This window comes from Heliconius melpomene, chromosome 14, assembly GCF_056956725.1.
Source record: "Heliconius melpomene rosina isolate 202511_hmr_F chromosome 14, ASM5695672v1, whole genome shotgun sequence".
Lineage (NCBI taxonomy): Eukaryota > Metazoa > Arthropoda > Insecta > Lepidoptera > Nymphalidae > Heliconius > Heliconius melpomene.
Window position 1 is genome coordinate 387,161 of NC_140402.1, and position 288,358 is coordinate 675,518.

The 288,358-nt window shown below is 34.0% G+C and overlaps 15 protein-coding genes across 27 annotated transcripts; 7 read left to right on the forward strand and 8 right to left on the reverse strand.

Moving 5' to 3' along the window:
- The first annotated feature begins 3,226 nt into the window (after positions 1 to 3,226).
- Positions 3,227 to 8,521, forward strand: IKKepsilon (I-kappaB kinase epsilon). 2 transcript variants are annotated; one of them, XM_085197696.1, is made up of 6 exons: positions 3,227 to 4,137; positions 4,551 to 4,778; positions 5,549 to 5,684; positions 6,526 to 6,677; positions 6,755 to 7,537; positions 8,165 to 8,521. In XM_085197696.1, exons 1-6 carry the CDS (start codon positions 3,391 to 3,393, stop codon positions 8,369 to 8,371), a joined length of 2,253 nt encoding a protein of 750 aa, XP_085053822.1. In that variant the 5' UTR covers positions 3,227 to 3,390; the 3' UTR covers positions 8,372 to 8,521. The 2 variants fall into 2 exon arrangements, with proteins under 2 accessions (XP_085053822.1, XP_085053823.1); XM_085197697.1 differs by having other exon boundaries at positions 6,755 to 7,557; positions 8,165 to 8,300.
- Positions 8,522 to 11,069: 2,548 nt separating this feature from the next.
- LOC146531816 (protein VAC14 homolog) lies at positions 11,070 to 23,751 on the reverse strand. Of its 6 annotated transcripts, none has more exons than XM_085197704.1 (12): positions 23,520 to 23,751; positions 23,261 to 23,411; positions 22,627 to 22,857; positions 21,205 to 21,422; positions 20,638 to 20,758; positions 19,504 to 19,627; positions 15,436 to 15,638; positions 14,820 to 15,042; positions 14,587 to 14,692; positions 12,901 to 13,191; positions 11,953 to 12,210; positions 11,070 to 11,758 (listed from the first exon to the last, which is right to left on the reverse strand). In XM_085197704.1, exons 1-12 carry the CDS (start codon positions 23,618 to 23,620, stop codon positions 11,647 to 11,649), a joined length of 2,139 nt encoding a protein of 712 aa, XP_085053830.1. In that variant the 5' UTR covers positions 23,621 to 23,751; the 3' UTR covers positions 11,070 to 11,646. The 6 variants fall into 6 exon arrangements, with proteins under 6 accessions (XP_085053830.1, XP_085053826.1, XP_085053828.1 ...); XM_085197700.1 differs by having other exon boundaries at positions 11,070 to 11,761; positions 12,901 to 13,224; XM_085197702.1 differs by having other exon boundaries at positions 15,436 to 15,647.
- A 379-nt stretch (positions 23,752 to 24,130) lies between these two features.
- Positions 24,131 to 63,611, forward strand: LOC146531817 (E3 ubiquitin-protein ligase AMFR-like). Its single transcript, XM_085197705.1, has 10 exons — positions 24,131 to 24,684; positions 44,599 to 44,856; positions 50,916 to 51,086; positions 51,938 to 52,048; positions 53,584 to 53,762; positions 56,259 to 56,369; positions 56,860 to 57,026; positions 58,656 to 58,976; positions 59,410 to 59,488; positions 60,167 to 63,611. Exons 1-10 carry the CDS (start codon positions 24,388 to 24,390, stop codon positions 60,411 to 60,413), a joined length of 1,941 nt encoding a protein of 646 aa, XP_085053831.1. The 5' UTR covers positions 24,131 to 24,387; the 3' UTR covers positions 60,414 to 63,611.
- A 1,651-nt stretch (positions 63,612 to 65,262) lies between these two features.
- On the reverse strand, positions 65,263 to 66,230 carry Dad1 (dolichyl-diphosphooligosaccharide--protein glycosyltransferase subunit). The gene is made up of 2 exons (XM_085197444.1): positions 65,924 to 66,230; positions 65,263 to 65,443 (listed from the first exon to the last, which is right to left on the reverse strand). The coding sequence occupies exons 1-2, from the start codon at positions 66,129 to 66,131 to the stop codon at positions 65,313 to 65,315; spliced, it is 339 nt and encodes a 112-aa protein (XP_085053570.1). The 5' UTR covers positions 66,132 to 66,230; the 3' UTR covers positions 65,263 to 65,312.
- A 537-nt stretch (positions 66,231 to 66,767) lies between these two features.
- Prosbeta6 (proteasome beta6 subunit) lies at positions 66,768 to 67,625 on the forward strand. Its single transcript, XM_085197713.1, has one exon. The coding sequence runs from the start codon at positions 66,884 to 66,886 to the stop codon at positions 67,580 to 67,582; it is 699 nt and encodes a 232-aa protein (XP_085053839.1). The 5' UTR covers positions 66,768 to 66,883; the 3' UTR covers positions 67,583 to 67,625.
- Positions 67,626 to 67,632: 7 nt separating this feature from the next.
- Positions 67,633 to 71,314, reverse strand: gry (trafficking protein particle complex subunit 11 gry). Its single transcript, XM_085197706.1, has one exon. The coding sequence runs from the start codon at positions 71,112 to 71,114 to the stop codon at positions 67,800 to 67,802; it is 3,315 nt and encodes a 1,104-aa protein (XP_085053832.1). The 5' UTR covers positions 71,115 to 71,314; the 3' UTR covers positions 67,633 to 67,799.
- Positions 71,315 to 71,537: 223 nt separating this feature from the next.
- On the forward strand, positions 71,538 to 74,129 carry LOC146531821 (SAP30-binding protein). Its single transcript, XM_085197712.1, has one exon. It carries the CDS (start codon positions 71,699 to 71,701, stop codon positions 72,566 to 72,568), a length of 870 nt encoding a protein of 289 aa, XP_085053838.1. The 5' UTR covers positions 71,538 to 71,698; the 3' UTR covers positions 72,569 to 74,129.
- Positions 73,429 to 79,299, forward strand: LOC146531822 (zinc finger TRAF-type-containing protein 1 homolog). Of its 4 annotated transcripts, XM_085197708.1 has the most exons (8): positions 73,429 to 73,638; positions 74,853 to 75,091; positions 75,706 to 75,864; positions 76,997 to 77,007; positions 77,089 to 77,208; positions 77,833 to 77,990; positions 78,309 to 78,508; positions 78,940 to 79,297. In XM_085197708.1, the coding sequence occupies exons 1-8, from the start codon at positions 73,429 to 73,431 to the stop codon at positions 78,965 to 78,967; spliced, it is 1,125 nt and encodes a 374-aa protein (XP_085053834.1). In that variant the 3' UTR covers positions 78,968 to 79,297. The 4 variants fall into 4 exon arrangements, with proteins under 4 accessions (XP_085053834.1, XP_085053833.1, XP_085053836.1 ...); XM_085197707.1 differs by having other exon boundaries at positions 76,997 to 77,208; positions 78,940 to 79,299; XM_085197710.1 differs by lacking the exon at positions 75,706 to 75,864 and having other exon boundaries at positions 78,940 to 79,293.
- Positions 79,300 to 80,558: 1,259 nt separating this feature from the next.
- LOC146531823 (WD repeat-containing protein 89) lies at positions 80,559 to 84,879 on the reverse strand. The gene is made up of 7 exons (XM_085197711.1): positions 84,618 to 84,879; positions 84,160 to 84,380; positions 83,179 to 83,354; positions 82,182 to 82,445; positions 81,729 to 81,820; positions 81,276 to 81,378; positions 80,559 to 80,709 (listed from the first exon to the last, which is right to left on the reverse strand). The coding sequence occupies exons 1-7, from the start codon at positions 84,764 to 84,766 to the stop codon at positions 80,566 to 80,568; spliced, it is 1,149 nt and encodes a 382-aa protein (XP_085053837.1). The 5' UTR covers positions 84,767 to 84,879; the 3' UTR covers positions 80,559 to 80,565.
- An 875-nt stretch (positions 84,880 to 85,754) lies between these two features.
- LOC146531824 (translin-associated factor X-interacting protein 1-like) lies at positions 85,755 to 93,703 on the reverse strand. 2 transcript variants are annotated; one of them, XM_085197714.1, is made up of 12 exons: positions 93,510 to 93,703; positions 93,180 to 93,314; positions 90,858 to 90,995; positions 90,079 to 90,263; positions 89,273 to 89,448; positions 88,955 to 89,081; positions 88,676 to 88,784; positions 88,194 to 88,360; positions 87,626 to 87,821; positions 87,180 to 87,332; positions 86,668 to 86,851; positions 85,755 to 86,215 (listed from the first exon to the last, which is right to left on the reverse strand). In XM_085197714.1, exons 1-12 carry the CDS (start codon positions 93,654 to 93,656, stop codon positions 86,049 to 86,051), a joined length of 1,884 nt encoding a protein of 627 aa, XP_085053840.1. In that variant the 5' UTR covers positions 93,657 to 93,703; the 3' UTR covers positions 85,755 to 86,048. The 2 variants fall into 2 exon arrangements, with proteins under 2 accessions (XP_085053840.1, XP_085053842.1); XM_085197716.1 differs by lacking the exons at positions 93,180 to 93,314; positions 93,510 to 93,703 and adding an exon at positions 91,534 to 92,673.
- Positions 93,704 to 94,716: 1,013 nt separating this feature from the next.
- Positions 94,717 to 137,526, forward strand: RanBPM (Ran-binding protein M). 3 transcript variants are annotated; one of them, XM_085197432.1, is made up of 13 exons: positions 94,717 to 94,959; positions 107,711 to 107,776; positions 120,155 to 120,319; positions 121,000 to 121,190; positions 121,700 to 121,884; positions 122,542 to 122,654; positions 123,298 to 123,449; positions 124,006 to 124,168; positions 124,817 to 124,909; positions 127,754 to 127,846; positions 133,519 to 133,634; positions 133,860 to 133,971; positions 134,221 to 137,526. In XM_085197432.1, exons 1-13 carry the CDS (start codon positions 94,767 to 94,769, stop codon positions 134,352 to 134,354), a joined length of 1,776 nt encoding a protein of 591 aa, XP_085053558.1. In that variant the 5' UTR covers positions 94,717 to 94,766; the 3' UTR covers positions 134,355 to 137,526. The 3 variants fall into 3 exon arrangements, with proteins under 3 accessions (XP_085053558.1, XP_085053560.1, XP_085053559.1); XM_085197434.1 differs by lacking the exon at positions 127,754 to 127,846 and having other exon boundaries at positions 94,719 to 94,959; XM_085197433.1 differs by lacking the exon at positions 107,711 to 107,776 and having other exon boundaries at positions 94,721 to 94,959.
- Positions 137,527 to 140,859: 3,333 nt separating this feature from the next.
- LOC146531826 (uncharacterized) lies at positions 140,860 to 152,279 on the reverse strand. Its single transcript, XM_085197144.1, has 5 exons — positions 150,994 to 152,279; positions 149,744 to 149,919; positions 144,188 to 144,294; positions 142,152 to 143,404; positions 140,860 to 141,124 (listed from the first exon to the last, which is right to left on the reverse strand). The coding sequence occupies exons 1-5, from the start codon at positions 152,205 to 152,207 to the stop codon at positions 140,920 to 140,922; spliced, it is 2,955 nt and encodes a 984-aa protein (XP_085053270.1). The 5' UTR covers positions 152,208 to 152,279; the 3' UTR covers positions 140,860 to 140,919.
- Positions 152,280 to 161,207: 8,928 nt separating this feature from the next.
- LOC146531827 (esterase FE4-like) lies at positions 161,208 to 164,908 on the reverse strand. Its single transcript, XM_085197143.1, has 3 exons — positions 164,495 to 164,908; positions 162,390 to 163,657; positions 161,208 to 162,242 (listed from the first exon to the last, which is right to left on the reverse strand). Exons 1-3 carry the CDS (start codon positions 164,660 to 164,662, stop codon positions 162,074 to 162,076), a joined length of 1,605 nt encoding a protein of 534 aa, XP_085053269.1. The 5' UTR covers positions 164,663 to 164,908; the 3' UTR covers positions 161,208 to 162,073.
- A 3,510-nt stretch (positions 164,909 to 168,418) lies between these two features.
- LOC146531828 (esterase FE4-like) lies at positions 168,419 to 171,151 on the forward strand. Its single transcript, XM_085197372.1, has 3 exons — positions 168,419 to 168,627; positions 169,350 to 170,626; positions 170,944 to 171,151. The coding sequence occupies exons 1-3, from the start codon at positions 168,454 to 168,456 to the stop codon at positions 171,116 to 171,118; spliced, it is 1,626 nt and encodes a 541-aa protein (XP_085053498.1). The 5' UTR covers positions 168,419 to 168,453; the 3' UTR covers positions 171,119 to 171,151.
- Positions 171,152 to 174,277: 3,126 nt separating this feature from the next.
- Positions 174,278 to 180,725, reverse strand: LOC146531829 (esterase FE4-like). The gene is made up of 3 exons (XM_085197435.1): positions 180,399 to 180,725; positions 178,487 to 179,766; positions 174,278 to 177,627 (listed from the first exon to the last, which is right to left on the reverse strand). The coding sequence occupies exons 1-3, from the start codon at positions 180,570 to 180,572 to the stop codon at positions 177,453 to 177,455; spliced, it is 1,629 nt and encodes a 542-aa protein (XP_085053561.1). The 5' UTR covers positions 180,573 to 180,725; the 3' UTR covers positions 174,278 to 177,452.
- Positions 180,726 to 288,358: the final 107,633 nt, after the last annotated feature.

Consider the following 288,358-nt stretch of genomic DNA (forward strand, 5'->3'; position numbering starts at 1 on the left):
GGGTTGAAAGTTTATATGAAAAAATCTTTAAATCGCCACTGATTTTTATAAAATTTTAAATTGAGACTTAAAAATATTTCATTGAACACGTGTTTTATGGTTTATTAGAATTCACCCCTAAGCAATAAGCAGGCGAAGCTGCGCGCGTCCGCTTGTTATAGATAATAGGTTAGGTACATTAGGGATGCCCGATATTAGAAAAACAACGATGTTGACATCGATGTTTTAGCTGTAACATTGACGTTCAACAAAAATCGAAGGAACAACATCGATGTTAGCTAAGATCGATGTTTCTTTTTTTTCATATTTTTTTTATTTCCCTGTATCCATCCCGCTTCAGCTATATATTTAAATAAATATTACATTTCCTCGAGTGGAGATTGAACCCACCACAAGTCGATTGTGAAGTACGAACTTCGAAGTGTTGCCAAGTTGCCAACTCGGATTTTAAAAACGACGAAGGCCAGATAAGAAAAGTATAGAGAAATAGTAATGGAGAATAATCACTAATTTTAAATTCTTTAAATTCTTTTAAAAACAAAAAATACTTGTGAAAGAATTATTTTGATACGTCTATTAGTTTTTGAGATATTGTCCTTTAAAGTAAGCGTGCGACGCGAGATTCCGTCGGGCCATAACTGACTCGCGTGACGTCTCAGGTCTTGCAAAACTCGCTCGCTCAGTTTGTCTTCGTTCACTCGCAGTTCGCGCTCTTCTTTAGCTGGCGTTCCACCACAAATTTAGTTTCGTTTAATAAATAATATATACATATATTTTTAAAATCTTTTTTTTTCACATACATAATGTAATAGCGAGCATTGTATTTTAAAATATTGAAGTTTTGATAGTACTTTGTCAAAAAAACAGTTCTATCTTGCTCGGTTTCATGGTGTTGTACCAAAATCTTTAACTTTGATGATTTTTATTGTAGTATCGATACTAGAAAGCTTAAGATAAAAAGCTTAAAATAAAGATATTTTGACTTGAATTTTTTCTAACAACACTTAGCTTGGCTTGAGCGTTACCACAAACTTAATCAGTACTTTAATGGAGGGACTACTCAGAACTTTGATGGAGGCATACAGAAAAAAAAGAAGGGCTCTGCATTAGATTTGCGGCCTTTTTAGATTTGCAGAAGGCCTTCAATTGTGTGCCTCGTCAATGTATTTGGAGGGCAATGCGATTCAAAGGGATCCCTGAAGCCTATGTTGAGATTATCAGAGATATGTACCACGATCCCGCTTTGCGATTCGCGATCAACATTCGCGGCACGCTGAGGAGCTTCACGTCATGGAAATAAAGATGCTGCGGTCTGACGCATTCGAGGTAGTCCATGACGTAGCGGATAAGCTCCAAGAGCGTGGCCTAAGATGGTATGGCAACGTTGCGCGCCGGCGTAGGAACTATATCGGATGCAAGTTCCTTGCTATCTCTGTCCTGTCCCTGGACCTAGATCTCCGAACGCCCAGGAATGCGGTGCTTGGATGTCGTGATGCAGGACATGAGTGCCAATGGTCGAACCACTCAGGACTTTAACGATCGTGTAAAGTGGAGTAGGTTAAGCATGAAGGCAGACCCTGGCAACATACGCCGGGATTAATGCCAAGAAAAAAAAGATTTGGTTGCAGTTGTTGAAGACTCGTCGCTTCGACGATGTAGCCCATTATAAATGCCATGGTATATTTACAATCACCTCTGCTGGCGGCACAATCTTCGCAGATTACGTATAAACTTATCGCTTTTTTTCATTGCATTCTAAGCTGAAATAATATAGTTTGATAGGTGCGCGGTGTTCTGCTGTAATCTACATTTGGTAATACATACATAACCTACTCTTTTAACTTATACGTACGCAATAGCACGCAATAGTACGCACCATGACTATAACTCTCTTGCCGATCTTCAATAATCACAATAAAAATAATATTCAGATATACATATATAAATATTAAAAATATACATAAAAAAAAATTATGCGTGCTCAAATTACTGCATGAATTTAGTTATATTATTATTATATTATTTTCACTTAAATACAAATTCAAATTCAAAATATTCTTTATTCAAATAAAATATTCGAATATTAGAATAAATATTCTTTATTATTATAAAGCACTTTTGAATCGTAGAATGAACATATGAACAAAAAGCTACCACCGGTTCGGAAGGCAGTTCTGCTGAGAAGAGCCGGCAAGAAACTACACAGTTGCTTATAAACTGCAACTTATAAAACAATCTTACTACTTTGAACTTAAATAAAATAAAAAGTACCAAAAAGTATTTGCGTTAAAAGTACCAAAAACGTTTGGTACTTTTAACGCAAATAGCGTTACATACAATATGAAACTAGTTAGGTCAGGTTACATTACAGTTTTAAATAAATAATTTCAAATAAAATAACGTAAGATAGTTATTATCTACACCCCAAATTGACATAATATTACTAGTTAGACAACAAAACTTATCTTCGCATTTTTACTCCTTGCACTTCTGTGGCGATGCAAGGAGAAATCACTATTTTCCGATAAATAATCGGCAACCATAAATCTATCTATTACCGGTAGGTTATCCGATTGACCTATTTCGAATCCTTCATCCATTTTAATGAATTGGATTAACACTAAACACAAGCGAGTAACAAACAAACAAAGTACTGCGCGAGATCTCCTATCACCATTGGCGACTAGTGAGTTCTGCCAGACCTGTGACGTCACCGCCGGTCGCGGGACTGTTAGCGGCATTTGAAATTTTTGCAAACTTCAAATGCCTGTAAAATCATAACTACTTGGTTATTTTTAATGAAATAAAAACTAGTGTATTTGCATACGTAAAAACTTTACTGTAACGAACTTTGAAGCATTATTTCATACCTATTACCATTCCTCATTTCCATATGAAAAATATAGCTGCACACGCATAGACCACAGACTAGGTAGAAACTACTCTATCGAAAACTAGTCTGTGGTGTGTGGTGGTGTTCAGAATTTAATAAATACTGTGTGTGGAAGCATTCATAAATTTTGGTTGATTAATGACGTGTACGCGATCAAATTTCGTTAAGGTGTTGCTACTGACATCGATGTTACGATGTTTTATTTAATGCAACATCGATGTGAGAATGTTTTCATTAATGTAACATCGATGCTAAAATATACATATTTTGTCTGCTATCATCGATGATCATCGAAAATCGATGATCGGGCAAAATCGACATCGGGCATCCCTAGTACATATTAACGTCAAACTGCTGTCAAAAGCACAAAATTAAACAGCACTACAGCAGAGCCTACGAAAAATGAAAGTTAATTACTATTGAAATCTCATAAAATATATATAAAACTTCTACGAACATTCCATTATTGTAAACATTACACAGTAAAAGAATAAACAATGTCGTTTTTAAGAGGATCAGAAAACTTTGTGTGGTGCACAACCAGTGTTTTGGGTAAAGGTGCTACTGGTGCAGTGTTCCAAGGTGTTAATAAAAACAATGGAGAACAAGTAGCTGTGAAGACCTTCAACCAGCTCAGCCACATGAGGCCTCATGATGTTCAAATGCGTGAATTTGAAGTTCTGAAAAAAGTAAAACATGAAAACATTGTCAAACTCTTAGCAATTGAAGAGGAACAGGAAGGCAGAGGGAAAGTTATAGTAATGGAGCTATGCACAGGTGGAAGCTTGTTCAATATTTTAGACGATCCTGAAAACACTTATGGTCTCCAAGAGAATGAATTTTTATTAGTTTTAGAACATTTAACTGCTGGAATGAAACATTTAAGAGATAATAATTTAGTTCATAGAGACTTAAAACCTGGAAACATCATGAAATTTATAAATGAGGATGGAACTACTACATATAAGCTAACTGATTTTGGAGCAGCAAGAGAACTGCAGGAGGAGGAGCAATTTGTTTCTCTATATGGCACTGAAGAGTATCTACACCCTGATATGTATGAGCGAGCAGTATTAAGGAAACCTGTTGGTAAAAGTTTTGGTGCAACTGTAGATCTATGGTCAATTGGTGTCACTTTATATCATGTGGCAACAGGACAACTGCCTTTCAGACCATATGGAGGTAGAAGAAATAAAGAAACTATGTTTTACATAACAACTAAGAAAGCTTCTGGAGTTATATCTGTAAGATTTTTAATATATTACATAATTTTTATATTAAAAGTTAATAATTATAATACATTATTTCTCATTATTGTCTTGTTACTTAATTTTGTTACTTTCCTGTTGTATTCTGCTAGTAGTCAAGATACTCCATTCTTCACATTTCATTTAACTTTCAGATACTAGCATGTTGAGTAGAAAGTGGTAAAACTCAACGCCATATGTTTTACTACCAGAGTAAGGAAAAAAACAATTCATTAATCTCAGCAGAGATTAAATCCACACCCATTACATTTACAGATGCAGTCCCACTATGCCACAATGGCCTGCAATACATGACATAATTGCTTATTCTAATGTTATTTTAGATTGTATATTTTATTATTATTTCCCTTTTTTTACTTTAATATAACTAATAAGGTCTACTTTCCCAGGGTACTCAAACAACTGAAAATGGTCCAATAGAATGGTCTCGTGAGCTTCCATCACATTGTCAATTGAGCGTAGGCCTCCGCAAATTGGTCACACCGCTCCTCGCGGGATTATTAGAAGTAGATCCACATAGAATTTGGACCTTTGACAGATTCTTCTCGGAGGTGCAAACTGTTACATCAACAAAACCTATTCATATATTTCACGTAAATAAGGCTGCAAGTATTAAGGTAAATATATTTTTTTGGTTTATTCTCTCATATAGCAGGTAGTGGGAACCTAGTGCTAAGACACTACTTTCCATACTCAGTCTGCAAGTATGCCACTTATATAAAGTGACATATTTACATATAGCAGTAATTGCAGAGCTTAGTGGGAGTTAAATGTATTGTTTTAAAGGGTGCTATTCCATATTACTGGCCATCTCTTTATATGATGTTGCTAGGTAACAAAAAGTTTAAGTCAAACCCATGATCACATTTACAGTAAGTGCTGTGCTGCATTATTTTATAAATTACATTAAAATACACAATATATATTTATAAAAACAATTAAATATTTATTTCATTGTGTTGTGAAAAGAAATCATTATTTGATTGCAATAGAAGTAATAACTCAGCATGCATGGCAAATTACTGTAATGACTTAATTAACTTACTGGAACTAGATATTTTTGCATTATTTCAGTTATTTATAAATTATTAAACAATTTAAATAAAAAGTTTATAATAGAAGTTTTATATAGTCTCTAAACATTGCAAAACATAATATAAGTTAATACATACATAAACATATATAAGTTAAAAATTTTTTAAAATAATGAACAGAATCATGTGTGAATCAAACCGACAATCATCGCATTTATAATCGATTTGATGTGCTATATGGTGATATCCTATGATGCGAAATGGGAACATTTTTATTAAAAAGAAATGTTTACAACTAAAGTGTTCAACGACAAATACTAAAACAATTTAAAGTGAATAATCTTCTTAAATAGGTGTTCCTTAAGCCGGAGGAGAAATACGAACATCTACAAACATATATTTGCGAACAGACAAGTGTCGTGGCCGAGTCGCAGATATTGCTGTATAAGGATACGCTCATGTTGTCTGAAATAGATGAAGATACACTTGGTATTTATTAACTGCGCTATGCATTAAATTTTTTAACTCCTTACCAAAAATATTTTCAAGTAGCAAAAACTGTCAAAACGTTATGAGATCTCATGTAGATCAAAGTTTTTAATTCTCCACTCCCCACACATGTTAGTCAATATGCGTGTCTTGGACATTTAATTTCTATGAACTTTGGATGATTTTGTCATGACGTATGATTTCTTTTTGGCAACATATTACATGACAAATTACAAGCAAATTACGTAAAAATCAACATTGCAATAGAAAGGTTTTTTATGATAATAATCTTTGTTTACTAAAGTAAAAACTTATCATTTGTTTGAAATATAACTCTCTCCAAGGAGTTAAAGTTAGTGCGAGTGCTTAATGCGATGCATCAACAGATTGCAACTTGCAGACATTGATTACAACTTTGAAAGAAGGGTGTGAAATTATTGGTCTAAGCCTGAATGCGTGTAAGAGAAAGGAGGTATTTGAAAGAAATTTTTGGCACGTCGAAAGAATGAGTGATGAAAAAATGGGAAAAAAAAATATGAAGGAAACGTGAACGGTAAAAGAGGCTAGGATCTGACTTTAAATTATTATCTTGACGTTAAATTATTGGAGCAAAGGGCACGTAAAAAGCATGAGAACCCCCCAGAGGATATATGTGTGGATGTGTGTGGATTGATGACAGTGGACGAGACAGAAGAGATGTGCAGTGACCGTAGCGTTTATCGCTTTCTTCTGTTTGCCATCCTACTAAAGAAAATGTTAAGCTTGAAAAATATATCTATTTCTTAAAAACTAATATGAAGTAGTTTTGAGTTAATTTTTATATTTTTTTGTAAAATATAAGGCAAGGACTATCCGGAGACGACGGCGGAGGTGCCGCTGATGCTTTTTAACAAGAACAACAACAATGTGAGCATGCCGCCCGAACCTGACGTGCCAAAGTTCCCTGTCTTCCCCAACCTCGTGTCCGTCGAGAACGACGCCTCGCAGGCCAAGGTCGGTACCCGTGCCGAACATGACGTGACGTAACGTGACAAATACACGTGACATGTTGTGACTGTGGCGTGTTACAGACTGCGTGCAGCGTGGGACACGTGGTGCGGCGGAGAGTAGAAGCGCTGTGCGCCGCCTCACAGCTGTGCGGCGCCTGCGTGGCGCGCTGGGGCGCTCTACTGGCGGCGCGCCTTGCCGCCACCGCTGCGCGCGCCGCTGCTCTCGCCGCGCACGCTGCGCGTCTACACGATGCGGCGCGCGCGCTCGACCTGGCGGCGGCGGCGGCACGCGCGCTAACGCCCGTCCCCTCACCGCCCGCGCCCCAAACGACACCCGCGTGGGCGCCACCCGCCGCGCTGGCGGCCGGTGAGGCGGAGGCGCTGCGCGCTGCCGCGGCGGCACTGCGCACACGCCACGCGGCGCCCGCCCTACGCGCGGCCTGGCTGGACGCGCTGCAAGCGGCGCCGTGCCCGGCCGAGCTGCGCCTGCACGTGCGCGCGCGCGCTCTTGCCGAGCGCCTGCGCGAGTCGTGGCAGCACCTGGTGCGGGACCGCGCCACGCGCTCGCTCACCTACAACGACGAGCAGTTCCACGTGCTGGAGCGCATCACGGTGGCGGAGACGGGAAGGCGCGCGCGCGCCCTGCTGCAGCGCGCGGCGCCGATGGCGCGGGCGCGTGCTGAGGCCATCGCGGACTGGTACAAGATTGCGCAGACGGTGTACCTGCAGACACACATCCTGGACAAGGATCTGTCCAGCACGGAGCTGAAGGTGCTGGCGCTGGCGGCGCGCCTGCAGGACGCCGAACAGACAACGCGCGCGCTGGTCGCAGATGCGCAGACCCAGGCGCAGGCTCAGGCGCAAGTAAGATGACATTATCCACGGTAGGTTGTATATTAAAATTAGTTAATTAGATCCTACAATTAGCTGAAACTAACTTCATAACTAGGTTCTAAACAAATCATTGCATGTTTAAAAGTGTTTGTTTTAAATGCCGTGTTGTTCAATCCACTACACACAGTTATAAAATATATTAAAAATTTTGACAATAATTTGATTTGTAGATCATGTGATTAGAATTGAAACAGTAACCAAATTAATACAAATTAAAAAAAAATATGCAAAATATTCATACAGAATTTTCCGTGTAATAAAATAAACTTCATTATTCTTAAATCTTCTTTATTATTATTATTATTAATTTCTCATTTTCTTTTTTTATATTTTTCTCTCTGTTTAAAAACTGCACTGTAATCTCTTCCCGCTGTTTGGACAGTCTTATGCACTTCCATTGGTTGGCTGGAAGAGATTTCTTTTAAAAATAAGTCCACTATTGATAACGAATCTTTCAATTTTGTTTTATTAATATGTTATTTTGAAGTGCAAAAAGTATATATACCTTAATAATATTATACATAATAAACCTTATATGCACTACACTACAATTTCCCCTGCCGAAAGTCGTTCAACTTCAAATATTTATTTTCACAGAACAACACCCTAAAACCAGATACACCGTTAGACGGAGAAAGAAAAGAAAATCGCCAAAAGAGGTACGCAGGGGCGTCAGGGGTGGGGGCGGGCGGCGCGGGCGTGCGTGCTCTCTTGCTCGCGCACGACGACGTGGCGGCGGCCGTCAGCACCAGCTCCGGCCTCGTGGCGCGCCTCCTGGCGCTGACCGCGGACGTGGCGCCCTAGCGCCCGCCGTCCTTGGGCCCGACCCCCGCGCCCGACCTGCGCTGCCTCGACGCAAGCTGCTGCGGCGACGACGACGACGGCGACCGGTGCTGGTGCGACAAAGACGACTGCCGTGTGCACCTGGAGACGGACTTCGACGAGGACTATTACCACCAGAACTCCGACATAGTGGATGAGGACAGTGTGAGCACGATACATATGCTTAATAGTGTAGACACGAACACCAGCTCGTCCGACGCCACTATGACGTCACTGGACTCTGGCATCCGGACCGTCATATACAAAGAGACTAGCTCCTCGCACATGCAGGATGATGACGAAATTAACCAAAACACATGTGAGATGCAACACTCTAAATCCTCTTGTGTCGTTAGTTAACCTTAAAATCTGCTGTTTTTTCCAAATTATGTCAAAATAGAATAATTGATTATAAGTAACGAAATGATATAAGCTTAAACAAACTTAATAAAAGGTAATCTTGCGAAAACATATACAAATTCAGTTTATATAAATAATCATAATAATTATTTTATTTTTCAGTATTATAGTAAATATATTAAAAATAAATACTAAGTGATCTCAAATTAAAGGCAACATTATGTTGTGTCTTTTTAAATGTACATTTTGTCCAACTAAGTATGACTGATAATTACATAATATGATCTCAATAAATATTCCTTTAGTGTGGCTGCATTTTAAAATAATTTATTTAAAAGGTTTTTTTTCAGTGCTAATGTTTTTCTTCCAATTAAATTTTAAAATAATTACTACGTAGTTCAGATGACAATATAATACCTTTGGTGGGTTACATCGACGAGACTAACGTTATATTATAATATGGTCTGTAGCCTCCAATCTATCTGTTAATCTAGTATTATACTTACTTAGCTTCATACTGTATCCGCCAAACGCTACGGTCTAATCTAGATCTAAAACTAGTATTAACTGCTTTTAAATCTAATAATTATAATGAAGTTCAGTATAAACTAGTAGAAATCCTTTAAATAAATGATGCTTGTACTGCAATGTAATAATGATTTTTTTTCTGGATTATATTGCAAGTATGTTTGTTTGAGGGTTCCGTAGTTTTTGGGGAAAAACGGAACCCTTATAAGATTACTGTCGTCCGTCTGTCTGTCTGTCAAGACTCATTATCACAGGAACGCTTGGAGATATCGGGTTGAAATTCATACCATATACTCAGATCTACGGTAACCTACCCATAATTTCCTAATAAAAAACATATTTCTATATTTAATTAGAAAGAAGATAATTGACCTAGAATTATAAAATTTGCCATCTATCATCTACAGGTAGTACTAATTCAGGGAAAAATCTGAAAACTATACATTTGTGGTTAAATCCTAAAAAATATCGCTTAAAAGGGGGTAAAATTTGGTATTAAAGCCGCTAGATCAAGTGAGGTAATAAACGAAAGGGCTCTGGCTAAGCTAAGCTTGAATTTCAGAACAAGCTCGAAACTTCTAATTTTTGTACGGGACCCTCGGTGGGGGAGCCCGACTCGCACTTGACCGATTTTTTTATTTTATTTTTTTATAGCTTCACTCTGCTTGCGGGCGGCATATAATGTAGGCACATGGGCTTATCTAAATTCTTCTGGGCCATAGTCCAGACCAGAGGTTTTTTTCTTTTAAACTTTTTCCTTTCGTAGACCCATTGTCATGTTCTTCAGTTTTAGATGAACTACTTAAAGTTCTAACAGTAGTGAAGTAGTTATAATGTGAAAAAGTAAAAAAAGAATAACATAGTTTTACACATTTATTAATTAAATCTAAATCAAAATATAGTAACTGTTACATGAAAAAAACTAAACAAAAAATAATTTTATTTAATGGGAAGTGTGAATTGGATGATTTAATAATAAATTATCAACATTTGGCATTAATTTAGTTGTTTAATCTCAAATCTCCCTGGTTAATGATGTCCAGTTTGTTTCTTTTTTTTGTCAATATTATATTAATAGTACTTTTTTTTTGCAATATCTTGCCATTGACCGTCATTTTCATTTTATAGACCCGTAATTGTTTTTCGCCCACGTAGACCCCTTGCATCGACACTTGGGGGTCGATATTGACCACTTTCATTATCACTGGTCCAGACTATAGTCCAGAGGGGACTATAGATATTGAACAGATATGTTTGTGTAAAGTTTTTTTTTTTTAGAGCTAAGTCGTCAGCTTGTCAGTAAAATGTATGCTGTTCGTTCCAGGAGATCCATTTCTGGGCACAAGACTGTTCTGAGTTAGCCATGGGTAGGAAGAGGCAACCTAACGTGTACATATTTAATAGATATTTATAATGTTATGGTGCAGAGAAGCAGGGTTTATTTTAACAATATACTTATAAGTTTGGTAGATCTTATTAAGTATAATTATACTAGATAATGTAAGAGAATGACAAACTATTTGTAATTAAATTATAGCATTGTTTTTACGTGGTGTTTATATCTTACCTATTCCCTTGATTGCTTCATATTTCTTTTTGTTTGTTTTTAATAAGGGGCCTCCGTCGTATGTGACTAAACGCGACGGTTTTGGGTAAGAATCTCAGTCGGACGTATGATTTATATTCATTTCCACGTTCTGGTAACGAGACCTCCAAAGGTGAGCGGAACAGATATAGATTGTCTTATCTTAATACGTTCTATTTTTCTCTATCTTAGAATGAAATACAAAAATGGAATGTCTGAATAATTTATTTTATAAAATCAACATCTTATATTTCTATGTTATATACAAATATAATATAGAGATCTTCATAAACAATGTCCAGCTTTAGAATGATTCAAGTTGATCTATTCAACAATAAGCAAGCTGCGTTGAGAAATTTATTATTATTACTCAATAAGATCAATGAGATTTGTAAAGAATATGAATATATATACATATATATATAATTTTTTGTTTCTTTGATTTTATAGTAAAGTACTATTTACTTTATTTATATTTTATCTACTTCATAGTAGGTATCTACCTCAAGATAAGCCAAAATATAGAAAGCTACAGTGACAACTAAATTGGTTGCCAAAGGACCCGCTAACAAAGGGTCAGTGAAGGGATTAGGACAAGACTTATTATTAGAGGAGTTGAGACCTAACCAGGATATTAACGATGTTAAACTAAATTGTATTAGGAGAAGGATTAGCTTAGCCTCATCTTTTAGTGTCCCTACTAAAAGATGAGGCTAAGGTAGGTAAGGGAGGGGTGGTGTTCGGAAACGGATTATTAGACTGAAAGCAGGAGATAGTGGAAACGTTATGAGAGCCTGGCGCGGCTGAGGCGTCGCTCCAGCAGCTGGTGGTCGCGGTGCGCCGCCTGCACGCGTCGGAACTCCGCCAGCAGCGCCTCGAAGTCGATGGACGACGTACTGCTGGGATTTAAATATATGGTTGTATTATTACAATTCATATCGTAAATTTTAAAGATGAATATGATTGATGCCTCTGATCAGTTAAAATTTTGTATTGTTATTGTTTGATTAAGTCAAAAAGAAGTATTTCTGAAGGTTTTTTATTATTATGTTTTTGAAGAATGTCAATTCACCACATAGAGTGTCTTTACCTGTCGAGGGGCCCAGGCGAGGGGGCCGGGGCGGGGGCGGAGGCCGGCGCGGGCGCGCACTGCAGGCGGCGGCGCAGCGCGTGGAAGGCCTCGCTCTGCGGCAGCAGCATGAGCAGGCCGAACAGCGCCGCGCGTAGCTCCGCGCTTCCGGCGCCGCCTAGCAGCTCTAGGCGCAGGTACGCGAACACCGGCGACTCGATCAGCTGCACCAACTTGTCCACCTCCGTCAGGAACTCCACTGTTATTTCGAGGTCGCCGCTGGGTGAGTTACATGAATCAAGGAAATATTTTAAATTTAATTTATATTGATAAATATAGACACTTTACATGAGATATTCATGCTGCAGTCCATTGTATAGGACAATATACAGTCAATACTATAATAATACTACAGTATTGATTATACTTAATGTCGTATGTAACATATATATTTTATTATCAACAAATAAATTTATATTGTACAATAAAACTTTTTATAACAAGTGTTGCATGACAGATACAATGCACTGTATATTTGTATGTTTTTTATATCAATAAATAAAAAACTGCTTGTCATCTGTTTTATACGCGATTTTTTTTTGAACGGTTTTTGCGTGTACTATATATGTGTCACCAATTTTCGTAGTACCACCAGTCACCAGTCTTTAGTCTAGTCCACCATTGTTAGTCTGTAGCAGCTTGGTGATTGTAATTATTTATAAACAACAATATAATGTCGTTATGGTGCAGTGCAACAACACTTGGAAGAATGGTTATATTGTGCTCATTTTCACTTCTTCTTCTGGTAGATAAAATTGAAGTTGAATTAGTTTAATTTAACATGCAATGATTCATTCATGTTCAAATTCGGCATATATTAGGAATGAGTGGAGAAATAGAGAGTCTTAACTATATGTTCTCTGCCTATCCAGCTATATATAATTCAACGTGGATCTAAAAAAAGGATACAAGGTAGCGACGAGGTCTGCACAGTGCTTATAATTGTGTGTTAAGAGGCACAGCGCCAGCAGGGCGACGGGGCTGTGGCTCCAGGCGGAGTAAAGGGTGCGGAAGAGGAGCGTGGTGCGGTGGAGCGGGAAGGCGCGCAGGCGGCGCCGCAGCGCGTGCAGCTCGGCGGCCGTGAGCAGCAGCGTGGCCAGCGTGTCGGCGAGGCGCGCGGCGGGGCGCAGCGCCAGGCCGCGTGCCGCTCCCGCGACGCCCACGTACACAGCCTCCGCACCCACCAGCACGCACAGCTGCCTGCGCACCAACAACAAGAGCTGCCATATTGATCTAGGAGAAGCCAACTCCAAAATAAAATGACATCTACTTCCTCGTAGAGAACGTTACCTCGAAATTTTGAGAAAACATCATATTATTCTCCCAAAAAGTTAATGGAAAGAGTGATAATAATAAATGTTGCTTATGAGTGACATAAGTGTTCTACCAGGCGCATAACAGACTAGTAAGTAAGAAATTAGCTAGAAGTTGAAGATGGAAAATTGTGAGGGTTTGGGTAAACCCAGAAAAAATTGACAGAGATTGTAGGACGGTGGATAGTGGGTATCCGGCAACCTTATTATTGAATGCTACTGGTCAAAAGAAAGTAATAAAAGGTTCATTTTAAATTTTCAAAGGCAAATTTTTCACCATATTCATATCTAGGCCTAGAAGTGCTTCAACGAGTTCCGTGCCAAAAACGCAAAATCAAACTAAACAGACCTTCAAATATACATGTCCATTTCACATTTTAAAAAGGAAACAACAGTTTTAATAACCAATTAAGAACAAAAAAGGCACGGACGGCATTAAAAAAAATAATAGTAATAATTCACAGAGTAGCACTGCTAATGATCATCAAATTGTCACTCCAGACGGGTCTGGCAAAGAGTACCAACCCAGAGGTTTCAAGAAAAAAGTAGTATTAATAAAAATCTACTTAGAGTATATTGTAATATAATAGAAACAAAAAAAATATAAATACCTTTATTAATAAAATATAAATACTGTTAGAGAGTAATTGATAAGATGCTGTTATAGGACATACTTTCAATAAAGAAAAACATAGAAGAATATTAAATTCAAATTCAAAATATTCTTTATTCAAATAAACTTTATAAGCACTTTTGAATCGTCGAATGTACATGTCAACAAAAAGCTACCACCGGTTCGGAAGGCAGTTCTGCTGAGAAGAGCCGGCAAGAAACTCAACAGTTGCTCTTTTTAAAGTCAATGGTATATTTCACTATTACATTAGCTGGCAGCTATCCTGCCTGACATTCAATAGACATTAATTCCATACATATTTATCCTCTAAATATTCTTGAACAGTGTAATAAGCTTTACTTGTTAGAATTTTTTTTACAGATATTTTAAATTTTAGTAGTGGCAAATTAAGAATACACTGCGGAATTTTATTATATACACGTATACTCAGACCCATAAAGGATTTATTAACTTTTTGGAGGCGAAAACTTGGTGTAACAAGCTTATCTTTATTTCTCGTTTCTATCGTATGACTGTCGCTATTTTTTCTATGACAATGTATATTTTGTCGGACAAAGATTATAAATATATCTTACTTATTATATTAAACATCTTATTCTTCAATAATTTATTCAAAAATTTATTTTTATCTGTATAAGGTAAGATTACCTTATAATAAACGCCCCCCTATCCTCTAACAGATTCTCATCAGCCTCCAGCAACCTCAATAAAGCCTTGAGGAACTTCTGATAGTATGGACTTGCTTCCAAATCACCTACGAATAAATAACAATCTATAATAAAAATATATAATATATATTTTATCTAAACGTTACGGTAACGGTTGGTACGACTGTACCGTACCGTTTACAGTAAGATGCTCTTCCGCATAGCCATACTCACAATACGTGTCACTGTCACCGCCGGACTCGCCCTGGGCGGGGGTGGTATCAATGGGGTCGGAGACGGCGTCATTGGCTGCAGGGGCGGCATCAGCGGGGACGGGGGCGGCGGGGCAGGTGCATATCTCGGCGAGCACGGCAAGCGCGCGGCGCACAACGTCGTCGGCGGGGTCTGTGAGACACCCCACCACTGTCGCGAACACGCTCTCCGTGCGCGCGTACATCTGGTACACACACACATAATATACTTACTCAATTTGGATGAAATTAAAAATGTATTTAAATAACACTCATTTAAAAATAAATAAATGATATAAATTTTATTTTACTATAAATGTTATTAATTAAATATTGAATATTACAAAAATCTACTCAACGATTTTGATCTAGAGGTAAATATTTCAGAAATTTTACTATTTTTTAATCATGTCACCTAAGTCACTAGTCCCAACCAAAAAACAATTACATTACTGTCAATGAGTCGTGGCCGTCTTGAAGTTAGGTTTTCTAATTATTTGCACATTGTTCAAGTATGAGAATTCCTAAAATCAAAACGCACAATCCTCTAAGGCTAGTTTCAGGGCGGCCCAATCTGAAAACAATAATGCAACACTAACCTCAACTGGTAGTTTATTATACAAATGCAATATCCAATCCAGGGTCGCAGTCCTCGTATGTACAGAGTTATGATGTAACAGCTGTGTGAGGACTTCTACCACGGCGTCCAGGTCCAGGCGTTCCTCAGATGCCTCTGAGATGGGAGCCTCAGAGACCAGCTTGGTGAGCTGCAGGTTAACTGTAGCTGCTGTTTCGCGGATCTCTGATTTATCTGTAGTGAGGAGTCTAAATTGTTGCTGAGTATAGGCGTAGGATTGAGAATTTTACTTACAAAAAATAGGTTTAATAAATAAAAAAAAATCCTTTATACAAAAAGATATTAGGTATAAAAGTTATTGAATTGTGTAATAGTAGTTGAATGATTGGAATATAACATTGTTATATTCCAATCATTGTTTCATGATTGTTGTTTAAACTTGTCTTTTGTTTGGCGTAGTTATGCATACTAATAACAGTGTTAGTAGTGATAGTATAAATAGCGACATCTTTCACCAGTGCGATTCTACAGAATCCGATTGTAGTCTCCATAGCATTTCTGATCCTCTCAGTTCCCTCCTAGAAACCAAATTTGATAATTTCCCAAAAAATTTTAATGTTGTCCACATCAATGCACAAAGTATACCGGCTCATTACCCAGACATGCTCGACTCATTCAGCTTAAAAAATATTCACGCTATACTTGTCTCCGAAACATTTCTTAAGCCGTGTTTGCCATCCACCGCATATGCTCTGCCTGGCTTTCACCTCATACGTAATGACCGTACTGAAAAGGGCGGAGGCGGAGTAGCGATCTATCTGCGCAGTCACATCCCTTTCTCATTACTACATAAGTCACCGTCTGTCTACTCAAATTCTTCGGAGCATATCTTGATAGAAGTCCTCTTTGGCACTCTTAAAGTTCTGCTTGGTGTCTTTTACAGTCCCAGCTTACACATAAATTACTTTGACTCACTTGAGGATCTTTTAGAAAGATATGTTCCTGGAGCGGACCACTCTATCATTATGGGTGATTTTAACACTTGCTTAATCAAAAATGACTCACGTGCAGGTCGGTTAAAAAATATCATTAACAGTTCCAACTTAAACATTCTTCCTACGAACCCTACCCACTTGTTTCCTGGTTGTACTCCATCTCTGTTAGATCTTATGATCGTCTCATCAACTGAACGTCTCGCAACTTTTGGACAAATGTCAGCAGAAGCATTCTCTTATCACGATCTCGTTTATCTATCATATAAAATACGTCCGCCTAAACTAAAGCCGACGGTGGTGATGCGCAGGTGTTTTAATAATATAGATAGTGAGAAGTTCATGAGCGATCTCGGTCGTATTAATTGGGATTGCATATTTAGTGCGGATAATGTTAATGACAAGGTAAATATTTTTAATTCTCTTTTGATTGAGCTTTTCGATACTCACGCACCGCTGAGGCCAGTAAAAATAAAACATCTCCCTGCCCCTTGGTTAACTCAGGATATCAAGGTGCTGATGGCCAAACGTAATTCTGCGAAGTCTAAATATAAGAAAGACCCTACTGACGCTAATCTGCAAAGGTACAAAACACTGCGGAACAGATGTAACAAGAGTTGCAGAGATGCCCGACGTAATTATATCCAGTCGTCAATTGACTACAGCAATCCTGCAAAAACTTGGAAATTTCTGAACGGGATGGGAATAGGTGGACGGCGTACTAATAATACAGCTACCTTAAATCACTGCACGGATTTGGACTCCCTGAACAGATTCTTTACCACCGTCAATTTGATAGATAACAAAACTAAAATGAAAACCCTTCACTCACTATCATTACGTTCTAGTTCTTCTACTAATTCCTTCCTCTTCTCTCCTATCTCTGCAGCTGAAGTACGTAAGAATGTGTTATCAATTAAATCTGATGCTACCGGATCTGATAACATAAGCCGACGTATGATCCTACTAACGCTCAACTCTATTCTTCCTGCCTTATGTCATATCTTTAACTTCTCTCTTTCCTCTAGTGATTTTCCTGATGCTTGGCGACATGCACTTGTTATACCTGTTCCTAAAACATCCAATCCAACATCTTTCGCAAACTATCGTCCTATTTCTATACTCCCTTTCCTTTCGAAGGTTTTTGAGCGCATTGTACATAAACAAGTGTATCAATTCCTGCACAATAACAATACCCTAACTCCTTTCCAGTCTGGTTTCCGTCCTGGGCATAGCACAGTCACTGCACTTAATAAAGTCTGTGATGATATTAGATACGGTATTGACAACCAGCAAGTGACTCTACTCGTCTTGTTAGATTTTTCTAACGCCTTCAACACAGTTGACTACGATTTACTATTAGCAATATTAAAATCCATTAACGTCTCCTCCAAAGCAACTGAATGGTTTTCTTCTTACCTTCACAGCCGCAAACAGAGCATTAAACTTGAAGGAAAACTTTCATCAGTGTGCCATATCAGCGCTGGTGTACCGCAGGGTAGTGTACTGTCCCCCCTACTTTTTTCCATATTTATTAACACTCTCGCTCCACACATAACGTCATTTCACCACCTATATGCTGATGATCTACAAATTTACACGACCGCCGCCATAAATGATATCTCTAGCGCAGTAACCAAAATTAATTCTGATTTACAAATAATCAGCACCTGGAGTAAATCGTTTGGGCTTTCAATTAATCCAAGTAAGTCTCAGGTATGCGTGTTTGGTAACTCTAAGCAATTATCTAAAGTAATTTCTCCTCTCCCTCCAATTATGTTGGACAATGTTTGCTTAGAGGTTAGTGCGAGTGTTAAGAATTTGGGAATCAGGATGGACAGTACATTTACCTGGTCGCCTCATGTCTCCGAGCTTAGCCGCAAGATTTTTTGTGCTATAGGTAGATTGAGAAGATGGAAGAATCTGTTACCTTTAAAAACTAAAATATCTTTAGCCCATACTCTCCTTCTACCTATACTAGATTATGCCGATTCATGTTGTCTAGATGTGTCTCAGCAACTGCTTGGTAAGCTTGAGCGCCTTCAAAACCTTATCATAAGATTTATTTTTGGATTAAGAAAACACGACCATGTGTCACAGTACCGTAGTCAACTTAAGTGGTTGTCAATAAAACATAGGCGCTATTTGCATTCCCTCACACTCCTTTATACCGTTCTTTACCATCCTATCACTCCACCGTACCTCAAGGAACGTTTCAAGTTTCTAGGGTCGGACACCGTACACTCCCAAACCCTCCGTTCCCGTAACAACAACCTCCTTGCAATACCTTTGTCCCTCACGAAATGCTACGGCGATTCCTTTACTGTGATGACAGTAAAACTTTGGAATGAGCTGCCAGTGGAAGTGAGACGGTCCCAATCGGTTGGGATATTTAAGCGGCGTCTTAAGCAGCACTATCTCAAGCTAAATACCTAAACTGACATTTTTGCTTAATCCTTTTATTTATTTCTATTTGTATCTATGTATATTGGGTGTATCTAAGTATGTATGTACGTATGTATGTATATATTTATGTATTTATATGTAGGCATGTATGTATATATTTGTATGTATGTATATATGTGTGTATGTATGTATGTATGTATGTATGTATGTTGTGTATTTATCCGTGTATGTATGTTTATATGATAAATAACGTATTTATATTTGATAGTATTATATTTATTATTACTTTTTGCACCTTTTCGCTATCTTTTATATAATAAGTCCTTTCAAATGGTTGCCTGTAAGAAATCGCTTTTAGTGATAAGGCCGCCATTGCACTATGTATTGTCTTTCTGTAATTACTGTTACTGTACTGATTCTTTGTTTATTTTAGTGCAATAAAGTATTATTATTATTATTATTATTAACATTCAAATTTTGCGAACGAGACCCCTTCTAGCTTCTGGAATTTTGCCCATCTTTCCTCAGATGTGGAAATAATAAGAAATGAAACATTTAGGATTGAAAGTATGTATCCACCGTATACATACATAGGAAGCCATGGAGGACGAACTATAGAAGAAAAAATTACCATCTTGAGTCTTACGAATTGAAAGCAAGATGGTGTATGTCGTATGTATGATAAAGGATACTCTTGCGCGGCTCGTCGTTGTAGGCGAGCGCGGGCAGAGCGGCGCGCAGCACGCCCGACGCGTAAGGCAGCACGCCGCGCGCGCTCAGCTCGCAGAACTCCTTCAGCCACGTTATGGCTGTCAGCTGGAACCATTGATACACTGATTACTATATTATTAAATATAGCTTTTCAACTTTAAATTCATACTTTTACGAATCAAAATTTTCTTTACACACTTTAAAAAATTCATCATTTCCACTTTCAGGCAAAAACTACTGATAGATTTAGATGAAATTTAATATATAGGAAAAAAATTGTGTAAGTATTTTGGATTATTTTTTGTAAAGGATTTAATTATAACATAAAAAATCAGTTTAGCGAGCGGTAATATATCATAAGAAACATAGAAAAACACACATACACACTTGCAGTACAATGCAATACATAGTAACGAGGTTACAATACATTATGTGTATAGTGAGCGCGAGTGTGACCGGGACAGGTTGGGCAATCGATTGCAAACACGGAAAAACGTATTAAAATAACAATGAAATGTCGTGTTTTAAATTAATGCTATATATTCTGAATATTGTGTAACAAATTACTAAACTCTTTTGGTTTCCAACACGCTTTAGCTGCATCAATGTATTTTGCAATAATATCTTAAACAATATCTTATCAGACATGTGGGGCAGTCGGAACGCCGGGGCACAAGCGTGTGACTGTAAACGCGACTATTTGTAGGTTCGAGTCCCATTCGAGGAAGTGAAATAATTAATATTTTATTTTCCTTGCTCTGGTGACGAGGCAAAATGCGGCATTGAATTCTGCCACTCAACACGCAGTGCCTCAAGAATTCGATAATCGAAAGGCAAATCGGATGATTACATATTACGTATATGTACAGATGTAACGACTTTAATTTAAAAGTTTTCATACCAGTTACATGATTCCCTTGAGCTTTTTTTTAGTTTATTTAGCATCATCCTGCTTGTAACAGGGTAGGCAGAAGGAACCTTGTATTAAGATACGAGAAATTGTTGATTGAATGGCATAACTCAATTCCGTGCACTCTAGTTTTCAACCTTTGTCTTTACTATCGAACGCTGTACAGTTGGACTGTCACTAAGTTGAAGGTCTTGGGATCGATTACCTGCAGTAGTTCCTCGCTAGCCTGCGCGTGCGTGATGAGTATGTTGATCATGGCGCGGAAGTCCACCTCCGCTGGCTCCTTCTTGATGGCGCGCAGGAACTCGTTTAGTTGTACGTCACACCTACAACACATGTCATGATATTGATTACTTCCATACAAGGTGACATTGGCGAAGTGATTAGTGCTCAACTGGCACGCTCGAAGCGCCATAAATAAAGAACTCAACTGAACTGATATTGATTACTGCTTTTATTTAATTATTTTAATAACTATAAAAATATGAAATCCAATTATAGAACTATAATATAAATTTATGTAATATATGGACACATAAAATGTGCAAAAGCGAAACGCCTTGAATTAAAAGTGCTATGGTACGAGAAATCGTATATGAGAAAAAAAATATAATGCCAGTTTTTTTTTCAACCAAACCCTAAAATAATTAAAATGCAATATTGATTTCCTTCACTCATATAACGTTTAACATAATCTTTAACTTCCAATTCTCCTGGGAAATTTTGAACTATGACATATTTAATTAGGAAATGAAATAGTATCTAGACAGACATCCTTCGTATCTCCGGGTTGGGGTCGTCGAGCACCGTGAACAGCGGGTCGAGGAGGTCGGGCAGGTGCGCGCGCAGGCCCAGCGCGGGCGCGGCGTCCAGCGCCGACACCCACGCCACAGCGAATTGGCGCGCCGCCGCGCTGCGCGTGTACATGCGCGAACGCACCAGCGGCACCACGCCTGCTAGCTCCAGCCGCGGCGTCTCCGTCACTATGTCCTGAGGACAGATACATGGTGGTTGTAATTTCTGTTCAGTCTTATTATTTTCATTTATGAACTATGATAAATCAAAGTGCAGTTTTGGACTTGAAAGAAGAATAGAGAATAAAGTTACTATTAACAATAGATTTTTATTTTTTAAGAGCCATGAGATATATTTATAACCTAAGAGTGCAAGATTCTCTGCGAGATGTTTTTAAAGATGCAGGTATTATTACAGTTGCCTCCCAATTTGTATATTATAATATTCTCTTTGTCCAACAAAATATACATTGTCATAGTAAATATAGTGACAGTCATACAATAGGAAAGAGAAATAAAGATAAGATTGTCACTCCAAGTTTTCGCCTCCAAAAAGTTAATAAATCTTTTATGGGTCTGAGCATACGTGTTTTTAATAAAATTCCGCAGTATATTCTAGGTTTGTCACTTCCAAAATTTAAAATATCTATAAAAAAATTCTAACAAGTAAAGCTTATTATATTATATTAGTTCTTCTAATTCTTCTAGGTTCTGTTCAAGAATATTTAAAAGATAAACATGTATGGAATTAATGTCCGTTGAATGTAATGCAGGATAGCTGCCAGCTAATGTAATAGATTGTACCATTGACTTTGAAAAGAACAACTGTCGAGTTTCTTGCCGGTTCTTCTCAGCAGAACTGTCTTCCGAACCGGTGTTTTGTTTATAAGTTCATTAGATGATTCAAAAGTACTTATAATAATAGTCTATTTGAATAAAGTATATTTTGAATTTGAATTTAAATGAAATTAAATTAAATGTGCTAAATGGGAGATATGTATAAAGTTAAACATGTCAATACTGATTCATATTTTACTAAATATTTATAAATACTTAACAAGCATTTGTCTGCCTAGAAGCAGATATAAATTTATTCCACCATTTTTTTTGTGGCATTGAGTTGCGGGACTCAAGGCCAGGTTTTACCTTGGTGCTAGAGTGAATAAATAAATATATTAATAATTAATAATTCATCCCCCTGAGCAGGGATCAAACCCACAACCTTCAGGTCACAGTCACACCCTTATGCCCCTATGCCACACCAGCCTCAGACACTTTGTCTCTAAAAATAATTCAAAACAAAATCAAAGTTACCTAATATAATATATATTAATTTTTACTAATATAATACAAGATTTGCTAAGTAATCAAAGTAATATTACCTTTAAATATCCCATTACCTTTACAAGTCTATCCAACAACTCTGCACCTTGCCTAACTTGTGGTTCAGGGTCTGCAGCAAGTCGGGCAAGTGCATCAAAAACAAGGGGAAAATGTGTCAAAGCAGCCTCTCTTGCAATCTTTAAAACATTAAATAGTGCTTCTGTTGCAGCATAGCGCACTCGGGCTTCACTCTCCCCCAAACAGGCTATTATGGGGTGTGTCAGCTCTCCAATGTATAGTACACATCCCTTGTAAATGTAAAAAATATAAGAATTAATATTAATTTAGAAGTTATTTAATTACTTTTTATGTAGTTTATTTTATATATTCTAGTAGTATATTTTGTAAAGATTCCACCATGCCCAATACCTTTAATTGTACTTACAATTGATTTATTAATATCTATTCTTTGTAGTAATAATACTGATAAGGATTATTGTAAGTATAAGTATATACATTGAACTATTCCTGCATATTTTGTATACAAAATATCTATATCTAACATGTAAATGTCGGATATAGATATTTTGTTAGGTTCCCTCTGCCTACCCTGCTGTGTAAGGGATACAGTGTGAAGCTAGGAAATTAATTATTAAAATTCAAATAGGATAACAATATATTTTATATTTTGTTTTCATATGACCAATTTACCTTTCCCAAGCCTACTGCTACTGAAGAAAGTCCCATAAGTGCTCCATTTTTTACATTTGGGTTCGTAGAAGACATGAGGTCTTGACCAAGAATACGAATGAGACGTTTGATTTGATTAGTATTGTTTGCATCACTAAAATCTTTTACCATTCTGAAAACAAAACGTAGAATGCTGATCATTTGCAAATAATTTAAAATGTGAATATTTTTAATAACATACGAAAATAATTTGAAAAAGTATTAGCGAAGACCGACGTACTTTTCAATCTCAACACCAGCAAACTTTCTTTTATCATAGAACTTGTCGCAGAGACCACGCACGCATGCAGAACTGAGCGGGGCGTAATCACGTTCTGCCATTCTTATTATATTTATAAGTTTTCATGTGAAATATACTTGTTTACAAGAAATTAATGTATTTAGATTTAGTATATAGAATGTACTCTGTTTACTTCTATGCCCACAATTTAGCTTAATTGTCAATGAAATGTCATTTTGACAGTCATAAAACCAAATATGATGGCAATGTCACGTTTAAAAACCTGACTCGAAAGTGATCAAGTAAATTAGAAAGAATAATATCGTCGCCAAATATTTTTTTCACATTATCTTAATTAAAATTAAATAATAATTTAATTTTAAGTATAACGTATTTTTTTGCAAGTCCAAATGATTGTAAGAAATCTTCATCGAATACATTTTAACAATATATTAATGAAATTCAATTTTAATAATTTGATTTGCGTTTTGTTTAAGTTTTTCACAATTTGACGATGATAAAAACCAACAAAAATTAAAAGTATCGAAATATGTGTATGTTTGTTTTTTTCAAGTGTTGACTAGTACTAGTAGTCGTACTCGCATCTGACGTATTTAGTCGAGTGCTTCATAATCGATATCTTTTGACGTAAATAAATATAAAATTCAAGCTGCGGTCGCGCACGGCCGTTTTTGTCTTACTCTGCCACTCAATTATAGTTTATACGGTCATGTTTTTTGATTATCTCGGCGGTGTTATTCTAAAAAAAATTATCCGTAGAGTATTCAATGTCCTTAAATTTTAGACCGAAAATTTCGTGGTCTGGGCTAGAATTTTCACGTAACTTATTTAGTGTAGAACTTTCAAGATGCCTGTGACTCTAGTAGACAGGTTGCCCTTGCCGAATCTCAAGGTATACACGGCGGGTAGTGTTTTACTATTGTCTATAGCTGTGTATTTTGCTGTGAACGTAACGAGTGATCCCAATTGGAGGGCCAATGCAACCCTTCAGAGGCAGGAGCCAGGTGGTGCGGAGGGCAATGCAGCAAAGATGGTACAGCCACTGGACGCCCCTAATGAACTCTTGAATAATGCAACGAAAAATGTCACTGAGCAGTTTATTGAAGTAATGACCTTTATGATGCAGGAGCCACTGTGCATGTGGGTATGTATTATCACAAATACATATGTTTCTTATTGATACAATAATTCTCATTCATGTTACCAAACTAAGAAAACAATAAAAATATTGTACACCTTGAATTTCTTAAAATTCAAGCTGCCTTTTTGATTTACAATATAAAAAAAAATATTATATAGACATATACAATTTATAATTTACTCTAAATATAAATTAATGAAAGGAAACACAAACAATTTTTGATAAAAAATTACAGTAAAACTATTAGATACTTAATTGATCAATTTTTAAATCAATTTCAAAATTCTAAATAATTCAAGTAATATATTATCATAGCAAATGTGGTGCAGCACCAATATTTAACTGTAAAAGGATTGGTTATGGGCCCCATTCCCATTTAGTGATACTTGATTTGTACTACTCAACACATAATTGTTTGGTACTTGGGAATGGAGGGTGTAAATACAAAAATCTCTTTGCTTACCTTTTTATATGCAGAATGCAGAATAAAGCTAAAATAATGATAATAAATTATTTATCAAAAAAAGTTAGGTTTTTCTTTAATACAAAATATCAATCATTCATTACTTATATTATTACACTTTGAAATTTGATTTTTGTTGCCATTGAAAATATATGTCAGTTTGTCCTTGGACAATATTCTAATTAATTGAGAGAGTTAACCTTAATAAAAACATTAACATTTGCTGTTATAATGTTTATGTGGAGCACATTTTGATTTAAATACAATAGATATACTGAATTGGATATAATTACAATAAACTAAGTACATTAGAGCTATTAAGTAATAAATCAATTTGAGGCCAAATGTGATGTAGGGGCAGAAGTGTGCGACTGTAAAAGTGTTAGGTTGCGAGTTTCATTTCCACTGGAGAAAATGAAACTTTACATATTTTCACTTGCTTTGGTAACGGCAAAGCAGGACATGGGGAACCTGAATGTCTTAACACTAGTTTCCCAGGTTTCCTCTGCCTATGTACAGGTTACAGTGAAAAGAAAAAAAAACTTTTCATTGCTTTGAGGGAATTAATGATGTCTTGAATTCAGGCAGAAAAAAAATTGAGAATCTTGAAATCAGGTCTCTCTTTTTTCTCTTCTCATTTCAAAGTCAAAATATCTTTATTCCATACAAATGCTTACGTAACATTTACTTGGACATGTCATAAAAGTAGAAAAAATGAAAAACAAAAAACCAAAATACTTGAAAAAAGCCCGTTCAAATAGTTGAGCTCATGAGAAGATACAGGCAAAGAAACTCATGGCCACACTTTAACTACCAATATTTGTTACAAATTACAATTAACAATTTTAACTTAGAAATAGAGCAACTCATTTCCAAACATCTTTATCCCGAACATAAACTTTAACAGAGTAATACGCTTTTTGGCAGAGCCTGTGTTTTTTTAAAGTGGTTAAGCACCATTTATATAGACAAATGAGTCAACATAAGTGGCTGAACTCAACGCCGTGCTTTCTTCTTTTACCATAGTGTTCAAATTAAAATAATTAATTTTCCCGAATGAGAACGAACCCACAGCCGTTGCGTTTACATTCATGCGCTGTGCCATTGCGCCACAACAGTCGATGTTTATATTTATAATATAGTTGTTTTCCCTCTGTGGCTAACACAGCGGGAAAACAACTTCGGAGTGGAAAATTTTATCCTTCTCTGTGCAATAAAATTCGGTTTGTCACTAAGTTATTTGTCTATCTGTAGTTCCACTCCGTTCCATCTGTAGTTTCCATCCACAGTTGATGTTACGTGTTTATAATAAAAAAATAAAAGCGGGTTAATAAAAGGTTGTCTCGAAAAAATATTAATACTAATATAATTTTGGTTGTCTTAGTTGAATGAATTTATTTTAACAATATTACTTCAGAGGCCGTCGTAGGACGTCGTAGTAAGAAAAATTGAAAGTAGCGAGATTTGAACTCGAGCCTTTTGGAAACCGTTCAAGCGCTTCAAACTCTGCTACATATAAATTTTCAAATGCCGCTGCGACCTCAAATTTTTATACGATTTCTAAAAAATATTTTTTTTTTCCTTTTTAAGTTTGTAATAACAACACTTGAAAAATATTAAATTGATGTGTAGCCTTTTTTATTCGTATTTGGTACACGGTTCGAAGCAATGGAGCGATTCAAAAGGATCCGTCGTCGCCGTCGATTGCGGTAATCGCGAAGTTTCGCGACGAGCCGGCCCGTTATGTCCGAATACGCCATTCGGAACGTGTTGAAAATTAACTGTTAATTTATAGTATTAAAAGAGAAAAGTTACCGTTTTCTTATTTATGTTTATTTTAATGATTCTATATATTAAGTAAGTTTGTAGCCGTGTAGGCAGACCCTGACGGAGGATTCCCACTCGGGGTAATGAACTGTTTTCATTTCTTCCCTCTTTTAACAAGACAAACAGCGACAATGTTATAAGAACACGATAGTACCTAATTCAGATTCGAAAACAAATAATTTAGTGGATAGAGCGGACGAAGCCACGAGTCGCTAGTATAATATACACTTTGTATTAGATTTTATTGTGGGAACGACTATAAGGTTAATAGGCCTGTACATTTAGCAAGTCGAAGGTTGCAGGATCGACACTCGCGTAGCACAAATATTTGTCTACTTTATCTATTTATTTATATACTTTTTGTCTATATTTTTGTAAATATGTGGAATGTAGACTAAAATGTGAACCGAGTTCGACCTCTATGTATGTAATTATTAAAACACACATACGAACAGCAAGACCGTGTTTCAGTAAGGCTACCCGCCAAGGTTTCGTCGGTGAATGCATAATTTATTTCCAAAAAAGATAATGTAATTTAACAATTATATATAAGTATGTAAATGGCTCTATTTTAAGTTATTTGTATTAATATGAAAAATTAGTAGATTTGCGCTAGTGGTGGTGAATTTGTTCATAGTAGATAACTAGTGCATTTCCATTCGGAGAAATGAAATATCATTTATTAATTTACTAGCGGCCCGCTCGCGGTTTCACTCGCGTGAACTATGTTATTATTAATTTCTGTCTCCTTGACTACGTCCTAGTGACGTCTATGCAAAATTTGACACTCCTAGCATTTGTAGTAACGAAGTTTCATACAAACTTTCGACCCCAAAAACAACCCCTTAGAAGTCGAATATTGCAAATTCCCGTCTTAGCGAGCACCTACGTCCTATAAGTAACTCCTATGCAAAATTTGAAATTCCTAGCACATGTAGTTTCTGAGATTTCGTGATGAGTGAGTGACCTTTCGATTTTATATATATAGATTTATTAGGGCGAATCCTTTTTCACCTTACTACCAGAAGCTGATAAGACACAGCGTTGACTTCCTCCAATGCCCCGAAAATTCGGCAAAAAGTGTCTGAACACAAGGTTCCCTCTGCCTACTCTGCTATATACTATTATAAACAATGGACTAGACAGGTATTATTATTGGAGTGGTTTGAATAGTAAAATCCACATCAATTCACGATTCATTCACAAGCACTCAGCTGGCTCGTCGATATTTAATATATTGAAACTGTAAACTAAGCGCGGCGTTGAAGTCTGCCACTCAACACGCAATGCCAGAATTCAGCAGAAAGTGGGGAAAGGAGTGTCTTACTAGGTTCCCTCTGCTTACCCTGCTGTGTGCGGGATTTTTTATTTTATTCCTATCTTCACATTAAAGACCGGCAGGGTGATCGCTTACTATTACAGAATAAATGACGTCACGCAATATGTGACACTATCTTTTCTTTCTATATTATAAACAATATACGAAAATGCATGAACCGCGAAGATAAAAAACTCGTTTCCACCAGATATCGCAGTTCTGAACGGTTCAATGTAGAACGCGTCACGACCGTATTAACTTGTTTTGTTGAACGATAGATTCGTTATCAGTTTATATAACTGTATTCATTAGTTGCGGTTACTTATGATTTATTTATTACTGCATATATGTTAATATGACATTAGTTCTTTATTGTAGACAGACGGAACCTTGTTGGAACCTTGTGTTCAGATACTTCATTGTGTGCTGAGTGGCGGAACTCATCACCGCGCTTTTGCCCTTGTGTCGTGACCCCTAAACTTAATTTTTAGTAGAATTTGTAATTCCAATTTCACGATTGCATCTTAACGGCTTAAATAATGTTATTTTATTATATTATGTTTTTGTATACGACCCATAATGATGTTCTGGAGACGCGACGGTACAACACTTAACACTAAAACGGTCATTCCTCCTTTGTTTTTGATTTTAAACAGGGGTCATTTTTATATTATGTGTTTTTTTTTATTAATTCTACTTTAGGGTGTAATTATTACACTTTCAGGCAGCCTCACGCTTTTTCCGCATAGCAGGGTAGTTTAAGTTCCCTGTACCTACACCGCAATGTGCGGGATACAACGTAAAGCTAAAAAATATTAAATTAAAATATTATTGCGGTCAATGCCTTATCCAAGTCTTGCAACAAGGAAGTATTGAGAATGTGAAAGCAGCTCGCAACGAGTAAACGCGGCTTTAGAACTAAATAATCAACGTCAACATTATCTAATGATTTTATTTTCTCCTTTTTTTCGTAGTTATGCTATTCGTATATAATGTTATACCTTAAGCTGAAATATTTGTTTGATTCAACGCGCTAATCTCCGGAACTAATGGTCCTCATTTGTTTGAAACGTTTTGTTGTTTCCATATGACCATGCGGACGAAGCCTCAAGTAAAAGCTAATTATTTATATGTCCGTGTAAATGGAAAACCCCGCCCCATGGGTTCCCACTACCTACTCTGATATGTGCAGGATACCTACTATAATAATAATCATAATTCTGTAATATATGGGGTCAACACCCGCCGTTTAAACTACACTTAACCTTTATTTTTGGGAGTTAACACTTTTCATCCCGCCGTGTTCTGTGCGGTATGCGCCAACATCATTACTATATCTATTTTTCTAAAAATAAATGCCAAGGCTGTTCTGTTGTGATGTTATTATACACAAAGCACATACATAAATGTATATGAACACGTGTGGGCTCGCCTCACTAATTGTTTTGAAATTACGTTACAATTTCCTTTAGCTTTACGGCTTGTAGCAAAAAACCCAGTGTTCATTATTAAATATAAAAAATTGAACATAGCTAGATTTGAACCCTGCTTCTCTTGGTGTCCATTTGTTAATTATTAAATGTTCTCGCTCTGTTAACAAGTGAGCAACGGAATTTGTTATTACTAGGTTCCCTGTACCTATTTGAGGATAATACTGTAAAGCTTATAAAATATTTAATTTATCAAACAGAGTTTGTATCATCTAATAAGTATGTACTGTAGCTGTTTAAGCTGTAAGGCTAGAACAGCTGGCGGCCGTGGCCCACGCGGTGTGTTAAACATTCATATAAATAAATAATTATGCAAATACAACAGTCGGCTTCAAGTGTAGTCTCCATTGGAGCAATACACTTTGGAGGCCATTCGGTTTCACGATCAGAACACAAGTATTTACTATTTGTTTTTCTTTTTCACAAAAACTTTTATTTAGTTCCGTGAACTTTTATTTTGAGTATATATTCATTTATAAACAATTGTGTTTTTATAAGGAAACGTAATATGCTTTAAAACAATTAAAAAATGTTGCGAAAATATAAAAAATACAAGTAAAATATGTGAACATACACTGTACATATTATGTAAAATTAGGATAGGTAAAAAAAAATTACCGCGGAAAATATATGTACCTATGTCTATTAAAAAGGCACCTCTTAATTTTTATATTCTAAGCTGTCTTATCGCGATTTCTGTTTTCCCATATAAATGACAAGGGAATTTTGTTTTTTCATTGGAAATTTTATTGCTATTAAAGGCCTTGCTGGTTTAAAATTATTGGTATAAAAACCAATATATATTCATGTAGGAAATCAAATGATCTACAAAAAATGTCTAATATTAAAATAGTAAAACAGTCAAAATAGTTTGTTACTTTATCATTAATAAAATATTAAATCTTAGTTAGTCAATTGTAAATGAGACATTTTTTTAATATTTCAAAAGCAATAATTAATTTCAGTTAGTTATAATATAATCAGAGAGAAAAAAAGTCGATGCCTATTATTGAAATTTTCCCGCTCCGGTGGAGGTGTTGGGTTTCTCCACTCAATGAAGTTCCACCTGCCTACTCTGATATGTTTTTTCATTCAAATGTTAATAGAAACATATAAAATTTTGTTTAAGGTACTAAAGTGAGTCACTATAATCAAATCTTGATATAATCAATCATTTGTCATTTAATCAATCGGTATATTTTTTATCGCCTAAAGTGTAACGTGTACCACTTGTATAAGAATTTGGAAGTGCGAAAAATATATATATTGTTTATAGAGCAAAGATTTCGTTAGACTAGCTCGAGTGCAGCACAATATTGTATTGTTATATTTTGCTAGCAAAATATAACAATATTTTATTACATAGTTAGCTACATATATCCTAATAAGTTCCCGTTCAAAAGGAAGTGTCAGCTTGTTAATTGAAAGATATGTCAACATCCCCTTTATTGTGTTCAAAATGTACATTAAAAAAAATTCACTCATTAGATTTGTTTCTCCGTCGTGGAATCGACTGTCACTCAGGGGATTGTTTTTTTTTTAATTCCGTTGCTTTGGATAAGACAAACCGTTGATTGAGTTTGTCTATTTAACACAATGTCTCGAAAATTGGGGAGTACGTGGAGAACGGAGTGTCTTCACACAAATGATATTACGAGAAGCTAAAAACATCTTACAAGGAGAAGTGGAAAAATCTTCGTTTGCCTCTAGAAAATGTTGTGTTTAATTTAATAGATAGATATACAATACCTTAGTATAAAAATTAAACAAGTTAATTTTCTAATTGGTCATAATTAAAGCGTGTTAATGATATAAAAGTTTTTATAAGTACAAATTTATTTTGTAGATTATAATTATTTTATATTTATTAATATACTTTTTGAACCTTTTGGTGTCTAATGTAATATGCCCTCTATGTGTTATTGGATATATATTTTTTTGTTTGAAAGTCGAGAGCGGACGAACTTATTCGTCTGACCAACAGTTCTAGGTACTTTGACCTTGGATCAGACACTAAAACTCTAATTCTCACTGTACCACTGCAGCTACTGGACCTGCTAAATGAATAACCTGGAGAAACTAACAGACGCTTATATATTTTTTTTATATAATTAAAACGTGTATTTATATATACGTTTTTTATTCTTAGCACATATTTAGGTTTTCTGAATATGAAACATAATAAATCATGATTTACAAAAACCTAAGACGTAATTCTCTCTCGGTGTATTAAAATAATAACGTGATATTTGACTTTCTAGTTTTGTGATTATAGTGAGGGCTTTTTATATGCAGCTTTGGATAATATTTTGAAGTAGTGCCTTAAACCGTAAAATAATACCTTATTTGGACAATAACATTAAAGAATATTAAACTTAGCCTTAGAAAGAATATTTCGTAACTAAAACAATTTTCACAAATATGTGAAAGTTTGTAAAGATGGATGTTTGTTCCACATTCACGCCCAAACCAAGATGAAACAATACAGTAATATAGCTTATGTATCAGAATCACACCTAGAGCAAAGTTTATATGTAAATTTGAATATGATATAGATAAGCGGGCGAAGCCGCTTTTGGGTCGCTAGTGCACAATAAATCGTATTTCACCGGGACGGGACGGTCCCTGGCAGATAATGCGAATGTAAACATAATTTAATAATACTTGTTATCAGTTTCTTATTTGATAAACATTAAAAGATAACAGACAAATTAACACAGGGAATCACATTTAATGTCAACAATTATTATTGATATTATTATTCTTTAAACTTCATATTTTACAATACTTTATCATTGCAACGACACAAAAAAATCTTAACCGTTCATAGTTTCTGAGATTAGTTAATTTAATTTTAATGGTATAATTAGTAATTAAGTCGTCAACTCTTTAAAATGTAATAAATATCGATTTGTATTTGATATAATACTGTCGTCGTATCTGCTTAGAGCTTACTAAACCCGATAGTCCTTAATATGTCTTAACGTGTAGCTTCGCCCCCGTAGCCGAATGTGTAAGTGTGCTGTTGTAGAATATGTCCACAATGCAGGTTCTGGCTTTATCCTTAGACCAGCTCGATGATACAATTTTATTCTACTACCTAAGCTATGTATTACTATAAATTTTTATTACGAGTTAGTGTAAGTTTCTCTATCGCATTTTTCATGGGGAGTGTTCTGGAGAACTTTTTGACCTATTACCTGCAGCCGAATTTTCTAACTTCCTTCCACGCGCCACACAACTGTGGAATGACCTGTCTGCGGCAGTGTTTCCAGGTCGATAAGACCTGGGTGCTTTCAAAAAGCGCGTCTATCTATCCACCTTAAACACCGGCACCGGCGGCCAGCAACGCACCTACAGCTCCTCTGATGTTACACGGGGCAGCGGTGATCACGCTAGATTGCCTTGTCTTTTATATGTTGCCATAAAAAAAAAACAAAGGAAAAACTTCAATCAAATGTATCGGACTTCCCACTTTTTGTATATCTTATACATGTATTTGCCACATTCTCGAGGAAGAACCTGATTTTATATATAATTTTCCGCGTTTAGACTTACGAGTTTATATCCTTTATTTCATTGCGTTACCGCTCGTCATGGAAAACTGGTACCTTCGTTTTTATGGTGCTTAAATTTTTCCATATCAATGATTTTATATATAAAATATTAAAATATAGATACGTTGCTAGTGACCTAAACGCGGCATTGCCTGCTTAACATTTTTGATGTAGCATAATTATACATAAATTGTAGCCTATGTGCTGTCTGATATCTAAGCAATAGTACTATAAAGTTTCATCAAAATCCGTTCACTAATTTTTGCGTTAAAGTGGTACAAACTCAGAAACTCGTACTATACTCAAAAACTTTCACGTTTATATTATTAGTAGGATTAAGCCGATCCCATATTAGTCAGTAATGCTCAAAGTTTCATTATTAATGTCAATATTAATAATGAAGGCTATGTATTACCGACTAAAATATGTAGTTCAAGCGGGCGAAGCCGCAAGCAGGATGCTAATGTATAAATGTGAATATAAGCATAGGATATTCATTTAAAATGCTTAATGGTGTTTGAACATATGAACTGAAATAAACTTATTAATATACCTATAGCTACAAATATACTTATTACATATATTATGTGCCTGCTCGTGTACTACTCTTGGATTGGAGCCACGCAACGTATACATTTGGCAACTGTAAAAATATAACAATTTATTGCTTCGATCTTGCCAATTTTGTTACAAACACTCATTTAATATTAAAATAGTCGTGGCTTTTGTGTAAATGTAAAAAAATATTTAAATAAATGTCCGTTTTCTTAAACTAATATATACAGTAATAACCTTTTTTATAATTTTATTGTTATTTAGAACAATGCATTAGTAAAATTATAAATATACATATATATATTCGAAGAGTCACGTAACGTATTTTTTATATTATATTTATAAAATAGTAATTGTATAGATTAAAAAAGAAAACACATCTGATTATCATAGATAACTGAACAGTATATAATACAGGTAGACAGCGATCTTTTATTGAATCGTAGTTGAAATGTACTTGTTTTGAAAACATATTTCTTGTATCATTGTTGACATTATTTACTTTAATAAAGCAAACTTCAAACTGAAATAAAAATAATTAAACGACGACGACGAAAGATGTTATGGAGTTCCGTAACCATAACCGAAACTATCATATATCTTCGTTAAGTTCCGAATAGTTATGAATATCGATAGAGTCTAAATGGTTATGTTACGGCTGGTTGGTATTTCAGCTTGCCTGGTCTTGTCGACATTAGTTCTTAGTGTAGTAGTAGTATTTTTATTGCTATAAAACTATAAATAACAAATATTAACTCGAGTCATTCTCCGTAACGTGGCGTCCAGGTGGGCTCCACCTACCCTTCTATGTGCGGTGTATCCCGCGTAATTCTAAAAAAAGACTATCAATAATCGTCTCTTCTAAAAATATACCTTTCAAAAATATAATATCCGTAACCGAAATCCACACATTATTCTTCTCATATCCACATCCGTATCCAGATTGGAAATGATAGTTCGGTAACATCCCTGAGAAATAAAAATAAAAATGGAAACACTAGGCGCTAGTGATTGTATTAAAAATAACTCTTATCTTCTTTAGAATGCCTCATTAAAGAAAATTGTTAAGTCACGTATCAGCACTTATTTTTAACAAAACAAAACTATTTACTTCAAAGTGCGAAAAAATCCTTAACGACCAGTATGTTTTTTTGTGATTTTTCCTGTACATTAAAGTTCATTATTTTTAGTGAACTTTTATTTATCAGTTATTTAATATCAAACGATGTTTACATAATAAATGCGTGTTATCAACATTACTGTGCTCGGCGTCTATAAGGAGAGCCATGTGGTGATAAGGTTATTCAATGTTTTGTAAATATTCTTTAACAAAATGATAAGCAATTCTATAAATAATACTATCTTTTTTATATTGGCGTTTACGTGTGGCTTCGCCTTCTTTGTCGAATGGATATAACTATGAGACATATTCTAAGTGTCCGATAGCATGATAAGAAGGCTAATCTTTGTCAATGAACTAATTATTATCTATTTACTAACTAACCAGTCGTTTCGTAGTGTGGTCAGAGACCAAGAGGCTCCAGAGCAAGAGGCCGACCAAGAGCCAGGATGAAATAGTAGCGATGGCGGGCGGAAGTTGGCGGACACAGCTAAGCATAGAGTCTATACAATTAAAAAACACTTACAATAATCAATAATTTAAAATTTAAATTAAATATAGGAATCTATAATATTAATTATTTTTTTTAATAAATAGAAATGTATCATTGTAATCTGTATGGAATTAAAATAAAGCTTATTATTATTATAACTAACTAGTATCCTACAAGAAAGTCAATTTGAATCGGTAGTTTCTGAGATTAGTGCTTTCAACCAAACAAAATCTTCAGGTTTATGATATTAGTACCTATGAATTGTATAGCATATATACATTAAAAAAAACCCGCCGCTGTGGAAAGTGAAACATATTAGTTTTGCATGAATATTAAATATTTATTGCATTTTTTTAAATCAAATGTCTACGTTATCGCTGTTGCAGTCCACCCTGCTGGCCATGGAAAAAAATGTAGTGTTAAAGCGCAAGCGCGTGTCTGAATAGAGAAAGGTGGAGACTAAAAATTCTATGCTTACACTCTTTGGCTTACCCATTGATGATGATGATGATGATGCTGTAGTGTCATTCCTATTTTACATATTTTCATACTTTATTAATTTTAAAACTATTCTCGAAATAAACTATAAAAATAATCTGAACTTCTAAAGGCATTTCAAAGTCGTTTTATATTCTAAAGACGTATTTAGCATAATCAAGTAATAGAGGCAGTTGAGTCCGGGATAAGCGGGTTCAACCCACGCGACGTTGCGCACGTCCTCCCCGCGCACCTCACTCCCACCTTGCGTCACCCTTGCATTGATTTAATACTTGTTTTCATTATTTTAGTACAACTTTATATGAAATTTTCAATTTCGTATTTTTTTATTTTTCATATTTCCTCATATCATTTTGTACCTTTAATCAACTTTGAGCAAGAATTAATTGATTAAAGTTTTTATTATAGTGTTTATCTTTTTCGTTTATCTATATATATAAAATCGAAAGGTCACTCACTCATCACGAAATCTCAGAAACTACATGTGCTAGAAATCTCAAATTTTGCATAGGAGTTACTTATAGGACGTAGGTGCTCGCTAAGACGGGAATTTGCAATATTCGATTTCTAAGGGTTGTTTTTGGGGTCGAAAGTTTGTATGAAACTTCGTTACTACAAATGGTAGGAGTCTCAAATTTTGCATAGACGTCAGTAGGACGTAGTCATGGAGACAGAAATTAATAATAACATAGTTCACGCGGATGAAACTGCGAGCGGGCCGCTAGTTATATTATATTTTTTCTCTTAAAGAATCATTTTATATATTTTTTACGCATAAATTATCTTTATATATACACATAATTTGGACTATAACTTTTTTATTAAATCTTGTGTATCGAATAAGGTTTTTTTAGCGTCACGTTGTATCCAGCATACGTCACGTAGCGTGTTGCGTGGCGTGCCCATAAAACTGCATATTTCAATCATTTATCACTTCAGACGCATTTGCAATAAAATACATAGTGAAGAAACTATCGTGGCGTGAGGATGCCTGACTCTAAATGCGGTGGTTGTGGGTTCACATTCCACTCGGGAAATAAATTATTTTCATTTCCGCGTATAACTCCGCTCTGCCACTCGGGCGAAAATCGAAGAATAGAGTATTTTTATACTCTCTACTCTCTGCTGTTTGGATTGATAAAAGAACATTATATATTTCCGAACGATGCGTGCCCCTAAACACTTTCATTTCAAAGTATTTGTATGATATTTTAGTTTCTACTAATTCTGTAAACGCTTAACAATATTATAATATTTAATTATCATATGATATAAAATTATTTTTTTTTGTTTTGTTAATGATGATAATTAGATATGTTAATCTAAATCTTTTATCGGTAATATATGTAAACGGTGTCGGTGCCATTGAGTGCACTGATTATTTTACCTCATGGCCACTTTGGACTTCCGTTTAAAGAAAACCTTGGTGTTATCATTAGTTTTTATCTAGATCAGTCTTGAACATATTTAGGGCAGTCTTAACTGTAGCGTAGCGTTTTTGAAACGATACACTAATATAGTGTTTGCCCCAGAATTATTGTTAATATTTTTTTTTGCATCTGTATATTTTTTCTGTATAGCAGAATAGGCAGTGAGAACCTGGAAATCTAGTAAGAGGGCACTCCGTCCTTTCCTCCACTTTCTGCCGAATTCTGGAGGCATTGCGTATTGAGTGGTGAAACTCACCTTGTCAACCCTTTGCCTCGTTACTAGAACGAGAAAAATGAAAGTGAAATATTAAATATTTCATTCCCTCGAGTGGGTACAGTCCCAAACTGTTTAAATAAAAATATTTTAAATACAATCTTTCTTCTGAACGGAGATTGAATCTAGTTTCTAACACTGAGCTGCAATAGCATTTGTTCTATACAAATAAAATACTCTTAAATCACAAGCAATCAATACTAATTTAGTGATTACAATGATGTAACCACATGCATTTATAGTATTTAATTGTATCGACAGTGACGAGTGTCACGTGTCACGGTGTGGTTCACGTGGACGCAACACGGCGAGTCCAGCTCGCCGGGTTGGGTAATCAAAACGTGATTCAGAAATTGTAAAAAATACGATACATTGTAGAAACTGGATTATGTGACGATATCAAATACGAGCGAATGAGCGATAAGCGGAGGACGGAGTGTCTTTAAATTAGGTTAATACTGCTACGTGGAAAAAATAAACACTAATACTCCAAACACAAACACTAATACACCAACTACTAATACTCTACACACTAACACACAAACTACTAATACTCCGTTCTCGTTTTCAAAGGAAACGAAAATAATTTAACTTGGTAAAACCATTTTAGAGTGTTAGGTACCTACTATGACTTAGTTCTACTGTTTCAGGATGGTTTTAATTATTAAAGATACTTTTGATGTAATAAGGTCTTAGAAATCGATGACGTTTTATTCCGCTCCCAATTGTATTAAAACAGGGTAGACAGAGAAACATTATGTTAAAACACACTTTTTCAAAGATGGAACTTAACACCGCTTTTTTTCTTGTTACCAGCACGAAAAAGTAAAAATAACTAATTCCCTAGAGTGGGAATCGATAGTAACTTTTACAGCTAGAAAGATGAATTCAATATGTTAAAGAATAGTGTATAATGAACTAAAGTTACTTATTCAATATCTATAAATTAAAAGCGACAGGCTTCCTGTTCAGTCAAGTACCCTATCTAAATATAAACCAGCTAGGACACGTTTGTTACGTAATATTTATTATGTACTCCATTGTTGTTGTTTTTTATATTGACTCATCTTCCGTATCATGTGGAGCAGGTGTGGATTAGTAGAGCCTAATCATTTATTTAAACATATTGATAAATTTTCCTACGCCGTGGCGTAGGGGCGCAACCGTGCGACTGTTAACGTGACATGTTGCAGGTTCCATTTCCTTGAAATGAAATATTAAATATTTTCATTTCCACGCTTTGAAAACGAGGCAAAGCGCAGAGTTGAGTTCCGCCAATCAACACACAATGCCTCCAGAATTTAGTGAAAGTGCGGAATGGAAGCGTCTCAATGATAACGTAGTGTCGTATCAATAGATTTCCTCTTGATTACCCAGCCATGTGCGGAATACAGCGTAAAGCTAAAAAAAATAACCGAAATCGATTCAAAACCATTCAATATACTATACTATATATACTACTGAGTATTTCAACGTTGACAAATAAATGTATATCCAAATATTACATAAAGGTAGTCTACATCTTTATGTAATATTAGTATATTAGCATATAAATATTATATAGTAGGTACAATTTGGACGCCGCACGGGCGTCTCAGTGTTGAGATCTGGCAGCCAAGTCGGCACATTGGCACTTTACCAGCCGCTGCAGAGCCGTCCTTGACATTTGTCAGCTCAGAGCTCCCTAACTAGCTTGTAGTGGCTAGCGCTCGAGTACCTCAGCACCAGTGAAGGGAAGTGCGAAGGGCACCTACATTCTCACTATGCTTTACTTTATATGTTTTATATGTTTTTTCCACTTACGTACTATTGCTCTATTCGTGGTCGTAACTGGTTTGAGTAATCTATAAATAATATAATTGTACGTGTGCTTAATAACTACTAAAGTCTTAAGATATTTTCAGTTTTCCCAACGTTTCACAAAAGTATTATAAATGCAAATATATTAATCTTCTGTTATGTATATATCTGTATTGAATGAATCTTTTCTAACAATATAAATTGTTTACATATTTTTTTGCGCCTCAGTACGAATGATAGCGCGCGAGTGCGTACTGTTTACAAACAGAGAAGACAGTCGTGCCAAGTCCTTGATTTATAGAGTATTGTTTACGACTATGGAGTGCCATTCATATTACACTATATATTTTTATTAACGCTCATCCTCCGTACTCATTAGCCCTGCTAAGTTTTACAGCGACACCGGATGGGGTGGGAAGAGGGTTTCGGTCTTTGAGAAATCTTAAGGACTGCATAGGTGGCCGCTTGAGAGAGAGTCGCTTGCAGCAATAACGTCCTAAGCTTACGGTGGACGGGTCGAGTTAGCGAGTAGTAGAAGGTACTAGTTAATATATTTGGTTGTTTATATTTGGCCCCTTAAGGTCCCCTTTACGTCACAGGACTTAACACCTAAGTATAATAGTTTCCCCAAAAGGAAATAGAACCTACAATCGTATCGTGTATATTCCGACTTCCAATCGTGACGTAATGGCATTGAGGTTTGCGGTATTGCGTGTATGTCATATGTATAGCATGATACAATACGAACATGTATCGCATCGAATTTACTCATCTTATTAGTTAGATACTTTGAATCTCTCCGGTATATTATTTATTACAGTTTACTGTTCATACATAAATGCAAAAAATGTATTTTACACTTTAATACGTTTTATTATTATTATAAGTTTCCCACTTCCCGCCCAATTCTTGAAATATTGCGTGTTGAGTGGCGGAACTTAACGCAGCCATTTGTTAACCACAGTGGAGAGAGGATCATGAGAATAGAGGAACGCGCCCACAACCGTCGCGGTTACAGTAACAAAGTTTTTTAAAATTTCTCTACATAAGTACGAGGACTAATGAGAAAGTGAAACTAGTCACATTTACATATTACATGGTATAAAAATGTATTTTTACTTTGTTTTAACTTTTAAAATATATGTTAGGTACACATATTTTACGACCTATAAATTACAAAAACAGTGAAAGTCACTCTTTTAAAAGGTTCGTCATTTATTTTAAAAAGAAAACATATTCTGCATTAAATTAAATTCAACATTTAATACTTTACAGAAAACGCGTTAATTTCCATGAATCCACTTCCATCAGCCATCTTCCAATTCCATCATAAGACTACCTCGATAGTGGAGATCGGAGTGTCTTAACACTAGGTTCTCTCTGCCTGCGGGATACAACATGAAGCTGATAAATATAAAAAAAATATCTACATATAATTGCCAAGTTTCATGATGACACAACATTCAAAAGCGTGTGTGACTGATTGTTAGATTTTATATTACACTAGTGGACCCGGACGCGGCTACGCCTGCTTGAACTATAAGAATATTTTCGCGTACTGTGCCGCTCGTAGGCTAGGTCATTTCGACTCAGTGACATCTCCTTAATTATTTATTAGAATGTTATACAGTAAACTATAATTTCAATCTAGATAAAATGCTAAAAGTGACTATTATATTTATTTTCATAAGGATGAATATCAAAATGTCGCGGTAACGGTTGCGTAGCGACGCGACGGTTGTTATTAACATGGCAGAATAAATTGCATGTCAAATTAGAAACTACTTTAAAATATATTAGTTTATATGTGTAATGTAATGTTATATAGCCTATAGCACTTCTGAAGAATGCAGCTTTCATACAAAACAAAAACAAAGTAAATCGGACCAGTAGATCCAGAGATCTTAGCGTTCAAACAAACAAACAAACAAACTCTTCCGCTTTATTATATTAGTATAGATAGTTCCTGAGTTACAGCTCGATCCTATAAAAGCGTGTTAGAAAAGAATTGATTGTATCCCGACTCTGAACAGCATGCATAACCCATGGCTCACTGAGCTATACGATGCCATCTCATTAGGGCCGAGCTATTATTAATGTGCTTATAATAAAATATTATAATTCTTTATTTTTTAAATCCGCTTTTGCCATTACCTCATATGGGAATTAACGGTAACTATGTAGATATTTCTAAAGAAATCGTTTTTTGTATATATTAAACAAGTATTAGCATTATTTGTGAGTTAACAGTAAATGTAGTTTCTTTTTTAGTTGGTAATTTTTATTTTTACTTTCTCAATGGACGTATTACGTAATGTAAAATGATAGTTAAGTTAACTTCACTTTTTACTGAAAAAAAAAACCAAATCAAGAAGACGTAATACATGTCTTTTTTGTTGAACTTATAAGTAATTTGTTGGAAACTTTCAATAACATTTGTAATGTGTAATGTAATGTCCTGAGATCAAGATTTATAGAAATCTGTATAATAATCTATATATATAAAAGGACTTGTCCTCACTGACTGAGGTAAGACGCACGCACAGACGTAACCGCTGTGCGTAGAAACGTGAAATTTGGACAAATGTTTACTTTCGTAATCTGGACATCCACTAAGAAGGGATTTTGAAAAATTTTAACCCTAAAAGGGTGAAATAGGGGTTGAAAGTTTGTATGGAAAAAAAATTAAATCAGCACCGATATTTATAAAATTTGAAATTTAGATTTTTAAAAGTATTCAATTGAACACGTGTTTCATCGTTTTCTAGAATTCTCTCCCTAAGGGTGCAAATAAGGGGTTGAAAGTTTGTATGGAAACATCTTTAAAACGTCACCGATTGTTATAAAATTTGAAATTTTTACTCTTAAAAATATTTAATTGAACATGTGTTTCATGGTTCTTTAGAATTTACCCCCTAAGGGTGCAAATAAGGGGTTGAAAGTTTGTATGGAAAAATCTTTAAAACGCCACCGATTATTATAAAATTTGAAATTTCGGCTCAAAAAAATATTTAATTGAACATGTGTTTCATGGTTTTTTCGAACTCACCCCCTAAATACGCAAGCAAAGCTGCGCGCGTCCGCTAGTCATAACTAAAGAACAACAACGTAGTCTCTCACATTTTTAAAGTAAATATAAACTCGAACCGCGCTTCCTTAGGTCGTTCAGACCCCCCCTTGGAAAGTCCAAATATTTCTCGCCTATTAGTCTATATCCTCATCGAGCTATCGATTAAATATTAAATACAATTCTAAATCTTTAATTGTGATAATATGCGTCTTGTTTTGAATGTAATTTTAATTCAAATGTTATCGAAAAGCAATTAATTTTATTTATAGTACGATAGATTAGATATTAGATATTGTATTCCTATTGAGATATAATAAATTATGGATGCATTATAAAACTGTAAACTTGCTTATGTTTGTATATTGCTTTAATATTTAAAAAAATATTTCCTCATGTAGAAATCGAACCCTCAACCAGTCATGTTTACAGTTACACGCTTGTGCCTGACCTCTACATGTATGTTTATAATTTTATTTAGATTCTTAAGAGCAATATGGACCAAGACATGTTCAATGTCCATATTTATACGTAGGGACCGTCGATTTGCTTATTATTATTTCTTAATAGATAACAGACAACACATTCATTAACATAACAGACAACTTATCATACCTGATGTAACCAGTTGAAAAATTTCTTTGCAAATTCATTATTTAAAAAAAGTTAAAAATAAATGTATAATATATTAGATTTATTTAATATTTAGACATGATCACGTGCACTATAATCATAACGACATCATATCTGTTATTCTGTTGAACTTGAAGTTCTACATATTTGTTGAAGGTGTTTGAGTCACGTTTACTTGTGTTATCCATATACCTCCTCACAAGTGTCCTACTAATTACCTGTACTGATACTAATATCTTTGATGAGAGATAATCATTGTTATTATTTATTTCTGCTTCACGTATTTTACTATCTGGTATATGTAGGAAAATGGAAATCGAGGAATCTTACCGCCAACCTTCGCTGTTGCATAAGTGATGCTGCGCCATAGCGGCCTCGGATTGTTTGTGGCAATAACACGCTTTGTTTACCGTGGAAAAAGCATTCATATTATCCATGAATGGAATGGGAAAATATCGTAATTGTCTTATTTTCTACGTGATGATAACCACGTAGCTTGTGCATACAGTGGAGCTTATACAATTATACACATACAAGTAAAATTTTGTTATTTACATATTTTCATAAAGAATTTTGATACATCACATATATATATATATATATATTAATTGATACATCATATATATATATATATGTGATGTATCAAAATTCTTTATATATATATATATATATATATATATATAATAAAAAAATAAAGTAAAATTTTGTTATTTACATATTTTCATAAAGAATATATATATATATATATATATATATATATATATATGTGATGTATCAAAATTCTTTATGAAAATATGTAAATAACAAAATTTTACTTTATTTTTTTATTATATATATATATATATATATATATATATATATATATATATATATATATGAATGAATTATATTAAAAAAAACTAAAGGCACGCTTAGTAGTAGTCAGTCCAAAGTTCCATCAGCCATGTTCCAATTCCATCATCACCTCGATTGCACTATAATATTGTAGTTAATTTTTTAAATAAAATAAAAAAAATAAAAAAAAAATCAAATAGTTGACAATATAAATTAGCTTATTACAGCGCGAATAAAAGCTTGTTAATAAAAAACGATACTACGTGCTATTAATTCGACATCATGGTTATTTATGTAACAGTGAAATATTTACATAATATTTTCCGAATCTCTTTCAATTAAGTACGATGAATAAAACTTCGTTAATATTTTACGAAAATTTTAATGAGAAAAAAATTAAGGAGGAAAATGTCTCGCATATTATAGAAAGTAATGCCTAATGATAAAAATAGGACCTATCATAGTTATCAGTTACTCAATAAATATTTATTACCTTTATACAGTTAAAGTGCAGTACCTATTTTTACAGATATAAATAACAGTTCATTTTGTTAACAGACTCTGATCAACATGGCGTACTGTTCGCTGGCGGTGTTCGGCTGCTTCATCCAGAGACTAGTCTTTGGCAAGCTCCGCGTGGCGGAGGCCCAGCGGGTCAAAGACAAGTTCTGGAATTACGTGTTCTATAAGTTCATCTTCGTGTTCGGAGTGCTCAACGTGCAGTACATGGACGAGGTGCTGCTGTGGTGCTCCTGGTTCACGCTCATCGGGTTCCTGCATCTGCTCGGACAACTTTGCAAGGATAGATTTGATTATGTAAGTACTGGAGTCACCTTTATTATCAATGCACGTCAAGGTAAAAACCAACCAGTTAAATATCATTATGAAGATGAAGCTGTGAAGCGGAAAATAGTAAAGAATATTATAGACATTTATAATTTATTCGGTACTCACAAAAAATGACCCTAAACAATACCTAATATTAAAAGAAAACAAATGTAATGTTATCTAGTGCCCCTAATAAACTTAATAGTTCGCGGCTCCCAATATTTATATTTAGACTCGCATGTCGACGTTATCACTTGCGCAAATATTGTGTTTGAAAATACTTAGTGCGACCTGCTAGGAGCGCTGATAACACTATATCATCGAGGTCAGTAACTTCGTCATTGCAGGGCGTGGGAGATCGAGCCCCCGACAGTGCGTCGGTCCATTTGCTTATATCGTACGATTTGATTTGCGTACGTCAACAACTAAAAAATAACGTTATCAGTACTTGTTTATGTAGGGTTGAACCATTTCTTAGAGATAATCATTTAACCTTTTAAAAAAAACTAGTCTCTACATACAAGCTCTGTCGTAGATCCATTGTCGATCTTCTCATAATGTTCATAACCTGACGCCACCTAAATAAGCACGGAACTTACTGTTGTCAGGGACAGCATCAGTCCATGCAGTCTTTGGGGCCATGAGAATCTCTGGTTCTATTGGTTCGCATCGAAAAACTCGTTTTGTATTTAATATAATCCATTAAGATTTTCAATGTGACCGTACCTGCGGTCGGAGTAACGTCGGGATCAGTGCCCTGATTCATACTTGACCAAGCTTGCGAAGACGTAGCTAAAATCATATTTAATATATAACTGGACTGAAATCGGATGAAAAACCGAACCACAATTTTTATTATTGTAGACGTTAAATATAGTAAAAAAAGGAATTAGATTAATTACTAACAGACTATTTCACAACTATTAAAATGTATTTCAAGCTAACATTTTAAATACTTATTCAAATACAAAAATAATGAATCACACACAAGAATATGTACGTGGCTTTGTAAATAGTATTTAATTGGGAACTCTTAAGTGCTAATATGAGTCACTTAGCATTATTTTTGTTAAGTTTTTATTGTTCAAATAAAATACCTGGTTTTTTTAATTATCAAGAAGGTTCAAGATCTTTCCGCGTTGTATTGTTTGTATTGACCATACTAATACTTGATCGACCATCGATTTGACAAAAACATGGAAAGTGATGATTGATAAGTCAATGTTTTTAAAATTAAATTTGGATTTTTTTTTGTATATTGATATATGCATAAAATTATGGTATTAGTGGAGAGGCCATGTTGCATATTAGGTTTTATATAATGTTATTATATCGTACAATGGTATAAATAAAATCAGATTCTCGCTGTATCCCGCAAACAGCAGGGTAGGCAGAGGGAACCTAGTGTTAAGAGACTCCGTTCGCCACTTTCTACCGAATTCTGGAGGCATTGCTTGTTGAGTGGCAGAACTCAACGCCGCGCTTTACCTCGACACTAGAGGGAAGAAGTGAAAATATAAACTTAAATAAATATTACACTTCTTCGAGTGCGCCGCCGCTGCGCCATCACGGCCTCAATCATCATGTTTTAATCATGAAATGTTAAAGCTAATGTATTCTAGAATGGAATTAAAAATTAAAATTAAAAATTGTTTATTTCCTTGCGCCGGTTCTTCTCAGGTCTGAGGCAGTAGAGAATTACATTGTAGATAATCCTTAAGATTTATTATCTACTAATATTTTTAACATGATGATATTAGCTTGACAATGTCTAAGGAAGACCAAGTTTCATAAAAAAATTAATCAGTACTCGTTGAGATAATTATGGTTATTTATCCACGGATTTTTGTAGTGGAAATAACAAAATATAATAAATTCAATATTTCCTAAGATTTTTTTCATAAATACAATTAATTGTATTGATTAATTGAGAATATAATATTACAAACCTGCAATATAATACAGCTTAGTTCATATTATTTACGCTGCACTGGTACGCAGGTGCTGGGTGCTCGCTACTTGCTACCCTTGACTTCGTTCGCGTGATACCAGATAAATATCGTGATTATTTTGAATGTAAATGCCGCTCAACTCGCACTACTGCATACTATTTAGATAATTTCACAATTCATTTCACGCATAGACAGAGGGAACTAAAGCCTAACTTAGTGTTAAGATACTACGTTTCCTCTTTCGATCCAATTTTTTGAGATATTGCGTTTTAAGAGTCTCAACTCAATGCCGCGCTTCATCATGACACCAGAGCGAGAAAATCAATATAGTTTATGCCTATGTTTAGGAATCCAATCCATAACTCTAAAACTTTTGTTTTTATAATTTATATCTACTTAATAATTAATTTGTAAACTATTTGACTCTTTGAGTGATCGAACTCAATGTCGCGCGTTTATATTGGCAGAGCGGGGAAAAGAAAATAATTTAAACATAATCATTTCCCCAAATATAGAACGAACACACGAATTTACTGTAAACAGTTTTCTCAATATTGCACAATAAATAGGTTAAATCCAACATTTGTAGGTGTGACAAAATTTAGACACTAGTGATGTAGTCGTATTGTTTGGTAATGGAATTTAGGAGTTTCAATTGTCATTAAATAAGTTTAAAGGTTTGTAGGTCTACCCAGTTTGAAACAATTTGGTAATATGCGACGGAGCGAGCGATGCAGTGGATTCGTTTCCACTCAGAAATTATATATTTCAAATGTATGGTAATGGTTTTATCGATCTAGTTAGACAAATATTACATTGGACAGACAAAGTTAGTAAGTAGTAGCAGAGAGATAAAGGAGATGAGATTTCCCTTATCTGCTTTGGATAATGGATAAAACAACAAATATACAATAGTTGATCCAGAAATTATGTTGAATTGTTACAACAGTTCAACCGTCTTGGAGACACAGCTCTTCACCCCGCAGCTTGCCCCGCCTTTTCTTTTTAATAGTCTTTTAATGTTGTGATCGTGACTCTCTTCTCCAATTAATTCGTCTTCGTAATTCCTTCAAAGTCCCAAAAAACGTACGCCTTAACCTTCGTTGCTGAACTGGGCACTTTGAATTTCTTCGTCATCTTCAGTTCGTCGGTTCGTTTCCATGTCATCGATTTGGAAATCGACCTTTTTATATTTTATTTGTTATATTTGCTATTTAACTACAATTTTTACTACTGCTAACAATTTTTTATATCTACTACTAGTAGGGGCGGCGAAGAGGGGACTTTGTGGAGTCATTCGAGCGCATCAGATTAAGATACTGGGGATTCCTTGTACTCGGTTACGTACTTCCACCAAATATGAGCTTCCTATGTATGGCCGCGCGTCTAGGATAAAGGATCAGATTAGTAAAAAAAAATTGATCATCGGACATTCTCGAGCGCGTCAGATTAAGATAGGGTAAGTTAGTTACATGCTAAATCGTGTATATTCCACTAATCTGACAATTTGAGAGTGACGCAAAGGAGGGAGAGGGCTCCAAAGTTGTAAAAAAAAAACGTTATCTGGACATTCTCGAGCGCGGCTAATTTTTTTTTATTTTGAAGGGAATCATTCAAGGATTACGAAAAACATATAATCTGACAAATTCCACAAACCGAAGTAATAGAAATTGATTGATAAAGTTTAATATACCTAAGAATTGCATATATTCCTCTCACCGTATTTCTATTCCTATCGCACTCTTTTTTTATTTATTGGTCCCTAACTCATCAATGAAGATGATAAATTAAAAAAAATACTTGAAAAAAAAATTTTTTAGAACTTTTTTTTTATAAATACAAGTATTCTATTTCAAACATTACATTCTTTTAGTTACATTCTATTTCTTGAGCTTTTCTATTGATTGCTTTCAATGAATAAAAAAATTGAGGCCAGTCGTGGCGCAGTGGCACAAAGTGTGACAGTAAAACAGACTGGTTGTGGGTTCAATCTCCATTCCAGGAGATGAAATATTTATTGAAATTTATATTTCCATTTCTTCGCTCTGGTGTCGAGGCAAAACAGTGACGTTAAGTGCTGCTACTCAACACTCAATGCCTTCAAAATTTGGCAGAAAGTGGGGAACAGAGTGTCTTAACCTTAGGTTCCCTCTGCCTACCCTGCTGTGTGCGGGATACAACGTAAAGCTGACTTGTTTCTTGTATTGGTTTAAAAAAATATTAATAATTGTCAGATTAAGCAAGTCCCTTCAGATATTCGTCTGATTTTGAGATATCACGTCTAGGGCATGAAGATGAACCATATATATCTTAATCTGACGCGCTCGAGTATTTCAAGATGACGATTTTTTTTTGCATTTTCAAACAACGATTACGATTATTACATAAGAGCTTTTTTTTAGGTTCACTTAACACCCCCTTAGAAAATCTGACGCGCTCGATAATATTTTTTTTTTTGCCATTTTCAACTCTTACGTACGACCACCTCCACCACGGAAACTGTCAGATTAACATATTTTCATGCTTAAGAAGACGTAGGCAATTGATGATATCAATATCTGACGCGCTCGAGTATGTCCATGGAACAGTTTTTTTTTACATTTTTGAAAATCTATAACCCCTCAACCCACCGGTGAAACGAAATTTTTTATATGACATTTTTTTCTTGTTATCATCTAAGCTTCGCAACCCAATAGGTCTCCATGACGCTCGAGTGACTCCACAGTTTGCTGCTTCGCCTCCCTAACTATACGAGTATCTTTTATAAATAAAATAATAAAAAAACTTAATATTAGAATTTCATTATACACAAACTGCCATGTTATTGATAACAGAAGGAAGCTTAAATATTTATATATACAACATACATATTACATTCGTCCGTTCGTGAATGGCTCGCCTTTGATCCGCAATTAACTAAAAGGTTAACTATATTTTGCTTTTATTTAATTCAAAATCGAATAATACAAGGACACATATTATTATTAACTGGTTTTCGCTAAAACATTTTACATATTATGTATATTATGTTGATATAATCAATAATTATTTAAATTTATTGATTTTTGCCTTTTGTTAGTTGTTTTCGTTGTTTCATTGTTTCTTATTGTTGGATAAGCAAAGAGAATTGTTTGTTATGACTCACTGATTTCCACTTTTAGCCTATTTACATTTTTATTAAGCTTCACCCTCCTTGCTGCATAACAGGATAGACAGAAGGAACTTAATGGTAAGAAACTCCGTTCTCCACACACCGCCCATTTTTTCAGGATCGTCAAACCGTTGTCAATTTACTACCCAATATTAGCAGCTGGTAAATGAAAAAAAAAATAGGATCCAACTTGCAAACATTGCGTTAAAAAAAACGCTACTCCTGTAATGTTTCATTAGTAATTAATAAGTATAAACATGATGAATCATTTCATATAACGATTTAATCGACCGATTACTGTGTCACCATGGTGTTCTTGAAGTGTCCAAGCCCTAACATATTGTATAGGCGAGAGTTCGAAGCGGGTCGTTCAACTAACTTATTATACTCTAATCGACGCGCGGCGATATACGAGTGTAAGGTCGCCACGTCTATTTTAATATAAGTAAGTATTTAATAAAAATATTTATGAAAAATATATTTCAATACATTGTACAAATGTATGTACGTCACGTAGTTTTGATAAGTTATTTCATTGTTCCTTATATTTTTTATGGGACGTAAAAGTTATAATAATAATACCCGATTAAGTGCGAGTCGGCCTCGTCCACCGAGACTTTAGTACCAATTTCAGGGTTTTATATAAACAGGGAGTATAACTTGACAAATTTAAGTTTTGCACTTATCACTCAAAAGAAGGGAAAGAGTTTAGAAACATTGATTAGAGTTGTAGCAGTACGAAAATGGTTCAAGTCCCTAGATTTATTTCTTTCTTTAGATACATGGTGTATACAAGGTCTCCATTTTCCGTCCAATTTTCCAGGCGTTATCCGTCGAGTGGCCGAACTCTACACCGCGCTTTGGCTTCTTACTAGAGAAAGGAACTGAAAATATTTCTTTTTCATGCTCGTGTTTACAATTACTCGTTATATATTTTTTAACAGGTGTCAGTGGATCCTCAGCTGACGTCGTCCCCGTCGGCGGCGCGGTGGGCCCACACCCGCCTGCTCTGCTTGCTGGTGGGCATCCTCGCGGCGTCGATGTGCCTGTTCGGCGCGGCGGTAGCCTGGGGCCTGCCAGCGGGCAAAGATACCTTTGCGTTTATGGCTGCTGAGGTAATGTTATATTATGAAAATCAGCTTTACGCAGTATCCTGGACACACAGCAGGGTAGGCACGGCACCTAGTATTAATACACCCCGTTCCCTATGGAATTATAAAAATAGATAATATCATATAAAAGTATTCTAAATTGATATATTCGCAGAATAAGCAGACTGATTGCTCCTTGCTTTATTGAAAGCGGATATTGAGGTGGTTAAGGCCTTCGTTTAATATTTGTTTTTATTCTGATACTATACGCTACACATTTAGTGTAACCAAACTTTATGGAATAATTAAATATTTATTTGTCTATACTTGTGCATGATCGCGCCAGAGTAAACACGTGACATTGATGTCAGTCAGAGGTGCAGTTACTCACTCAGGGCGGTAGACAAAAAGCAATATTTACTGGTTTAAACCAAGCACGCTGTCGTCACATCTCCACTATCTGTCACCTATTCTTATGTGACAAATTACCGAAGTGATACAAAACGGTATTAATGAGCAAAAACAATTATTCTTATCTTGTTTTTATTACTATTTTTTGTACCTATTTAACTAACTTATATTTTTTTATTTATTAAATTGTAGTCTCAATTTTGGGTTAAGTCTCATGGCTCTAACCCTTATAAAGCTGGGTAGGCGAGCGAACCTAATGCCAAGACACTCCGTTCCCCATGCAGCGCCCAATTTTTAAAATATTCCTTGTTGCCAGAGCGAGAAAATAAAGATAAATCGTTCCCCAGATGAGAATCGAACCGACAACTGTCTTTACAGTCAGACGCTAGAGAGTAGAGAGTAGAGTTAGTGATTTATATTTAATTTTCAACCAACTAAAATGTAGATTATATCAATGCTTGCAGTGTCTCCTGGTCGCCATAGCAACACTCCACGTCCTGGCGCGGTTCTTCCTGCGCGTGCAAGAGGCGGACGCGGCCGGGCCCGCTTCTTATTATACTCATCTTATATTTGATGTAAGTATATATTGTTGTTTTTTTATTTCTTATTTTTTCATTTAAGTAGTAGGTTATTACAAAATAATTACAAATTCGAGATGTAATCGTAGACTCATTTTTTCATTAAGTAAAAACATATTACAATAAATATACATGTCACTCGCACTAAGAATATACATAAACAAGTTTACAAGTTAAATCACTAATAAATAACAAACGAGGGTACATTTAAATCAACAATCAAAAACAGCTCTTACTTTTTGAAAAGTTGGAAAACTTACGGAAGAAGTTTTCGCATAGTAAAGTTTTTATTCCTTTGATTCAAAGATAGCTTGGTGTATGTATTATATAGATATGTATATTATCTTTGTTAACTTGAAATTGTATGGAATTTATTTATACAAACGTATGATATTTCAATAATTTAACAATTTGTATGTTAATAACATTTTTATCTAAATGTTACGTATGAATATTGTTTAAATATAAAACAGAAAAGTCATCAAGTGCGAGCTAGAATGTTGAACAAGGGTTCCGTATCACATAATGCAGTGTCTTAGTCATACTTCACTAAGAGGTTGTGTATTTTGTTTTATAGTATTAGTAGATATATCTAATAGGCAATGAATTAATTAACACCAGTAGTGATGTAAAACGTACCCACGGCCCACAACTTTCACGTATATTGACAGAATAGTACAGTAAAAAAACATTTAATTATTAAGGAAAATCAGTTGACATCAATAGTGATAACATTTATGATAAGTATTAAAATCAATAATACGTAGTAGTGATGTAACATCACTCACCAACTTTCGATTTCAATCGATTCCCAAAACTTTCTAAAATGCGTTTCTAAAGTGCACGTAAGAGATAAGTGTTATTTTAAAAGCACTTTTAATTTATATGTAAGTGTATAAAGGCAACTCATAGGCGAACTTGTATAGTAGAAAAAATTAAATATTATATCCAGATTTTGCATTTTACGCAATTAATATTTACGCAATGTTTCATGCATTTAGCGCGTTATTTATACATACGAGTTTTTAAAATTGTAACTGATCTCTGTATGTACATAGACGATATATACTATATGAGAAAAACCATTAAAAGTTTTCACTATTGTTTTTTCGGCAAAATTCACTTAATATTTAGTTGTTGTATTTGAATTGTTTAATAATTTAAAAAAAATCAATTTAAAGTGTTTAATTTGACAAAATTGCCCCTCTTGTCTCGTGTCTTAATTCTAAGTTCCTTTTTTTATTTATTTATTTATTTCTTATTAGTACCAATTAACAATACATTTGTTAATTGGTACTAATAAGAAACTCTTTGCGAGTTTGACTGTAGGATCTCGAGTCTCTTTACTTATAATTTAAATTAAAATTAGATTAATATTAAATTAAAATTAAATTAAGAAGTATTTTCTATCAACTGTTCAATTAAACAGTTGAAAAAAAATACTCCCTAAGTTGTATTTTAAACCTCCTTAAGTCTGGCTCCCTTGTACCCTGTTATATGGGGCTAACAAAATAACATTATCACACATCCAGGCAGCGGGTCTAGTAAGTGAGACGTGCCACGTGGCGCACATGGTGGTGTACAGCAACGTGGTGGTGTCCATGGCGTCCGTGGTGCTGCTCATGCAGCTGCGGCACCTGCTGCACGCGCTGCTAGCGCGGCTGCGGCGGCACCGCCTCTACTCCGCGTTGGCCACGCATATGAGCCGCAAGTATGTATATAGACGAAACGCGAAGTGGGAAACAGAGTGTCTTGGCATTAGATTCTCTCTGGGTGCCTACTGGGTGCTATGTCGAAAAGAGTGTAGAATTTTCATTTTTTACATATTATACTCAGTAGTATCTTGGATTCTATTCTGTTTAAAATCACATATGAGTCATTTTATCTTTATTCATTTAACCCTAACTAATTTAAAGTGGTAGTCGCTAAAAACAGAAATCGACTGGTTGTGCGCTCGATTCCTACTAGAGGAATGAAATATTTACTTAAATCTCCGTTTCTTCACTCTGGTGTCGAGGCAATGCGAGCCGTAACTTAACGGCTAGAGTGCCGTTAAGTTACGAGAATTCGGCGGAAAGTGGGTGACGGAGTGTCTTAACACTAGGATCCCCCAGCTGTGTGCAGCATACAGCGTGAAGCTGATTTTTATTTATTAATTTTGTTAAATACTGTATTTTTTTATGTACCAATGAAGCCAAGATTCAAAATGCAGGTATCTCCACACTTTTAGCTAATATACTTTTTTTGGATCACTTCATATATGTTGTAAGACTAACATATATTAAAAATTTGAATTTTAAATGATTTTTCATAATTTGTAAGATAAAGATATAAAAAACACAGAAGTATGACTAATATCCACCTCTATAAAAATCTATAATTAGTAATTTCGATAAGCAAAACAAGTTTAAAGTTCACCATCTTTGTTTTAGATTATTGCAATGTTGCTATCAATTTTTTGTACAAAAAATAACAGGAAAATCATTCAAAAACTACTTTTTTATTTATCATGATACCTACCTATGTTATACTTGTCTCCAATGTACCATATAGTCAACAATAAATTTAGTATTTTACCAAATTTTACATGGCCCGTCGTGGCGCAGGTGCACAAATGTGTATGTGACTGTAAACGCGACTGGTTGTGGGTTCGATCCCCAAGGATTTCCTTGAGTGGGGATTCGCGTGTACATAATTAATTTCAATTCGTTTTAAAATGTTGAAACAAGCAATAATGAATTCATCTCATTACATACAATTAATGATACAAATAAGCCGCTAGGTAGTTATGCACTCACCCAAACCCTCAGTATTAGGTTTAGCGAGATTATTCCGCTGGCTCAGCGAGACCACCGGAATATTCTCATTATTGTTATAAGCACTTTTATTGTTTCGTAAAAATTCATGTTAAATGTCGCAATACATTATAACTTTTGTAATACAAATATTTTTAACTTTAAGAATTAATATTGTTGTGATCTCCAAATCGATCAGACGTATTAAATAGTTTTAATTTAAATTAGTATTTTATTTTTAAAAAAGTAAATTCTCAATTAGAAAGTTTAACTAGGTTGTGTGCAATTACAATTTGTTTTGTGAAAAAAAATATCACTTTTTTTCATAATATTTATCCAAGTTGGCATGACAAATCAAATTTAAAACTTAAATTAAATATAAATGTTTAGTATAAATGATTCATTAACAGATAAAAAAGAAAGCTTAACGTTTGTTATTAATTAACAAGTGTTGATAATAAAAATTTCCTAAATCGATTTTTAATGGCTATTATCGATATTAATCGTACACTATCGTCACTTTCTTATTAGTCATTCAATAATGTTTGTAATTAAAAATAAGTTTGTTTTTGTTTTCGATTTTTATTTTTATTAGTCTTTTGTATCCCCCTACGTCTCTTACCGCTTACTTTTCCATCATAGATATTTTTTCCCATTCTTTCATCTCCTTCTCTCTTTCGTTCGACGTGCCCAAACCACTTGAGCACGTTCTTCTTAATTCTCACCGTGACATCCTCGCTAGTACCTGCCATTCTGTGTATCTCTTCATTACGGATTCGATCAGATAAGCTGGCTAAGGCCACATCCATCTCGTATCTTCCATCTCTACTTAACATCTCTCTTCTAATACACAATCTCATAAACATTTAATTAAATTTAACATTATATACGAAAGGTTATTCTAATATATCTAACACTGCACTGATTGTATTTGAATTAAATAATATCTCTTAAAGATTGTTATCATCATGTATTTGTTATCTAAACGCTACCAAAATATTATGAAATGAGTCATAATAGAAATCTCACAGATTATAAAAAATGCATGAATTATAATATATGATATATGATAATTATTAATTTTTTTAACGGACTTAAGATGATGCTCTTATAATTATTATTAATTACAATATTTTACTATTATGTATTTAAGTAGCAATGGTAAAATTTATTCAGTAATCTCTTAAGATTTATAATAAGTAGATATTTCATAATTACAATGACATTAATATTTAGGTCACCTATGAATATTTTTTTCTATAATTATGTATAACATACACATACAGTACCTATTTGATTAAAAAGTGCTTGAGACAGAATTTGTATATGAATAATTTAATTTTGTATTTAATATCATAATGCACCCATTATGATGTTACAATTACAATATCACCATTATGCATGTATTACAGTTACCCGATGGCGAGTCCGGAGGAGGTGCGCAAGAACGAAGACAACTGTGCCATCTGCTGGGAGCCCATGAAGGAGGCGCGTAAGCTGCCCTGCGCACATTTGTTCCATAAGTATGGATTTTTTACAATTTTAATATATTTAAAATTTATGAGAAATATATTTTAATCTAGATCTTAATGTGAACTAATTTTGTAGTGTTAAATATATTTTTGGTAGTATCAGTAGTACTGAATTATGAGTTTTTTAAAACCGATTATAATTATTCAAATTAATACAGTTTAGGTAAATATTCTATAAATGATTTTATAGATGTCGATGCAGTCAGGATATTTTTTATATAATTTACAATGTTCATACGACATTAATAATAATTAATACACATTTATTTTATCTTCATTCTTTACAATTTATAGTTATCGAACCGCAGTCCAAACTAAATACTATACTGATAAATACTCGAAAATAAAATAAAGAAAATAAATGAATGTCCAAAATTTTATTAATAAACCCTCATTATACAATAATAAATAATTAATAAAATATACAATGTAATATTTGAGGATACAGCGTGTATATAATATGTGTGTGTGTGTCTTGTAGCTCGTGCCTGTGCCGCTGGGTGCAGCAGGACGCGTCGTGCCCCACGTGCCGGCGCGCGCTGACGGCCGCGCCAGACGCGCCCTCGCCCGCGCACCCCGCGCACGCCCGCGTGCGTCCGCACCACGCCATGCAGGGCGGACCCAACAACCACCTCTTCCACTTCGACGGTGAGTCGTTGCCGCCCTAATCCTAACTGTAGACTTCTTGAAATATGCGCCAGAGCTCAAAAGCCTAAGTCCAGAGCGATTAGACTATTACAATGTCAATTTAAAATTTGAATTTAGAAAAAGAAAACAAGATATTTTATACTGTATTACGTCTTTGTAGGCGGCCCTGAATTTCAGCAAGTCAGCCCTTGACAGCCTGTGTTATTATAGTAAACTTTACTACAAATACAAATTTAATGCAAATAAGTTTTATTACAAATAACACACAGATTGTTATTTGTCACTCAGTACACGTAAATACAAAAAACAGCGTCAGCAAAAGAATTATGTGCCAATTGTACATAAATAATACGATTTTAAATCAATCACCTTTGAAAAGAAAACTAGTTTGTCTCAAATCAATATTACTAAATTTAGATTTGTCTGTTCTTAGAAAAACTTCAGTCATCAATGGGATATTAATATTAAAAAATATACATGTTTTGTCCTATTTTAGCGCCTAACGTCTAGCAGGGAAACACCCCGCTATATTTTTTTAAATCTGGATGACCATCCATCTAATCTAATCAAAAAATCCTCCAATGAAGAATGTTCTCAGGATTTACAATATATTAGAGATGTGTACAGATGATGTATTTGATCTTATGAACTTAAAAGAATAAATAATTATAAAACTATATTAAACTGTATACTGATGCTACTTTTATTAAACGGTTTTTATATCATGTGTTTGTCAGTTCAGTTTTACAGTAAATGGCCTGTGCTTAATTTGTTTTTTTTTATTTTGGGTTGCTAATAGTGATTAAATTGACAGTCCCTTGCTACATAATACTATCTATATTAAAATATTTCATAATATAACCATATAATATAAAATACTACCAATAATTACAATAACTGAAGTACTAGAACTATGTGGGAAATTAATGAAAAATCAAAATCAAACTCTTTTTTTTTCTATTGCTTACGGCTTTAAATGTTATCTCAATACTGGCAGAATATTTTACAATTGTTCCAAATCGCATTATTTAAAAATAAACACAATTTCAACTGTCAAGTTGCAGATTCAGCTATATTTTTGACAAACTTTTGTCAAACCAATGTCGCAACAATGAATTAAATGAAATTATAAATTTTCCGCTTACCAACAACGAAATCACACATTTAAAATTATAGTAATACAAATATTGTAAATGTGAATGACTGCATATTCCGCTTTGGGAGTCGTGGCTTTTCTTTTTTTATGCGGCGTCGGGTATTACTTGATATCGAAACTTAAATTCTCACAGCGAAACATGGATGGTTAGTCATTTATTATCTTAATGCGAGACATATGCACACGCAATGCCTCCAAACTTCGACAGAAAGTGGTGAACAGGCGTGTCTTAATGGGAACGCAGATATTAACACTACTTTCTCATGTTTCCATGTTAATTATCATTTTAATAAATCCATTCAAAAAATAGTCAATATATTTATGTACAGAGCAATTATGTAACAACTTAATCTTTCAAATAGATTTTTTTTAATGTTTTGAACGTTAGAAGCAATACATGAATAACTTTTAAACGTTCAACTTGCATTTAGATCATAAGCTCTAATTATTTAGTGAATTGTTATATTCTACAGGATCTCGCTACGTATCGTGGTTGCCCAGCTTCTCTGTGGAAGTGACACGTGTCAGAGACGCTGCTAATGCCCGAGCCGCCGCCGGCCTGACTGGGGGCCTGCCAGGCTTGCCGGGGGGCCTGACAGGAGGCCTGGCCCTGGAGTCCATGGTGCGTCAGGTGCAGCAGCTGTTCCCGCAAATGCCTCACTCGGTACTCGCTGCCGACCTCGCCATGACGCGCTCGCCCGATATGACCATTGATAACATATTGGAGGGAAGGCTGCTTGCGCCGCCCTCACCACCCTCGCCGCCTGCGGTCGTTGTGGCCGATAGGTTAAATGGTAAGATAGAAATGTTATATGTTTATTTCTATGCAAGCTTTATTACTATTAGCTTTTACTCTTTCTTTCTTGTATCAAATTGAGGTAACTAAGAGTTACGTGTGACATAGGACATATTGTATTCTTCAAGTGTCCGAAGAAACTCTGACCGCAGGTACACACTCGGTCACATCGAAACTAGCTTTCCTTGATCTCCGAATCTTGAATCCGCCTTCCAGGAAATTTTATACAAGGCAATCAAAGCAAAGCGGTCTAATTTACTAAAGTTTATATTAATAATAATAATTCATTCCCCCGAATAGAATAGAACCCACTACCGTCGCGGTTACAGTCACACACTTGTGGCACTGCGCCACGACGACAGTCAATGTATAGTTGTGGTCCTTTTAATTATTCAATTCATGAGGTAAATATTCAATGTGTTATGTTAAAGACGCTTCTGCAATGGCCGCGAGTATAGTCGCCCCCACTGCAGCCACCACTACTGTAGCGACCAGCACCGCTGATGAAACGTGAGAATTTTTATTTCATGTATTTTAACTAACAAAAAAAATATTATACAATGCATGTAATATTTCCATATGCAGCATAATTGAAGAAGTTTTATTATATATTATGTTCCATTCGACGTCTAAAGCAGCGTAGCCAGTCGTGATCCCGCATTATGGGACAGGCATGATTCCTGTTTTCGCGGATTAAAACACGCACTTTGAAAATTTGTTTTGTAATAAATTACTAACAATTTCTAAGATGACCTGTGAAGATTTAACTGCCTCAAGTACTGAGTAAACAATTTTAAAAAATAATTTATCTTGACTTCTATAACAATAAACTGATAAGTAATAAAACTACTATAATTTGTATTATTTCTATTTACCGCTTTTGGTGAAAAAAAGCATACTTTTCTACTTAAACATTTAAAAATGCTTTTCCGCGAGACAAAATCTGGCAACACTGGTCTAAAGTTCATTGTAAGAGATTACATCGGTTTTATTCTGCCGCGACCCGCCATATCTGTGCATGTGTTGGCCTCATTTCATTCGAAGATTCAAACGTGCTTTTTAATAGTCTATTTGGATAAAGAATATTTTGAATTTTAATTGTTGATCTCACTATGTGTACTACAGACGTCAGATGAAACAATACAAATTTAGTTAAAGAATAAAATGTCTATATTATGTGGATTTCAGCCGAGAAACCGATTCAGAAAATGCAATACAATTCTCCCAAAGCGCACCCGAACGGGAAACCCTGCTGCGGAGGCGGAAAGACGCTTTACTCGCCACTGCGCGGCGCCGCTACTTGGAGCGCGTCGCGGCCCAAACCGCACAGACCGCCCAGACCACCCAGCCCACCCAGCCCACACAGCCTTCCCAGCCCGTCCAGCCCGCACAGACCGCCCAGACCGCCCAGCCCGCCCACGTGGCCCGCAGCTGAGTGTTCCGCGACATCCTCACGCGGCTGGCGCGCCCGCGACGGATGTCCCCGCTGCTATAAGCACCACATGTATTATTACATGCATCCATATAATGATATATGTATCCAAATCCTGGTACAAGCCCTCATATAATGATATGTGCACCCATATACTGGTATAAGCTACTAGAACAAGCTAGTATACTAGAACAAGCCCCCTAGATTCTGCTATAAGTACCCATTCAGTGTTATATGCACATATTGACTGCTACATACCCCTAACAGAATGAGTTGATGACTCAACTTGTATACATATTTTTTGTTAATTAGAATAATGAATCCACTGTAGTGCAATGGGACAAAGTCAAAAATTAAATATTTCACTCCCTCGCTCTAGTAAATAGACAGTGCCCTATCCTCGTCGTATGCAGGATACAACGGGAAACTAGAAAAAAATGTATTAGCATTGCTTTTTTATCTGAAAAATGTCTAATTCTATACATACATAGACATATTTTATAATGCAAATCTAATTTGTGATATTTTTAATCATTCTCTTACAAAAAATTAGAAAATACTAGAGACCTTATTGTGATAAAAAAATATATTTATGGCTTATTAACTTATTATTTATATATCTCATTCATTCATTGTAGTCACATTGTCATTCCTAGAATAAACTATTGTAATGCATTTAACTAAATGTATCTACAATTAAATTGAAATTAATAAGAAATATTATTATTATTGGGGCTGGAACCTTAATAATAAAAAAATATGTTAAATGTTCAACTAATACTCAAATAGAGTATGTTATTAACAAAATGGGAAATATCTGATGCAATAGTGGATAGACTAAACGTATTTCAGTGTTAAAATAAAATTGTGTTGATCTATTTTAGGTCACTAAATGAAAATTTTGAAGAGATGAATTAAAAGTAACATTTAACATTTTTAAAGTGTTATTCCATAATAAGGATATAAAAACTACTTTTAGAAAACATATAAAAATTTTATCATAGTGGGACTCAAACTGAGTAAATTTTTTTTTTTATATATTTTCTAAAAATATTTTTTAAAGGTAAGGCTGATTTTCGGTATATAATAAAGTTGTTGTAGCTCTGTCTATACATGTATACTTTTTTAGTAATTTGAAACTATTATATATTTGATATATATCATTGCCATTTAATATAAAAAAGAATTTAAAAACATCCCAAAAAAAAAGAGTATTATAATTATATTATTATAGAATATTATTATATAATATTATTCCCCATTTTACTAATAACTAAATAACCAGTGAAAATTCTGTCCGAAGCTACAAATAGAGATGCTTTTCTTGTCCACTACTTCTATGTAAGGAGAATGTGATATGTTTTTATTTATTTGAAACTTTATGTAAAAAAAGTAAAAAGGAGCTGTAAGTTGCGAGTGCGATTGCTTTTAACCAGATTTTAGGTTTAGACCATCAGCAGCTTTACGCTGTATACTGATTCCCGCACATAGGAGGGTAGGCAAAGGGAACGTAAAACGCATTTTTTTTTGAGACATTGCGCGCTGAGAAGCGGAAGTCAACGCTGCGCTTTGTCCACCAGAGCAATGAAATGAAAATAATCATAACCATTCGTCCGAGTGGGCTCGCACCCATTAGGACGCATGGTTATGATTATTCACATTCAAACTCTGTTCCACTATGCCACGATGGTCTCAAATAAAATATTTGTATAATTCTTACATATTTAATCCGTCTAGTATTCATCAAATACTTAATAACGATTATATTAGAGAGGAAATCTCAACTTTGGTTATCAAATGCTGCTATGTGGTTGGTGATATTTTGTGATGAGTTTTGACGTTAGAGACGGGAGATTATAAACTATTAACATAATCGAATAAACTAATTAATCGATTATGATAGTGTAATCATTGTTAAATTATATTTAGTAGTGTTACTTGCAAATAAAAAAGTTGTCTATTTAATTAATAAGTAAGATTGTCTTTCCATCTAATTTTTAAGTAAAAACATGACTATCTTGACTTTAAAATAAAATAAAATAACTTTATGAATAATCATGCTCATAATAAATCGTTCGTCTCTAATATTTTAATTATATTATCTAGTTATTTACTTATAGTAATATTGTTATCCACACTACATATAAGTGTATTAGTAGCTTATTCTTGTAAATATTTCTGCCTTTTATTTTGATCGATGTTAGAAGCGAGTGATTTATTTTTCTATTTAGAGTGTATTTTTATATTGAAAATTTGCTTTTTGTAATAAATGTTGTACACGTTGTTATTGATGTGATGTACTCTTGTATAAACGTGTTTTTAAATTTAAAGTATAATAACATTATCATAGTAATTAACGTTGAAACAGTTTAATAGGTACTCTTATATCGATTATTGATAGACTAATGTTGTACTTGTAATGACACTAATTTAAAAAATACAAATTAAATGTTATATAATCTGTGGTCACCGTTTACTAAGAAATAAGAAACTTCTCTTGGCTTGTAACTTGTAGGTAATTTTTGAAAACTACATTGTTTAAAAAAAAACAAGTTTATAGGTTCTTTTCTGTTTAGAAATTTATATGTATTGATTTTAGGTGTTAATCGAAATATTATAAGTATACGAGGCTATCACATTCATATTTAGTAATTTACTTCAAGTTTACATATTAATTTATTAGACAATGTCTAATTCAAAATATATTTATTTGTACATAATATAAACTTTCTTTAGTAGTTTTATTTACGGTTGCTTCTGCAAACTATCTCATATAAACTTTGCCTATTTTACATATATCTTATTTGTACGAAATTAATTTGTGATAGGTAAGTATATTAGTATTTTAAATATTATAGACTACCTAGAGGTTAGTGACCACATGCACTATACATGTCAGCTAAACTTTTGTTATTTTATGGACTATTCTTTTAAAGGCTCATTATATTAGTACTTATGTGTGAAAATAGAGTTAAGTATGTTTTATCTTTATTCTTTTCATTGTTGCGACATTGGTATTGATGTAATCTGCAAAATATTCAGCCTCATAATCATTACAACAAGCAAATAGTCTTGTCATAGTATGAAGTTATTTTCTTTAAAACATCACAACTAAAAATTGCAAATGATTATGAAGCTTTAATTTTGCCTGTTTGAATTGTTTGATTCAAGACTAGTCAAAAATAAAATAATTCCAAAACATTGTATTTTTTATTTACGACATCCTCTATCTAGAAGATTTGATAGAATGCTAATAACAATACTTAACAAGAATAATAGATTTTTACCGTAGCCTGATAGGAAGATATGCTTGCAAGGAGGTGGAGTTCATGTACGTTCTCACTGTATCCCGCATATAGCATGGTAAGAACCTAGTGTTAAGGTACTCCATTCCCCACTTTAGGTCGATTTTTTCGAGGCATTACTTGTTGAGTGGTAAAACTCAACGTCGGGCTTTTTTATTGATGCCAGAGCAAAGAAATGAAAATATTAATGAATAATAATTCATTTCCGAGTGGGGATCGAACCCACAACCGTCGAGTTACAGTCACACGCTTGTGCGCCTGCGTCACGACGGTCTCTATATTTTATATTATGTCGCACAAATTTCATATATATGAAACTCTTCCCTTATCCTAGTAACTGCTTTTGAAGGGAGCCCCCCTCACCTATCGCAACGTCTCATTATGTACATCTGGATACAGTATCTTGCGCCGGTTCTTCTCAGGTCTGAGGCATTAACTTTAGTAAACTGGTGGTAGATTATTTGACGTTCAAAAAATGAACCATGTAACTTCTTATTTTAAATAAAATTATTTTAATGCGAGTACTGTCAACAAGTCGTCCCCGCCCTGAAATTAGGTTTTATGAACTTTTGCGCAATGTTCACTCGTGACGAAAATATCGAAAATAAGGATATAATAAAAATCCTAAAATTTTAGTTTACAAGTTTAAAACAAGTTTAAAACTTGTTGACCGCACTGTACTTACAATAAGGGTGGCTATCTCCACCTTAAAACACTGGCTGGCAACCTTGTAGCTCCTCTAGTGATACATAGCGTCGTGGGCGGCGTTGATCACTCACCATCAGTGTAACCCAAATGCTTTTTAGCAATGTCTTTTCCATAAAAATAATATTCAATTAAAACAGTAGTTCAGATTAAAAGATTATATTCAAAGGATTAAGAGGAAATTAAAAACTCCCTTCTCTCCAGCAACTTACAAAATGTTAAATACTTTTACTAAAACTTTTATACATTTTTTCACAGCAGTAATTTCTCAGATAAAAGTTGTCTTGAATTTTGAAATCACTTAATACTGTTCTAAACAGAATGTAACTGGATATACACATGATAAATAAATAAAAATGTACCAAGAAACAAGATTTCAATGCATTTCTTTTTCTATATCTAGTTTGCTGCCTCTGATGGTTAGGAAAACCAAATGTGGTCTCTGAGTGAAATTAAATTATATATTCAAAATAAATTTGTTAAAAAATGTAATTTTATTTCTATTTCACAATACATAGTCTATATAAGTACTCAAGTAATGGTTAGATTTTTTTTTTTCGAGTTAAGCACTTGAAATTACTTATTTTTTAATAATCTTAAAGTCAGCATTTCAGATTAAAAGTCTTAAAGCTTTGTCTAAGATAGTTTATTATTTATTTTATTAACATATAAATATATTATAAAGAATACAAATTTTATTCAAAAAAGTATAGATTGCTTTAGAGGATTTTGAATGCCACAAAATTGACAACTACTACTTAAGAATCCTTACGGCACATCTTTATTAAAATATTGAATGTTAAAAAAGCATTTTCATAAGTTTAAAGTATAAAAAAATGCTATTGGTTTTAATATAAATTTATTCTGTAGCTGATATTTAAATAATATAAACTTATCCAATAAAATTGATAACTACAATATGTAAGACAAGATGTGCAAATATAAAGTCTGCAAATCCTCGCTCAGCGCTCAGACCCTGGAATTCATTCTTATTTTCTGGATTTACTTGCAATCTTAAACATACTGAAAAGAAAAATAAAAAGGATTAATACCTTTTTTTCTGTAGTGACATTTTATGTCTTCTTTTACATTATCATGTTTTTCATAATGATAGTTATATTTCAATATTTACTTAAATTTAATGTTACCAGTTTATTACAAGAACTCAGGATAGGGTTCAGTAATCCAATACACAATGTCTTTAATATATAAATAGTCTTAACTGAGTTTTTTGCTGCTATATTGCAGAAATGTATGTATAAAATATATTTTTTAGCTTCCCGCTGTATCCCGTATATACCAGAATAGACAGAGGGAACCTGGGAATCTAGTGTAAAACATTTCCATTCCCGACTTTCCGTCGATTTCTGGAAACATTGTGTTGATTTGTGGAACTCATCGTCGCGCTTTGCGTTACCAAAGCGTTATCCGTCGCGTTTACAGTCGCACGCACTCGCCACAACTGGCATCACAAAATATTAGCAATAATATATTTTATCTTACCTCCAAGCACAAAGCAACTAACTGTAGAAATAAAACCGCTGAGGAAGGAGTTAAACGGGAACGTGCCCACAAGGCAGCAGTAGACGAACTGGATTACTGCGGTTAGAAACACGTAGAACAAATACGCGTCGATTATCTTCAACTTTTTCGGTGTCTTAGTTGTGTATTCTTGGTAAAGTTTAGGAATAACAGAAGCGAGAGAAGTCATTTTGCTTATTTGTTTTATATTTGCGCCCGGCGTTTCACAATTTCTTGACCGTATATTTTTGACGTATTTTGACGTGACGTGTACTTCACAGCCAGGCACAATAAATACAGATTAAATCAAGAGATTAAATATTAGCCATAGATTTTTATAAGAATAATCTGTATTATAAAATAATATTATTAGCATTATATCGATTCGAGAATAATTAATCTATCTAAGGTCCAATCAAACCAAAATTATTTAATAAAACACAGCACGTAAAATTGTTGAACATAGAAAGAGTTTATATCGCTAATTGTAATTTGTGGCTTGAAGTATGTTGATATATACGTACTATTTTCTTTTATCTCTTTTTTATTAACGGACATTCCTTGACAGACAAGATTTTTAAAATGTAAAGTATAACAAAAAACAATTTACAATACAAATACAATTTTACAATTTTTCTTAGTATCACAATATAATTCTTGTAATATTACAATATTTTCCTTTAAATCAAATAATCGCTTTAATTTACAATAATTTGGTACGGTAATATTTAAGGAAAATGATAAAAAAGATGACAATAACAGACAAACAGATAATGTAAGTATGTATGCGTAAAATGCAACAACCAGCAACAAGCAAAACCGCTTGTCATATGTGAACTCGGAAAGTGTCAAACAACAAAATTGAAATTGAATTGTGCATGTCATTCGAAACTCACTACACTTTATGTTATTTTCCATTATTAACTCAGTAACTAAGTAACAATGTTGAGTGTAAACGAGAATTTTCCTGAATATGCAGTGCCTGGCGCCAAGCAGCATCGATTTGAGCCTTACGCGGACAACGGAGGCAGCGTCGTGGCCATCGCCGGCGACGACTACGCCGTGATCGGAGCTGACACACGTCTCAGTACTGGTTTCTCCATTTACACGAGGGAACAGAAGAAGCTTTTTAAACTATCAGACAAAACTGTCCTCGGCGCCACAGGGTGTTGGTGCGACACGCTCACACTGACCCGATTGCTGCAGGCGAGAATGCAAATGTACGAACATGAACACAATAAATCTATGACGACACCCGCGGTCGCACAGATGCTGTCAACTATGCTGTACTACAAGAGGTTCTTTCCTTATTATATATCTAATGTTCTAGCTGGCTTGGACGCTGACGGAAAGGGATGCGTTTACAGCTACGATCCAATTGGTCACTGTGAAAGATCCAACTATCGCGCTGGAGGTTCAGCTGGGGCTCTTCTACAACCCCTACTTGATAATCAAATAGGGTTAAAAAATATGCAAAATGTAACAGAAGCACCCATTCCAAAAGACAAAGCCCTAGCTCTTGTTAAAGATGTGTTCATCAGTGCAGCAGAACGTGACATCTACACTGGAGATAGCATCTATATTTTAATAATCACTGCAAGTGGGATTCAAGAAGAGAAATTTGAACTCCGTAAAGATTAAATGTATCATTTTGTAATAATAAATAAAGATTACTTGAAAATAATATACTGTTTAATATTTCAATAAGAACTTTAATACCTTCTGTTAACAAAACAGACATAAAAACAATTAACTCAATTTATTCTAAAAATAATTACAAGGTAACTACAATATAATTACATATTTGTTCATCTATTTACAAATCTCAATCTGAATAATTAACAATTTTCATATATTATTATTTATTATACTTAGGCATTACAAATAGATTTTGTGGGAAGATTTTATCAAACATCTCTTTTATGACTTCTTGTCTGGAGTTATCTCCTAGAACTGTTGCTTTAATTCTGGGTGGAATGGTGTTCCCTGCAAGCAGCGGGTGAATGTTATAACAAAGTTGAACTTTATCTTTGGGCGGAACTGTCACAGAAAATTTTTTGTATCCTGAAAACATGTAGGCATCAGATCCCTCCACACTAAGGCTGAGTCTTATAGGAGTGTTGGTGTTCCCTATTAGTGTACATTTTAAAGGAACAGATGTCTGCAAGTCCACAACTTCTGGGTAATTGACTTCAATTGAAATAGGACAGTCATCTATAGGAATCCCACATAAGGCAGTGGTGCTCATTACACATTGGCCATCAACATTACTTTTTCGTTTCCACATCATGTTATACAGCCCCACCCTGGTCAGTGGATCTTTTGGCTTGTACTGAGCCTGTATACATATAGCATCAGATGCAATATTTTTTTCAGAAACTTGTAAATTAGTTATACACGAAGATGGTTTTTGCTTGTCTGTATATTTAAAACATTCTATGGTTTCTAACTCCGTGTTAAATATGAGTAGGTCCCAAGGACTTAGAATTTTAATTTGAGGCATAACTATGAAAGGATCATCTACAAAGCACTTTGTGATAGGTTTAAAGTTCATAGCTACAAAATTAGTTGACACTTCAAATGGTTTGACAACTGCTATTTTTGTAGTAAAATCTTTTACACATTCAAGCTTAGGAATATCATGGATATCAATGTGGTAAGACACTTTTATCTGCACAGTTGCTGTGGTTGTTTTATTGGTTTTAAGAAAAAAAGTATTTGAATAAGTTGATTGTTTGTCTAAATTTCCCACAATAATTTTTAATGGCTGTGTCTGTGGCTCTCCGTGCTTGAAACTTAAGTCTGTTACTGACTCAGGGTTGGGATTGTCAGGGGAGCTCAAAAGTGTAAGAACTATTGTCATATCTGATACTAAGCTCTCCTCATTATTTGTTATGGTAAATGTGGTCGGGAACCATTCACCCTGCAGTGCCGGCACTGCATTTTCAATTGCTATAGAAAACCTGCACTCTCTGCTTGTTACACTTGTTGTAGTTAAAGGCACAACACAATCAAATTCATAATCAGTTTTAGGACTGAGTATAAAATGCAGCAGCTCCGGGTGCACAGTAGCCTCTGATGCTTTATTTTCTTCGGCTTTGAAGTTCATAATAATCTTTCTTCTTCTATCAGCATCCAAGATAAATGACACATATTTAACATTTAATTCTGAACCACTGTCGTGAGGGTTTGGTTTAAATTGACACAATAATCTTTTTACTTTACATCCTTCCAATTTTAAGGTGGAACTATCTTCATCAGTTATTGGGATTTCAATAGCTTCAGATTTACTTGATATTGTTAAATATGCAGCTTTGAGGTCTAGGATTGTGTCATAAGTGAGGCGCACAAAAAGTTCTACTTCAACTATTTCATCCATTCTATACTTTGGTTGTTTAAATTTTATTTTTACTTCTATGAAACTAGTTATATTAATCATGTCAATGTTTACTGTGAGTGGTTCCTTTTCTATTGCCATTTGCCACAGCTCCAGTGCTTTGCTTTGAGAAGAGGCTGGCAGGTCAGGTTCTGGAGCTGGAATGTTAAGATGAAGAACTGACATAATGTTTCTAAATATCCTGTCCCTATCATTATTTGGCACTTGTATATGTTTTGAGAGTGCCTCTACAGAGAGCTGAACATAGTCTTGTATCTTAGCAGACAGGTAGGCGCATTGTAGGGCACGATTCAGGACATATGAGGCTAGGAACCACCATTTTTCCCTTCTATAATCCCAAAGCATGTGACTTAATAATGTGAGAGCTTTACCATAGTCTGCACAGTAGTAATATTCATTTGCCATTTCTACAACTAATTGTTTTCTCATCCGAGGTGAATGGAATGTTTTAAATTGAGATATTGCACTACCTAAAAAGCTAATTATCATAGCTGAATGATTAAATACTCTTTCATTATATTGTAATGCCAGGATAGCTGCCTGTTCTTTTTGAGGATCATGGGGATCGGCACTAAGTCTACCCGGTCTCCAGGGTCTTTGACCATAAAATTCAACTATACCCTCTAATGGGTCGGGTGGTGGTGGATACTGCAAGGCCTCATAACACACAGACCTCATAGCTTGTCTTCTCTTGACTGTGAATTGAGCCGCATGTTGGTAATAAAAGCCTGGATGTTGAGACTGTATCCCTGGAAGTCCAAGTCTAATTGCTTCATCAAACAATTCACCAAATGCACTATACTGCCTTGCTATCCACGCATAATGTTCAAAGAGAAGCTCAGTAGATCCAATTCTATTTTTAAAGCGCTCTATATGAGATTTAAGTTGTGCTATCGCATCTCTTGCCAAATTTAATGCAAATAATAATTTACAAAGTTTATAATTGATGTATCCAGCCACAGTTCTTATTTCATGCATATTAGTTTCAACTTGCCTGGTCTCATATAAGTTATTGTATGCATGCAAATAGTGTTTGTGAGCGGTGCTTAGGTCCTGCTTCAATTCATTAAGAAAACCCAGTTTAAACTGATGTCTTACAAAGAGATACTGGTGGGTTGTCTTATTTAAATGGTCTCTATGCTGTTTGATGTTCTTTGTCTCATGATGGTAGTAGTTCTGAGCGATATCATAGAAGGCATTCTCAAGTCTTATTATGTATCCCATCAAATGCTCACTGTGGGGGAGGACAAACAGTGACTTAGATTGTATTTCACAAGCAGAGCAAAGTGCCTGAGCTCTCTCTGCTCCCAGCATGTACTCTGAAGGGGGCGGGGAAAGCCCACTCTGGACAACTACAACTGCTACTTTAGTGGCATGTCCCTCGACCGCTGCGCGGATCGACTGCACTCTAGAGGCACATTCTATAATCTTCTCGTTCCACTGGGGATCATTCCATTCCATATCATAAAATATAACGACCACGGCAGGTATTAACGAAACACGTTTCTGAATCCAGTTTTTCTTCACTATTCCCTTCGGTATGTACCATTCGTACGAGTTTCGTTTGGGCTTAACTACAGGAAACTCAAACGTGTTGTTCAACAACTTAAATTTTACAGACGCTCGGTCTGGCCGTCTGTTATTGGAGAATGCGTCCCAAATAGTTTTATGCACGGCATTGTTTACAGTGTCCAGACCTGAGAGCCCGATTAGGGCTAAGGGCTTCAGAATAATCTCTGGCGGAAACTCCGTGTTATCGCTCGGTTGAGTCGCCATTCTCACTTTACTTATTGAAAAGAAGCCGATGTGGCGGAAATCTGTACAGTTCTCAGTTCATATTGTAATATATACACAATTTGCAAGATGGGATGTAGTTCACGTTAGTGACCTCCAACACCCCATCGTCACTCGTCAACCGAGAAATGTCATTTTGCACGAATTTTCATATATTTTTGACAGACTACAGTCTACACTATGATTACAGCAATGCGATTCATTCTGCAGTACCTTGCCAATGTTTCATCAATACTTTAAGAAAATCTTATATATCTTACAAGTTTTCTTTTCAAATTTATATATCATGAATATAATTTTTTCAAGCAAATTATTGTTATTTAAGAGAATTATTATACTTAAGTACTACAACTAAATTTAATTTTTGGATTCTTACATTACGTAAGATGGAATTTAAAAATAGTTTGCCAGTTGACAGCATCATCCAAACATTTGTGACGATTATTGACAAACTAAAATAACCTACAAAAACAAGTTGTTACGCGAATTACCAATAGAAAAATTATTAATATTAATTATTTGAATATTTAGATTTTCTAATTATCTTTGTAAATAAATTCATAAAAATGACTTCGCAAGCGTTAGCTTCTCTTACTGCAACATATACAGATTCAGAAGGTGAAGAAGATATGGAAGAAGGGCAACAGACGCCAGAGAAGGATGAAGCAAGTATCGCCACACAGTCATTGCCAACTAGTCCTAAGAACATTGATGAAACGAAGCAATCAGCATCGGCCCCTGTTTCTCCTAAAAGACAGCTAGTTTCTTATGTTGATGACACAATTGTATCAGATGAAGAATTACTTTCACCGAATGCTGAAAATCAAGACGATATGCGAAGATTGTCAATGGAAACAGATACAGATGAAGCAGTTCCTCGTTCTGATCATGATGACTCTGAAGATGGTGTTCTCATTCCTCCAGAACCATCTGGTAAATGTCCAAAAGAATTACAAGAATCTATCGCAAAATTCTATAATAGAATGATGACTGAGGGGGTTGATATGAATAGAATTATTCAAGATAAGAAAAACTTTAGAAATCCTAGTATTTATGAGAAATTAATCCAGTTTTGTGATATAAATGAGTTAGACACTAACTATCCTCCAGAAATATATGATCCATTAAAATGGGGTAAAGAATCATATTACGATGAGCTCGCAAGAATTCAAAAGTTAGAAATGGAAAAGAGAGAGAAGGAAAGAAAGGATAAACTATCTAAAATTGATTTTATATCAGGTGTGGTGAAAAAATCAGACAGTGACGATGATAAAAAACGAAAATCAAAATGGGATCAAGCAGCACCCAATGTAGCATCAAAACCAAGTATTAAACAACCAGGACTTCTGCAGCAGCCCCTCACCAGTAATGTCACTGGAACTAAAGGAACTGTCATATCAGCTTTTGGATCAATAGCTAAGAAACCTAAAATATGACATAAAACTAAGACTGACAAATAAATAATAGCTATTTTGACATCATATTGTATAAATTATAATATAAAAACAATACTATTAATTATTTTACTTTTTTAAACATAAATTTATTTGGAAGCCAATCTTTGTGCAGGGGAATTGTGCAACTGTAAACACGACAGGAGATTGTGGGTTCGGGGGCAATGAAATAGTTAATATTGTCATTTTGTTGCTCTGGTAACAAGGCTAAGCGTAGCGTTGATTTCCGCCACTCAATACGCATTACCCTCAGAATTCGGTGGACAGTGGGGTTTCCCCAGCATCGTATCGGAGTGCCTTAACACTAGATTTCCTCTGCCTACCATACTATTGCGAGCTATACTAAACTTAAAAATATTAAAAAGACTACAAACGCGGTTTGATTTTCAATCGGACGAATGGTAGTCAAAGTATAGGAAGAAGAAGGCTAGGCCGAGAAAACCTATTGTTATGACACTCCCTTCGCTACGCATGGCCAAATTCTAGAGGCATTGTGTATTGAATGGCGGAACATCCTTCAACTTTTCACACACATGTTCCACTGAGCCACGACGACTTTTGTGTAAAAAATATATTTATAATATCTTTAAATTACTATAACTAATTAAATAAATATTTTTTTATTTCAAATAATCGATTTACATTTAATCGATTTCATGGTTATGTTGGCAGCACTGCTCTTCGGGGATGTGAGGTGAGGGGTAACTGTATAAACATAACAAACCTTTGTTCGCGGACGAACATTGTTTATCTGCGTTTTGACATACTGACGGTGACGGTATCGCGGATTGACGACTTTAGGCCAATTGAAATTGTATTTTACTTATTTCAAACCTAATAAAATGTCCGAGGCTCCCGAAGGCGAGGCGATCCCCTCATCTAGTGAGAATGTCGAGGGCGGGGTAGTGGATACGACAGAGGATGAGGGTCCATCACCTAAAAAACGCAAAACGGTAATAGAAAATGAACAGAGCGACAAGCTGGAGCACAGACTGGGGGGCATTCTGTGCTGCGCAGTTTGTCTCGACCTGCCCCATGCGGCCGTCTATCAGGTATTTGGAAAACAGCCGATATTTACACATTGAAATATCTGCCGTTTCATATTTTTTATTAACACTTAATTTAATAATGATATGACGTTGGTAAAGTAGTTTTACTTTGCAATACCTATCTTAAGTTACACAACAATTGAAATATAAAATTGCATCGACATTCGACTCGACCGTCACGCAATCGTGTCGACGCCATAACTTGACTATTATGTAAACCATTTTTTTTAGTCGTGTAATTATAATTTAATATCTTATTTTATAATATTGTCTCCGAATTAACGCCGTTATTTCTTATGATGTTACGTTAAAACCATAAACTTCCATGTACTTATTAAGTGTTAAGTGTCTGGACTTTGTATGGTTAAGTTACTCAGTGCTGTGATATTGTATGTTAGTCTACTCTGTAGTCTGTATGATCTCGATATTAATTATAATATGTTGTAGTATGTGTATTTTTGTAGTTTTTCACTTAAATAAATATTTATTTGTGAGATGTAGTTCTTTCTTTGAATCACCTTAGTTGACCCTCTCCCCGTTCCACTATTAAGATTGAAATTTCTACAACTTTTCAATGAGTAAAAAAGTAATATTTAAGTTTTTGAAATTAACAGAACTAAATCAAACAAAATATTTCATTTCAATATTTTAATCATTTTTTATTATTTTTAGCAATTTTTTTGTCTATAATAGTTATGTTTACAACTTATAACTTTTCATACAATGTGTATTGATAATAAATATCAAAATTATTATATAAATTGAACTATACTTTTATTTCAGAGTCAACATATGAGTAGCGCAGGTAGAATAAAGAAAAATAAAAACAATTTAAATGTGGCTAATTCCATCTAAATATTAACTTTTACTTTTTATTGGTAGTTTTATTTAGCTATGGCAGTACATTTTTTCAAATATAATTATTAATTTTGTTGTCTTTAATAAAAAAAAGCACAATTCTTAATAATTAAAGTATTACTTTCAATATTATGTGCTTCTTAAAGAATGATTTTATAAACACAATACAACTATTTGATGATTATTAAAATTATTATTGTTTATTTTATTATGAACAAATTGTGTTTAATTTGACTATATATTTTTTTGATTTGGAAAAAAGATCATGAAGTACTTACTGTGATGGAATACTATAAAACATTCAAAACTTATACCTGTTATATTTTCCATAACTAAGCTCAATTTTAATAAATTTGCAGTGTAGCAATGGGCATTTAATGTGTGCGCCATGCTTCCACCATCTCCTGGCCGATGCTCGTCTCCGTGACGAAAGTGCCACCTGCCCCAACTGTAGGGTGGAAATATCCAAGGTCTCAGCCTCCAGGAACTTGGCCGTGGAAAAGACTGTGTCAGAATTGCCTGTAGAATGTAGGCACTGCACCAGGGTCTTTCCACGTCATTCTGTTCAGCATCATGAAGACACAGTGTGTGAGGATAGGTATGTAGTGAAAATTTTCTTTTTAGCAGGGTAATCAAAGAATTTAGATACACAGTTTTCTTCTCTCATCTAGAGTCTTACTAAAGTGCAAGAATAAAAATAATTGTAATGTAAAATAATTATTCTTTGAAGTAGGAATCTTATGACTATTAAAACAAATATTTTGGGAATAGAACCCCTGACCTCTGGCCAGCAGTGACAGTCATGAATCAGGAGTCAATATCATGATGAACTTTTTATAATTTTTCAAATTAAGAGTATATCTATGTTATTACTTAATTATGAAACCACCACAACTATCCTTTTTGATGTTATGATGTCCTTTTTTTACTTTTCCTGATTGATTTGTTTTTAAAGTTAATTTTTATAATATTTTAAGATCTGTTACCATTTGTCTCTTAATAACGCTGTAGTATGCCTGATCACTCAATTATCCAGACATTGAATATTGAGTGAAACAATCTAATGCCGCGTTTTATCTCTATATATGTATATAATGTAAAAATAAACGATAGATCGGCATGTTTAATAACACCCTAAATCATCATGTTTAATACCGTAATTTGCCGTAGTAAATAGAAAGCATAAAAACTGATGGTAAGTTCAATCCTCAGGGTTTACAAGTTTTCCCAAATGGTAGTAGAGTCCCGGCGGGGTAACATATTCGGTGGTTTGGTTCGCATTGTGTCCACTGTGTACTGCCTCCTGCTGACCGCCCTGCGGAGGGCTTACCTCCTCCCCGACCCCGCGGTTAAACGCCGTACGTACAGCAGGTGCGTTGGCCGTTGACTGACTTTAAACTTACCTTATGTATTCTATGGGCTTATATTTTATATAATTGCGGCTTTTGATATAGTTGTTTGTTTTGATGTTGAATAATGAAAATATTGGGGTATTTCTATATATAATATATGGGGTAATTCGTAATAATTATATACTGATCTACAGATTATTCGTTTTTGTAAAGCACTATGTACATAGGTATAAGTAAAGTTAGTTCTTATACAAATTATAATATAAAAATACATAAATAAAACAGTTTCATCAGTAGATAAACATAGAAATATGTAAATATATGGTGTACGGTGCGGTTATTTAAATAAAATATTTATCTATTAGTATACAGAACAAGCATGAATGAAACATAATTTGTGTGTGGATACCTAACAACTCATATCTTAGAAACTAATAATTATTATAATATAACAATTTAAAACCAGTTTTTAAAGTAATTAACTGGTACTAACGATGTCTATGTACTTGCTTCCTAATGTGATGGCATAATGCGAACCGAACTAACGACCCAACACTACAATATCGATATTTTATGAAATCGATTTATATAACTTTTTTATTTTAGCAATTACGTTGTTTGAAATTCTTGAAAACGAAGCCGTTTTTTCTGAATTATTTACCCTAATCTTATCAATTAGACAAAGCAATGGTACTTTGTTTTGGTTGAGTAACCAATACACGAGTTTTTGTATATGTAAATGTCAAGTAATCTAAGTTATTTATGTTTCTTGTTTATTTATATATTTATTTATAAGGTCCACCAATAGAATATACACAGCACATGAATATAAAATAACGATAAAAAATACATTGCAACGTGTTATTTCTTTTACAAGTAGACTCAACGTGCACCAATAGTATATGAAACTCAATTTCGTTGCTTTTTATTTCATTCATGAATTTTTGTTTGACGCTAGTGTTGAGGAACACTGTTTCCACAATGTACCACTTTCAACCACTTTTTTTCGTTTTGGAACGGACAATGATAGCTTATCTTGCTTGAACATAATCTTTGGCACTTAGCTTCAAGTAATTTATCAATAATTGTCATAATGTCCCATTTATTGCTTGAACCTATATGCGTACTTGCTAAATGTCTAACTTTAAAAGGACGACGTCGTGCCGCTACGCGTGCGTGGGCTGCGGCTGGCGCGGCGCGGCGCGGGGCGCGAGCGCACACGAGGCGGCGTGCGCGCACCCGCGCCGCGCCGCGCACGAGCTTGTGGACCTGCTCCGCCAGCGCGAGCGCGACGCCGCCGAGCGCCTGCAGCTCTACACGCACATGCTGGACCTGCTGTCCTACGAGAAGATCACTTTTAATGGTATGGAGACTTGTGTTCCACAGCTTGTTTCCAATAGCGGATCACAATCTACTTCGGTTCTTAAATATTTGTTACAAAGTTTCACTGTAAAATATGGAAGTTTAGGTAAATCGGAAATCTTTTTCGTTTCTATAAGGTAACGAAAATATTTGGTCCGCAATTTTTCCGCCACTTAGCCTGTTGGTAAATTCACCACGGTCTTTTATCATTTATCAGTGTCCTTCTTTTACTTCAGTGGTAAGAGGAGTAAGAGGTATTAGTATTTTCAGCAGTAAGCGTAACGTCCGATTATCCCCCAATATTATTCACCAGTTCCCTTGTGAACACTCCTTTGTCTTTGTCCTTGCTGCTGCCACAAGCTGTAGATTGTGCCTTTTTCTATCGTCGTAACTATTTCCAACCTCTTTCCACATAATCCCTAGTCCATATATATAAAAGGACTGAGCGTGCCAACCGGAACTGCTGATGGTAGAAACTGAAATTTAGACTTAAAAATATTTCATTGAACATGTTTTTCGTGGTTTATTAGAATTTACCCCTAAGGGTAAGGGCAGGCAGCAGATAAGCAGGCGAAGCTGCGCGCGTCCGCTAGTAGGAAATAAATTTACTAAGATTTGCACACAGACGTGCAGCTGAAACCGTATCGTACGGAGGAACTGCACAAGCTGTACTACGAAACGTCTCGCTTCTCCTCGTTCGGGCAGCAATGGGTGGTGAAGGCATTCGTCAATAGGAACCAGAGAGATCCCACGCAGTCTTCCCAAAGGGAAATTACTTATCAGGTAAGTTAGCCTGTGTTACGTTGTGTTGAAACAAAGTTTTAATGTCATAGAAAAAAGGTTTTGTTGTGTTAGAACTAAATTTTTAGGACGCTTTTGTTTATTAAAGAATGAATGTTGAAAACAATTAATGAATTGAGTATTTATTTAAATTTTAGTCCTTTTATGCTCGATCCCAATTATCATGAGCAGTCAGTTAAATGTGACAAAAGTTTTCTAACATTTTACTACTTCCAAGTTTCTGCAATGTTTGTTCATGGAAATAAGTCTTTTATAAAAATTAGGATTTGTAATACACTTGTGTCCCCGTCAACTCAACAGCTGGTTCTCAAGAGTAAGCCGTCCCAAGCCCTGAACGTGTCGTGGGCGCTAGTGCGCGGGCCGCACGGCGACGCGGCACTAGCGCTGGCGCTGCGCGCACACTGCTTCCGCGAAGAGGAAGCCGCGCCCGCCGCGCCGCTGCCCCTGGCGCACCACCAAGACGTCAACGTGCTGCTCGCCAACAAGGCCATACACTTCAGGTGACTATTGACAGTTATAATTTGTTTTAGCTTTTAGAAGGAACCAGTGTTAAGACACACTGTTCCTCACTTTCCACCCAATTTTCCATACATTGCGTGGGGAAACGTAAAGTAATGGAAAAAAGCCACGCTTTGTTACGCAAAGGTAGCTCCTCTTCTGCTACATGAGCTGACTTACCAGGGGACTCGTACCAGAGTTTGCCTTGCCTTTTGCATAATAAAAAAGGAACATTCTCACTTGGAAGAATAAATTATATTAATTGCCTTATTAGTTTCGTCGCAATGTCTCAAAAATATGGCGGTCTGTGAAAAACGAACTATCTTAAAACTAGATTCCCTCTACTTATCCTGATATAACGTAGACATAAAAAAATATATAAATGTACATGTATAACTAACACTTTTATTACTAAAAAAATGGTATGTTTCAGACTCATCATGTTCCTGTCGCCTAAATGATGCCACTCGAAAATGAATTATAGGAAATCACTTTGGACGAGCCAAAGATCGATATTATATTTTTATACTAAATATTAGAGAAAATAATACAATCGATAACTCCATTTTAGTTTTAGATAAATAAATTGTGTAGTGTTCTAATATCTAATATTTGTTTATGAATATTTTCTTTTCTTTTTGGCTGTTTTCTTTTTATTTTACCATAACAGCTCATAGAATAATAATAAGTATTGAATTTATAAACTTTACTTCCACTTACTTATATAAACTTTATAAAGAATTTAATACTTATACTGAATTGGCAAGCTTAAATTAATAAAAAAGGTAATATTTTACAATTGCTCTATTATTTAAAATCTTGAATAGAATAATAAAAAAATATTAATTCGACAATTATTAAATTAATCAAATATTTGTCAAATTTCATTTAATATTTGAAAAGCTTCAGAAATTATAGTAGAGTACAATTATTTTTAAATATAGTTTTTTTATTGACCTGAAAAATTTATATATCTTTAAATAAGTTTTTATTTTAAATCATTATAAAATTTATTTAAAACATATTTTTAACCTTTTATTTTGATGGCTGAATACAGCGTGTACTTTGTTTTTAATATATACTATTATAATTATTATTATTTTGGGAATAAAATGATGTGCTATAATTAATAAATAATTAAATGAATACCTGTTTTGTTATTATTTCTTCCATTATAAATTTATAATTAAAATCAGTGACTGGCAGCGACGGAACATATTTCGAGTGGAATTTGAAGTTATAACTATTATATGTTGCTAAATAATTCGTTATATATTTATATTTAAAATAAACTAGTAAACGAGTTGTTTGTAAAGTCGGTTTTCGGATGATAATTATAAGTGAAAACTTCTTAAATAAACATTGACGAAAATTACATAGTTGTATGAATAGAATTATTATCACTCAACTATCATTATTTGTATAATACAAAAAAGTTAATTTTTAAATTATAACTGATTAATTATTACAAATAACCATGAATGAATACTTGAGCCGAACGCTCACGTCGATCGTGCCTCTCTTTCTCCATTGTTTGTCCCGCTCTCGTTCTCTTGCACGCTCGCGAGAGACAACGTGACAATGAGTCAGAGATAGTTTTTTCATCATCATATCATCGAATTATACGTTATTTCGTAAAATAAATAAATCAAAATCTGAATTCTATTACAACTGGTGGATACTTTTTTGGAAATGGCAACATTTTAATAACAATTTTAACTTAATGTGAATTTGATTATGCTTGTTTTTTACTTAAAAAAATGTTGAAGCTTAGTAAGTTTGATTACAGATAGTTTGTAATGTTTTGAAATCAAAAAGACAATGTGTTATATCATAAGTACAAAACAATAAATTCAATTGAACATGAACTGTATCAGCCATAATTAAAACATACGTAGTATACTAAAAAGGTATACATGAGTACTTGAGGCCGTCGTGGTGCAGGGGCTGTACGACCGTTCGCGTGTCGGAGCGGAGTGTCTAAACACTAGGTTCCCTCTCCTATATAGCGTAAAAATATAACAAAGAAAATAAGTCAAATAAAACGACATATCCGATATTAATAAGGTTTATGTCTAACATCTTGTAACTTGAGGGAAGATTTTATTTTCTTGGACACGTCATTCTCAGTATCACTGTCCTGTCCCTCCGCATTCCACACGGAGATGAGACCAGACTCTCCGCCAGTTATTAATAAATCATTCTGAAACGCAACAGAATATATAATAGTATCACAAGTCAACTATAATCGCAAGGGATGTGGGTTTGATTCCCACTCGGGAGAAAAAAATATTTTTATTGCTTCGCACCCAGTGTTAAGTTAATGCGTTTTCCGTTATTTACACTTCCAATTTTACTAACAAAAAATTTATCCGGAAAAATAACTTTTACACAAATATATTTGTTCAAAGCTAAAGTCCAGGATCCCCCCTCTAAAAACTCCGTCCCCAAACATTAGTAGATACGCTCGTGATTCCGTTTCATTAATGCCATATTTTGTTTTGTACAAGACTGAGAAAATGAAAATATTACATTTTTCAATTCCTGGAGTGAGAATTGAATCCGTAACCGTCGTGGTTTACAGACAACTTTGTCGTCGTCGACGGGTCGTCAAGACAACCTCAATCAAATGTATTACGTAATATTTTTTTAATTTCACAATTGTTTGACATTGGCAATGATTAATTGTGAACATAATGGTTGGAAGTTCGATTTCCAATCGCGGAATTTAATTATTTTAATAAGATGGGCATTTTAGTATATACTTACTTTGTCTAAGTACGCAGAACATCTAACAATCTGTTTGTTTTTTGTAAAATTGGTAGTCGGTTGCAGTTTTTTCCCAGACTCAGTAACTGATCTCAAGACCTGTCTGTAAATAATTATATTTCATAAAATATTGTTACAAAAGAAAACCTGAAAGTATTTATCATCAACAACATCGGTAAGTATTGATTAGGAAATCATTTAGAAATGTAGGAGGTGGTCATTTTGACAGTAAATGGGTAAATGAGGTGCACATGGTATAAAATAGTACCTAACTTTTAACAAAGTTTGTTTCAAACTTCTGCGAGATACCCCAAAGTACTATTAAATTAAAATTGCGTCTATTAAAATTATAGGACCAAAGTTATCGACCAGAGTTATCTTATTGTAATAAGCATAATTTAATAATAATTGAACCCATAACATCTCATTAACAGTCAGGTTATATAAACTTACCCATCACCCCCGTAGGACCCCGCAAGTACAACAGTTTTATCTTCTGAAGAAGTGTACGCATCTACTAAATAGCAGTCGTCATCTCTTAGTCTCTGAAATATTTGTATACATATTATATTAACTTTCTTTTTAGTTTCACGCACTACCTACCACTTGGTAGGGAAGCTTCAGGAACACTTCATTTCCCACGCATCGCCTATTTTCAAGATATTGCGTGAGGAGTTGGTGGAGCTTAACGCCGCGTTTTTGGGAACAAAATGAGGAAATAACAATTTTGTTTACTCTCGCGAGTGGGAACCCACAACCGTCGCGTTTGGAGTCATTCACTATTACACTACGCCACAACGGTTCTTATATTGTACTACTAGAGTTATTTTGTAATTTTACAAAATGCATAACATAAACTATCCTTGTTGATAGAATTAAACTAACACAATATATAATAAAAATTACCTTTATACTCCTAGCAATTTTGTCTCTTGGATATCTCTTTATCATGTCTCCCGAAGAAATGTCCCATATTTGTAAATCATTGGATGGAGTAATAACTCCCACTTTGTTTTCGTTCAACCAAGATATTTTTTCCACAGAATTTTCTATATTAAGTGAATAAGTCAGTGCATCGTCTTCCGTTGGCTCTAAAATGTTGAAAACATTTAGAAGTCCATCTATAGAACCCGTTGCTAGGATTTCTGGTTTGTTTTTGTGAAATTTTACCTGGAATTTATAACAATGTCATGCGCAATTTATATTAATTTTCTATTATATACTTTTATAAAAGGAGTTAGTAATCGTACTGTATCCTATATATAACCTGGAAATGTAATATTAAGATACATTACTAGAGGTATTCCAGTTTAAGTTGCGGAACTCCACTGTTTACCAGAGTGAGGAAATGAAAATATAAAAATTTTCATTCCCCTTAGTGGAAATGAAAACCACAACTCTCGTGTTTATAGTCGCACGGTTTGTACTCTGCGCCTCGACAGCCTCTACAGTAGAAACCCTCAGTTATACAGACTCGCGGTTATCTGGACTTTCAACCGCGATTATTATTTTATACAATCTACTACAATGAAACTTAAGAAAATTTATATGTACGTAATTTATGTGTATAAATCGTAAGTTGGAAAATGTTAATAATTTTTTAATAAATGTTGGTTTTTGTTCATATGTACTTTGTTTCTTTTAATAGACATGTAACAATTTTTTGAGACATATGACTAGCGACAACAATTAGTTTGAAGAAAGTATTCAAACTCAAATTCAAAATATTCTTTATTCAAATAGACTATTATTATAAGTACTTTTGAATTGTCGAATGAACATATAAACAAAAAGCTACCACTGGTTCGGAAGGCAGTTCTGCTGAGAAAAGCCGGCAAGAAACTCAACAGTTGCTTGAGTTCCAGTTGTTGCTATTAAATATATAATCAACTTGACCCTTCACCTGTGTAATATCATCAGTATGTGAGTTCCAATATCCGCCAAGTGGCTCCGAGCTCCTCTTGTCCCAGAACACAAGGTAAGCATCCTCTTGTACCAGCTGACTGCCCGCACAGAGCACTCGGCCTGTGCAGGATACGTCCATTGCATCATACGGCCTAAAGGGAGTGTCATTTTCATCTGAAATAAATGATTCGGTTAATGAAAATTGCATTCTTTATTAATTATTTTAGAAAGGTATTACATTGTATATATTTATATGTTTATAAAATTATGTGGGTCACAAAAACTAACATAACAATACTGTGACACAATCAATTGATGTCAAACTAAACATTGATTGTAATAAAGCAGGAAATGGCCTGGCCTGTTTACATTGTATTTAAAATATATGTTTCAAGTAGCAAAAGTCTGCAAATAATTTAAGCATACATTATCTTCTACAATGACCAAACCTTGTATTAAATTACACAAAACCTTTACATACTTGGTATTGGTATGTTTTATTCTGTATACATCAGATATGCTATGAAATTTCATGTATATTCATTTCACAGTTTTTACATGAATGTGAGACAATTTTTTCCATTTCTATTATTAGATTTTCCTATGTCTTTGTTTGTTTGTGTAGCCAAATGAATACAATTAAGAGTAGTATATGACAAATTACACATTCTAAGTTTTTAATTTATAATGGAGGATATAGCCATCCTCTGTAAATGGGCTATTCAACATGTAAACAATTGTTAAAGTGAACTAGTAGTTCTTGATATTATGGTGTTCAATCAAATGACAATCAAAAATCTATCTCTTCAGATTTATAATATTAGTATTGATATCTTTAATATTTTAATTGAACAAATTATCCTCCTTGCTTCACTCTGTATCTCCTTGTAGGCAGGGGGAACCTGAGAACCTAGAGCTAAGACACCCCATTCCTATAAAGACACTTCCATAATCTATTACTTTAAATTAAAATATATACCTTTATAAGTCTGTACACACATTCCACTCGTCCTCGTATCCCACAACTTCATCTCATCATGACCCATAGAATATAATAAATAATCCTCATTAGGACTAAAAACTAATTCAGTTAAGGTTTTGCTATGGCCACTAAGTTGACATATTTGAGATAAACTTGAATTATTTACTTTGAAAACTTCTATATTGTTATTGTCAAGACCTACTGCTATGTTTAGTGATCTGCAAAACAAAAATATTCTTATTATTTTAAAGTAGTATATAATCTTGTTTACATATTATTGATATAATAATATAGAACGTAAATAAAATATTTGTGAATGTAAGTAAATTCGTGGGCAAAACATACAAAAGTCTAACTACTTTTAACCTTTCAAAAGTATTAGATTAATTGTTTACATTAACTATAGCAAAAGACGTTAACTTTAAAATTAAAATGTATAATTTATATTTACTAACTTTGTAACGCTTAGTTTGGTAATATACACTTTCTTTAAAGTTACCGCAGTTTCTGCAAGTAAACTATAATGTTTATTAAATATCTTGTCTATTTCATCTGCCGACAGAGTATCTTTGTCTGGTTCTTCATTCTCTAGTATATCACTCATTTTATCAATTTGCTTTTTCTTATAAAAGTATAAAACATGTAAATGTATAAAACACAAAAATATCCGCGTGAAAAACGTGTTGTTATGACAATGACATATTATGACATAAATTTGACTTTTGACAACTTTCTGTGACTTTGGCTAACAGTAGGCATGGATGCGATATTAATCGATATTTAATAAACATCGATGCTTAGTAAGAAGGCATTGATATTTTGATATCGATTTCATGTCACTCATAGCATCGACGTATCGATGTTAAAAAAGTTATATTCTTTTACATTTTGTTCTATCTTTTAAATATATTATAAATCTAATATGTACATAATAACTGTCGAGGCAGTCATTGTTAAATTTACAATTTTACCAGAATAAGGAGTGACCTTGTATTAGTGTTGCCAATTGAAAGAATTCAAACTTTTATTGAAGCATAAACTTCATAAGATTTGATGATAATTTTTTTGAGTCTTATCTATAAATTAAATTAAATCATCTTCACGCTATGTCCCGCACACAGCAGGGTAGGCAGAGGTGTTAAGACACTCCGTTCCCCGATTTCTGCCCAATTCTGGAGGCATTGCGTGTTGAGTGGCAGAACTCAACGCCGCGCTTTGCCTCGACAACAGAGCGAAGAAATGGAAACATAAACTTAAATAAATATTTCACTTCCTCGAGTTCGGACCAAACCCACAACCATGGCATTACAGTCGCACTATTATGCCGCTGCGACACGACGGTCTCAAGCCTCGGCCTCTACTGTGTCTTATCTGGCGAATAAAAATCAAAATAGAAATCCACAGGAATGTTGCTATTTGCAAATATCAACATTCACAGCTGTTTCTTTCGATATTTATCGAACATCCCTAACTGACGTAGAAAGTTAAGTACATTTTAAATTTCAGATAACGCATGTGCATCGCATCAACGAATAGGTAGGTACAGTATATTATTAGTAGGTATATTAGAAAGGGCAAATTAAACTAACATGACTTATGTTAGTTATATTTATTTAATATTGAAAATATAACAAACTTGTGTAGTTGACAATAATTTTGTTTAATAAATTTAAATTATTATAAATAATTTTGATTTTTGAACGCAAGTTGCGGATATGTATTGAATAGTATTAGGATGTGAATTAACTTCTTAACAAATTTATATGCTATACAGAATTTTAGAAAATATTTCATTATATTCAAAGTAACTAATCTTTGCATCCCTTAAAACAATAATGACAAAATAAATTACTTGGGTAGCTCCTAATTTAAAGATTATCGAACATTTATTTATGATATCGCCGTGTGGCTTTGTATCTTGGGCCCACACGTTCAATGTCTCCGGCGGCGAGACGGGCGAGTAGTGTGCGCAATGGTAGAGGACAAATTGTATTTAATTCTGAGGTTTGATCTGAAAACGCCCAGCGGATGTAACGCTCCATGCGAATATGATCTGGAAAACAGAATAAATATACGTTAGGCTATTCCGACTGTTTACGTGATAGTAGTGGATTTAATGTGTATTTGTATAAAAAACATATTAATAGTTCAGGTAGGGAACGGGGAAAGTGAAAATCACACTAGATTCCTAGATTTCCTCTGTTTAACTTGCTACGTTAAAAAAAATACTGTTTTATATTCGCGCAGATTATATAACGCTAGAAGTTGTATCTTTAGAATTGGTAGAAGGTGAAGAATGCAGTATTTTACCATTTGCAATGAAAAAAACTACCTTAAATTGTTAGTAGGAACACATTTATGTTTAATTTCTGTGTCCTTTTTACATTTTTCAAAAAGAAATCAGGATCTGTGAATGATTAAACAGAAGATGATGATTTTGGGTTTCAAATTCCAATATATTCCAAATAAATATAGCAAACAAAATCCACAACATTAAAACCTCACCTATAGCCGGATCAACAATAGCAAAGGCACGTCTAAGAGCATCCACAGATACATTCACACGGAGATGTTGTTGATGCTTTGTACTGAGTACGGCTACAACTTCTCGTAAATATTTGTCTTGAGCGAGTTGTCTTTGACGATGTAGTTCGCGAGCTAGGTCTGTGCGGTCGAAGCCTTCTTCATTCTGGAAGAGTTGTGGCCAAATTTTTATAGGATGGCTCGAAGGACCAAAAATATATATTGAATAGTATTTGAAATTTAAATCAAACATAGTAAATCTAGCTACATTTGTTTCGGTTGTGAGTTGAATTTCCATAGTAAAACTATACTATTTAAATACAAAAATGTATTGGTTCTATTTGAAGAAGACTACAAAATTAATTGAAAAAAATAATATACCTAATGTCAGTGGTAATATTAAAAAAGTACGGCATTAAAATCCGCAGCCTAACACACAATGTATCTAAATACGGCAAAATAAGCTAAAATTACCAACAAATTACTATACCTACTTCATAAAACAGTTTGTCCAAGTTCACTTCAATAGCATTCAGTTTCAACTTCAATTGTTTCTTCATTACGTCTACTACGTTTTTCAAGTCAACTTCGCTCTTTAATGGAAAGGCTGCTCTGGTTACTTTCTCAAATTCTTCTATTGTTATTGTCTTAGATACAATAAAAATATATATAGTTAAAGAAGATGTAGAAGAACTAAATAGTTTAGTAAATTATATTGAATATTGTGACAGCTAGATTAAATACAACTAGTTATTACTTAAAGACATAAGTACATATTGCTTTTTTGCGAATAACCACATTTTGTGACTACTTAATACGCTACAGATTCCTGTAAATATATATTGGCATATTTTGCACCATTTACAAGTATATTATAGAAATGATTATTGTATAAATAAAGAACAATATATAACTAAAAATCTTAAACACGCTGCAATACCTCTCCATCCTTACTATGTTTATACATTTGTTCCTTTAAACTATACCACTGAGCTCGAAGCCCCCAATATATATCCTCACTGAGGTGTCCGTGGAGGACGCCCCAGAATAGTTTAACTTGGGGCTCATCTAGCATTTGTTCTGCTCCAGCACATAAGTTGTACGCCCATTCTGCTCGAATTGAGGATTGCTGGTATCTAGTGAACCAGGATTAGGTAGAACATTCTTTTATTAATATTTGACGATTAATTGGCATTATACCCAATCGTATCAATGACTGTAAAATGTTAGTATATTTGATGGTTGTGGGTTCGGCCTAAGTCAAAGGAAATTCAGATTTTATAGAATATAATTTTTTAGAATTAAATCAAAGCATTGAATTCGACCATTATTTACAAATTATCAATTATTAATTTTATTATACTAAATAATCAAAAGAGAATCTAATAGAATCCAACAAACCTATCTTAGAGTTAAAAATATAGAACCTTCTTCTTTTTGAAAAAAGAAGTCGGTTAAAATAGCAAATATACAAAATACAAACAGATTTACCCTAAACCCTTACTCACCTCTCCTCGAAATACCTGGTGACATAGTCCTGCAGCGCTACGTCCCGCTTATTCAGCTTCCCCGTCCATATGTCGTTGATGAGGACGCTGAGCTCGCGCCGCGACAGGCGCAGGTTGCGGACGCGGCCCTCGTGACGCAGGTATGGCGGGATTATGGGGTCTGAGCCCTATAAGGTAACCAATGATCTTAATTATGAAAAATCATCTTAATATAAGTTATATATACAATAATTGAATGTAATAGAATAGAATTTATTGTAATAAGAGGAAAAGTGCAAGATTAGCTCATATGTAGATTCTATTTCAATGAAATACAGAACGTGGGTAATAAAATCTTGATATTGTGATGTTATAACCAATTATCTTTCTTTATAAAAAGAGTTTAGAAAATAGTAGATCTGTGACTTGTTTATACATACAGTACTTACTTAAGCATAAATTTACAAATACAAATCATATTAACAAAAATATTAGGTACTTACAAGTCCATCAAAATACTCCAAGTGCTCGCTCTCAGCGGCCGGACCGAGCTCCTTCAGCAACACTCTGAGCACGTCTCGCGAAGACAGCCCGCTGGCCAATTGCCACCATCTATATACCATAGGTACATGCAGAAGAACGAAGAAAATGGAATGAGTTTTTTTAATGAACTAATTATTTATTAGGAGCAAATATTTTGATAGTAAAATTTCTGTGGTGGGCACCAGACTATTCTGGGGTGGGCACATCTCCCACTTTCCACGCCTATGAATAAAACTCACCTTTCCCTTCCTCCACTGATGAAGTCCGCGCATATCTCCCACTGCGGCCGCGGAGTACCTGAGCGCTCTAACTCCCGACACCTCTCTTTACAATCTACTAACTCTTCTTCAACCACTTTTTTTAAAGCTAAAAGAAGAAAATATTTTTTATAAAATATTCTAGCTCTAGCTCTAGTTCTAGCTCTGGTAACAAAATAAAACGCAGTTTTGAGTTCCCCTACCAATCAACATGGAATGCCTAGAAAGTTAATCATAACTTGGCGATCTTTAGGTTCCTTCAGCCTTATTGATCAGTGGTAATTGTCAGTTGAATTTTACCTAAAGCTCGTTTGTATGTAGTCTGTAACCCCTCATGCTCAGTGGTTAAAGCCCTAAGTTTTTTAGAAAGGTCGTACAGTTTTCCATCAAGATTGTCATATTCCCGGCGCGGTACTGTTTCTGCATATTCCTCTTCCATCCTTTTTAATTCATTTTGAGCAGTAGATAACTGTTCCCTAAAATGTTATGTCTATGTTAGAAGAATATCGTCATCGTTGTAGCTACCGATACCTGATAGGTATCCAGTTACTTATATATAGATATTATATCTTCAACTAATTATTATGAGCTTAACAGAAACTACTTTTTGTCTTCTTTTTCGATCTGACGTAAGATTCGAATCTATACCAAGTGCTGTATAACATATTTTTATAGGTAATGTGTGTAATTGTAGAAAGTGAATAAATTCGACAATCTAAATAACATCTTTGACTCGGGATGTAAGATTTTCATTAGTGGAAATTTTAAAGTTACTTTTTTTACGTATCGTCAAAAAATGTATAGAATATATATCTTCATAATTTATTCATTATAAGGTACCAAACGTCATAGGTTGTGGATTGAATTCCCGCTCCAGGAAATGTAACATTTAATATTTTTATTTTCTCTTTCTGGTAACGAAACAAAGCGAGGCGTTGAAGGTCTTAGCACAGGGTTCCTAGGTTCTCTCCGCCTACCCTGCTATGTGTGGGATACAGTGAAGCTAAGAAAAAATATTAATTAATAAAAAGGGATTTTAATTTTCTACAATATATTTTCATAAAGCCATTTTACTTTCGAAACCAATATCATTTTATAAAAATTACCGGCATCGATCCAACGCTATCCTCAATACAACAGGGTCCCTGTACGCGTCATCTACTGAGCTACTGGAGCTACCATCAAGCTCTCGTAGTTTCAGTTGCAGCGCTACATTTTCAAAATAAAGCGTGTACCGGGCGTCGCGCTCTTTCATTAGAATTAAATAATCGGAAAATTTATCATCTTTTTGCTAGAATTACAAAAAAAACTCTAAGAATATTATTTTTTAATATTATTATTATATACAACAACGAAAAAGTAATTCGATATTAGATAACGGTAGTGAAAAAGAATGTATTATTTTAAGACTGTACAAATCTATTTGTCTTTCTGTTCTAGGTTGCAAAACATAACCCAACATCACTAATACAATATCTTAAATAATATTTATTGCAAAATATAACATAGTGGCAGCATAAATAGTAAAACTCAATGCAGAGTTTTGTACTTATCAGGACAAACAATGATTTTTAATTATTACCATATTCTCTTATAAATAAATATAAGAGAGGGAGAAGTGGCGAACATTAAGAAATCAAAGTATGGGATACAGCGTAATAATAAAACATAAAAGTAAAGCAAAATGCCTTGTATACGGCTAACATTTTTAAGAATTTGTGTACAGAAGATATACCTTAAATTAAATGACCAACATTAAAGGGATGGAAAAAATAAACATCATTAAGACCCATAAAACATGTAAATATAATATGATAAACATAATAACAACAACAATCACAACATTTATAGTATCAAAATAAAGTAAATGCACAAAGTGCAGTACCTTTCCTAATTCTTTTTTTAGTTTTGATATCTCAAAAGATAATTTTAGATTTTCTTCTTGTAAGTCTTGATTCTCTTTCATCAGCAGTCTCATTTTATCATCTCTTTGTTTCTTTTTTACAGATATGCCAAATACTTTCTGCAAAATATGTTGTATAAAATAGGTTTTATACATTAAGTGAATATTCCATCCATATATTTATTGCATCACACTTGCATAGTGTATGTTCACTCACACATTCACTCTATTACCCACATGTCACCCAATTTCCAGACATTAAGCTTAGGCAGAACTCAATGCTGCAATTTGTCAATCAAAAGTGTGCGAAAAAATTAAAAAAAACTCAATTCAATTCTTTCATACACATAAAGAAATATTGATTTCTATATGGTTTTACAGTACATATTTAACAAATATATATTAAATAAATGTTATTAATAATAAAAAAAATTATGTTGTTGTGAATAGTCAAGCAAGGTTTTTATATTCAATCAGCAGAATTAATTATTTTCTCCAATCTTATTTCACTAAGTGTAGCATTGAGCTATTTTTGAAATTCAAGGAATAAAGCTTTAACCCTATGTTGTCTTTGCAAGCCCTGCTATATCCAGCCAGCCAGCTGTTCATCATTTTAATTGTGGTATATTTAAGAAAGCTTTGGGGTGAAAGCTTCTACTTGAGTTCTTATATTTGTAATATCTTCAGCATAAGTCCTACAACAGCCTCCAATATACCTAACTCCCAGATCTAACCAATGAGAGACAAATGTATCTAATGATTCACATTTGTCTTTATCAATCCATCCCATTTGTGGGTTATATTTTTCTCCTGAATTTGGATAAGTAACTATAGGTATAGGAGGCTCAATATCTTTACTTATACCATTTATTAAATTAGCTACAATTTTGGGAGAACAGCAATTGACACCAACAGCTATTAATTGTTCTGAATTAACTTTCCAACAGTTTCGGGCCACTGTCTGAAAGTGTTCCCCGTGGGCTAGACAATTATCATCTTTACAACTTAAAGAAATCCAAGCTTTCATATTTGGATAATCTTTTAATATATTTATTAAAACTAAAGCTTCTTTTTGGCAAGGAATAGTTTCAAATGCCAGTAGATCTACCCCAGATATTATAAGTGTTTCAATGCGAGGTTTATGCCATTCTGCCATAACCTTTTCAGGTGTTCTATCAGCATAAGCTCCTGTATACTCTGACCCATCATGTAAATATGCACCGTACGGACCGACAGAGCCTGCTATCAATATATCACGATAAGGAACATTATTTTGAATACATTCTTCTTTATATTTGTCTCGAGCAGATTTTGCAAGCTCAACAGCACGTCGAATTATTCCAAATCCTTGATCTTCAGATACACCAAGATGTTTAACAAATCCAGCAACTGAGGCTTGATAGGTATTGGTGCTGATAATATCCGCGCCGGCTTTTATAAAATCTAGGTGTGTTTTAGCAACATCGTCTTGATTTGTTTGGAGAAATCGTGCGCTCCACAGGGGATCACCATCCGCAGTAGTCCCCACATGACGAGATATTTGTGAAGAAAAACCTCCATCGAGAACGTAAACTCTATTTTTTAGCGGTTGAAATGCTGCCATATTCTTTTCTTATTAGAACTTTAGTTGATTTAGTTTCGTTATGGCATTTTTTTGTGAAAATAATAATTATCTAACACATAATAGGACTAATTATTATCAGTGGAATAACAAATAAATAAGCAATTGATATAAAAATTAAAACAATCGTGATAAAATAATAACAACTTGTTACTGTCAAACATAAATTGTGCTGTCAGATATAAAGCACCGCGCAGTTTAAAAATAAATTGATTGCAATACATAATAAATTAAATAAACGATAATGAAATAATTGTGGAAAGTTAATTAAACTTATTAAAACATCTTTTAAGCTATTTATATGAAATGAAATTGCAATGCAATATATAATCATAGCTTTGAAGTTTTCAAAACATTGTTATTCCACATAAAAAAGTAAATTTTCTAAAACTGTTGCTTAAAACTTGTTTAAATAACTAAAATATTTTGAATATAAGTATAATTTGCATTATAATAAATTTAACGTCGCGATGATCATGGGCTCATGGCTTTATGTTACCTGTGTGGGTGATGAAATACGTATTACGTACTATGTTATATTAGTAAAATTGATATTAAGGATTTTCTTTTCTTTTATTAACAATAGTTACTAAATAAGTGCTTGGTCTATACATATATTTAATTTAGAAAAATGCTTGTACATATATTTTAAACATAATGAATTTTTATATAAAAATACTCACATCCTGTGTTATGAATTGGCTAATACGGTCATCCCTAACGCGTATAGCGTCTTCATAGGCATTTTTAATTTTACACAGTAACGAAGATTGTGTCACTGCATAATCAATTAAACATTGAAACGCTTCCTGGTAAATCTAAAATTAATTAATAATTGATAAGCGAAAACGAATCTGACTTTAAACGTGAAGGTTCTGAGATTCCTACTCAGGAAAGGAATTATTTTCATTGCCTCCATAGCGCGGCGTTACATTCTGCCACTCAACGTGCAATATCTTGAAAACTTTAACACGCGCGGCGTGAAGCTAAAACAAAGGAAATTAATAATTTACCTCCAAAATCCCGTCAAAATATAATTGCTTTATATCTAACAAATCAGTGTTGGGTTGTCTAATTAGTTTCAATTTAGATTCAATTTTTGATTCAATATTTTTTACATATTTCGGTTTAACGTTATGCATTTTCAAACAATTTAACATATATTTTGTGATTTGGTTACGTTATCAAGATTTATCTTTCAATAACCGATTGTGTCTGTAGTGATTATCTATATATTATCTAGATATTTTATCAGCGGTACTTAACGTACCTAAAACTTTATTATCATTGGAGAAAATGAGAAAACTTTTAATTACTTAAAATAACTTAAGTCGTATTTATTTTATTTCACTTCTCTTCATTTCAAAACAAAACCAAGAAAACAAATACAAGTATTTTGTCTTGAAACTGTGGTAATCATGAGTGTATCGACATATATTTACAATTTTTTAAGTAAAAAAAACTTTTTACAATTTTTTATGCAGAAAGTTTTTTTAAAGGTATGCAGAGACTTTTACCTTTTATTACATTTGTTGCTCTAATCGTAGTGTTTAATGTATAAAAAAAACGCTTCAATGTATAAATTTAAATAATTATGACAAAGTGATATTTTAGGGAAAGGTTTACGTTATAAACAAACATTATTGAGACTTTTGTAGACCAGTTTAAGCCCTTAAGCGTAATAAAAGAAATATTTTGTGTATTTAATAATAGTCAGTAAGTCACCATGGTGTATTTTGATTTTTTAAAATTATTTATAGTTTCATTTCAGTACTTTGTTTTTTTATATAATAACGCAAAAAAATATTACAATTGTCTTGTGTAATGTTACTTATTATTCATTTAAAATTTTATTTTTTTAATAATTCATTTTAGTTATGGCATTGAGTTTCTCCATTCAATATATAATATTTTAAATCTGGATGAAAAGTGGAGAACAGAATGTCTTTTCGGAAAAAATATATGTTAATAATTTTCTGTACTATGGTAAAAATGTAGAACTAGATCATAGTATTTATTGAAATTAAATTATTACAATTATCATGCTTTAGGTTCTATGAATTTTCTATAATAATCATATTGAAATATAAATTAATTTAATAAAGTAATTTCACTAATATTTTCATAATTTTACCACAGACTAAGCCTTAAACAATTACTTTCTTAATTTTATAACCTGTTCAAACTGTATGCTGCCGCTGCCATCTGTGACACGAAACTGTACTACTGGATGTGACGTCACTGACAGTCATGAATTACGGAAATTAGAAATGGCTGCGATGGGTAGTGGACGGGGGACGATGGATTCCCAAAATCAAGTGCAAAGTGATAATTTAGACCGTTTAAAATTACTCTATCCCAATGTGAACGAGGACGAAACGCCATTGCCGAGGTCCTGGAGCACTAAGGACAAGTTCAGCTACATCGGGCTATCGCAAAATAATCTACGAGTGCACTACAAAGGTAAGATTCAAGGTTTGTTTATGGATTACTTATTTGCGAAACTCTATAATAATTTACTATAAAGTCGTTTTAACATGCATATAGTCCTACTTAGCGTATAAGTTGCCTAGATAGCCTAACTTGTCAACATTTTGGCGTTATGTTACGCGATAGACTCTGCCTCATAACTCAAACAAAGAAATCAGCTGATCGTATATTTTGTATCAACATGCGAATATAAATGATAGCTGTATTTATTAAGCGTTAAATTGTATTAAATTCGTTTATTTATTTGATTCTTTATGCTATACACTATTTAATTGAATAAAAAAATCGTTCAATACATTACAAGGTCTCTCCTCAGAAATGGCAGACAAAAGTTACGAATTATCATATCATTAAAATAAACATTCATTTCGGATGTAGGCATAATATATCAATAACTTCGTATATTGTTATTATTCTTTACTTTTATTTTATAAGATACTTAATCTATTTAGAGCTCAAATCAAAACTTGTTGGTCAAAATTTTGTGTGACGCGTAATTATACGTAATTCGTTTACAGCTATGTGGAATAAAATGATTCTGTTGCATTTTCAAATAATATTATACATTGGACTAAATTATTACTCATTTGACTTTATGGTTTCTATCTAAAAAAATATTTAAGATTAGTCATTTTAAATATGGAGTTTACAGTAAATTAAGGAACCAATATATGGTTAAATTTAATTTTCATTTGATGAATGATAAAATTTACTTTACTCTCTTTAAAAATTGAACACTACACATGAAATAAAAATTCTATAGTTTTTGTATCTTTCCACTTCTGGCTGTCTGGACAAAAGAAAGAGTTGGAGAGTGTTAAGACACTCCATTTTGTACTTATTTTTTTATAATAATTAAGATTGCCTCTGGTGGTTACAGGAACCTTTTAAAATTATAAAATTTGTTATGTTTTGTAATGTGTGAGAATTCAGGTCTTTTACTTCAGGTATTTTTAAAATATATTTGTATCAGCAACTATCACATTTTAACACCCTGGATTTTTTATTTTTACAATACTTTTTGCATTTTATACAATGCTTCCTAAATATACGGTAAGAATTTGGTGATTAGGACTATTCATCGTCAATAATTAATATATATTTTTATAAGGGACAGAGATCAGCTTGGCTTCTAAAACTACACTGGTTGCAAGTACACTTGCACAGTTTCTTGTCACATATAAGATGATCCCAAGATAATAGTACATTGTAAAAAAGTAATAGTACAATGTTTGACTAAAACATGACAATTGTGGTTTATACCTCCTCTCAAGGACATTATTATATGTAAATTGTTATTCTGATAGACTCTACTAAACAGGCAAAATCTGAAAAATGTAGCAGGGATCAGGAACAGGGAGTGGAGAGGATCAGAATGTTTTTCACTTGGTTCATTTTGTTTTCACTCTCATAGAGGATAATTGTTGTATTTGAACAATTATTAATTTGTTAAATTTATATTCATATGTGTTTTCATGGTGTATTAGGAGATCTATCAATAATGTCAAACAATAGAATATGACAACAACTAAATTATAAACAAAGCAAAAAAAACCTGACTGCTAAAACTAAATTAATAAATCTAATAACACCGTTGCACCAATTGCACCATCAAAAACATATAATTTATTAAAAGCTAATTGTTCACAAGTGAAACTGTTGCAAGGGAACATAGGAATGGACAATAAAGAATTATATAGAACGCACGAGAAGCATATCACTTCTTTTTTAGCTTTGCCACAGTCAGGTAAGAAATGTGCATAAAGAAACGATTAAAATCATTGGAATTAAAGTAATAAATATATTTAAAGAATTTTAATAATAAAGGAGTATTGTTTATTATTTTGCAATATTTAATTCTACAAATTTACTCAAGTAGACCAAAAGTAAATGTTACTAGGAAATATTATATTTTAATAATTATATTTTGTTTTTTATATTATGTAAATAATAATTATACTTTTTTAAAGTGAAAAAATTCTATATGTTGTGGCTATTGAGGTGCAGTGGAATTGGATCATGATCATAATGATTTTGGGTTCTTTCCCTCAGGATAATAAACATGCATTGTCTTTTGTTCCGAGGAAAGCAGGAGATTGACTATCTTGGTAGTGTGAGGTTTAAAAACAATGTGAATATACATGGTCTTAGGTGTGTGTAAACGCGACCGGTTATGAGTTCGATTCCCACCTAAAGAAATAAAAAAATATATTTTTATTTCTTTTCTCTGGTATAGAGGCATAACGCGGCGTTGAGTACCGCCACTCAACACGCAATGCCTCTAAAATTGGGTAAAAAGTGGAGAACGAAAGAATGAAGTGTCTATTCCCTCTGCTACTAAAAATAATTGATACTTTTTCTACATGACATTACTTAGACCTGGCATTCAGATAATCTGTTTGGTCAGACACACTGTCGCTGCGCTTGCATGGTGTCTGGCGACGTAGATATTTAAAGCACTTAATGATAAATGATTCTTGTCCTCTTTTACGTTTTTATCAATCAGCGAATAGATTATTAGTAATAGATAAGAATGTTTTTAATTGTTTATACTAATACTGAGGTTGTATTTTTCACGTGTAAGTAAAATCATCGTATCTTTAATTTCCTCCGTATGCGCAGTAAGTTGTAAATTCGATTCTCACTTGAGGTATTGCTAATATTTAATTTCCAAACCACCTACCCATTCAATCCAATTCACTGTATGTACTATATGAGGCCAAATATTTCTCACATAAACCTGTTAAATTCGTTTTAATTTTTACTTAATTAGATTCTTCTCAACGTGCCCCCGACGGTTGTTGACCGAGGGTCCACGTCGGTGCACTAACCTAACCCAACCCTAGTCTAGACGCCCAGGCCCATGTCCTTTGTTGTCTGTCTGATTTGGGTTGCACCCCGTTACATCTTATCATTGATTGTTTTTTAAGTTGTTTGTAATTATTGAATGTAGTTGATTTATGTTTCATAGTATAATGAAGCCGTCTGCTCTGCCTACCTAGCTATATGATGTATAAGTATACCGTGAAGGAAAGGCAGAGAGAACCTAGTGTTAAGACACTCCGTTTTCTGCAATATGTATATGTTCACAGTAACTAATTATATTATAACATGAAAAGATATATTAAGATCATTCTTCTGTCCATAAGACGCTTAACTGAATTATGTCTCTATAAATTCATTGTCTTTTTATGACCTTTGACGGCTGTCCTCAGTTTGATCTGTTTGTATGATTTGTTTCGATGTCAAATTGTAATGCGATTTTTTTTACTTACTACTATATGTGTGTGTGTGTGTGTGAAATGGAAAATCTTTTTTTTTTCCCGTTGCCGGCGGGATTTCGATCCTTTGTCAATGTTACCCTGCACTCGCCAATTTACCTATACTTCAAAGTTCAACTTTTTAAGCCCAATAGATTCGTATCCTTCCACGCTTTGGGAGATAGTGAAGTTAAAAAATAGTAGCTACTTAAAATGCTTAATTACTAAACCTTATTATTAGGTACCTTCCTAAGGTTCGTATTTATAAACTGTTCCCAACTCCGACGTCGATCTATCGTAAAATGTTCTCTAAATTAGATATGAACGCATAACCATCACGTGTATTTTTTTTTAAATAGAAAAAAACTAGTACCCACTAGTAGGTAAGGTTTTTTTAATTGATCCCCTTGTTCATTTGCATTGAATGAAGTTAGCACTGTTCACGCATATAAAATATTCTGTCGTCAAGCAGAAGTAGCTAGTGTTATTGATTTTATTTATTCCTTTAAGTCGTTCCGATTCATTTAAGTTTCTATGTATAATAGTAATATTATATACTTAACATATTTTTTAGCTTCACGCTGTATCCTGGGAACCTAGTGTTAAGACACTCCGTTCCTATTAAAATACTTCAGTTCCCAATTTTTCGCCGAAATGCTGTTAAGTGGTGGAACTCAACGCGTTTTGCGTCGTAACCAGAGCGAGGAAATACAAATATTAAATATTTCAATTCCACGAGTTAACCAACGGAACCCATAACCTTTCGCCTGCCCTTGTGCTACGACTGCCCTCTACTTAACCTGCCAAATTTCATCTTTTTAAGTAGTTTCGTCTGTGCGTTGCCTCTCAATCATTCAGTAACGGAAGAGTTTTATATATATATATGTATATGTAACGTAATTATTATAGATAATTACCAGGTCTAAGTATAAGTATAAGACATGCGGAAGCTATTATAGTATTGCCGTTAGTAATGCATGTAGTGTGTGCGTGGCGGGTGCCAAGTTCACTATAAATTACTTTTCGGAACTCGCACACGAACGAACATTTTGGTATTCCAGTATAATTCAGTTACCATAACACTAAATACTAGCAAGTAGCAAGCTTAGCTTCATGCTGTATCTCCAATTCCCCAGTGGTATAGCCAGAGAGAACGGAGCGGCAAACGCTACGGTACGGATAACATTAAATATACGAGAAATAAATTGAAAATTATTATGTAATCTACTTAATAATCAGCTTTACGCTGTATTCCGCAGGGTAGGCAGAGGGAACCTAATCCGTTCCCCACTTTCCGTCAAATTTCGGAGGCTGGTACAGCGGGTTATATTAAAACTATTTACGTTTCGTAATATAGGTTATATTACGCTATTATTAGCTTTCTTCCTAACCTATAGTTCCTGAGATGAGCATGTTCAACCAAACGTACTGTTCTACTTTATAACATTAGTAAAGATAGTGTAGATATAATATTAATGTTGTAACATGTTGCCGTTAGTAACGTTTGTTAGTTAGCGCATTTTGGCATAACTTCAGTCCATATATTATTAGTATGGAATCTCTGGAGCTCGTGTGCTAGTCTTCTTAATTTAATCACACAGTTGCAAATGTCTTGTAGTTATCGTTTTAGTGAAGTTTGTGGAAAGCTTCTTGTCATTTTGGAATAATTTTAAAAGCAAATCTCTCATTTGATGCAACAATGACCTATTTGCAATTTTTCATATATCGCCGGAGACACAATCAAAGTTTTGCAAACTTAGTCTTATGGTCTACATATAATATTTTAATGACAATAAATAATTAGATAATATTCAATTTGCGTGTAATAAGAAATTCACAAGTCTATATATCTAGTTCAGAAAAACACTGTAAACAACCATGATTGTAGCTAGGTTCATACCATAGCCCTCGATAATCTTTCCCATAGTCTGTGCTCCCCCGGGAGCGAGTAATGGGGTCACAGCCCGCGCCCGTACTGACTGCACTTCCCTTTGTTTGTCAGTTTCGGTAGTCAATTTATTGCTTTCAGTGTTTAGGTATATTAGGTATGGCCTGTCTTTTGATGCTGTATTTATGATTGGTCTTTAGTCATTTTATGAGAGATTTATTGTTGTAGTCAGTTTCGCGTGATGTTTGTTTGTTATTTTTATTATAGCCGTGTGTTAATTCCGTTAAACTTTTCCGTTGCTGAATGACTGACGGACAACAGAGACAACGCTAAACATTGGCAAGAAGAGTCCTTGGGGAGTGAGTGACTAAGAGAAATTCTTACGAAAAAAGCTGGGTCCCACGTAGATTTTATTTAGGTTCCTTTTACATTGTGCGAGATAGACTGGGAATCGAATTCACAATCTATTGCGTTTAAAGTTCTCAAGCTGCTATATGGGGAATATAGCGGGTGAAGCCGTAAAAAATATGAGATTATAAAATTAATTAAAATAAAATAAAACAACTTAATGGCTTTCAAAAAAATGCAATTTATTAAAATGGAAACAGATAAATTGAAATTCTGTTAGTTTGTATGAGCTCATACGCCATTGTGCGATGCCGATGAACCGTGCAGATATAAATATTACCTCCCGCCGTAATCACTGCGTAGTGTATACTTATTAGTGATGTGCTTTGTTTATACAGTTCTATTCAACAAATATTTTTATACACATCACTATTATGTGGGAACGTGTTTGACTGTAAAATTTCATATTTTTTTTAGAGTTTCGCGCTGTATCCCACATGTAAGAGAGTAACCAATGGGAACCTAGGGTAAAGTTTTAAGTAAAGTTTTAAGAACCTAGGGTAAATATTTTTTTATTGTTTTAGTGTAGTTCAATTTCGTGTAGTCTGTAGACTACGAGTATTTTAACTTTACTAGGTTGTTACCTCGCATAGTGAGGGGTTAGGTGAGTACCTATACAAACGTTAATTTTGTTGCTCAAGTATGGCCCTCCGAGATAGCTAGGTGCCTAGGAGGGATGTCCTCACAATATACATGGATAGGGGAATACAAGAGTTTAAACCCTTTATTATTTAGAAAACAAATTGAGCTATATTTGTGCTAAATCTAAACACGGCACAGTCTGATCTGAGTCAATCTGCCTGTGAGCGTGATGGTAGTTAGTACGAATCACTTTCAGGGAGCAAGTTATTATCAGTTCTCCGTCGTGGTAGCAAACAAGAAGCGCGGTGTTGAGTTTCGAATATTTTGAAATTCTGATTGCGTGGATTATAGTGGAAATAGATTTTATTAATATAATTATATTAATATTTTGTACAAAATATTTTTTTTTTACTTACGAGGAGAATTGAAGTTGGAGTATAGTTAGTAAATAACTATTCTAATTAAATATTTTCATTAGTACACAACCGTGGCTATTTTGTAACGTGCTTTCTCTTACGCTCAATTTATATTTGTTTTCGACGACCTAAATTCGTGGAAGCGTTAGTTTCCTCTTATTAGTTACTAAGGCTCGTGTTTATAAATCGCTCTCAACTTTGAGATCAATCTTGAATCATCATCAAGCATCTCAAGAATTATCATCATCATCTCTCATAAATTATAATTTATGAGAGATGATGATCTATGAATGAAAACGATATCTCAAGATCGCTCTCAGAGTTGAGGGCGATTTATAAATACGGGCGTTGGTTTCACCTGCGGCTTCGCTCATCTCAAATGGAAATAAATAATAGTTATGTGTTCCTTCCTCTATAAATGGACTTTCAATCACAAAAAATCATTAAGTCATTCGAGCCAGTAGCTCCTATAAATTAGCATGGTCAACAAAATAAACTCTTCTTTATAATATTAGCATAGATTTACATATTTTAAATGTATTGGTAAAAAAGATACATATATTATTTAAAAAAAGATTATAAAAAAGTAACGTAAGAAATTTGTAAGAGAAATAGCGAAAGAGACTGAAATGATTGCATACATTTTTGGGCCCAGAATGTACAATCTACATAATTATTTAATTTCTGTGCATTGGTCAAGCCAAAACCCAGGGTTGAGTTCCATTTCTCGAAACGCAATGTCTTGAATTAGGTCACAATGTACAGAATAGAGTATTACAGACACATTTCATTCTCTCTACCCTCTCTGCTATGCAGTATTAACTATTGAAGCGTGAAATCTGGAGAATATACGTACAGATATGATCAAAACAAAGGAGCCAAGTATGACGCCGACGCTAATACAAATCGGAAAGTGAAGGTTCTAACAAAGAGAGGCGAAGGGCCGTTACGAAATAGGGCCGAAATGGTGCATCCACTAACTAGGTCAAGCTCGTTCTACGGCGGGTCGCCACGTGTTCTCCCCTCCAGCTCGGTGCCGTACAACTATACCACGGTGGTATAGAATTCATTTTCGCTTGTACCAAAAAGTTTTACACACTTGCTTTGAGCAAATTAAATTTCAAGCCAAACGATTAGCTGTTTTAAGAGTTGATTCAATAAAGGTGTTATTTCTATGAGTTGTTCTTGTTAACATAATAATAGATTCGGTAGTCGTGTTGAGTAGACAGAGGGAACTTAGTGTTCCTCACATAATATCTCAATTTTCGAGATATTATGTGAGGAGTTGTGGAATTCGATAACGTGCTTTGTCTTGCTACTCTCCAACTTTGCAGCACTGTGCCACCACGACCATACCATTATAGGCAATAGGAATAGAGTTCATTTTCGCTTAGCAAAAAAATTTTACAGCTACGCTTTGAGCAAATTTGATTTCTAAGCCAATTGATTAATAGTTTTATTCGTATGTGTAATAAAGGTATTATTTGTTTGAACTTTTCCTGTTATAATATATTATATTAGATACAGTAGTTGCGTTGCGTAGTGTTATTTTACATTTCATACGTATACTTAGATATGTTGACGCGGAAGTAACGCATCGCTGTTGTCAGGGCGTCCAAGGTTATGAATTATTGTAATAGAGGTTAAAAAGTTCTGTCACTCAACAGTCAACACCCAATGTTTAAAGTTGGGCGTTGCGTGAGAATCGGAGTGTCTTAACACTAGGTTACTGGGATATGCGGGATAGAGCGTGAATCTATATATAAAAAAGTAATTATTAACAATAACAATTATTTACCTGTTGGCTGCGATAAAGTAACAAACGTGTGGTTAGCTTCCTTCAACACGTTTCATCCCACTACTTGACATATGAATCAATCTCATGTTGTTATGCCATAGCGCGCGTCGTGCTATGATGCTAATTGGTGCCTCTAAACCTTACCAACTAATCTGACCTGATTATTTCATTTGATGAGTTAATTTATTCTTTATGTATGTGTGTATTTTATTAGGGCGTTACGTGTTTGAGTGGCGGAACTCAACGCCGCGAAATGAAAATATTAAAAACACCCACACACTACAACATTATCCATAATGTCTGAGCAAAATAACTGAGACATACGGACGGACGATCAGACATTGACATGAGGAAATTCTAAGGGTTCCATTTTTTTACCATTAATTTGTCTACGGAAACCTGACCATTACAAAGCTAATGCTGATAAAAAATAAAGGAAATTATGTAAGGAAGGCGTTACAAATGTGATAGAGAAAGTCACTACTGCAACTACAGCGTAGCTTACTATATTTATATAAATAATATCTGCCTAGATTTATTATCAAATATATGAAAAATTAACTTTACCTGAGGTCTGATGTAATATAGCCTCGATAAATGGAATATACGAAATTTTTGAAAAATTTTCGGTACCAGTAGTTCTTGAGAATATCGCATTAAACCAAACAAATTTTGCAGTTGTATAATTTTATTTATATTATCGAGGCCAGTCGTGGCGCAGAGTCACACGCACGACAGGTTATGGGTGCGATTTCAACTTGAGCTGCTCCTGGCCTAGGTTCCCAGGTTCCCTCAGGATACAGAGTGAAGCTAAAATAATACACCTAGAGAATTTGTATTCAGAACCATCACGTGTAAGTATTGTCGGTCAAAAACAACATTGCTAACAAAATGTACGTATAATGCTTCTCACAGCTCATATTCTTTGCGGTTTGTAATAAACTAGGTCGTTTTCTGTACAGCAGCAGGTCAAGTTCGTTTCATTTATCGATGTTTCTAACGTTACGTGTTTTTTTTTTTGTAAAAACAATGGATATTATGATTAGGCTTTTTGTTAAGTTATAGGAAGTAATTTTCTTAAGTATTCGTTTTTAATAGTGTTAATTATAAATACTTATTTCATGTATATATTAATATTATAAAACTAAAGAGTTAGTTTGGTTGAATGCGCTAATTTCAGGAAGTACCTTACTTGTTTGAATAGAAAGATAGTTTTTAAATGGGTAGTTCATTTATTGAGACAGGTTATAGGCTATATTACACCATGTTAATCTTTTAATTGTAAGTCAACTACCTAGCTGCTAGTGCTTTATAATCAAAACAAGAAATAACAATATAAATTTCGAGTAAATCATACTTATATCAACGGACTTGTAATTGATAGTACCAGCAACAAAGCCAATATAAATAAATATTGATTTAGAATATCTAGATTAATAAGTATTACAATGTTATTGAGGTCATAGTGGCATCGCTATAAACGATGGTTGTGGGTTTGGCCCAAGCGCGGCGTTGAACTCCGCCACTTGTTACGCAATGAGAACTCGATACCCGCTGGTCACCCTATATGCGGAAGAAGCATAAAACTGTGACAAAGCAAAAAGTGATTGTATTACCTACCAAGAAATAGTTTCAAAGGATGCCGACGCTATCAGTGCGTAAATCGTAAATAATACTTGGGTGTCTGTGCCGTGCGTGCCTTTGGTTCTAGTTCTATGTGGTATTTAAATTAAAGAGAAAAATAAAAAGCAGCTCTCGTGTCACAGCGACAAAAGCGACGTGTTGTGGGTTTGATTCCCGCTCGAGGAAATGAAATATTCAATAATTTCATTTCCTCGCTCTCATACGGAGGCAAAGCGTGGCGTGGTCCTTCACTCAATACGCAATATCTCCATTATATCCAGTATTCGGCGGAAAGTCGCCAACGGAAGTGACCTAATGGGAACAGAGTGTCTTAATTTTATGTTATCAGGTTCCCTCTGCTACGTGCGGGATACAGCGTCATGCTAAAAAAAATTGCAAAAACAATTGTTTAACCCAAACAAGAGCAACACGAGGCTGGTTAAACACGAACACGTTTAGAAATAATAAGTTTAAGAAAATACTTATATCTTACTTAATACGCAATACTAAACTCGTAATTGAGCGGAAAGCGGAGAACGGAGTGTTTTTACACATTTCTTTTTGCACTCTTACATTACACAATATGGAAGAAATGAATCATAATTTTTCTTATCTATTTAATTACATATTTAACATTTTTATTTTCTAAGGGAAAATTATTTAAAATCATGTTAGTTTAGCCGCCCGGGATTAAGTACACCCATGTTAACAAGTAAAACGCATTAATGGTGGCGTTTACAATTCCGCTTGTAACAGCCAATGCCTGAGGTTGCTACGCGGCCCTGCTTTGTAGATGCCTCTGCCTAATTTGTCATTTTTGTTAAACTAATTTTGATATAATTTCATCATAATCAACATCATAATTTCGGGTACATCAGCGTATCAATATAATTGGTGATCAAAAATTAATTTTGCGATGAAAACGCTATATTACAAACAGAAGACAACTTTACGATTTTATCGGAATAGCAGAGTAGGCGGAAGGAACCTTCCAAGTCATCATCCAGTTAACAGAAGGTTTTTTTAAGCTTCGGGCTGTATTCGTAGCGGGGTAGCCAGAGAGTATATTCGAATTTCCATGTACTTCGATACTGTATTTTCGAAGGCCTCCCCTATCTCTCTTCCTACTCATGTTTCCTTCGTAAATCTTTTTTGCTAATATTTCTTCACCCATTCATTTGACGTAGCCAAATCACCTGAGCACGTTTTTCTTCATTCTCACCGTGACATCCTTGCTAGTACCTGCCATTCTGTGTATATCTTCATGGCGGATTCGATTAGCTATCCTAGGAGGAGATCGCATATCCACAACATTCAGCTTTCTTTTATTCTTCTTCTGTAATACAAGTTAACAGAAGGTAGATTTTTTGGTTTTTGTTTCCATCTTATGGTTACATGGTTACATTGCCTTCTTTATTTTTCACGTAAACAGAGTCATTGTTTTGATCATTTTAATTTGTTCTTCCATATTCCGGAATCATGGAACGTTATTAATCATCCCAGGCTCTGTTCTGTGCTTCTCTCCCTATAGTGCGATGGGCTCTTGCACCGTAAATCCATTAAATGCTGGTGGTTGCCTTGATTCTTTTATTTATTCTTCTGTCGCTACCTAACATTACTTATATTGTTTTAAAAAATCTTATAAACAACGAGTAAATATTTTTATCGCTCAAAAGGAAATTTGTAAACGATGTTAAGCAGTTACGTCAATATTATGTATCGAATTGATTATGACACTTGGCACGCTTATATCAAAATAAACACATACAAATATTTGCTCGGCAAGCGTTAGCGTTCCGTTCTTTCGGGATATTTAAAACAATAAATGAATAGTTTTGTATTTTAATGACTTTGTATTACTTTGATTACTGATACGTTAGTTTACATATAAATAAAAGAATTATCTTAAAAAACTATCAATCAACTGACTATGCTAATATTATAAAGCTGAAGAGTGTGTTTGGCTGATTACGCTTAATTACTTAGGAACTTTACAAATATTTGACTTCATTTAGCGAAGAGGACTACAGACTATATTGCGATACGTTACTCTTTTCGACGTTATCCACTCCTAGAAATTGTTATATTTTTTCATTGGACTACGGGGGCAAAGGCGCAGATAAATAATTGGTGGTCTTATTCTACTATTCCATTATTATTCATCAGTTATTTCCTCAATAAACTATTTATTATGTAAATACTATTTAAAGTTACGCGTCACATATAAAATACTTGAGGAGAGACCTAGAATGTTACTAAGTAAACTTAGATTTCTAATATTCACAGTTTAATTTGATTCTTAGCAGTTAATTTAGTAGTAAAACTCTAAATTAAGTTTCCTATAAGTTTTTAAGTAGTTTAGATAATATTATAAAATAAGTATTAACTCTAGCATAATCTATTCGGCTCCATAGCACCACTATGCTCTAAAGCTCTCGGTAGTCAGGTCTATGCATGACGTATTCGGCATTTTTCAACAGCTGCCATTGTTTTTGCGAAAAGCTTTTTTAATAGGCCAGCAATTGTACATTTAATATCGAACTGATTTTATAGATTGAAATTGAATTTAATATAGTTTTTAATTTAGACGATCGATCTATAAAATCAGTGGTAGTATCACCATCAGCTTGCTGGAGTTTTGTGATTGGATTAGTTTCGGAGATTGTATCGAGCAGCCAGACGCGTAAATGGTGTATGGGGTCCGAGTGTGGATAAATTAATGGACATGGATGTTTTCTCTTGTTGTAAGGTGGTACGCAGGGCCCGGGCCGGAGACCCCACCTGCCCTACCTCCACTTACGCCTCTGGATGTATCGTACGTCAATATATATATACATCTTGTTAACAAACAGCGCTCTCAAATAGGATTAATGTTATGTAGTCGTAAGACGCGGCCGTGCTGTTATGTGTGCTTCTAGTTGAGGGTATTTGTTGGACAGAATTGAGTGATATTAGACATTCAGGACGACGTAGTGTCTTGACACTAGGTTCTCTCTGTCTGCTATTAGGAAAAAGTTGTGAAGCTGCTTCTTGTTCTTTGCAATTTAGCATGGTCTATCCTTGGACCTATACCCTTTTATTAGAAGCATACATATGATATCAATTAGTTGAATAGTTCCGTTCTTTTTAATATATGCTTTCAAAGATCGGTAAACTTTATTTTCCCCATCGCATTGAGTGCTTCCGAGAGTAAATTTGCCGATAATGAATTCGGATATAAAATTTTCAATTCTGAACTGCAGCTCTGTTTGTTAACTGCATTCACAGTATAATTTGAGGCCGTATCATATGATATTTTTATTTTTGATTTACTTCAGTGTAGAGTGTATGATGGCAGTACCTACCTGCTAGTGATGAAACAAATATTAACATTCCGGAATATTGGCATATTTTTGTACGTGATCATTCGCATCCGTAATGTTTGAACAAATGTTTTGTGAATATAAATATCGGAAATAAAAATAATTTGGCAATAATATTACATTAATAATATAATAATCTTTTGCTTTATTATTAGAAAAAGTAGCTTAACCTCGAAATCCTATAATCAAGCCTTACATTATCATCTGGTGTTTTTACTTCTACTTTTAATAATGAAGTTTAAGATTCTAATTTGTACTGAATAATAATTAATTTCTCCTTTGAACTTGGAAATTAAAATCTCTCGCGCTAAAGGGACTGCCGTCAAAGACAAATGACGTTTTCCCATTCCCACATACATTTGTTACATCGCTAGTAGCAGGTACCCGCCGTTTGTTATATGATAAGGTCTCACATCACGTTGTTACTTTGTTGATTGTTTTTGTGTGTGCTCTTGATTAAGATTATTTATTAAAAAAATATGAAGTTAATTTGTTTTTGTTTAAATTACCATTTTTTTTCTGTTGACGAGACAAGGCGTGGGGTTTAATTCCACCACTCAACACGCAATGTCTCCAGAATTCGACGGAAAGTGAGAAACAGAAGTGTCTTAATGCGGACGGAGTATTTTAACACTAAGTTCCCAGGGCACCTCTGCCTATCATCCTATGAGCGGCATACAGCGTGAAACTAAAACAAAAATTAATTAATAAACAATGTTATTCAAAGAGTATTTAGCTAGTGTACTTAGATGATATGGCTGTTTGGTGTGCATGGTATTAGCATAATCTACTATATTATAATAGCCACTGTATTGACTGCTCCTTCTCTATTTCTTTCTCATATGATTGTATATTTTTATTAAAACTAAAGTGAATTTTGAACTAAAAAGATAGAACTCTATAATTTTTTTGCTCCTCTTGGACGATTTTGTTCACCTTCACTTTTCATTTCGCTACCCTGCTAGGGTAAGCAGGGGTCTCTAGTGTTCAAACAATTCATTTGTAACACTTCTTTCATATTATAAATATGTATATATATAATGGTAATATAACAATAGATTTCTATTTGCTTGAGTGTTTGTTCTAACCCTTTCTTTGCATGCAAATTTTGTAATTGTTGAATTTATTATAGTCATTTCTATATTGAATGCAGTCATCGCCTGCAACTATTTATTTAAGGAAACAATGTTTTTGTACCTTCACGCTGTATCCTGCATAACGAGGTAGCCAAAGGGAATCAGGGAACTTAGTGTCAACTCACTCCGTTCCCATTTTTCCGAATACCTGAGGCATAGCGTGTTGAGTGAAGTCTGCTGAACCCAACACAGCTCTTTGCTACACTACTAGTGAAAGGAAATGAAAATATTAAATATTTCAAATAAATATTAAATATTAAATATTTCATACAGTTCCTTACCTACAAGCCAAATGTCAACTTTGTAAGAAAATACTGTAGATATATTTTTTCATATAAAAAAATTAAATTAAAAAAATATTATTTTTTGTTTCAAATTTGTCGATAAGTTTGTTTAATATGAAAAAGTATTCATAGTGATAATAATCAACAAATATAATTACGTCGTTTCACTCACAATAAACGTGATGCTTAATGCGGGTTACGTGGAAAGAACGGAGTGTTTTGACTGTTCTTGGATCCTGCTATATGATCTGCACAAAAACTGATGATTTTACTATTTTACCTTATGAATTTGCGAAATAAGTAAGATCTGTCTATTTGAAAAGTTAGAGATAGCTTCAATGCTTATAGCCTAGGTGTGTGGCGGCTTCCGAGAGGCGATGCGGTTCGATTCCCGCTACGTCCAAACAAAAATTTCATGCGTTTCTATATATTTTTAACGAATTTCCTTTGTGTATAGGTACTTTTTCCTATGTATTAATGCTAAAACAAAATTGTTAGAATTTTTTACAATAGTCATTGTTGCGTCATAGGCGTAAAGAACAAAAAAATATCGAAAAAGCCTAACAAAAGTGAATGCTGACATTTTATATAAGAGCAAATCTTTTGGCAAAATTGCATGGAATATACTGTTTCGCAGATTAACCGTTGAGGCCAGAGGTCACGTCTGATAGCGCCAATGCTGTAAGTTGAATCAAAGACATAAATGTGAAAAGAGAGCCAAGTTAAATATGGAATAATGCATTGTTCACGAATTGAGTGACAATTTTTTCATTGCATTGCGTCTGATTTAAAAACGCGCCGGTTGTGGGTTCAATTCTCATTCGCGAGACTGAAACATCTTCATTTCTTCGCTCTGTAAAGAAGACTTAATGCAGAGTTGTGCTCCGCTATTCAACACTGTGAGTGAAATGTGTGTCTTAAGTCTATGTTTCCTCTGTCTACCCTGCAATATGCGGGATTCAGCGTGAAGGTCATTGAAGCTTTTTAACTTGGCTAGAAATGTGATTTTGCGTAGTTTGCCCGGCTTTATAGATTGTTTGAAGGTCAGACATATTCGGCAAAGGAGATATCGCACTGCGGTGTGCGGACTTCGCAACAAGCTCTCGTGAACACTGAAATGTTTGTTTTTTAATACGCAACTCTATTTATATTATATTATTATAGCGGGTAAAGCAGATAAAATATAGTGCCAGCCTCACTGGCTTTTCTTCTTTACCCATCGAGGGTAGACTTTCTTCTTGTAGTTTCACGCTGTGTCACGCACGAAACAGGGTAAGCAGAGGAAACCTAGCGGTGAACACTTGTCGCCAAATTTTCGCCGCGCTTCGTCCACCAAAACGAAAAATGATAATAAATTAAATATAATCATTGTTCCGAGTGGGAATCGAACCCACAACTATCGGTCGGGCTCTGTGTCACTGCGCTACAACGGCCTAATTATAAGCACTTAAATATATCGTAGAACCTATCTCATAGAATAGAAGTTTCAATACAAACCGATTTAAGGTTTTAGTAGGTACTCTATTGAAGTAAGCGTTCGTTCTTTTCAATCGTCGGTAATACTTATACTATATGCCATATAGAAAAAGTTAATTCCGATTTATAATTTTTTTCGTAATACATGTACATATATTATGCAACTGAACTTCTGGATGACTTCTTCTGGTGAACTTCTAACTGAATTCTGGAGGAACTGCGTGTTGAGTGGCAGAACTCAACGCCGCTGTTTGCCTCGACACTAGAGCGAAGAAATGGAAATATAAATGTACATAAATAATTCACTTCCTCGAGTGGAGATAGAACCCACAACCGTCGCGATAAAGTCATACCTTTGTGCCGCTGCGCCACGACGGAATCTGTAACTGAATATGAAATAAATATATTTTAATCATTTAGGAAATATAAAATATTCGATTCTATAAAACCTTTTAAGACAATCTGTCATAGTGCTCCCTTACTTCAGGCCAAACGTCTTCTTCTTTCTAATTCCAGTAACTTCGTCTGTGCGTTATCTACCATCACTCTAAAGCGGAAAGTAACTAGTTTTAAACATTTGTTTACGTAAAGATTGTTAAAATTGAAATAACTTAAACATATTGTTGAAAACCTTTCACTTGTATAAAAACGGTCAAACCTCGTATACCTCGAGATGCATTGATAACGGTGCATTGCTGTGCACATTGTATGTATGTGTACAGACTAGTCGGCGCATGTAACTTTAAAACGTAAAACGAGAAATCCCGTTTATCTTCGTCCCCGTAGGAATTTCGAGAAATCCTTTCTCAATGCTCCCCTAAATCCTCACCCTAAACCATGTAGATATATGGCAAATTTCAACCGTTTAATTCTAGTAATGTCGTCTGTGCATGGTCATTAAAATGGTAATAATATTAAATGACGAAAGTGATTGAGATGAGAAAATGAACTATATATATATTTAAATGTTTTTTTCTGGCTCAATGTGAAACTCAGCTTAATCCTCGTGAACTGTACATGTACCCTGAGATCCGGCCGTTGAATCCTGCATATACGAGTTTTCTTAATTAAACCTATATTAATGAATAATACATGATTAGTAGAACAGATTATACCTGGGTTGCCTGGAAAAATCCTGCCGCAATCACCTTTAATTACATTTTTTCGTAACTCGTTTTTGGAGAAAATTGCAGTCATACGTTTTTTATATGAATCGCACATCATTTGAAAGATAATCGCATAAGGAATTGGAAAATTAAGGGTTGCCAGCTCTCAGTCTGCCGCAAGTCTAGGGTTGCCTGGTTTAAAGATGTCACTAAATGTTAATAATTTGCACTCATGTGTTTTTTTAATGAATTATATATCAAATTAAAGCTTATTTTTTTCTGAACACTATAAAACAGGGTTGCCTGGAAAATTCCTGCCGCAAACTGGGGTTGCCAGCGTTTGAAATATTTTATTCCGGTTTCGTTTGACTATGAGAATAGACGATGAAATGCGCGGTCTGCCCTATGTTTTAAAGTAAAATATTATATAATAGAAGGTCAATCTTAAAATCAATGTTTATTCTAATTGTTCACCTGTTAAATGATGATTTTAATCATATTAAGTACACGTAGAAAACTATTTAAAGATGAAGTCATCCTTATTTTTCAAGTAAAATAATGAATCTATAATATTGAGTCTTTGCAAAATCTATTTTCTAAATACTAATATTTATTTAAATTACCATTTTGAAACAACTAAATTATCTAATTAAATAAACGTTTACAAATATCGATCAACTATAAGCTATTAATATACATACATATACATCATGTTTCCTTAATGTAATGAACGGTGACCATTATTGCGGATATTTTTTTAATTAATTATATTGAAAAATACATTTCAATGAACTCTCTCTCTCTCTTCGTCCTCTACTTGTTTGATTTGACAACGCTTGCCGCACCTTTTTTTATCTCACGCAACTTTTAATAATTTGCATAGGGAAGAAATATATATATAATAGAATTATAATAAACAAAACTAAGTTAGCAAAGATTAATTCCAAGAAAATTCGACAGTAATGCCGACTAATAAACGCTATTTACGATTTATGACCAGGAGTCGGCAAATATCAATTAGTTAGTTGGCTATTTTTTACTATAGATAAACATTTTGCAGCGCGGAACAAAGCAAACCACATGCAATAAAATTATTTTCGAAGATGTATTGTTTCTAAATGCAATAAAAGTGTAGATGGTCAAATGAGTTGTTTTTGAGCATATTACTTAGTTACTTACCTTTCGTTTTGGAGTAAAGACGTTTTTACTTGACAAAAATGAAGATGTGTTTTTTGTGCGGCCGGAGTGAAAATGTGATAGAATTTAACGAGGAATCTCTCCAAAAGTGTAAAATGATGTTATTGTTTCGCCAAAAATGAATTTTAAATACAGTAAAATTTTTTTTAATAGTGACACAATGCACATTTTCAGTTATCATTTACAGTGTTACAAAAAGTTCATTGTTTTAAAACAAAAATATCAAGAAGTATTTTTAATTATTTTCTTATGCAAAACGTAAATATACTTTAATGTTTAATATTATATATTTTTATCTATGTAAATTACTTCTAATACAGAATAAAATCTAGACAATTGTGGCAGTGGGATAGTTGCCTCAGTTTTGATTACACTAAGTTAGGGACGTTAGGAGTGATTGCGCTTTATTATAATTATAAGAACAATTCTTTCAGACCTAAATGCCTTAAAAACTATCAGCATAAACGGACAAGTTCTTGCTAGTGAAATTTTTTATTTATAATTTTTTAATAGTTATTATTAAAAATATTTAAAAGTTGCGTGAGAGAAAAAAAATTGAGGCAAGCGTTGTCAAATCAAACAAGTAGAGGACGAAGAGAGAGAGAGAGTTCATTGAAATGTATTTTTCAATATAATTAATTAAAAAAATATCCGCAATAATGGTCACCGTTCATTACATTAAGGAAACATGATGTATATGTATGTATATTAATAGCTTATAGTTGATCGATATTTGTAAACGTTTATTTAATTAGATAATTTAGTTGTTTCAAAATGGTAATTTAAATAAATATTAGTATTTAGAAAATAGATTTTGCAAAGACTCAATATTATAGATTCATTATTTTACTTGAAAAATAAGGATGATTTCATCTTTAAATAGTTTTCTACGTGTACTTAATATGATTAAAATCATCATTTAACAGGTGAACAATTAGAATAAACATTGATTTTAAGATTGACCTTCTATTATATAATATTTTACTTTAAAACATAGGGCAGACCGCGCATTTCATCGTCTATTCTCATAGTCAAACTAAACCGGAATAAAATATTTCAAACGCTGGCAACCCCAGTTTGCGGCAGGAATTTTCCAGGCAACCCTGTTTTATAGTGTTCAGAAAAAAATAAGCTTTAATTTGATATATAATTCATTAAAAAAACACATGAGTGCAAATTATTAACATTTAGTGACATCTTTAAACCAGGCAACCCTAGACTTGCGGCAGACTGAGAGCTGGCAACCCTTAATTTTCCAATTCCTTATGCGATTATCTTTCAAATGATGTGCGATTCATATAAAAAACGTATGACTGCAATTTTCTCCAAAAACGAGTTACGAAAAAATGTAATTAAAGGTGATTGCGGCAGGATTTTTCCAGGCAACCCAGGTATAATCTGTTCTACTAATCATGTATTATTCATTAATATAGGTTTAATTAAGAAAACTCGTATATGCAGGATTCAACGGCCGGATCTCAGTCTAATGTATACGCCTCGCCGGGGCAATGGACCGCTAATATTGTATTTGCAGCTAATTTAGTCTTTTCTCTCGGTCTACTGTCTACTCGCCACGATGGTTCGCATTGTTGCTGTATCGGTATGTCTGTCGTGTGTTATATTATTTAAAATAACATAATATATTTTGTGTATCTAAACATAATATGCCCGCGGTTAATCTGACTTAAGGTACAGTGGGTTACATCGTAACACTACGACTAGATAGCTAGATGATTTATTTCGTCTTATATACTTGTCTAGATTTTTTAATAAATATATAAGCTTTCATATATCTTTGTTTAGCGCCCCTGTTGTTTCTTCGCATCTTGTTATTTCTAGAATGATAGCTTTTCTCGATGAATGGATTATCTAATAGGTACATATTAATAGAAATTTGGTATTTTATATATGGAAAACACTAAGGCGGACCATATTCTGGAATTGGATTCATTTCTCCATTGTTTTTGTCTTGTCTTCGCTCTGGAAAACAGGCAAAGCGCGGCGTTGAGTTTCGCCACTCAACACGCAGTGTTTCGAATTCGAAGAAAAGTGGGAAACGGGAGCATCTGAATGAGGAACAGAGTGTCTTAACACTAGATTCCCAGGCCCCCTACCCTGTAATGTGTGGCATACAGCGTGTAGTTAAATGTAGTTTTCACTATTGTATTTTAGAATCGGTTCATAAATAAAAAAATATATCAATATAACGTATTTAGTTCGACAAAATTGCTACGATTTTTTTATTAAATTGATTGTTACTTTACGTTTGTATATAATATGTTGTCTTTATAGTTTAGTAAATAAATAATAGAGTAGTATAAGCGGGTGAAGCCCCGAGTGATATAAATATATTAACATATTTTATAATCACTATATCTCTATTGTACCTACCTAAGTTCTACAGGCACATGTTATCACTATTAAAAAGTTGTGTAACTTCTGTCTCAAGTTTCACAATCAACTTACTAAAAACCTGTTTCCAAATTTATGTTGTTCCCTAGTTACGTTCCACTTAAATTTCTTTTATATATTATTTCCAAAGGAAATGTCACATATTGAGTTATTTCTTTTCCTCAAAAAAAAGAAAATCCTAAAGCTGCAAGAAACTAAAGCTATATATATATTTTTTATTTTGTTATTTCAATGTGTTGCCATGTAAATAAAACGCATAAAAATGGGTTACCAGTTCCATCTCCATTTGAAAGTCAATGAGGGTTTTCCATACATTACAGTCTCGGTACTAAATTGCTGTAGAGGTAGAGGTAGAGGTAGACTGCGCGTTAGTGACGGCCCGTTGAGTTTTTAGACTTCAGTTGTTAACTTGGAAAAGACTGTCGAGAAGCTCTGAAGTTTCCTACAAAAATCCTCGCGAAACTTTTTCTCTTTATGCAGTTAACTTTTTTATGCAGTTTTGTTTTTAACCATTTGAAATACGACTTAGTTAATTTAACTAATGCTGTGGCAAATTTGGCTGAAAAGTTTTGAAATATATATCTAGTAACTTCTGCTTTTGATTATTTTTTTTCTATTATTGGTTTTGGTTTTTTTAGGGTGCCTTACATGAATGGTAAAACGGGACCCTATTACTAGTGGAACGGAGACAATGAGTGTTGAGTGGCCAAACTCAACGCCGCGTTTTGCTTTGACACCAGAGCGTAGAAATGGAAATATAACAAGCACACTTTGTGCCTCTGCGCTACGATTGGTCTCAAAATATATAACAATATACACAATTCTATATAAATGTTTCATAGCTCTTAGAAAATATTGTTTACAAAAGTATTGTATTCGGCCACCTTACACCACGTGCCGGAAAAACTGGTCCGCGGGCGAACTCAGGTGATCGCCTCGAGTGTAGAGTTACCGTTGAGTTGAGAAATTCTTACTATTTATATCATTTTTGAAGTGTAATACCACACTTGGAGAGGAAAATAGTTTTGTAAACTATGTATAAAAAATTGACGTTGCGACATTTGAACCTGTGATTTTATTATAAGTATAGATTTCATATCCTCTAGCGGGAATCGAACCCACAGCCCGTCGCGTGTACACTCGCACAGCTGTAAACATTGACTATATGTTAGAATGTAAATCGTGTGCGAGAGCGAGTATTGAATCGGTTAGATACGCTTCTTCTGCGTCATTAGATTTCAATTACGTATATTTTTTGCAATGATGCTTTGCTTTGCTTTCACATTTAAATCACACCCCTCTATAAATTTATGTATGTTTTGTTTTCTCATTATTATTGCGTAACTATAATCTATACTTATACTTATCTATACTAATATAATAAAGCGGAAGAGTTTGTTTGTTTGTTTGTTTGTTTGTTTGTTTGTTTGTTTGTTTGAACGCTAAGATCTCTGGATCTACTGATCCGATTTTCATTGTTTTTGTTTTATATGAAAGCTGCATTCTTCAGAAGTGCTATAGGCTATATAACATTACATTACACATATATACTAATATATTTTAAAGTACATTCTAATTTGACATGCAATTTATTCTGCCATGTTAATAACAACCGTCGTCGCTACGCGACCGCGTTCGTTACCGCGTCGTTTTGATATTCATCCTTATGAAAATAAATGTAATAGTCACTTTTAGCATTTCATCTAGATTAAAATTATATTTCTATACAAATTATATTCTTATATTTCAAGCAGGCGTAGCCGCGTCCGGGTCCGCTAGTCTATATATATAAAAGGACTTGTCCTCACTGACTGAGGTAAGACGCACGCACAGCCGTAACCGCTTATGGTAGAAACGTTAAATTTGGACAAAAGTTTACTTTCGTAATCTGGACATCCACTAAGAAGGGATTTTGAAAAATTTTAACCCTAAAGGGGTGAAATAGGGGTTCAAAGTTTGTATGGAAAAAAATTTAAATCGGCACCGATTTTTATAAAATTTTAAATTTAGATTTTTAAAAGTATTTAATTGAACACGTGTTTCATCGTTTTCTAGAATTCTCCTCCTAAGGGTGCAAATAAGGGGTTGAAAGTTTGTATAGGTTTTTTTTAAATCGTCACCAATTTTTATAAAATTTGATATTTACACTCTTAAAAATATTTAATTGAACATACGTTTCATGGTTTTCTAGAATTCACCCCCTAAAGGTGCAAATAAGGGGTTGAAAGTTTGTATGGAAAAATCTTTAAATCGCCACCGATTTTTATAAAATTTGAAATTTAGGCTCTTAAAAATATTTCATTGAACACATGTTTCATGGGTTATTAGAATTCACCCTTACATACGCAAGTGAAGCTGCGCGCGCCCGCTAGTACATATATAAAGAGGCAAAGTACAGCTTCGAGTTCCGCCACTCAACACGCAATGTATCAGGAATTAAGCGAAAAGTGGGAAGCGAAAGTATTAGGATGAGGAACGGAGAGCCTTAACTCTACGCTCCCATATTCCCTCTGTCTAACCTATGTGTATACAGCGTAAAGCTAAAGAATATAGTAGGACTGACTGTGAATTGGCCTACATTGAATAAACAATATTTCTATTTGGATTTCTGTAAGTGTATTTCTTTGATCAGAAACTCATTTAACATACGAAACTATTCAAGGATATCAACGTTACACTTTTTTTTGTATAAAGCAAACGATTTAAGATGTCACGTCAGCGCTGTTGTGAGAAATACTTTGTAGTGCTCTCGCGATCCGGTCGGTTTATCTCACCGTTGTTGTTGTGTAAACTGTAAACACGTGGTTCGTTAACCTGCGCGCGCGTCGCTTTGTTCCAGCCGAAGATGTATGTATGTTGAGAATCGGATTTTGTTACATTTTATATAAATTTGTGACATCTTCACGCTGTATCCCGCACACAGCAGGGTAGGCAGAGGGAACCAAGTGTTAAGACACTCAGTTTTCCACTTTTACGATTGTTATTGATTGCTATTTATTTAATTTGTGTTAAAACGTCCTAACTAAGTGTTTCTAGTGTTAAATAGATTTTTGTGTCTAGGATATTAAAAAAAAACTAATAATTTTTTTTTAAGATTTCTTTATCTATGATTTTGCTGCTTTTGAACTATTTTTTTTTAATATGACAGTATAAATGTCTAATATTATCAGTATTTATTAAATAACAAGGATACAAAATAGCTAATCAATTTTGAGCCTTTCTTCGCTGTAACAAATTTGTAAATACATAATTTGCTTGTAAATTTTTTGGCGAATCTTGTGTTTCTGTGAATGTGTTTTCATGTTTTGATATGCGAGGTCGTTAACATTCTCAGTGACTTCGCACTTGGCCGTCGTTCAATGTGTGAAGCTAGTTTTGCGTAAATTAAAGTAATTGCGTCTGTTCGCTCTGATAACATATGGCGACGAATTTGATAGGCAGGTAGGCCTAGTCTGATAAATGTCGGAGATGAAAGCTTCAAAAAAACCGAATAAAACACTCAACACAGTGTCTCGAAAATTTAATAATGCGTTGGAAACGAAGTATCTTAACACCGAGATACAGCGTGAATTCATAAGAAAAAGTAGTTGATTTGTGGTCAATAGGTACATTATATCATATTTATTTATTATTTTAGATTTATGATTATACTGTATTCTGTATTTACCACCAGTAAGTCAGTTCACTCTCTTCATAAATAATCTTCATATTCTATGACTAATACCAAGACGACGACGTCAAAATATTTACAAATATTGGGAGTTCGAATCCCACATGAAGTTTGGATAGAAATGACGGCGATTTCGTAATCTTTAAAAATATTTGTTTAACATCCTTGTCTTTAATAGAACGCCGCTTAACACATTGAAATGCATGCTAACTATCAATTTAAAAAAAATAAAGCTTTACATTTGGTGTGATGTGAGGTAATGACACTCAATTCCTCGCTTAATCGAAAAATAGCTTAATCGAAAAATAACTTAAATATCATAATTTCTCCCAGTGGGATCGAATCCACTACCCTTGCATTTTCATTCATATGTTGTCCTACTACGCCACGACAGCCTCAAATATAATAATTGTTTCCACTAAAAATAAATTTGTCTACCCTATTGTGTGCTGTATACAGCGTGAAGTTGATTTTAATTTTATTTATACAAAAGTAGTTAATATGAACAAAGGTGAACCGGTAATCTAATATAGAACCAATGGTTTTCCAGGTCACGGCAAAACCCACAAGGACGCGGCGAGCGTCCGCGCCACGCACCCTATACCGGCGGCGTGCGGCCTCTACTACTTCGAAGTGAGGATAGTGTCGAAGGGGCGGGACGGGTACATGGGGATAGGACTGTCGGCCCATGGGGTCAATATGAACAGACTTCCTGGTGAGTTTCCTGGTACATTTTGTATTAGTGAATATGAATTTTTCTGAAAATAAAATAAGTCCATGAGTTGCAAAGATGTGATTGTAAACGTGTCAGGTTGTGGGTAAGATTCCCACTCGAGGAAATGAAATATTTAATATTATCATTTCTTCGCTCTGGTGTCGAGGCAAAGCGCGGCGTTGAGTTTCGCCACTCGAACACGCAATGCCTCCAGAATTCGGCGTACAGTGAAGAACGATGTGTCTGAACACTAGGTTCCTTGCTACAGTTACGGGATTCAGCGTGATCTCAATATTTGATAGCTTTTTAAAAAAGATCAGAAGAAAATGCAATATTTCAAGTTAATAGTAATATTAATAGAGTCATGAAAAGAACTGTTATTCGTCTATATCTCAAGGTACATTTTATTCTTATGCACTTAATTCGAGCAGTTGCTGAATATATAAGCCAGGAGTATCAAATAGCATTGTAGTGATTTTCAGCATTTCTTGTTCGTTTCCATTATAAATTGATATTCTTATTTATAAAATTACGGCAACATTTTTTAACGTAATACATAGTTTTGAAATATTTGTTTAATGAACTTTAGCGAACTGGTAGTAAAATATTTGACGATAGATATTTCAATTTAATTTCCAACTAATTATTATTAATCCACAACTTCAACACCTTTTAACTAGGTTGGGACAAACACTCGTACGGCTACCACGGCGACGACGGCCACTCGTTTTGCTCGTCCGGCACCGGCCAGCCCTACGGCCCGACCTTCACCACCGGCGACGTCATCGGCTGCGGCGTCAACCTCGTCGACAACACTTGCTTCTACACTAAGAATGGGCACCATCTAGGAATTGCTTTTAGGGGGCTGCCTGTGAGTGTAGTGATTTTAGTTTTTTTATTGATTTGAAGATAAATATAATTTATGTATATATAAAAATGCGGCCAGTCAGTAGCAGTCGCAGCAGTATAAGCGTGTGACTGTAAATGCGACAGGTTGTATTTTTGTTTCCTACTCGAGGAAATGAAATATTAAATATTTTCACTTGATCTGGCATTGAGGTCGGCGTTGAGTTCTGTCACTCAACACGCAATTCGTCGAAAAGGGAAAAACGACAGTGTCTTATTACTAGGTTCCCAGGTTTTCTTTCTGTTTCTGTTTTCTGTGCGGGATACTGCGTGAAGCTGAATAAAAATGCAACTAGGGAAGCTACCAATGTATATAAATAGCAATTATTCCGTTTCTTAGCGGCTTTTTAGCAGAACTGCCTGCCGATTTGGTGGTTAATTTATGCTCATTCAGTTCAAAGGTACTTGCACAAGTCTATTTAAATAAATCTACATCAAATTAGAAGCGTCTTATCTAAATACTTTTTTCCACAGCCAAACCTCTACCCAACAGTAGGTCTACAAACACCAGGTGAAGTGGTCGACGCTAATTTCGGTCAGCAACCGTTCGTCTTCGACATAGAGGACATGTTGAGGGAACTACGCGCTAGGACTCGTTTAGCCATCGATGAATTTCCTTTGCCAGACGAGCAGGGGCAGTGGCAGCAGGTTTTACATAGGTGAGGGACTGATGAATGACGGGTGAATGATTTATTTTTGATATATATTATAGTGGACATGCTAAGGAAAATCTGTAGTAGGACTTGTTTGGTCATCAATCGGTTTCCTTTGTCTGAAGTGTAGAGATAATGGCAACAAGTCTGTTTTTATGTAGTGGGTATTGGCATAGAGGCTATGTTAAGAAGAGTTCTTAGTGGAACTTGTTTGGCAAACCAAGAATAACCTTTCCCTTTAAGAGAAGAGCAGGGACAGTGGTATCATGTCTTACATAAATAGCTGATGACTTAAGGGAATTAAAGGGGACTGAGGTTTTTGCTTTATGTGTATGGAGTTTTATTTATTGTTACTTTTTTTTAATGGAGTGTTTAATGTTTCCTTTACTTTTTATAGTACAACAATTCTTTTATTTTAAATACAACAAATCAATGAATATAAAACATATATAATAAATAAAAATACTCTTGGCTGGTAAGTGCTGTTGGAACGATTTCTATTATACCCAGAAACCTCAGATTTTTTCCACCACTCAAAACGTAATTTCAGCCGAGAGTGAGGAATTAAGTGTCCCAGAACTAGGTTCCCTTTGCCTACCCTGCTATTTACAGAATATAGCGTGAAGCTAAAGAAATTAACAACTTATCACTAATTATTTCCAGAATGGTATCAACGTATCTAGTCCATCATGGCTACTGCAGTACGGCGCAGGCGTTTTCTCGCGCCACAGGGCAGCCCATTGATGAAGATATAGCTTCTATTAAGAATAGACAAAGTTTGTATATTTTTATAATATGTAATGTATAATTATGTTTGAATTTTTGATTGTAAGGCCGTCGTGGCGCAGTGGAACGGAGTCTCAACTGTGAATGAGGTGGTTGTAGGTAGTTTGATTTTCTCTCGGGGAAATAAATTATTTTCGTTTTCCCTCTCTGTTAAATAAATTGTGACGTAGGGAATAAACAACTCATTATTAATATTAAGAATGGATTATATGTTAAATTAAAAAAATCACTCCTTGTAGGCTTAATAGTTTGACCTATAAATTTATATTTATACTATAAATAAGAATTAAATGACGATGATCTCTTGATAATTTTCATTTCCTTGTCGAAGTAGGCATGCAATTTCACGAATATTAGGCGGTTGGTGGGGAATAGAATTAACACTGGGTTACATTTGTCTACCTTGCTACATATCCTGAAGATGAAAATCAAATAGAAATTTGCAAACTATTTTCTCATCTTCCGTTCATTAATGGTTCGCTTTAGAAATTTCGCGAGTAAAGACTGACTTTTTAATTTATACATTTGAAATAGTGTAATAAAATTTTATACAATGTATCCTAAATAATTAATACATTTAATTAAAGAGATAAACCTAAACACATGATTATCTGACGGTCGCACCACCCCCAGGGATATCCAAACTGGTGCTGCGCGGGCGCGTGGGCGAGGCGGTGGAGGCGGCGCGGCGCCTGTACCCCGGCCTGCTGGAGCGCGACGCCGAGTTGCTGCTGCTGCTCAAATGCAGACAGTTCGTAGAGATGGTCAACGGCTCTGACTCGCAGGTGAGCTGATCGTTTTGTTTTTGAAGGTGACTAAGGTGAAGGAATCTAGTGTATCAATCTTCCTTCCATAAACAGTTTTTGAAGATGATCATTGGATGTTATTGTTTATTATATATTTATAGAATTCTATCGTTGACTATATTAATAAGATGAGAAACTGAAAATAAGTTCACAAATGCCTTTTAAGCGAATTAATTTTGTGCGCTCACATTGCATGTCCACATTTGTTTGTTTTGAATAACATGTTGTTCAATGTGTATAAAAGAAGATAATTTTTCTTTGTGAAAAGTAATAAGAAAAGGAAATATGCAGTGTAGTCTCTGCATATTGCGTTCGGTGCTATTCATTCACTCTGACTGCTCCGCTAGGGATAAAGCGTGAAGCTAACAAGAAGTATCAAATAATAATCGACAATGTAAAATTATCTTTTTAATATTAGAAAAGTACTTATTTTTTAAATATATTCAATTAATTTCCCTGATCTTTCGAGAAATTTTACACCATTACCATTTTATAACATTATCCATCTTTCAACAAAAAAATCTAAACATTTCAGGCCCTCCACTCCGAAGGTTCAGAAAGTCCAGAGGGTACAGAGACCGAAGGTATAGAGGGTACAGAGGGTTCAGAGGGAAGTAACGGGGTGGCGACGTCGGTTATATCTCACACGGGCCGGGCTCCCCCGTTGGCAGCTAACGGCGAGCATATGCATAGTAATGGTGGGTAGTTGCATTTTCTTTCAAAAATATAACAACTTTAAAACTGTCGAAGCGCAGTGAGGCAGTTGGGGGAATATTTTTTTCTCGCTCTGATAAGAAGTCAAGCGTATATGTTGAGTTCCGGCGCTCGACAGGCATTGTCTTCACAATAGGTTACCTCTACCTAATCTGATAAAATCATTATTTTTAACAATATGGTCATCCTATTAAAGGGATAAATACTTTGTATTTATAACATAGTTATGGAATGAACATCAAAATAAGTTTCTAATTACTTAGATTATATATAATTGTAACTCACTTTACCTGCAGCTTCACTCCTATAGGCAAATGAAAATAACTTTAATTATAAATATATAAAATACAAAGAGATGATTAACGTGATATAACATAGTCTGTAGCTTCGGTAGATGGACTCCAATGGATGGATTTCAATTACAACCCAAAGTTTATGAGATTAGAGCGTTGTATAATTTTAGTATAAAAGTAGATGAATATGTACTATTTTCTTGAATATAAAAATTTTAACATAGCGCGATTTAAACCCGTGCTCTGACCATTACACTACACTTTCTAGTCAAGCTACGTCTAAATTGTAAAAAAGTATTTTTCTCTCATATATATATTCTATTTATCATTTATTTCCAGGAGTATCAGAATGTCCGGATACAGATCTAGATACGGAACTCCGGCACAGCTGCGACGTGGACATGGCGCCCCCCTCCAATGGGGAACACCATGGTATGTGCTTGCCTAATATCTGTATAATCCTTCCCATTCCTCAGATGTCCCTTTTGATTATAATTTTCCATAGATTTTTTTCCATTGATTTCTTTCCGTTTTTATGTAAAGTTTTCTTCCAATATTCCTTTTTTCTAGACTCATTTGGTTTTTTTTTCTTAGTATAAATCGTTGCATTTTATTTAGTTTCACGCTGTATTTCGCATATAACTGGGTAAGCAGAGGGAATCTCGTGCCAAGACACTCCCTTACCCTGTCCCACTAATTTCTGTGCGAACGTAGAGTAACAATTTACTTGTTTTGGGTTAACTTTTATTGTAAAAGTGAATTATATTATGGGTACCTTAACAATTCTAAATATAAATGTAACAGATAATAAATTCTTTCCTAAAGGACATAATTTGTCTTCCTATTTTTTTTTCTTTCTTCTCATAGTGGTCCTCTCCCTTCCTTTTACTAGGTTTCCTATTGTTTCCTTAAATTCTCTATTATTGTATAGAATATAAGAATTATAATTTTTTAACACATTGTTTATACAATTTTCAATTGTGTGTTTATATAATAGGAAATATTTTTATTATGTATAAGTAAATCTTATAATTAACTATTTATTATTATTGTATACTAACTCGACCATTTAAGGACTAGACTAGGATTCAAATGAATGTATTTTATATACATACTATATACATACGGCTCATGCGTGGCATTGCACGCATTAATAGCCAAATATATATTGTTATAGCCAAATTGTACAAAGTGTAAACATAAATTGTAGCCTATGTGTTTCTGATTTAAAACTTATATTACTGTAAAGTTACATCTAAATCTGCTTAGTAATTTTTGAAAGTGAAAGTGGAACAAACATCTATCCTTATAAACTTTCACATTGATATTATTAATTGTTATTACAAAAATATTAATAAATAGAGAGGTATATATCTCTATATTATGTATAAGATTTATAATACATCTATACAGGGTGTTTAATTTATATATTATTTGCTGGTCATGTCATCCATATTTAATTAACTTAATTTTTATTTATTTATATCCCCATTATTTTTTATTTGCTCATCGCTTTTTAGTTTTCCTCTTTTATTTTATTTATTTTATATACAATTAATGTATCATGACATGAAATATTATTCTGTATTATTTTTTTTATATATAAAAAAAATATAATTTACTAACTTTGCTATTTATCGTTAGGGTTTAAATTTTAGCTAAGCATTTGCTTTAAATGCCTATATTCATTATGTTAAATGATTGTTTTTTTTTATATCACTTGTTACATAACATGTTACATAAAGTTTAACAATTATTACAATTAATATTGAATACTTTTTTTTATTATCCGGTACATAGTAGGGCCACTTTTCTCAATTGTCCCTCGATACATACAAGTTTAAGGCAGCAAAGCTTTGTAAGCTACTAAAATAAGAACATAATTTATTAAAAGATATTAACCATTACGGGCAATATTTCGAAAAGTATTTGTATGTGTATTAAAACAACTGCTTTAAACGATGTACTCTAAATGTTCGTTTTTTTTTACAACCTAGCTGGCTGGCTAGCTGACTGAATATTTTTTATATATGTTTTTATTTTAAAAATGAAAACAAATTAAAATATCGTTTTGAGGTCTTACTATGTTATTAAGAAATTTATTCTCTTTTTATTTATAGACTATTTTCTGAATTACTTATTTGTAACATCTTTGTTTTAAACAAAAGTGAATATAGGTATATTATATGATTAATAAATCTGATTTGCATGTTAGCTTTTTATGCCTGTCCCTCACTTCATGTAGGCATACATACGCACTTAGTGGTATAATGCGCTTCTTTTTATTATTTCGCGTAGTGTCCGAAAATGGTCACTAGCCACTAGTCACTGGGCCATTAAAAGGGATGTTATGGAGATCCGTAACCGTTGCGGAAAATTTCGGACATACTCGTACACTGTAAAAAAGTATCTGTAATCGTTATAGACTTCGGATGATTTCTGGTATGATTGATTTTTCAATTGGGAAATTATTATGACAGATTCTTAAGTTTTGTTTGACAGAAAAGATAAGAGGACAAACTTTTGTTATTATAAAAGGATAAAAAACAAATAAAAAAACTGTCATTAATAGAATATCTCAAAAATCGAAATTATCCGAAACTAACTGATATTCCGTAATAATTTTATATCCGTAACTGGAACTAATATAGTTTTCTTCCTATATCCACATTTGTATCGTAATTCGAAATAATACATTCGTAACATCCCTGGTATCGAAGTGACTGATCATTTACAAATGGTAATTTGTCACTAGGCCACTATGACCATTGGCTAAAGGTTGCTGACCCCTAGTTGTGTAAAAGTTGTTAAGAACATTTATTGTGATACGATTATATTTTAAAATGGTTTTCTTTTTACCATGAGATGTATCAAAACTGAATGATGATTTTATTTTCTGTATCTTTATGGGCTATTGTGTCACAATACCTGTTTTTTTTATTTTGGTTTTTTCTGATAAGAGCATCGTTTCTCAACTTTTTTTAATACAGTAGGACAATTAATGCTCAAGTGTAATGTTAAGTTTATTATCACTTGAGTTAACCTAAGTAAGTTTTGCAGAGGTACCTTACATTTAGTGAGTTTTTTTTATCTTCAATTTAATTCAACAACAAAAAAATAATATACACAATTCCAAATTTAACTTGGACAGTCATTTCAACAATGAATGAGGTTGAGAAACGATCACCACTGGGGTTCATGGGTTTCAGCAGTTTAGGTTAGGATTAAGGGGTTTTGGGGTTCGATCTGGCATCGGTAGCATAGCGTGGGTTGTAGGTGTGGGTGTGTATGAGGGCGAGGAGCTACCGCTGGTGAAGGGCATGCCCAGCGTCACGGCGTGCGTCGCCGCGCTACTGCCGTGCCGTAGCGGTGCGTATTGCTGCCTTACCATACCTAACTAATCTACTATGACTACCTAAAAACTATCATGTTTGCGATGTTTAACATATTTTCCATGTCTACCACGTGTTGTTTTGCCTTAGCGTTTACTTAATTTAAGATTTTGCTTGTGTTTGGAAGGTTGGTTAAGTTTTAGTAGCACATTATGTTGTTATGCATGCCCGGCGTATTGCTCACCTTGCCATGTATTCCTAAGCTACAGTGGACAGTAAAGTATTTTAGTAAACCTACAAACAATTCAACATAGTTCTCGAACCTGCGCCTCTTGGTGAACGTCCTAGAGCTCTGAATGTTAAGTCATACGTTCTTCTTATCAAGCCACGTAGAAATTCTTATACGCTTGTTTGTTGTTGTACAGTTTATTTATGCTTGCAAAAATATTTATCTCTCTTTACAGCAAAATAATACTTTTTCTCTTCTTTCATGCACCGTACTATAAGTGTGTTTATACGTGTTTAATTTTGCCGTCTCCTTAACTATGTAAATCAATGATGAGCGGGCCCATTAATGACTACGTTGAACTCGCAAGAGTAAATTTCCTATTTGTAATTCCACATAGACAGAGCGGGCTGAAACAGGTGAAATGAACTCGTTAGTTCTAGAGACCGGGGTGAAGTAATAACAAAATACAAACCTCTTTGTTGGTCGAAATGTAAAACTATTTTTTAAAAGACGTCTAAGCATTACCGGCTCATTTTTCCAGTGGTAGTGATGTATGTGAACGTACTAGCATTTTTTTGTTGCATTTTATTATACAATTTCCCCCTTTGCACCCGTTTGGCGTAAGTAGACTATTTTAACAAGATGAAAAGCATTTTATCTTTTAATAAATTATATAGGGACAATAATTCAAAAAAGAAGTAACCTCTGTTTTTAATTTATGCCATAAATTATATTTTAGCGATCCTAAAGCCACTACATATAATATCCTATCCAAAGAATACATATAATAATTACCAAATTTGTATTCAACGTATAAAATACTTATTCTTTTTATGTGTTTTTTTTCATTTCCTTGATTATTATGTCACATCATCATTGCAGATTTTGTTGTTTTTTTTGAGTATATAACCACTATCTATATATATAAAATCGAAAGGTCACTCACTCATCACGAAATCTCAGAAACTGCATGTGCTAGGAATCTCAACTTTTGCATAGAAGTTATTTATAGGACGTAGGTGCTCGCTAAGACGGGAATTTACAATATTCGCCTTCTAAGGGTTTGTTTTTGGGGTTGAAAGTTTGTATGAAACTTCGATACTATAAATGCTAGGAGTCTCAAATTTTGCATGGACGTCACTTAAAGGACGTAGGTACTCATGGAGACAGAAATTAATAATAACGTAGTTCACGCGGGCGAAGCCGCGGGCGGGCCGCTAGTATTTAATAATTATCAATGATTGATTATGTATCAATTTTAGTGCGTCATATGACACATATAAATATGAATTTACTTTTTATTTGCTTTCTGCTTGCATATTTTATTACTTAGTGATGTGTGTCACAGATATCTTTTTTATGTTGAGTATATTTTGTCCATATCTTGAGTAAATAACATAGCGACTAGGTCAGAACTTGGACCAATATTTTTTCGAATATTTTTAGTCTGACTTTTTTTTTAATATGAACATAACAATAATAATATTATCTAAATATACATCTAAAATGCTAAGGATGAAAGCACAAAATAATTATAAAATTTTAATTTCTCCATTAAAATGAAATATTTGTTTTTTTAAACGGTTTTATTTAGCTCACCCCGTTTGTTTGTTTGTTTGGGTCAAATTTAGTAATTGAAATTTAACCCTCTTCCCGTTAACCGATTGATCTGAAATTTGGTATACGCCTTTGATTCTGGTGACAATACAATTATCCATATTCAATATTATTGTGAATCCAAGATGGCCGCCGCTACAAGATGGCGGACAACTTAGTTTTTTTCAATCCCATCAATATGGATATCAAATGAAAGGGCTTGTCAAGTAGAATTCAGTGGACTATACAAAATCAAAATCCAAGATGGCCGCCACTATAAGATGGCGGACAAGTTAGTTTTTTTCAATCCTATCAATACGGGTATCAAATGAAAGGGCTTGTCAAGCAGAATTCAGTGGACTATACAAAATCAAAATCCAAGATGGCCGCCGCTACAAGATGGCGTACAAGTTAGTTTTTTCGATCCCATCAATATGGGTATCAAATGAAAGGGCTTGTCAAGTAGAATTCAGTGCACTATACAAAATCAAAATCAAAGATGGCCACTGCTACAAAATGGCGGATAATGTAGTTTTCAATCCCATCAATATGGGTATCAAAATAAAGGGCTTGGTAAGTATAATACAGTATACTATACACAATTACAATATGAATCTCCCACCTAAGTCAAAATCTGGTATCCTGTCGAGGACTGTGTGGCTATAGGGTGCCTAAAAATGATACGTCGCTAGGGGTACCACCCAAGGTAAAAGGTAAAAGAGCGCCGAGAACTGTATGGCACTAGGTGGATAAAAATGATATGTCGTTAGCGTTTTCCCCTCAAGATTCAGGCTCATCTTGTTGTACATAGCCTTGTCCCTCTATTGGACCTCTGGGGGGGGTCGTTCGTAACATTCTCCATTAACCTTGCAATAATGAGACATCGAGCCTCATTTCAACGAATTGAATAGCATGAGAAATAAAAACTAAAAACTTAAAAATAAAAAAGTAAAAAAAAAATTTTAAGTTAAACGGTTTTATATTGCAGATAAATGTACTAAAAGCTAAAAAATAATTTCATAGAAATTATGATTACTAAAATAAAATCGTGGGGACACTTGCTATAGTCTGGCAAATATGTTATTGATAATGGGAAGCACGCGCGGCAAATTGCGCAGTATACTATGCGCAGAGAACGTTCGATCAGTGTTACCCTGTTATGTTGTTTTACCCCACGCTTAGCAAATCACATTTACCTATACGATAATTAAAATATCTGTCTATCATGTTTATGTTGTAGTTAATTATACAAAACGAAAATTTTATGAGGATACGTAAATATCGAAAAATAATCAGCTGTTCCATACATTGTTGTCGAGAATAAAATCAAGACTAGCCCGAAAAGTATAATCATTTTTTTTTGTCAATAAATAATTAATCAATTCTAAGCTTCTGCTTATATATCTAATGACACATGATATTTATCTATATATATATATATATATATACACACACTTATGTACAACATAAACATTCAGTATGCATAATACAAGCTTATATACAATGCAATATGGATAAAGAAATATGTGGCAATATTTAAGATTATATATATAAAAAAAATATTGGGTAAATTATTTAAATAAATTTTGGGGGAAAAAAAAATGAGAGTGAGGTATCCCTTTGCCATACAAGTTACTGTGCGTCAGTGTGAGCGCTACGTCCTTACAGGAAATTCGCACCCACACGTCTTTAAAGGTACTATCGAGCTCACACTATATTGTTCAAACAAGAATATAATTAATTGTAAACAAAAATGCCTTTTACCGTTTTGATTATTTGCTTTATTATTTGTTAATTTTTATTTTTTACTTTCTTGCATGCATTAATTAACGTTTTAAATAAAACGGTAATAAAATTTTGATTTAATTTGGAGATATAATTTATTAACATCATTTATTTGTAAAGACCTCTATTTCCATTATTTAAAAAAATTTTTACTTACCCATAAGTTGATTTTGCATGTTGCCTAACGCCAAAATCTTGTATTTGTTTGCTTGTTTTATATATTAAATTTACTTTTTAAATTTTACTTTTTTTATTGAATTTGGATTGAGAAGATTTGTATGTGGCCTCATTATAATAATTTAATTTAGTTTTTTATTTAATTTTTCAATTTACCATATCTTCATTTTGCATGTTGCTTTGGTGTTTTTTACTAATTTTTATAATATTACTAGATAAATATGCTCTACTACGCCATTCCGCATATATGATGCTATCATATGATATTATATTCATATTTCATAGTAATGAACTGATAGCGTTGCACTCGACTGTACCGTAGCCCGGTCACACCCCGCAACGATTCCCCGCGAGCCCTTACGGGGAATCGGTCCAGCGTGAGCGGGTGTCTATGTGCAGACATCAAAATACGCTTTCTGCGCAATTTGCCGCGCGTGCTTCCCATTATCAATAACATATTTGCCAGACTATACTTACCACTAGGTGGGTGAAGTCTCACGCTATGTCTTTCAATTGTAGATATTGGACGTGCCCCACGATTAAATTTTAGTAATCATAATTTCTATGAAATTATTTTTTAGCTTTTAGTACATTTATCTGCAATATAAAACCGTTTAACTTAAAATTTTTTTTTTACTTTTTTATTTTATATATAAAACAGGTACGCTAAATATTAAGCAATGCTTGAAAAATCACTCATTTTAGTTCACAATGTACATAATATTTGTAATATATTTTATTTTTCTTATATATTTTAAACCGTGTGTCGGTTCGAGCTCGATTGTTTGATGTTTAATAAAGAATATGTCTAAACTTGGCACGATTTTAGAAAATATCGTTTATCGAAAGAACGTACTATGCTTGAAGTTATGTAACACGTCATACATTTTGACTGTTAGCAACATGCATGCTAAAATTTGTATTAAATCCGGTGCGAGTATTGTGATGTTATATGTATATGAAATAATAATAATCTTATAGTCAAAATCAATATAGATTGATAATTGTTTATTCTAATAATAAGTGTTTTTTTAGTAATTATTTTCGTTTCTTAAATATCACATTCATCATCTTGTAATTTAATATTATTTACTATACTATTTATATACAGATTATGTGACACTTGCAAATTTGCACAGAATACATAAATAAATATATGTCCAAGTAACTATTTTTATTATTATTAATTATTGATCTTTAACATGGATACGCCGTAACACGTACACAGTATTTCATTATTATATTTCACATATATTTATTGTATAATTTTTACCACATATCCACACAATGTCAATATCTGCCACTTTCTACCAAAACTGATTCTGCCAGCTCTTACTAACAAACGAGTGCTGTGAATGAAACATCAGTATAATTTTTATTTCATCAAAGCAAAACTTGGTCTAAAAGTTTTATTTTTAAGAAAAATGTTGACATTTTCGACTAGACTACAGTATATATAATATTTATAATCTAGTTACGAAGGCTACATTTGGGGGGCTTCTGAAGTACGAAATTTTATTTTAATAATTATGTAACAGTGCTTAAAAATATAATTTGAAACTAAATCTTTTTCAAGTACAATGAAAGAAAGCAACAATATAAATACAAAATTATGCCTATATATTATTATTATAATAAAAGCGAGAGCGAAATATTTGTCCTTCCGTCGTTTGGTCAATATCTTTGCTTTGGCAGTCATCAATTTCATAAAGCAGTCGTTCCGCCGGTGACCGCGTGCCTTATAAGTACCTAATCTGAAATGTCAACATTTTTAGTGAAGCAACAATTTCCCAAACAAAAGAGAATAAGAATAATTTGTTTTATAAAATAAAACAATTTTAATTCAATTTTTCGTAAATTTTAGACCAAGTTCACCACTTATTTCGAAACAAAAACATTAATAATCAACAAAATACATCTAGATGCTGACGGTTGTGGTGCTCGTGCGTCCGTGGAGCGTATGCTCGCTTTCGGTAGGGAGTTGTACGCGATGAGTCAAGATCTGAAACCGGATCACTATTTAAAATCCATGCTAGAGGTAAATATCTTTTTTTAACTTTTATTTGATATTTTTAGTTATACAATAAATAAGAACATAAAAATTGGTTTTAGGTTTATTTAATGTTGTTAGCAGGATATGAACTCCGTTCAAAGTCTGTTTAAAATAAATTGATTATATTTATTAATAACTCCTAAATAAATCTTATTAATTTTCTTAAAACAACTGTGGATCCACTAAAAAAGGATAATTTTCATGGTGTAGGATGCCTTTAGTCTCCTCGCCTACAGTAACCCGTGGGACAGTCCCAATGGCTGGCAGCTGGAGGCGGTGTGGCGCGAACCCGTCTGTGAGGCGTTTAACGCCGCTATACTTGGTAAATATTGATTGTTAATTACTTTTATTTTATTTAAACTTCACGCTGTATCCTGAATATTGCAGTGAAAACATAGAGAATTTATTATTAAATGGTTCCGGTCCACAATGCTAGTCAACGCCACGCTTTGTCTTGTTACCAGGAAGAACATTAAACATGTAAATATATCATTACTCTGACCGGGGTTCGAATCCATAACCGTAGCGTTTACAATCACGAGTTACATAAATATAAACAATATATTTCCAGAATGGCAAGGCATGCAATCAGTATCGCCAGTCGAGGCCTGTGTCTCCCACACAGCCGATCTACTCCGTCGTATGGCAAGAGCTTCCTTGGGCGCCTGTGCCTTTGCCGATCTGCCGGCTCTGCTACGTCGCTGACGACGCACCCCCAAAACCCCCCGGACTCCCTGGACCTCCCGGATCTCCATCTCCACGTCCACCTCAAACAGCCCCCGAAGGACTCTCTTGCACCCAAGGTCGTCCGCAGGAAGACGCGATCGTAACGCCAGGTATAGTGTTTGAGTGTTTGGGAATGTTTTTAACGCTCCCACCATTATCCCCTGGATTTCTATCTCTACCTCCAATTTCCCTCGGAGATTGCTCTTGTTTCTTGCCTCATACGTTAGAGGTCGTCGGTTGGTAGACGTGATCGTTATAACAGGTATATAGTGTTTGATTATGTTTTTGATAGGCGATTAGATTGGGCATGTTGCAAATTTGAGAAAATATTTAGTCAGAAAATATTTTAGATTTCTGATTATTTGTCAAATTAATATAATGAAATGGAAATATTCTTTGAGAAGGGGAATTGGTTTAAGTTTATTTAAAAAAATAATAATTCTAAAATACCTTTTCTAAGTAATTTTTCCATTACATGTAATTTTACCAATATTGACTCACCTTAAAAAAATACCGAAAATAACAAGAAAAAAGTTTCTTAATCTAAACAAAGGTTATAAATATCTATTATATACTGTCTCTTTCTCTTTTATGCTATTATATATTTGTCCTAAGATATTTTTACTACTTCTATTATATAAAAAATGAACAATATTAAACCTAATATATTAATTTCACTAATATTTACTCACATTTCAATAAATAAACATTCATAGTTAGCAGTAAATTAATTTCAATTACAAATAAAATAAAATACAAAGCACTGTCAAGAATATCTAATGTACAAAAATTGAGTTGTGTCGGTACATGTGATTAAATTGTAAGTTTGAATCCTACTCGGGGGAATTATTTTCGATCTGGTAACTCTTACTGTGTTGTGCAGGATGATGCGGGAAGCTAAAACGAGATATAGATTTTCTCATGTACCAATGTTATTTGTGATCTCTTTCTCCTTACACGCCCAATCTAATGAACATTATCTATACTTACATATTAATTTTGCATACGCATACTTGTACTTAATATATTTGGCAGTTTAATAATTATCTGTGTACGTTTGGATATTTAATTATTCAAAAATGTTAAATTTTACTCGCATTTCGTATTAATTTTTTGATAGTACAAAGTTTAATATGGTTATTAAAACATCTTTTTGTTTATCTATATGTTTTATATTATTATTATTTGAAATCTGAAAAGCTGTAGTATTATTCATACTTGCAAATGCCAATATCATTGCTACGAAGTGAAAACCTAGTGATTGATGATTTTTTTTCTGATTTAGTATAAGAAGTATGTTGTTAAGGCCATTGTACAATATATGAATAATAATTATATTAATAGACATTTACAAAGCTTACTTTGAATAAGTTGAATAGAATAAAGTTGCATTTACTAGGTTTTTATTGCGTATCGCTAATTTAAATTCCATTTTCTTTATCATTTATTAACAATTGAAAAATATATATATCATATATGGATAATTTATACATTAAAAGCGAATTTGTATGACAAATAACATCCAGGTCTCTAACAAATGATAATATTTATTAAAATAATACACTTCGTCTAAATTTAGTCGAATGTATCGTACTACGAACTCTGTGCTCGTATATAATGTAAAAATATATTACATACTAATGTAAATTGTATTTACTACTTATTATTAAAAACTACAAGTTATCAAAATTATCTGGCTATTATAAGGTATCATCTAGATAGAAACTAAACTCTTGTAAGGACTGTAACAAAAGAATAACATTAATATCTTAACTCATTATATTATAACTAACACTTAAACCTGAGGCTTACTGAGCAAATAAGCAAACGGGCGGGGTGGGGGGTCATTTTTCAATGTAAAAATATAATAAATATTGAATAGTGTAGTGTAGATCATATTAAAATGTATATATAAATCAATTTCTCTACATATTTACGCACATATATGCCTTTGCGAAGTCCTCGGAGGCAATGTAACATAGCTTTTATCGCTTATGCTTAAAAAAATCAGGCAAGAGTGGGTAATTTTTTAAAAAATACGTCATTTGTGCGATTTATGCTAAAAAACAAGAAAATTGACACTTACAACTTTGTTTTGTAATATAGAGGTCATAATTGCGTGTAATATTATATATAATAAGACTAGGATTAGGTTATAACAACTGTTTACACACAATTGTGCCCCCTATAGAGGGGCAGAGTGGTTCATATTTTTTTTATATATTTATATATATATATACGATTATATATAAAATTTTGTAGTCTATTGTAGTGTAGCCTCTAGCTGGCGCTTGTCCTTTGGAATAAAAAAAAACGAAGTGCTCGAACTTTGAATATTTAAAAAAGTGTGTGAATAACGAAAAAGGACGTTGTGATATTTTAAAAGTTAAATATAAACTTCGAATGTAGTTTAAATAATAATATTGTGATGTGTGTATACATTCAGCGTATATAAATATTGATTGATAAACATACATACATGATGTAAAATGGCGGCGGGGGCACTGACGGTCGTGGGGCATATATAATACGGCTAATGTGCCCCGTATTTTAGTTTTCAAAGTAACATTTTAAATATTATGATATTTTTTCTGATTTTTATTATTTTTTTTAAATAATTTATCAATTAATAATGTGACTTTGAAAATTGTAGATTATAAATGTAATTAAAGACTTAAACGCTAGTGCCCTCATTATTATAATTATTGTATTACGAACGACATGACATTGCTTTTTGGTCTATAAATTGTGTTTTTAATAGCCATTGTTTGAAATTTAGTTTAATATTGTTTATGGTTTAAGGGATATTGTAGCTGAAAGCAATGTTTTGGCTTTAGGTGTACACACAGACATAATTATTACATGTTTTTATATGTAATTTCCTGTTCATATATTACATGAATTTTCAAAATTTATAGATTATTCTGGAATAACTACCTATTTTTTTAATATTTTGGAAAGTTACGAAATCACTATCAAAGGCAAATGGCCTAAATACTAAGCAAAGGTATACGGGTTCAGTTCCCCTATGTATTAATAGTAGTTTGTGTGTATGTGTGTACAGCGACGCCTCCGTTCTGTAAAAATGATTCTACAATATTGTTCTTGTATTGTATTGTTTTTTTAAAATAATATATTGTGTTTAAACGGTGATGTGATTTTTTATTTTGTTTATCCATTCCTTTGTATCATTTGTTTTTGAAAAATACATATGAGGTAATCGTGGCCCAGTGAAATAGTTTATATAACATAGCTACTAAGTGATAAGAGATAAGAGAGGTAACCTGGTTTAAGATTCTTCTCTTCTTTTCCCCACTTTCCGGAAGCATTGCATTTTGAGTCACGGAACTCAACTCCAGAGCGAGGAATTGAAAATATTAAATATTTTACCCTTCCGAATGGGAATCGAACACACTACTGTCGTGTTTACAGTCGCAAGCGTGTGCCCCTGTGCCACGACTGGCCCAAAATAAATAGTTAAGTACACAAAAGCCTAACTGAACGCTATTTCCTTAATTATTATAAAAGTAGAATGTTAGACCAACCAACCAACTAAGTATAAAACATAATAACAGTAAGTACATAAAGAGTAATTTCAAAGGGAAGCATATTTTAAAATATGCAAAGTAATACCACTGAAGGTAACAAGCGCACGGTGCATCATTAGCCTCATACATCGGGACCAAACGAGTTGAACAAGTCCCCGCCTAATAGGGATGTGCCACATTGTAAATACGTAACGTATACTTTATACGTATACATTCTTCCGTTACTTTGTGACTGACAGAAACTGACAAAACAGACGAAATTACTAGATTTAGAAAGTTAGTATTTAGGTAGTTTAGATATCCTAAACTCTAAAGGAACGAAAAGATTTTTCATTTCATATCTAAAAATCCATGGAAACAGTTGCGAATGACGATTAGTACATACCTACAAGTATAGACCATCGTGCCGCAATGAGTTAGTTAAAGACGATTGTAGTGGGTTCGATCCCGACATTTATATACATTTGAATAATAAATGTAATTAATACAAAAAAAATATAGTATAAAAAAAAATCATTCCTCCGAGTGGGAATCAAACACGCAACGCAGTCGGGTTAACCGTCAGATGCTGTACCACTGCAGCCTATAAAATAAAATATATTTATATAAAAGAATCTAAATTAACTCCCTTTTCTCTAACTACCCTGCAAGGGATACAGCGTAATGCTAAGTTAAATCACCCCATGCTCTACGCTATTCTTATTTTAGAGATATGGAAAACGGGATGAACTATCATCATTTAATTTGGTATTTTTTGTTTCACGTTTAATTTCGTATATGTCAGGATAGGCGGAGAGGACCTAATGTCGAGACATTCCGTTTCCCGAGTACCATCCGAATTCAAAGAAGGTATTCAACGCCATGCTTTGTCGTCTTACTAATATTTTCATTGCCTCGCTCTGGCAATGAAAATATTTTATTTTTTTGAGCGGGAATGGAACCTACAACTGTCGCGTTTACACTGAGAAGCTGTGCCGATGCGCCCCAACGCTACGGCCTCGGACGGTACGGACTACGGACTAAATTTGATAAAAAAATATTTGAAATAATAAAATTTTAAAAATCTGTAGGTACTAAAAAATAATATACCTACATAAATTGAACCAGCCACCCTGCAACGTTCCCTTTCACGAAACAATGCTTATTCAAAAATCTAGACCTAAAAGTGTTTTAACACTAGAATGTCCTACATCAAAGGCTCGTCCTGCTCACGTTATCTTTCCACTACAACAGACAGCTTTGACGATAGATGGACAGTCTTTGGTAAATAATTCTAAAAGTAGCGAGTTCAAATCCAACTGAATTTTAACTTTTGAATTGTATGGAAAACGGTGAAATATTTATGAAACGTTTACTTCAAATTATTTAATTGACCTGTAAACAAAGATATTTTTTAAAAGAACTTCGTGCTGTATCCCGCATGTAGCAGGGTAGACAGAGGGAACCTAGTGTAAAGACACTCCAGCGGAACTACTGTACCCCGCTACATATAGGATACAGCGGAAGCTGACCACATACTGGGCTTTGGACATTCATTCAAAGCTTAAAAAATAGGTAACAAGAAAATAGATTTGAGAACATCAAATTGAAAACGGTCAGCACGTCTATCTAAAACCGTACGATATCTTTCCAGTCCAACAATCAGTTGCATCGCTCCCAGGCTCCAGCAGCCACGCCGTCCAAAGATAAATATTCAATGTTATCATTTAATACTGGCGTCCCACAGCCCGCACTCTGCCAGGACACAGCGCTGTTCAAATAGAGATGGCAAAACCTATGAAATGGTTATTGGATTATTCTAAAAGAATTTTAGATATTTTCAAGTTTTTGTGCTTTTTAGTCCAAATGTTATGTTTAATTTAAATTTTATGCGGTGAAGGTGGTGAACGGAGTGTCTTAACATTTGTGATTTTGTTCGTTTAGTGGTGTCATAAATGCTGTGTAAATGTCACTGAGTTTTTCTAGATCTAGAGTAATTAAATGGATATAAGTATTTTAGTTTAGTCTGACGCAAATCCAATGTTGGAATCATTTCAAAATTAGATTAAGTTCTGATTCCTAGTCTAATATTATAGAGGGTAGAGGTAAGGAGTACCTACTGTCTCTGTGTTTGAAAAAGTGTCCATCAAAACGGGTAAAAAAGTGGCGCTTCGATACGAAAATAAATTTCAAATATCTATTTTCACTACAGATACTTCACGTTTCCTATAATTGTTCAGTTCATATAATCCTTTTCATAATATAAGCGTAACTTCGTTCGAGTTTTGAACTATAACTTATTGTTTACATGTGGACACTTTTTTAGCTGAAATACTCATATGAGATGGTGCTCCTTACCTCTACCCTCCACATACAATATAAATACAAATAATTGTGAACCGATTACAGATAGGAAGCGAAAAATCGTACTCGGGGCAACAGATAACAAATTGTAATTTCGCCGGCGGCGAGACTTCTCTGGCATAAATTATTAATAATGACTAGAACTCCGCCCCCGCCCCCGGGCTCCAATCTTAGCGTTTTACATTTTTATTTTATCGAATCTGTTCCCCCCAATTTTTTTCAATTATCATAATTATTCAATGATTCGTTATCTGTGGAGGTTTATATGTAATAAAGTTACTATTACCATATTTAGTCTATAATTTGACATTTGGGACAAGGTAATGGCGCGTACGCGATAGATATCATAATTTAAATAAATGAATCACGATAAAAATATTAAATTATGTATAGTTTGTATAAAAGCAATCTTATAATGTATCCGTTTTGTTTGTATTGTTATCTGATTGTACGAAAATTAAGTTATTTTCTTTTTTGACTGACTTAAAACATTAGTTATGTACGTTTATTTGTATGTTTATTTAAGAGAAAAACTAAAAAACCACTGAAATTATAACAAAATTTATCTTTATTGATTTAAATAAAACAAAACATTTAAATATTTTACATATAATTTGTTCATTATCTACATTAATTTAAACATAATTTAACGATCAACACCTTTCAGCACTGTCACATGGCACAAAACCACTCTTCCCGTAAGTACACAGCAACTCCAAAAAGAAGTCCCCGCGTTGCTCCTTGCGAGGATGATCGATTACATACAAATGTTTGTCCAGGACTAAGATATTTGATTGATTCGTCGTCGCCGCTGGCCATTTTAGAGGTAGCAGGTTGTTTTTCTTTGGCGTGGGGTTCCTGTAATTAAAATATGAATAACAACTATGTATGGTCGTGTTTGAATATAATGTACTAGTGCCTATTCAGAGCAAGTGTCAATGTCTCGTAGTGACTGAGATACTTTGCAAATTAAATTACTTTAGAATTTAGAACTTTTTGGACTATCTCGACGGAGATAATGGCTTATAAAGTATTTAATTTTACTTAGATCTTAATAACTTATATATTTACATTCTTGTCTCCATAAAACTACTGAAATATTTTTTTAATATTATTTATTTAATTCAAATTCAAATTCAAAATTCAAAATATTCTTTATTCAAATAGGCAATTATTATAAGCACTTTTGAATCGTCGAATGAACATATGAACAAAAAGCTACCACCGGTTCGGAAGGCAGTTCTGCTGAGAAGAGCCGGCAAGAAACTCAACAGTTGCTATTTTTTTAGTTAATGCAGTTAATATTTTTTTTATTTTATATTTTATTTAATATTTTTTTAGAATAAAAATAAATTATGCATGATTACAGTCCGCGAGGTCTTAAGCTGGGCTGTGTGAGTAGTGAGTCACTTGCATCGATAAATCGGGTTTAGCTGCCTTTTATTACAACAGTTATACGCTATGATAGCAGCGTCACATACTTAATTTTCAATATTTTATTTGTGAATTCGATTTTCTAAAAGTGAAAGATAAAATTGGCTCTACCATTGTACAAGTACGGTTAATGTATGTAAGCAAGCAGTTAAGAAAGAACATAAATATCATGGATGCTGTCCTTGATGATATAACGGAACGATTCATTATTAACTCGAAAGACTTGTCAGTCGATAATGAAAATTACGAGGATGTAAAATCTAGTGTAGAAGAATGTTGTCAGATATGTTTTAATTTTTTTTTATTGATCTTTAATAATTAGTTTTATTTTTAAAAGTAAAGTTTAATTTTTTATTTATTTATAGATACACACACAAATGCAAAGCTCAGCTTTCGCCTCGTGAACTCTATTTATAATTATTCATAAGAAGAAAAAGGAAAGATTAATTACCCTTTCGATATGAAATTATGAATTAATGTTGTCATTTTATTAATCATCTTTCTGTCATTGCTTGTCAACGGTAGAGATATACCCATAGGCTTGAAGACGTAAAATAGCTCTCCAGCGTGGGTTGTTCCATTGAAATACAATCCTGATAACAATTTTCCAAAGTTTCGACTACCAACATATGAAAATTGGTAATTGTATATAGGTTTATCAGAAAATTTGGTAATTACTTTGGAAAAAGCGTTTATACTTCCATACGCGATCCAATCTGAATAAAAAAATGTCAAACTTTTAGCTGACGTCCTATAATCAATTGTACTGTTGCCGAAATAATGAGATTTTATTATTTTGCCGATTTCTCGTTTTGCTTTATTTGAGCACCAAGAAAACACACATGGGAGCATATCATTAAAATTGTCATTCAATTCTTTGGTCGATTTGTCACTTAGCAATCTGTAGAAGAAACCACCTTCGTTATCTGTATAACCTATAACAACAGGGACTTTGTTAAATTGCCCCGATTTCAAAATATTATATGGTGTATCACGAAAAAATGGCTGAGTAAAGTTGTTGTCCACACACGGCGAATATCTGAAGTACCTTGGATTTACAGAATCGTCATACGTGACGTGCAGCAGTGTCGGTAGAGCCGCTTGCACAAATATATCAAACACGTCACGTTCAGTTCTCGCCGGGGATATTTTCCTCGCGTCGTCTAATGCAGGTTTAAAAGGTTCGATATTAAACGCCCAAGTGGACAACGCCGTGCCACTCATCAGAATTGCCTTGTGAAATAAATCTTTACTCTTTTCTGATAGAAAATGGAGTGCTGCGGAACTGGCACCTGCACTTTGTCCACAAAGTGTTACGTTGTCAGGATTTCCACCGAACGAACCTATGTTTTTCTTTATCCACTGTAGGGCTGCCACCTGATCTCTTAATCCTAGGTTTGAAATACCATTTAAGCACAAAAAACCTAGTACGCCCAGTCTGTAATTGATAATTACAACAACAGTGCCTTTTGCTACTAAATATTGAGGGTCGTAAAGTTCTTTACTTCCTTTGAAATAGGCTCCGCCATGAAAAAACACCATAACTGGAAGCTTATCATCTTTTGTGGTTTTCTCCGGAGTGTATACGTCTAGGTAAAGGCAGTCTTCAGCTCCTGTTGTGAGGAACGATATCAGTTGTGGACATCTCACGAATGGGTTTATAGCATGAAAGACGCTTTGCCATTTCGCAGGTTCTTTTGGAAACTGAAATAATTAGAATTGGGTGAAAAGAAATAGTTAAAGTTTAATTAATTTAATTTTAGTTTTTATTAGAGAAGAAATAGATTGTAGTACAAAAATAGAAAAGATGGGAGATTGGCAGCTTTTCCTTCTCATCGATATAGTGTTTTCGAAGGTCAATCGAGTCCCCCTACCTCTCACCGCTTACTTTTATTTTAGAGATACGGAGATTTATAAGAAATAATGTTTAATTTCAACATTATTGGCAACTATCGATATTTTACATAATTTTAATAAATCTACAGTAAGTTAAGAAAGACCGGCCAATATTATGTTATTCATATTAATATGTATTTCTATGGAGAGATATGAAATATTAGCATCAGTTTGTTAAGCAACAGTGTAAAAACTACCGTGTCGCAAGTCACATGGGTTTGCTAATATTTATTTAACTGTATACACTTAAGATTTATTATTGCTAAATAATTATAGAAAGAGGACGAGAGAGGAGGAATTGTAGATTAGGACTTGCGGCGCAGTAACCATCTGTCTTAGTAGTGGATGTTTTTGTGGATTCAAATCCGACTGAGATTTGGGTAGTTATCATTATATCATCAACATACAACTGTGACTATTGTACCGTTTTTCATGTTGGTGGAAAGTATATAAACATGTGTTTTTCTAAACTTTTATTATTTAATCTTTCAACCGAGAAAAGATTACTATACACAAACGTAAACGAAAACGAGTACTTTTTTCTCTACCATTATATCACTGTAGATGTTCTATATCAAGTACTATACTAACCTGGAATCTCTCACTGGTAGCATAAGGTATGCTCAAATACCTGTTATAACTGAGCCCTCGTAGACCACGCAGTTTTCCTTGACTTATATACACTAACGGCGTCAGTATGCCGCTCGACGGCTGTACAATTAAATATGTTGTAAAAACAAATATAGCATAACTTAAATTCTTCATTTTTGATGGATTTTTGGTTAATTTTTGCTAAGATTACCTATATCTTACTATTCCTTCATTTTAATGTAACTGAATTGACTGATTCAATTTTGAACTCACGTCCCATTGATAACGTTTAAAAAGTTAATTCAAAGTAAATTTAATTTCTATTTCTACTATGAAGCAGTCGAGCTGACATGAATGAATTTAAACGATTAATTTAATTTATATATTTCTGCTTTACGTTCTATTTTGAAAATGATTTGAACAAAACCAAGTGTGTGGCGCATTCGTATCACTAACACTATCTCACTAAGCACTAACACTGACACTATCATTCTTTAGGGCACTATAAACATCTATATCTATTTAATAGTATTTGGATGTATGTGAGGCAGGCGGTCTTGGTCTAAGCACACTGACTGTGTACTTTAAAGGAGTTGCATAAACAGAAAGTCAAGCGATATTTTACGCAAGTGGTTATTTGTAAGAGAAATATAAGTATTAATGCTGCCGTGGCACAGTTGTTCTAAATAACTCAGGGGTTGTCGGTTCAAATCCTTATCAAAGGAATGTTATTGTTAATATATTTTGTGTTACTTTGATTATTTATAAAGGTGGCGTTTATTTAGGTAGACAGGTGATATCTGTAAAAAGACGAGCAGTCAGTAAGCCGTGCCTTGCTTTTGTGTGTGTTCATATACGATATATTACATTTTTTTGTATATCTGTATCCTGCACATAGGTAGGTAAGCATAGGGAACCTGGGAATCGAATCCACAACCTGTCGCGTTTACAGTCGCGAGGCCTTGCGCCACGACTGGCCTTAACATATTAATGTTCTATTTTTCTTTTCGATTTATTACAAGTAAAAGATAAAGATGGCACGTTCTCATCGAACTACGTCGAAATTCTTATATGCTTGTTACAACTTATAGTTGTTAGCATCTCTGTAGGGAGATTTTCACAAATTTCCGCCGCCCACTCCGCCCTTCGCGTTACAGTCACTCGCTTGTGCCTGAGCTCTTAGTTATTTCCATTTGACCACGCGAACGAAGCCACGTGTAAATGCTAGTGACACACAAATTTCTCATTCTATTGCACAATAAAGCAGTCATTGAACTAGACACTTCTATAGAATAGAAGCCACTAATATAGAATAGACGCTTTATGGTCGTTACTCGGTTATTTTTATGAAGATAGAAATACTTCAGCGGTAGGTAGTTGTAAAGAACTAAACGCGATTTATCACACCCAGAGCTGCGATCGCGCTTACTTTGTACATTTTACTGTAGTTAGTTCTAAGCTGTAAACGTTATCTCAATTTTGGGATTTTTTTATATTTTTAAATTTTTAGTCTACAATGGATTGTAAATAGCGGCCGTAGTGGAGTAGTAGGACAGCATCTGATTGTAGACGCGACGATTGCGGGTGCGATTCCCATTTCGGAACATGAATTACTTCCTTTTCCTCGCTCTGGTAATAAAATATGCGCAGCGTTAAGTTTCGCCGGTATCTAATGTAACGAGTAGCTCCTATAGTATGATAGATAGATTATGCGGGACACATCAAAAGCAAAAATAAAATAAATACAATAATGTAGTGTTAGTGATTTCTGCATCTGCAAATTCAAATAATCAAATGATTTTATTTCTCATATTAAATAAAGAAACATCCATTTAATATTCTTTGACAGAGATATTTCTTTGAATAAATGTACATGTTTATCATTCACAATTGAGGCTGATTCACAATTGACTGTAAAGGGTGCTTTCATTAGAGAATAACTTACTATTCTCGCCCTTTGGATTTGGTTTCCCTAACATGATAAAGCGTGGTATACAGTTCTTCACTAGTTGCGAGAGAAACGTAGGCCCTTAACACTTTTTCCTACCCTGCGCGTGAAGCAAAAAAACAACAATTCCGCAATCTCTAGACCAACCCTAGAATTAAAAGGACGCGGCAGTCCAATTTGCATGTTCTCCCAGTTTATAACAATTAGCCCGCCGGTTCCCGGATATTTTTCTTTATTAACCGGATTAAGCGCGTCTACCGGCCGCCTCCTGGACCCTCCTCCTGGACCCGGGGCCTGGAGCGGGGCCTGCGCTGTACTACTTAATTGAATTTTATAACGAATTGCTTTCCTTGGCGATACTTTGTGTGTATTATTTTATGAAATATATAGTATTGTCGAGGCCAGTAGTGGTGCAATTTAATATTTTCATTTCTTCGCTCCGGTGTAGAAGGCCAAACGCGGCGTTGAGTTCCGCCACTCAACACGCAATGCCTCCAGAATTCGGCGAAAAATGGTAAACGGAATGTCTTAACATAACTCTGCTTACCTTGCTGAGAGTGTAACCCGCACAATGACGCTAAAAGAAATGAATAAAACTTAATTTCAACAAATACTAATATTCGATGGACCCTGGCTCTCTGAGCCTACTGAAACTGAAAAAAAAATACTAAATGAAATTTAAACAGTAATAGACCTCCACCTCCGCCTATGTAGGTATAAATGTGGCTGTAGTCAAAGTGACGACTGGCAACTTGTCAGTTAATAGCAGTTCCACGCGCTGACAACTTAACAGACTGTCTAGAACTGCTGAATTTGTATTCGTTTCGTGTTTATTCAACAGTCGGTACCTAATACCTGTTGTTATACAGTATTTAACTGAAAACGCGACGGTTGATGGTTCGATTCTCATTCGGTGAAATGAATTATTTTCAATTTCTCTTCTCTTTCCCTGGTAACGCCAAAAAAGTGTAGATTTTCGCTATTCAAGCTTTTACAATGTGAGTGGGAATTAAACTTTTAGTAAAAAAACCTTCAATTGTTCTTAAATAATTGAACAACTGAATAAAAAGTTAACTTAAATGACTTCCATAATAATAATTTTAAACGAAAGTTGATTAGATATCGGTAGTTTCCACAGCTCTCAGGGGTTCCTTCGGTTTTTCTTTTTCACTCGCTACTTTACTTCAGCGTTGAACGCCCGAGGCGACCAAGTTTTTGCTATAGCAGTTGACAGACAAACAGCCGTCAGCCAGTTCTTGCCAACTTGTTACTTTGTGCCTTTTTTCTTTTCGCATCCTGTTTATTCTAGATTTTGTTCGGCCAATTTTACATTTTAGAAATTTATATTGATATTTGAAAAAGTTTATATTTCGTACGATTGTTTGATATATCTCAAGAACTAGTGAGAATTAAGGAAGGTACAGTTTTGTTATCTATTTTGTATTAATAAAATTTAAATATTTATTTTTAATTTAATATGAATATAGAAAATTAAATATTAATATTTATATATATACGCTTTGCTAAGACATTGCGGCGTTAAATTTCGTCACTCATGAGGCTGTCTCGAATTTAAGCGAAATCTGGAGAATCGTCGTCACATTGTCTATAATATACATTTAATTTAAATAAATTTAGTTATTTTTCTAATCTCTACCTATCATACAAAGTTTAAATAAATATTATTAAGATATTTAATTAATACATTTTTTAGTAAAATAGGAAATGATAATACCTTATATTATCCATATCCATACCTATATTATAAATTCGAAAGTAACTCTGTCTGTCTGTCTGTCTGTCTGTCTTTACGCAATCAGGGTCAAACCGCTAATTTAATTGTGATAAAATACACATATAGAGATACTTGAGGGTCTCGGAATGAACATAGGATACCTTTTTTTTCTCATATTTGTAATATTTTCGATATATACCAAAATATTAAAATAATTAATTTGACAAGCAATTTATTCCGCCATGTTAATAACAATAGTCGCTACGCGTTGCTAAGCAACGGCTTGCAAAGTTTGTTGTTTTCGTAAGAAAACGGTACCCAAAGTGAGTTTGCTTAATGCATACATGGCGCGCGCCGATATAGATTTGTATACATTAACAAAAATTAGATGATTTCTATAATTTGATATTCATCCTTATGATAATAAATATAATGGTCACTTTTAGCATTTCATCTAGATAGAAATTATAGTTTACTGTATAACATTCTAATAAATAATTTAGATGTCACTGATTCCAAATGACCTAGCCTACGAGTGGTATAGTATGACCCACGCGAACGGGCAGACTTTGATGATTTTGTAAATTTTTATATATCTTCGAATTACTATTATTTTTTATGTAATTATTTACTGCTTATAATTAATTTATCTCAGTTCGGTTATCCATACCGATGTTATACACTTAAAATATCGTAATGTTAATCATTTGGGTTTTATTTAATATTGTTCGCAAAAATTATTAATTATTTAATATAGAAAAATGTTTAGTAGGTACGCGCGCACGGCAAACTTTAGGTACTTTTGTTAATATTTAGAATTTACTTTAGTAACTTTTACTTCTTTTGTTTGTTCATTTCGGTTACTCAGATATTTTTTCTAATAATAAATCTCCACTTATTATAATTTTTTGACTTATTTTAATTATTTAGGCTCATATTTTCGCGGGCGTAGCCGCGTCCGGGCCCACTAGTGTTATCTATATATATAAAAGGACTTGTCCTCACTGACTGAGGTAAGACGCACGCACAGCCGTAACCGCTGATGGTAGAAACGTGGAATTTGGACAAAAGTTTACTTTCGTAATCTGGACATCCACTAAGAAGGGATTTTTAAAAATTTTAACCCTAAAGGGGTGAAATAGGGGTTCAAAGTTTGTATGGAAAAAAATTTAAATCGGCACCGATTATTATAAAATTTGAAATTTAGATTTTTAAAAGTATTTAATTGAACACGTGTTTCATCGTTTTCTAGAATTCTCCCCCTAAGGGTGCAAATAAGGGGTTGAAAGTTTGTATGGAAAAATCTTTAAATCGCCACCGATTTTTATAAAATTAGAAATTTAGACTCTTAAAAATATTTCATTGAACATATGTTTCATGGGTTATTACAATTCACCCTTAAATACGCAAGCGAAGCTGCGCGCGTCCGCAAGTTTACATACAAAGTAAATAAAAAATATTTAATAGAACAATAATTTAATTAATAAATTAAAACTATACGAACAAATACTTTATATCACCTTTTGTTATTGCACATTGACTTAGACTAAGAAACATTCCACTAATTAGTAAGTACACAAAATGACCTCACGCGAGACTTAAACGTGCTACCCCATTTAGCTACACTAGTTACCGAAATACGGTTTCGCCCGCTTAAATTTATTGTTATATTATAGCCAAATTATACAAAATCTTTACATAAATTTGCAGCATATTTGTTGTTTTGATGGATAAGCTATATTACTGTAAAGTTTCATCTAAATCCGTTCAGTAGTTTTTGTGTTAAAGTGGAACAAACATCCATCCAAACTTTAACATTATTAATTAATTTAAAATCGTGTTCTTCTACAGGTATCATTAGTAAAACCAAAGAAACCGTAGTCTTTCCTTCTGTACTTTTTATATGTGGAATTCCAGAATTGTATAGTAGATGTGTCCCACATGGGCGCAGTTGTGAGACGCCTGTCTATAACGAGAGCTATGGGGTTCGATGATCGACTCGGTCTCCATTTTATTGGTATTAGGCTGTTCGTAGTTGGCGTTGGGTCACTGGAATTAAAAAGGTATTATAATTATTTTCATATATTCACATACTTTTATGATTATTTCCCTATAATGGTCTAAAAGGGAGGCCTTCAAAGTCATGGCGCAGTAGGGATAGCATTACACTGCAAGCACGTTGGTTGTCGGTTCAGTTACATTCGGGGTAACGATTTATCTTGATTTCCTCGCTCTCGCAAATTAAAACTCAATATCCAGTTCTGCCACTTAGCACGCAATCTCTCCAAATTTGCATGGAAATTTGGGGACGGAGTGTCACAACTCTTAGGTTGTAATGGTGAATGCATTCTATTCCCCGCTGTGCGGGAAAAAGCGTGAGGCTATTTTGCTATTATTAAATAAAATATTATATAAAAGTATTTCTACATTTTCTATATTTAGTTATGGCGTACTTATACTCGTAGGTACACTCGTACAAGGTAAAATTATATTAATGTGTGTTAAAATTGTGAATGTAAGTTTATTTGTTATGCTTTTACGCCAGAACTACTTAACTCTTAGACGTAATAGAAATGATATAGGATACTTTTTTTTAAAATATATTATCTTATAATATAAAAACAAGTTTAAGCGAGCAAACCCGCGTTCGAATCACTAGTTTCTTTATAAACGAACAAATTAAAAGGCTATCTAAAAGTAAACATAGCAAAAAAAAATAGTCTGTCAATCAGTATTCACCTCACGTACGTTATAATATTGACTTTATTTACGCCGCCGTTAATCCGGACGTAGTGAGTTCATTTGTATACAAAATCATGGATTGCGGTCGCTGCCCCCCATACATCGTGATTGTACAAAATATGTCATGTATTATGCAAGAGGGTGAGTGAGAATAGTGATAAAATATTCCATTTATTTGTCTGTCTATCTGTCAAGACTCCTTTTCTCAAGAACTCTTTGTGAGATCGAGTTGTAACTCTTACTTGTGAGTCTTACTAGTAACTATAACTTGTGAGTTTATGGCTAGGTATATCACAGAAAACGCCAATACAAAATAATATATACAACTTTTTTTTCAGCTTCACGCTGAATCTCAACAATTTAAAGTAGAATAAAAATTACCTGTACTTAGCGAAGTTCGTCCATAGCAGAACCATACGCTTTATCATATTCAATTCGAAATATCTAGTCGGTAGAGGAAACGAATGTGGCTTGAAGAGGTACATCAATTCATCCCCGTGAGAGGCACCAGGCTTGAATATATGACCAGATATTATCTTTGGCATATTTATATATCCAGCATACTTAAAGAGATAGAAGTAAGTTGGTTGGCTCGAAGTCATCGTATACAGGTTCGATTCCACCGCTGTGGGATACTTAATGTGAAGGTCAGAGTACAGGTCCACCAAGTTCATTATACTATCGTCCTGCTCCCTTGAGAAGTATCGTTTCATAACTGTGGACATTGTAGCGTTTTCCGTTTCTTTGGAAGGAAATTGTAAGTCGTTTTGAAATAAGTAACGCGGTTCCACTTCGGTTTCAACTTCCTTTATGCTTCTCCCGTGAGACTTTCCCGCGAAATATATTCCTTCATTGTTATTATAACCGATGATAATTGGAATTTTTGTATAGTTTCCAGACCTTATGATATCCATTGGATATTGTGTTACTATAGGTTCTATTCCAGGAAGATGCTTTTCTACACATGGCGCAAATAAGGGCTGCGCCGTCGTAAATTGTCTGTATTTTGTATGTTTTATGGCTAATATTATATCGTGAACAGATTTTTCCGAGAGAACTTTGTAAATTTTATGTGGGTCGTGGCCATAGTAGCCGAATTCCACAGCTAAGTCACTGGCTGTCTTGATTGGATCATGTTGTATCGCCCACGGCGCAATGGTGGCGCCACTTTGCAAAATGGCCCTGTGAAAGAGTCCACTCGCGGCCGGAGATAAAATAAGATATGATATTGATACAGCACCAGCACTTTCACCAAATAACGTGATATTATTGGGATTTCCGCCAAACGCAGCAATGTTATCTCTTACCCAGGTTAGTGCAGCTATTTGATCTTTAAGTCCAGCGTTTCCTGGCGCTTCTTTAATACCCAAGCATAGAAATCCTTCCACATTTAACCTATAGTTAATTCCAACGAATATGACATCTTCCTGTACAATAAATGCAGGGCCATACAAAAATGAGGAGCCTGTGCCTTCTAAGAAACATCCACCATGTATGAAGACCATGACTGGGAGAGGTTCCTCTATGATTCTGGCTGGAGTATAAACGTGTAGTTTCAGGCAGTCTTCATCTCCCATAACAATTGATCCGATCATCTTTTGCGGACATCGCGCATTTTCGTTGATAGCGTCGAATATTCCACTCCATCGTGGTGGGGGTAGTGGTGCCTGTAATAGTTAAATAAGATATATTATCTTAAGAAATCATAGAGTCATATAAACATATTTATTAGGAGTCAACATGTGGCAGCATCTGGCTAAACACGATGGATTTCTACTCGGGAGAATGCATTATATATGGAAATTATAGACCGACATTTGCGGCATTAAGTTCCACAGGTGAAACACCACAGGTTCCGAAAAGTGGGAAGCGGAAGTCTAAACAATAGGCGCCCTCTGACTATCCTTCAGAACGAGGTAACCAGCGTGATGCTGAAGACAGACAATTCAGTAAATGTTGTAAAGATTATATATAGATGTAGATGTAGTTTCTATTAGTAACATTTTCGAACCAACTGAAAGAATGAGCGTAGCTATTTCGATTTTATAATCTATATATATAAAAGGACTTGTCCTCACTGACTGAGGTAAGACGCACGCACAGACCTAACCACTGGTAGTAGAAACGTTAAATTTGAACAAAAGTTTACTTTCGTAATCTGGACATCCACTAAGAAGGGATTTTAAAAAATTTTAACCCTAAAGGGGTGAAATAGGGGTTCAAAGTTTGTATGGAAAAAAATTTAAATCGGCCCCGATTTTTATAAAATTTGAAATTTAGATTTTTAAAAGTATTCAATTGAACACGTATTTCATAGTTTTCTAGAATTCTCCCTCTAAGGGTGCAAAAAAGGGGTTGAAAGTTTGTATAGGTTTTTTTTAAATCGTCACCAATTATTATAAAATTTGAAATTCAGACTCTTAAACGTATATAATTAAACACATGTTTCATGGTTTTCTAGATTTCACCCCCTAAGGGTGTAAAAAAGGGGTTGAAAGTTTGTATGGGAAAATTCTTAAATCGCCACCGGTTTTTATAAAATTTGATATTTAGACTCTTCAAAATATTTAATTAAACATATGTTTCATGGTTTTCTAGAATTCACCCCCTAAGGGTGCAAATAAGGGGTTGAAAGTTTGTATGGAAAAATCTTTAAATCGCCACCGATTTTTATAAAATGTGAAATTTAGACTCTTAAAAATATTTCATTGAACAAATGTATCATGGGTTATTAGAATTCACCCTTAAATACGCAAGCAAAGCTGCGCGCGTCCGCTAGTAAAGATATAAAATGAATATAAAACTTCATTTGTACGCAGGTTCACTTAGTTTAAGGTCGCGGTCAATAACCATATAAATAGTCGTTTGTGACGTTACTTCAAGTAACCTAACCTAACTAGCTAACTGTGTTTGTATATTATTTTTTACGTTTTCATTTGTTACACTTAATGTTAATAAATGGTTAATGAGACTAGTCGTAGTGCGTCTAAAGTGGTGATGGAACAGGTTATGGGTTCGAACCCCACTCACATCACATTTAGCCTAGTGTTAAGACAATCCGTATTCTTTAAGACATTTCCGTTCCGCATTTGCAACCACTTTCTGGAGGTATTGCGTGTTGACTGGCGGAACTCAACGCCGCGCTGTGCTTCATTACTGGATTATATTAAATATTGCATTCCCCAGAGTGAACAACTTTGTGGGGCTGAGCCCCACTCGGAGAGTGGAGAATTTTAATTTTCTCGATCTGGTAACAATGTTGGGTTCCGTTACTCAACACGCAATGTCTCGATAATTGAGTAGAATGTGGCGAACGGAGTGTCGTAACACAATGTTAGTGTTAGTTAAGTTTCTAAAAGCGGGATACAGTGTGAAGCTAAAAAACAATAAAAATAACAAGACAATTTTGTTTTCAAATAAATGACGATCTCCGTACAAGGAAGGACGCCGAGAGTGGCGACATCAGCGCTGCCCTTGACTTCGATATAGTACTCTACTTAAGAGTTAAGACGCATTCAGAGATACAAGAAATTGCGAGGAATTTTCTACGGTTGTTCGTACATTTGTATTTATTTAAGTGCAAATTGAGTAATACTACAAGTTTGTACTTTACCATTTTTTGACTAAGCAACTATTTAAATGTTGTTTTTTTTTTCAACTTCACAGTAGTATCTTCACTTAGTGTCGAGACACTCCGTTTACCACCTTCCGAAGAAATGAAAATATTATTCATTCCTCCCAGTGAGAATTGAACCAACAAACGTCACGTTTAGAGTTACACGCCACTCCGTCACGAAGGCCTTGAATATTATTTTTGAGTTAATTTTGATTGTTATTATTTGCCAAAATTTTAGTTCTGTTTTTATAAATGAAGTATTATAAATTAAGTAGGCAGGGGAAATCTCGTTTGAGCTTTGAGAACGCCAAAATTGATTAGAAAATAATAAACGGAGTGTTTTAACACAAGATTCCCTCTGCCTAAAGTGCTATGCGCAAGGAGCGTGAAGCAGCCAAACTTTCCTTGTAATTCACTTTGTAGGTACATTAGAGAATTGAGTCGAATTGACCAGCCGGTCGTGGCACAGCTCGCGGGGTGTGCCTGTAAACGCAACTGGTTCGATTCCCACTCGAGGAAATGACATATTTAATTCAACCAATCCTCGAATTTGGCGGTTAGGGGGGCGGAGTGTCTTAACACTTGCTGGCCACTTGCTTCATGCGGAATAAGGCGTGAACCAGAAAAAAATCAATAAAATTATTTGCGTAGTTTAAAAGTTATGTGCGTCACGCGTTTTCGCGGAGGTAACTTAATTATAAATAACATAAGTATGTAAATTTATACAAATAATAAAATTATAAAGGATAGCTGTTTGTGCGTGGAAGATATGTGAGAAGATGATTTGTGCACGCTAATCTCAGAAACGGCTTAACCGATTTCACTGTTGTAGTGTAGGGAGCTTCCCTTTACATTTTGATTGTTTTATTTGAATTGGTTCATAAATAAAAAAGTTGTATTCATTATAATTATATACGATTGCTAGAAAATAATGAATAAATATTTTTTTTATAGATTCTATTGAATTCAATATAATAATTTTATATAATAAGACAATATCCGCACATTAATACAATATTGTCTTTAAAATAATGATATTATTAGTACGCTAAAGTAATTAAAACAAATAATTGACTAGTTCAAGCAGGCGAAGCCGCGGTCGCTACTCTACCTATATAAATTTTATAATATAACGAACACCTCACGAATCGTATTTACGCAGGATTTTGAAGACAAAATCCTACAAATCACTGTTGAATTATACATATTTAACATATTATTTACATATTATATGAAAACAATATAATATTAACATAAAAAATGTTAACCTTAATGTTGAATGGGCTACAAAAGTACCCAAGTAAATACTTATCTAAAAAAGAAAAATAATAATTTTGTGTATTATAGATATTTAAGTAAATGTGCTCTTAATGTTCATATTTTTAGTTGTACGCTGTATCTTGTACATAGTAGTGTAGGCAGAGGGAACCTGGGTGCCTACTGGGTGCTTGAAATACGCTAAATAAGACACTTCTCGTCTACACTTTGCGTGCTGGGTGGTGGAACTCAACGCCGTGTTTAAAGAGAATAGCTTATTTTTCCGGGATGGACGTATCTCGAGATATATTCTTTTTGACTGTAATTAAGCTTTTAATCTATATGTTAATCTGTTTTTTATTTTATTTCTAAGGGCTTCTTTTGGTTAGTAACAATTCTGTGGGTTGCCTTCCACTATTCTGGGGTGGAACCTACAACTACTGCTGTTTACAGTCAAACGTCGTTCCGCCATCTATATTTCTAGTCTAGTATAGAATCTATATTTTACATACGCTAATATTTATTTTGTAAAATACCTAATTATTAAGTCAAGATAATAATAATTGCAGAGAGAAAAAATGAAAACGTAGTACTTTTCCCTAATTATTCTAAAATAGTGCGCAGATATTGTGAACATATAAAAATACAGGTTTTTTAATACGACTCATATCTGATGGCCTTCAAAATAAATATTTTATAACGTACCTATATAAAATATTTTATTACAATTATCCGATTTACATTATATTACAAAGTAAACTCATAATTAAAATGTACATATAAATGGTATCAATTAATTAATATAAAAATTTAATTAATTCATGATATACTTTTATTATACATAGAAAAAATTTTATATTTTTAAATATAAGTTATTATATAAAAAAAAATATTAATTATTATTACTATTGTTAAAACAAGAAGAGCTTTTGGTTGAACGCGCTAATATCAGGAATTGGTTTCAAAAAAAATATTTTTGTATTGTTGATTCTCTCTGTATGTACACAGAGTGAATTTAGTTCCGCTGCCTCTGGAGGTTACTCCAGAGACAGGGCAGAGGGAGGCTTGTATTAAGACGCTCGCCCCCCACTTTCCGCAAATTCTGGAGGCATTGTGCGTTGAGTGGGGGTGCTCAACGCCACGCTTTGGCTGGGTCCAGGAGCGAAGAGTTAAAAAAAAAAAGTTTCGTTTCCTCGTGTGTACAGTGCCCCTGCGCCACGGCTGGCCTCGTTTGCATAATACAAAGAAGGAGTTACACTTATGTAGATTAATTACAAGTAACAATGCGTTAATTAATTACAAGTAGAAATGAATACCCATTACTGATAGGTCACAACCCGAGCACTTGCACCGCTCGTGCCTCTTTATCGCAGTAGATCCAAAATGTATGACAATCACAAGTAACATGTCACACCATAAATTGCATATTAAATGGAAAAAATATTTTAATTTATTAGTATATATCGAGAATATTACAAATATAAGAAAATAAGTAGCCTATGTTCATCCCAAGACCCTCAAGTATTCCTATATAACATTTTATTACAATCTGATCAGCGGCGTGGCCGCGATGGCGGTACAGACAGACAGACGGACAGACAGAATTACTTTCGAATTTATAATATAAGTATAAATACAAAAATAAATCGCAAATTCCAAGAAGGCAAGACTATCCTACTATAAAGCAGGAAAGTTGACTCGTACAAGCTAGATCTGTCATTGCATACATATTGCGTATTCAGAAGTTTCGAGACAAGGCCACGCACGATCGACACTATATAAAATATTTATTTTATTTATCTTTTATCCTTTACATATATATGTATATTTGGTTTTTTGAAGTATTAGCTTGGAATTGAACTTAGGCCTTCAAATTCATTATTAAAGTTGAACTTAAGTTGAAGCTAGGCGCCGGTCGTGTGAGTAACTGTAAACGCAACAAGTTCGAGTTCGATTCCTACTCGGGGAAATGAATTACAGCGAGAAAATATTCTCCCTCTGGTAACTGGCAAAGCGCGGCGTTGAGTTCAATCACTCAATACGTAAAGTCTCGAAAACATAATGGACAGAGGGGAACGGGGTGTCTTTAAAATAACAACTACTTGGATTTGTAATCTTTGTGACCCTTGCCCATGGGCGTATGAGCGTATCTAGAGATATTTTATGGGGTGGGCACATCCCAAATGGCTCCCCCTCTTTCTACGTCCATGCCTTTGTCAGACGACTTTCATGTACTAACTCTTATTTGTAAAGTCCCGAAAGAAACAATGATGCTAGTGACATAACGTTTGCAATAAAATATCATTATCTTTGGGTAGCAGAAATTTGTAAAATTCTCTCTAGAGAGATAGTAACGACATAAATAAGTTGTAACAAGTATATAAGAATTTCTACGTAGCTCTATAAGAACGTATGGCTCAGTTGGTCAGAGCGCATGGACAGTTTCCAAAGAGGCGCGGGTTCCAATCCCGCTACGTTAAAATTTTTGTACGTTTTCTTAATAAGTGCAAATGGAAGTTGTTGTTCACATCTTCAAAATTTAACCGAAATTTTTTCAGCTTCACGCTTTATCCCGCAAGTGCAGAGTAGGCAGAGGGAGTTTAATGTTAAGATATTCCGGACCTCACTTTCTTCAGATTTCTGGACGCAATGCGTGTTGAGTCGCGGAACTTAACACCAGAGCGAAGAAACTCAAATAGAATTAGACTGGGAATCAAATTGCGTTGACGGTTACATACTTGACAACTCACATACTTGACTCAATATATTTTCGAAAATGTTATGTTCGTTAACAATAATATTAATGATTTAGCTAGAATTGGTAATGTATGTAAAATCAATAGAAATAGGAGTAAACTTGTCGCACCTGTAACCCGATTACAGCGAGTCCGTAATTCTTTTATGGGACAATGTGTACGCTTTTACCATAGGTCCCCAGGAAACGTCAGAGAATGTTCTATATCACAATTACCAAATTAATGATTTTATAAATTATAACACGCCTTGGGAAGGAAGTGCTTCAAAGAATCATTGTCAGAAATGTTAAACTGTGTATAATTGGGTCTTTTTTTTTTTTTTTAAAAGTCCCGCTGAGTTTCTTGCGCCGGTTCTTCTCAGGTCTGACGCATTAACTTTACTGAACTGGTTGTAGATTATTTGACGTTCAAAAAATTAACCATGAAACTTCTTATTTTGAATAGAATTATTTGACTTTGACCCTGTGGCCTCCTATACTGGCCTCTAATTATAATATTATATAATCGACGGATTATTTTATGTTAACTTGTAATACAAAACCAGCTTCAATTATACAGACTTAATTAAGGGAAACAGCCTATAGCAGGGTAGGCAAAGGGAACCTGGGAACTTCCATTTCCCACTTTCTGGCGAATTCTGAATGCATTGCGTGTTGCGCAAATAGTATATAAGATCTACAAAAAACGGTTATAGTATCTAATGTATTTAATTAGATAGGTAATAACGCTCTATTGTTTGAATTTATTCTGTAAAACCGTTTAGTTTTTTTATATTTATATTTTTTTACGGTACTGTATTTAGTAGATAAAAGACTAATTATGTAATATCTAAAGGTTAGGTTATCACGTTAATAAACTTCCCGATGTAGATATATAAAAGAAAACCAATAAAACGAGGCAAACAAAACAAAAATTAATTTAACTAGAATAAAATATTACAATGTTATCAAAATGTACACGAAGCTGAAAATTATTTAAATTATTTTCACTCATCCTAAGGTACCGCTTTCTTCTTTATAAGATATAAAAATACAGTATATTATACATACATAAGAGAGTGTACTTTAAAATTGATATTTCTAATAAAATATAGATAATATTGATATAAAAATTACATAGATTTGAAAAAACAGATTTGTTTTTTTGTGACATCAATGAATCCGACTTGTGACCTCTCGCTCAATAATAACAAACAATAAGTGGTCCAAGGTTCATATACAAAAATCCTTGCAACTTCCTTAATATGGAAATTTCTTATGAAATAAAATTTTATTATTCTTAATTAATAGTCAATTATATATTATGTTTGTTTTTAATGTTGAATATTTTTTTATATAATAGGCGCAGTTAACGATGCCATCGTGGCTTAGTGGCACAACATATAACTTGAAGCGTGACGGTAGTGGGTTTGATCCCCACTCAGGGGATTAATTGTATTTAAATTATTATCATTTCCCCGGCCTGGTAGACAAAACGTGGCGTTGACTTTCACCAATCAATGTAACGAACTCACTGTCAAAATTGAGCGGAAAATAGAGAATGGAGTATCTCAAGATCAAGGCTTTCTTGCGCCAATCCAGCTACATAGTTAGTTTACAATTCCTTTTTTGTTTCAGGTAATTATTTATAGTAAAATTATACATACAGAGAATTTCTTTTGTATTTTGTAAAAATAATAAATATTGCTCTTTCGTGTGGGAAATGAACCCATAACCTTCACGTTTACAGGCGCACAGTTTTAGGTATCCTGTCTTATGTACCTATATGCAAAAAAGTCAATAATCTTTAAAATGCTTATAATAAACAAAAATAATTTTACAAAGAAAATAAATAAAGTTAATAATAATATAAACATATTAGTTACCTTATCTATGCGGAAACTGGTCCACTATCAGATACACAAGAACAAAACTGAATATAAAAAACGGAGAATTTGGTCACTATAACCTACAACCGACCACTATGTCTAGATCTCAGTGCTATTGCTTTCACTTAAGTATGATACGTACTGAAATCTTGTTAATCCAGCATGCGTTTACTTAACTCGGTGTAAGTTGGGTAACTGCACGCATTGTGCAATGAATCTTTCGCAGGCAGCGGATACATTTCCTTTGGACGGTTGCGTTTTGCAAAGTGCTAATAATATTGCTATTTTTTTTAGATATTGAAGAGAAAATAATTATGTATTACTTCGATTGAAATCAAAATATTCTTCAGGTAATCAATAAAAGTATAATTTAGTACAAAGCTGTACGTTCACAGCTACGGCTCAGACTAGACTACCATACAGATTAGAAAAATTTGATAAGAAATCTTAGAAAAATATAAAAGTGGGTAGATAAATAATAAACGAGTAATTTTTGATTTTGTATTAAATGAAAGAAGGATTCTTTGTCTTATTGGAGTAGGGATTGATAATAGTTTTCAGGAAAGGAATCGAACTCAAGAAGGGATTGTGAAAAGCTGTCTGGTGGCCTGCAAGTTAATAAATAATTGCCACCTGATAACAAAAGGTCAATTGCTTGAGTTATGTATTTGTTAACTATTTATAATATTATATTTATTGTTTATTATAAAGAAACCTTTCTATCGGGAATTCTTTCCTTTCCTTATCATATTGTAAGCCAACCATCGTGTGGCTGCAAGCGTCAATTAACCGCAAAATTCGGAACGAAAGTGTCTAAATATTAAGTTCCCAGGTTCCCTCTGTCTACTCTGCTATGTGCGGGATGCAGTGTGAAGCTGAAAAAAAATTGTAAGTAATCTCTGGCTTATCTTCATCTGGTTACAGGGACCCAAGCGTATGACTGTAAACATGAGATCTTGTGGGTTCGATTCGAATTCAAGAATATGAAATATTTATTATTATTTTATTAACGGGAAATTCCATTTTACATCTTAAAGTCCATAGAGATGATAAGTTAACGTCGACATATGTAGATGCATATATGAAAATCACAATAAAATTTGTTGCGTATTTTTTTATTATTCTTATGTTATTATTATTCTTATGTTGAAGCGTACAATACACGAACACTCGTTTATTAATAAAAACAAATTAACAAAAACAAATATATTTTCATAAAAAAATATTAATAAAATGTGAACAAGAGTACAATTCTTCGTAATGTTTACTATCTTACGTAAAACAAAAAAGAAATAATCTCATGGTTTTATACTCTGATCAAATATAATTAGAATAAAGCTATAGTTATAAAGCGTTTGTAATTCTATTTTTCGTATTTATTATTATTGTCATGTTTGTAATTCTTGAAATATTATAATGAATAGAACAATCGTACGTACCCCAGGATAATCATAAAAATACCATTTATCAAAACCATATCAACCTAAAATCATCCATCCAACCATCTTGCATACTACTTACCATGCCAGGCTAATTCTTATAAAATATTTAATTCATCTATCAATAAAAGAAATCTATAAATTAATAACATTTGAATAGCATGCTTAAAAATGATGTGACCTTAATATATACTATACTAGTTGACGCGCGCAGCTTCGCCCGCTTATTTGCACTTTTAGGGGTGAATCCTAATAAACCATGAAACACGTGTTCAATGAAATAATTTTAAGAGTTTAAATTTCAAATCTTATAAAAATCGATGGCGATTTAAATTTTTTTCCATACAAACTTTCAACCCCTATTTCATCCCCTTAGGAGTCGAATATTGCAAATTCCCGTCTTAGCGAGCACCTACGTCCTATAAGTAACTCCTATGCAAAATTTGAGATTCCTAGCACATGTAGTTTCTGAGATTTCGTGATGAGTGAGTGACCTTTCGATTTTATATATATAGATTAATATATTTTAACCTTTTCTTCTATATTTTGAATACGTTTTATTCCAAAAGAGAAGATTTTCATCATCCCAAATCTGTTGATACGATAAATCCTTGTCTATGACTAGTAATTGAGAGTTTTTATTGCTAATAGGTGACCATTTGTGCAGAACATCGGAATTATCAAGCGTGGAATATCTGAAAAAAGAAAAGAAAAATTTTTAATAATCATTATTATAATTTTTATTTTTCAAGGCACAGCTACACGACTACGGCTATATTGATAGAGAACAAAAAAACCTTTAAGTTAAATTTTTATATCAATATGTTAATATCAGTACATACCCATATTTGGCAAAATTAGTCCACATCGTTGTTAGTTTATCTATAATATCCACTTCAAAAAATGACTGAGGTAAAGTCATTTTTACTTTGAACATATAAAATAACTCATCAGCGTGTGTCGCTCCAGGATACTTGCCAAATTGGAATAAAAATTTCACCAAATTCATGGTTCCATCGTAAACAAATTTATACATGTATACAGGATTTTGCATATTTTTTACTAAAAGTTCAGCCGTAGAAATAACTGGATAGACTATGCCTGAGTCACCTTCAAATTTTGAAAGCATGATGATTATATCTTCATTAGTTGTATTGTACAATTGGTTCAAATGTCGTGCTGTTTCGTGCTTATCTTTATCAGATAAAAATTCTAGATCTCTAGGGATAGCATCAAGAAAATTGAAATTCTCAATTGTTGTTTTGTTTTCTTTACCAACAAACATGTAACCTTCGGCGCTATTGAATCCCATTATAACTGGTACCTTATTATATTGTCCTTTTGATAACAAATTATACGGATGTTCTGTTAAGAAATGCTCCATATCTGGTATTTTTTTTTCTGCACAAGGCACGAATATATTTTCAGATAGTGACACTTCTCCTTTTTTTCTTGGTATACGAGTTTCTAAAAGTTTAACGATTGACTGGCTTTTGAACAATTCATATAATTTGTAAGGATCCTCCAAATCATGGCCCATTTGCTTGGCTAATTTCTTAGCAGTTTCAAAAGGTTCGAATTGAAAGCTCCATGGAGATACAGCTGAACCACTTTGCATAATAGCTTTATTGAAAAGTCCTTTAGACATTGGCGATGATATGTGATATAAAACGGATGCTGAACCAGCACTTTCACCAAACAATGTTATTTTATCCGGATCTCCACCAAAGGACTTTATATTTCTTTTTATCCATCGTAAGCTTTCGACTTGATCTTTTAAGCCTGCGTTCCCTGGCGCTTCCTTTATGCCCAAACACAGGAAACCCAAAATTTCAAGTCTATAGTTAAACGTTACTAAAATCACTCCATGCCTCAAAAAATACTCTGGTCCATACAAAAATGGAGATCCAGAACCATCTCTAAAGCCACCACCATGTATATATACCATGACGGGGTACAAATTTTCTGATTTTTTTACTGGAGTGTATATATTAAGAGTAAGACAGTCTTCGTGTTCTAATACTAATGTTGTAGTAAATCTTTGTGAGCATCTTATATGTTCTTCTGTAGCTTCGAATATTCCCTTCCACCGTGGACTTGGAGACGGTGCCTGAAATGTTACCAATAATAAAAATAAATATCGACTTTTCATAATTTTCTTTTGCCATAATAAAAGATATATAAATTTCCGTGTAAAACAGAAATTTATACATCATTTATTGAGATAGGTAAACATTAAAGTTAACACATTCCTTGTCGTATCAATAGCGTACACTACGATCGTGTTTGATTTCGATATGGCTTCAAATTACAACTATTATCTTTAAAATACGGGGCACAAGCGTACGTATCAAACATGACGGCATTGATTACAAAACTTCAAGAATTCGGCGGGAACTGGGGAACAGTTAGGTTCCCTTTGCCTACTCTGCGATGTGCGGGATGAAGCTAAAAAAGAGCTAATAAATATTTTACTTGACGATTATACTGTTTACATTCAGATATTATTACGAGTTTGTAATTATCAAAGAATGTACTAGTACTTAATTGAGATCAAATGCTTGACGCTGTCGGGGTCGTGGGACAGCTGAGAAGCGTTAGACTTGCTGTTTGCTCGTTTATATTGAAAATAATTGTGTTATCCTGATCTGATTAAAGTCGGAATTACGATCCGTTGGTTTCTTAAATATGGTCATTATCTCGTAAGGAAGTCATATACATATATATGTACATGTAAAATATTTTCGTTATTGAGTGACTGACAGACTACGCACACACGAAACTATCGGATTAGGAAGATGAAATTTCGACGTCTCACGTCCAACAGTTGTTGACTAAACTAAGATTATTATAAAATTCGTTTTTACAACACCACTCTCAGGAAATTGGAGAAATATAAGAAAAAACATACTAATATTTAATAAGTAAAAATTTCAATTTAATTTACCTGAAATCTTTCAAACGTAGCGTAAGGTATCCCCAAAAAGCTGTAATGGGAACCGTCGTTTGACAAGGAACCTCGAAGTAAACCATTTGTCACTAACACTGGTAGTGTCGGCTGTCTCACTAACCGTCCTGCCCAAAGTGACCAAAGTACAAGCCAGTGCAATTTCATGGTTACTTCACCACTATGTCAGAATAGTTCTATAACACACCTTCTATCGTGGGGATCATGGGCACTATGAGAAAATTACTAGAAATTACGGAAATTTACCAAAAAATCACTAAAAACCGGTCACTTTAAACTGTTCCCAATTAAAATTAAATGCATTTTTAATATATTTTCCGTTACTAAAAGGATATTTTTATTATAAACATGTACAGATCGCTTCTTGAGCCGGTTAGCGAATGACAGTTGTACGCATCAAGCCACGGTACTTTCTATATATTTTTGTACAATTCTCGACTTTATTTCCCTAAAATACAGTTTAAATTTCACTATTCTTTTGTAATCTATATATAACTATAGATATATGCAACCGATTGTATATTATTGAAGTGACAAGACAAGTTTTATGATCACGTAAGATGTATTGTTTCATTATAAATCTTATTAGTTAACGTTAAGGTTTATTTTGCATTAATATTGGTTTAAATTAATAGTTATTGAAATGTTGGTTGTAATATTTTATTGTTAATACTTTCTACAGTAAAGGTTGTATGGGTTCAAATTTTGTATGGAGAATGTATTGAAGCCAAAAGTCAGTAAATATGATGGTTGTAGATACAATCGTTATCTGGAGGAATGATGATACTTAACTCGCGGTGTTATGTTCCGCCACTCAACACGCAATATCTCAGAAATTAAACAGTGAGTGGGGAACAAAAGGGTCTTAATATTACGTCCCCTCTGAATTGAGGTATACAGCGTGGCTTAAATATTGCATTTAAGGAATAATGCATTTTCGACAGCTATTATATTTTGAAATATTACTTTTAAAGAAGTATGTTTTCAATTTTCCTTACACATTTGTCCTAGAATTTATTAGTTGCTATTAACTCCAATTTTCAATATTGCAATTAAAAATCATCAGGCGGAGGGCACATACTTTTTAAATTTGCAGAGCACTATTAGGCTGCGAAATAGGTCATCCCGTTGTTCAATTTTCGCATGAACACTTGTTGGCGGAACTTAACGCCAATTTAAGGGTTTAATCTTCTAAGTTTTTTTTTCATTTTAGTTGCATATATTCTATTTCATTATATTCTATTTCATTATATTCTATTTCATATATTCTATTTCATTATATTCTATTTCATATATTCTATTTCATTTTAGTTGCATATACTTTCCGCGGACCTACAATTAAAATATCTGGCACTGGTTTTTGTACTCGTATATGTAAACGAATCAACGAGTAACATATTGGCAAGTTTTATAGTAAGTACTTATTTATACAGAGAACATTTTTAATTATAAATGTTAAAAATATATATTTTACATTTATTCATTAAACACTGTTTTATGGTTCCGTACCTTTAAAGGAAAAAAGGAACCCTTATAAGATTTTACACTTTGTTGTCCGTCTATCAGTCTGTTTGTCTGTCAAGAGCCTTTATCTCAGTAACGCTTGGAGATATCGAGTTGAAATTATCATACACCTAGTTGTGTTTTTTTTAGCTCAGCTAAGTCTGAATTCTGAAAAAGTTTGAAATCTCCAATTTTTGTACGGAACTCTCGGTGGGCGAGCCTGACTCGCCCTTGTTGTCAAGCCAAGTTGTTTCTGTTTTTTACATGTTAACTTTATTATCTTTTGAACATGAAGAAAATAAAATATAATAGATATATATTTATTTACGTTTAATTTAACTTAAGCTTTTTTTTAGCTTCACGCTATATCCAGCACATGGCAGGATTGGCGCAGGTAACCTGGAAACCTAGTGGTAAGAACACTCGTGTGCCCATTAAGACATTTCCGCTAAATACTTGAGGCATGTCATGTTGAGCGGCAGAACTCAAATGAAAACTTTTCCTCGTAGCCAGAGCGAGCAAATGAAAATATATAATATCCTCGAAAAAAATGTAAATGGGAAAAAAAAGAGGGAATCGAACTCACGACCCGTCGCTGTTCTTATATGATTGAGGAAAGGACCTTGAATCTGTCACGCTTATAGTAGCAGTAAATACAATCCTTATTATGAAGATTGATGCGACCACATAATTGCATTTTTTTATAAAACAATTAAATATTATGTAAAAAAGATTCTCGCGCGCGAAAAGACTAGTTACAAACTTTGATTGCGCCTCTTCTCTTGCAATATTATACAAAAATTACTATCTAAATAGACAAAAATAAATAAATTCTTAAATAAAAAAAAATTATAGATATACAATTATAGATACACTATTAGCCTTTATTACTTACCAACGTAACACGGAAACTCTCATCAATTTCTACCAAGCTGTAACTTCCTTCATGCACTTCATTTCTTCTTTCTCTTCTCTCTTCATGCTGAGAAATCTGAGAAATGTGGGACAGTGAGAAATGTGAGAATTGCTGACTGCAAAAGCGAAACCCAACCACACTTTTTTAACAAATTGCTACAATCGCTTTCTTTCACACCACTTCACACCATACCACTAGTGTCTTAACACTACATCCCTGTGATTACCCCCCTTTATGCGGGATAAAGCATGACGAAAAAATAAATGTAATAATGAGCGTACGTGTTAATAATTTAAGCCGGCATCATACAGGCATACCTATACAATGTTGTTCTCATGGCTATCTTGATTGTTGATTTGATCGCTATCTAAATTTTAATTGAAATAAATGTTAAATAATATTTAATATAAAATGTAGAAATCGTAAAATTTATATTACTTTTTTTATTTATGGCGGGTTACGGTTGAGGCCTCGTGGCGCAGCGGCTTGGCTGTGAACGCGACCATTCCATTCGGGAGAATGAGGCAAGACAAAATATCACGTTGAATCCCGCCACTCGCACCGTCTCCAAAATTGAAGAAGGTGAAGACAACGGAGTATTTTGGTAAATAAATTACCAAAATACTCCATTTATCCATCAGTGCAGAAAGAATAATGAAAGAGGCCTACACCTACAGTTCTTGGAATACTTGTAAAAGTAGGCTGGCGATGAGAAAATAAAGTCGAGGTGACATTTAAGGGACCCGTGTAACCTTTTGGTCCCTTTATGTAAACAATGTTATCTTTATCAGCAAATTTATATATGCAAAATGCGTTGTGCAAATTCATATAACTTCAATAAGTCATTCTGTACTACATGTGGATAAACCATTTTTTCCCTTACTTTACAAAATTTAGTCAAAACAATCCAAGGTGGACTATTGGGTATTTTGTCGATTATTGTTATCAGATCCATTTTTTTGTCTTTTTCCATTTCCGTTACTAGCTCTATCATATAATGGAGGTTCCATGGCACATTTTTACTACTTACATATCTTTATTTTTCTTAAGCCCAAGACATTTCTATTGGATCTGGATGGTATGGAAGTTGTCTCAGAATGTCTGCGCCCCAACGACTTTCGAAAATCTCTTAGGTAGGTAGGTAAATTTTATAATTATTAACTAAATAAAATAATAGTACATATTATGTATCTTCTACTACTAGGTATATAAATAATAAGAAAAATATGGCCACGAAGTGCAAAAAAATAAAAATAAAAATAGTTAAATTGTACATTTAAATTATTCGTCATAACCTTGAGTTGTGTCAGTCTATGAACAAAGTTAGAACGGAGTGATCGTGTAAGTAGTTTTTTTATTTAAACAGGGAAGTACAGACCATTCAGTATTAGGACTCTTCGTTCTCCGCTTTCCGCCTGTTTTAGAGACATTAGTTTCCTCAACTTACCTATAGTCACCGTTCCACTACGCCAAGCTGTCATTATTAATGTTTGTTTTTCAATTTTCAGCCACTTAAGTGATGAAGAGGTATTGGCTAGTGCTATGGTCCCTGTGGGCGGCGCGGCTGGTGCGGCAGCCGACGCGGCCGGTGCGCGTGGGCGGCGGCTGGCTGCGCGGCGAGGTGGCGCACGACGGCTCGCACCAGCGGTACATGGCGGTGCCCTACGCCAGCCACCCGGTTAAACGGTTTATGGTAAGATTCGAATATCTTTACTTATTTACAATATTGAACGCGTTAATCTCAGGAACTATTGCTTTGAAATGAAAAAATGTATTTGTCTTGGATTGGAGGAAGGCTAGGCTAGGATAGAAAAGGTATATAATTTTTTTGTTATTTTTAATTGAACGTGCAAGGGAAGTCGCGATTAAAATCTAGTGATTCCATAGAAACGTATAAAAAAGTAATTATAAAATATTATATTTAGTAATTTTCATTATATATTTTTTACATGACTGCAATAAATCATGGTGTAAAATCCAATGCTACAAAAACTGATTTGAGAATATACTTAAATAATGAATCGAATAATTTTTCGACCTACGATTTTATCTCATATAATATATATGCAATCGTCTTATTTTTTTTTTGGCTTTGCTTAGTCGGCTTGAAATGTACAAAGATCAGCTTCACGGGGTTAGACACTCCGTTCCCCACTTTCCGTTGAATTCTGGAGGCAAAGCGTTTTGAGTGGCGGAACTCAACGCCAGGCTTTGGTGCCAGAGCGAAGAAATGAAAATATTTATAAATAATAATTGATTTCCTCGAGTGGGGATCGAACCCACAACTGTCACGCTAAATTCACATCGTCACACGTCTTTATTATATCTTTCTATCTTTGTATATTATTTACATCCGAATAGAATTATCGAATGTCTAAAAATATTTTGTAAGACAAAACTTGATTCTTATTTCAGGGTCCCGATCCTGAGCCTACTTGGAGAGGCATCTATGACGCCATAGATGAAAATATACGATGTTACCAAATATTTGCTCCAAATTGGCTTTCAGGTCAAGAAGATTGCTTAATTTTAAATATTTATACACCTATGGATGCAACAGATACAACAAAATATCCTGTCATAGTCTACATCCACGGCGGTGGATTCTTCGAAGGTTCTAGCAGTAGTTTTTTGTACGGACCTGATTATTTAGTAAGCAAAGGTGTAATACTTGTTGTTATAAACTATAGACTCCAAGTACAAGGTTTTACGTGCTTAAGAATAAAAGAAGCTCCTGGAAACGCAGGTATGAAGGACCAGGTAGCTGCACTGAGATGGGTACAACGTAACATTGGAGCATTTGGGGGAGATCCCAATCATGTTACTCTTATGGGTGAAAGTGCTGGAGCTACTTCTGTATCTTTTCATTTGGTGTCCCCAATGTCGAAGGGCTTATTTCATAAAGTTATTATGCAGAGTGGCTCTTCATTAGGGACGTGGTCGGTACAATTTAAGCCAGTCTACATGGCCAGCTTAGTGACCAAAGCCATGGGATACGACACAGATGATCCCTATGAAATTTATGATATATTGATTCAAAAATCTGATTTTGATCTCATAATGACAAGAGTACCAAGAAAAGAAAATAATATAATTGTTTCGGAGGTACTGCATACACCATGTGTGGAAAATATTATAGAAGGTGAGGAACCTTTTCTTACAGGATTACCACACGATTTATTTTCCAGAGGAGAATATCATAAAGTTCCCATGATTATTGGTACTTGTAATTCGGAAGGCTTACTATTTGTTAATATGGAAAATGATACAACTATACCCAATATTAAATTTGAGAAATCTTTGCCGAAACATTTGGAGATTCCAGTTGAGGAAAGGGCAGGAATTGGCAAAAAATTAATGAATTTTTATATGGATGGTAAAAATATATCACAAGGAAATTTGGTAAACCTTTCAAGATTTCACGGAGAAGTTTATTTTGTCACGCAAGTGTTAGAAGAAACTCAGTTATTGTTAAAGACTAATAGTAACCCTATATACAGTTACCTTTTTGCTTATGATGGCTGGAGAAATATTGTCAAGTTGTCTCTTATGAGTGGCCTGAGCCGAGCAAGCGGGGCTACCCACGCTGATGACCTCTTTTATTTATTTAGCCAACCGCTTTTATCAAAACTTTTTGAAGGCAAGATCATTGATAGAATGACTACAATGTGGACGAACTTTGTTAAATATGGGTAAGTCGACATATGCGCGATACTTATACAGCTCTATTTTTATTAGAATAAAATTTATAATTGAATTCATTGTTGTTGCTACAATTTGGATTACGCAGTCCTGGTACTGAATGCTGTTCAGTTCATGGTGAATGTGCAAGCGAAACGTGGGTATTATAGAAGAAGTGTGTATTATGAAAGATAGATGAATGCTTTGGAGATGCAATCTTTTCGTAGGATATGTGGAGTTAGTTTAGCTGATTGAATCCTATGTTTTGACCGTTACAATTTTTTTTCAAACCAAGTGAATCTATATACAGTTTTATATAATTTTTCAGGGACCCAACCCCGGAAGTAACTGATTTGCTACCAGTGAAGTGGTTACCAGCGAGCAAATCGAACCCACACTCTCTGGTCATCAACACAGATTTCTCCACTACGCCGCTGTGGACCACTGAATCCCTTAAATACTTAAGTGAACTTTATGCCAAATATAGAAGGAAAAAAGACTAATTAGTTTTAAGTATACTCAAGTTTTTATTTAGTTGTAAGTTACTTATTACTATTTGTTTTATTTTTTTACTTACGTTTATTTTTATTAACATTACGCTACATTCCGCACAACAGGCAATCTGGGGAATCTATTGTTAAGACACTCTGTTCTCATTAAAACACGATCCCCACTTTTCGTGGAAATCTGGGGTCATTGCGTGTTGAGTGGCGGAACTGAACGCCGCGCTTTGCCATGTTACCAGAGAGAGGAAATGAAAATATTAACTATTATTTCCTGGAATTGAAACTGAAAACTGGTCTCTAGGCTATATACTATAATACTGTTACCTAAAGGTAGGTATAAACTTTAATAATCAAAGTTAGAACAATTAGGGCGACACGTGATCACAATCAACTCATTATTTGATTAGGGTGGTGGGTTACACTCTAAACCCTCGATAATGACTGTTCTTTAACTACATGTCATTTAGATAGATAATTGTTTGAGATATACCTAATAGTTGAGACCGAAAGGACGCCGCAAAAGTGTGCGACGATTTTGGGTTCGGTTCCCACTTGTAATATTTAATACTTTCATTTCGACGCTTTGGTAACGAGGCAAAGCATGTCGTTCAGTTCTGACACTTAATATGCAAAGTTTTGAAAAGAGTGTTCCGAATGGAGAACTTCCTCCTTTTACAGAAGTCGGTTAAAATGTAATAAATATCCCACTAAATCACTTAATCGAAACTAGAAGTTCTTAGACTAAATACAAATGGTGAAATTATTTTGTAATGATAATAATATAATGTAAGTAGCGTCGTCTCTACCTCGGTGTATATTACCGCGTCCTGCTGCTTTAATTACCCTGGTAACCTTTGACATGTATATTGTATATGTAATAACGGCCGACCCCGTGCAGTGGCACAGTGATTGCCTGTAAAAACGATGGCTGTGAGTTCAATTTACACTCTATGGAAAATATTTTTTCGTTCATTTCATAGCTTTGGCAGACAATCTTGGTAGACAAGCTTTGGCGCGCTAATCTCAATGTTAGAATTGAAAAAAAAAATATAATTCCGCCACTCTCCGGCGGAATTCCGCAAAAAGTACCCCGGTTCCCTCTGCCTGCTTTGCTATGTTCAGGATATTGTATCCTGGATACAGCGTGAAGTTAAAATATAAATATAAACAGAAGGTAGGTAGTTTCCTTTCTATACAAAACACGTAAAACAAACGAAGGCAGGTGCGATCGTTAGCACAGCTCCATACAGATAACTGCTCCCAAAATTTCTGTTATCTCCAGAACCTCGGTTATCATTTTGCAATATTTATTAGCTGCCGCATTAGTCGAAGGTAGATAGCGTGACTAATGCGGGTCGGAGGGACATTTTTGCACGTATCAAGGAAAGTGTTGTGTGGTTTAAGCTAAAGGAGCACGGGGGCTGTCGTGCTGCAGGGGCACAGCCGTGTGACTGTAAACGCGATTGGTTGTAGGTTTGATTCCGTTTTGAGATAATGAAATATTTTGTTTTTATTTTTTCGTTCTGGTAATGAAGCGAAGCGTGGCTTTCAGTTTCGTCTAAATATGCAATCCTTTGAGAATTCGACGGAAAGTGGAGAATGGAAGTGTCTTAATGGGATTTCAGTGTCTTGACACTAAGTTTTCTAGGTTCCCTCTGCATACCCTGCTGTGTGCGGGGTATATAGCGCAAGCTAAAGGGATGTATTATGTATATGATGTTATTATTTGCAATGTAATTACATTTTCCAAATAAATATTGTTTTTTCCTAAGTACGAGTATAACGTTACTAGAGCGAGGAAATGTAAATTTAAATTTTGTCCCACAAGTGGAAATCGATCCCACAACCACCATGTAGTGCGCCACAGCGGCCCTTAAATAATGAATTCCTACATTAATATTAAAAACGCTAACTCCTATAACTTAGCTCGCATATCATAGCAGATTTGTAGCCGGTCAGGTTATTGTGGGCGATTTCCCCCACTTTTTAGTTTATCCCGGGGTTCAAACCGACTGACCGTTAACAATCCGTCTCTGGCTCAAACTATTAACATAAGGGTCTATAAAGTTGCCCCCCATTATTGTAATTGTTTGAAGATTTTGCATTATCTATGACGGGGCTTGAGTTGACTTTAAGCTGTATTAGTTGAAAGCTGGTGTTAGTTTGTTTATTATTTGTATGTTTAGTTTCGATTTCCACTTGAAGGAATTAATTATTTTCATTTCCTTGCAGATATAATATGGCAAAGAAGACATAGCGTAGCGTTCATCTGAAAAGATTGCTATATGGGAAAAATTATAAAGCTGCTTTTTTTTATTTAAAAAACATGAAGTGTAGGCAGAGGGAGCCTAGTGTTAAGAGTTTAGGACACTGTCTTACGTCTTCTTTAGTAGACTACTTCTCTTCTTCTATTTTATCGACGTCCCGTCTCTTCGTGACTTAACTTAAATAGAAAAAGAAAATAAAACATTTCGACCATTAGAATGAAAATCGAACTAACAACTATCGTGATCTTTGTATAATATAAGACACTGCCCCACCATTTCTAAATAGAAGATACCAATATCTGTTCAATACATAGCAAAAGCAAAAGGAAAAAAACAAATAAAATCAATTTGCTAGTGATCCATTCGTCAAAAGAGAGTATTTTAGATCCGGACTGGATATAACCATTCATCGGAGTGGGTTTTAATAAGAACGTCTCTAAGCCGGAAATTTGCTTGCCGCCTCAATGGGTACCCTATTCCGGCTAATCATTCCTCTAACAATCTTATCGGGGGGTCTGTTTGTGTGTTTATTTGTGGGTATGTTGGGATTAGGCGCGAAGAATGTGGGTTCGAAGTTTGTGAAAATATTATGAAGGAAATAAATAGAAATCTCGAATAGAAGTCAGAATAAATAGAAGTCTTGGCATAGTTGGTATACGTGGTAAATGATTATGAATATAAGCAATTTAGTAGAGTATTCTTCCGTGTTACCATAATCTCTGCTGGAAAGTGGAATATGAAAGTTTTTTTATGGGGAATGGACTGTTTTAACGCTAGGTTCACAGATTCCCTCTGCTTATGTGCGATATCATCAAATTTATGGATCGAAATTTCTATATTTAAGTCATCTGATATAAATATTAAAAATTAAAGGCAGTTCTTCCTTTAATGTAATTTATTATATTCCTTTAATGTAATTTATATTTATTTATTATATATTTTTTATTATTATAGACTTAAATACAAATATTAATACTCTTGAGCTCGGAGCATGGCCTTGAGCCTGGGGCATGCAGACAGATGTAGGCCTTCAGGGGCCCCTTTACAATGCACTACACTCGCCTTCACTGCTCTAGCTCAATGTAGAAAATGATCCCAAAGGAAATGACTACCGCCTTTTATACAACTTAGTTACAAACATAGCTGCCTATCGAACAACTATGTTGCTATGGCATATAAGTAACAGACAATATATTATTGTTATTAAATATAACAAGTTAACAAGAGTTCTTTTGTATTGGATGTTAATTAAAATTTTGAAAAAGTTACCTCGAGCTCTTAGAGCATGTCAAGTGTCATACACAACTTTTATTTATTAACATCTGACCATGCGGGCGAAGCCGTATGAGAAAGCTAGTCAGTAGTAGGAAGTTTATATGCAAAATAATTAATTTGCTCTAATTATTTATAATTCGCCGTTTTTATAATAACATGTAAAAACAAATGAAAAAAATACACACAATAGAATAGTAGTTCATGCTATTAGACCAGTATAATCTATATAAGTTAGTCATTTTCTACACAAACGTTTAACATAGTATGTCTGAGAACACTTGACAGTTGTTATTGTTTAAAATTTTTCTAATATTATTGTTAAATAATCTAATATTTCAAGTTAAAAAAAACAGTGTTTATTACATCATTAATCCAATAAGAGTTAAGCGAAATCGAACAACGTAGATTTAAAATCTTAATTAATCTAAAGTTAGTACGTCAAAAAATATATATAATATGAAAAAAAATAATGATAATTTTCAGGGTATTATAAAAGTGTTTTTAAATCGGCACGATGGAGACATATGGATGTACGAAAAAAATACGGTAATCTATTAGTTTCATAGATTCTGTGCCTGATTGTAAATTATAGCAATGCCACTATTTCTATTTTATTAATGGATTTCACTCTCACTCACTTTTTTCGGTTAACTCTTTTTTGTGGTTCTATTATCGAGTATCGAGTAAACCTTGTTACAATACTTGTCGATGAGCTTAATATACATCTTCAAAGTTTATTTCGCTTTTCATTAAAATATGTTTTGTGGTTTTTAAAAGAAAGTTTGTAAAAGTAGTATACTTAATTTCAAAACCAGTTCAAGGTTGTAGAATACCAGGCCAAGATATATTGTGAGTTCGATTATCACTTTATGAAATGATATATTTAATATTTAATTTTTTTCTTTCTGGTGTCGAGGCCAAGGATAAAGATAAAAAAATATTATAATAAATCTCTCTCTTTCTCTCTCGCACTCATTATTTGGAATTTTTTGAACATAATTAGAAATGAGTTTAATGCTATGTTTGCTTCTGACTATCAAAAACAGTCAATTCCAGGAGTTGTCATTTAATGATTGAGCGACTGATGCCAAAGGAAATGAAAATATCATTCAACTCCCGCATGTAATCAAACCCACAACCGTCTCGTTTACAATTAGAAGATTTGACTGCGCCATGACGGTCTACAATATTTATATTATAATTGATTAAAACATTTTATGAATATACGTTATTTATTACAATGTTATCAAACGATAATAAAGGACATAAATTTTATCTGATAAGAAGCAAGGTATGATAGATAGATAGAGAAACTGTTACAGGTGATAGAGGTCATTGCCAAGTGTTTGAACGTTAACATCGACACTAAGAGCTCTTTGAGTACTATTTTTGGGTTCTAAATCACGTTTCAGTCTAGTAGTAGGTACATATTTTGCCAATTTTCATAAAATTGGATATAAATTACGTTATTCTTTCGCTTTCTATCAAAAGAAAGCAGATAAAATGAAGATGTTTTTTTAAAATATAAAAATTAAATATTTTGATAGAAAATTTTGAGAAAAAATAAATTGAAAATTACAGCTTGTGACAAAATTTTACCGTTTCCAGTCGGGTATACATTACAACCATACCTCACTCTTATCTTATAACCAGACAAAGCCCGGCGTTGAATTCCGCCATGTCTCTAAAACGGTGCGTGGGGGGCGGAGTCTCATAACACTGGGCTCCCCCTACCCTCCTTCTACACGAGGGATACAATGTGAAATTTAAAATATAATTATATAATGCAAAACTAAAAGAAATCGTTAGGTACCTTTGGGTAATATGTAATAATGTATTACTCATGTATGTAAATGTAAGGTCGATATTACGACCGGTATTTTATACACTGTATTTTTAAAAAACTTCTATAAATAATTCATACCTACATGATGGTGCAGGAAAACAAGTTTTTATTAAGCATCATAATTTTTATATGAATTATAATTTAAAACTAAAAAAAGGAAAAAAAAAAAAAAAATGTTGAGTATTTTGTTTCTCATGTGGGGGTGGTAAGTGGAATTCACCCACTTAGCGCAGTAGAACAGCGTCGAACTGTATGCGGTGGTAGTGTGTTCGAAAAATAATTTAAATTTTAAGTCTACTCTCGCAAGTCTAATCCAACAAAAAATTGATAAATTTCTCAATTCATACAAGTACTTAGCTTCTGAGATTAGCGTGTTCAACCAAACACACTATTCACCTTTATAATAGTAATTCACAGATTTTTTAATTGTATAAACTAAAACTTAACTTGACGCTTTATCCCTAGCGGGGTAGTCAGAGAAAACGGAGCGCCTTACGTTACGGTCTCTACATACCTCTTTGCCCTCGTCCACTGTCATCAGCCTCTTCATCCCTCCAAGCCCTCCGGAGGGTCCTCATGCTTTTTACGTGATCTTCCTTACTTCCTTACTTATCTTTGATATTTGTTGTGTTTATTTGTCAACCGAGGTCTCCCCCTACCTCCCTTACCACTCACGTTTCCATCACAAATCTTTTTTGCCATTCTTTCATCACTCATTCGTTCGACGTGCCCAAACCAGTTAAGTATGTTATTCTTCATTCTCATCGTGACAATCTCGCTAGTACTAGCTCGCTAGTAGCTAAGCTGACCGCATATCCCCCGAAGAGTTTTATAAAAGAAATTTATAAAGTTTTATAACATTAGCAATAAATTTTACATGTTTTGTAATGTAAAGTAAACAAAACAAAACAGAATAGGGATCTAGTAATAAAAATATTAAAAATCAATCATTTTTCCTTCTATATTTGGCATATACATCTCGCAAGTATATAAGGGATTCAGAGGTCCACAGCGGCGTGGTGGAGAACTCTTTATCGATGACCAGAGAGTGTGGGTTCGTTTTGTTCGCTGGTAGCCACTTAACTGGTAACAAATCACTTACTTCCGGTGTTGGATCCCTGAAATTAAAAAAAGTAAATAATATTGAAGGGACATAAGTTAATTCTCTGTCAAACCATTCACTTCTTTTGTATTTATTTTACAATTTACAAAAAATGTCAAGCCTAACGCCAGAGCTGAAACAATTTAGATATCTACGTTCTCCATGCTTGCCTGTCCGGATTGTATTAAAGCACGTGCAAGCGTTTAAATGGTATTCAAGTCATTTATTTGTACGTAAATCTCGTTTTTATCTTTGTTCTCCGTGTAATGCAGAAGACGAAGAGATGAAGAGAAAATATTGGCATATGTATGTCTGCTAACAATCTACGTCTGTTATTCATACATCGTTTCTCGTAAACAAAATAAGCTATTAATAAGCTCTCTAGTAAATAGCTAGTAAACATAAATAATTAGTAAACATGTTATATAATAATATGAATAATTTTATGATAGAATTCTAGTTAATTATACCATTATAACACTATTTGAAATTTGGCAATTGTGTTCATATTTTGAGCCTATAATATAAATTAATTATTATTAATTCAATAAGAAAATTAATTATTAAGTAAGGCCAGTCACGGCGCAGGGGCACAAGCATGTGACAATAAGCACGACAGGTTCAGGTTCGACTTGATTCTCACCCAAGGAAATGAAATATTTTATATTCTCATTTTCCTCGCTCTGTAACCAGGTAAAGCGTGGCGTTGAGTTCCGCCACTCAATACGCAATGCTTCCAGAATTCGGTGGAAAGTGGAGAACAGAAGTGTCTTAATGAGAATGGAGTGTCCTAACACTAGGTTCTACGTTTCCCCCTACCTATCCTGCATTATGCGGGCACAACGTGAAACTAAAACAAATCTATGAATACACACCCATATTTGGCGAAATTTGTCCACAGCGATGTCATTTTTTCAATCATCGTATTTTCGAACAGGTTCGGCACACCTGGTATACTGAACAAGTAGAACAGTTCATCAGCGTGCGTTGCTCCTGGTACGTTTCTGAGTTCTTTTCGTAATATTTTTTTAGGGAAATTCCTTAAACCCTCGTAACTAAACAGGTAGCTGTACACAGGCTTATCGTTGGTCTTTAAATATAATTCGATCTCCTCTAAAATTGATACAGACATAAACGCGTCTCCTTCAAATCTGGAAATGGCAACTAAATCATTTTCTGATATATTTTCATCATTATTATTATTATAGAATCTTTTAAGATTTTCTGCAATCTCTTTCCGCTTTTCTTCAGGCAATTCTAAGTTTTTAGGTAAAGATTTTTCTAACATTATATTTGGTATCTTTGTGTCGTCTTCTAAATGAGCAAATAGTAATCCTTCTTCATTATTCATACCAATAAGTATAGGAACTTTAGAGTACTGACCTTTAGAAAGTAAATCGTATGGTATTTCTGTTAAAAATGCTTCCACATCATCTATTTCATGTTCCACGCAAGGTGTATAAAGGACTTCAGAAACTATTACGTTATTTTTTTTTCTGGGTACTTTAGTTGAAACCAGATCTTCGTCAGATTTTTCTGATAAAATGTTATAAATTTCATAAGGATCTTCAGTGGAGTATCCCATTGCTTTTGTTAGTAAACTGGCCATGTAAATAGGTTTGAATTGTATCGCCCACGATGCCAGAGAGGAACCACTTTGTAAAATAGCTTTATGGAACAAACCTTTAGACATTGGTGAAACTACATGGAACGACACGGAAGCCGCACCAGCACTTTCACCAAAAATAGTGACACTGTTAGGATCTCCACCAAATACTTCAATATTACGTTGAACCCACTTAAGAGCTGCCACCTGATCTTTCAGTGCAGCGTTTCCTGGGGCCTCTTTGATTCGTAAACAGGCGAAACCTTGGATATTTAATCTATAGTTGATTGAAACGACAACCACACCTTTCTTAACTAAATGTTCTGCACTATACAAAGCCCTATTGCCAGACCCTTCAAAGTATGCTCCACCATGTATGAAAAACATAACTGGATATTTCTTTTTGGAGGTAGCATCCATTGGTGTGTAAATATTAAGAACTAGGCACTCTTTCACTCCGCTAAAGCTTGATCTTTGCATTTGTGGACATTTCACGTTTTCATCTATAGCGTCATACACTTCTTGCCACGTCGGTTCTGGACCAGGTGCCTTGAAAGATAAAAATATTATTTTATTAATCCGAATATATCAAGGTATGTCTTAAGTAGGTAAATAAGTTAGATAAATAATATTTTCTTTATATTTTAAATAAAAAAAAAGAAAATAAAATTTAAATAGGTTTCCAAACTTTAATTTTATATCGTCCTAATATTTTTAACATCTTCATGTCAATTTTGCTACTGTGATGAATGTAAACAGTTTAATCATCTAACCAAAACAAACAAACGCCTTCGTCGAGCAAATGGAACTTATTTGATGTTTATATAAAAGTTATCGATTACAATTATTTTAGTAAACATATTTTAATTTCCCTAATTTTGTAAATTTTAAATATGAGAATGAATGACCATAAAGTATATAAAGTGGCACAGCATATACATACGAGTACATGAAGCTACGGCTGTGTCTTCGCTCTATACATATAGGCTGCGTTAAGTTCTGTTACGTTCTCAGAGATCGGTCAATACGAGACGGACTGTCTTAACATTAGATTTCTACATTCTATATTACAGAGTACAAAACATGAAGTTTGAAAATCGAGCATTGGCGTAATTATCCAACAGTGCACGAAAATAGGTTGATGATGATGATGATAATGATGTTTACCTTCATAATCTTACCATAAACGGTTTAACCGGGTGGCTGGCGTAGGGCACCGCCATGTACCGCTGGTGCGAGCCGTCGTGCGCCACCTCGCCGCGCAGCCAGCCGCCGCCCACGCGCACCGGCCGCGTTGGCTGCCGCACCAGCCGCGCCGCCCACAGGGACCACAGCACTAGCCAATACTTCTTCATCACTTAATATTATCATTAAAACCGATAAATTACTTGTAATTAGCACAAATGAGTATCAACAAACAATATTATTATGACATTTTAATATAAATATTTATAAAATACTATTTGTTCGTATATGTTAATATCGCACGTTTGACTCTAATCGGTCTTGTCGACCGACTGATTCGGATTTTCAAGGCCATTTTATCGCATATTATATTGCGATAGGATAATTAACTATTGATTTAGCGTGACCTCTGCTGTAATTTATTTTATTAAATATTTCCATATAATCCGCACTGCGCTGGTTTGGTTTTTTTTTTTATAGTAAAAGGACGAGGCAAACGAGCGTTCGGGTCACCTAATGGTGATCACCGCCGCCCACGACCGCGTGCAACACCAGAGGAGCTACAGGTGCGTTGCCGGCCTTTGAGGTGGAGATAGACACGCTTTTTAATGGTACCTATATCGTACCAGCCTGGAAACACTGCCGCGGGTAGACCGTTCCACAGGGCGGGGTTCCGTTGGGTTGTGCCACTCAACACGCGATGCCTTCAGAAATCGGCGGAAAGTGGGGACCGGGAATGAAGTGTCTTAAAACTAGGTTCCCCGGGATACAGCGTGATGCAAAAAGCTTTTTTTTCTTTACAGTTAGACAGTTAAAGAGAATATAGTGTTTGCCGACGTAATGGAAATAATTTGAACATACTTAAACACTTCTTTGTTAGGGGATCGAACCCATTCTCTCGAATCCTCTATTGCCTCTTAATCCCCCGATGGTAAATGATAATATTTTTATATAAGAAAAAAAAAAGAAAATCTCGAAACACACACCTTCAAAGACACAGTGTTAGGTACCTATATCCTATAGGTATCATCAACGTACCAAGGCATGAAGGTCACATTAAGGCTTCAGGTTCAACATATTCAGATATATTTTCTCTTACTTATTATAAAATTAAACTGTGTAAAGGATTATATTATTATTTTTAATGTGTTTTTTATTTTAATCTTCTTTATCTTTGTGTATTATAAAGTAAAGCTACTACTGATGTATCTATACAGCAAAACAGAATTATTCATGAAGAAGATTTACTTATATAATTTATGGTTGACGAGTTTTTTGGGTTGAAAACATTATCTTAGGAACTAGAAGGTGGAGTTGAAAAGTCCTTTTTGTGTTTTAGTAGGCTATAATAATCATGGAACCCACTGTCCCTGCGGTTAGTGTTAGTTACTTCCGATACTTTACCTTGAAAACTGTCATGTATCATAAACCATTATTTATTTCGATTTGACCACGCGAGCTTAGTTGCAGAAAAAACTATTATTTTATAAGAGTAAAACCAAGAATATTAAAGATATAGGTAATGTTGTAAGATACATAATATTTTTGTATTGGTGTGCCCACCCTCAAAAACGGGAAATAATAAATAAACAAATATAAGCTGCGCGGGCGAAGTCACGGTTGAATATTGGTATAGTATAAATAATTGATTTCATCATTATTATCAATTCAATAAATGAGTTCTTTGTCTGTGCAGTACGCGACGCGCAGCTGCTGATTTTTAAACCTAAAATGCACATCTGATCTACTAATCTTTGACTTTTGAACTTATCACACGCTGTATGAGAGAAATAATCTTGTATTTACATAGTAAAGTATTTAGACAGTAAGATTGTTTATTTGTTTTATTTACATTGTCATTACTAATTATTGTACCTTATTTGTATTATTACTTTAGTCCCTCGTGGCGTAGTGAGACAGTGTCTTACAGTTAATGCAATAGTTGAGGGTTCGAATTATTCGGGAAAATATTAATTTATTTTAATGTCTTTTTCCTTTGATAAACATAGTATGATGTTGAATACTGCCACTTATAAATAAATAAAAAGCCTTTTATTTCTAGCATCTTTAGTTAGTAGTTACATTTCATAAAATAAAAATACAAGTTTTACGTTTAGTGTTAGTATTGTAGTTATTAAATATATTATTAGTTTTTTTTTATTTTCTTTTTTATGCATTTATTATATATAATCGTTTGTTTACCTGTGTGTATATTTTATTTTTGTATGTATATATGATTTGATTTGTTGTAATATGCAAGGACCCCTGCAGGCATTGCAGGTGAAGACCTCCTCCAAAGATGTGCAGGTTTCTGTTGACTGAGCTTTTTCTGTCCAGTTCGTTATTATGTATAACTTATTGTTAGGATTTATTTTGTTAAGTTATATTTTTTGATAACTTTGGAGGGTTTTGGTCTTGATCTTCCACGGTGAACGGCCGGATTGGAAGAATTAATTTGTTATTTGTTAGCTTTTTTGTTTTTTTTTTTAATTCTGTTTTTTCTATGTGGGAGTGTTAATGCCTTCAAGATATTGGTTGTATTTTCAAGCTTCTTTCAGGAGTAGTTTGAGTTTTTTCCACTAAGGAAGTTCAATAGACCCGGCTTTCCTGGCCCCTCAGCAAGGCTGGACGTCTGTTTAAGTTACTTCTAGTCTTGTTCTTTTTATTTAACGATGTATTTGGTTTATTGTTGTGGCCACTTTCTGGTGAACTGGAAAGCATTCTTTTGGTTTTAGTTTCGGAGTTCGGGTTTTTGTGAAGAATCTTTAATTTATCGTAGACAATGATCACTGAGTTTCCTTTTTCTTTTTCAATTTTCACTTGCTCTTGTAATTCTTTCCGTTTCTTTAAGATATGCTCTGGGTAGTCTTCTTTCATATAGTATATAGTATTTTTAAGTTCTTTTTTCTGTTTTAATATATTTATTTTAATCCCCAGTGTTAACAGTGTGATTTTTATTGGTCTAGGTCTATCTCCTTTTTTCCTATCCTTCTAACTTCCTGTATGTCCCTCTGATCAACTTTTACATTTAAGTACTTATTAATAAAACTTGTTAAGGTATTTTCCAAGTTTGAGTATGATGATTCGGTTTCTTCCAGACCGAATTACATGATATTTCTCTGTCTAGATTGTTTTTCCAAGAAATATAACCTTTTTTCTTGACAATCCAGCTTAACTTTGAGTTTCTCGTACTTTTCTTCCCAGCATTTAAATTTCTCGTCTAGTATATTATCAATATTCTGTGTAATTTGTTCTGTTACTTTTTCTTCGTTTTTTTAAAATCATTGTTTTCTGTTCGTCGAGTTCATTCTGAATTTTCCGTAAAGCACTTAAGACTTCTTCCATGTTTACTTTTTCTTAATTTGAGAGTTGAGAGTAATAAAATAGCATATAATGTAATAAAGTGTAATGTCTTCCGTCTAGTAGCGAACTCTTGTGGCTCGATTTCAAACTAGTAATCCAATAAAAAACTTTATCATTGGGTCGTGAAACGGAAGTGTCCTAATGTCTTAACACTAGGATTCCAGGTTCCGACTGCCTGAGAAGTTACAAAAACAGCAACAAACATTCATACTATGCAACTATAAATATATGTTAATACGCAGTTTTTGCATTAGCACATTTTTATTTATACATTATTCATTTATACAAGCGATATCTATTAAAAACTAGCTTCCGTAGAAAAAAATGATATCAGGTTTTAAAAAAAAAATTATATACTAGAAACCATAATTTAAATTGAGACCAGAGTGGCGCTGGGGCCTCATTGGGGAATGGTGTATTAAGTACCGTCACTCCACACATATTGGCGGAAATTTATAAAAAAAAAAGAAATAATTTACCACCAGTTCATTAAAGTTCCTGCCTCAGACCTGAGAAGAACCGGCGCAAGAAACTCAGTGGGATTGTTTTAAAACCAGTTATTTACAAATTACCTCTAGACCTCTTCTATCTGTGTTAGAAACAGCGTCAAGCTGCTTTGCTATTTAATTAGGAATAATAGCGCCTAATGTAAATTAAGAGCAAGACTTGGAATCAACTTAAGTGCTATTAAATATATGTTGAGGCAAGTTGTGGCGCCGGGGCACTAGCATGTGACCGCGACTCGCTCGCGGCTTCGCCCGCTTGAGGTACAATTATTGAGGTTAATTATTTACTGAGCTGAATTACTTTCGTATTCTAATAACATTATCATTTAAAAGATAATATCTATACAATAACGCACGCTTATACACGCTTGGCCTCAATACAAAATAAAAACAAAATAAAAATCAAAAACAGCTTCTATGAACTTGAAATTTCCTAAGAAATACTTTCAGTTATTTCTTTGTTATTTTAGGATCATTAATAGGTAAAACCTAGACTTTCTTATAAGCTATTAACCTCCTTAGACCGAACGGGACCAGACGAGACTTAGACGACGTTCGAAGAATATTTGGGCTATCTTATGACCTTAATTACAAATGTATTGATAATTTATTATTAGTTTCGCGTAGGTATAATATGTGGAACTAGTAGTTTGCCGTTGTTTTGTCTTTAATATTTAAGATATTAAAGTTCGAAATAGTATTTCTTCGTATTTAATGATTATTACTTTAAATTATTTAATTTTTCTGCTTCAGTAGCAATTGGGGAACGGAAGTGTTGTAATGGGTACACAATGTCTTAACACAAGGTTCCAGGTTCCCTCTGTCTACCCATTAACTGCACATTGCAGGGTAGTTAGAGTTAAAAAAAATAACGTTAATAACTTCCATATAACTCATTGTACCCGTAGTCGGAGTTATTTCACTTAGAATGTTTATAATATAATACACAACTATTGTATAATACTAGATAGACGAAAGCTAGTGAATAGGTTTTTTCTCTTTTAGCGTCACGTATGCATTTAGCAGGGTAGGAAGCGGAAAGGGAGGCTGGTGTTAATTTTCTCCGCTCACCACTTCCACTGCTCAAGTGGGAATCAAACCCACAACAGTCACTCGCTTGTGCCCCTGCGCCACGACTGGTCTCAAATACATATATAATATGTACGAGTATATGAAGTTTTAACATGTTTTTTTTAAATAGAATCCATTTGATGTGTACTCAAGAACGAGAGAACGAGTTTAAATTAATTAAGAGCTAACGTGGACGAACAAAGGTGCTCGCTGGTACAGGGGCTAGGTTGTTTGGATAGGGCATGTTTTTACATTCATATGGGAAACCTAGTGTTGAGACACTCGGTTCTCATCATCAAGTCATTTAAGAGGCGCTTTGTGTATTTTGTCTAATAATATAAAATGAAAGTAATTAATTTTAAAGACAAATATTTCTCCGTTTAAAAGTTTGTTATAGTTTTTTTTGCAATATATCTACTCTCTACTCTACCAATGAATAAATTTCGCTTTTTTTACTTTATTTAAACTAACTTAATTACTCATGGAGTTTCATAAAATATGCAATAAAAACGCAACATAAGAAAACGGTCTTAAATTTTGATTACGCTTATTTAGTTATTTTTTTTCTTTACTTTAAGGGACTGAAGATCTGATTACCTATTGGATATTAATATTACCTTCACGCGTCCAATTTTTCTTTAGAAAAAGGTTCTTGCAAGACCTACAGACAAACAGACAGACAAAAACACTGACAACAAAATCATCCTATAAGGGTTCTGATTTTCCTTTTGATATACAGAATAATAGAAAAATATATAAAAAACTCACATCTAAATACATTCGTATGTGACAGTAGCGCGCAATCAACTAACAAGTGACGTAATTTGATTGGCTCCCTGGACGCAAGGAACGTGAATTATTTATATAAATCATCCACTACTTTTCCCATTTCTATTTCCATTTCCATTTGCTTTGGAATAGTAAGGTTTTGTGGGCGGTGGTTTCTAGTTCTAATCCTGTGCACATCAATACGTGTGTAATGTATATGTTACTATAGTCTTAAAAGTACAATGTGAACCTAAAAATAAATATAAAAATAAGAAATACTTCTGAGTCAAAAATTGAAATATATTTATTGATGTAAAGAGATATAAATGTATAGGAACATACATGAAATTAAAAATTTTAAAATTTTATGTATAAATGGATTTTACTTTTCTTATATTAGAAAAGGTTCAAATAACATTTGTATGTAATTGTTTTGAAGTGTCTTAGCGGTAACGGAGTTTCTTATGATCAGTTTCATAGTTTCCCTCTGTATGCGGGATACAGCGAGCTAAAAGAACACGTTTTTATAAAGCAATTGTTACAAGTACTATAAAATGGGCTTGCTATAAAATATATGAGTTAACTAATTAATATTTTACTAATAACCTCTGAAGGGATGCAACATTTAGGCAAAATTCCGATTCCATCATCAGACCAGCTCGAGGATAGACATAATAATTTATATTCACCTCATCTTATAGCTGCCAAGTTTCAAGTAGGTGAAATTATATTTCTTAGATAAGCTCTTACACAGTTAAACTAAAAATAAGTGTTTTAAAAACAAAGATTTATCACTATTTTCCCTTCGTTCATCCCAGAATATGCTGAAAATGCGTAAAAATTAAGTAAAAATAGCCCCCCAATCTGTCCAATACCAATTAGTTTGGTGATAGCAAACATTCGTGGGGAACTTATATCATGAAAATGACTGACAGTTATTACTTCCTATGGCCGTTTCGTTATATTAAAGCTCGTATATAAGGGTATAGGATAAGGCATCTATTCTGCCTATTATTATTAAATATTATTATGTTACATTACTAGCGATCCTATCGCGGCTTCGCCTGCTTAAGCTACGGAATTATTAATTTACTAATCTGTATTACTTTCATTTGCTAATAATAATATCATCTTAAAATATTTAATCCTACATATATTCAAAAGCAAAGTTTCAGCAAAAACTCTCTTAATATATATTTTATAAAATCAATAATAATGATGAAGAGTAAATTAAAAAAAAACCTTCAAGATATCCAGAAGATAAACAATTTCTTTACAGAAAAACAAGCGATCGCAATCGGCCCATTTACTTCAAATTGTCCGTACAGACGGTATTTGTACCGGCGACCGGCGACCGGTGACCGGGCCGGTCCGAGCCGAGGAGGCTATGTACTGTGAATGATGTAACGTTTCCTATACAGGGGGTTCACACAAATATATAAATTGGGGAGCCGTAATTGTGAAGATTAGCTTTAGCTTAACTATTTTTCTTTGTTTCTTGGCTCTAGGTATGTTAAAGGGAAATGGATATAATTGAGATTGAAAGTATATTTTAAATGTATAAAAATAACGTCATTACGCAGTGGCGCAGTGACGGTTGTGCGTTCGATTCCAACTCGGAGGAAGGAATTGTTTTCATTTTCTCGTTCTGTATATACCGGAATCTAACGCCGCGTTTTGTTACACGACTGAGGAAAAAAAACTACTCGTTCCCCCGTGAAGGAACACACAAGCATCACATGTACGTTTAAATTCCGCCATTAATTTCCAAAAATGATCACAAAGTGGGAAACGGAGAATCGTAACACTATGTTCCCTCTGTCCCCAGCTTTACGAAAAAAATCATGATGACAGCAAAAGCTTTTCGCACAATCTACATAATAAAAAAAAAAACGAAAATTAATAGCCGTTTCCGTTTGACCCGACACAAAATGTAATTTACTTACAAAAATGAAATATTCATATTTGGATGGATATTTGTATTTATTTATATTTCATAATAATATTGTTTATTCATCAGTTTGTGCATAAAAAGCAATTAATATTCTTTAGAACAATTAATTATAAAGCCTCAAGCCGAATCGGGTACTTGACATATTTATTAAGAAAACGATAAATCAACGCAATAAACGTCGGTACAACCCCCCACCCCCCACCCCTGGCCGTACACAGCGGGGTTCTGCGATAGTGTCTACGTATATTGTAGACATTTTATTTAGCTTCACACTTTATCCTTTACTGGGGTAGGCAAAGGGAACCTGGGGATCTAATGTTACTTCGTTCCCCATTAAGACGCTTCCCCTCCTTTCTTTTAAGACATGTGGATAAACTCAACGCCGTGTTTTGCCTCGCTACCAGAGCGAAGAAATGGATAATTGCTTATTATAGTCCTTGTATATATTCTGACAAATTTCGTAAAAAAGTATGGGCTTACACCTTTTTTATGAATGGAATAGTTTTATTATTTTCTTTATCCACCAAAGCAAAGAAATATAATCATTCCCCTCAATGGAAATCGAAGCGCTGTGTTAACAGTCAGGCGTTGTTCTACTGTCATTACGGTTTAAGAATTCATTTATTCTCATATAGAATTTACAATTCACTTACTGAGAATATACTTATATATATTACAATATTTTATTGCTGTCCAGCGTAGCTTACAAATATATTTTGGTTAGTTATAAACATAAAACAACACAAAAAACAATCCAAAAGAAAAATTACAAAAATTAGTAAATAATAATTTGCTTTGGGGGTAGTTCAACATATCAACTCATAAACATGTTTGAGCAAATATAAGGCCGAGACCACAATGATAGTTACGTTAGCTTACGAAAATATAATATTAATTATGATTATATAAATTAAATACATTTGGTATCGTTTGTAAATAGAATAAGTTTCACATGATTAATTAGCCATTTATTGTTATTTGTATGCTTCTAAGTTTGGATTATGGTATGTTTCAGAATGTTGAGAAATCCTTTAATAAATGTACGCTAAGTAATTTTTTAAATGAATTTAAAGAAGTAATGTCTCTAAGATCCTTTGGTAATGAGTTATATAGATTTGCCCCTTCATACATAATATTTTTTCTTCCATATTTAGTTCTAGGTGTTCTAAGCGAGATGTTATGGGCTTGTCTAGTTATCGTTTTTTGAATGTGTAATTTTTTTGTAAATACTAATTTTGAATGTATGTCTTTAGTCAGAATTTTTCTTATAATAATACATGTATTATATTTATATATTTGATGAACAGTCATAAGATTTGTTTCTTTGTACACTTTTATGGTTGGTGTTAGGTATGGATACCGAAATAAGGCTTTAATCACTTTGTTCTGGGCTATTTGCAGAGGTTGTAAATTGGATTTTGCAGCTGTTCCCCAGACCTCAACTAGATAATCTATATGTGACTTGACCATGGAGTTATAGATTATGTATCGTACCTCCCTCGGGAGACGTCGGGCTATATTGCGGAGTGCTCCTGTTAGCGAAGTCAGCTTACTTCTTACACTTTCAATATGCGGTACCCAGCTCAGCTTGCTGTCAAGAATTAGACCTAGGTATTTTTCCTTGTTAACCTTATTAATCTTCTCGCCATTGATAGTAAGTGGATTATACTCCCCAATTTTTTTATTCTTGGCAGCAAATATAATGTAATTGGTCTTAGATGTGTTTACAGTAAGTAGGTTTGATTGCAGCCACGTATGCAGAAGATCTAGATCAGCTTGAGCTTGTTCTGCTATTAATGCTATAGATTTACCAGATTAGAATAGACTGGTATCATCAGCATATAGTGTTAAGTCACCCTTCAAGCCTGCTTTATGGATATCATTTATATACACCAGAAAAAGCAAGGGGCCGAGGACTGATCCTTGGGGAACGCCATAGGTTATCAGCTGGGGTGTACTTTGAACTCCATCTATTCTCACAATTTGGTATCTGTTTGAGAGGTACGATTCAAATATTTTATAAGCAGATCCTGCAATTCCTAGACTTTTTAACTTAGTTAAAAGTTTTTCATGGCTCACGGTGTCAAAAGCTTTTTTCAAGTCTATGAACACTCCTAAAGTTATTTTCTTATTATCTATGTTGATTTTGATTGTTGTAACTAAATCAATAGTAGCTGCAACGGTATTTGACTTCGGTCGGAAACCATACTGTTTTTCAAAGAGAATTTTTTTTGATTCAAGGAACTCATAAAGGCGATTATGCAAAATTTTTTCGAAAACTTTAGATAAAATCGGTGGTACAGATATAGGGCGATAATTTCCAGGGTCTAGTTTACTTCCTGTTTTATATATAGGATTAATTTTAGCAATTTTTAAAGAGTCTGGAAATTTTCCTTCTTCAAAGCAGCTGTTGATGCATTTTGTCAGTTTCTCAGCCAACAAGTCTTTTACACATTTAACCACCTTAGTACTAATTCCATCTATACCAGTACTTGTGTTTGAATTAAAGTTATTGATTATTTTAAGGACCTCGTTCAGAGTAGCAGGTTTTAGTTTACTTAATACGTTATCATCATTGAGTTGGGTATGATTAAATGTATTACTTTGTTCCACATAAGATATATTATTTCGGTTTGTGATCGGGAATTGACTTGCCAGCTCAGCACCTATTTTCGAGAAAAAAGCGTTAAAACATTCGCATATTTGTTTAGTGTCAGTGATTTCACCTGTAGAGGTATTAAGCTTTAGAGGAATTTGGTTACTTTTTGTTTTATTGCTAGTTAAATTGTTTATGAGTTGCCATATCTTTAGAAGATTATTCTCACATTTTTTAAAAGCTTCGTAATAATGTTTACTTTTGGTGTTCTGAATAAATTCGTGCGTTGTACTTTGTTGCTGTAAAAAGTCGATTTTCAATTTTTCATTATCTGGTGTTTGCTTCAGGTTGCGCAGGAGCATATTTCTTTTATTAATTGACGATATCACATCTTTGTTGATCCAGTCTTTGCTTATTGGATTTAGTATTTTGGTCTTGATATTTTTGTTCTTTGAAATGGCTTGTAGTAAAAAATTTTCTATTGTTGTATATTTGTAATCTAAATTGGTGAATGAATGATCTTTGAGAGTTTGATAAAGGTGATTGTAATTGATTGCTTCGTATTTTAATCGTTTAGCTCGTTCCGGATGCGTTCTTTTTACTTCAAAATAAATTTGCTTATGATCAGAAAAGGCAGACTCGACGATAGACATATGGAATTCATTTTCTTTAAGATTACTGCAAACATGGTCCAGTATAGTCTTGGTTGTTTCCGTTTTGCGTGTACAATGTTCCATATCGATCTTGTTTAATATTTTCATCCCATTTTCTTTTAACACTATCTTATATTCTTTTATAGATTTTTTTCTACTAAGCAAATTTAAATTAAGGTCCCCGAAAACAATAGCTCTTCTTTTACCACTCAAGTGCTTACTATAAATATCTAAAAACAATTTTAAATTTGAAGGTGGCTGCTTGTATATCGCTCCAATATCTAAAGATAGGTTTTCTAAGTGGATCCATAAGAAATGATTACAGTCTACATATTCTTCGTCTATAAATGAGTGCTTCATGCCATTATGAACGTATATCGATACACCACCACCTCTTGTAGTTATCCGATAATTGTAGTAATGGGTATAATTTGGTATGTTTAGTCTCTGAGCGTCATTTTCATTTTTTATCCAAGTTTCCGTCAAAACTATAACATGAAGTGTTGTTTTAAAGGCTGCTATAATGCATCTCAATTCATCCAGTTTGCCAGGTTTCACAATGCTACGAGCATTTGCATAGAGAAATTTGATTGATTTTTTTGAAGTTGTTATATCTGTGTAGTTGTTTGTAATTTCATAGGTTATAGATTTAGTAGTTGCTTTTACAAATGTAGGTTTTTTATTATTTAGTTTTTTGGCTCCTCTTGGTTTACTATTTTAGGGATTCCTTTAATGTATTTTATTTTAAGATTTTCTTCACCACTGTCTTGACGCTTCTTGAGTTCATTTCTGAGATTATATATGAATTTTTGTTGTTGAGGTGTTTGATCAGAGTAGATTCGCACGCCATCTACTTTTACGTTATCTTTATTTCGCAGAATGGTTTTTACTGTGTCTTGAGAGCTAAAACATAGTTTTAAAGGTCGTGTCTTCTTACTGTCATATTTACCCAGACGAAAAACTTTAATAGGTTCAGGGCAGTCCGGGTATATAGTTCTAGTCATTTTACTTAGTTTTGTTTTGTCGGCGTCATTGAAGAAGGAAATTCTACAGTACGCGGATATTTTTACCAACGATATATCATTTAAGCATTTTTAATAATAGCAACACTAAGTTAGCGATGTTAGTAAAACTTGATTCAAAATGAATTATGATTGATGATGCGGAACTAGTTGTATTGCTTTAGTTCAGTGGGAACAGAGAGCCCGTCTGGCGCAGTTGTTGAGGATTGTGCTCAATTACAATACAAGTGGGGAACAGAGTGTCTTAACACTAGGTTCCTATGCCTACTTAGCTATATGCAGGATCCTAAATCGAAATTGAACCTGTACCTATCTTAACCAACGAAATAAGTAAAAATAAACACGCACCAATTAGTAGATCCCACCATATTGTTTCAAATACAGATTAAATAGTGAATAGCAGTATTATAAATCACCCGGTCAGATTACCAGGGCGCACAAAGACCAATCCAGTCGCCATTGAGAGCTGAATGGGGCTGCATTTTTACTTCAACCCGGCATTGAATGCGCTACCCATAAATTTTGTATTTGAATCCGCCTGACGTATTGGCTTTTGAGAATTTGCATCTTTTTCGGTTTTCAATGAATGCGGGGTTTAACTTGATTTCGCTTTTATGTTAGAAATGTATTGACTAGATATACGTACGTATGTATGTCTGTATGTATGTATACGCGGTCGTCGTGTGGTGGGCATTAGACTGTACAGTTAAAGGTTGTGAGTTCAATATCTGTTCGGTTCAATTTCCATTTTAATCTAATCTACTTCTGTGACTTTAGGTACCCATATTCCTTCTGCGCACCCTGCCATATATGGAATATAGCGTGAAGCTATAAGAATGAGATACTACATGGTGAGTCGAGGAACTTAACGCTGTGCATTTAAAAGGAACCTATCGTAGGCGAGTCGTGGCGAAGGGCTCAACACAGGCCTCGAGAAATGTGCCTCGAGAATTCGATGGAAAGTGGCAAACGGTATGTCCTAACACAAGGGTCCGTTTCCGGGTTCCCTCTGCCTACAAACTAATAAATTTGTCTATATCCAAATATAATTATCAACTTCATTAAATAATATTCACAATAAGCATTATTTAATATAAACTTTACGGTATTATATAATATATTGTATCATTTGCAAAAGCATGTATTTTAAAGAGCTTAATTAAATAGTCCTAATTAGTCAGCTTTGTAACCTGTTAATGCTTTGTGGAAGTTCAGCTTTATTATAACAAAATAATAATATAATTATTTAAAATCCTATTATAATTATATTGTAGTTTTAGTTTTAGGAAATGTATGCATTTCTTTCTCAGCCTAATAGTGCATGGTGAGTGACGGAACTTAACGCCGCACTTTGTTTTATTATCAGAGCTAGGAAACAAAAATAGTGCATTTCTGATTTCTGAGTGGGAGTCGTACCTACAACCCTTGCATTTACAATTAGATGCTATCCTGTATGTATGTATAGTCTAATAATATAAATGCGTGATACAGCGTGAAGCAGAATTTTTTAAAATCATTTTTCTATTTGAAATTACTTAAACAAGTTTTAAATAGAATATATTTAATACTAGTACTTTCCGTGACAGTCTCTCAGTTGGTTTTGTTAGGTCTGACGCGGACCCCGGCTGACGTTGATGTAGGTTTACTAAATAAAAGTTCCTACTAAATTATCTTACAGTTGAAATGTTTTTATTACGTAGAATTTATACATAAAAATTGGAATATACGTATGTGAACGTATGCGATGGTGAAATATAGCACAGCTGAGAGTCAATATAATTTTAAGAAGTGTAGTGTCTTCATCATTTTCACTCAAATTTTCAAGACATTACGTTGTCTTGTTACCATAGCGAGATACAATAAAATGAAAGCAGCTTCGCGCTGTATCCCGTATACAGCAAGGTAGGCAGAGGGAACCTAGTGTTAAGATACTCCGTCCGTTCTCTACTTTTCGCCGAATTCTGGAGGCATGGCGTGTTGAGTTGCCTCGACACCAAAGCGAAGAAATGGAAATATAAATTTAAATAAATATTTCATTTCTTCGAGTGGGGATCGAACCCACGACCAGTCGCGTTTACATTCCGACCCTGTACCGCCCCGCAACAACTACTTTATGTTTTTTCACCTTCACGCTGTATCCCGCATGTAGAAAGATGATCTTAGTATTAGTAGGAGATTTTTCGCTGAATTCTGGAGGTGAACACGCATTGTGTTGAATGGCGGAAGTACCTATATGCCGTGGCGCGGTGGTACAGCGTCATTCCAATTGTAAGCGAGATCGTTGTTAGTTCGATTTTCACTCAAATTATTATAGTTTTCCAGCTCTTGAAACTTAAAAAAAAATAACTTGTTCAAAAAAAAACAAAAAAGAAGAAATTATTATATTTCCACATTTTCTACTTTAAAAAAAAAACCCTTTTTTCTATGACACTTTACAAAAACTTTCAAAATCACTTCACAAAACGTCATTAATTAGTAAACAGCCACCTGTCTGCGTATATTAGCTCCGCCATCTGACCCGACTGGGAATTAACATGCATAATGTATGCGCACGCGACGCGAGCTCCTTCAGTGTTGTCAGATAGTAGGAAAGTTGGATGTGCCAGTTTATTATTATAACTTGGGAGATATAAATTATAATGTGAATCAACGTTTTAGAAATTGTGTGTTCATTGGCGGCACTAAACGCTGCAGTCTGTCTGAGAGAGTTAAAATAATTTATTTCGACATCGAACTCAACCATCGTGCTAGCTTTAATGTGGAAAGAATTTGTATACATATTTTAACATGCCCTAAGAATATTTTAATATATAAGAAATAATATAGTGTTAAAACATTCTGTTCCCCATTATGAAACCATTTTCGATATATTGTGCAGTAGTGATTATTCTTAACCCAACGCTGCAAATCAGCAAATCAGAACAAATGATAAATGCAAAATCTCTTTCTACAAAAACGCATCAGTATTTGAACTCGCATCCCTTTGAGAAATTGTCAACTGCATCCTGCATCATAACTCCCTTGCACCATACATCATGATATACCTAGGAACGCTCGCAGCAAGTACTCGAGATATCTGTAGCCTCAAACGGTTTTCCCCCTACATTTTTTTTGAATTCATTATTTTCCTCCCTCCCATTGAAGTGTCACTTCACGTTGATATTTGGAAGTACCGAACTTATAAGTTTAGGGTTGGAGCCCTACGGGTTTGATTAAGCAGAAACACGTGCTCACATTGTATAACAACTATTTTAGTATGCGAGACAATAAATGCATATAAATTTATAAAATATCTTATTTAAAATATGTTGTCCTAACTTTCGGTCCAATTTTTGAGATATTATGTATTGAGGGACGGAATTTAGCGCTGTTCCTTGTCTATCAGATCAGAAATGTAAATAATTTAAATATAATCTCCTTTACTGGTAAAAATATAACTTCATTCTTTTCGCCATTTAGCTAGAAGGAAACCACTGATAAGTTAAACCACTCTGTTATCCCATTTCCACTTAATTTCTAAAACAGCGTGTTGACTGTCGGAGTTCAACACCACACTTCATTTTAAACAATTCCTCCGATTGGGAATGAAATCCACGACTGTTGTATTTACATCCAGACGATATCCCACTCATTAGAGTCTAGTGACTAGGTAGTGACCAAATCCTATCCCCTAATTCCATATACAATATTATATAAAACCTTTACCCAACAGCGAATACAATCGAAAATTTTTGTAAGAAACTTGTAGCACCAGTTAAAAGTGCAGTATAAAGCTAACTTTCGACAGTAAAGTTTACAGCGCCGGCGGAACACTCGCAGCTCGGCAGCTCGGAGTTACGGCTAGGAGCGTAAAACAACTGTTAAAATTAAACATTGCTAATGTTAATTATTGGGAAAGCTGGAATTTACTTTGTACGTTCTGTTTGATGTTATCTTATTATTATCGGGAGTTTTACGCTTTATAGCGGGTTAGGTAGTAGAAACCTAGTGTTAAGATACTCCACTCGCCACTTTTAGTCGAATTCTGAAGGCATTGCGTGTTGAGAGGCGAGACCAGATCGAAGAAATGAAAATATTAAATATTTCATTACCTCGAGTGCGAATCGAACCTACAGCTTGTATTTACAGTCACACGCTTATGCTCCTGCGCCACGACTGACCTCTTTTGTTTAAAGTGGTAAATTATATTATTTTAAAAGTGGTAATACATAAGAAACGGTGAAGTCGTTCTGTTCTTTTTTCGTCTATTTTGAAAAGTTGTGTAGTCATCACGACCACCGTGAACAGTTTTACCTTATAATAATATTCAAAGAATTATTATATTAATATATAAATATTACTATAAAGCACAACTTTTAACAAGCCCCGCTAGAATGAGCTTTAAAATATTATACGAAGACGTAGAAGCTCCATTCATCTATCTTTTCACTCCATTATTATGCCAAATTGACGGGATTGTATGGTAGCGTTGTAAATCTATTGTACACATTCATAATCTTATATACTAGGAGCCCGCGTTTGCGAGGACTTTGAAGCGAATGAAAATTCCCATTTTTGCCTGATTATCTATATCAAATTTTATTTTTCTAAGTCTGGTAGTTTTGTCTGTGCGTCACCTACGCAGTAAAATACAATTTTTTTCTAATAGTTCCATCACTCAACACGTAATGTCTCCAGAACTCGGGTCGAAGGGGGAAACGTAGTGTCTTAACGGATTTTCCTTATTATAAAATATTAAAATATCAACGTACAAGAAAAATCGTTAAAAGGCGAAAACACTATCAAAATCAATACAAGCGTGCGCTAAGTCCACTAGTTAAGCTATATTACTCAACCGAGCACATAAACTGGCTCCAACCTCCTAAATAATGCAATACCGCCCCAAGGAGAATTTTTACAACAGCTATAAATGCAGACTGCCGCTATGGGACTAATTGTAACACTCGTATTAATGTTCATAAATCTTGTGCTGTTATATGGGTTTGGTGTTTAACGCCGTTGGGATTGTCACGGGTTGGAATACGACTCGGGGGAATGTTTAATACATTTTTGAATATTTGGTGTTTTAATATATTTCTTTGGTTTTTATTATGTAAGGTAGGAAGAATATCTTCAGAATTGGGCAGAAAGAGGTTAACGACCAAAAGTGTCTAAATGGAAACGGAGTACCTTAACACTACGCTCCCAAGTTCTCTCTACCTATCGTGCTACGTGCCGGATACAGCATTAATAAAACGAAGTTCAAAACGCCGGAATCGAACCCACTCCACTATAACCTCATAAAGCATTTCAACACGTAATAATTACAAAATTTGAACACTAAGCAATATTTTCAGCCAGTAAATCCTGCCGTCAGCTAATCACCGGCGGTGCTCTGAGCGTAAATATGAGTCATAATCACAGCTATAACTCACCCGCTACTGATTCAACACACGTGGTGTTGTGCTTGTGGTATACTAGGTGCTATGGGTTTTTTTATTTATTACTTTTTAATTAATTTTGAGGGTGAAATGACGAAGTTATGTGTCACGTATGCTTTTTAGATTTTCGCTTGCATGAAAACCAAATAAACAATATAAATTTCCTTTGCCTTTTTTACTTATTTTTACAGGATACTTTGCTAGAATCACTCACTCACGAGGCATTCCATCTCCAAATTTCTGCTCCAATTTTCAAAATATTGCATGTTACATAGCAGAATCTAACGCTGCACTTTATGTTGTTACTAGAACGAAGAAATGAAAGTATTTTTTAACTCCAGTTGGAATTGAACCTACACCGTCGTATTTTCATTCATCCGCTGGGCCTCAGGAGCGAATACAAATTAAATTTTAAGAATATTTCAAACGATTTTATTATATATCAAGATATTATATATTTGTCATTTCCTCGCGTCTGGAACAAGACAAACATCACACTATGTTCCGAGAATTAGACGAAATATGGGGACCTAGATGTCGTAACACTATGTTTCATTTACGTACTTGGCTATACAGCGTCACGCTAAACTATGATAGCTAAAATCATTTTTTTTCACAAATTTGAGATTATTTAAAAAAAAAAGATTTAAAATAATCCCAACCCGTTACACCCCAATCCCAACAAGTCCCGTTGTCTTCCGCACGTAATGGCGACGCGACAAACAACTTATATGAACGGCTAATTGTGAAGCAACTGGCGACGTAAGCGTGCCACAACAAATCACGGGAGTGCGGGAAAAGTAATAACGGAGACGTGCTGCCTTGGTGCCTTGGTGCTTTGGTGCTTCTTTGTGGCGGTGGTGGTGGTGGTGGTAGACTGTTTCTAGGAATGTTGGATAATTTGTTTTTGAATGTTGGCTGTTTTTAGGTTTTATATTGAAGTTTATCATTTATTGGGATGAATCACTTTCGATTGTCCGCTAGACGAGGACATAGTGCGGCGTTTAGTTTCCCCATTAAATACAATGTCTTTAATTAAAGTTTCCTAATACTACATTTTCTTTACCTATCCTGCTAAGTAGGAAAAAATGTGAGAATATAACCGATTGTTAATACATTCTGTTCCCCCTTTTCCCCTTAATTTTTAAGACATAGCGTATTGAGGGGCGAAAGAGATTTGTTACAAGAGCAAGGAAATCAAACTAATTCATTTCCTCGTGAGTAATCGAAACCATAAACGTCGTTTTCACAGTTAGACGATGCCATTATGACACTACGACCTCCATATCTTAAGAGACATTATCATTTCCTGGCTCTCTAAAAAAGGCAAACAGTAGAGAATTTAGTGACTAAACTCTACTTATTCTATTCAGAAAATGTTTAAACATAAAAACAATATACATTTTAATATTAAATACACAGTACAATAATTTGAAATTTCACAGTTCCCAACAGCAAGTGCCATATTGTTATCCAGACAAGTTGCGTCGTAAACTTACTACGTGAGACAACTGTAATAGGTAATATAATAGCTGTTCTCCTAAAGCGGCGACTTCTCTCTAAGTGCTTGTTAATTTGAACTACGTATAAAGGAATATGTGATATATATGGGGGGTTTAGTTATGGAAATGGTTTTATAATTATAATTTTCAGAATCGTGGCGCAGGGAAATACGAGGCAGGTTGTGGTTTCACTGAATTCTTCTGAATGCTTGAGGCAGTGCGTGATAAGTGGCAGAAGTAAACGCCGCACTTTGCATGATTACTAGAGCAGGCCTCTAGATGGAGAATATAATAAATTAGTAGACGACATACTTTTTGATCACTAAATATACCCCTCTATTACGGTGAGTGGAAAATTAAGCCACTAAGATTAATTTGCATGGCCAATAAGACAATGTGTATTGTAATTGCTTTCGAATCGACAGATAAGATTGTGTTAACGACAGGATCGCTCTAATTAAACTAATAACGTGTGCGTATACCTAGTACGTTATATGTGTACAGGTTATAGAGAATGTAGAGTAATTAATTATTATAGATAGTTTGTGATATTTGCGGGTATTTTGAAATAAGAATCGTTTTGGCTGATTTAGCTTCTTGGGAACCTGGAAACCTAGTGTTAACGATAATGATACTTTTGTTCCCTGTTTCATCGAATTCTAGAGGCATTACATTTGAGTAGGGAAACTTAACGCCGCACTTTGCCTCGTTACAACGAACGAATTAAATTATAAAATTTTTCATTTTCTCGAGTGGGAATCGAATTCATAACCTTCGCGTTCACAGTCAATCTCTGTCCCACTCAACAGCATAAATAATATAAATATTATACAAAATATAAAATTCATTTACATCGCACATCTGGTATCCCTCTGGCTTTACGACCATATCCTTGACTTATGACATCGTAAACTCGCGGTTTTAATTATTAATAAGGCGCATATGCTGAGATTGGAGATTGATGTTTCATTTATTTAACAACTTTGATCTATTTTATATGAAAAAAAAAAACTGGTTATTTAGAATCGTATAAAATTGTAATGTTACTTTTAAGTACTATGTTATTTGTTTTTATTCATTTAATGGTTGTTTAGAAATATATTATATATGCGTACATACAGGATGCCTACCCTAGAACCAAAGGGCAGTTGGAAACTTAGTGTTAACACACTTCCGTTCCCCTATTTCATATACTATATATCTTTTAAAAAATATGTTAATAAGTTAGTTTTACAAAGTTCATAAAGTTTTATATAATTTAGTTATATAAAAATAGTAAGGCCAGTCGTGGCGCCAGGCCAAAAGCGTGTGACTATAAACGCTACAGAGGCAAACCGATGCGTTAAGTTCTGCCACTCAACACGCGATCAAGTTCTGCCACTCAACACGCGATCTCTCAATATTCCGGCGGAAAGTGGAGAACTAAAGTGTTTTATTGGTAATGGGTACAGTAGATACTATAGTAGACAATAAAAAAACATAAGCGGGCGAAGCCGCATACAGGTCACTAGTATATGATAAAGCGTGACGCTACACAGTAAAGTACAGACACCAGCTACTCTACACCAGAACAAATGCACCACCAATATAATAACATAAATCATTTTCATATAGATTAATTGCAAGCTGACACAGCAATGGTATTAGTTGCTTATGAATGAATGGTTCTGGGTTGTTTTGTGTGAATCATTACCTAGGGTGATGGATGGTGGTGTGGAAATTGTTTTTTTATTTTAATTATTTTTGTTGTTCTGAAGTAGTCATTTTTCAGGAAAATTAAAGAGTGTTTTTTATATATTATTTGTTATTAACTTCATTTTTTTCTACCACTATGGCTATCGTGGAACAACCTCTGATTATAAAGGCATCGTTATGGGTACAATTCTCACTCTGAACTGATGAGTGAATGAGTTATGTTTATTTCCTCACTGTAAACCGCGGCGATGAGTTTCACCACTCTTACTACTAGGTTCTGCTACTATGCTACTGCTAGGAATTGTAACACTATTTGAGGGATCTAATTACAGTGACTTTCTTGCCCAAAGACAAGCGGCAAGACAAAGTGAGGGGTTAAACTCCACCACGGCACAAACAATATATAAGAAAAAAGATTCTGACGAATTGAGAACCTCCATTTTTTCGCTAATGTTTTAAATTATATAAAACTTTTCTTTTGCTGAGTAACTAAGTAACAACACAGAGACAAAACTACCGAACTTAAAAAGTTTCCCCCTTGGTATGTATATAGGTTAGGGAACCTAGGGGGGGCACTAAGATAAGATTAACGGGAACCTTTCAATATCTTAAAGTCCATACAAATAAAAATTGTGGTCTACGACAACTAGTACTAAATATCACAATTCAAAGTAAGTATAAGTACCCACATTTATTATTATTCAAGCACCTCGCGTGACTACCCTCCTATTATTTTATACGTCATATCAATCCGTCTCCACATGTGTACAAATGTGTTGTTTATTTTATTTTTCTTTTGAAAATATGTGACAGCGACAAGGTAATGTTACTTTATTATGGAATGAATGGAGTAAATTACAAGTACTTTAGTCGTAGCTACAAATAGTAGAAAGAAATTTAATGAAACAACTAAATTTTTGTGTGAGCGTCGTTACAGGACGCTTGTGGGTTCGAACCCTTCTCGGAGGAATGAATTATTTGCCTGGTGTTGAGTACCGATACCCAACACGCAATATCTTAAAATTTCTGCGAAAAATAGGGAACGAACTGTCTTAACATTAGGTTACCCCGTGAATGTTTTAACACCAGATTTAGTGTTAAAACATTCCATCCCCATTAAAGATAAAAAAAAAAAGATTTAAACCACTGTCAACAAAAAAACGCGAACCATTCAATATATTGAATTAATGGAAAATTTGCAATTTTGGTGTTTACTGGAACAACGAGTTTAGTAAACAAGTCTACAATGTTGTTATTGTATGCAAAGTTTATTGTTTGATTAATTAATATTTGGTTATTAAGTGCAAACTACGCACTACACTAGCGTGCATCTGTAAACGCGACCAGTTGTGGATTCGATTATCACTCAAGGAAATGAAATATTTAATATTTTCATTTCCTTGCTCTAGTAACCAGGAAAGCGCGGTGTTAAATTACGGAACTCAATACGCAATGCAGGATTCGGTGAAAAGTGGGGGGCAGAAGTGTCCTGAGACTATGTTTCCAGGTTCCCTCTGCACATCCGCGTAACCAAAAGGACTCATCAAAAGGTAAATCTGGTGATTTTTGCTTAAATGCTTAATATCACCGTCACGTCATGTACTTAGTGCCAAAACCATCATTCATATCAAATTTATTCCTAAAAAATCCTCTGTAAGTATTTTAGTATACAAAATAACAACGCTATAAAAGTTAACATTTTGTTTTCTTCCTCAAACGAAGTTAGTAGGTAAAATATAATAACCCTTAAAGGACTCCAGAGAGATTGGTTTAATCTTGCCTTTTTTAAGCCGGTTTCTTTGACCTCCTTTTGTATACAACGCGTGTATGCCTTAAGGATATACGACTTGAGCTTAAAGCTACTCATGTGTAAACTTGCAAGAACTTTACTTACGTACATATTTTTCTTGAAATATATCTTTTTATGTTGATATTATGAAATTGAGCTTTAATTTTCAACTTTCGTGAATTCTGCATTCAGCAGAGTAGGCAAAGGGTATCCAAGGTTAAGAACCGTTCCCGACTTTCCGCCCAATTTTTGAGACATTTTGTGTTGTGTGGCAAAATTGCCATGCCGTTTATGTCTTGTGACCAGAGTGAGGAAGGGTTTCGAATGGCAATCGAATCTGCAATCGTCACTTATGCAGTCGGACGCTGTGCTGCTGCCATGATGGCCACTTAACTTGACTTAACGCACTCTAAAAATAAGCTTTTTTCAAAGTAATAATTGAATACTATCACGTGAAGTTTGTGAAGTTGTGCTATAATCTCGTCCACACCTCTCCGTCTGAATTCGAAACACTATATTTTAATTAGCGCTACAAAATCTACGCACTTCGTCTACTATTGAAATGAAAATAGCTCCCCCAATTGAATATCGAATTCACAACCACCGCATTAGCCTAGTGTAACTAAATTGAGAAAAAAAAGAGAGAGATTAAAAGAGTACCTATAAGCCTTTACCCATTTCAGATCTGGAATGAAGATCGACGAAGTGCAGGTACGTTACTGTAGAATGCAACGGCTGTGGGATCGATTTTAACTAAGACATAAATCGCGGCGTTGAATTCAGCTACTAAGCAAACATTGAAATTCTTGATTTTTATCCTGGGTTCCCTCTATCCACCCTGCTACATGCAGTTCCAAGGAAGTACACTTTACAACTACACCATATATAAAAAACGTTATTTAACATAAAATTCCTATAACTACCCACAAATTAACCAATTATTCCCAACCAAGACCTCACCACTGTAATAAAGCTAGTAGAAAAAGAACTAAAACACGTTTAGCATAATTAGAGACGCATGATAGAATTTTACAATTTATTCATTAACAGTTTGTTAAATTTTCAACGTTACGGTGCGGCGCGACAACTTCGACAATTAAACAAAGTCAGAACAAAGAAGTTGGGGGAAAAAAGAAGGAAAATAATTACTTTCCTTAATGACCACCCGCTCAAAGGTACGCGAGCTAGCCGATGGAGTTCTAAAGACTGTCGCCGAGTTGAAGTGAATGTAACTGGGTATAGTATATGTGTGCATCTATACTTATATTATAATGCTAAAGAGTGTGTTAGGTTGGACGAGCTAACCTTAGGAACTGGTGGTAATAATTTCAATCTACCTTATTAACATCCAATTTGGTCTACAGAAAACGGAGTGTTTTAACACTGATTTCACTTTATCTACCCTGCTACATACTATGGATGGGGGAAAAGTATCATTTTCATGGTGTAGCTGGAAAATATTAAAATGTGGTTGTTCTTCTTCTGCCTTGGTTTGGTCTCGACGATCTTAGCAACTAATGCTAAATAGTTAGCCTTTCAACTCTCTATTCCACTATATACGGTATACACCATCCTCTGTGATTACTTCAATATCTTGCTTCAATATCATCGAACAACCTTCAATGCTTACTAGGACGTCAGAGAGTCCAGGGACAGGGACTTTCCGCCACAATTTCCATGCGGGCACGCGACGGCCATGTCACCTTAGACGACGTTCTTGGAGATACACAGGTCGCACAAAATGAAATAATTGGTATCTAATACGCAACGTCACAACACATAATAATATTTTTTTCTTTTATCTGTATCATAATTTATTAATGTCTCTTTACCTAAGTCTGTCTACGCAAAATAATTCTTATGCATTATCAAGGAGAGAAAATTCACTACTCTGCGATGTGCGGGACACATTGAGAACTGATTGTAAATACCACGACCATTGTTCAATTCCCATTGGAAGGAATGAATTATTTTCATTTCCTCAAAGCGAGACATTAATTTCCACTACTCAACAGGCAATGTCTCTAAAACTTTGTGGGACCGGAGTGACTCAACATGAAGTAGCTTCAAAGTTAGGTTCCCCCTGTTTACCCTACTACATGCGGGATAAAGCGTGAAACTAAGAAAAAAGAAAAAATATATGATTCGCTCTGCAATATAACTTTAGCACTGCAGCCTTTGAGTTTCGTGTAAAAAGCCAACAGTGGAACTGTTAAACAGCGGATCTAAATTCATACTTAGCTGAAGTTTCGTTTATTTCAATTTACATTAGTTTATGTTCTCTCGTTAGACTCAATAAGCTCTTTGAGTTAGTCCATATAAGGCTTTCCATGTATTTATATAAAGTTCTTGACGTTCAACTTTTAAGCTTCCATACAATGTTTAATAAGAGTTTAATAGAAAGCTTGTGTGCGCTTTATTTAATATAGATTAAGTAAAGTTATTTAAAATTAAAAATATAATTGGACCCCGTAGGTGTTTGAGTGTAGCTCAACAACTATAATAGATCAGCTAAACTATTGCAAATCAGAATGTAAATTCAATATATTAAATATTAAAAAATATATAAATATCATATTTATTGAGAAGCTTCATTTCGGAGTAGAATAACGTGCCGCTAGTTCTTTAATAACAATCAATTGTGATTATTGCGATGTATATGTACTTTATAATACAAGTATCTCTATACTATTCCTGAATTTTATTAACTATTTTTCAAAAAAACAACCGACTACCACCATTCCATAACGATATCTGCACCTATAGGTTTGATATACGAAAAACAATCCGAAATACAAGCTAAACTAAAATAAATCAATTTGCCTTCCGAACGCTTAGTTAGAATATATATTAGTACCTGATTAATCGTCAAAGGACATAGGCGAGGAGGGTTCGCAATAAATAAGAATAAAACAAGATAAAACTCGTGGGGAGGATTTGATTTAATACAGTATTATATTTTATGAATAATTAGGGAATGACTTTTTTGTGTCTTTATAGGTAAGGGATGGAGGGATAAAGGTATTATTTTCAAAACTAGAGGTATACCAATTGTGAAATTTTAAGAACGGCGTTGTGTTTCGTTTAAAAAATAATTGTAATTTATTATAGAACTAGCGATCCTATTGCGGCTTCGCCCGCTTTTACTACTGGATTATTCATATAATGTATGTTTGCAAAGCACATAAGATAATGTGAAAATTAATTAAACCCTTATGCAACCCGCATTTTCGTAGTTTCAATAAGGATTTTCCAATTGTTTTACACAGCAAGAATTTTTTAGTAGGTACCGTAATTTTAAATCTGTGCTACTAATCTTTTCAAGTACTTATTAAAATATATTTAAATTACTATTTTTAGATAGTTACATGACATTAAATAATACATTCAACTCGAATTATCCAATACGTGCAAACGCATCTAAATCTTCGTTGCTATAAAGGCAGGCGGGTTTTTTTTTCTAGCTTCTGGTTAATGCTGAAGAGGGTATTCTGTCCCTGATGAAAAGCAAGCACTACGTGGCTGCCTGTGACGAAAATTAAATAGAATGCATCGGCCGGGAATTGAACCCGGGCTGCCCGCGTGGCAGGCGAGCATTCTACCACTGAACCACCGATGCGTGTAAGGCAGGCGGGCGCGGCGGACTCGCTTGTATAAGCATAACGTCGCGAGGCGCGTTTCGCAGCAAGGATTTTTTGATATTGTAACAACTTCTAAAGTACTTATTAAAATGAAAAACAGAAAAGACAGTTTTGATCTACATTAAATGGCCAACGTAACTAATATACTTATTTATATGCTGAGAGTAAGGGATAAATGAAACTTGACTCGATACAGTTGATGTGTGAACGGCGTGATGTGTCAATAATTAAATGCGTTTTTTTCTAAAATTATTCGCAATTTCGAAATAGTGTAAAAAGCAAATTTTATCTTCGTTTAACGTAGAAATTTAATAAAGTATTTTAAAGGATAAGGATTAATACCATTATGGAAAAATACCCCTTACAATAAAAAATATATTGAAATTACTATTTTTAGACTGAAATATGATCACTACACGTTATTCTTAAAAGATACGAATATGCCATCGCGGACTTTTTTGTAGATCTTATTAAGAGGAACAATACTCCAGTACATTTTTTTCTTGTAGTATTTACCATTAAAGCAGTGCATGCGCCAAAGTGTCTCAACGGGTAGGACTTTATACACATTTATCGTATTTATGTTAATTTACATAAGAATGTACAAATAATAAACTATATATAAACCTTCCCTGAGAAATACTCGACCTAATGGTGAAAACTGCATCCAAATCCGTTGGGTGGTTTAGAAGAAGAAGAGTTAGAAAGTTCAGACAGACACAAAAAGCGACTTTGTTTTATAAGATATTGGATAGGATAGCTTAACTCCTTTAAGTTTTACCCACTTTAGTGACGTCATAAGTTAAAAGGCAGAACCTAACACTGCAATTTACACCAAATCATATAAAATTATACAAAATAAATAATATAAAATTAATATAAAATTATACAAAATGAATAATCAGCTTGCACACAGCAGGATGGGCAGAGGGAAGACATTGCGTTGCCCATTTTCCGTCGAAATCTGGAGGGATTGTATGTTAAGTGGTGGGACTCAACGCCGCAATTCGCCTGAACACCAAAGCGAAGAAATGAAGATATAAATTTAAATAATATTTTATTTCTTAAAGTAGGGATCGAACCCACAACCAGTCGCGTTTATAGTCACAGTCATACAGAAAATAGTATTAAATTAAAATTTCCATAATAAAAAGCTACCAAAGTGGTATGTTAACGTAAGCTTCGCTTGTGTTTATCGTTATCGCGATGCACCCACTAACACTGCCTGCTCCACGGAAGCTCCGGACGAGCTTAAAAAGCGCTCGAAATATGCAATTTGGATTTTATTTACTTACAGGAATAATTTATTGTGCATTTGTATTGTAGTTTGCAGTTGTTTTTAGTAGTTGTATACTTGAATTTGATGTATGGGTTGTTTTAATTGTTTTTTTTTTATTTTTTTACTTTCAAGCTGTATTTTGCACATAGCCGGGTTAGTTGGGGAGCCTGGGAGCCTAGTTTCAAAATATTAAGTTAACATTAAGACTTTTTCCATTCCTCGAGTGTTTTTACACTAAGTTTAATATAACTGTTTTTTTCTTTATATATGAAATAAGTGAAAAAAAATTTATGCTATACATTTCACGTTATAAAGATTTCGAGGGCACAGTGATAGAACTGTAAACTATTCTCACGTAGCGAGAAAAAAAATATTCATTTCATCGCTCTGGCAACAAGACAAATGCATCGTTGGGTAACGCCAACAAGTAATATCTGAGTAGTTGGATGAAAAGTGCAGAATGGAGTGTCTTGACACTAGTTTCTTTGCCTACCCTGCTGTATACGGTATACAGTATGAAACTAAGAAAAAAAGAACCACATTTATACATACAAAGTCAGTAAAATGAACGAGTCTCATTAAAAAGTTGTAAAAGAAACAACCTGCCCCAGCACAAACACACCTCGACGCCGAATTCCATTCCGCAATCGCTGTTAAGGAAATTGATAAAGTTTCCCTTCAGATGTAAGGAATTATTGAAACTTCTGTTGGGCACAACAAAATTCAATAAGTGACTGTCACTGATTGGGGAGGGGGTGTAAAAAGTTTAAGTTTGAAAATTTAAGTCTTGGGTTGCAGCGGGTGGTTGTCTTTTAAATATCTATAGTTTTCTAATTTTCATACTTTTACTATAAATTATGTGTATATCATAAAACTGATTAATTTAGAAGAAAGTTCATTATATAGTTCTTAAGAAAAGACTCGTTATGCTTTGTTTTTATGGAAAATAAAAGTATCTATGGATATAATTATTAAGCTATATACATATATGTATATGTACGTAGTAGGAAATATACTAAAAATCATATATTTTCTATTTAAACAATATATGAAAAGGGGTCTGTGGCTAATACGTATTATAAGCATGGATTTATGATGCAACGTTGAGCTCCTTCATTTAGATCGGTGAAAAAAGAAGACAGGAGTGCTCAACACCAGGTTCTCCGCCTACCCTATAATATGCAGGATTAAGCGGGATAATGCGGGAGTTTGAGTAAAGTCCAAAAAATAATTCAACAAAATCGCTTCCGCTTATGCCTTTCACCTTGTCTAATAGTTGACTTGTAAGCGTTTACGATGTTTTTCTTACAACTACCATTTGGTACTAGTGTGTTTACGTTACTACTGTAGTAGGTACCTACTGTTCACGAGTTTTTTACTTTATTACCAACTTTATTGGCGTTTTGCTCTCTCCAACAGATAAAAGTAGGGAACGAGCTGTAAGATTTTCATTTCCTATAAATAAATTCAATTTCGCGCTGTGAAAAGTTTCTTGTAGGTTTCATTATATGATATTTTTGATATCATCTTGAAGTTTTCAGGCCGTTGTTGCTCAGGGGCCCAAGCGTGTGACTGTGAACGTGACAGGTTTTGGGTTCGATTCCCACTGGTAACGAGGCAAAGCGCATCGTTGAGATCTCCCACTCAACGCGCAATGGTGTTATATGTAAACACGGCGTGAAGATTAAATAAATAATCTTGTCTTATATTTATGGTCGTGAGGTTGAATTTTACTTTAGTGAGTGTTGATATTTATTACTAGTGTTCCGTTCACGGTTTCATAGTATTTCGTTTTAGTTATAACGGTAGTTACTAAGCTAATTCCGTTTAGACAAGCGAGCGCACAAATCCTTTCACTTGAATCTATGAGCGAAACCTTCATTAAAAAGCTATGAATACTAATAAATATTATAAAGCTAAGCGAAGCGTTGATTGAGAGCCACTCAACACGAAATGCCTCCAGAATTCAATGGAAATTTCGGAACGGAAGCGTTTTAATGGGAACGGAGTGATTTAACAGTAGGTTCCCAGGTTACCTTTGCCTACACTGGTTGTGCAGTTAGAGCGTGAAGTTAAAAAAAAAAGAATTTAAAAATAATTTTGTATTGGATATTACATTTATCGAAAAATGTTATATCACGTTATGTTAATAATTTCAATATAATAAAAATTACCCCGGGCATTGCCTGTTTTCATTTGATTATAGACACGAAGACGAAGGTAAAAACTATAGTAGTATATCTATATATATAAAAGGACTTGTCCTCACTGACTGAGGTAAGACGCACGCACAGCCGTAACCGCTAATGGTAGAAACTTGAAATTTGGACAAAAGTTTACTTTCGTAATCTGGACATCCACTAAGAAGGGATTTTGAAAAACTTTAACCCTAAAGGGGTGAAATAGGGGTTCAAAGTTTGTATGGAATTTTTTTTAAATCGGCACCGATTTGTATAAAATTTGAAATTTACATTTTTAAAAGTATTTCATTGAACACGTGTTTCATCGTTTTCTAGAATTCTCCCCCTAGGGTGCAAATAAGGGGTTGAAAGTTTGTATGGATTTTTTTTAAATCGTTACCAATTTTTATAAAATTTGAAATTCAGACTCTTAAACGTGTATAATTAAACACATGTTTCATGGTTTTCTAGAATTCACCCCCTAAGGGTGCAAATAAGGGATTGAAAATTTGTATGGAAAAATCTTTAAATCGTCACCGATTTTTATTAAATTTGAAATTTAGGCTCTTAAAAATATTCCATTGAATACATGTTTCATGGGTTATTAGAATTCACCCCTAAACACGCAAGCGAAGCTGCGCGCGTCCGCTAGTTATTTTATAAATTAGGGAAGGCTTGAGGCCGTCATGGCTCAGCGGCACAAGATTGTGACTGTAACACGACAGTTGTGGGTTCGATCCTCACTAATATTTCCTAATATATTTATTTCTTCGCTCTGCCATCAAGATTTTAAAAAGGCCGGCGTTGTGTTCCACCATTGAACATGGAAAATAGGGAACAAAGTGTTTTAACACTACGTTCCCTCTGGCTACCCTGCTAAATTGGAAAGCTGCTGATTTGGAAAGTTTATAAGGGTGGAATAACAAAATAGCATTATTATAGGTCGCGTGGTTATTCAGAATGGGATGATATACAACGAGTATATCGTTCGATACATTATGCGAGAGCACGGACTCTGCTACAACATTGTAAAAAACAAATAACTTTAAAAAATGCGCATAAATTGTATATTGTACGGTTGTTTTAACCTATTTCTATAAGGGTTGTAATTTATGAAAAAAAGGGGTAGTATTTATATTTTGATTTTCTTTTATTTTCGTAGATTTTTCAACGCAACAGTAACTGTGTGTATTGCGACGGTCGTGAGTTCAACCCCCACTCGCGGGAATGAAATACTTAGTACATTAATATTAAGTATATTAATTTCTGTGTGTACTTTGAGTCAGAAGGCAAAGCGAGGAAATTAATATATTAAATATTCTTCCAATTCTCCAGAAAGTGGGGAACGGAAGTGTCTTATTGTGAACGGAGTATATTAAGATTAGATTCTTAGAAAATTGACATTTGTCATGTAGGTAGGTTGCGGAGTGTAGGGAAGAGAGATTTAGACAGAATTTATCGAAATTCTTACGGGAACAGAAAAAATCTAAATTTACCATTTTACTTCTTAAATTCCACGCATAGAAAGCTTTATTTATTATTTAATATCAGCATAACATATAGCTCTTTGGATCTTGGAACTGAATGATTCAATTTACTTAACCAGACCTGGGAGATTTCAACTCAACAGAATTTGTAATAGGATTAGATCTTTTGCCGAAAACGCTACAGGTATTATAACGATAAGCAAATATTAAGGTTACCTGGCGCAGGGGACAAACATACGACTGTAAGCGTAATAGATTATAGATTTAATTCTCGTTAGAGGAAATTAAATATTTAATATTTTTATTTCCTCTGGTGTTCATATAAAGTGCAGCGTTAAGTTCCACCACTTAACACTCTATATCTCCAGAATTCGGCAGATTTTTTACTACGACTACAATTAGTACTATCGCCATACATTATCATTCGCTAAGTAGCTACCCACTGCACCATACAGAAAATCCACATAATAATATTAAATCTGAGTAAATTTGAAGTTGAATAATTTAATTCCAATACGTAATAGCGGTGTTCAGCAAGCACGGCACGTATGGTGAAAGCTATAGCACGTGTTCCAAGTAATGCATCTTGTTCCAACGAGACTGAGACGTATTAAGGAGTTTCCAATTTGAATGGGAATTTTCGTTAAGTTTAAGTAAATTTGGAGCATTATTACTGCATATGACGATTGTAGGTTCGATTTTTATTTGATTGTGCCCCCTCCTTTCTGGAGGGAAAACGGTGTCGGTGAGTTTTGTCACTTAACACGTAGTGTCTCGAAAACTGGATGGCAAATGGTCGACGGTTCGGACAGATTCGCTGTGCCGAAGGAAACCGGAGAAGGGCAACCTTGCAACCTAGTGTTCAGAAACTCCGTGTCAATTAAGATATTTCCGGTCTCCATTTTTCTGCCGAATTCTGAAAACACGCAAGTGTTAATTAGTGGAACTTAACATTGCGCTTTATCTACTTATTTTTATGTAGTTTTAAAAATTATAATTTTTAAATACTTTACATTTGAATTGAATTGTGGTATTTCTTGTTCCTGTTTTTACATTTCTCACTAAGCAATTTTTAAAGTTTACAGAGAGTTAAATTGACTTGATATGTGGATAATCCAAAACAATACAAAATTCGAACTAGTAGTTTCTGAGATTAGCGCGATCAACCAACAAAACATCTTAATATTAGTACTTCACTTATTAGTATGGAGATAGACTATCTTTCAAGAAAGAAAAGAAAAAAGAAACATAATTTACCCCACTTTACCTTCCACCTACGTATAGTGTCCAGTAAACAAATCTAACTCGAATTTATATGTATGAGGATTACCCAGGCCAAATTAGGTGGCAGGTGCTACTAAAGTTGCCGGAATTGAACCCAATGCCCGCGGGACCCCCTTTGTGCGAAAGGTTAACCTTCCCACTTTGAGTGAACACTTCAATAAAGGTCTGATTCAGAAATTTTATCATTTCTTTAGGTCTTTTTAGGAAAGTTGAATTTGTATAAGAGTTGTTGTTTGGTCCAAAGTAGTAGCGTGGTTGGGTAATATTTTGATAGTTTGGGGTTCAAGCCTTGCTGAAGCTGTAGCTCTTAGTCTTTCAAACCTTGCTCAGGTATTCTATATATAGAGACATTTATATCTAATTCTAAGTCTAGATTGACTAGCGGACAAAAAATATATACGAGTATATACATAATTTTAAACAAGACCTGTCGTGGCGCAGGGACACAAAACGTAACTGTCGCTCGGGTGTCGAGGCAAAGCGCGGCGTTGAGATCCGCCACTCAACACATAATCTCTAGAAAATGGGAAATTGTAGAAATTTTGTCTTGATTTCAAGTTACCTCGATATGGAAAAAACTGTAAAACTGAATAATATTTGCAATAATAATCATAAAATTTCCCAAATATATAATTTCAACATCCCGACGACAGTATTAGATACTTCAATGATCATTTTATAGAAATTTCACGAATCACTGAACAAAAGTTTTATAGACTTAAGTGTTTCCGAAATCGTTTGTAAGCGATATGTAAATTGGGGAACAGATCAATCAAAGCGTCAGCTTCGCCTTTATTTTAGGGGGGAAATGTTTACCTTTTAATATTGTTGTATTCATTATTATAAAAAGTTTTATCGATTTTGTTACATTATAATATAATTTTGTTAGTTGTTCTAGAAATAAACTATATCTTAATGATTCTAACCCCAGAATTGGCTTATTTAGGCTTAGTTAGACCACTTACTTTTTAATGTTTATCATCTTTAAAATTGGTATTTTAAGCATATTATAGTCTAGACGATAAACATTACAAAGTCTACTAAGAGCTCCTCAAAACGACACAGGTTCAAATACCACATTCATCATATTTACATACGTAACCTCAGCCTGTGTATTTGTCATTTTAATCACGAATCTCAGCCTAAAAATGTTTCCAGCAGCCATTACTAAGCAATCCAATAAGGAAATCATCACATCACATTTTGATTGCATATTTAAACGTGTTACGAATGTATGAGCTTTATTTAGAATGGTTTATATAAAAAGTTTGATGTTATTTAAGCTTTCAACTTTAAATCAAGTTTTAGTACTCTTGTGGCAGTTGTGGGTTCGATTCCCAGATTAAGGATGTTTATATTTAAAAAATGTTTTCGTATACTTGTTTTGGTAAAGCTGACTGAGAGCAGTGTTGCTTTTAACACGTTTTTATTAGGATCGCGCTGTAATGAACTATGTAATAAAATCCAAGAATCTAAATTTGAACTCATGAAACTTGGCTATTGTATGAAGGTGTCAATGCAATATTATGATATCAACGAGCTGGTGTGATGAGCCAAGACCTCAATATTGGACTCTTCAGAGGTTACTAGTAAACCATTCGAGTTTAGGCTTATACAATTATAGGTATGTAATTATAGGTTGTATTATTGTTTCTCGGTGTATACTGCATGTAGCAGGGTAGGCAGAGGGAACCTAGTTTGAGATATATGGTACCCCAAAATATTTAATTTCTCCTAGTGGCAATCGAATCAACATCCGTTACGATTACTGTAAGGCAGGCAGGTAACATGATGACCTCAGAGTATATACGAAATAAGAAAAAGTCGAAGAGAATCAATAAGAGAAAAGAGATTATCGACAAAGCGTCAAATATATAATTTATTTCACAAATTGTTAACAAAACTATAACTGTACAACGAAAAACATATTCTAAATCGTCTAACTGAATCCGAAAGCTGGATTCAAACTGGCGACCACGTACGCTCTCTTCACCATAGCATAAAATGGCTTTATAACCATTAAAAAGCCATAAAGATTTCCATTTTTGGTGTTTCTAAATTCCCATCCCGTCCTAGGTGCATTACTTTAAACGCAACGCGACGGTTCTTAGCATACGTGACGGATTTACAAATACCCATGCTTGGATTGTGCTCGAATATAATATTAAATGTATGTAAAATCATACAATTGATGAATTTTGTATGGAGATAATTATGGTTTCTTATGTTGTTTTTGTTTTGGGTTGTTGTGGTGCAGTAGGACGGTCTGTGGCTGTTAACGTGATGAGTGTGGGTTCAGTTCCCCGAGGGAATGATTATTCAATAATTTTCATTTCCCCGCTTTTCTAGATAAAGAATGTTATGGTACACCCTAATTCATGACTATTCTCCAGGACTGTTAAAATCAAATTGCATTGATGGGGTTAAAGATTACGATTAATAATACATTTTTAGTGCACACTTAATATTTTATCCCCAAAATTGAACCTGTTACCACAAATTGTCTCGACAAGTTTCCCTTTTGCACTCGGTCCTTGATAGATGGTTATAAAAGTTAAACACGTAATTTGAACAAGTCCATCTCAGCACCGCCCGCGGCTGTGGAGTTAATTCAAGTTTTGTTTTTGTATATAATTGTTTCAACGCCACTCGTGGTTGGTGGAAAATACACTCGAGTTCTATGATTTAAAAACTTTTTTTCATATTCACGCTGTATCCCGCATATAGCGCGGTAGCTAGAGTGAAGCTTGTATTAAGACATACCGTTCCTCACTTGCCTCTCAGTTTTTGAGATATTCCGTGTAAAGTGGCGGATCTCTACGCCAAGCGATGTCTTGCCATAAAAAACAGGAAAAAAAATAGACGTTGTCTCACTGTCTGTCTCTCACTCTTAACGTCACTTTGTGTCCCGCACACAGCAAGATAGTATTCTAGAGGCATTGTGTGTTGATTGGCGGAACTCAGCACCGTGCCTATTATGTTAAGGCACGGCGTTAAGTTATTTATATATTAGAAAAATATTAAAGGTAAAACGTCCCTACACAAAAAGTCCCTAAAGCAATTAATGTTAGATGCTAGTCTAATAGACGTCACTCCCAAAACACACTCCCATACACACATTTTTAAACTAATTTTGTGGGAACCTGAAATTGTACTAAGAATTATTTATGACAAATCTGGGAATAGCCCTTTCCGCTTCGCAGTTAGCGTTTTGTTTAAACAAGTTAATTAAAATGTTCATTTTTAACTGTTTTAATTGGTGTTGTTTTAGATCTTTTGTTAAACGAAAATGTTTTAAAGATATTTTTTGTCGTGAAAATTAAAATTGAAGTCGCCAGACTGTAAATGTGATGGTTGTGAGCTCGATTCCCACTTGGGAATAAATTGTTTTATTTTCTCGCTCTGGTAAACGACAAAGCGGCGTTAAGTTCTGCCATTTCATGCGCAATGTCTCGAAAATGAGGCAGTGTATTGGGATCGGACTTATCACTAGGTCTCTCTGCGGTCTGCCCGGCGGGATTAGATGCGCGATGCGACGTGAAGCGAGCCTGTTTTTACCAGGAATCGAACCCACACCCGTCTTGTTTACAGTCTCACAATACAAATGCAAAATGCAAGAAATAATGAGTCGTCGACAAAGAGTCACTAGACATTTCCTTTAGTTACGTTTAAGTAAGGAACCAATTTTAATATCAACACTAATAACAACTCCAACAAGAAAACTTCCTGCCAAAAGATCACGTATCTCGTTTCCTATTCATTGGCTCCACCTTTTCCTGTACAAGCGCAAATAAACAAACAGAATTACCGCATAATTTCATACACAAACATACATACACTTATATATATATATATATAGTATCTATATATTTAGATACTTCAAACATGTATTTACCCGACCGCTATGAAATAACGACAGCACTTGTTTGCCCCACTGCTCATTATGGATGAAGATGGAATGAAAAAAAATATGTTACAGCTACAAAACTTCAAGCTAAGCGACTAAATGCTTTAAGTTAATGCCGTTAAGCACATTTTTCTACAAAAAAATCATGATTTTTAAGGCATTCCGGTTGTGCGTAGGAGAACTCAATCACAACATCAAAGTGACAGGATCAGCCTGCAGATTTCCCAGCAGGTATATTGGTGTATGAAGTCATTTGAAACACTTATAGAATTGTAATTATTATTTATTGTTTAATTTCAATTTGTAGTGGTGCAGGGGTGAGTTTGTAAATGTGATAAGTTCGATTCTCACTCGGGGAAAATGAAATGTTTAATATTCTCAATTCCTCGCTCTGGTAACAAGGTACATAGCTGCCTTGAATTCCGCCACTCAACACGCAATGTCCCCAGAATTCAGCGTAAAGTAGAAAATGCAATTTCGCAAGTATCGTAATTGGAGCGGAGTGTCTTATCACTAGGTTCCTATAATTCGTCTGCCTACCCAGCTATTTGGTGGATACAGAAAGTATATTTTTCTGTGAATTAAAAAAACAATTTGTGCTTATTTGATGTTATGGAAAACCCTCCAAGTAAATAGATAGTGCTAGCTGGGTATATAGTACACTATATATAGAGTGGCATAACTCAACCTCGAATTTTATCGCGCTACCTGGGCTAAGAAAAAAAAGCATTTACGCAAGTGGGAATCGAATCCGCAACCGTCTTTCTACTCAGAAATTAAATCCCTTTATTTGACCCGTATTTCAGGGATAGGTACGACTTTGGCCGTGGCAATGGCCTGTTGAAACAGAATATGCGCCGTCTGAAATATGATGCTTCGTACAACCCTAGCGACGACGTTACAGGAGGATTTATTTTAGTGTTTAAAAAACATTTTGTTTTAAATATATTTTTTGATACATACAAAATGGTTTTTACAGTATCTTTACATGTGTTTTAAATTTCTGCAGAGACAAATTTAAAATTCGTTGCTATATTATAGACGTCTAAGTATATTAGACCCAAAAATAATCGATTTACTCTTCGGAGTTGATAACTAGCAAGGAGAAAATAATTCACTCCCTCGATTAAGAATCGAACTTAAAACCATCGCATTACACTCATACACTGCGCCAGGATGGTCTATATGCTATATATATGTATATAAATCACTATACAGCCAACATTAATCCCAACCATATAAAAGACAGAATTTGATCCACTAATTCTAGTGTTAAATATTAAATCACCCTGTAGAGTACAGAGTAGTCATGAATATTTAAAGGCATTCCAACATGTCTAAGGCTTTACGCTTCACCTTAATGATCGCGCATGTGTATACTCTGTGGAATTGATTGTACATATTTTGTAATAGCTTTAAGGGATTAAAAAAAACAGTTCCCGCACACAGCAGGTTAGGCAGAGGGAACCTAGTTGTTAAATAGGGCAGTTTCACGCTTTTCTTGCGAAGAAGGAGAAGCAGAAGGAACTTTGTCTTAAAATACCCCCCATAAGTTTTCTATGCACCACCTAATAATTATTGAAATTATTTAGATTTTAATATATTTATAGGTAACAAGTATTAATTTAAGTAAAATTAGGAATTTGAATTTCAAAACGGAATATCTCAACACTACGTCAATCACCTTATCCTGTAATAAGCGGGATAGAGCGTGAAACTAAAACAAAATATACTTAAATCTATAACTAATTCAACCGTAGACGCCGCGCTGTCTGGTACACACGCTACGTAATATGATACTGTAGTATAAAATACGTAAGTACTTTAAGTTAATACGTATTATATAGAACGTACAGTGATTTTCATTATCCACTTATTTACTTTGCCGGTGTTATTTTACTATTGATGGGGTGGAATCGGTTACATTAGTTCTATGAATGATAAGAAATATATATAGTATCTACGTGTATATACTTTCTTTCTTTACTTAATTTTTCGGTACCAGAGCGGCTGACAGAAAATAAGTATTAAAAACACTCATCTCTACTCTCTCTATTATAGAGGTGAGTGCCTAAAGATTAGTAGCGGAGTAGGCACAGCAAGACTGAGAACTTAATTTTAAGACACTTACGTTCTCCTTTCCACCAAAATCTGGAAATATTAAGTGTTGAGTGGCAGAACTCAACGCAGCGCTTTGCCTCGTTACCAGAGCGAGCAAAATGAAAATATTAAATACTTCATTTCATCGAGCGGGAATCGAACTCATAAACGTTGCGTTACAGTGGCATGCATTTATCCCTGCACCACAACTCACGCTTCTAAAATGTATATCTTTTTTAAAAATAAAATAATTAAAATACGATAATAAAAGGTACGGACCACGAGTCTGTAGTGTAACAAATAATAATAATAAAGGAAACCATCAAGACAATAAACAATGCATTTTAAAACCCAAACATACATTAGGAGGAGAAGAAATAGAAAAAGAAGAAATAAAAGAAGAAAAAAAAACCTCTATTGAAAGGTTATTTATGTATAAGGTAATTATTCAATCCAACCCCTTCAATTGTGAACTAAAATCCGCACGTGGATTCTATTCGAAACAATATTATGGGACTTTAGTGTTGTAATATGTATCGATATTTATTTAGTATTTTTAAATGATAAATAGGATTTTTGGACATCACTAGTGCTTATGTGTACTTTAAGTATTGAGAAACAAAAGAAAGCTCTTAGAGAATAGATCACGTAATTTACAAATATTAAGAAAAATGGCTAGTAGTCCGTTTTTCTCTGTTGCCGCTGTAATAAAAATAGCAAAAACAGAATAAATAAATATTTACGGGGGCCCCATACAATAAAAGTGTTTTTTTTTTGTTGTTTTTATAAATAATCCTACTCACACTTGGCCGGTTCCTTTTAATGAAAAAAAAAGCAAATAAGTGAACATGTCAAGTACACTTCAGTAATACTTAAGTATGTAAACATCACTCTCAAATAAAAACTGCTTGCTTTACTTACCCAAAAAAATATAATTAGGAATACTAAAATAGTGATGTGCTTACAAATGATATCCAATCCATCCCGGAACATCACTAATTCCGAACGGATGCGACGTTAGCGGCCGCCATGCTAATGGCTAATGCGTGTCACCGGAACTCGAACCGGAAACAAAGCGGCCATCTCGCGATTATCATTTAATGTTTTATTGCTGCGCTATGGGGGTGCTTTCTACCTCTAGATAAGGGATTTTTATATAAGATTTTGTTTTGTATTTAGAAGAAAAAACAGCTTTACTTTGTTTTTCTCCATAGCAGGTAGGCTAAGGGAACCTAGTGCTAACGTTGCCCATTTTCCGCTCATCGTAACATTGCGTGTCTAATAAAAGAGCTCAACGCTTCGCATAGTCTATGACAGCGATGTTAATTAAAATAATTCATTCCCCCGAACGAGCATCGAACCGGCAGCCATCACGTTACAGACTGATAAAATGCATACAAACAATATCAAAATCATCTATAATTTTATAATGGTCTGATTTAGAAAAAACTTTGGAAGTTCAGACGAAAGAAATTTCCAAACTAAAAAGCTAACTAGTGTACATAAAAAAGAACGTTAGAAAGTTTGTTCATTTAAAACAGATCCGCAACTCGGTGCGCTCCTTTATAACGCGTCAAATAAATCATAGTGTTGTTTGTTTAGCAAATTGTATGGCTGAGAGGGGGGTTTTGTATGAAACTTGGATTTTACTTGTTACAGTGAAAAATTTCTTGACAGTGGGGTTGAAAAGTTCTGGACGAAGTAGAATGTATATATTATATGAAAATTTAAAATGCTAACGATGAAATATTTTCATTTGTTCGCTCTGGTGTCCAGGCAAAAACGCAACGTTGAGTTTCGTCACTCAATATGCAATGCCCCCTATATGCGTCAAGCAAGCTGATGTTGAAAAAAAAACGAAATGTTTTTTCCAACTCCACTAGGATTTGTACTTATTACACTTTTCTAAGCGTGGATAACACTTAAAAAATATTGTTTCTATTTTTTTTGTAATGACACAAGCTTTTAAAGTTAATGTTTTCATGTACTCGAAAAAATAAAAAAAAAAAAAAAAACACGATATATGGCAAAGCCGCAATATAAAATTTTTAAATACTTACATGAAGAGTTTGGTAAATACGCTATTATGCGGTTTTTAATTAAAAAATATTTCTTGTATTGGATGGTCCACAGGCATCGACATAGGCTATTATGTACATCATTTTAATTCTTTCGTAGCAACCCAAACTACTAGCTACCAGATCTACCTTCAGCCACGAACCAAAACCACTGTAAAAACCTATCAGTATTCTATAGTAACCTATAGCAACCAATAGGAACCTATAGTATTTATATATAAAGGTACACCCAACAGTGATATTAAGGAAGGGTCCCTCACCAATTACATATATCGGCAACACGTATCGAGTATGACGCAGGAGACACAACTGAAACACAATTTACCCGTGTCAACTATTGACAGCGATCTGAACTAAATGACATTCAGAACACGTTTCTGGATTATATTTTAAACCTTTTACATATATACTTCTTAAATTATTGTTAGTTTTTTGCACTTAGCAGAGGAAAGCATATGGTAACTGAGAACTTAGTGTTAAAACACTCTTTTCCCGTTAAGTCATTTTTATTTTCTGCCGAATTCTGGTTATCGTTTTTAGTGGTGGAGCTTATCGCCGCGCTTTGCCTCGTTACCAGAGCAAGGAAATTAACATATTAAATATTCCAATCTGCTGAGTAGGAATCGAACTCACAACCGTCTCGTTTATAATTTTATTTGAATATTACTAAATCAATCAACCAGCTACTGCCCGAAATACCACTGTACCTTATTTCCAAGGAAAAGAAAATATAAAATTCACCATATAAAACACAATTTAAACTCCACCACGTATCATTAAGTTTGCTAATCTAATGCGCATATTGGATTCGAACCGGCTATCCCGCGGGGACGTCCCGGGATCGACTCATTAGGGGTAATCGGTGTACGCTGACGCAGCATCGGCGTGGGGCTTATCGACTGAGATATATTCGAAGAACGATCTTAGATACATGGGGGTTGGATTATATAATAATATATGTTTTTCGTTAGATTTTAACTTTTGAAAGTTGATTTTATATAACACGTATAGCGGTGTAGGTAGAGATAACCAAGTGCTAAGGACACTCCTTTCTTCTCTATTTCTTATTTTAATTTCTTCGCTCTGGTGATGACACGCGCTCAATAAAATATAAATAAATTAAGGCGGCCGTGGCACAGCGGACTAAGCACTACTTTTAGTTCTGTCACTCAACACGATGTTTCAAAAATTAAGAAATTCGTGGGAAACACGTCCTCTGCCTACTCTCCTCTTATCCAAAACAATGCATGAAGCTTTATTTGTTTTGATCTATGATCTTTGGTTTTTCCCACATATGTAGCAGAGTAGATGAAGAAAAAAAATCTATAAAAAAATCACTCCATTCGCCACTTTCCATTCAGAGATATTCCATACTAATTTTCAAACTTACGGCTCTTTGTCTCTAACATTATAATAAAACCGATGATTACATTTATGACAGTATATAAGTATGGGAGAGTATGAACAAATATTTTTCATTTTAGTTTTTGTGCCCTTAAACTAGACTGAGAGGGGCGTTGTATGAAAAATGCGAGTTTCAATTCATCCCCATCATTTGATGTGATAGTCCCATACGAACTGTGGTTTTATCTCATAAACGCTATTTGCTATACATTGCTCGTTGGTTTGGCTAATTGATTTTTACTTTTTTAGAAAACGTATTAAAATTTTATATAGCAAAATTAAATATTTGAACATGCGTCTGTGGCAAACGATCAGGCGCCTTGATCACAAATATATTACAGAGAAGCTAACAACAAAAATAAATTGTTTATAAGAATTTTGATAAAGTTTCATGTAAATGTGTATTTTTCTTTCCTAGCTGTAAAGTAAGAATAAAAATGTTGAAAAAAAAATGAAAATAAAAATATTCTAAGTTAGTGGTAGGGCTGATTACTTTTATAAATAAATAAAAAAGACATTCTATAAATTTTAAATGTAACGTGTATCCAATTGCTTGAGTTCATAATATTGTGAATTTAATTTTTTGTTACCTATTGCTTACCTATTATGAGTTAACTTGAATAAGTTCATATTCCTAAATTCCATGTCTATCTGATAAAAGAAAAAAATAAGTGAATAATGTATTATTTAGTTTCACGCTGGGTCCTGCACACAGAAGGGTAGGCAGAGGAAAGCTAGTGTTGAGAAACTACGCTACCCTCGCAACGACCAATTTACGAGACATTGCGATTGACTGGCGAAACTCAACGCCGCGCTTTGTCTTCTTACCAGAAACAGAAACAAAAGATAGTATACAACACAAGAAGTAATGTATATATCACACCAAAAATTTCCCAAACACCAGAAACAGTCAGCCATGGTAGCCGGTTCGAACGCCATTTATCTACAAAGCTGAAATAGCGATAGGCGTTTTTGTATGTCATGAGTTATTGCCGTAACAGTGCGCGGATGGATTTAGTTTTTTCCTACACAGATTTATTCCAGTTAATCCAGCCAGCTCGGTATAGATGGCCGAGATTATTGACTGACTAGCTTTTACCTACGGCTATGCTCATTATCAAAGGGAAAGTACTAATTACGTTCACCATTTTTCTCAATATTAGAACAGTAACGTGTGGGATGGCCAGAGCGAGGAAATGAGAGTAATTCATTCTCGGGAGGCATCGAACCCACAATACCGTAGAGATTGCCGTAATAGAGAGATTCTCCGTCCGACAAACATGATGGTGGTGGTTCGATTCCCACTCAAGACATGAACTACTTGCACCAGATGTAGCGTTTACGATTAGCAGCAAATTTAAATGGAAAGGGGAGAACAAAGTAACACTATCTTCTTCTACCAACCCTGAAAAACAACCCATACACATATAAAATTCAATCAATGATTTAGCAATATATACGAGTATGCAACATTGTTACACAGTATCACCTAAATCACAAAAAACCAATCCGTTTCAAACGTAAACTGAAACCGTACAGACGCGACGCGGTGCGAACAGATAGGTTAATTGTATTACTTTTACAATGCGATTAAAAGAAAAGCTGGCGAGCATAGGATTGCTGGTGTTAACTATGCAAATGCTACGTCTGTGTAGAAATCGATAGTTTGAAAAACTATAAACATACTTTTTAGAGTTCTGTAACTTAAAATGGTAAGAACGGAACCCTTATGGGATTATTTTATTGTTTGTCTGTCCATCTGCTAAGATCACATACCTAAAAATCGCGTAGAGGGAGTGAGCTAAATTAATATTAAACATTCAGGTCTATAGCTCCCTGAAACATAGAAAATAATGAAGCTCGCACTTAACCAGTTTTTTTAACAGAACCTAGGCAGAGAGCAAGGTAAAGAACACCATCTTCCATCACCTTCCATCACATCACATCACATCGACACTCCGATAAAACACTCCCGTGCCCCAATTTCTGCCCAATTTTGAAGGCATTAGATATTTCATTTCCTCGAGTGGAAATCGAACTGCAAAGCTGTCGCGCTTGCTTTCGCACCCTTGCTGGCCCAAGGGTGCGAAAGCAACGGCCTCAACATTTAACATAATCTAAGTATATATATAAAATCGAAAGGTCACTCACTCATCACGAAATCTCAGAAACTACATGTGCTAGGAATCTCAAATTTTGCATAGGAGTTACTTATAGGACGTAGGTGCTCGCTAAGACGGGAATTTGCAATGTTCGACTTTCTAAGGGGTTGTTTTTGGGGTTGAAAGTTTGTATGAAACTTCGTTACTACAAATGCTAGGAGTCTCAAATTTTGCATGGACGCCACTTATAGGCCGTAGGTACTCATGGAGACAGAAATTAATAATAACATAATTCACGCAGGCGAAGCTGCGGGCGGCCCGCTAGTTAAATATAAAAAAACCGATGTTACAATCGATCTAAAGCTGTCAGCTCTCTGTTCTCTGTTATTAAACAGCATGAATAAAAATATCCGTGTGCCCTCACGCAAAATAACTAACGTTGCGAGCGGTATGAGGGTTTGTTAGGCGGGGGGTGTACTGGGCGCTCTGTAATGAACTTGGTATGTATTTATAATGAGTTAGGTTTTACTGTGACAGGTTGTAGGCTTGGTTTCTCGACTGGAAAGTCGAGAAAATTAAATTTCATTTCTTCCCTCTGATAGCGAAGCAAACCGGCAAGTCAACACGCAATGCCTCAAGATTTCAGCGGAGAGTGGGGGACCTAAGTATTTTAATAGTAACGGTAAGAGAGAACTTGGGAACCAAGTGTTAAGACACTCCGTTCTTATTTAGTCACATCCGTTCTCCAGTTTGTTTGCCCGTGCGCCACGACTGGCCTCAAACACTACGATTTCAAAAATGACTTTACTTTCAAAAGATTTTTCATATGTCCTATGCTCCAGTGCGTCCCATACACAGCAATAATTTGAGTTTCTTCCACGTCGGTGCTATCGCGTAATGGTAATTGTTGGGGTGTGGCCAAGTTGAGGCGACGCGAGGAAACCCGTCTGTTTACATATGCGAGTACATGTACATGTAGGTACAAGTACATATTTATTTAGATAAGCAAGAAAATTAAAGAAGGCCATCGTGGCGCAGTGGCAGTGTGTGATTGTAAGCGCGATGGGTGTGGGTTCGTTTTCAGACGAGAGGAATGATTGTAGTAAGCTATAATATTTTTTTTGTAGCTCTTATAAGATTCGTCAGCTCTGTTTTTAAGTGATATGGTGAAAATTTCAGTTCGGAGAGTTGTATATAATAGGTTCACTTTACTCACTTTCCTCACCTATACGAGTGTAACGTTAAATAAAAAATTAAAAAACGTAAATAAAATTGAAACATAAGGCCGTAGGCACAAGAGTGTATATGTGAACGAGACGATTGTGGATTCCAATCTTATTCGAGGGCAAAAACTATTAAATATTTTTATTTTTTTGCTTTCGTAAGGAAGCAAAGCGCGGCGTTGAGTTCCATCTTTCAACACAGAATGGAGAAACAGTGAAGTATCTAAATGAAAATAGGAGTGTCGTAACACTAGCCATACAGTACATACGTTGCAATCATTTTAATTACAAATCTAATTACAGTTTACAATTTTTGCGCATTTGAATATGTAATAACATCAACTCCGCCTATTTTATGTCACATTGTCTAATAGTTCCTGATATTATGTTGAAGAGATTGACAGGTGTTTGGGAATGCCAAATTGTAATTGTATATACGTGATCCTTGAAGTGTAACCTTTTTTTGGTTAATAAAGAAACAACAATGAGGTCAATCGTGGCGCAGGGCTACAAGCGTGGGACTGTACACGCAGCTGGTTGTAGATTCGATTTGCACTCGAGTTAATGAAATATATTAATTTTTACGCTTGGTAACGAGGCAAGGGGCGGCGTGAGTTCCGCTACTCAAGACATTGCGTCTTGAAAACGTCGGAAGTGAACAACGGAAGGGTCTTCAGAGTATTTTAGGATAAGGTTTGCAGGTTCCTTTCGCTTACTCTGTTCTGTGTGCGGTATATAGCGTGAAAACAGGATATGAAATAATGATAACCTTTGCGGGTATGATGTGATAGTAAGGGATGTGAGAGTAATTATTGCATAAAAATGGTTATGAAGGTAAAGTGTCCCACTCGAGGAATTTAATTATTGTCATTACCTCGCCATATTAACAAGATAAGCCGCGCCGTTGAGTTCCGACACTCAACATGCAATATCCGCAGAATTTGGCAGAAAGTACCTATAGAAAAGTAGTGTCTTAGAAGGTAATGATAACAGCGTAAAAAAGAATGTTAGCCTTCCTTAAAACGCGGGATACTTGAAGAAAGAAGTTATAAAATAAATATAAAAGAAAAACCTCGAGAAACCTTTATACAAAATGAAAAATTCATTTGGCATAATTACAAAAAGTCCACAGTGTTTTTTCTATGGGGAAAAAAACACTTAATAACAAACAAAATGGCTCCAATTAAAACAATATTAAACGCTTTTAGGAAGATCCATTAAAATCTCGTTAGAAGTCAACATCTTAATAAAGTGATTATTTTCATTAGGGCCTCTTAAATTGTATGGTTAATGTAATTATTCTATTAAATACGAATTACGCGTAAATGAATATGGATTAAAAAGCGAAAAAAAAAAAAACTTTTCCCATTTACCAGTGTAGATAAATGTAGTAAAGTGTTAAAAATCGAGTAACGGTAAGTAGGGGACGAAGTGTGTTAACACTAGGTTTTCTCAGCTTTCTCTGTTATATGTAAGACAAGCTTGCAGCTACATTATAAGCGTATATAAACGTATTTTTAAACGGATTTTTCTGAATAGTAGGTTTTGTCCGAGAGTAGTATAATGACGTGTACAAGTAAATGCTGTCTTGGATGTTAATGATTGTTAATATTTATTTTAAAAGAGCTTCTTAGCAGAAGTGCACTTCCGAGCCATTGGACATGGATTAAATTTCCATCTAGACCTTTATTTCCTACTTGGCTAGACAAAATTTTAAGCAATGCATGGGGAAATAATATCTTAACACTTGGTTCCTTTTGACTACCTTGCTATATGCGGGATACAGTTGAAGTTAAAAAAGATCTTTTCTGATGTATTTTCTTATGATGGGAAGCTCTTCTGTCTTTGCGTAAGTTCTTGCTGACTTTGAGTAAGTGAATGAGATGAGTGAAAATAAATTGTTTGAAGCCTATATTCTAAATAGATTCTCGATGCCAATTTTTTTTCGAATGCTATCTTTATGTTCCTGAAAATAATTCGTTCCCCTGAATAGCAAACGAATTCATGACCTTAATTTTTTAGCCTAAAGTTGTGCTGCTATGCCACGACGGTCTCCAGAAAAGTTTTCATTACAAACAACAATCGGACTAATATCAGAAACTTGGAAATCCCAGAACATAATCAATCAAAAGGAAACCTGAAAGGAATTCTCTAACAACAATTAAGAATGTTAACTCCATCTATCGGTAGCGAGTAAGCAATTAGCCTAATTCGCGTTACAGCGATGCTCCGGCACGGCAATTACAAGCCGCGATCGATTTACGACAGGCATTGGACGTAAATCAGCGTTTAGTGCGCCGTTGATGGATTTAGTGGTAGCGTTAATGAGATACCAATACTTGGGAACATGGGTTGTACACACAATCCAATTATAATGTGTGATATTTTTTATAATTTTTTTACTAGTACTTGTAATAAGAACGTGACATTTAGTTTTGCCATTCAGTAAGCAATGTCTTGAAAATTGGGCATAAATTGGAAAATAGAATGTCTTAACATTAGGTGTTCATCTTATTTCCAGGATTGAGCTTAAAAATATAATAAAAAATCTAAGAGTAAAGTTAGCTTAAGTAGTGAATTATGTCTTAAATAAATTAATTTTTAAGAAAAAGAAAAACCAAAAAAGGTTTTTTTTTGTTAAATTAATTTATAACAGGATGTGCTCGGAGCTATAAATTGTAAGTCTTAACTCCAGTTGTTTACTAATAACCACTAAACAGCTCCTGATCCTGGTTCCATTATCAGACCAGCTCCATGAGTCCATATTGTCATCTAAGCTACGTATAACTGGCAAGTTTAATAATAATACAATTAATTAAATTATTAAGGGGCCAATTCACTTCTTATATCTTATTACAAAGTTGACCTAAAAAAATCTCTCTATCTTACAAAGTACGTTCAATTTGTACACCAAGTTTAAATACAAAACAGCCCGCTTCACAAATACGCATACTCGAGTTATTACGCCGCGAAGTCATTCATTAGTTTACGACGTCCATATATCTTGACTCCTTTGAAATCGCGGACGGTCTTTGGGGGGCTCGGTAATTTCGTATATTGCGTTGAACGTAAGAGAATTACTTTCTTTGTGTTGTTTTTTAACTTCACGCTGTATCCCGCACATAGGAGGATTATTCAGAGTGAACCTGAGAATATAGTGTTAAGACACTCTGTACCCCACTTTCGGGCGAATTCTGGAGGCATTGCACGTTGAGTGGCAGAACTTAACGCCGTGCTTCGCCTTGTTACCAGAGGGAGGTAATGAAATTAGAAATATGCTTATAAATATTTAAAAATAAATATAATGTACATATTACGTAAATTATACGTATAGTATTAGTTAGTATATTTGTTCTTCTATTTGCAATTGAGTTTAAACATTTTTCCTGAAGAGAGTCTATTTTGACGTGAAATCTAAACGCAACGGGATTTGAACTAGCGTCTCGTAGATAATGAACAAAAGTCCAAGCGTTAACACATTGTCCGTTTACCCTTTAAAGGATATAAAAACAAAAAGTACTTTTGAGTTATTTTAAACGTAATTATACAAAAAAGCCTTAATAGAACTACGAGCACTCATATCAAGTTTTTCAACTAGATACTCGTAGCTATGATCACTTCTCTACTTCTATACTAGACATATAGAAGTAGAGTACTTCTACAGTAGTTTTTATATCCTCATTAAAGTGTAGCTTTATCAACGAGTCTGCAGGCAACTCGAATAAATTCGTTTTAATGCACATTGACATGTAAATTTGCTTAATCGTTCAATATGGCGATCGTACGGTTGCGCCGTAAGATATATAGGGATACGCTGGGGTAAATACGCTTTTTATGGTATTTTTTTTAATGAATGGGCATATAGTGGGGGGAAATGTGCATTTTCGATTTGATTTTTTGTAGCTTCACGGGTTATTTTGTATATAGGTGAGAATGTAGAGAGAACCCAGAGAGGAATAGTTGGAAGTAGGAGTTGGAGTTCAAGTGTTTTAATTATTTTTACCACGTTAAATGTATTTTTTACGCTTCTTTTTGTGGTTTATATGCTCACACGTTGGAATTAATTATTATTCATTAATATTTTCATTTCTACGCTCTGGCATCACACAAGCTATACGTACAGGCAAATACGCCCGGCGTAACGGTCCGTCACTCAACAAGCCTAGGTTCCCTTTGCCTACCGTGCAGTAGCTTCTACAGCGTAAAGCTGATTTTTTCGCCAGCTTATCTCGTTTTCTTTAAAACATATTTCGCTTGTAATTCGACAAAAGTTTTAATTGCAAAAAATATTTACATATTGGCGTCTCATTTTGTATTCGCAAGGGTACTGAATAAATCGCTGAAAAAATATTTAATTATTCATTAGTAGGTATTCGTTGAATGACATTGTACGACATTGTAGTACACAGTAGTGTAGAGTGACTACAGCAGAAATAGAAGAGAAAGTGACGGAACCCAACGTCGCGGAATTACTAATAACATTGGACACGTAAAGGCCAGTCGTGTCGCAGGGACGTAACATGCGACTATAAACGCTACAGGTTGTAGGTTCGATTCCTAATCTTAAATACTCTCTAAAATATTTAATATTTTCATTTCCTTGCTCTACTATCGGAGCAAAGCGCGGCGTTGAGTTCCAACACTCAACACGCAATGCCTTGACGGAAAGTGAGTAACGGAAGTGTCCTATTGGAACCGGTGTATTCCAACACTAGTTTCCCTCAGGGTCCCTCTATCTACCCTGCTATGATCAGCGTATCCACACAATATAGTCAGAGTAGCTGTTGCTCAAATGCGCGTCTAGTTGTCCTAATTCTCGTCCTCGCGATCGGCCTGGTTTAACGCGACCCGATTACAGTATTCATTCTAATTATTTATATAAGTACTTGTTATATTCTATAGGGATATTTATTCTATTTAAAGATGGGACAGGAGTTCCAATTTGTATGAAATGTAAATATTTTTACTAGAGTATCATATTGAATATAATTATTGTTACATGTATAGATAGCTTCTCGCTTTATCCCTAGGAGGGTAGAGAGAAAAAATGAAAATATGTGAAAATCGAACCGACAATCATTCCACCACCACGTCTTCAACAATATCTCTTAATTGCTATAAAAATATCTTAACGAGTGATTTGTTCTATCCTTCCTACATTTTGAGCCACGGAGAACTTTAAGATATGAATATAGATAAGGTTAACTTTAAGAAATAACTTAACAAAGACGCCAGTCACAAGTGCTGACTGCTGTAATAGGAATGTTCCCTTTGATCGGGTGGAGCGATCATCCGGCCGCTGCTCGCAGTCGTAGTTAGCAACTTCACATATTAACTATTACTCTCGTAGTACACTTGAGGACACGAAAAGTGGAAAATCAGTAGTTTAATTATTGTATCTATAATTCTTTGAGGCCAGTGGCGCAGGGGCGGAACCGTTTGACAGTTGTGAATACGATTTTCATTTCCTCGCTCTGGTAACGATGCAAAGTGTGGCATTGAGTTTAGTTTCGCCATTCAACACACAATGGCTCTGGAGCCATTCTGGAATTCTGGAATTAGGTGAAAAATTTGGAACGAAAGTATCGTAATGGAAAGTGTCTTAACCACTAGGTTACCAGCTTCCCTCTGACTATCTTGCTATGTGTTTGATGCAACATGAAGCTAGTTATAATTATTGTATGTCTAATCTAATCTTGCGCTATCTAAGGAACTACTGATTTGAAATAAATAAATATCTTTTATGTCAAACACGTTCCTCATGATGTGAATCCACCAATCCAAATTCGAAATATTTCTCAAATATTTAATTATGTTATTTAGTCAAGCAAGTACTAGTCTTGGTCGTAATAAAACAAATATAATTGCATCGTAAATCGACCTCAGTACCGCCACTTGTAACCTAATTAGTATAAGATGATGTCATCAAAGCTCTAAGACCAAAGTGTTAGAGCCCATTTAGTTCTAGTGTTATTGTATAAATAAATTTGCTTAATAGGTTGCTATAAAATGTTTTACTATTAAAATTTTATACCTATACATGTTATGTATGTGTTTCATTTATGTTTGTTTTTTTTATGTATTTTTTTTTTTATTTTTAGTAAGACATCAAATTTGAGGCCGTCGCGGCGCGGGAGCTTTGGCACCAAGGTTAAAAGCTCGGCGTTCAGTTTCGCCATTCAATACGTAAAGAAATCGACGGAAAGTGGAGAACCACTGCCCTCATATTAAAATAGTGTTTATATAACTTTGGCCGCCATTGTAGAGCATAAGGGTAGTATCGTAGTAGCGAAGCACAGTCGAGTTGCTTAACTATCCCACTTGGAAATATGTTAGTGTCTTCATTGTTGAACATTTTACTTAAACTTATCCATAGACCACCACTTTGCTCGGTTTTGTATGTTTTTTCTCTATACTGTATTCCTTATTAAGGGTAGGTAAAGGGAACCTAGTGTTAGGACGATCCCTTGATTTTTTTCCGCGTAATTTTTGTGACATCGGCTGTAGAGTGGTGAAACTCAATGCCACAATTGGCAGAGTGGAGATATTTACAATAATTTATTCCCTCTAATGGGAGGCGAAGCCACAATCGTCACGTTGACAACCGGTCTGCTGCTGCATCACAAATAACTCCATATCATCTAACATCTTTTATTGATATTTGTACCCATTAAAACCGAAGGTGTGTCATTGTATACAAATTCAAATAATTTGGTGGCCGTGACGCTTGTGCACTAAAAATAATCAGACATCGTTCGTAATGGCTCCCCAGCACGCCCGGCACGCTCTATTAACGAACGGATTATTATGTCATGCCAATGATTATAGTGATCTAGGGTAGTCATGGCGGTACGCTCGCGTGGGGGAGTGGTATCTGGAAAGGCAGAGGGAGACTAGTGTTAAGATACTCCGCAACCAACTTTCCGTCGAATTCAGGAGGCGTTGTGTATTAAGTGGGGAAACACAACCGGTGAAGAAATGAAAATATTAAATATTTAATTTCATAAATTATTTTTTAAAATAACATGTTTTTTGAAGCGGCACTCAAAACTCGTACCTTCTTGTAAGAAACTTTATTAGCTCTGAGCAGAAAACCTTGTTGTTACAACTTACTTATATTTTTAGTATCTCTGTAAAAAAATACGCTTTTTACCGAAAGATTAAATATAATGAGTGGGCAAGATAAAATGTTATTTATTAATTGTACATTTTTCACACCTTTAATTCTATTTTAAAATATTATTCCAAAATTTTTACGTGGCGGGACAATAACGTGCAGCTCTTGGAAACGTACGTTCTTATCAATAGCTCTCTTTTGACAACTTAAAGTAAGGAAATCACTATTATTTCTTTATTACTCAATATCTTATAAAATATAATTAAATTAATATAACACTTTTACACACAAGTGTACGTCCGTAATGGTCATTACACGAAATTGCCCATAACTGTTTGCCTAGCCCATACGAAAATAATTTACCTGCGTCGTTGTATGGAAGATTTACTATCTTGTATTAGCTAGTGGGACCCGAGTTCAAGTTAAACGTTATTATAAGCAAATTATCATACAGTCCAGTGGTTATAAGTATTATTAGTTAATTTAGCTGTTCATGGGTCGTAACTTCATTGTTTTGGGAATACATTTATTTAATAAGGTAAGGTAGATCAGGTAAGGAGAGATCTATGAGAGATATATAGAGAAAGAGATCCGGCCCTATGCGGCCTATATAACACTCAGTTTTCTACTTTCAGAATTTAAAAACATTTCTGTAATGGAACTCGACGGTGCGTTTTTCTACGGAGAGCTTTACTAAGCGCGGAGAAATGAAAACAAATTAAATATAGTTATAGTCCCCCGAATGTCAATCAAATGGGGATCTTCGTTTTTACGGTTACATGATGTACCATTAGACTTACAAAATATTAAGCATATCAGAATTTCATATTTACGCGTCTTTATCATTATCTCATTTTACTACTAATTATGTATTTAAAGATATTAAAATTATGTCTTTTATCAAAATGACAACTTAGTGTCAGGACACTCCGTTTTATACTTTCCAGCTAATATTTCAGACATTACGTTTTGAGCGGCTGAAATATTAACATAATAAGCAAACAAATAGGAATAAAACCCTCGCAACTGCAACTACAAAACCCAAATAAATTCAACTTAAGTATAAAAATGTTATTTTCATCAGCGTAGTTTCTAATCTCTCCGAGGCGGTATTTCGGAAGGAGATGAATTTAAAATGAACGATATACCAGCGAGCGCACCCGGGGGGCGAGGCTAGCAATAAATCAGTTGGACGTCCCGTAACGCCTTAACGGTGCACACTGTATTCGCTAACGTAACTATACTTTATATATACTGTGAATATTGTATAACTATCGAATAGATGCTTTAGTAAGATAAATTACTTAGTTTCTTTGTGTTTTTAAGAAATGTAAGTAATTAGTATAGGATTTATATGGTTTCAAGATAAATTACATGTTTTATTTTTCAATTGCTTCTAAGATTTCTTAAGAGAAACAGAAACAAATGATTCTGATCTTCATTTTTGTACAGCATTTTGTACAATAAAAGCATGTTACTAAATAAAATACATTGTAGGTACATCTTCTTATATTCCTTTTTTATGTTTTAAGTAATTCTTATTTATTTTTTATCAGCTTCACGCTGTATATTGTATTTCGAATGGCAAGTAGAGAGAACTTAGTGTTAAGACACGGCGTTCCCCAATTATTGAGACATTGCGTGTTAAGAGTGGAAAAACTTAACGCAGCAGTAATGAAATATTTTTTCCAGCATTAATTGAACTTGGGTTAATTGAACAATCGGACCCAATATCGCACTTGTAGAGGCTGTGTCGTTGTCCAACGATTGTTTAATTTTAATTTATTTAAGACTAGCGGACGCGTGCAGCTTCGCTTGCGTGTTTAGGGGTGAATTCTAATAACCCATGAAACATGTATTCAATGAAATATTTTTAAGAGTCTCAGTCTCAAATTTTATAAAAATCGGTGGCGATTTAAATTTTTTCCCATACAAACTTTCAACCCCTATTTCACCCCTTTAGGGTTAAAATTTTTCAAAATCCCTTCTTAGTGGATGTCCAGATTACGAAAGTAAACATCTGTCCAAATTTCTCGTTTCTACCATCAGCAGTTACGGCTGTGCGTGGGTCTTACCTCAGTTAGTGAGGACAAGTCCTTTTATATATATAGATAACATATTATGTATAATATAAGATTATTAACATATTATGTATAATATAAAACATAAAAATTGTTAATTATATCTAATAATTTACATAGAAATTTAAACCAAGCAAGCATTGTGCAAAGTAGCTCGTATTGTGTATAATTCATCACCACTTACCACTCAACACTTAATATGTTGAAGTCACCAAATCGAGATGTGCGTGGCGAACGGAGAGTATTAACACTAAAATCCCTATGCCTGCCTCGCTATGAAACAAACACCATAAAATTGCTTACTTATCTTACCTACTCAACAAATATCAATTTCCTGCCATAATATTTCACACAAAATAATTTCCAAAATTCCCAAACATTCATCCTATAGAACGTCGCTTAAAATTTGAAAGTCTATCATTTGCGTTTTTAATTAGGCTAATTCACACAGCGCGGGCGGTAACTCCGCGCGACGTGTTGACTGATGAACAGCTATGCGATACCGACAGCTTGTTATTGGGAAACACGCAATGGGGGAAAACGCTGCGTTTTTTTAATAATAGGATCTAGTCTATAAAAATCTAAATTGTTTATGTTTATTCATCTCAGGTTAACATTTATTAACCCTTTTTAGAGGCTGTGGAGGAATAATTTAGTGTTAAAACCCTCCATTCTCCATTTTGAGAAAGAAGTGAGAAACTCCGTTCGACGTGGTAACTGATGCTTATTTAGGTAATACCGACAGTTTGTTATTGGGAAACATGCAATGGAAGTAAACGCTGCATTGTTTTCATAATTGAGAATTTCCATCAAAATCTATTCTGTTTTCCACTTTTGGGTTTCTTTTTGCTTAGATTTAGAGGATAAGACGAGAGATTCTACTGTTACTATAATTCATTAAGCTTAAGGAAGTGAGTAACTCTACTTATGAACTTGAACGTAATATCTTATTACTAGGTCCACTCTGCTTACTCTCCTATACGCAGGATACAAAAAAATATATAAAATCGCTGCGTTCCGTACACGCAGTGCGTAAATTTATCCTTTCCACTCGTATAACAAACACGCGTAAAGTTTTAGGTGTCACTTTATTGAAATTGCAACGTTTTTCAAAAGTACTTGTTATACATGTCATACTAAAATAAATTTAAAAGTAAATTTCGTATCAGACTTTTGTCTGTCGGCGTTCGTCCTTTTGTATAACCTCTGCACTGAATCTATGCCAAAGAAAGATTTATGGCTTGTATTTGAATAAGTGGATTTATAAGTGCTAGAGGAATTGTTAGATTTCAGCGAAAACCGGAGTGGCTCAAATTGAAAATTTTGTGAAATGGAAAATTTTGGTGAGAGAATTTGTATGTACTTACATCACATACTAGAGTTAGCTTCTCGACTTTGTCTGGAAATATTTTAGAATTGACTTGTTAAACCTAACCTAATATTAATAACAAAAATGTAGTATTATAAAGTAAGTTAAAGGCATTTTCTTGTGATCATCTTGGCGCAGTGGGACAACGCAATTATGGGTTCTTTTCCCACTTGGAGCTTAATTATTTTCATTTCCTCTTTCTGGTAATAAGACAAATCACGGTGTTGAATACCACCACTCAACGCAAACTGTCTTGAATGTTGATTGGCTCATCACCTGACTGTAAAAGAGACGTTGGATTCGTTTCCTACTCGAGGAAATTATATTTATATCCTTATGAAAATTTAGTGGAAGGCGAAGAAGGCATGAAAAAAAAGAAGTTAAATAGATATAAATATTTTCCTAAAATAAAATTACAATGTACATATTATGTACATCACATTTCGTCACAGACCAATTATATAACTGACGATTACCATAATGACGTTGAGAACAATGACGAATCAAAATTTTTCATCCAATTTATCAAACTAAAAATAATAAAGAAAAACCATCCAAAAAATAACTCACAAACTATTTCAACCAAGCGAAAGGTAACATTATAAGGTGGCGATTTCCACTGGCGCTGGTGCTTTTAAAATAATAAATCTTAAATTCTCATGGACGAACTAATTCGCGGACGTTTTCTGACCGAAATTTTCAGTTAAAGCTTTGCTGCAGATTTACGGCAGTTATTGTTGTGACAAGCTGAGATGATGTATTGCCTTTGGTGGAATTGAATAGAAGTGTAGAATAATAATTGTATTTTATCTAATATTTTGAATGGAAAAGAGAATAAGTTACATTTGAAAATAAATCTTTATTATAACCACTAAGTGGTGTGCTAGTTTAAGTTTTATTTGGAGAAGGCCTTATATACACTTAACGTATAAAAATTTATGAGGCGCGGGTTCGAGTTCCAGGTTCGAGTTTTTATACGTTTCGCATTAGTTTTCTTTTCTACAGGTAAGATTAGGTCTTATTTAATTTTTAGTGATCAATTGTTAATGAATTTTAGGAAATAAATAAAATAAATATTCAAATAATTTAAGTAGTAAACCACACGAGGGCCGTTAGTCATAAATACGATATCTACAACAAATGGAGAGAGGGCCAAACTAACTAATCCCTAAATAATTAACGTAGCGGTAAACATTTTTTCCACTCCGACTAACTAAACAGATAGTGGCGACAACATCCGGCGGCCATGTTGGATTGCGTCCAACCTACCGGATGTGAAGAGTCGATTATTTAAAAACATAACCAAATGCCAAATCTGGCAATGATAAATGTATTCGCAGTAAAATTGGTTTTTAGTTAAAATTATTTATTGTGCACGTCGTGGTGTAGTTAGACTGTGTGTTATTGTAAAAGCGATGGTTGTAGGTTCGATTTTAACATGATAATTGAATTATTTCAGTTTCAGTAAGAGTTGAGTTGAGTTCAAAAACGATTTTATAACAGAACCTTTAAATATTTCTTATATTTTAAACGTATTTATGATCATCCTGTTATATTCTATTTTTTCGCTTCACCCTGGATCTTGCACATAGCAGCGAAGGCAGAGGAAACTTGTGAATCTAGTGTTAAGACACTCCACATACCATGACAGGAAGACACTTCCATTCTCCACTTATCTCCAAATTTTTGATGCATTGCGTGTTGAGTGGTGAAACTCAACCTATGTGAAAAAATTGTTCCCCAAATTGTAATCGAACCCACAACCGTCGCATATACACGCAGGCACGCATTATATTCACATGAATTTAACTCTGCTTTGCAAACTTTTATGTCATAATTCTTAATCAAAATAGATTTTCTTTTAATTAAAAAAAATAAGGTTTTCAAATATTTTCTGAGCAGTTACGTGGTCACTGATCAAACTAAGTTTTAATTAAGTCAAGCGAAAGTTACAAAAATATTGCTCCTGTAAACGAATTAGGGCGTCAGCGCCAGATATACAATTTTGAAAGAAGAGATTTTATTAAAAAGTAGAAAAAAAGGAATTCCGAAAGATTTCTTACACGTTTGTTAATCTATACTATAAAGTTTAACGTTAGTTATTTGGTTAAACTCAGATTTGTAGTGAATTTTATTTGGAACTACTGGTTAGAATTGAAAAATTGTAATTGTGCTAGCCTAAAGGCTAGGAATAAAAAGTAAAAGTAAAAAAATAATTTTGCATTATTTTCTTTTGTTATGATGATATTTTTATCCACCGCACCGACCCCTTAGGTTTAGCCCTAGGCTATAGCGTACTAATATTATATTCAACCCTCCGCGATATCTTACCAGAGCCACGAAATGAAGTGATTCGCTCCCCAGAGTGGGAATCGAACCTCACATGGCCACAGTGTCCTTAACTTAAATTTCAATGGGTGCATTTTCCAATTACTTCAATCCCTTTTATAACCTAATGTGAGATATGACGACAAACTTATTAAAAAACATAAATAAATTAAATACTGCCCCTTCAAAAAACACAATAAAAGAACAATCAACCCAGTTTTTCATTAGAATCGGCTGATTTTTTTTCAGAAACGATCCAAATAAATACATCGTAGAGTATAAATTTAATGTAATTTATACTCGAAATCGTAAATAACTGGAAGGCTAATGTCTCGAGTTACTCTCGCGGGAGGAATGAAAATTGTTAGAATTAATAATGCAAATACGTATAATGTACGTTTGAGAAATGTTGCCATAATGCGAGATTTTCCCTAAAATTATTTAGTTAAATGGATTGAATTTTCTTTTTTAAAACATTTTTAAAATGCCTTTCCACACGTGGGACGGAGTGTCTCGAAAATTGGTTAGTCTGGAATGTATTACATACAATAGAGAATGTCTTAAAACGGTAAAGGTTCCCTCTGCCTACCTTGCTATATTCGGAATAAAACATAAAAAAAATATACTTGTAAAATTCACTTACTTCTCAATAATAAAAATATTTAATTGTATACAGAATTACAAATACATTTTGACAAAGCATTACAATTTGACAGCCAACGAGATATAAGCACCCGCCACTTTATTAACCCTTCAGCCTTCATTTAAAACAGAAGATGAAATATAATAGCGTCTACGTAATGTTACTCTTATTGTTGGACGTTGCCATGGCAACGACAGATGACTTATTTAATGGGGGCAAAGTTGACTGTTTCTTTGAGACATTTGGGCAAAAATTTATTCTAAATTTTGTGTATGATAATGGATCAAAATATTTAATTTAATTTTTAATAGGGCAACTGTCTTATGTTGTATGTAATATTTGGATAGTCGTGGATTCGATTCTCAATTTAATAAAGATAATATAGGAAATCGATTCTTTATTTAATTTCAAATAAAAAAAAAAACAAGATAAACATAGGATTTGTAAAACCCATCTAAAACGTGATTAAATAATAATTTCCAACAATTCAGACAACGGGTGAAATGAAATTAATTTAATTATATAACCTTCATGAAGCCGTCATGGCGGAGAGTCAGAAGAGACTGAGAAGAGAGAGTCGAGTCGACTAGGAGGTATGAAAAATGTATTGTTTTAATTTTTCATTTATCTATTCCCTCTGCCTACTTTGAAGTGCGTGAAGCTAAAATACCCTCCTGGGTAGGAAATGAACCCACAATCATTACCTAAGCAATTCCAGACTGGGCCAAAATAGTTAAAACCGTCTATGCCTATGGCGTCACACCACAAATACGCAACACAAAAGATTTTCAACCAAATCTATATAATTATCTAAATTTAAATAATTTTGTTACATCATTACTAATTCCCATACGAAATGAAGCATTTGTACTCGTTTATTTGAAACTTATTAATTACTTTCTTTATTGCAATGGTATAAGATTCGATATCCAGTGCAGGTAATTCCCCCAACATAGGTATGGGAGTGACAGAAATAATTTTTAAACTTCTATTGAGCATGTTAGTTTATATGGACTGCGGACGGACGTGTTCGAACAATATAATTGAAGTAATTAGGTGTCATTGCTTCATTAGTTTAATGGTGTTTCTTGTGTGGTAGAATCTTGTGTTTTTGTTGGAGCTGGATTTGAACTCGCTGTACTTGAGTATCGTACTAGAAAAGGAAGATATAATAAGTCTAGTAGTAGTAGTTACGAAAAACTCACTTAATAATTCATTTACTTGAGTGGGAATCGAACTCACAACCTGTCGCGTTTATAGTTGCAGGCTCATGCTCCTGCGCCACGATTGGCCTCACGAGCAATGGAATCAAAATACCTATCTTTGAAAAAAATATTTAAGTAGACAGTATCTACCTATTAAGTTTTCGTCAATCTCTCGTTTCTTTGTAAGAAGTTCGTTAAGTCCTTTTTGTTACATAAGAGAAAATTATATGTATGTATGTATGTGTGTATATATATATTTAATAATAGTTATGTAAGTATATGCAAGTAATTAATCTTAGTATATTATGAAACTGTCCCTAATCATACCGTGGCAGCTTATAAGTAAAGCTACACTAAGCCAATAGTTTTAAGTCATGTTTGTAATATCTGATTAAGTGTATGTTTTGTTAGTTGTCCTTAATAAATAAATAAATAAATAAATAAATAATCTAACTTTGTATTTGTATAAGAGTAATTTGTCTTATACTATGGAAATACATAATTAGGTAAAATCTCAACTACTCTTAGAAGTCAAAGAATAGCGTTAAGATCGGGCGGATCTTCCAAGAATAATATATCTCAGTTTAAGAAAAAATCTTAATCAACTACAATTACTATCTAACAGTACTATTTTCTCAATACCCTCCTAGGTTACACTTTTGTACCACCGGGCCACACAAATTACGTTTTATACTATGTATAAGATATAATTTAATTGAAATATCGTGGTGTTGAGTTCCACCACCCAAGCACAACTCAAAAGAAGCTCCAAAATAATCAGAAAATGGAGAAGCATCTTAACTCTAGATTTTCTCTAAAAATTATTTAACAAACAAGCTTACGTTACATACTTTAACCTTTGAACAACCCATACAAATTGTAACTAGTAGTAGAATCATTATTTTAGTTACAAAACACTCATCGTGACCTGATTTCTTATGTATGAGTCATTCATTCTTTTGACTTTTCTAACATTACCAGTTGAAAGGATTTGTAGGAGCTATAAACGTAAATTGATGTCACTACAATTTATGTCTATTTTAATATGGTACACATATTATTATACCTTTATTGAATAGCGTTGAGTTACGCCACTCTACACGCAATGTATTAAGGATTAAGTAGAAGGTAGAGAACGGAGTGTGTTTACACTAGATAGGGAGGGATACAGTGTGAAGTTAAATAAATACCAAATAATACAAAATATATAACATGTTTTCTTTATATTTTGCCAAAATTAAAAGTAAAACTAATAAATCTCGAAATCTCACAAATCTAAATTAAAATATAGAACATAAATTCCAAAACGCGTTGATACTTGTCAACTGCTTTGTTCGAAACGCTAAAGCTTTCTAATTTATTGAACGATCAAAGAAACTCCTAACACTTATAGAATTCTAATAAATTCCTCACTAAAAACCTCACTTTTGTTTCTCAGATAACTTTTAAATAGATTTTTAATAAAAAAAAACTAATATATAGTGGATAGACATGTAAGCGCAACACGTAGTAAGTTCGATTCCCACAAAAAAGAAGATGGGAACCTTCAGGTCAGACACTCCGTCCCCATTGAGATACTTTCGTCCTCCACTTTCCGCCAAATTCTGAATCTTCATCTTCTTACCAGAGCTAGAAAATGAAAATAATTTTTATTTGCATTATTATAAAATGTTACAGGTACAGAAATTACCAAAGTCTGCAAAATTTTATAGCTAAAATATAATAATTAAAACATTTCGTTATCTCATTAATTTCAAGCCATTGCGTATTGATTGGTGAAACTAAACGGCGCGCTGTCTTCGACTAGGGCAACAAAATAATTTGAGTATATTTAATCAATAAGAAAGCAAAGAATAACTCTAATTCTCCAAAACATTCGAGGCCGTCATGAACTCAACCCCGCGCTTATGCTTACCAGAGCTAAGAAATCATCGCCAAGATCCTCTTGATCACATACTCCAGGTACCTACCTACTCTTCAAACGAGAATCGAACACACGACTAACACGTGTACAGCCATCATTGTCTCGGATCTCGGTACGTCAAACATTAAATCTATTTAAATTTACAAAAGATGACTTTTAAGGAATTCGAATCCATTTATTTGAGTCATTATAATATAATTAATGTTTTGAAGCAATATTATGTTTTGTCTAAATGATGGATGGATTTTAGTTATTTGTTACAATAAATCATTGTTTGGACAGATATAAGTGTTTCTTTATAGAAATTGATCTAAGTATAGACGATGAGGATATTTCTGACTGTAAATGAGATAGTTGTCGGTTCGATTTCTATTAAGGAAAATGTTTTTTTTTTCATCACCTTGGTTTCAAGACAAAGCGCAGCGTTGAGCACTGCCACTTAACATGCAAGTTTTAAAAAAATGAACGTTGCAGACCAAGTGTGTGTGTGTCTGACGAAGTGTATGAACTAATAAATAAAAAAATATAAAGTTCCCTTTACTTACACTGCTGTATTCGCCACCACCTCTTAGTTGAGCTCTGCCAATCAATACGAATATTAAATAGATCAAAATGGAAGACCAAGAAGTTTAACACAAAATTCTCTTAACCTTTCCTATTGCTTATACATATGTAAGGGAATCCTTAAAACATTTATACACGATACTAATAATCTAAGATATATACACAAATTTTAATTTACAATCATTCCACTTCAATAATTTTCCTATACATACATACATGTACATTAACTCCTAAACACATTAAAATTTGACATTGACTCAATACTTTGCGTAATGTATACTTATGGGCGTAGGACTGTTGCGCAAGCGCAGCTAAACCACCATATCTAACATCTGGTACATAGAGTGTACTAGTATCGACAGTTACTATATAACACTGTCCATTGCTTCTTTAGTACTAAAATAAAATATGTCAGCTTCACGCTGTATCCCGCACACAGCAGGGTAGGCAGAGGGAAACTAATGTTAATACTCTCCACTCTACCTCTCACTTCTACTCTCGGAAGCATTGCGTGTTGAGTGGCGAAACTCAACGCCGTGCTTTGCGTTGACACCAGAGAGAAGAAATTGAAATATAAATTTAAGTAAATATTTCATTTCTTCGAATGGGTATCGAACCCACAACCAGTCGCTTTTACAGTCACACCTTGTGCACCAAGTCTGGTATTAAATATGTGTAAGCTAAATTAAAAACTTCAATGAATGGTGTACTAGGATTCGTATATTTGATCTAATTTCAAGCTGTAAGTACTCGTATATAAAGAAGTCTTTCATTTCTTCCAAATTAGATGTTTAGTTGGTGTCTAATGTAAGTGGACTGATGAACTAATTTAATTTAAAAATAATAATTAATTGAAGTGTTCGTAATAAGTAGATTTAGATTATTATAATTTGTAATGGAACCGCTTTAATGTGACAAAAGGCGGCGTTGAGTTCCGCCATTATACATGCAATATCTTGTTTTCGGTTGGTAAGCGGAAAATGGAGTGTCTCGTCTACGAAAACGAAGAAATTAAAATAAATAAATTTTAGTTAAAGTCAAATTAGAAAAAAAGCTGTATATTTTTTTAAATAATTTAGTTTTCTGACGCCAATCGTAGGGCACGTAAACAAACGTGTGACTGTAAACGCGACGAAATGTAAAATTGTGGGTTCGATTCTCACTCGAGGAAATTTAATATTTAATATTTTCATTTTAGATTTCATCCTGCCAGTAGCAGGAGTGAAGCTGAAAAAAAAATAATAAAAAAAAACATCCTTTTTCCACCTAGTTTTCTTGTAAATGTCTTTCCTTCATAAAATATTGCACGTCTAACAATTTGCTGATAACATTATATACTACTTAGGAGATAAAAGTCCATATTAACTGAATAAGTCATTAGTGTTTTCGGAACCTTTCCGAGGAAGTTGGGGAAAAGTTGGCAAAAATTTCTCCGGGTATTATATCAGTTCTTTAGTTGTCATCAACACGTCCAAACCTCGGCTTTTGTTCTAATTGTAGCACTCTTGTGAGTTAATCTATTAGTTATGATAAATTAATTTTGTAATATACTTTCTTTTAGTAGTATTTCATATATAGATAATTATGTATATTCTAGCGATGAAAACGCGGCTTCGCCAGCTTAAATTTATTTTTTAAGCGGATAGCAATTCATACAAAATTGCTACGTACCTAAATTGTTTTGTATTTGTTATTCTACTGTATAAACTATACGACTTTAAAGTATAATCTAAATTCGTTCAGTAGTTTTTGCGTAAAAATGGAAACAACATCCATCCTCCAAAATTAAACATTTATTTTTATTTTTATTTTTTTTTATGGAAAAAGGACAAGGCAAACGAGCGTTCGGGTCACCTGATGGTAAGTGATCTGGTATAGCACAGGGTCGTGCCCTGTGCTATACCAGAGGAGCTACAGATGCGTTGCCGGCCTTTAAGGAGATAGACGCGCTTTTTGAAGGTTAGTTATACTATTAGCACTCGTATAACGACTGTAAAAACGACAGTAGTGGGTTTGATTTCTCCTCGGGACAATTCATTATTTTCGTTCCCACGCTTCGTCTAACCCACCAACCTACAAAGAAGAGAAATGGAAATATAAATTTAAATAAATATTTCATTTTCTCAAGTGGGGTTCGAACCCACAACCAGTCGCGTTTACTATCACACTTAGTGCCCCTGCGCCACGACTGGCCTCTATATCAACTTATACGAACCAATATTATGATTAAATCAACCGTAATGCCACAGTTTTGTCACTAACATTATAATCAACTGAGATACGTAATGCGTACAAGGAAATGCTATTATCTTGTGCCCTCCCCAAGAGGGGCTGTCAATGACGCGAACTTTTGACGAAGTGCCCCACGTGCCCTAATTTCTTTGTAAGTTCGCGCTAATCACCGACGTTTATAATTCTGGTAAATACATACCTATGAAGAGTATAAGATTTTTGATTGTGATACAAAGCCGATAAAAAATAAACCTATGTAGTTATGTAGAATTGTAGAAGCTTAAATAATCCATACATTTTAAATTGATTTAATTTGATTATTAAAAACACAATTAACGAAATTATTAATGTTTACATACAAACAAAAATCATCGAAATCCATTTGTAATTGGGAAGAAATCACTTGAAACCATAGGATATGAATGGAAGGCTTCCCCTGCGATAACAAAAAAAAATGTATGCATGTATATATGATAGCAGTGTGCAAGTTCCTAACTCGTTCAGAATCGAACTCACTACCTTTAAAAATTCAGACATAACGCAGTTGGAATTACGACGTCGTAATACCCAAAGTACATAATCCATTTTATTACCAAAATAAAGCTGTACTTACAGAGATCCACATTCTTTCTAACAAAGTCCTATAAATAAAACTAAATACACCAAATAAAAGTTTCATAAAGAGGATATTATAAAAGAAACAGGAAGCGTCTAGTTGTTTTTTATGTGCCGAATTTCCATTGAGGCCTTACACGGAGTAATGTAGAAAAGGCATCAGCTTGTAATAAAACTAAATGGAAATAAAGGTTAGGCTAGTCATATCGCAGGGGCACATGAGTGTGACTGTTAGGCAACAGGTTGTAGGTTCGATTCCCACTCGAGGAAATAAAATATTTAATTTTGGCATTTTCTTGCTTTGATAAGAAGTCTTAATGGAAACCGAGTATATTTACAGAAGGTTCGTAGATTCCTCCTGCCTTTATTGAAATATTTTTATTTTAGCTTCACGCTCTATCCCGCACACAGCAGGGTAGGCCTCTACCTACCCTGAGGGGCAGAACTCAACGCCGCGTTTTGCCTTGACACCAGAGCGAAGAAATGGAAATATAAACGTGAATCAAGAACGATCGAAGCCACTTCTAACATTCACCTATCGACTTCTCACATATCAGGAAGCCGGGAAGCTATTTACGAATTTTCTTGTATCCACGGAAACGGTAAGAGGAAAAAATTCGGAATTTAATGAAGGAGACGCATAATGGGGGGTAATGACTCCCGTGGATCGGGTAGGCACAGCTATAATATATCACAGAGAGGTAGATATAATGAGTTTTTTCGTAAATATAATAGATAGATAGGTAGTTTCGTATATAGGTAGGTAATGAGGTATAATAAATATATTTAGTAATCTATACTAATATAATAAAGCGGAAGAGTTTGTTTGTTTGTTTGTTTGTTTGTTTGAACGCTAAGATCTCTGGATCTACTGGATCGATTTACTTTGTTTTTGTTTTGTATGAAAGCTGCATTCTTCAGAAGTGCTATAGGCTATATAATATTACATTACACATATATATAGTAATAAATTAAAATACTTTCTAATTTGACATGCAATTTATTTTGCCATGTTAATAACAACCGTCGTCGCTACGCGACCGCGTTCGTTACCGCGTCATTTTGATATTCATCCTTATGAAAATAAATATAATAGTCACTTTTAGCATTTCATCTAGATTGAAATTATATTTCTATAGAAATTATATTCTTATATTTCAAGCAGGCGTAGCCGCGTCCGGGTCCGCTAGTATTTAATAAACTCGAATAATTCTGTTGCTTGTCATCCTACAAAATCTATACTTATTTACATATCCATTTATTCGGTGAAATATTGCCACAAGCAATCGTATCAAAAATTTGAGATATTAATCTGTATGTTTATAAAACTCTTCCATTAATGCATTTAGCATCTAAGTAGGTTAAGGAGTATATGGAAGCTCTAGGAGAGGATTACTCGAAATTCCTTGAGGAATGTGAAGAAACGAGATTTTCCATTTTACATATCGAAGTCCACGTAAAGCAAACCGACCCCTGGGGCACGACTAGTCTGTCATATCCCATCATATCCTCACAAAATATATACCCAAAACTCAAACAACCATATCCTAAATAGAGGCTAACGAAGCTTAACAGTACATGGTCTCACAAAAGATGTGGATAATCCTTTAAGAGGCAGAATATAACGTGAATGTGTCGTTATTTTTATTATAATATTCCTAAAAGGCAACGACAAAGGTACTTTTAAATTCTAAGCCTGCCCCAAGTAATGTTATTTACAAAGTACGCATTTACGTATCTCGTAATCATTTGTTATAAAGCCTTGCTATTATATATTTTTTGTGGATTTTTCTTTTTTAGCTTCATATTTCATATTTTATGTATAGCAGGGTTCACAAAGGAACCTAATGTTAAAACACTACACATAGCAAAGTAAGACACTTCCATTACCACCTTCCGCTGTCTTCTGGAGGCATTACGAATTGAATGATAGAAGTCAATGCCAGGCTTTTGCCTTGGTGCCAGAGCGAAGAAAATAAAATATTATCTAATAAATAATAATTCAGTCCCCCGAGTAGGGATCGAACCCACAACTGTCGCGTTATAGTCAATCCCTTGTGCTCCTGAGCCAAGACGGCCTCATTTTTTGTACTGTTTTGTTATATTATAATTTTATTCTCTTCTTGAGGGTCCTCAGCGAAATTATGAGTGTATGTTTCAGCGAGCTTGGAGGGTTAAAGGAAACATGGTGGAATAATTTGAGGATATAAATATGTATTAATTTTATGAAGAGGATTATAAGCTTAAGGACATTTTGTATATACTTTATATGGATACCTTCGCTATGCTGGTGAAGTGTCCCACGGTGAAGTATGGGGCTGCAAGATTATATTTACTTTGTCTCTACAATTTTGATTATTAAGTATAAGTCAATTTTACTAAAATTTTATTTAATTAAATTTTTAATTGAAAATATATTGTTTATCCCATTGTATTGGCGTGGATGTATGGTGTAAGGTTGTGGGTGTAAAATCCAGCTTCTTCTCTTAACTCTGGTATCAGAGTAAGACGCGGAGTTCTGTCACACAAAACATAATGACTCAAAAATTAGGCGGCTGGGATACGTTGAAAGGGAAACTAGGGTTCCTCTATTCACCCTGCTATATCCTATAACACGCTATGTCTCAAAATCAAACGGGAAAAAGACAGGATGTCTTAGCTCTAGCATTTTGCGGTAGTTATAGGATATTTTCTATACCTACCGCAAATACCATCATCCACTGAAAATAAAATTTCCATATCAAAACCAAATATTAGATAGAACGCGAATTGAAAGCTATGAAGTTGCAATGGCTTTATATGTGTTATTTAGGTGGCCACATTGCGCCGTTTCTTTTATTTTATTCGGTGGCACCGCGCCTTTACGGCTATCGAAATCCGTATTTGAATATATAGCTAGTCGTATTACTAAATGTATCGGATTAACTTGTAAGATTTGGCGATTTTTTGTAGAATAATAAGAAATATTTCATGAAATCCTAGGTCAGTCGTAGCGCAGGGCCACAAGGGTGACTCTAAATGGAATAGGTTGTGGGTTTGAACCCACTCGGCTTCAAGCGGTAATTGAACTTCATGGAACATCCATATTAAAATAATATTACCTATATTCAAAACGGCGGAAATGACCGAGAGAGAGAGTTGAAAAATCGCTCAGTTCCAGGCAGCGGAACGAATTAATTAGAAAATAAAAATCTATTTGTTTTTGAAAACGTAAACCTATTTTCATTAAGAGAAGTCCGTTTCGTCTAAGCATTACTCTCCGTTCTCTCAGTTGTTATTAGTCTTTAGAATTAATCTAAATTCTGTGAATCTCAACAATGTCGTAACTTGCGCCGTGCAAAAGGTCCGGTGAAATGGTCTCCGCACAGTTTTCAGCGACCATTCGAATGGAAATGACTTTATTCAGATAACAACAGCGATTTTATCTGCGCGTATTTCATGTTTACTCTTTTTTACGATTATTTTTTTCAAAGTAATTATGTATAATAGAAGAGTAAAAATACTTTAGTTTGGAAGCGTTAACATAGAAAATTAATTGTAGCAATTGCGGTGGTGCATAACATGGGTTTAATTCTGCCTCTTACACGGAATGAAACAAAAATATTACATTTCCATTCATGAATTATAAATATTCCACACCCTCCAGTGGGAATCGAATTCACAACCGTCGCTAGTCACTATCCAATTCATAGATTTATATGTATATATAAATGTAAGCTTAATATTTCATAGTAATTGTATCTGAGCAGCTACATCCGACACGAGCATCGAATCGACGACCGCAACGCAATTAATTATGTACCGACAGACAGAATGACTAAATAAATGTATTGCAATTATAATTACTTTTGCGCGAATTTAGTTCGAAATGAAATGTACAGTGTTTGTGATAAATTTAATCAGCTTAAAGTATGTATGCTTGTGTATATTTATTTTTTTTACCTTCACGCATTATCCCGCAGGGCTCTTAGCAGGATAGGTAGATAAAAGCTAGTCAAAATTCTTAATTTTCCACTTTCCACCTGAACTTGAGACATAACCTGTTCAAACAGCAATAACGGCACTCAACGCCGCGCTTCGTCTTGGCAGATTAAGGTAATGAAAATAATTCATTCTCTCAAGCGGTATTCAGAGATCATGTTTCATGTTTGATGCTTTGACATAAAAGCTACTAATCATATTTTACCTTTAATGATTGCAAATAGAAGTGCGTGGCGCAGAGGCACAATTGCACGTGCGACTGTAACGCGACGGTAGCAGGTTTAACTCCAACTGGGGGAAGAAATACTTAATATTTTCATTTCCTCGCCTGAAGATTCAACGGAAAGTGGGGGACGGAAGTGCCCTAATGGGAACGTAGTCTTTTCACACTAGGTTTCCGGTCTCACCTGGTTTCCCTGCTATGCTGCTACTATACAGCGTAAAGCTATAAAAAAGAAAAGAATATTACTAAGCTTCGATAAGCAAGTCATACATTCCATATAAAAAAAAACGAAAACACACTCCCCGTATCAACAAAATTTAAGAACCATAATGACTTAACTTATAACAATTTTTAACAATCAAAAAACAAAAAAAAAGGAAAAGAAAAAGAAACAAACTGTAAACAAAAGAAAATTTTGACCCTCAAGCGAGTAGCAAACACCCGTCGATTGCGAGTCACTTGGAAATTTGAAAACTTTTAATGGATCTCGTGACGGAAGTTACGTGGACTCGAGTCGAGTCAAATTTTGTTTGGTTTCGTAATCTATAATGAACGTTTTGATGTGTTGTTTAAATGTTGTATGTGGTAGGTGCTGTTGAGGACAGTCGTGGTGCAGGGTCACCAGAGGCAGAGACTGTAAATACGATAGGTTATGGGTTCGAGTCCCAATTGAGGTTTTATAAGGTTTTGTTTTTGTGTGTTATACCATGTCTATTAATAAACAAGAACACATATATTTACGTCTTAAATAACTCTTCTTTTCTATGAAGACCGCATAAAATTCTGTAAGGTAGCTTAAAACAGGGAAAATAATTTTAATTTATTCTACGTAACTAAAAGGAAGAACATAGACAAAACCTCATACATTCAAAGTACAAACTCATACACAAATTGAAACTTTCAATACTAAATGGTGAAATTTTCAGTAATTATCACAAGTTCGATTCCTTTAACAACCCGCATGTATGTATGTATGATATATAATACAAAATGCCTAAACTGGCGCATATTGGGTAGTTAAAGTAATTACAATACGGCTTGCAACGTAGAGGTGAGAAACTTGTGCCTAACTTGAAACGCTTATACTTTGTGAATGGTGTAAGATGTAAGATTATTTTCATAATTGAATTTGAAATATTATTTATTTTATTATTATTTTATTTAAACACAATGGTTATGGGTTCATTTTTTAAACGGGAGAAATTTCCGCTACTCAACAGGCAATGCCTTAAAAAAATCACCGGAAAGAGAGGAACGAGGAGACGAGCAGTGAAAACGGGGAACGGGGTGAAAATGAGGAATTGATTTTCTTAACACTATGCTTCCAGGTTACTTCTACCTACGGTGCGGGATATAGCGTTGTTAAGAAACCTGAAAACAATCAAATATCATTACTTTAGTTGCATTTCCGCAACAATGGCCACCAATTGCTTCATCTCTCGGCTTTTTTTTCAACTTCTCGATGTATCCTGCACACAGCAGAGTAGGTAGTGTTAAGACACTCCGTTTCTGACTTCCGCCGAATTCTGGAAGCATTGCGTCGAAGAAATGGAAATATAAACGTAATTAAATGGAAATATACATTTAAATAAATAATCTGTTATCTCTTGACTTACCCCATACAAACCCAACATATTATTTAAGCCAATATGAAATTGTTCAAGCAATAACGGTGAAGGCACGTGCGATCTTTATACCACTTCGGTACTAGTAATTAAGTCAAAATGACGAACCGAATGTCGATTCCAGCCAGCTTCCAGGGAAACTTGTTTGAGTTCATTTGAGTTGGGAAATACTTTGAGTAAGTTTTCCTTTTGAACTTTTAAGTTTTATGTTCGTCGGTTTAAATTTAGTTTTAAATATTTTTTAGGCATTTATGCTTTTCTCGCGTTCAGAGGATGTTTTTGTTCAGTGATTCCATTCTCCGGTTTCCGCAATAATCCTCGACGACTCGTTTTGTTGCTACAGTTATCAGAGAGTGGTAATGAAAATAAATCATTCCTCAGTGTGGGGATCGAACCCATAACCTCACGCTGTGCCGACGTTCTTTTTGTATAAAATATTTATTTTGTATAAATAACACTTTAAAATATTTGAGAGGCACACAAGGAAATGAGTTCTTGAAATCTTCGGGAAGTAGACAACGGAAGTGTTTTAGCATTATGTTGCCAGGTTCTCAGTGGAATGTGCAGCATACAGCGTGAAAATAAAAAAATATAATAGTCCAGGCAAGACATAAACAAGAAGGCGTTACATTTCAATCAATACTGAAAACTCTCTAAAATGATCATGTCTATTTATATAAAAGAAGAAAAAAACTCAATTTCACCCGTGAAATCCAGCATAATAAAACTTAATCTATTGGAAATCTCAATAAAAATAAGTCGTTCTCGTATCCGACTCGAATACGAGTAAAATCCACTTAAAACACGCATTTATTTGCTTTGCTCTAAGTGAAATAGCCGCGGGATAAATCTAAGAACTGTCTGCTTGTAAACTTTACATTTTTTTATATTATTTTTACTCTTAGTTTTTTTTTGTTTGTAGTTTTAATGCAAGAATCTTTGCCAGTTACGATTTTTTTTTTATTTATTTTATATTATGTTTTTTAAGCTGTATCGCCTTAAGTTACGGAACTCAACACCGATCTGAAGTATTTAATATTTTCGTTTCTTTGACATGCAATACCTTCAGAATTCTGCGGAGAGTGGAAAACGGAAGTGTCTTAATGACAGAACAGAGAGCCTTAACACTAGATTCTGAGGTTTCAGCTACCTACCCTGCTATATACGGGATACAGATACATCTTGTATATTTGAAAATATGCAGAGAGATCCTAGTGTCAAGACATTCCATTCGCCGCTTATCGAAGGAATTTAAGATATTGTATGTTGTCGCCGGCCGCCACAAAAATTTTTAAAAGCAGATTTTGCACGAATATCTTAATTTCTTTAGCTATAGTGTTTTAATCTAATATACAGAAGTGGGGAGAGTTGAGACACTCCGCACTTGCCGTTTAATTATCGAAGCATTGCCTGTTGAGTGGTGGAATTCAACGCCGCCCTTAGTCTTATTGCAGCGAAGAAATAAAAATATTTCACTACCGAGCACCCACATCTATATTACACCCTTAATATGGATGGGAATATTAAATTCGTCTCGTACATTACCTCTGTATCATATGACAAAGACGTCTCACGCGTTAAAGTAACCATATCGTTAGCCTAAGATATTGCTTATTAATTTAGAAATTCCACTTCTTTTTTAATGGAGTGGAATTTCATAAATTAATAATATTTCATTTATTTTACACAGTACGGCGAAAGACTGTGATAGTTTTTATAGTAAACCTACTAGATAAAGTAAACCTGGGAGTGTTAAAACACTGTGTTCCCATTAAAATATTTCCTTTCCTAGTTTTCCATTGAATTCTGATGGCATTCCGTGTTGAATGACGGAACTCAACGTGAGCTTAACCACGTAACATGAGCGAGGAAATGAAAATATAAAATATTTAATATCCTCGAATTGGAATCGAACTCACAATCTGTCACGATTACAATCACACGCTTGCACCCCTGCGTCTCATCCTTTTATATTTACCAACATAGTTAAAAGTTCAATAACATTTTATTTACAACTACAAGTGCTCAAGAAGCTCGAAGTCAGCAAACAAGTTATGTCTAAAAAGCCATGCGAATCTAAAAAGCATTTAAACTACTGTACAAGTGTACAGTGTACTGAGTGCTCTCACGAGTCTCCGAGACTCAGGTACGAGAGTCGTCGTTAGTACTGGCCCCGGGATATAACAACGCTTAGGAAGAAATAGGGTACGAATTGCATGAGATGCTGCAAATTGTGGGGTTGCGGTGTTTTGTTTCTGTTTTTATTTATTTAAAGATGTGTTTGTAAAGACGTGGTGGTAGTGGGTTCGATTTTGGTCAGGATAGTTGTATTTTTTTATTTCCGTGCTTTTGATGGGAAGTGTGGTGTTTTTTGCTCTATTGATTGAAAAATGGGGAACGGAGTGTTTGTACAAGGTTTTCTCTGTATGCGGGAAAAGCGTGAAGTTGAAAACAATTGTTAATACCTATGTGATATTCTATATTATACAAACTTATATATTATCAACAAAAAAATATTCTATTTTCTTTTCTGTAAGGTGTGGTTTGTAATTATATATTTAGTGTATGTTTATTAATTTTTTGACTTTAATTACTTTCTCTCCACAAACGGTAGAGGCTCGAATGATAACGGAGCGTCAATTGGAAAAAAATGAATTTTCAGAAATAAATAATGTAAGATTTATCCATTATAAACAGAAACCAGAGACAACGAATTCATATCTCACAGATACATGCGCCTGCGCAAAGTAGTTTTATAAAGTAATGATAGTAACTATTAATAGATGTCGCCACTTGTACATTTTGTACTGACTTTTCAAACTTTATAATTAATACATTAAATATTTTGATTATGAATCAATGTTTTTTTTTGTATTATTGTTGTTATTAATATTACTTGTTTCTTAAATATAATTATATTAACGGGGGAATAATTATCTTAAATTTATTTAATTTTTTCCACTCTCCTAAATGAAGTGCAGCGTTGAGATCCGCCACTTAAAACTTAATGTCTCGAAAGTTCTCAATTGTTATTTACTTGTATTATGCATAGATGGCGTTACTAATATACATACATACGACCTATGTAGTCCAAGTATTGAGATTATACTTAAGATTTACAGAAGTTCCAGAGAAAACGGGAAAAGAATTTTTTCTTATCTTTACAGTGTATCTCAAATATAGTAATCTAGTCAGAGGGATTCTGGGAACGTAGATTTAAGACACTGCGTTTCTATTAAGATACTTTACGCAAAAATACATCACAAGTTTAGGGTCATATAATTTATTGTTTAGTTATATATAGTTTTTTTAACTATATATTTTTGCTCAATATGTAACTGTATGCGAGACCAATTGAGGCCAGTCGTAGCGCAGAGGCGCAAACGTACGACGGTAAACACGAAAGGTTGTGGATACAATGCCCACTCGAGGCAATGAAATGTTTAATATTTTCATTTTCATCGCTATTGTAACGTGACAAAGTGCAGTGTTGAGTTACGACACACAACGCGCAACCCAATGCCTTCAAAAGCTAGCGGAAAGTTGGGAACGGAAGTCTTTTAATGAGAATGGAGTCTTAAATTAGATTCCGTTAAGTAAATAAATATTACTGTATTACCTACCCTAACGAACTCTCTACGAATAAAATCGAGACCTATAACCACAGACCTTTTAAAAGATCAAAAAATATAATTCGCATTAGGACAGCTGTCTTTCGCCTCAACATATTGCGATCAGCTGCTACTCTAATGAAACATAAACATTGATTCAAATGGCGTATAATTACCATTAGTTGATATTTTTGAATTAAATATTTTTAAAGCTATCGTTTCGCTATCGTATAATTCGAAATATCTCGTAAATTCAGACAGCGAGCGGAGTGTCTCAACACAAGGTTCCCTCTGTCTTCCTCAATATGAGGAGAAAAAATACATTACAAATTAATCTCGATGACATTTACTAAAATTTATTACAAAAACACTAAATATGTTAAGCAAGCGGCTCATTTGAAGTATTATCTACATTAAATCAGGTCGTATATTAAGTTCTCGTACTATAAAATTTTATGAAAGCCACAAATATAAAACTATTTATTTAGATTAATGAGAATAGTTTAAACAGTTGGTTCTATTTTTTAACCTCACGGGGTACATCCCGTAACACAAGGTCACCTTTGGTTCACAAGTCCTTGGTTAAGAACGACAACCAAAGACTCTTCTCTACGCAACGTCTAATTTTAGAGATAGTGCCCGAACTCAACGCCGTGCTGGCTCTTGTTACCAGCAAAGTAATGAAAATAATTCATGCTTACAACTGGCTATCGAACTACAATGGTCGTGTTTACAGTCAGTGCTGTGCCACAGCGCCAAGACGGACATGGATGTAATCTTTTTCTACGATTACGCAATATTTTAATAGAACTGGGCAACGGCAAAAGGACCTTAGTGTTTCGTCACTTTGTGTTCTTGTTTATCAAAATGCATTTACTACCTGCTATAATGCATTAAAATGGAAAAAGGAATTTATCATCAGATCAGACAGGACTAAGACTTTTGAAATTTTATGATGTATGTAGGTTACTAAAAACTGGGGGAGGATTTCCAACAAGAAAGAGATTTTCTACAATATATGTGAAGTTCGTCACTTTTAATCATATTCTTTTACATTTTTAAAGTGCTATTCTACACTTAGAAAAGAAAAATACTCTAAAAAATACTCTATTTTGAAAACGTTTAAAAAATTAAACGTAGCTTGGAGACCGTCCAATGTGTATATGTAGCCCGTATATCCTTGTGCTAAAATTTAATTTTAATCATAGTTTTGTGTCCACAACAAAATGATCTAAGTTTTATATATAAAAAATGAGAAAAAAAGAAAAAGCATGTTAAAATAGTTAAATTCTAGAGGAACTTAAGTAAAAACATAAAACTGTTAAGTATAATCATTCGTCCTTTATACTCGAGCCGCCAACTACACCAATAGACAGCTGCAAAACATCATTATTTATATTATAACGATAGGCACATGCCATATTTCCAAATATTTCTGATAATGTGATACTTACATGCCTTTTATTTAAGAAGAGAGAGAGAGAGAGATCTCAAAAAGAGAAATTGAACTCGCAACCAAAGCATCGCTTCCAGACAGGCTTTGTAGGCGCCAAGAAAGCATCACTATAAAAATATATTTTATAAAAGTTAAGTTTTGTAACAGTCATCATTAACCAAGAATTTTAAATTATCGATACGAACTCTAAACTGGTTTTAAATAATTTTTTGATTCCGTAAAAGTAAAAAAATTCCAAGGACGACCGTCAGCTGTTGGAGTCAGCTGTTGCATTCTTGACTCCAAATTATAATTTATCGAAGATTAACCCAAATACCATAAATTTAAGATTTAAATTTCAATGCATTTATTATCAAGGGTGTGCATGGAACTTGTAATGCCGTTACTAAAACCTCCATTCACAAAAATAACCATTTTGGAGAATCAGCTGATATACTAGTTTGACGTAGTACGACGCACAGGCGCGTGTAAGCGAAATTTGAGGAGAGTTAGGGTAAATGGGTTATATAAGTTTCTATAATATAGAAAAAAAATAAACGATAAAAAAACCAAGATATGTAAGAATCTTCTTTTTAAAATCGACGAGATTATTTATAAGCCCGATTTTTTAAATAGAAAAATATTTCTGAAAACATATAAAAATTGGAGGGGTTGAAAGGGGTAAGTATTTGAACCCGTATTCTTTAGATGGTTATCAAAATCGGCGGCTTGGAAAATTACTAAAAAATAATTTAGCACTAAATTCAATCTTCTATATTAACTTTATAATAAACTAACTTTATAATAAATATAACTTTATGAAATAAATTTAAACTTAAATAAACGATATGGAATCAGTAAACAAGAAAGAGCTCTACACTTTTGCCGGTATTTTTAGGCTGAGGGAACCCATGATTAAGACACTTCGTCGCCAACGTATCATCTGATTTTCGAGTTGTCTTAAAAAGTGAATTTCTTTTATCATTACATGATAAGGAACGAAAATAACTTATTTCTTCGAGTGGAAATCGAATTTACAACCGTCGCGTTTACAGACGCTGTGGCACTGTGGCTCGTGTATATCCCTATTCTCCCCACACTTGTCACCTGGGGCAGGTGACGAGTCAGCTGTGGGTAATCTCGCTAATTTTTATATATACTTATGTATGTGTTACCAATATATGCAGTTTATATTTTATAGGCCTATAAATTATATGTTGATATTGTTAATTAAAAATAAATACGGTTATTTAGTTAAAATTATTTTATATACTTCTAAATTAGACAAGCAAATACAAAATTAATGAGTAAGTAATACTCCGAATAAAACCTAAAATTTGATATTAATAAAAAAGTCTTTTAATAACCATCTCTCTAGTGTTTCTTTCATAGTAATTTCATTGTCATCATAATTGAAGTCGCAATCTAAGTTCAATTGAACACTACGAAGTGCGTCAAATTGAGCTTTCAGAACTTTGCCCACAGAAACACAAAAACAACAAAGCTTGTAAAATATAAAAAAAAACCCAAGTTACCACTGACGACAAAAATAACAAATTTTAAATAATAGGTACTCGTATATAAAAGAATTAGTAACTTCTTTGACTATTTTTTAATTTTCTTTAGTTTAAAGTGCTTAAAATAATATTTTCTGTATTATTTTTATTTTTTGTGCATGTAGGTATACATAGTTTTAAAATCAGTTTTCCTTTTTAGCTTCACACTGTATCCAGCACATAACAGAATAGGCAGAGGGAACCTGGAAGCCTAATGTTAGGATACCCCGTTTCTATTAAGACACTTCCGTATTCCACTTGTGGCTGAACTCTGGAGAAATTATAATTGTGTTGTATGGCGAAACTCAACGCCGCGGAAGTTTCTTTTTTATTACTTTTAAACTACACGTTATATATACTTGTAGGTATATATTATTAGTATTATATATACAGATAGATTATTTATATTATTTAGGTATGTATGTTATACATATCATTAATTAAGCGAGTCACGATTAGCTTATAATGTAATTCATGTCATAGTTTATAAGTTTACTAAATCTTGTCAAGTTATAAAGCATAAACCCATGGGGAAGCTCCTTAATATAATAAAATCTTTAATTTTCGTTAATATTATATATTTTAAATAAGTATTATAAATTCTTGGGAACCCGACGTTTCGTACATATTTGCAATAGTCCATGGTCACACGTGGTGGTAGACTGAGGTGGCATTCATCTGTCAGTTGATATAATTGTTATATCAAACTACCGCCAATGATTTCTTAATTCCCTCTTGTACTGCCCTTGATCCTTCTAGCTCTTCAGTTATTATGTTTCCGTCATGTAGCAGGATAAAGGGAACTAGTGTTAAACCAATCCGTTCTCCACTTATTCCGGTTGCCCGACTATTCCTGGATACAATTAAGTGGCAGAAGGAAACGCCACGCTATGTCTTGTCAGGTATAAGAGAAAAATAAATTAAATAATATAAGAGAGGCCAGTCGTGGTGCAGGGGCACAACAGGACGGTTGCGGGATCGATTCCTATTTGGAGAATGAAATATTCAATATTTTCAATTCTTCACCCTTGTGAAAAGGTAAAACTTCCGCCATAGCATCGCTCCGAGAACTCAACGGAAAAAACAGGGAAACAGAGTGTATTAACACCAGATTATCTCCGCCCATGTTATATATCGTGAAACTGAAAAAAAAACACTAAGAAACTATTATCTCTTTAAATATAGATGCGTAATTAATTTATTCATACAGAATAAAAAGGTCACCGAATTCTGAGGTTGGTGACCCGCCTAATGTAAGTTGACGCTTGGATAACCTCCTAATTCTCTTGAAAATTAACAAAAAAATCACATTTTAAACCTTATGTTTATACAAATAAGGAATATAGATTATTTTTCTATGCTAGAATCATTTTGTGGCACTTTTATTTAATAGTTTTTGTCCAGGACTTGACTATGTGTGTTTAATTACGTATAGTTTGTTACGAAATTGTGTTTGTTATATGTAGATTTTATAGCTGTGTCGTATAAGGAATCTTGTAGACTTATTTAGATAATATTTATATAAAGAGTCGAATTCTTTATATTTCGAATAAAGACTATTCTAATTTTGGTTACATATCATATTTTTGGAAAGGAGGAAAAATGATATTATTAATTTCCCCGAGAGGTAATAGAAACCATTATCGTGTTTGTAGTCATAAAATATCCCACTGAACTACGCATTTTTAATTTTCCTGTTCCGGTCACACTACTTACAATGTCATCAACATGCAATCTCTCGTTGTCCAACGGAAAGCAGTGAAAAGAGTGTCATAGCACTAGATTATCTCAGTCTATTCAGCATTTCATTAAGCTACATTTTTTAAATTTAATATTTAAGTGTGTAGTGAGCCTAAATCACAAGCAGAACGCAGTTTTCGTCACGGCCAAACGTCCCAATAATGTGTTAAATAGCGGGTACTACCATTTGTATTATTATCTTTGGCTAACTCGAGCATTATCGAGGTTTTATCAAAAAAATTATCATCAAATTAAGATCTGATTTATTCAATTGTCATTGAAAATGTTTTGGAATTGCATTATAGCGTAAAGAGGATGTAGCGCCGGTTTTGGGTTCGATTCCCACTCGGGGGGTGAAGTATTTAACATTTCCATTTCTTTGCTCTTGTAACGAAGCAAAGCGTGCGAGGCAAAGCGGCGGAAATGTAGAAAAGAAGTATCTTAATGGAAAACGGATTAACTTAACACTAGGTTCCTAGTTTCCCTTCGCCTACCCTGCTCTGTGCGATATATTATATATTATAGATTTCTTCTTCTTCTTGTTAGCAGATAATAAATATTTTTTTGTCTGTTTTTCTGTATTTCAAATTCAAAATAGGAAATGTGCTTTGCCTTATTAAAATCGACCCCTCAAAATTCTGAGAACTATTTTCTACTACACCAAAACGACGCAGAAGTTACAACATTTTTAAAAAAAATCTTATTTTTTATACCACTTACAAAAAAAAACCTTTAATTAACTTGCTACATACTATTAACAAGTAGGATCTCATTATATTCCTTTGTCATTTGGATGATTCATTCTGCCATATTTATACAATTATGCTAAAATCACTATAATTAATATAAAATATGCACATCTTTTACAGTTAAATTAACGTGTTTTGAACATAAATTTTATTTAATAAAAGGTCATTATATTTTTTAGGGTTCCGTACCTTATAAGCTAAAAACAGAACCATTATAGGATCACTTTGTTTTCGGTATGTCCATCTGTTGGTCTGTCAAGATCGTTTATTTCCAGATCGAGGGGATATATCATATTGAAATTAATATTCTTATCATTCCGTCAAAAGTGGTGACCGGAGATAACGGGAACAAAGTGTCTTAACATTAAGGTTCTCTCTGCCTTCTCTACTATATGAGATATACAGAGTGATGCTAAACAAATATATTCTTATATGCTCCTATGTATATATGTATGTATACAAAACCTTGCTTTTCATAGTATTCAGTAAATCCTTCGTTCAAGCACCACGATGGTAGAGGTTATTGGCTTTATCTGCCACATTTGGTTCAACGTTTGATCTCTCTCCGGTTCTATGGGATTACAGTTCCATTAGATTATGAGATCCACGGAACGTACTCTGTAGAGTCCACCTGTTCCTGTATCTACTATCAAAATTATTTACTTAAAAGAAACGTAAAGTACGTAAAGTAACAGGGCAAGCGCAGTATTGAGTTCTGCCGCTCTACATGCATTACTTGGAGAATTTGGTGGAAAGTGGGGAACGGAGTGTCTGAACACTAAGTTCTCTCTGCCTACCCTGCTGTATGAGGTACGTGAAGCTAAAAAAACTTGACTTACTGGTTTCAATGTAACCGACTGTATCTACGATCACTTAGAATATGTCATCATACACAATTTGTGTTTAATTCCAAAGAGACGAATCCGTCAGCAAAAACTAGTATATTTATAATAATAATTAGCTTTCTCTTTTGAATGTCAACAGTATTTAATTACATTAAAATTATTATAGTCGTCTTGAATAGAATAATATTCTTTGTTTAAATATAATATTATATTTTTAACCTTAATTTAAGTAATTATGGTAGTGTTTTAATTAGAAAATAATTTTAGTAGTGTAGGTAACGAGAAATTAAGATATAAATCATTCAAATTTTAGTCTTACTCATCAACATTACAAATTCATCAAAGCATCTTCACACTGTATCATATCCCGTATAAGGTAGGTAGAGGGAACCTGGTAATCTAGTGAACTCCTTTCCCCACTTCTCGTCCAATTATATTGCGATTTTTTGGATATTGCGGGTTGACTGGTGAAACTAAACGCTGCGCCTTGTCTTGCTGCTAAAGCGAAAAAATTAAAAAACATAATTTCTCCCAATGGGAATCGAACTCACAGCTGTCAAGCTTACAGACAGACATTGAAAACTCAAACGTCAATATTAATTTATTATTTTAAACAAAATTTAATTTACATTTCTCATTATTAACCCAAGTTGGATTAGAACCTATACTTAGTTGTTTAAATTCCACCTATACCAAATATCATCATCATCAAAAATAACTGTACACAAACAAACAAAACAAAAATCAACAAAATTAATGATTTCGACAGTTTTGTAACTGAAAAATAGTATTGCGTCAGTGAACCTAACAGCCATATTTTACACACGTGTTCAAAAACACTATTACCCTTTCAATTTAAATATCCCTATTCATATACGCGGCCAGAGATTGATGCGGCACATTAAAATATGTATGGATAATAATTTAAAAAGGGGCTAACCCAATGAAAACGTAAAAACCCTTATTTCATTTGTCATAAAGTAGAAAATCGCGTGAAATAGTGAAAAATAATGCATTTGTCATTACCATATTATAGTGTTTTGGATTTTGTAGTTGTATTATTGGAATTGAGTTTTAAGTCGTAGATACAAGGTTCGATTTGGGTTGATGTAAAAAGTTTGTTATATAGTTTTAGAGGTGACGAAGATGGAAAATATTCGGCTTAAGAACATAGATGTCGAGTGATAGCGTGACGGTGTGTAGGGCTGTACAATACGTGTAATTAGTTTATGAAGCAACGTGAAAGGAGAGGTAACGGCGTGACATAAAAAGATTGAATTTTTTTATGACTATGATTTATGTTTTGCGTATGACTGTCTAGGTGGTTGTAGATTCGATTTTTATTCAGGGGAATGTTTTAAATGTTGTTGCTCGTTAAATGTTGATCATCGATTTAAATCATAACCGAGGGAATGATTGGAAGGTGATTTTGGGTTTCTCCACCAGATCTGTCTAAGTCTAAGACAATGTATGTCGAAGTGGAAGACAGTGAAAAAATAAGTAAATATAATTTTCTTAATTTCTTAACTTCACGCTGTATCCTGCAAATAGCAGAGGCGATGGTTGTAGGTTCGATTCCCACTCAGGGAATTGAAATATTTTACATTTTCATTTTTTTTCTCGCAGTTCGACCACTCAATACTGAATGCTTCGAAAATTCAGCAGAAAGTGGAGCACGGTACGTTTTAACACTAGGTTCCCTCTACCAACTCCACGGGTTAAAACATGACACTATAAAAATACACGCTGTTATTACACAAAAACTCCCCTAAAAGCATTCGAACCTGCACCTATCGCGCTCTACCAATCTTACCTATCTATCAATCTATGGACAGCCCTATATCTATTTATTCCATCTGCATCAGATGACGCACCATGAGTCACGCTCAGTTTAGGTAAACTAAATTTTGAGTGCGTACGACGCGACGGGTTGTTTCGTAACCTGTTACTATAAACATATAACCATCAGTAGAGTTTAGTCATTTGGATTTAAATTATGTAATATTAAAAAAAAATGGCTTCACGCTGTATCACGCACACAGCAGGGTAGGCAGAAGGAATCTAGTGTTAAGACACTTCGTTCTTCACTTTCCCTCGAATTCTGGAAGCATTGCGTGCTGTGGTACGACTCAACGTCGCGCTTGCCTCGACATCAGAGCGAAGAAATGGATTATAAATTAGATTTTTTCGTTTTAAATATCAAATATATTTTTTACTTCTAAACAATTACTATATATTAAAAATCATGATTCACTTTAGTTAGTCAAAGCGAGGCTTATTGTTGAATTAATTCATCTCTCGTATGTATATGCAAATTTGGATATTTTTATTGTATAGCATATTCATCATGTTGGCTTGACCACGTGTCCTGTGTCTATATGCGCTAGTACTTGTAGGTATTACTGTAGTATTTATTTGCATTATTTATTTCTTATTGGGGGCGTTAAGTTCCGCCACTTAACTTGGTATGTCTCGAAAATTCGGTAAAAATTAGGAGAAAGAAACACATTATTTTTATTTTATCACCAGAGTCACAGGGTCGATGTACAAGGTTCCCAGGTTCCCTCTGCCTATCCTGCTAGGTGTGGAATACAGTGTGACGAAACTAATGAAAGCTAAGGAAACCAAATGTTATATTTTTTTCAGTTAAAGTAAAAAGACAAGTTATTTAGTCCTTGTTGTTTCATTATATCGATTTTATTTCTTTTGAAGTGCATTACATTTTTAATTCTAATTCCTTCCTTATAAGTATTGGTAATTTTAAGGTTCCCGTTTACGAAAATCGTTTTACTGTATTTAATTACAAAATTAGTTAATATTCAATAAAATAGAAATTACATTTATATTTTTTTATAGTTAATTAATATCAACATTGAATTAACTACCTATTAAAATTACATTAACAAAACGAGTAATGGAGTGTCTTACCACTAAGTTATCTATGCCTATCTGCTATATGCAGGATATACAGTTTGAACCATAAGAAATAGCTAAAACGAATATTTTGCTATATTTTCTAAAAGTCATACCTCTAAAAGAGCAGGCCGGCTAAATCCTATGTAGCTAACTCTATGGACAGCACTATCATGATTGGACAGTGTACGGAACACCGTGAGCAAATCCAACTCGCACTTGGTTAATTTTTCAAAGGACCTGGGAACTGTCATGTGTCGCTTTGATGTTTACTCCTTTCGTTATACAAGCTTATCGTCATGTCTTTTTATTAGTATCTTTTTTTATAAAAAGATGGTTAACTAAAAGGAAAGTAATCTAAAGGAATCGCATCTAGTTTATCGTATAGAATAGACAATTTAATATTTTCCAACTTTTACTTTAGGCCGTCATGGCACAGCCTCTGCCTGTAAAGTACGGTTGCAGTTCAATTCCGACTCGGGGAAATTCATTATCATCGTTTTCCTCTGGTAACATAAGGCGCGGCGGTGAGCTTTGCCACTGAATTCGCAATATCTCGATAAAAGGGTAGTGCTTGGTGAGCGGAGTGTTTTAAAAATAGGTACCTCCTATCTATTAATCCAATAAAAATACACATCGCTAGCTCATGTCTTTTGTTCTTAAGATATCACCGTTCCAATATTTCTTATCTATATATATAAAATCGAAAGGTCACTCACTCATCACGAAATCTCAGAAACTACATGTGCTAGGAATCTGAAATTTTGCATAGGAGTTATTTATAGGACGTAGGTGCTCGCTAAGACGGGAATTTGTAACATTTGACTTCTAAGGGGTTGTTTTTGGGGTAGAAAGTTTGTATCAAACTTCGTTACTTCAAATGACGTCACTTATAGGACGTAGGTACTCATGGAGACAGAAATTAATAATAAAGTAATTCACGCAGGCGAAGCCGCGGGCGGGCAGCTAGTACTTAATAAAATTAGCTTCATGCTGTATTCAGAATATAGCAGACTAGGTACAGGGAATCTAGTGTTCAGACATTCCGTTTTCCACTTTTCGCCGAATTTTGGAGCATTGCGAGTTGAGTAGCGGATTTTAATACCGGGGTTTTGCCTTAGTACCAGAGCGAGGATTCATTCTCCACACATAATGATTAAAAAAAACCCATCACAACATCCCAAAACACCCCACGGCTAAGCAACGTTGAATTTTAAGAACTATTCAGAGTAAACACAAGTTAGGCGTAAGACCGATCGCCCCATCGATCACCAATTGAAAGCTCGATACGGCTTTATGTGACTTACTACAGGACTCTAATGGAATATTTGATAAGATTTTTTCTTAGTGTACCCATTTGGGTACGGTGAAATTGGTTTTTTTATTTCATTTTAAGTGGTAGGTATATTCGTTCTGGTGTCAATGCGTAGCGCGGTGTTGAGTACCGCCACTCACTTAGCAATGGCTCCAGAATACGGCGGAATATGGGGAGCAGAGGGTCTTAACAGCTATAGCGTGAAGGTGAAGAAATATCAATAAAGCACAAAGCCGAGTAGGAATCGAACCCACGACCTTCAAGTTTACGGTCATAACTGATATCAAATTTTAAATAAGTTACCTGCATATTCCACATGAATATCATAAAATTGACTTTTAAACTTTAAGTAACTTATGGGCAGGTGCCTTTATAAGCATGAAGGAAATAATTATTTATAATATAGAGGAATGTATGTAAAAATATTTTGGTATAATCATTTATACGTGCGATTGACTCCAACTTTAATACCGACTTACCTATTATGGTCTTAGAGTGGTTGGCGTAGTTCAAGGTTCAAATTCTGGTACATTTTAAAGGTTCAATAAGAATTGCAAAACCATTTGAATATATCGTAGGTATATAAAAGGAATATTTTTTGTTTTATCCCCAATTGAGGAGGTAAAATATTTAATATTTTGCGGATAGATAGATGCGGTTTTGAACACCAGCAAGTGACTTTACTTGTTCTGCTGGATTTCTCTAATGCATTTAACACAGTTGACTTCGATGTTCTATTATCTATTTTAAAATCTATTAACTTCTCCTCGAAAGCTACTGAATGGTTTTCCTCTTACCTACACGGACGCAGACAAAGTATCAAGCTTGATGGAAAAGCTTCATCAATTTGCAGTATAAACGCTGGCGTCCCACAAGGTAGTGTACTATCACCATTACTCTTTTCCATTTTCATTAACACTCTCACTCAACTCATATTGTCATCGTACCACTTTTACGCTGATGACTTGCAAATTTACACAACTGCAGCTGTAAACGATATACCAAATGCGGTTAGTGAAATTAATTCAGATTTACAAATTATTAGTTCCTGGAGTAAATCGTTTGGGCTCTCTGTCAATCCCAACAAGTCTCAGGTGTGTATATTTGGTAGCTCTAAACAATTGTCTAAATTACGTTCTCCTTTACCCTCAATTTTTTATGATAATGTTTGTTTGGAGGTTAGTGAGAGTGTTAGGAATCTGGGAATCAGGATGGATGGTTCTTTTTGCTGGTCGTCTCAGGTATCTGAGCTTAGTCGTAAGGTCTTTTGTACCATAGGTAGATTGAGAAGATGGAAGAACGTCTTACCGTTAAAGACTAAAATCTCTCTTGCCCACGCTCTCCTTCTACCTATCCTAGATTATGCTGATACATGCTACTTAGATCTGTCCCAGCAACTACTAAATAAACTTGAGCGTCTGCAAAATCTTATAATTAGATTTATTTTTGGGTTAAGGAAACATGACCATGTGTCTCAGTATCGTAGTCAACTGAAATGGCTGCCAATAGAATACAGGCGTAACTTGCATGCCCTCACTCTTCTTTATAGCATCCTTTTCAATCCTGTTACACCATCCTACCTCAAGGAGCGTTTTAAGTTCCTGGGGTCAGACACCTTCGATTCCCAAAACCTCCGTTCCCACCTTAACCATATCCTCGAAATTCCTCTATGCCACACGAAATGCTATAGTGACTCTTTTACGGTTAAAACAGTAAAGCTATGGAATAAGTTGCCGCTGGAAGTAAGACGGTCCCAGTCAATTGGGATTTTTAAACGACGTCTTAAACTTTACTATCTCCAACTCAATTCATAAAACGACAATATTATAATTATATATGTATTTATCTTTAATTGTTGTATGTATGTATATATGTATGTAGGCATTTGTGTAGATATGTATGTATATATGTAGATATGTATGTATAAATGTATGTATTAAACTATTTTGTGTTCTCTGAATATTGGTTTTATATATTTTATGTACTTTTTGCACCTTTCTGCCTTCTTTTCTAAATTTAATCCTTCCGTTTTTCTTTGGTTGCCTGTAAGAAATCGCTTTTAGTGATAAGGCCGCCATTGCACACTTGTTAATCGTGTTTCTAATGATTTGTATTTTTTTTTTCTCTTCTTATTTGTGCAATAAAGTATTATATTATTATTATATTATTATTTTCGTTCCATGTGCCAACGAGCCAAAGCACGGTGATGAGTTTCGCTACTCAACACGCAATGCCTCCAGGGATTTAGCGGAAAGTGGGGAGCAGAAATGTTTTAACGGAAAAAAATGTCTTAAAAGTAGGTCCCCAGGTTCCCTCTTCTTTCTTATTCTGTTTTTATCTTGAGATACGTAACCCCAAAAACATGAAAATTACAATTCCCCAGACATATCCTGTATTCGAACCTAGTACAGAATAATTAAACCGCACTAAAGTAAACTAGAAGTGGGTGTATGCAAAACAAACACACTATTGGAACGCTATATCTGATTGAGTCCGGCAATATCCTGCTGCCTCAGGCTATAGGCAGAGGCAGAGGCAGAGCAAATACTGTATGAATACAATAATAAACTTGTATTGGACGTACAATTATTCTGTTATGATATAACTCCTAAACTCTGTGTTTAGATGTTTGGAAGTGGTTGATTGTAATTGTGATGGTTGTGGGTTCGATATCCTATTGGGGGAGCAATTATCTTCACAAATGAAGACATTGCGATTCCTCTCGTCAACAAACTTTGTATTGAAAATGAAAAAGAAGTGGGGAACAGAACTTGTGAATAGTTTACTAAAATATTGTAGAGACCTTCGTGGCGCAGCGTTTGACTGTAAACGCGACGGTTGTGGATTCGATTCTCACACGGAGGAATAAATTACTAATTTCTCTACTCAATACGCAATGTCTCGATGAGAATGTTTTCTGTCCCTACCCTACTCTATAATTTACAGAGTGAAACCAAATAAAAATAAATAAAATACAGAACACTATACCAAAGAATATCAAATAATCATCTAACATTTCAAATAAATATGACTTCAAATACAAAATTGCTACAGGCTATGATTATTTATAAATAAAAATGTATATCAATTTTATTCAATAACCTCATCTGTCTCCACAACGACGGGCGCCCAGGGCGCCCAGGGCGGGAGTGCCGAGGTAAAGGGTGCTTTATTTGAAAATATTGAAGCTTAGTATGAGAGTTCATAGTGGGTTCGATTCTTGTAATTGTAGAATAATTTCTCGATTTGATACAGTTTTTTTTTCTTTATCTTCACCCTGTATCGCTCATATAGTAGCGTAGGCCGAGAGAACCTAATAATAACACAAAACCCTATTTTTTAGACATTGTGTGTTGAATGGCGGATCTAAACGTCGAGCTTTATTTTGTTACCAATTTATTTCCTCATGTCGGAATTAAGAAATTGAATTGATCTGCAAGTTGAACATATGGCAAGTGTATATATAGCAAGATAGGCAGAAAGAAACTAGTTTAAAAGTCTCTGTTCAAATTCGTATTCATGTGTTTGACAATGCATAGCATAGCGATAACATATCATAGCTTAGCGATTTATCAATGTAGATCATTTGTAAATAACTCCCTCGAGCGGACCGACGACTATCGCGTTAACAACCACTGCGCCACGACCGTCTAAAACATTAATCAATTCCCCCTAACCCTAACTCGCAACTCCAAATCGTAAATTATATCTTAAGGCAGTGCCTTTGGAAAGTAATTAAAACTAATTTCAAGGATACCCAACTTTTTTGATACATAAACACTCATAAATTCCCAAAAAAGTGGTTTAAATCTTCTTATTGTTCTAGTTTTCAGATAATGATATATGGCGTCGTTTAATTTGAATTATGAATGAAAATTACGCTTTTCGTTCCATTTGCCTATAGGTGCTTGTTAGTGTGGATGGGGAATGCGACAGCTTTGGGTTCGAGTAGCAAGTAGTGGAGACATTGAACTTAGGGCGGCGTTAAGTTCTGCTATTTTAAAAACATTTTTTTTCTTTAGAAAAAAGGTAGCAAATTATTAGGTTGTACATGAAAAATTCTTTGAAGTTTATAATTCTTTTTAATACAGCGAGCGAAGTGACAACATAAAAATATTAATTTCGTTGTAATTTGTAATTTAAATAAAAGCTGCAAAAATTAACTTTATATTTGAATTAAATTTCCTAATATTTACCATATGGCTTATATTAAAAACATATAAATCAATTAATAACCCGCTTTCCATAAACCGAAGGACAAATCAAAGTCATTGAAATAACATATTATACCAATTAAAATATATATTAAAATACACCTGCCCTTACATATAAATGTATATTAGCTATTAGGACACTTCCTTTTGCTAATAACTATTTAGTAATATTGATTATAGTTTATTTATTTTATTATAGAATATCAAAGACTTAAGATTATTATTTATTATTATTATTAAAGACATTCTTAATTTCCTAACAAAATTTGAATGTTTCATCCATCTGTGTCTTTCTTTCTGACCATTTCATCTATCCTTTTGACCTATCAGGTTTTTACTTGTTAATAACTACTCCTCATCCATACATTTTCTATATAAGAAATTACATTAAACAATAAATCTAAGCCCCAAATTAATCACAATCAACCATTAAAATAGCTGTACAGTTTCAAGTAAATAAATTTATATCGTGCCAAGTCCAATACAAAAGGAAAATGTGTATACTCGCACAAACCAAAATATCTAGTGGATTTTGTATTATTTTTCGGTGCAGCTATCCAAATTTTAAAGTCATAAATTTTATCTGTTTTCTATTTTGTTGATGGTCTTTTTGTTTTTTTTTTATCTGTGAAAACTGTATCCATAAATCTGTCTAGATAGAACTGGCAACACCTTTTTATTAATTGCGTTTCAGTTAAAACACTGTGTCTTTATGAAAATTCGTTTTGACTTTTCAAGTAATGGATATTTTATAGTTTTATACTCGATGTATACTTATAAAGCACATAGCAAAGTAGGCAGAGGGAATATTGACACCTAGTGTTAAGGAACTCTGTTTTCATTAAGGTACTTCCGTTCCTCACTTTCCATTGAATTTGCGTTGCGTTGTGTTTTCGTTACCAGATCAAAAAATTAAAATATTAAATATTTTATTTCTCCGAATGGGAATCGAAACCACAAGCGTCACGTGTACTATCATACCTCTGTGCCACCGGTAAAGTTGCTCAAAGTAAGGTTAGTAAGTTATAGTTGTTTTGTTTCGTCGTTAAGTTCCGCAACTCAACAAGGAATGCCATAAGAATTTGTAAAGTCGTAAACGGAAGTGTTTTAATGAAAACGGAGTGTATTAACACTAGGTTGCCAGGTTTCAGTCTACCCTGCTATGAGCGGGATACAGAGTGAAGCTAAGAAATAAAATTTCATTTTTAAATTAAATAAACAGACTTATAATCTCTCCAAACCTCAGTACTAACACACAATCTCCATATGATTCACATTGTTTACGTTTTTTACTATTTGTTCTATATATGGCTATATTTTATATTCACACAGTACGAGACATGTGGCGTACTGACGCGGAAATAGGTCAATTTTATAAGGTAAACGATCCTAATATGGTATTAATTTTGTAATAAATTATTTATTTAGTTTCACGCTGTATCCCGCATGTATCAGTATAGGCAGGAAACTCGGAATCTAGTACTAAAACACTCCACTCACTATCCAGTAACACATTTAATTTCCCAAATTTCCTCCGAATTTATGAGACATTACGTGTTGAAATTAAGGAACTCAACAGCGAGGCGAGCGAGGAAATGAAAATAATTACATTATATAACATTACTCTAAGAGGAAATCGAACCCGTCACTGTTTACAATCAGACTGTGCTACAGTGCCTCTTAGTTTGTAACTTATGAAACAAATGAATGAGTAAAGAATAATTATTCTAAAGAGAGAAAAATGTTAAATTAAAAGTTACTGAAAGTTAGAACAGATACACTTGGGATTTATGAGATCTAAAGAACATGAAGAAATTAGAATAAATAAGAAATAACTTTTACTGAATATTTTCAAGTAAGCTGCTAGACTCTATATATTGTTGGTTAGTAAGTTTCTAACAGAAATAATACTTAGAATTAAAAAAAGAATGTATTCATGTTTAACGGAGTTTCTATCGTGTTATCAATGTAAATTCAAATACAAGTGCGTATAAACAAATATCCTCTTATCTAGGTAATGAAGTTTATTTGAAGTAAATCTCACAAATATGACATATCTCACCATGTTGATTATTATGAATAAAATATTACTACGTTATCAAGAGTAAGAACGCCGTTGTGTTTTAAAAACATCGGAGCTGTGGGCTCAACTCTTGGCTCAACACTTTGCCACTAAACACACTTGTCTTGTATTCTCTTGTCTTAACAGTATCTTAATGCAAGGTTCCCTCAGACAAACTTGCGAGATATATAATTGCGTGAAACTAAAAAAAGTAAACCTTTAAACAACAAACACTGCAAATAGACTTTTCTTAATACCCTTAATAATAACTGAAGCAGAAATTCGAAATAAAAATAATATAAAAATATCTAAAACTCAGACATTAATAACTTGCTCCAGTAGAGCCTGGGTATTTCTTTCATATCCTCTCTTGTGCGTTTAATTACTCAATAACAAAGTTTTCTTTGAGACAGTACTGTTGCTCTTAATTTAATCAAGTCTTCTCGCTGTCTGAGCCAAAATGAAGTATGACAATATAAAAATTTACATATTGAATAAAAGTTTAAAGTATGAAAAGAGCGTGTACTTGAATATTTTAGCCGTAACAGTATTTTTGCTCCGAATCTTGTTTCGTTCTTTTGAAATTGTAAGCTTTTTCTTTGGAAGTAAAGTAGAAATATATTTTTTGTTAATAGTTTCACGTAGTATCCCGCATGTACCCGGGAAGTCAGAGGGAAGTTAGTGTTAAGATATTTAGTTTCTTTTTTTCGTCTATTTTTGAGATATTGCGTGGCAAATGGCGAAACTCAACGCCGCACTTTGCCATGTCACCAGAGTGAAGAAATGAAGATAAATCGATTCGATTTCGATGCCCCGAATGGATATCGATCCTATCACCGTTGTGTTTACAGTCAGGTTCTGTGCTGCTGCGCAACGACGACTTCATTTAGAAATTTAATAAATGTCAATATCATTTTTGGTTAGAGAGTGCATTTATTTTACTGATTTTACGATGTTTGTCTGTGTTACAGTACATTGAGTTGGACAATGGTACGAATAGCTGAAATTCAAGGTTAGTTCCAATTTTTATACTTATTTTTTGATAAAATATAAGAATAAAGGCCATAATGGCGCAGCGAATGTGAGTTCGATTCCCACCAGGGGCACGAAATGTTTACAAAGCAAGGCACGATGTTGAGTTAAAATCTTTATATTATATCTATAAACTATTACTAAAAATTAAAAAAAATATTACTATTTAATCGAGATTTTTTTCGTCAATCATAGTTACAAATACCCTATGAAAACTATAGTTCAAAGCCCTTAACTGTTTAGAGCTTGATATTTGGTTAATTTTTACTTTTTAACCGACAGCGGTTACTTGTTCTGTATTGGTTTACTTTAATTTGATGCTCATCTTTAGTTGCTGACCGCAAAATGAAATTTAATACTATTATGGGTCATAATCAGAAAAGTGGACATTTTCGAATTCGTAACGTAACTGATAAGTAACAATACTGATAATGTTTGTTACGAAACTGATGTTATAAGGCATTATACACAACAAAATAAGAATATTATATGAATAAAACTATTGGTTTTTTTTATTTAATGAGACACAAATTAAAATTTTAAAAATTCAATCGTTGAATTAATAGATTATAAATGTAAGAAAACATAACAAAGTGACAATATTAACTATATAATAACGCTAGTTCGTAACGTAATAAACTTATATTTCTAGTTAGAAATCACAAAGTTAATGATAAAATTAAACCCACTTTAAAATATATCAAAATTTGAGTCGTTATCACGGGAATTAAGTTGAATTCTTTGTAAGTGTTTATTTCGAATATCTTCATTAATAGGATTGGTCTGTTTAAGACGTTCTCTATATCTTTTTTGTCTATCAGCATTTGACATAGGAGCCATGACGCTTACTGAAAATAAAAAATAGTTATCAATAGGTATTTAATAATATTTCATGTATATTGTCTAGTACAGAACCTATTTGTTTTTAAATAAAAGCCTCACCCTTGAGCTACATATTTATTAATGCACTATCTCCAGAGAAAAAAAAAATTACAAAATCACAACTAATTTCAGGAAGAATAAAAAAATGTTTTTAACTAAATCGGTTAAGCCGTTCTGAGATAAGCGTGCACAAACACATTAAACAAACAAGCAAACAGACAAAAAACTTAAAAATCATTATTTTTGGTTACTTCACGTTATCAAAAGTCACTAATTATTTTTTTCATATGCCAGCATTTTTTTTTATATACATAATCTTCCTATGGTAACGTAATTATGAACTAGGCTTCATATTTTCTCAGTTCCGTTACGTAACGAAATATAACAAAATTGAGAATAAAATCTGAGAAATTCTAACCTTTTTAAATATTTGCTCATAAGCCACGTGTTGCATGTGCAAGCACTGAAGTTCTTTTTTGAGATTTTGTAAAAAGACGCAAATAACATAAACAAGAAAACGAAATTATAGAATACTTACCAAAATAAAAGCCGTTTATAACCCTGAGATGTAATTTCACGCATTCCCTCTAAAACATTTGAACCCCTCAACTGCTGCGAGAACACTACTGGTTGTAGTTACGACAGCATTGACTTTAAGAATTATGGTGCCACAATAAAAAATAATATTAAATATCATTCAAAATAATTGCGTTCATAATTTAATTGTACGTTACTAGCCCTGAGTAACAAAAAGACAATATTTTGCGACAAATTTACTTAACTAATATATACTATTTACTAAATAATATATCAATAAAAGTAGTTCTATTTAATATTATGCATAATGTTAAGTAATATAAACACATCTGAAATCAAATAAAACCATAAATATTCGTAACAAATCTATTTTTAAAAAGTAAAGTGGTGAATGGGACACGAAAAATTGTATGGAAGCATTTTGAAAGGATTTTTGCAACTAACAAAAAATACTATTATTAGCCATAATACATTTAAAATATTACAAAAATCTTTAAGTTAATAAGTAAATTTATCTTAAATGGCAAAATATTTAAGCTATCTTTAAAATTGTATTTTTAAAACGCATTCAAAGTAGCGGGACAAGAAAAGACACAAAATGGTCACTTTTTCTGATTATGACCCTTATAAATAACTATAAGGTAGGAGAAGAGTCGTGGCGCAGAGATATCCACGTGACAAGTCGTGGATTTGATTACCATTCATGAAAACATTGATTAAATTCGAACTTCTTCTGGTAACAAGGCAAAGCGCGGCGTTAAGTTGCGTCACTCGCGAGAACGAAGAAATAAGAAATATTCACTATAGTACCATTTAATAATATATTCTCGTTAAATTCCCGTGTTAAGTTTTCAGTTGAAAGATGTCTAACAACTGGTGGCATTGTTTTAACGAATTATAAGCTTATCCTAGCGACTTTGTGACAGCAGGGTACTGCCCCAGTTCATATTGGGGGACTAATTATAATTATGTTTTTGTTAGCTTCGGGCTGTATCCCGCATATAGCAGGGTAGGTAGAAGAAACTTAGTGTTAAAACTTTCCGCTCTTCATTTATCACCAGATTTTTGAGATTGTGCGTTTCGAGTGGCGTAACTCAACGCCGCGACTTCTATTGCTACCACAGTGAAGAAATTAAAATACAACATAAGGACATCGTTTACTTTTTTATTATATTTGTTTTAATTCCAGTGAGCGAACCATTAGAAGGACTCCTTGGGATTTAAATAAAAACACAATGAGGCAATCTTTCAAAATATTTGCATTAAAATCACAAAAAAATAATTAATACCGTGTAAAATTAGAACTGGCTACCTGCTAGTAATTTAATAAAGTTAAGCTATACATTTGACCTATGAGTAAGGTAAAAAATATTCTGTACCTGAGAATTTTATTAGTAAGCTTAGTCACTAAGGAACGCAATAAAACGAAACTCCAGAAGTAAAATAATTTCCGATATACTGTAAAGTAGAAATATTTCTAAAATGTGAAACGATAAAAATTATTATAGGTTCTAAGCTAATATAGGAAAAAAAACCTGGTGGAATTTCGTATCCTTAGCGCATTCCTACACTTTCTCACCTGCGCATGCCAAATATCTCTCTCTCAACACAATTATAATGTCTCGAAAATTGAGAAACGTAGTGTCTTAACACTAAATCCGTCTACCTTGCTATTTTGCCCCCACTGTCCGCCGAATTCTGGAGACATTGCGTGTTAAATGGTGGAAATTAACGCCGCGGTTCGCTTCAAAAAAACAACTAAAGCAAAGAAATGAAAATATTAAGATGGAGAAGAAAATATTAAATAACAAATATATTTAAGTAGACAAATATGAACATTTTGCCCTAGTGAACTTAAAATTAAACGGTGGCACGACACGACAGAGGGCTATTTAATTTAAAATACGATTATGAGACACGCAATGAGTGTCACTGGAATTTCTAAAAGTTCTTTAAAATTCTGTGTAATACAATATGAGGCCAGTCGTGGCGCAGGGCCAGCAGTGCGAATATAAAAGCGAAAGGTTGTAGATCGATTCCCAATTGGGGGGATGAATTATTTTCATTTTCTCCCTAAGGTAGTAACCATAAAGCGCCGCCTTGATAGCTTCTTATACAACACGTAATGTCTTGAAAATTGTGAGAGTGACTTAGCACTGGGTCCCCCCTGACTTACTATCTATAAGTGAAATAGTGTAAAAGAGTGATTGCTAAGACAATTCTTATCCTACAAATATACCACGTGTTAGTTTACGTGCCGTTCTGTACTTACCTTGTACTGTACGTACCTTTTGATTTTGTTTGTTTTTCTTGTTATTAAAGATAATATTTTTTTCTTAGTTCCCCTGTGAGTATTCGAATTCTCTACCATTTCAGTCAGATAGCCAAAAAGCTAACTGAGTAACCTTACAACATTTAACAGTAATTTACAGTGTTTTATTCGATATCGAGATATTGCGGGTTGAGTAGCGGAACTTAACGCCGCACTTTATCGGACTAGAGCGGAGAATTTAAAAAAAAATGTTATCCCGCGCATCGTACCCACAAACGTCGCTTACAATCCAACACTTTCCCACTGCGCCATAATAGCGTTATCTTAATGAGATAATAAAAAAACAAAGTTTCGAACTTATCGAAACATAAAAAAAATATCAGAAAAAGCTCGTACAACGTTAAGGTTATGTAACTTTTGATTTTTAACTTTCTTTTACGTTTATTTTTAATATTGTATTGGTATCCTTTTTTAATTAGTTTTTTGTTAGTTTCACGCGACTCCGCGAAAAGCGGAGAATATTTCATTTTTAGAATCTACTGTATCATACTTCTTCGTTCTTAACTTTTACTAGTCTTTGTCTACTTCATAGAAAATAGACTATAATGTTTTTCTTTATAAAGAGTATTGATAACTATTTATTTAATAAGTATTAATTTTAACTATTGTATCTAAAATAATATTAAATAAAACGTAAAACGACATATCATTTTTTGGTTGAGATCATGTTAACGGAAGCAGCATTTGACTAACCGCGACGGCTATAGGTTCAATATCCATTCAAGACAATAATAATTATATATTATATTAATTTCTTTACTAAAGATAAATACGCAAAAATATTAATAATTAAGTAAGCCATTTGAATAATAATCGATTATCCGTGAAACCAAAAAAATGAAGTTTAAGTTCTCTGTTAAACACAACCACGAAGTATAGAATATTAGGTACCCGAGTGTGTATGTGTGACGTCCACACAAATAAAATCAAAGCTTTTGCCCTTTACCATAGATGTTTATAATAGATATGCCATTCTAAATTTCTGAATATTAAATATGCACTTCAAAGCTACTGTAGGCTTAGATTCTGTTTGGACGATTTTTTTAAGAAATACCTAGTGTCATGTTATTCCGTTTTCCAGCTTTTTCCAACTTTTTGATAAGTTAATAAAAGGAAATTAATGCATGTCGCTTGTCACATTTGTGCCCTTTCGCCATGATTGACCTCAAAAAATTTTAAGTAAAGAAAATAGACTTAAATTTAAGCCTTTATCGTTTCTATATAATAATAGTGTTTGCCTCTTTCAAAGGGAAACCAGTTTGATCGCTACCTTTTTTACTTCATTTCTTTGTGTGTGTCAATATATCTATGTAGGTGTGAGTTATGTGTGCGTGTGTGCGTGATCAGCTGATGTGACAGCTGTAGTTGTAGTAGTAGAATAGAAAGATTTATGGTTTGTAATGATTGGAAGACTTCTAGGAACGTTGATGTAAGATAGAATAGAATATGTTGAATAGTGTTGTTACTACCGTTACCAATTTTAGAAAAAAGAAAAAGAAATCTGTTTAATATTATTAATCATTCGGATGAGAGTTTCTAGTGTTAAGGCACTCCTATCCCATTACTAATTTTCCACCGGATTCTGGAGTCAATGCGTGTTGAGTGGCGGAACTGAACGCCTCGTTTCGTTCATCACCAGAGCGAAGAAATGAAAATATGAAATATTTAATTTCCTCCAGTGGGAATCGAACGCACAACCTGTCCCGTTTATGAAAATATTCTTAAGATTATATTTAAAGAGCTTTTCTAAGAACTGCTGGATACAAAGTAAAAGCTTCCGTCCGCACTGACAATACTGACCTTTTTATCTTGATTGACGATTACAAGCGATAGTATGAGCGTATAACATTATTTTGATTTCATTCACCTTAAGTTAAATACTTAATAAAATTTCGTACCAAATTACTTATATTGTTCAAGTATTTTTACATTTATTTGTTAAAAGAAAGTTAATATCTTTTGTAAACCATTTAAATACAGTAATTAAATCTATTATTAGATATTTTTACAGACAAACTTCTCTGAGATAAAAGAAGGCGGCGTTGAGCTTCTCCATTCAATACGAATGTCTCGAATTCTGACAGTCAAATGTAATAACACTAATTTCACATTGTCTACTCAAATAGATTCGATCAATAGACAATTTGATAAATCAATTATCCTAGTTTCAAGACAATTGTTTTTCATTACTTATTCCTTACGTTCTCCACTTTTCGCTGAATTCGAAACTCAACGCCGTTATTAGAGCGAGCAATTCAAATTTTAAATATACCACTCCCCTAGGTGATAATCGAACCCATAAAAGTCTCGCTGTACATTCACATCTTGGGCCTCCGCGCTTTAACTGGCCTTTTTTATTATTAGATATTGAAGTACGTATACATAACATAAATCATATAATAAAAATATAAAACTCTATTTAAAATTAATGTATGGTCATATCTTATGTTTATAAGATGTTTTTATCCCAAATTTAAAACTATAAACCTTAAGTATACATTTACATCATTATTTATAGAAAATAAATAATATTTTTCAACACTTTTACATTATTAAATATAAATAATTGTATAGAATAGTATAGAATTTTAAAAAATATATACTCGTGTACAACGTCACATATCAGTCAGGTCACAATTAACCAAACGCACCTTGCATCCCATGAGTTTTTGAAAAAAGGAATGCTAAATAAAATGCACACATCTCTCTCTAACATATTAATTCAATATGAACTTTACTATTTCCATCCTTGTCTTGCTACTTTGGGTTTCGAGAAGTCATATATTAAAAACAGCTTTTATATAATTTGAGCTTTATGTTTACGAAATAAAGTTTAAAGTTACTCAAAGTTGTAAGCTTAAGTTGAGCTTTTTACTGTATTTAAAGCTCTTATACTTTTTTCGTATCCCTCTCATTATTACAGTCAACAACGTATACCTTTGTGTGTACATGTTTGTGTTAATATTTGTGTGTATATATTATTCATATATGTATGTGTGTTTGTGTGCGTGTGTGTGCTGTCAGCTGATCGCTGCATTTTACTTGGGTTCTTTGAATGGTATAATTATGTGCAGTTTTGTTGCTAAGCTGAATTAGAGCTTGTACTTGCACTAATTGAATATATGCATAGAAAAGGGTTGTAGGTTCGATTTTACAACAAAATTTGGAATAGATAATATTATATTTATACATGATTAGTCAACTTAAGTTATATAGTTAGTTATGTCGACGTAAGTTCTGCTAACATCCTCAGAACATATTTCGAAGGCGTCACTAGATTCCTGTAGATTTTAGTCAGGTGGAGATCGAACAGTAGAGGCGAGTGATAAAGCTCAGCATGTGAAACTTACACTTGTGTCGCAAGTCCTGAGAACTGCTCCAAGATTCTCACCCTGCAATGCGATGAGCATTCGTACAGAGAATGGAATGTTAGCTAGTTTCTTCTCTCTTTATATGAGACGGAGGAATAAATTAATACTAGATTCTAGTAGATTAGAGTAGATTCTACTAGATTCTCTTCAAGAAAAATTTTAACATAAAAGTAAAAGTTTAACTTTTACATTTTATTCATAACTCATTTTTTAAGGTAAAACAGGCAGCAAGTTAAAATAGACACAAATCTTAGTCCACAAAGAGATATTTCAACCAAATCCACGTTAACAGGTGAACGAAATTAATCTGTTAAAACTTTTAATTAAGACACTCTTCATCAAATACCTCCAGTGTCATTAGGTAAATTATTTCGAATTCTCCCAATTTATATATTTTTTATAGAGTATTATTTATGATTTTATTTAAGATTTCCGTTTAGTTGCGGAACTCAACACCACGTTTTATCTTGTTTCTATTAAAATAATTAATTACACAAAATGGGAATCGAACCCAAAATCTCTTATCGTTATTATTGTAATATGGAAGAAAACGGTTGATAGAATTTTTAATTAATATAATTTTATATTTAAGATATAAACAACTTTGCAATGTCCATCTCGAAAATGGGAACCACAGTGCTTTAAAGGGAACAGAGTATCTTAGCACTAGGTTCCCAGGTTCCCTCTGCCTACCCTGTGTGCCACTTTCCAATTACACAACAATAGTGTCACTACATTTTAATAAATTATATATTACAAAATGTAATGTTCATTACAGTATAAACTTCTAAATCATAGTAGTTTGTTGCAGCTTAAGGAGCTTTCTACTTGTAGTACTAAGATACAAAGCTTGTATATCGTAATTAATAGAGACATTAGTTTTGCTATTATTGATTTATTTAGTTAGTCTTGCAAATATTGCAGCAAATTACATGATTTGTGGGTTTCGCTGAGGTTTTAATTTATTATTTTCAAGTAATATGTTATATCCGACGATTGTAAAGGAGAGTTATGTGTTTAACAGTTTACGTATGTGTATATGTAAGTTTGTTCCTATGTGGTCGTGTAGAGACCATGTTTACAAAACTAATATCGAATTTGAGATAAAACGTCTGATTTTTCATGTTTCGTAACGCTATTTTACAATTAATCTTTCGGAAAATGCGTAAAGTAATATAAAAACCAACATAAATTCTATTAAAATCAAAGTTTCTTACAATAATTGATTAAATGTGTCACTTTCCTTGAAAACAATAAAAATGTTGTATCAAAAAACAAATTTATAATTCCAAAAAGTCCTAAAAAACTCCTAATTTCGTTTAAAATACTAATAAACATTCAAAATAAACTACCAATAACCCCATTTAAAGCAAAAGCTACCCCAAAATAGTGATAAAGACGAAGTTTTAGACGAAAATAGACGAAACGTAAAAGTAAAGTTTATAACACCACTGGCCTTGAAGTCATATGGGATACGAACAGCTGATGCTACCTGACACTCACACACACTGACACACAAACACACACACACCGCTTAAGTTACTCACACATGTACATAAAGCTTTTGTTATACATGGTGTGCTTTTATGAGCTTGAATGATCGTTTCATTTTTTTGAAACCAATTTTAAAGAAAAGGCTATAAGTTTGACCTGTTTGTATCCTGTTGACTCAAACTTCACAAAGTTTGAGTTTGGCGATCTATTTAAGTTGAGAAACCTGACTTATTTGTGTCTATTTCCCTTAGTGTACATACGTTTATATGATTTTGAACAAAATTCTCAAAAACTAAAATCATCGTAATTTTTTAATAAGATGAAGCATATTTCAACTTTGAGAATATCAATCAATTTTTTTTCGTGGCTACGTATTTCTATTTATTTATTTTGTTTATTAGGCATGCAGTATTTTAATTTAATATTAATATAAATATTATGAATTAAAAAAAAATTATAAGTATTTTAAAAAATGCAAATTTCTACCACATGGCAACAGACAATATCGAACAAGCTACAACCTGTATACAAGCCCATGCGCATGAGTTCCTGCGTTTTAGCACGGTCTAAAATTAGGTTGATTTTATTGTTTTACGAAACACGTGTTTTATATACATTTTTTTTACCTTTTCTTCCCGTTGCGTGATTCCGGTTTCACGTGACGTTTTGAAGTACCTGGGCTTGAACTGTACAGTATTTTACTGTATATGTTTCCTATACATATATTATTTACTAAGAAAAGAAAAATACATTTTTTGTAAAAGGGAATTTTAAATTTTTTAATAAAATGTTTACAATATTAAAAATATTTTTTAACGGTTTCAAAAAAAATATACGAATATATCACTTAATAGTGTAAGTCCAGTACAAACTATAAATAAAAATAAATATAATGGGATTCTATAGTTTATTAAATAACCACGTGTTGAAGAAAAGCGGAGGACAGAGTGTCTAAACAGAAGATTCCCTCTGCGCAACCTGCAGTATGTAGGACAAATTAAAACCCCACAGTCACAACTTACAGTCTATAGCCCTATTCCAGTAAAACTTTTTTAGTAAACTTATCAAATAAATCCATACAATATGTACGTATTACATACAAACCCATACATATTCATCCAAAAAATTCCAAACCCCACTCTGTCCAACATCACCCAACATCACAAGTTATGAGCAAGAAGAAACGTCAAAGATAATCATTTTCATCATAATATGGTAGCATAAATCACGTTCCCTACAGTTGACTATTATCAATCAGTCACGAGAATGAAAAAGTTTGGGAACAGCTTCCCCATGAGTGGTCACATTTCGCTTACATTGTATAAATGGAGTCAGTATATCATTTTTGTTCTACTTTTGTCTTTTATTTGATTTTTCTTTCTGCTTTCACGTCTTATCCCGCATAAAGCACGGTAACATTTATTTATTCTAGTTTTGACAATCATAGGAGGCAGAGGCTCTCGCTGAAGACTCTCGGTCCACTCTGGGGTTCCGTCCTCCATGGCTCCACGCTAGGGATAAAGCATGACGCAAAAATAAAAACCTTCAAATGAAATCGAACCTATTACTAACAAGACCCTGAACTTTATTTCTATATCTATAAAGATACTTTCGCTACAAAATTGATAATCCGTACAAAAACTCTAAACCTGTCTGAAACATTTTGTCTCTTAAGATTAATATTAAATTAAACAAGCTACTTTGTAATACGATTCAGTCGATTGTCTTTTTTCCTTGAAACAGTCTTGAGAGCTGGATCATCTTTTAAGCAGATACTTACGTTTTTATTTAGCTTTAAGAGGAGAGGAGGAGGAGAGAGGTGATGACGAATTCAATTCATTGAATAACTAACGTTTTATACGAGTATACTTGCGTAGAGCCAGCTATGGTTATGGGTTCGATCGTCACTGCGGGGAAAATAATTAAGAAACAACTTATATTTTAATAAATAAAATAATTATATCTATATACTTTTTTACTAATCCTCATATAGCAGAGTAAGCAGAAGGAATCTGGGAACGTAATGTTAAGACATTCTATGACACTTCCATTCCGCACTTTTCACCGAACTCTCGAAGTACTACGTGTTGAGTGGCAGAACTTAACGCTGCGTTTTACCGTTACCAGAGCAAGGAAATCAAAATATTAAATAATTTACCCCCGAGTTGAAATCGAACTCACAACTGTCGCGCTTACAATCACATGCTTATGGCCTTGTGTCACGATGTTCTGCGGTATATATATAGGTAACTTAACAACAAATGCTTATAAACTGTATACATATTATAATATTTACACACTGAATTGAACTCACGACCCCTTTACTCATTCACCATGAGAACACAACAATTCCAATGTTTCATAAAAGAATTTTCATAAATAAAAAGTCAGTAAAGCATTATTTAATAACATTTAACGCCTAAACAATTCTTTTGAAGGAACAAACTTTGTATAGCATGCATTTGTTGAATAATAATAATTTTAGTTATATTGTAATAACTTTTGAAGGGCTACTTGAATCTGAACACGTGGTCTTTAATGTATTTATTTAAGTTTAGTACAGTTTTAGTTGCTATAAATGCGGTAAAGACAGTGCGGCGTTCAGTTCCGCTACGTTTTAAAAGTGTTTGAAAAATTCCCGTCATCTTACCAGGTGCCTGGTTTAGCCACCCAACATGCGTTATCTGAAAAACAGGTAGAGAGATGTGTAAAGATGATAAAATTAGATAGATAACTCTAAAAGGCCGTCACGGTGCAGTGCGACAGCGTCTGGTCATAAACTACGATTGTGGGTTCTATTATATATATTTAAATTACTTTTTATTATATTGGAATTATTTCAATTTCCAAAAGACAGAACCCGACGTTAAGTTTGGCCACTGAACATGCAATATTTTGTAAATTGAGCAGTGTGGAGAACGGAGTGTCTTACAACTTGATTCTCTACTTTTATCTATTATTCTCTCTTCTCTCTATTTATTGTATAGTCTATATATGACTCTAAAGACCAGATCTTTGCTTTAGAATGATTCCTTATTTTTTTCTAAAACACTTTTAACTAATTGTATACCAGCAATACCTGTACTGATTTATGTAGACCCTCCAGATAATTTTATTGATGATAATTCCGATGGTCCTTTTCATGTTTTTATACCTTCATTACATACCTTAAAAGTCGAAATAAACTTTAAAATCTTAACCATAAAAGTTAAATTTAACTAAGAAATTCGTCCGGTTTAAGTTTAACCTATTTTTTGCTTTGGTCAAAAAAATCTTTTGTATCTCCAACAGGTACTTCCGAGAATGAGTGTGGTGTTTCTTAGAACTTTACTATAATAGATTTTTTTTCTTATAACGTTGTATAGATATTTAAATATTAAATTTTAATACTTAATCAATAATTGGTGATTTTAGTCTCTAAATTCAGGTAGTTATGAATTAATAAAAAAGCATATTTCTAACGTTTCAGATAGAAGTCTGTAAAAAAATACGATTGTTATTTTAATTTTTCACTTATTGTAAAATTAACAGAGAAAAATGACGAAGATATTCATATTTGTTACCTTCTCGTAGTATCACGCAATTTACTTTAAATGTAATATAATATAATAATATAAAGTCATCTGTAAGCTTAATAAAATAGAATAAAGAAAAAGAAAGAATATTTAAAAATAAATAAACCTAGTTACATATATCGAAAGACTTAGTTTTGCTTTAAATTCTAACTGAATTTGGTCATGGTGACATCACAAATACGAGTAGTATCGTATACTGTGACTAACATAATACATTAACTATTAACTAGATATATTATACAACTTAAATATAATCTTCATAATCAATACGATAAAACAAGCAAAATGATTCCACCATCAACCCTTCCAAGGAACTGATACAAGAAAATAAAGAAAAACCCACTCTATAGAGCAAAAGTTAAATGTCGAGATGGCAGCAAAAGTTTGTAAGTTGCTCTCACAACAGATGTTCCGTTCTTTATATACTCTCAGTTGTGGAAGTTAGGAAAGTTGGTAGCTCCGAGATCGTGAGATGAATTGAATGAATTTTATTTATATTCGATAAATCCTATTTTTGAATATTTTCCGCTTGTAGATGGCAAATGGTTTATTAATTTCTTAAGTTTTTGATTTAGTTTAGATTGATTGATTGCAAAAGTTTAAGAATAAAAAACCCCATGAAACAGGAAGTGGTACAATCTTCTTGACTTCCTCTGAAGGAAAAAGTGATGCGGTCGTGGTGCGATGACTCAGGGTATGTCTATAAGCGCGACAGTTGTATGTTTCATATTAATTAATTATTTGCCTTTGCTCCCTCTGCTAACAAGACAAAAAGCGGCGTTAAGCTCCGCTATTAACGCGCAAATAATTTCAAAATTTGAGTGAAAGATAAAAAACAGTGTCTCAGCACTGGGTCCCCTTTTCGAGGATACAACGCGAAGCTATAAAAAGTAATAAGTCGCTTCTTTAATTACCTAAAATGTAGTTGAAACATTTTTTACTGAGTTTTGAATATACATCGACAAACCTATTATAATAAATGTCAAGTAAACGGATAACCCTTAAAAATAGGAATTAAAAAGAATAATCTTCAAATATCATACTCATTTCGAGGAGTAAATCTCTGCTTTCCTAGAAATAAATAACTCTATTCTTTACTTTATTTATTATGGTACCTAGAAGGTACTAGGTACCATAATAAATAATATTACTAATTTATTTCCTAATTTATATCATCGTTATCTACCCATAATTCTAAAACCTAGTATACGAAAAGAAAAACACAAAAAGTCACCACCAGCGCTCTACCAAAAACCAAATACATAGAGCCAAATCCGAAAATTAAACAAAACTACCAACCAAAGTTTTGTCAACCGTCAATTCCAAACAAAACGATCAATTAGGCGTGCACTTGTTTGAGTAGAGTTGACAATAAATGAAGGTGCTCGCTAGTCGCTGGTGCAGTTCATACGAACACGAATGTAGAGACGAGACGGCATTACGTGCTAGGTAGAGACGTGGACTTAGAGTTAGGGGGCGTGGATGTGGTATTACCATTTTTGCTTGTCATTTTTCAATTTAAGAAGAGAATATAGTGATACGTCTCTCCGTTTATTTTTATATTTGCTTGTGTTTTAGTAAAAACTGGTTTGTTTTTGGCAATAATAGCAATTATTATTTTTGTTCAGAAGGAGCGATATGCATGATATAATATGGAGATAAAAAAGTACCTTCGTTTTCAATGATCTAGGTTAAATGAATATTCAGACAAATACATAAATATATTTTTAAGGTGTTATTTTACACTTAGAAAAGAAAAACACTTTTTTAGGAACGTATAAAAATATGAACGTAGAGGGAATTGAACCCATGCCTCTTGGAAACCGTCAGAGCACACTGACCACTAAGCCATACGATCTCATCAAGCTACGTCGAAATTCGTTTTTCTAATAAAAATCTAAAACTACAATAAACCTAAGCTCCAGACATACCCTTACACCTTCCCGCTAATACCCCCAGGAACATCCACACAATCATACACCACACACCCGCGACACTAGTCACTCCCCCTCCCACTCCCCCCAATTAATTACTCAGACCGTTCCGTCGATTTAACTTGTAAACAAGTACACTCTAGTTGCCATCGCTCATGCTGTTTATTAATATTGCTAGGAACTTTCCATACAGTGATTGTTATTGAATGCTCTAGACTGGCTCTACATTTCCATTCGAAATGTTGTGTTTGTGTTTTTGTGTGTGTTGTATTGAATTTGATTTTGTGAATAGATTATATATGAAAGAACAAATTCGAGAGGAACAACTCAATGGTTGTAAATACAATTACTATTCGGTGGAATGATGAAACTAATTTATATTATTACTCGCTCTGGTAGTTCTAGCGGCGTTGTATTCCACAACTCAACATACAATGTCTCGGAAATTTCGTGGGGACTGGAATGTTTTAACAATATTTTTATTAGCGTCATGCAATATCTAGCACAGGAGGGTAGGCATAGGAAACCTAGTGCTAAAACATTCCGTTCCCCACTTTCCGCTGAATTCTGAAATCATTACATAATGAGTGACAGTACTAAAAGCCGCGGTTTTCCTCAAATATATCAAAATATGAGATATTCTATTTACTCGAATGAAAATTTAATAAAAAAAAAAAAAATAAAACAAGAAAAGAATTTAATTTAACACCGTTCATCATGGATTCTTTAATAAAAAATGCACGTCGAGTCGCTTCTATTTGGTAACTACAAGAAGTACTCCGTCAGTGACGGTGTAGCCAAGTCGTTTAATTTTCCCTAACGGGCCATAAAGTCTCTGCATCCATAATATATTACGTTAAATACTTCGCTCTTATAAAACCTGGTGCTGGTGGAATAAAACTATTTTTATATGTCGTACGGTCTGTAAAGGTGACGGTGGTGGGTTCGATTCTTATACTTATCTTATTTTACAATAATTATTTGTAATTTTAGATATTTAGTTTAGATACTTCCGTTTCACACTTTACGCAGAATTGCGAATAAATGTAAATATAAAATTTCCCGAGTGGAAATTGAACCCACAATCATTCGCGTTTCGAGTCGCATGTTAGTCGCCCCTGCGCCACGAGTGGCCTCACATTATTGATTGTATCAAAACTAATGATAGCTTTTTCACTAATATTGAATCATTCGAACAATTGTGTTTCGTAGAAGCATTCGGTTCTATATGTGTCATATTATTGTTAAAAAATTTAAAACTCGTCAAATATTCTGTGAAATTTATGACGACATGGTATTTGAATACATTACTATATAGTAATTATCTTTTTTTTTATTTTAGTATGTAATTTTTTTCATGGAACTTTAGTTGGAGAATGCATTCATATGTATTACAAGCCCTCATGGTACAGTGAAATAATGTTTGAT

Coding starts and splice junctions, on each gene's coding strand:
- IKKepsilon (XM_085197696.1), top strand. CDS start 3,391: ATGTCGTTTTTAAGAGGATCAGAAAACTTTGTGTGGTGCACAACCAGT. Junction 6,678..6,754: donor ACGACGCCTCGCAGGCCAAG/GTCGGTACCCGT, acceptor GGCGTGTTACAG/ACTGCGTGCAGCGTGGGACA. Junction 7,538..8,164: donor AGGCGCAGGCTCAGGCGCAA/GTAAGATGACAT, acceptor TTATTTTCACAG/AACAACACCCTAAAACCAGA.
- LOC146531816 (XM_085197698.1), bottom strand. CDS start 23,620: ATGGCAGAACGTGATTACGCCCCGCTCAGTTCTGCATGCGTGCGTGGT. Junction 23,412..23,519: donor GCTGGTGTTGAGATTGAAAA/GTACGTCGGTCT, acceptor TTTTGTTTTCAG/AATGGTAAAAGATTTTAGTG. Junction 14,693..14,819: donor CGGTGACAGTGACACGTATT/GTGAGTATGGCT, acceptor ATTTATTCGTAG/GTGATTTGGAAGCAAGTCCA.
- LOC146531817 (XM_085197705.1), top strand. CDS start 24,388: ATGCCTGTGACTCTAGTAGACAGGTTGCCCTTGCCGAATCTCAAGGTA. Junction 52,049..53,583: donor ATACTCATCTTATATTTGAT/GTAAGTATATAT, acceptor TCACACATCCAG/GCAGCGGGTCTAGTAAGTGA. Junction 59,489..60,166: donor ACCAGCACCGCTGATGAAAC/GTGAGAATTTTT, acceptor TGTGGATTTCAG/CCGAGAAACCGATTCAGAAA.
- Dad1 (XM_085197444.1), bottom strand. CDS start 66,131: ATGACTTCTCTCGCTTCTGTTATTCCTAAACTTTACCAAGAATACACA. Junction 65,444..65,923: donor TAGTTGCTTTGTGCTTGGAG/GTAAGATAAAAT, acceptor TTTTCTTTTCAG/TATGTTTAAGATTGCAAGTA.
- Prosbeta6 (XM_085197713.1), top strand. CDS start 66,884: ATGTTGAGTGTAAACGAGAATTTTCCTGAATATGCAGTGCCTGGCGCC.
- gry (XM_085197706.1), bottom strand. CDS start 71,114: ATGGCGACTCAACCGAGCGATAACACGGAGTTTCCGCCAGAGATTATT.
- LOC146531821 (XM_085197712.1), top strand. CDS start 71,699: ATGACTTCGCAAGCGTTAGCTTCTCTTACTGCAACATATACAGATTCA.
- LOC146531822 (XM_085197707.1), top strand. CDS start 73,429: ATGTCCGAGGCTCCCGAAGGCGAGGCGATCCCCTCATCTAGTGAGAAT. Junction 75,092..75,705: donor GACACAGTGTGTGAGGATAG/GTATGTAGTGAA, acceptor TTCAATCCTCAG/GGTTTACAAGTTTTCCCAAA. Junction 77,209..77,832: donor CGAGAAGATCACTTTTAATG/GTATGGAGACTT, acceptor ATTTGCACACAG/ACGTGCAGCTGAAACCGTAT.
- LOC146531823 (XM_085197711.1), bottom strand. CDS start 84,766: ATGAGTGATATACTAGAGAATGAAGAACCAGACAAAGATACTCTGTCG. Junction 83,355..84,159: donor GTGTGTACAGACTTATAAAG/GTATATATTTTA, acceptor CATTTATTTCAG/ATGAAAATGACACTCCCTTT. Junction 81,821..82,181: donor AAATTGCTAGGAGTATAAAG/GTAATTTTTATT, acceptor CAAATATTTCAG/AGACTAAGAGATGACGACTG.
- LOC146531824 (XM_085197716.1), bottom strand. CDS start 92,478: ATGGCAGCATTTCAACCGCTAAAAAATAGAGTTTACGTTCTCGATGGA. Junction 88,361..88,675: donor TGGAGTATTTTGATGGACTT/GTAAGTACCTAA, acceptor GTTACCTTATAG/GGCTCAGACCCCATAATCCC. Junction 86,852..87,179: donor TGGACAAACTGTTTTATGAA/GTAGGTATAGTA, acceptor CAACTCTTCCAG/AATGAAGAAGGCTTCGACCG.
- RanBPM (XM_085197432.1), top strand. CDS start 94,767: ATGGCTGCGATGGGTAGTGGACGGGGGACGATGGATTCCCAAAATCAA. Junction 123,450..124,005: donor TCAACGGCTCTGACTCGCAG/GTGAGCTGATCG, acceptor TAAACATTTCAG/GCCCTCCACTCCGAAGGTTC. Junction 127,847..133,518: donor GCTACTGCCGTGCCGTAGCG/GTGCGTATTGCT, acceptor AAATACATCTAG/ATGCTGACGGTTGTGGTGCT.
- LOC146531826 (XM_085197144.1), bottom strand. CDS start 152,207: ATGATCGGATCAATTGTTATGGGAGATGAAGACTGCCTGAAACTACAC. Junction 149,920..150,993: donor ACGAACTTCGCTAAGTACAG/GTAATTTTTATT, acceptor TTTTAATTCCAG/TGACCCAACGCCAACTACGA. Junction 143,405..144,187: donor CTACCAGTGAGAGATTCCAG/GTTAGTATAGTA, acceptor TAATTATTTCAG/TTTCCAAAAGAACCTGCGAA.
- LOC146531827 (XM_085197143.1), bottom strand. CDS start 164,662: ATGAAATTGCACTGGCTTGTACTTTGGTCACTTTGGGCAGGACGGTTA. Junction 163,658..164,494: donor CTACGTTTGAAAGATTTCAG/GTAAATTAAATT, acceptor GTAACATTTCAG/GCACCGTCTCCAAGTCCACG. Junction 162,243..162,389: donor ACTAATTTTGCCAAATATGG/GTATGTACTGAT, acceptor TTCTTTTTTCAG/ATATTCCACGCTTGATAATT.
- LOC146531828 (XM_085197372.1), top strand. CDS start 168,454: ATGAAGAGGTATTGGCTAGTGCTATGGTCCCTGTGGGCGGCGCGGCTG. Junction 168,628..169,349: donor ACCCGGTTAAACGGTTTATG/GTAAGATTCGAA, acceptor TTCTTATTTCAG/GGTCCCGATCCTGAGCCTAC. Junction 170,627..170,943: donor ACGAACTTTGTTAAATATGG/GTAAGTCGACAT, acceptor ATAATTTTTCAG/GGACCCAACCCCGGAAGTAA.
- LOC146531829 (XM_085197435.1), bottom strand. CDS start 180,572: ATGAAGAAGTATTGGCTAGTGCTGTGGTCCCTGTGGGCGGCGCGGCTG. Junction 179,767..180,398: donor ACCCGGTTAAACCGTTTATG/GTAAGATTATGA, acceptor TTATCTTTCAAG/GCACCTGGTCCAGAACCGAC. Junction 177,628..178,486: donor ACAAATTTCGCCAAATATGG/GTGTGTATTCAT, acceptor TTTTAATTTCAG/GGATCCAACACCGGAAGTAA.